This window comes from Aulostomus chinensis, chromosome 8, assembly GCF_037954235.1.
Source record: "Aulostomus chinensis isolate RoL2024-O1b breed Wild chromosome 8, RoL_Achi_v1.0, whole genome shotgun sequence".
NCBI lineage: Eukaryota > Metazoa > Chordata > Actinopteri > Syngnathiformes > Aulostomidae > Aulostomus > Aulostomus chinensis.
Window position 1 is genome coordinate 27,627,780 of NC_141327.1, and position 277,968 is coordinate 27,905,747.

The 277,968-nt window shown below is 46.8% G+C and overlaps 21 protein-coding genes across 48 annotated transcripts in view; 14 read left to right on the plus strand and 7 right to left on the minus strand.

Moving 5' to 3' along the window:
• Positions 1 to 3,954: 3,954 nt before the first annotated feature.
• Positions 3,955 to 7,983, plus strand: tomm20b (translocase of outer mitochondrial membrane 20b). The gene is made up of 5 exons (XM_086212127.1): positions 3,955 to 4,203; positions 6,022 to 6,068; positions 6,438 to 6,519; positions 6,591 to 6,733; positions 7,202 to 7,983. The coding sequence occupies exons 1-5, from the start codon at positions 4,080 to 4,082 to the stop codon at positions 7,244 to 7,246; spliced, it is 441 nt and encodes a 146-aa protein (XP_086068253.1). The 5' UTR covers positions 3,955 to 4,079; the 3' UTR covers positions 7,247 to 7,983.
• A 609-nt stretch (positions 7,984 to 8,592) lies between these two features.
• On the minus strand, positions 8,593 to 14,081 carry rbm34 (RNA binding motif protein 34). 2 transcript variants are annotated; one of them, XM_086212129.1, is made up of 12 exons: positions 14,002 to 14,081; positions 13,476 to 13,533; positions 12,751 to 12,910; positions 12,214 to 12,341; positions 11,840 to 12,050; positions 11,692 to 11,751; positions 11,066 to 11,109; positions 10,620 to 10,703; positions 10,477 to 10,540; positions 10,357 to 10,402; positions 10,162 to 10,280; positions 8,593 to 9,555 (listed from the first exon to the last, which is right to left on the minus strand). In XM_086212129.1, the coding sequence occupies exons 2-12, from the start codon at positions 13,496 to 13,498 to the stop codon at positions 9,262 to 9,264; spliced, it is 1,233 nt and encodes a 410-aa protein (XP_086068255.1). In that variant the 5' UTR covers positions 13,499 to 13,533; positions 14,002 to 14,081; the 3' UTR covers positions 8,593 to 9,261. The 2 variants fall into 2 exon arrangements, with proteins under 2 accessions (XP_086068255.1, XP_086068256.1); XM_086212130.1 differs by lacking the exon at positions 14,002 to 14,081 and having other exon boundaries at positions 10,357 to 10,399; positions 13,476 to 13,688.
• On the plus strand, positions 13,851 to 21,451 carry tbce (tubulin folding cofactor E). The gene is made up of 17 exons (XM_086212128.1): positions 13,851 to 14,146; positions 14,994 to 15,161; positions 15,471 to 15,555; positions 16,028 to 16,180; positions 16,362 to 16,447; positions 16,921 to 17,020; positions 17,520 to 17,622; positions 17,917 to 17,993; positions 18,072 to 18,164; positions 18,392 to 18,456; positions 18,825 to 18,889; positions 18,979 to 19,131; positions 19,212 to 19,350; positions 19,479 to 19,547; positions 19,638 to 19,697; positions 19,777 to 19,868; positions 20,203 to 21,451. Exons 2-17 carry the CDS (start codon positions 15,047 to 15,049, stop codon positions 20,296 to 20,298), a joined length of 1,551 nt encoding a protein of 516 aa, XP_086068254.1. The 5' UTR covers positions 13,851 to 14,146; positions 14,994 to 15,046; the 3' UTR covers positions 20,299 to 21,451.
• Positions 21,452 to 21,801: 350 nt separating this feature from the next.
• On the minus strand, positions 21,802 to 53,096 carry LOC147257904 (nidogen-1-like). Of its 5 annotated transcripts, none has more exons than XM_086212131.1 (24): positions 52,509 to 53,096; positions 50,152 to 50,349; positions 49,904 to 50,043; positions 49,528 to 49,702; positions 46,141 to 46,436; positions 39,419 to 39,721; positions 38,641 to 38,867; positions 37,980 to 38,446; positions 37,684 to 37,824; positions 37,354 to 37,605; positions 36,829 to 37,029; positions 36,316 to 36,549; positions 34,680 to 34,817; positions 34,157 to 34,285; positions 33,033 to 33,176; positions 32,277 to 32,399; positions 31,059 to 31,298; positions 30,314 to 30,486; positions 29,544 to 29,670; positions 28,493 to 28,664; positions 28,135 to 28,292; positions 27,899 to 28,022; positions 27,219 to 27,331; positions 21,802 to 24,534 (listed from the first exon to the last, which is right to left on the minus strand). In XM_086212131.1, exons 5-24 carry the CDS (start codon positions 46,342 to 46,344, stop codon positions 24,416 to 24,418), a joined length of 3,789 nt encoding a protein of 1,262 aa, XP_086068257.1. In that variant the 5' UTR covers positions 46,345 to 46,436; positions 49,528 to 49,702; positions 49,904 to 50,043; positions 50,152 to 50,349; positions 52,509 to 53,096; the 3' UTR covers positions 21,802 to 24,415. The 5 variants fall into 5 exon arrangements, with proteins under 5 accessions (XP_086068257.1, XP_086068259.1, XP_086068261.1 ...); XM_086212133.1 differs by having other exon boundaries at positions 50,152 to 51,726; XM_086212135.1 differs by lacking the exon at positions 49,904 to 50,043.
• gpr137bb (G protein-coupled receptor 137Bb) lies at positions 48,059 to 55,602 on the plus strand. The gene is made up of 7 exons (XM_086212138.1): positions 48,059 to 48,620; positions 49,497 to 49,546; positions 50,139 to 50,361; positions 50,861 to 51,010; positions 51,085 to 51,213; positions 51,574 to 51,695; positions 53,077 to 55,602. The coding sequence occupies exons 1-7, from the start codon at positions 48,219 to 48,221 to the stop codon at positions 53,186 to 53,188; spliced, it is 1,188 nt and encodes a 395-aa protein (XP_086068264.1). The 5' UTR covers positions 48,059 to 48,218; the 3' UTR covers positions 53,189 to 55,602.
• ero1b (endoplasmic reticulum oxidoreductase 1 beta) lies at positions 54,051 to 71,810 on the minus strand. Of its 2 annotated transcripts, none has more exons than XM_086212137.1 (16): positions 70,502 to 70,630; positions 69,168 to 69,287; positions 68,638 to 68,721; positions 68,443 to 68,484; positions 65,520 to 65,602; positions 64,737 to 64,810; positions 64,514 to 64,634; positions 63,779 to 63,825; positions 63,081 to 63,092; positions 62,959 to 62,985; positions 62,423 to 62,515; positions 61,719 to 61,965; positions 61,248 to 61,317; positions 60,792 to 60,878; positions 60,473 to 60,606; positions 54,051 to 60,016 (listed from the first exon to the last, which is right to left on the minus strand). In XM_086212137.1, exons 1-16 carry the CDS (start codon positions 70,565 to 70,567, stop codon positions 59,956 to 59,958), a joined length of 1,368 nt encoding a protein of 455 aa, XP_086068263.1. In that variant the 5' UTR covers positions 70,568 to 70,630; the 3' UTR covers positions 54,051 to 59,955. The 2 variants fall into 2 exon arrangements, with proteins under 2 accessions (XP_086068263.1, XP_086068262.1); XM_086212136.1 differs by lacking the exon at positions 70,502 to 70,630 and adding an exon at positions 71,334 to 71,810 and having other exon boundaries at positions 54,052 to 60,016.
• Positions 71,811 to 71,974: 164 nt separating this feature from the next.
• Positions 71,975 to 74,736, plus strand: LOC147257907 (E3 ubiquitin-protein ligase TRIM39-like). Of its 2 annotated transcripts, none has more exons than XM_086210271.1 (2): positions 71,975 to 72,294; positions 72,791 to 74,736. In XM_086210271.1, the coding sequence occupies exon 2, from the start codon at positions 72,800 to 72,802 to the stop codon at positions 74,459 to 74,461; it is 1,662 nt and encodes a 553-aa protein (XP_086066397.1). In that variant the 5' UTR covers positions 71,975 to 72,294; positions 72,791 to 72,799; the 3' UTR covers positions 74,462 to 74,736. The 2 variants fall into 2 exon arrangements, with proteins under 2 accessions (XP_086066397.1, XP_086066396.1); XM_086210270.1 differs by having other exon boundaries at positions 71,977 to 72,323.
• Positions 74,737 to 75,358: 622 nt separating this feature from the next.
• gtpbp2b (GTP binding protein 2b) lies at positions 75,359 to 83,565 on the plus strand. Of its 2 annotated transcripts, none has more exons than XM_086212139.1 (12): positions 75,359 to 75,744; positions 76,696 to 76,722; positions 77,050 to 77,234; positions 77,434 to 77,545; positions 77,646 to 77,843; positions 78,279 to 78,453; positions 79,761 to 79,980; positions 80,208 to 80,343; positions 80,560 to 80,618; positions 80,918 to 81,089; positions 81,346 to 81,510; positions 81,593 to 83,565. In XM_086212139.1, exons 1-12 carry the CDS (start codon positions 75,565 to 75,567, stop codon positions 81,767 to 81,769), a joined length of 1,806 nt encoding a protein of 601 aa, XP_086068265.1. In that variant the 5' UTR covers positions 75,359 to 75,564; the 3' UTR covers positions 81,770 to 83,565. The 2 variants fall into 2 exon arrangements, with proteins under 2 accessions (XP_086068265.1, XP_086068266.1); XM_086212140.1 differs by lacking the exon at positions 75,359 to 75,744 and adding an exon at positions 75,757 to 76,088.
• An 87-nt stretch (positions 83,566 to 83,652) lies between these two features.
• On the minus strand, positions 83,653 to 101,137 carry tp53bp2b (tumor protein p53 binding protein, 2b). Of its 2 annotated transcripts, XM_086210272.1 has the most exons (18): positions 100,875 to 101,137; positions 94,571 to 94,718; positions 94,367 to 94,480; positions 92,716 to 92,792; positions 92,289 to 92,390; positions 91,658 to 91,829; positions 91,377 to 91,570; positions 90,880 to 91,044; positions 90,371 to 90,590; positions 90,185 to 90,298; positions 89,921 to 90,027; positions 88,566 to 88,956; positions 87,070 to 87,818; positions 86,801 to 86,938; positions 86,365 to 86,498; positions 86,012 to 86,178; positions 85,255 to 85,454; positions 83,653 to 84,824 (listed from the first exon to the last, which is right to left on the minus strand). In XM_086210272.1, exons 1-18 carry the CDS (start codon positions 100,917 to 100,919, stop codon positions 84,783 to 84,785), a joined length of 3,279 nt encoding a protein of 1,092 aa, XP_086066398.1. In that variant the 5' UTR covers positions 100,920 to 101,137; the 3' UTR covers positions 83,653 to 84,782. The 2 variants fall into 2 exon arrangements, with proteins under 2 accessions (XP_086066398.1, XP_086066399.1); XM_086210273.1 differs by lacking the exons at positions 83,653 to 84,824; positions 85,255 to 85,454 and having other exon boundaries at positions 86,137 to 86,275.
• Positions 101,138 to 103,362: 2,225 nt separating this feature from the next.
• On the minus strand, positions 103,363 to 115,502 carry LOC147257910 (uncharacterized). 2 transcript variants are annotated; one of them, XM_086212141.1, is made up of 6 exons: positions 114,878 to 115,502; positions 105,213 to 105,357; positions 104,141 to 104,299; positions 103,994 to 104,061; positions 103,808 to 103,910; positions 103,363 to 103,452 (listed from the first exon to the last, which is right to left on the minus strand). In XM_086212141.1, the coding sequence occupies exons 1-5, from the start codon at positions 114,927 to 114,929 to the stop codon at positions 103,894 to 103,896; spliced, it is 441 nt and encodes a 146-aa protein (XP_086068267.1). In that variant the 5' UTR covers positions 114,930 to 115,502; the 3' UTR covers positions 103,363 to 103,452; positions 103,808 to 103,893. The 2 variants fall into 2 exon arrangements, with proteins under 2 accessions (XP_086068267.1, XP_086068268.1); XM_086212142.1 differs by having other exon boundaries at positions 105,208 to 105,357.
• Positions 115,503 to 119,202: 3,700 nt separating this feature from the next.
• Positions 119,203 to 123,543, plus strand: rrp36 (ribosomal RNA processing 36). Of its 3 annotated transcripts, none has more exons than XM_086210275.1 (8): positions 119,203 to 119,328; positions 120,272 to 120,612; positions 120,755 to 120,887; positions 120,965 to 121,031; positions 121,264 to 121,368; positions 121,615 to 121,695; positions 122,465 to 122,582; positions 122,830 to 123,543. In XM_086210275.1, exons 2-8 carry the CDS (start codon positions 120,300 to 120,302, stop codon positions 122,976 to 122,978), a joined length of 966 nt encoding a protein of 321 aa, XP_086066401.1. In that variant the 5' UTR covers positions 119,203 to 119,328; positions 120,272 to 120,299; the 3' UTR covers positions 122,979 to 123,543. The 3 variants fall into 3 exon arrangements, with proteins under 3 accessions (XP_086066401.1, XP_086066400.1, XP_086066402.1); XM_086210274.1 differs by lacking the exon at positions 119,203 to 119,328 and adding an exon at positions 119,414 to 119,569; XM_086210276.1 differs by lacking the exon at positions 119,203 to 119,328 and adding an exon at positions 119,555 to 119,649.
• Positions 123,544 to 129,537: 5,994 nt separating this feature from the next.
• On the minus strand, positions 129,538 to 145,111 carry LOC147257912 (protein jagged-1a-like). Of its 2 annotated transcripts, none has more exons than XM_086210277.1 (26): positions 144,844 to 145,111; positions 143,469 to 143,768; positions 141,467 to 141,521; positions 138,624 to 138,881; positions 138,456 to 138,516; positions 138,215 to 138,345; positions 137,942 to 138,061; positions 137,412 to 137,525; positions 137,221 to 137,334; positions 136,862 to 136,975; positions 136,536 to 136,582; positions 135,483 to 135,656; positions 135,250 to 135,400; positions 134,853 to 135,017; positions 134,480 to 134,593; positions 134,276 to 134,389; positions 133,876 to 133,989; positions 133,495 to 133,611; positions 133,102 to 133,129; positions 132,757 to 132,842; positions 132,436 to 132,549; positions 132,220 to 132,329; positions 131,766 to 131,996; positions 131,440 to 131,571; positions 131,073 to 131,223; positions 129,538 to 130,550 (listed from the first exon to the last, which is right to left on the minus strand). In XM_086210277.1, exons 1-26 carry the CDS (start codon positions 144,910 to 144,912, stop codon positions 130,045 to 130,047), a joined length of 3,690 nt encoding a protein of 1,229 aa, XP_086066403.1. In that variant the 5' UTR covers positions 144,913 to 145,111; the 3' UTR covers positions 129,538 to 130,044. The 2 variants fall into 2 exon arrangements, with proteins under 2 accessions (XP_086066403.1, XP_086066404.1); XM_086210278.1 differs by having other exon boundaries at positions 130,371 to 130,550; positions 131,110 to 131,223.
• Positions 145,112 to 157,188: 12,077 nt separating this feature from the next.
• pgap4 (post-GPI attachment to proteins GalNAc transferase 4) lies at positions 157,189 to 164,265 on the plus strand. Of its 5 annotated transcripts, none has more exons than XM_086212145.1 (3): positions 157,189 to 157,372; positions 158,628 to 158,887; positions 160,003 to 164,265. In XM_086212145.1, exon 3 carries the CDS (start codon positions 160,161 to 160,163, stop codon positions 161,433 to 161,435), a length of 1,275 nt encoding a protein of 424 aa, XP_086068271.1. In that variant the 5' UTR covers positions 157,189 to 157,372; positions 158,628 to 158,887; positions 160,003 to 160,160; the 3' UTR covers positions 161,436 to 164,265. The 5 variants fall into 5 exon arrangements, with proteins under 5 accessions (XP_086068271.1, XP_086068270.1, XP_086068269.1 ...); XM_086212144.1 differs by having other exon boundaries at positions 158,628 to 158,778; positions 159,143 to 164,265; XM_086212143.1 differs by having other exon boundaries at positions 158,628 to 158,778.
• Positions 164,266 to 166,188: 1,923 nt separating this feature from the next.
• On the plus strand, positions 166,189 to 177,839 carry tpcn3 (two pore segment channel 3). Its single transcript, XM_086212148.1, has 19 exons — positions 166,189 to 166,538; positions 167,186 to 167,268; positions 167,534 to 167,648; positions 168,539 to 168,667; positions 169,433 to 169,549; positions 169,859 to 169,977; positions 170,565 to 170,666; positions 171,297 to 171,423; positions 171,740 to 171,947; positions 172,656 to 172,800; positions 172,878 to 173,063; positions 173,150 to 173,214; positions 173,831 to 173,918; positions 174,563 to 174,632; positions 174,707 to 174,926; positions 175,312 to 175,402; positions 175,536 to 175,649; positions 176,253 to 176,365; positions 176,656 to 177,839. Exons 1-19 carry the CDS (start codon positions 166,455 to 166,457, stop codon positions 176,781 to 176,783), a joined length of 2,304 nt encoding a protein of 767 aa, XP_086068274.1. The 5' UTR covers positions 166,189 to 166,454; the 3' UTR covers positions 176,784 to 177,839.
• A 1,696-nt stretch (positions 177,840 to 179,535) lies between these two features.
• Positions 179,536 to 180,642, plus strand: LOC147257915 (uncharacterized). 2 transcript variants are annotated; one of them, XM_086210280.1, is made up of 2 exons: positions 179,536 to 179,685; positions 180,010 to 180,642. In XM_086210280.1, the coding sequence occupies exon 2, from the start codon at positions 180,119 to 180,121 to the stop codon at positions 180,278 to 180,280; it is 162 nt and encodes a 53-aa protein (XP_086066406.1). In that variant the 5' UTR covers positions 179,536 to 179,685; positions 180,010 to 180,118; the 3' UTR covers positions 180,281 to 180,642. The 2 variants fall into 2 exon arrangements, with proteins under 2 accessions (XP_086066406.1, XP_086066405.1); XM_086210279.1 differs by having other exon boundaries at positions 179,538 to 179,685; positions 180,052 to 180,635.
• Positions 180,643 to 182,069: 1,427 nt separating this feature from the next.
• Positions 182,070 to 190,616, plus strand: LOC147257916 (myelin and lymphocyte protein-like). Its single transcript, XM_086212149.1, has 4 exons — positions 182,070 to 183,360; positions 188,240 to 188,407; positions 189,410 to 189,535; positions 190,100 to 190,616. The coding sequence occupies exons 1-4, from the start codon at positions 183,271 to 183,273 to the stop codon at positions 190,172 to 190,174; spliced, it is 459 nt and encodes a 152-aa protein (XP_086068275.1). The 5' UTR covers positions 182,070 to 183,270; the 3' UTR covers positions 190,175 to 190,616.
• Positions 190,617 to 191,250: 634 nt separating this feature from the next.
• ttbk1a (tau tubulin kinase 1a) lies at positions 191,251 to 229,351 on the plus strand. 4 transcript variants are annotated; one of them, XM_086212153.1, is made up of 17 exons: positions 194,063 to 197,390; positions 199,566 to 199,724; positions 200,663 to 200,810; positions 201,830 to 201,903; positions 202,300 to 202,440; positions 202,965 to 203,069; positions 205,280 to 205,345; positions 205,891 to 205,983; positions 206,533 to 206,658; positions 206,748 to 206,902; positions 207,438 to 207,648; positions 208,528 to 208,700; positions 209,244 to 209,584; positions 210,699 to 210,880; positions 226,442 to 226,995; positions 227,125 to 227,877; positions 227,985 to 229,351. In XM_086212153.1, the coding sequence occupies exons 1-17, from the start codon at positions 197,388 to 197,390 to the stop codon at positions 228,394 to 228,396; spliced, it is 3,696 nt and encodes a 1,231-aa protein (XP_086068279.1). In that variant the 5' UTR covers positions 194,063 to 197,387; the 3' UTR covers positions 228,397 to 229,351. The 4 variants fall into 4 exon arrangements, with proteins under 4 accessions (XP_086068278.1, XP_086068277.1, XP_086068279.1 ...); XM_086212152.1 differs by lacking the exon at positions 194,063 to 197,390 and adding an exon at positions 191,251 to 191,318 and having other exon boundaries at positions 226,442 to 227,877; XM_086212151.1 differs by lacking the exon at positions 194,063 to 197,390 and adding an exon at positions 193,127 to 193,787 and having other exon boundaries at positions 226,442 to 227,877; positions 227,985 to 229,350.
• Positions 229,352 to 230,121: 770 nt separating this feature from the next.
• pex6 (peroxisomal biogenesis factor 6) lies at positions 230,122 to 239,218 on the plus strand. 3 transcript variants are annotated; one of them, XM_086212156.1, is made up of 19 exons: positions 230,122 to 230,763; positions 231,434 to 232,015; positions 232,090 to 232,262; positions 232,702 to 232,785; positions 233,060 to 233,174; positions 233,409 to 233,542; positions 233,630 to 233,735; positions 233,930 to 234,132; positions 234,430 to 234,616; positions 234,849 to 234,925; positions 235,010 to 235,127; positions 235,623 to 235,828; positions 235,910 to 235,971; positions 236,393 to 236,501; positions 236,589 to 236,705; positions 236,833 to 236,910; positions 238,084 to 238,223; positions 238,711 to 238,862; positions 239,081 to 239,218. In XM_086212156.1, the coding sequence occupies exons 1-18, from the start codon at positions 230,236 to 230,238 to the stop codon at positions 238,845 to 238,847; spliced, it is 3,156 nt and encodes a 1,051-aa protein (XP_086068282.1). In that variant the 5' UTR covers positions 230,122 to 230,235; the 3' UTR covers positions 238,848 to 238,862; positions 239,081 to 239,218. The 3 variants fall into 3 exon arrangements, with proteins under 3 accessions (XP_086068282.1, XP_086068281.1, XP_086068280.1); XM_086212155.1 differs by having other exon boundaries at positions 239,032 to 239,175; XM_086212154.1 differs by lacking the exon at positions 239,081 to 239,218 and having other exon boundaries at positions 238,711 to 238,996.
• LOC147257919 (equilibrative nucleoside transporter 1-like) lies at positions 239,106 to 257,509 on the plus strand. Of its 2 annotated transcripts, none has more exons than XM_086212159.1 (13): positions 239,106 to 239,218; positions 251,570 to 251,628; positions 251,709 to 251,790; positions 252,211 to 252,365; positions 252,691 to 252,830; positions 252,925 to 253,059; positions 253,187 to 253,284; positions 253,570 to 253,648; positions 253,929 to 253,981; positions 254,072 to 254,180; positions 254,262 to 254,347; positions 255,548 to 255,747; positions 255,838 to 257,509. In XM_086212159.1, the coding sequence occupies exons 2-13, from the start codon at positions 251,612 to 251,614 to the stop codon at positions 255,947 to 255,949; spliced, it is 1,266 nt and encodes a 421-aa protein (XP_086068285.1). In that variant the 5' UTR covers positions 239,106 to 239,218; positions 251,570 to 251,611; the 3' UTR covers positions 255,950 to 257,509. The 2 variants fall into 2 exon arrangements, with proteins under 2 accessions (XP_086068285.1, XP_086068284.1); XM_086212158.1 differs by lacking the exon at positions 239,106 to 239,218 and adding an exon at positions 249,956 to 250,161.
• On the plus strand, positions 256,586 to 258,532 carry LOC147257920 (acylphosphatase-2-like; the record flags this gene model as incomplete). Its single annotated transcript, XM_086210336.1, has 3 exons — positions 256,586 to 256,609; positions 257,860 to 257,969; positions 258,231 to 258,532. Coding segments are annotated over 3 exons (249 nt in total), but the record flags the coding sequence as incomplete, so codon positions are not given.
• A 4,120-nt stretch (positions 258,533 to 262,652) lies between these two features.
• The window catches only part of LOC147257921 (signal-induced proliferation-associated 1-like protein 2), a 17,303-nt gene continuing 1,987 nt past the window's right edge, over positions 262,653 to 277,968 (minus strand). The window contains exons 2-20 of one of the 4 annotated variants that reach the window (XM_086212163.1): positions 274,887 to 276,280; positions 274,020 to 274,147; positions 273,732 to 273,920; positions 272,176 to 272,350; positions 271,606 to 271,709; positions 271,309 to 271,466; positions 269,959 to 270,538; positions 268,530 to 268,804; positions 267,000 to 267,203; positions 266,801 to 266,920; positions 266,547 to 266,593; positions 266,087 to 266,252; positions 265,486 to 265,680; positions 265,138 to 265,234; positions 264,415 to 264,631; positions 264,087 to 264,218; positions 263,906 to 263,966; positions 263,777 to 263,802; positions 262,653 to 263,643 (exon numbers count right to left, since the gene is read on the minus strand). In XM_086212163.1, the coding sequence (XP_086068289.1) occupies positions 263,495 to 263,643; positions 263,777 to 263,802; positions 263,906 to 263,966; positions 264,087 to 264,218; positions 264,415 to 264,631; positions 265,138 to 265,234; positions 265,486 to 265,680; positions 266,087 to 266,252; positions 266,547 to 266,593; positions 266,801 to 266,920; positions 267,000 to 267,203; positions 268,530 to 268,804; positions 269,959 to 270,538; positions 271,309 to 271,466; positions 271,606 to 271,709; positions 272,176 to 272,350; positions 273,732 to 273,920; positions 274,020 to 274,147; positions 274,887 to 276,051 (4,188 nt within the window). In that variant the 5' untranslated portion in view covers positions 276,052 to 276,280 and the 3' untranslated portion in view covers positions 262,653 to 263,494. Of the gene's footprint in view, positions 263,644 to 263,720; positions 263,803 to 263,905; positions 263,970 to 264,086; positions 264,219 to 264,414; positions 264,632 to 265,137; positions 265,235 to 265,485; positions 265,681 to 266,086; positions 266,253 to 266,546; positions 266,594 to 266,800; positions 266,921 to 266,999; positions 267,204 to 268,529; positions 268,805 to 269,958; positions 270,539 to 271,308; positions 271,467 to 271,605; positions 271,710 to 272,175; positions 272,351 to 273,731; positions 273,921 to 274,019; positions 274,148 to 274,886; positions 276,296 to 277,968 lie in introns of all 4 variants that reach the window. The other 3 variants (XM_086212162.1, XM_086212160.1, XM_086212161.1) reach the window with 3 other exon arrangements.

The following is a 277,968-nucleotide window of genomic DNA, read 5'->3' on the forward strand; positions in this document are numbered from 1 at the left end:
GTCTCGCTGTCACGAGAGGAGTGTGACTCCGGCGGTGGACACACTACAACATGTAGGAGAGGATTTGAAGAATACTCTCTCTAAGCTCTCATGCAGCTCTTCGTCAAACAGAAAATGGAACTTGGAAAAGGTTGACATGACATCCAAACATTGACTCTGTGGAGGAAGAGACAGCAGGATGTTTTCTGCCTTCAGTTTCTCCTGGTTGTGAATGAAAGAATGTACTAGAACCTCCTTCTTATCGAATTCACCAGCCACCAAACAAACCCCTCAGTGCATCACAAAAAAACAAACAAAAAAAACGCCTGTAAACGTAGCAGCTGCAGCGTCATCACTCGTCACCATCCAGCGACAGCAACAACCAACCCACCGTTTCTTCACTCTAGCTGCCAATGAACCAACTAACGTATCCCAGGAAGACGCGTGACACTGCAGGAAGTATAGATACAGATTTACATTCTGTTTCCTGTCTACTGTGATGCCTTCAAACTGTTTCAGGAACAGTCACTTTCGAAGTTAGCATCACTGCCTGATCTGCTTCGCAGCAGGCCCACGTCTCACTTGCCTAACCTACAAACAGTAGAGGCGTGAAGTAAGTTCTGATGAATGTCCAGCTCACTCCCCTCCAGGTCACTTGGTCCCAGGTCTCTCTTCTTCCATCACAGCCTAACCTTAGCTTTGTTCTTCTAACCACTGCATTTACACTTCAGAAGTCATCCAGGTGTGGCGAGCTTGAAGATAGAAGACACCTGCCGTGATGCAAATGAGGCAATGGCCGCCTGTAGGCGCTCAGGTGGGAGGGAACTGTGCAACAGCAACTTGCGCTAGCAGTTAGCACTGCCAGTTCATGCTAACAATTAGCATTACAACATTTTTGCGCCCACTTTTCACATGCAGTACAGTATTAATGTGTTGACTGTCAATGGTTACAGTGGTTTACAATTTGTTTTCAGTTTCGAGGTTTTGTTAACAGAACACTACATCTCTCCTTGTTGTTTCAGAGCAGTTGACTAACCACGGCCGTTAACCCGAGGTCACCTGACCTACTTTATCGGAAGGGACTGAGCCTCTCCAATCACTGAACGCCTCATTTTGAACTATAACCTTTAAAGTTGGGAATCCCACTACAGCAGGCTGGTAAACAAACATGTAAAGGTGCTTACAGCCACTCATTCAGCAGGTGAGCTTACTGGCACCAGTCGGCACAAGGAGGAATGAGGTCAGACCTCGTCATGGAGTCAGTCACTAGATTTACACAATCTTGTTGGGTACTTAGGTGCACAACACGCATACACACACACACACACACACAGCAACGCAGATGTGATTTTAGAATGAGGGAAGCTGATCTGTTCTCATGAGCTCAAAGGGTTAAGCACTCAGAACACACACACACACACACACACACACACACACACACACACACACACACACACACACACACACACACACAGATCTACCGCAGAATCAAGAAGGATCCCACAAACTAGTCCAGAAATTCAAACGTCAGCATGCTTGGAGGAGCTCCACTATTTCCCGTATTACCTTTTTAGATTCACCTTCAGACCCATTACCTCTTCGCACTAGAGTGTGTGTGTGTGTGTGTGTGTGTGTGTGTGTGTGTGTGTGTGTGTGTGTGTGTGTGTGTGTGGGAGGGGTATTGATAAAGTCTGAGATCCATCGAATGTTCTGTTAACCTTCTTGCCGTCCGATTTCTAGATGTTTTTTTATCTCAACTACCAAGACAAAGAAACAAACAGCTGGCAAAGGTCATTGAAAACCAGAAATGTGGTTGCCGGCCATATGTCACCATGTTCTCACCCACACACACACACACACACACACACACACAAACACACGCGGTATCAACATGTTACAGAGGGATCCCATCACAAGAGGTCACCTGAGACACGTGGTGACAGACCGTCATGTAGGTGCAATCGATCCCTCAGGACGCTGGATGATGACACGCCTGAGGAGTGACAGCCTCCCGGTGCTGCAGCTGCTCATAACGTGTTCACCACCCAGAGGTGTTTTTCCTTCATTCATTCATGCTGCAACTGTTGAAAACATTCCAGTCTTCAGGATGCAGGACTGCAGAGGGGGAGGGGGTGGGGGGCGCTGTGCTGGAACAACAGCTACCCCTGCCGACCAACCGCCGCCACTGCCTGCTCCAGCCGCAGTTCCCCCCCTTGAGCCGCGCTCACCTGCACGAACCTCACCGATAGCTTGGGTCTGATGACGTAACAATGGTGACCTGATGTCTCCACATGAATTTGAACCACAGAATATTTCATCTCTGTTAGGTCTTTGTCTCCGTCATCATCATCATCATCATCTTCATCATCATCATCATCATCGTATCAGCGTATCAAGAGTCAAATATGTCACTGTGGAACTAATATGAGAAACAAAAAAAACAGACAATAATATGACACAAGTGTAGACTATTGTGTTAAAAAAAGAAAAGGAAGTAATATGAGACCATCACACATGATATCATAAAAAACGAATTTAACTACACACTTAAAGACTGGTAAGAAACTGGTTTAAATTATAGAATACAACAGAATGGAATGCCTTTATTGTCATTATCCCAGGTACAATGAGATGCAACGCTGCTCCTTAGGATGTGCACATATAAATAGAAAAATATACATAGACACATATTTACACTACTACACCTACTATAGGACTAATACTGACATAACTGTACATAGACTCTGCAAAGACATAAGGACATATACTTATACACATAAGACGTATACATAGACTGTACAACTGTAAACAGGCTTGTGCGAGTCCCACTGTGGGTACATGTGGGAGTGGATAGCAGCTTTAGGTGGTGCTGTGGTGCATCCAGGTGCACAGGCACATGACAGTACCAGATCAAGGTGGCTGTGTCATCAACAGATTGAGGTGACTTAGCATTTGCAGTGCAAACATGGCAGAACAGTCCTGGTGATAGTGCAAAACATTTAGAGGTACTGATACAGTTCAGTCTTCATCCCGAGCTGGTTTTGTGTAGGAGGCTGGCAGATTTGGTGGTGGAAAAGAAAAGATAGTGCCGGTAATTGTGCGGAGGCGCTTCAGTTCCTTAGTGCAGGCTTGCGTTGAGCATGGTGACAGCTTTGGGAAAGAAGCTGTCCCTGAGTCTGTTTGTCTTTGCTGGGATGGACCTGTAGCGCCTGGCAGAGGGCAACAGGTTGAATAGGTGGAACGCGGGATGAGTGCTGTCCTTGATGATGTTCTCGGCTTTGTTCAGGCTGCCTGAGGTGTAGATGGTGGTTCGGTCAGGCAGGGGGCACCCGATGATCTTTTGTGCTGTGTTGGTCACTCTCTGCAGACTCTTCCTGTCAGCTTCAGTGCAGCTGGAGTGCCACACTGACACAGTGTATGTCAGCAGGTTCTCAATGGTTGAGCAGCCTGCTGACATACTCTGTGTCAGTGTGGCACTCCAGCTGACAGGACGAGTCTGCCAAAAAACCAACAAAACAAAACAGATAATGAAATAAAACAATATGTGTTTAAAACCTATACCAAGTAGGGCTAGGTATTATTACCTCACGATAAAATCGCGATACATTGTTCATGATAAGATTATCACGATTCATGTTCATGTTTCTTTGTCGCCTGCCTGTGTGTCCAAGGCTTCTATAAATTCCTCACATTATCTTCACTGGCGTTTACGGGTGAACTGTAAATGAGTTGATGGCCAACCATCAGTCACACTTACCTCCGAGAAACTGGAGTAATAATGTAAACAAAGCTAATATTATAGCATCTCTTCATCAAACGTCGAGGCTAAATCCTTGTTATATTTTTTTATTTAGACAAAACAGCAGAAAGCACAGCCTTCAAACACTCGTTTGCCATCTTATTTACTTTTTTGTGTGTGAAAATAATGGTTTATTTTCTGTCAGGCGCGGCACAGACGGAAAACTTGTCAACGGCGGGGGCCTTCTTTGGGTCCTTCCCGTCTCCGCCGCTCCAACAGCCTTCTGATACAATCCATCTAGCCGAGGAAAAGCGGTGTATAATAACGAAATCCTCCACCGAAGGATCGGGCTCCGGGAGCTATGATGGGCGGGAAGGCGAGCGCGATCGCGGCGGGTATCTGCGGAGCTCTTGTCGTCGGTTACTGCGTCTATTTCGACAGGAAACGACGGAGTGACCCCAACTTCAAGAACAGGCTGCGAGAACGTGAGTGTTGACCTCCTTCCTCTTCATTCTCACCTTCACCAGGCCTGGGTGGGAGCCGAGGTTCAGTCCATTCAGGTCCGGTCCGGTTCGGGTGGGATTAGTTTTAGCTGATTAGCTTGTCACAGTAACGAAGCTAGAAGGTAGTGAACGCGCTCCCTACGCTCTCGCGCCGAACTCCGTTTAGATATATGACATTCCAGAACCGGCATCCTAAAAACTACCACTCACCGAGCAGGTAGGTTAAGATTCGCGACCACTTGCGACTCCGAAAGCTGTTCGGCTTCTTTCGGCTACTAATTCACGAGCCCAATCGCACCAGTCAGAGGAGGCTGACACAACTTTTCCTTGTCTCCCCGACTGGTCTTGACTGTTAAGAATCCTGGATCCAGGCTTGGTTGAATGTCATTTCTTCCCCGCCAGTTGTCTCACTGAAGCTCAACATGATATCTCACATCTCATCAAAATGTTTACCAAAAAAAAAGGCACACAATGAATGCAGGATTTACTAAAATCATGGTGTTATTAAATGTTCACATGTATCACAAATGTGATGTTCCATGTAGTTCTTCTGCCCCTGATCGAACAGAGAGAACATAATCGGAATTATATTGAGAATATTAGTATCTCTCAAAAACAAAACAGTAGAAATAGTGATGTGCAGTAAAATGATTGAAAAGTAATTTTAAATTTTTTTAAATTTTGATTTCTGCTCTTGGTGGACGAGCTATGGCGTGTGAGCGCCGCTTCAGGCAGCTCCACTCTCAGTGGTTCCTCCCAAGTTTGACAACTGATGAGGATCAAGCCTCTGAAATGGCGTCTAAGCATTTAACAAATCGCTGTCCTTCCTGTTGTTCAACTGACTGCGACGTGGAACACATAAAGAACGGGACAGAGACTCGTTCACGAAGCGGCTGTGTGATATAAGAGTTTACACAACACTGCCAGCCGGGCCTCCAGCCATCAGGAGATTACTGTTATAGAAGAGAGTCAGGAGCTGGAATTCCCCCAATCTGGTTCAGAGGTTCATTGGAAGGAGTTTCTTCTTTTGGAGCGTTTGTTTAGTCTGCCAGGTAGGAGACCACCAGGGGGATGGGGCACCAGCATCTCCATGGTTCCCTGCACCACAGTCCACGGATTCTGGATTATTACGGAAAAATCCTCCCTGTGGTGAAGAAGTGGATGAGACTGACGCGTTTGGTGCAGCAAGATCGTCTTCACCAGTGAGCGCCACTTTGACGATCCTCGCCACATAAATTGGTTAGAAATCCAAAGCTCATGTTAGTCTTCGAAGGAACGGCGCCACAGACTTAAGCATCACCAAGAACCACTGCGGTCTCTTACAGGCCCGTTAGCAGCTGCCACTTAAAAAAACACCAAAAATCCCGAGTGTGGTGTTTCCTGGCATATTTGATGTCGTGGAATAAAATATCTTCAGCTTGTGCTGTAAAAAGGAGGGGTGATGTCATGATTGACAGCTGATGGAGTGAATTACTGGCATTCGCCGTGGCACCCGCAGCCTTCTCATTGGTGTAAGAAGGTAAATAAATGAGTTGCGCTGCAGCCGCTCATCATCAAGTGGGCGGGACCTCGATACTGCGGCGAGACTTCGGTTCCAAAAGCTGGTGAACATCAAGCAAAAACACTGTTTAATACTGGAACTGTTTGAATGTTATTGAATCTGTGGTTTGGCAAACAGCTTTTAGGGATTTTACCGCCACCTTCTGGTGGAAGTAAAACTCTCCCGAACGTCAGGTTGTGGACAAACAGAAATTTGGGTGGAGCTACAGCTGGAGGTCATGAAGCCTGTCTGTGTTTCAGGGAGAAGGAAGCAGAAGGTGGCCAAAGAGAGAGCCGGCCTCGCCAAGGTGAGTGTCGGCGTGTGCGTCTGCCTGCTGAGTCGCTGCTGTAGCGCCAGTCGGGTCACATCTTCCTCTCTCGCCACTGCAGGGATTCCCTGTTCTCCTCTCGCTGTGTTCATCCTTCACTTGTTGATTTGAAACACAATAAAAGTATATTCCTGTTTACCAGAATTACTTAGTAGAAGGTCATTAACACCCGGCATTTAAATGAAGTTCCTAATTTTGTTGAGGGTCCTCAAGGACCCCTGGTAGCCCCCTATGGAGGGGCTCTTCATTCCTGCTGCAGGATTCCTGTTAGCACGCTGCAGAGACGGATGATAAGCTGACTTCTTGTCGGTGAGCATTGTGACCCTGTGACCCTGGTGTGTTTCACAGCTGCCGGACCTGAAGGACGCCGAGGCGGTGCAGAAGTTCTTCCTGGAGGAGATCCAGCTGGGGGAGGAGCTACTGTCACAAGGTAACGCCTCCTTCTCTCTCCCAGCCTAAATGTCTTTATCATCCACAAACTCATGGGTTTGTGATCCACAGGAGACTACGAGAAAGGAGTGGACCACCTGACCAACGCCATCGCCGTGTGCGGTCAGCCTCAGCAGCTGCTGCAGGTGCTGCAGCAGACTCTGCCGCCGCCCGTCTTCCAGATGCTGCTCACCAAACTGCCCACCATCAGCCAGGTACAAACTCCGCCCACCAACCCGGGTCAAAGTGGACTCTTTCTTTTAACAGTCTCTGAATCAGACTTAGTTGATCCTGAGAAGTTGCATCATGCTACAGTTCCCTTCAAATAGAAAAAAATGAATAATAATGAAGTTGTCAGGAAAGTAAATAACTCGTGACGTTCAACACAACTCACTCTTCTAATGCACGCAAAGAAAAATGAGCTTGAGTTGTCTTTCTCTACCGCTTCCCAGCTTTTAGCATTCATCGCAGCTAAGCTAACTAGCATTCAAGCCGCCTGCAGCTCCATGATGCACCAGAGAAAGAGTTACAGAACCCTTACCGCCACTATAACATGAGATGACACGTTAGCGTCTGAGCGGCCCCCAGCATGAACGTGGCGGTAGACCAGAGGAACGCTGGTCTTGTTGCTAGCATGATTTGAGTGTAAATCAGTAACTGTTTGTTCTGCTCCTGTCCTGCAGCGCATCGTGAGCGCCCAGAGTCTGAGCGAGGACGATATAGAATGAGGAGGAAACTGTCCATCACTTCCATCGACACGTCAAAGGGAATTTGTTTTCTATTCCTGGTGTAGTCATGACAGTAGTGTTTGCTTCTTTTTTTTTTTTTTAACTTAAAACTACCCGTTTTGGGGTATTGGAGTGTGATGACCAGAAGGCCTGGAGATGTTTCGGCGCCCGTCCTCTCTGTGTACCAGCTGACTTGGTAGGGTTTGTGCCAGCTGTCTTCGTGGTCATCAGTCGTACAGGAAACTTCTGGACTTCATAAGTATTTATTTTCTTCATCTGTCGTCTCTGTTCTAGACCCAGAAACACTTTTTAAAAGTGAAATGTTTTGTTGGTTCTAATGAGGACGAGCCTCTTTAGGACAAATAAAATGTGAATGAACGGTGTTGGAGTTTTATTTCATGAAGCAGAGGAACCAACGTTCCTCAACGTGCGGCCGGAGTGCAGGTGCTCACGTTTCACAGGCACGGAACGCCTCAAATCTGCTCAGCGTCACTGGTCTGACACAGAACATCACTTCGCTTTGTTGCTACTCAGTTTTCCACCTCATTTTACGACTTGGGAAAGTTTTTTCAGTCTTGTTTCTTGTCGATGTCCTAGTTTATCATATATTTCATTAAAGTTTTGTCTGATTTTTCTTGTAGCGACTGCTTCCTTTCACATTCATGATTTTCTTTTAACAGTCTGGTAAAAATTTGTTTTAACATTTTTTTTCCATCAATAAATATTTTTTTCCTGCGCATTTGTCTTTTTTCATTGTTGCTAAACCTTTCAGCCCCCCCCCCCCCCCATCTTTCCACGTGTTGGTTTTCCAGCTTCTCTAACGTCCAGCCTAATGCCTGTCGGGTTCTTCTGTTAGGCCAGAGGCTCTCGTCCAGGTCGGCTCACGTCCAGCGCTCCTCAGATCCATCACTCACGACCCAGGAGAGTGAACCGGCCGCGACCCGACCTGAGGCCTGGTTCTTGTCCGTGTTTCCAGGTCAGATGAGTGACGCTGTCAGATTCCTTGTTCAAACGCTTTTGAAAAGCTTCAAATTCAAACAATTTCTCATCTTGCTGAGGAGCTTTGAGGGCCTCGTCAGTGAATAACAGGAGCCTCCTGAAGACCAATAAGACAAAGCGACTCCAACACTGTGATGGCGCCTGTGTTCACGTTCTCCTGGAAACGTGACGTTCAAAGAAGCTTTCATTTGTTGACAACGGAAGGTTCCACCGATCAAAACTCACCAACCGACCTGGGAGGGGAATTCGCTCCATGAACCAACATTCTAGTTTAAGGATGAACAATTTATGGCTTCCTGGTTCTTGCAGTTACAGTAATAGTTCAACCCCCCCCCCCCCCCCCCCCCCCCCCACAAAAATCACAATTCACTCTCTACTCTTCCTCTTGCTGGTTGGAGGTCAGGTGACGTTTATCAGCCCGCCAATCACTGCTGATATCATCTCCCAAACAACTAAGGTGAAGGGAGACCGACTGTCAAAGGGATCAAAACAACGGAGTCCATCGGACCACAACAGGCCTCCACGCGGCGGCCCGGCTTCGTCCTCCCGTGCATCAGTCGGGTCGTTCAGTACAACTCTGAGGCTTCGGGACGATTGAATCGCTTCGGAGAAGCAGTATTTTATGATTACGTCGGGGTTTTTTAACATTTAAATACTGGTCACCCTTCACTGTCACGTCACTGTTTGAGGGAAACCGCACCTCATGTCACTGAACTCCAGCAGTGATTGGTGGATTCCAAATGTCAGCCGACCCCCCCCAGCAGCACGTGGGCGCGCAAGCGAAGACTGAGTGTCATTTTTGGGTGAACTATCCCTTTAAGGTTTGATCTTCACAACCTGCCGCTTTAAAAACACAAAGTCCCTCCCCAGTTGTATCCAAACATGATGCACTTCCTGTGAGTCGTCAAAACCGCACCGATTCTCAGATTTATCCAGACAACTCGTTATCTGACTCCAAACATGTCATTTCCTGCGCTGTAGACAGGAAGTGACAACCAGAGATCAGATTAGTCCTGTCAGATGTGAAACGCCTTGTTTGGCTTCAGCTTCTTCTTCTTCTTCGTCTTTTTGCCCGGAGCCGCCATCTCTCCTTTGAAGCTTTTGCTCTGCGTTTGCTGCTTTGCAGAGAACTTCTTCTGAGGTTTGAAGCCTCTTCCTCCGGTGCCCTTCGCCGTCGCTGGACTCTTCACCGTGCTTCGGCCTTCGCTCTTGTTCAGCTTCTCCTTCTTGACTGACCTCTTCACCCTGATGGACCGGCCCTCCAGTTTGGAGCCGTCCAGTTGTAACGCCAGCTGGACTGAGTCGGCGCTCTGCAAAACCCACCAACAGCTCAAAGTTAAAAAGCTGAAAATGATGAGGAGGTTCAAAAGCCATCTGCTTCCACACGGCGGCAACAAGAAATGTTCTCATGCAGAAGTTTGTTCCTGCACGTTAAACCCTCAATCTTGTCTTGCAGACAAGGAGCAAAGCCTGATGGGTATTTGTGACATCTACACATCTGGACAGGAGTAACAGGATTACTTCAGCTGTAATCAGCAGAAAGAAACGGATTCAGACCCACTTCCTCTCCTCCAGATGAGATGGGCGCACATTTGTTGGTTAATTACTTGTTATAAATATATTTGGCGAAAAAAATACTTTCACAAACTCAAGTAATCCGAAGAGTAAACAAGTACCAAGGTGACTATTTGCTAAGCCACTGCAGGGATCTTGCCTTCAAAATAAAAGCAGCAACACTTAACTGCTATTCTGGTTTTGTTCGAGCTGCTTGGAGTCTTATTCTGAAGAGTTGATCTTTTCGCTTTAAAGCAGGCTCAGACTCCTCCTGGGACATATTCAAGTCATGTCTGGAGTTGACCCGAAAAATTACGGGAGGAAATTCTGATCACAAATCCACATATTAACCAGAATTGTACCTCAAACAGGACGTAACCAAACCCTTTCCCCAGTCCAGAGTTCTGGTCTCGCACCAGTCGCACCGCCTCAACGTGGCCGCATTCTTCGAAATGCCGCCGGAATGCCAGTTCGTTTAACTCTGCAAAAACACACACGCAGCGTTAGCAGCACCTTTACCAGTCGGTCACGTGCGTCAACACTGCAGGGCGACTCACCGAACGGCAAGTTCCCCACAAACACCGAACGTTTGTGGTCGTGCTGCTGCAAGACAAGGAGAACGCATCAGACACCAGCTCGCCACCGATCACGAGCGCTGAATCTGACAGACAACTTACCGATACGCTACCAGTCACCCTGTCCACTCGGATGAAGAAGTCTTTCTCGATCTCCTCGCCGTTCCTGCCAGAAAACAAGGAAGGACGTGTTAGCAGTCGCACGCTCGTGTCAATAAAATTCAAGCTCGCTGTCGACGGCTGACCTCTCCAGCGCCTTGGTGACCCCTTCCTCGTTTTTAAACACGACGTAGGCGTTGATGCTTTGCTTCTTTGGATGAGCTTTGCGTCTGTTAGGAGGAAACTGCAGTTTAAAGTCAAAGAAAACATAGAAGGTCCTTAAAAAGGCCTGATAAATATTCAAGTGATTCATATCAAAATACAATTATAAATGTTGAATAAACCAATCCTACACCCGCCCTCTTACCAGGCTAGACCCTGACAACTGTTGTGACTGGAGGAACAAGAAAAAAGGGCGGGCTCACGATTGGTCGATTGTGCCAGGAAACCAACATGAAAAACTAAAATTCTTCATTTAACAACCTGACCACGGTGTCTATGAGACTGCCTGTAAAAATACAAGTTGATGACAAGTGGCGAAACGAGCAGCGTTAAAAACCGAGGAGATGGGGACATCTTGACAGAAACTTACTTGATAGCGGCAACTTTGCGCGACATGGACAGATCCTCTCTGACCTGCAGCCGACAAAGAAAACACACGTGTCACATGACTGATGTGGCTGCAGTTCCTCTTCTGGCCACTGGCCTGCGTCTGCTGTAGGAGTTTCAATGCCTACATTTCACTTGAATTAAATGGCGCAAATAAATCAGAGCGGCGGCACAGTGGTGCGGTGGTCAGCACTGTCGCCTCACAGCAAGAAGGTTGTGGGTGGAGCCCCGGCTCCAACACGGGATCTCTCTGGGTGAGTCTCCATGTTCTCCCTGTTCCTGCTGGGTTCTCTCTGGTACTCCAGCTTCCTCCACAGTCCAAAGACATCAAGAGGGACCAGGTTAATCCAGACTCTAAATTGACCGTCGGTGTGACTGGGAGAGCCAATGGTTGTCTGTCTATATGTGTTGGTCCTGCCATGGACTGGTGACCTGTCCAGGGTGAACCCCACCTCTTGCTGCTGGATAGGCTCCACCCTCCCCCCACCCCCCGCAACCCTTAGCGGTAGAAAATGGATGGATGGAAATAAATCAGAGCGGGAAATGTTCCACCTGTGACCAGAGGCAGAGACGGCGATACGTGACAGGTGTTTGTGTGCATGTTTTTACCATCGAACGAAAGCGGATGGACTCGATGGATCCTTTATCTCTGAAGAGACTCCGCAGGGTCTGAGGAAGAAACCACAAGAAAACATTTAGCCGTCACTTCCTGTGCTGATCAGACATTTCCTGCGGGAGGAGGCAGACGTGGCGATACCTTCTGGGTGCAGCTGGCCGGCAGGTTGCCGACAAACACTGTCCTCTTGTCCTTGGCTGCCTCCTCCTCTTTCCTGCCTCGCAGCTTCTGCCTCTTCATCACCCAGTGCTCCACGTCCTTCTCTCCTCCTGGCTCCGGCACTTTCCTCTTCTTCCTCTTTGTCGGCCCCTGTGTTTGCTCATCATCATCTGCGTTCTGTAAACCGCTCTCCCTGAGAGAAGACCAGAGTGCCAACGGCAACATTTAACATGAGACAGGAAGTAGCATAGTGACCATCTGGTAGTGGCTACCAATACTGCTGCATTCCACGATTCTTGTTACCAAAATAATACATCTGTTCTAATGAGCTAATCAATCGATGACCGGTTCCTCACCTGTTCTCCAGCTGCAGCTCGGCAGCTGATTTTTCCTTAGGCGGCAGCTTCTTTTTCTTCTGGCCAGGTTGACCTTTGACCTCTGGAGTTTCTTTTGTTTCTGGACCTTCTTTGCTTTTCTGAACCGGCTGCCAAGATATCAACAACAACAAACACACAAAGCAAGTTAACTCATCAGGGCTGATGAGCCCTCAGGCGGCATCAGTGGTCCTCGCTGGGTGACTCACTCTCTTACATCATCATCATCCTCCTCCTCTCCCTCTAAACTGGGATGTTTGGTTGATGCTCACATCTATTTCCTCATGTTGCGCCCGCTGAGATTTCCCTACTTGTGCCCTGAATACCCGAGGGTCTGAGCCCAATGAGGTTCATCCTTCTTATGGGCCATTAAACTGGACCCATTAAAACAGCAGCACTGGGGGACATGGAATTCATCGCCTTTCTTTTACTCCCATTCGTGCTGGGAGCCCCACAAGTTCACATTCTCCTCCTGTAAGTTTGTGTTTGAGGCAAAATCTGAACGTGTGGTGGCGTTACCTTCGGAGCCGGCTGAAACAAGACCTCCGCAGCCGGCGTGGCAGCACAGCTGAATAACGCTGACAGAGATCCAGATGCTGCAGAGTTCTTCGGGAACAAACTTCCTGACACCTGACCCACCATGTAGTCAGCTGGCTTTTGCCCTGGAGACGTGTCCCCACTGAAGACAGAGTCAAGTCAAACAACATAACAGCTTGTTGGAGGTGTTGCGGTCCACAATGTCGCGGTTTAAGAGTGACTGTGCCAAAGTTAACCGTTCATTATCGACCAATGAAATACAGGAAGACCTGAAATTCCTCCATTTGACTTCCTGGAGTTACAAATAGGACACAGGTGTAGCCTGGTCACTACCATCCACAGCCTGCGCCACAAATCAATAAATGGCTCGAATAACAAAATTGAACAATGCAGTCCGGGTAATGTAAGGTACTATGATGCATTCATTTGGCAATTTACCAAATAAATTTACAAGTGAGGATGCTTCTCTGTGCTGCTCTGTATGGAACATCACCATCGTGAGTCTCAGGATAATCTCAAAGTTTTAAATCGTTAGCTTCCATCATGTGCTTCTTACGTTGGTGTATTACGTCACAGCCGAGGGTAAAGGTGATTATTTATTACGTTACAAAGAGGGTTTCTCACAAGCATCGATTCCTACGGCCATGGAAATGACCAGTGTCCCCTCATTCACATCCACGTGAGGGAATATTCAGGTGTAAACAAACCTCTGACGAAGTTTCTTCTTCATGGTTCCTTCCGGTTGTTTCCCGCGTCTCTCCGAGGCTGGGCGGGAAATGTTGTAGAATTAAATACTGATGTAAACTGCAGCTGGTATAATTAGCATTCGTGCGTGTTAAAACTGTAAAAACACAGCGGTTTCCGCACGTTGTTTTCCTTCTGTGGCTGTCCTACTGCGAATTATTTCCCTTAGGAAACATGACATCAGTCGTCCAATGGTTCCTACATATAATCCTCGATGTATTTAAAGCTCATTGTAAATACCCTGGTCTGGAATAAAAGACACGTGACAAACGTCTTTTGTAAAATGCAATTAAACCCCTTTGGCTGTATTTATCAAGAGTTTTATGGGGAATATATTACTAGAAAATGTGCGCCGTCTAAAAGTGTCCCCCCTCCCCGATGTCCCAGGGTGGAGAAATGTTTTGGTTGCTAGCATAACCTGAGGGACGTACTGAAGTGAGGTCCAAATAGGAAAGGAGACATTTTGTCAACATTTTGAGGGAGACAGACCTTAGAGGAGCCAGTAATGTAGACGGGTGACTCGCTGATCCCGCAACACGGCTGTAATTTCAGGGCGCGTCGGAAGCAGCAGCAGCAGCAGCAGCAGCTAACAAGCACAAAAGCTAACTGACCGCCACACCTTGGAACCGAGCAGGTCAGTAACGGAGTTGGGTTTTGTTCGAGTGTTTAATGTTTCCAGTTGTTTTGGTCCTCAATGAACTCTGTTGGGAGAGATGATTATAAAGACTCCATAGGACAGGAGGAGATGAGAAACTTTGTTGGGCACCAGAAACCTTGGAATTGAAGGGTTACCAGGTGCCCAAAGATCGAGAATCAAATAGCGGGACGAGGAGCTGATGGGCAGAACTTTAGAATACAAATACACGTATACATGTAAGTAGTACGAGAGGAAGAGGTAGGAGAGAGGCGGTGGAGAGTCTCATGCATTCATTTGTATGCATGTTATGTAGTATAACTCATATTACTGGCAACATAATAATGCACTGTGATGAATATAATGACAATCAAGTAAGTAAAAGTTACTACAGAGATTTCGAGAGCATTCCAGGAGGAAACTGGGATCAGGAGACGAAGGGAGGGATGAGAGATCTTTCATGTGCCTTTTTTTTTACAGTATTATGTAGTTGTCCATGGTAACCTGGACCTCGAGTGCAGGTGGTGGTACGCAATCTATCAAAAAAACACAGGGAATCTTTAGAAAATCAACTTTTCCGCCTGCTGCTCTCAGTGACTCACTGGTGGATGGAGTCAGACGAAGTATTGTGATTGGATGATGTCAGTGACGATGCAGCCACCCAAATGATGTCACGGGGAGGATGAGATGACAGGAGTAATCTGTGTCCTTGTGCACACCTGGTAACATCTGTCCTGAGCGAATCCCTCTCAGCTCAGCTTCAATAGCAGGTCTGCACGCGCTCCACGTACCGAGTACCACGTCTGAAGGGTCTGGGGTCTCTTCCTACTTCTCATCTCTTGGGCAGGCGAGTCGATTCTGGCCGTGGTTCCAGCTGTCGCTCCACGCCAGCAGGAATTGATGGTGTTGGACCGGACCGAGCTGGAGGTGCCGGTGGATGCGGTGGGCAGGCGGGTGTCCTGCAGCGGGGAGCGGGCCACGGTGCGGTATGTGGGTCCAGTGCCGCCGACTTCAGGTCAGAGTTCAACTCACAGAGCAGAAATACTTTGCTGCATCGCTTCAGTGTTGATTTGGAGTGAAGTTCTTCGTACTTCTACTGTGAAGCCTCTGCTCATCGAACGACTCCCTGCAACAATAAACCATTTAAATCTTTGGGAGTGGCGTCTTGAGTTTGCTCGATAGATTTTCTTCTTCCGCTCGATTTGTCAACAGAAATGCCGCTAAATTAATTGCTTTGACTTGTGGGTGCTGGATTACGTCACCAGGTCTCACCTGACCTCGCAGCTGCTGCTAGAATGATGACGGGATGCCGTGTGTCTTTCAGGCCTGTGGCTCGGCGTGGAGTGGGACGAGCCCGAGAGAGGCAAGCATGACGGCAGCCACGAAGGAGTCCAGTACTTCACATGCAGGTCACTCTCCGTGTTCACTTTAATTATTTGACCGTTGAAAATATCCCGTAATGACGTGATACTTCTGTTGTTATAACAATACAATCACCACGTGTTTCTGTGGCGTGACGGCGATGCGTTTCCATGCAAAGAAATGAAACCACTGAACAAAGTCCAGTGTAATAATTCCACTGACTTTTGTTGAGTGAACACGTGGAGATGCTAACTTCCTGTTGGGCTACAAAAATACCACATCCCTTCGCTGCCGTACATCAGGACAAAAGCAGAAGCCTCCTAAGGCCGGTGTCCCGGGGGTCCCTTGGACTTTGAGACACTTCCTGATTCCTCTCATAAACTTCAGAAAGTTGAAAATCTGAAACCATGTTGTTTTTTTTAACAGCTTCTTTCAATCTGATTGAAAATCCAGTTAAAATCCGCAGCTTTATGTAAAAATATCACAAAGGAATTTAATACATTTGATATTTTCTCTTAGACACCCGAAAGGAGGCTCTTTTGTCCGCCCGGCCAAGGTGAGCTTCGGGTCCGACTACCTGACCGCCCTGCAACAGCTGTACCAGATGGACGGTGAGGCGGAGGAGGTGCTGACTGACGTGATCTCCGTGTGGGGAGGCGTCAAGGAGCGCAGGTACAGTCTGACACGACGCTCGTCTGCAGGCAGCTGGTCATGTGTTCAGCATTGCAGTGAACCAAGTAGGAACGATGTTGTCAAAGTCGCCTGCACACTCAAACAAGGCTAATTTGATTTATTCGGTGTTAAATTGAAGCCTCTGTCTCTCTCTCCCCCCCCCCCCCCCCCCCCCGTTCAGTTTTGAGAGCCTGCAGTCGGTCCTGCTGGTGCGCTCTGAGGTGAACGGACCCGGTGCTGATGGCGAGATCCGGAACACCACCCCCAGTACCCTGGAAAGCTTCCTGATGCTGTAGAAGTCACTAGTTTCTGTCCGTCAGCCAATCAGACGCGAGACCCTCACTGTCTCTGAGTATTTATTTGTATTTGATGGCTCCTCAGTTCTCCGGTCGGTTCTCACTCGCGGTACAAACAGATTCAACCTGGCCAACGAGTGAAAGCAAACTTGAGTCCCTTACGTGTTTGGATGCAATCACCAACGTACAACTCATATGAAGCGCGAGCGTTTACTTGACGTGCTGCGACGGAGGAGAGCGTCCTGTTGGATCTCGTTGCAGGTTTCTTGCTGTTTGTCCCCAGAAATGTTTTAGGGTGATAGGAAAACGCCAGATTTGTCCTTTAAGTCACTCTTGAATCGAGCAGTAAATGGCCTCCGTAACCAATCACGTACCGGCAGTTAGGGTTATTTTGCTTCACTGAATGTCTGCACCTGCTGAGTTGACCTTAACAGTGGCGGTCAGACGTGCGCTGGCTGGACCTGACCAGGACTCTGCTGTCCTGCTGGGAGGACGTGGCCACCATCACCCAGCAGCTGGAGCAGCTGGAGGGGCTTCAGCTCAGGTAGACCTGCCCGAGCCCCCACGTCTGCTCCTCTACACACATGAATGACGCTTCGGGGGATCGAGCTGCCCGCGGACGTGCCTGCTGGTTAACCGGCCTCATGAGCTCATTCCTGAAAACTCCCAAATATCACTCGACGAATCAAGCGACACCCCGTTGGTGTCATTTTACATTCTTCCCTGACTGGTCATGTGACTTTGCTTTGAGCAAATAATTAAAAAGCACTTGAGGAGTGTAAACATCTGCCAAGAGAAATTCAGACATTAAAAAGGAAGGGGGGCATTTTTTGGTTGCTACTTTTAAACATTTTGGCCCAAAACAGTGCATGTCCTCTCCCGGCCCCCCCACCCCAAGGTTTGTTCAAACGACAGGCGGACAAACGTCCTCAGCCGCTCAGCGGTGGAGGTGAATTCATCAGGGATGAAGAACCTTGGTTGCAGCTGACTTGAGGTTTTAGTGGAAGAAGCCAAACACAACCTTGTGTTCTGTTCCCTTGTAGCTACAACAGACTACGTTTGCCCTCTGACCCCTCAGCTCACCACCAGGCCTTCAGCAACCTCAAAGTCCTCTCCCTCATAGGCTGCGACCTCACCTGGACTCAGGTACACACACGCACACACACACACACGCTCAGCCTTCACCATTTCATTGTCGAGGTCAGGCTATGAACAATTCAAGGTTCGTCTTGTAAAGTCATGTCAGCCGTATGTCCTGACTGAGTTTTGACATTTAAAAACATTTTAAGTTCCGGCTGTAAAAAATATCTCTTTACAAAATTATGTAAAGAATTTATGATCACACACAGTCTGTTTATATGTTATTTAGAGTCTAGATTTTCTGAATAATGTCGAATTATAGGGTAGCAAACTTGGTTGTCATTGATTCTACTTGCTCAGATCCTGGATTGCGCCCCCATGTGGCCACAACTGGAGGATCTTTGTGTGGAGGACAACAACATTACTGAGCTGCAGAGGTGACTCCCGTCCACCCGTGCTGTTCTGAGGTCAGTCAGCTGGCCTGCTGACGCTAACGCCTGCTGTGTCTTTTAAAGGCCCGAGGTCGTCCTGAAGTCACTCAAGTGTCTGAATCTGTCCAGGAACCCTCTCCTGCAGGACAGCGTGCTCAGCCTCGCCGCTCTGCCCAGGTACGCCGGCTCACCTTCAGTTCATCCTCGAGTCCCAGTGGATGTTTGTGCCAAATGTGAATAAGCTCATCCGAGGCGTTCCTGGGAAATAACGTTAACTAGAACGAGATGGAGTAACAGAAAAACCTGAAAACAAACTCCTCCACAGGGAAGGTGTTGGGTGTGTCTGTAATCGCCGTAGCAACGTAGCCACCGTCGTCTCTCACAAGTGCGTTGTGTGTTTGCAGCCTGGAGCAGCTGAACCTGTCCAACACTGGACTGACCGCCATCCGATTTGACGACGTTCCTGCAGGTAAAGTCGCACCTGGACACTCACTCACATGCAGCTGCATCACTGAGCTTCCACTGCAAAGACGTGTCTCCTCTGGTGGAAATACGCCAACGTGTGGGAGGGCACAAACCAATCAGAGCAGCAGGACAGTGAGACGCTCCACTACCCATCAGAGAGATGATGTGGGACCAGCTCCCTCCCCGAGGTCGCCCTCTAGTGGGCGGGGAATTCTTTGACTGAAGTTTCCTGTGATTTCATTTTGGTGACATATTTGAGCTTTGAAAAGCAAACATGGCTTTCATTTCACCGGCAGGTTTGGAGGTGCAGGATGTAAATATTTATGCCAAATCTGTTGGGTTACTGACAGGCTGCACCTTCTTCCCCTGCAGGGTCTCAGACCGCCATGTTCCCCGCGCTGAAGAAACTCAACCTCAGTGACAACAACATCACGGAGGTCAGTTCATGTTTCTGCGTTCATCGGCTCCTTGTTCAACCCTTCCTAACTCTTTCACTAAGCTCCTCCCACCCGTCCCCTCCCCACAGTGGTCGGTGGTGAACGAGTTGTCCAAGTTGTCCAACCTAGCTGAGCTTTTGTGCCGCGGCAACCGGCTTCTGAGCAGCGATGGAAACCGCAAAACAGCGGATCAGATGGTTATCGCCAAACTTGGACGGCTGCTCTTCCTCAACAACAGCAAGGTGGGAGGGTGTGTGTGTGAGAGAGAGAAAGAGAGAATGAACGAGAATGATGTTGTGCTTGCTGCCATGGTTACTGTCAGATCAGCCCTGAGGACCGGCGGGGGGCGGAGCTCGACTACCTCAAGATGTTTGGAGAGGAATGGCTGAAGTTGGGGGTTCAGAGTCAGACCAGCACCGAATTCGTCTGTCAGCACCCTTGTTACTTGAGCCTCATTGACAGTAAGTCCCGCCCACATGAGGTTGCGCCTCCACTGAGTTGAAGTGCTCCTGATGTTTAAAGTCATGTCTGTCAGATTCAGTGACGTCACAGTGATGATGTCACTGATGGAAACAGCCCTGTTTTCCAGAATATGGCACCCCAGAGGAAGGAGAGCTGAAGAAAGTGCAGCCGTTTGCGCTTAAAAACCAGCTGTTAAGTGAGTCCTGATCTGGTTTGAGTCACATTCCCGTGCATTTACATCCCTCCAGAATAAAAGCACAACAGTGAGCTTTTCTGTCGCCTCCAGAGATCACGTTTGTGTTTCCTGATGACGCCGAACGGAAGCCAATCGAGAAGAAACTTCCAGGTAAAGAGGCAGAGGTTTGGAGGTGATTCTGGATGTCTGAGCCGACGGTGTGAGTCTAACTGCACGGCCTCCTCTTTAGCCTCCATGCTGGTTCAGAAGGTGAAGGGGCTCCTCTACCGGCTGCTGAAGGTCCCCGCCGCCGACCTGAAGCTCAGCTACACCAGCAGCAAGGTAACGGCCGCCATGACGCTGCAGCGGCCAAATGCTGCTCCGCTCCCGGAACCCAGGAGCAGAGATGCTTTTCCTCCCTGATACCAGAGTATCAGCTGATATCATCAGTACATCAGCATGCGTCTGCTGTTGGCCGATTACTTCCAAAAACATAATCCCGAAAAGGGTTAAATTTCTGGGGAAGTTTATTATGTCATTTCTGCCAATAAGTTTTAATACTTAAATAATAATTACATTTATTTGTTGTAGACCTAAAACGTGTGACATCACGTGCTGTGTGTGACCTCTTGTGTTTTCCACTGACCTTTGAACGCGTCGCTGCCCGTCTCTCCAGGTGGTGGGGACGGAGTTCGAGATGGACAGCGACCTGAAGACGCTGCAGTTTTACGCCATCGAGGACGGAGACCGGGTCTTGGTGCGCTGGTCCTGACCCCGACACAGCGAGACGCGCTGGAGGCCCCCGGAACGGAACGTCAGCCGTGTCAGCGTCGGACTGAGGACGTTCTCGCTCCACTGGAGACGTTACATTAGTTTAGACATTAAAAACTCCCGAAACCAAACCAGAACCAATCTGACGCTCTGCTGGCTTCACTTCCCGAATGAATAAACATGGATTATCATGAACACGTCATAAACTGCTGGCCTGCAGGGCAGACGGGAGAGACGACACCTCTGCCACCAGTTTTAAGGCTTCCTTTAACCCGTACGTTTTAAAAAAAAAAAAAGTTTTCATGCTTGTTGAGGTTTGATAAACCAAACCGCCGATTGATTCCTTTCTCAGGCTGACAAACAGATTCATCTGCTATTTTCTACCGCATGTGAACGTAAACGATCTGCACGTTGATGATGAGCCTGAACTCATAGGTCTCATTTTAAAGTTGCTTTTTTTTTTTTTTTTTTTTTGGTTTGTTTTTTTCGCTTTCAGCTTGCAAGAAAACCTTAGAGTAGAATATTCAGAAAATACAGCGCTCAGCAAGTCAAGTTCACCAAAACAACCACTGTAACTTAAAAGGCAGACGAACTCAAAGGAAATCAATAAAACTGTATGGAGGCGGCACGGTGGTGCAGTGGTTGGTGCTCACAGCAAGAAGGTTGTGGGTGGAGCCCCGGCTGGAGCACGGGATCTTTCTGTGTGAGCCTCCATGTTCTCCCTGTTCCTGCTGGGTTCTCTCTGGTACTCCAGCTTCCTCCACAGTCCAAAGACATCAAGAGGGACCAGGTTAATCCAGACTCTAAATTGACCGTAGGCGTGGCTGGGAGAGCCAATGGTTGTCTGTCTCTATGTGTTGGCCCTGCCATGGACTGGTGAGCTGTCCAGGGTGAACCCAGCCTCTCACCTGAGGGCTGCTGGGATAGGCTCCACCCCCCCCCCCCGCGACCCTTAACAGGAATAAGCGGAAGACGATGGATGGATGGAGTTGTACGGATGCGTGTGGACTCTGTTTGACAACAGAGTGGCAACCATCACATGCCAGCAGCTGCTCGCACACTGCTAATGGACTCAACAAAGCTAAAGTGAGCTGTGAGGCCTGTTGAGGAACATAAATATATTTGTAGTTTGAACTTTACAAAAGTCCATTAAAGTCTCCAAAAAGTGTGCTTTTTTTTTTTTTTTTAACCTTCACGCAGCTTTGTTGAACACGTCTGATTGGCCGAAGCTATCGTGACACAATCACACAAACAGGAAGTAGAAATACCTCTGTCCTGCGTGACCTCAGCCTCTCGCCACCAAACTCTTTTTAGGTCATCCTTTCAGGTTAAAATAACTGGAAGCGGCGTGAACCAAACGTCTCTTCTCCGAGGACGCCCGACCACACCGAGGCATCGACCCGCCTCTGCTTCAGGGTCGAGTTAAGATCCAGGCTCACATTTCAAGGGTTCAGAAGAGGGTCAGGTGTCTGATGCGGAGGATCTGATCCTCGAATCCTTCCACTGTGGAACCACGTATGAAACACAACACGCCGGGTTCAAATATTTCAACAGGTTTTATTGCCGCTGCTTCCTCAGACGTGATGAAGATGACGCCAGGCAGCAGTGTTGCACGTTAATCCGGGCGCTTTTTGATCACTTTACCAGACGTTTGAGGAACCCGATCAACGATGTTAAACAAATATTCATGAAAATGAGCAGTTTTATATCATTCATACGACGCCCACAGGGTGATGCTTTACTGTCCCTGCAAATTCATTTTCTTGTAACTTTTTAAACTTATTTATTTGCTAACTCGTCAGTTAATTTACTCCTGGCCTTTTGACGGGTGTTTTTTTTTTTTTTTTTTTTTTTAAATAAACCAAGTAAATTTGCCAAAAATTGTGACAGGAAAATTAAGAAAAAGAAAAGATTTGCATACAAAAAAAAAAAAAAAAATTGTGACAAATGGATTACAGAGAGACTGGTTTTGTACTCTTAAAAAAATATGAAAAATTAAAAATATACAGTAACAAAGTCTGTGGCAAGATCAAAATGTTTTCAAATTGAACATTTTAGGTTTTGTGGAAGTAAATTATCTCAGTTACAAAATGTAATAGAAAAAAAACAAATTGTAACTGTAAAAATTTGGACAAAAACAAAAAAAAAAACTTGCACAAATTCACCTTGCCTCAACTCTTACATTTGAATTATGCACCGATTACTGCAAATAAAAACTTTTAAAAATGTTCATGGTCATTTACACGTTCAATTTCATATCAATCGAAAAATATTTATACTTCCAATTGAATAGTTCAGAGCTTAAATTAACAATAATTACATTTATTTAATACAAGATAATTTCATTTTAACATTAGTAGCCATGGAATATGAGGATTACACAAATCTCTTTCAAGAAAGACAGTTCCTGTTTAAACACAGGCTCAAAGGTGTTGAGCCTTTTTTTTTAACTCTTCGGAAACTTTGTTCTGGTCTAAAAAGCCTTCAACCTGCGCACACCTTCACAGTAATCATCTTCATCATCGTCCGAAGACGTGAAGCAACATCAGCACCACTGACAGAAGTCAGAATATCGTCTGCATATCAGGTAATTATTTACAAGTTCATATAAAAATACATTGTGAGTTTTAGCACAAACAATACAATAAATTCTGTAAGTCTCAAAGTTATTTAGCCCTTATTTGAACTTGGCTCAGTGGTGACGATGGCGGTCCAACTGGTTCACCCCCTTCCTCCCCCCCAACATGCTAAGCTAAGCTAACATTTATCCGTAGGCATCGCTTAAATTTAGAGCAATGTACTTTACCATGAAAAACCTTATTCTTTGGAATTATCTTGTTTAAAGGTGCAATTTGTAAGTAAATCTGAACAAGCAGAGTTTCGCATGTCACACTCCAAAAATGCTAACTTCCTTAGCATAAACCTGGGGGCTAAACCAATGATGCACACGGCTCCTGCAGGCTACAGTGACTTGCTATCATCACTTCAGTTTGAAAAGATAACTTAGTGCGGCGCTAGCTTGTTCAGTTACTCACAAAAGGTCCAATAAATGCTTTAAATGTCTGTAAAACTGACTGTTTAAAAAAGGCACAACGATCCACATGAGGGATTTTGATGAAAACCGACCACATCTCACCAGAATCCTGGACATGAAACCAACCTGCTGCCGTGAATTTGCTGTGTTGGGAACAAACAGGATCAAGAGCGATTTTGGCGTTCTTTCAAACACCGGCTTGTTATTTTGTGAGCCAATCAAAATTGTCGTGGGCGGTACTGAACCCAGGGCCCTCTGAAGAAAAAAAAAAAAGATCCAAGTCTTCATCAAAACTTGCCCGTTTCAGTGTGTGTGCTGCTACTAGCTAGCGAGCTAAGAGTTTGTTAGTGATTCACATGGCGAGCGAGTTCATACCCGCAACGTAGCTCTAGTAAACAAGAATCTTACATCAGGGATTCGTGTACACAACAAAGCACAGAGCGTCCAGAAAATGTGCCGTTAATGAGGGAGGTCCAACAGCTGTTAGAATTACGCATTTACACATTTAAAAACCGCCATGTTTCGATTGTCGTGGCCGTGCGGGAGCCCTGATCTGACAGATTAGTATCGGAATTATATCTGACTGTATTTCGCAGTGATCATTCAAAATGGCGAACCACCAACCACACCTACAAGAAACCAACACTACAAAGTTGCACTTAAAAAAAAAACACACACACAATAAAAAAACACAACCTGAAATTCACTGTTGAGTACCTTTTCAGTTCACCTGGTCAAAGTGTTTCAATGTTACCCGCTGTCTTTAAAAACTCCCTGTATTTGAGTTCCGTCTGGTCGCTTCTTCTCATTCTAACTTCAGTCCAGTTTTGTTGAAAACAAATCAAATTTGAGTTCAACGGTGACTGGAATGAAGTCAATGATCTGGCGTGACGTCATAAATACGGTGAGTTTGAGACATTTCTGAGAGCCACAAAACACAGAGAGAAACCCCTCAACTCTTACAAAGCGGTAGAAATCTTCAATTCAAGTAGGAAAAGTAGAAAAGACCAGAATTCAGTTAAGCGAGTTTTGTTTTTCATCTACCAACAGCAGCAGCAGTGTTGTCGTCGCTGTGCCTGCGTCCTCACAGGTTCCTGTCCACACACTGGCCGTCAGCGTTGTCAGGACAGCGACAGGTGAAGCCGCCGGGGCGCGGCAGGCAGAGGTGGGAGCAGCCACCATTGTTGGAACAGTAGTTATACACTAAAAGGGAAGAGGAGGAGTTATCGCTTCGTAAAGTAGTTCCAGCTGAATCACTTGAAACTCTATCACAAGGCCAGAGCGAGAAAAACAAACCCGCCTCAAACAGAAAAGAAAAAACTAAATGTGTGATTTCCTACTTTTCTGAGTATGCTAGCATATCAAAAGTCAAAGCTAAGAAACAAATATGCTAAATGTCTAAACAACACTCCTCGAGCACGTCAAAGAAACTTTTGGAGGCTTTTTTCCCTCCTTTTTACTGCTAGCGTGCAAAGAAGCTAGCATGCTTGAGGTTACATTTTAAATATCTTAACAATAACACACCTCAAGCATGTCGCAAACAACTTTGGAAGCTTTTGCTACCGTATGTTAGCATGCTAAAAACCTGAAATGCTAACTGTTAGGGTATAAACCCGCCTAAGCCTGCCAAAGAAAACTTTTGGGGGCTTTTTATGTTTCTTTTTGTTGGTCACATGCGAAGAAGCTAACTAACGTGCTGTTCAGAAGAGAAAAGTGACAATTCTTCATCTCCTCAACACTCTCGTTTCCATCAAACATGTACAAACATGAACTAAACAGTCAAACACACCACAAACCAAAGTGCAAATTTTTGTGTGTCTCTCTCTACACGCGTGTTGGGAGCCAAGAATGTGGCTGAGTGAACTGGAGGTGTTCGTGGAGGCAGCAGCTTCAGGACACGCAGAACAAGATGGCGGAGCAGCAGGTGGATCATTTGTCGCTCCGAGCCAGATGTGCGTCTCCAGCTGCTCTCTGAGGTCATTTCGCTGCAGAGTTCCCACGCGTGCATACATACATACATCCGCAAGTTATATAAGTCTGGAATCAATTACTACGCTCGGGGAGCTCAACTCTCCTCCCACGCTGCATTCAATCACGCCGCTGTCAGGTCCCCAGACCAGATGCAGCCTCCGTCAGGAGCATTACACCACTAGGCTGCTTCTGGTTGTTCAGGATTCTGGAGGAAATTCCTCTGCGAAAACCGCTGGAGCCGGAATGTCGTCCATAAATCCGACGACGTGGACACATTGACCCCCTTTAACCCTTTAGATTCTGCAATACCGCCATTAAAGCGGTACCCCGATCACTGAGACGCTCGGCTTGTTACACTTGAGGCGTTGAAGCCACGAGTGTGTAAGTTTTGTTACCTCCCAAGAAGGTCACGTGTTCAAGTCCCAGGTGGCTTCTGTGTATCGAGGGTTCCCCACGTCACACACACGTGTCCGTCTGAGTTACGAGAACTCACTGACTACGTCCACAGCTGGACATTCCGTCTCTTCTGCTTGGGACAGTCGATGTGTTTGAATGTTGTTGTGGAACGTTTGTCCGCGTGAACGTTGCCAGTTTTACTTGCTTGATTCATTTTCCTTCTCGTGTTCATTGTCGGATCCTAACTTCTCTCAGGTATGAATCGACTTGAACTTCCTGTCCTCAGCTGCCGGATCCACTCATGCCGCAGCTCTCCTGTCCCTCGTTCAGCTTCCATTTCGGCCTGTTTACTGTGACTTCTTTTGTTAGGACTTATTTTTTTCATGGACTACTTTCTTTGCAAAAACACACTTTAGACTCATGTTTGGATTTTTCCATCTCCTCTGAATGTTTGTTACATCGGGTTCACTTCCTGTAGCCACGAGGTGCCGCTGTGACTTGGCTTAGTTAGCTCGTCGACGTCCGCAGGCCCAGTTACCATGACTCTATGGTGAAAACTGGCCACCTCGCCACAGGAGCGCCATCTAACGACAGCGGTCTTCACAGTAACCCATCAGCGAGTTGTCGTTTCCGACAAGACCAACGTGTAAAAGAATCTTGTTGCCACCTGGTGGCTTCTAGGACTCATTTGCCCCACATTTAAACAGGTTCTTCCTGGACCCACCCCTCCACCAAGTTTGGTGAAAATTGGCCTCAAGGTTTTTGCAAAGTCCTGCTGACAGTCAAACGCCACAGGAAACAGCAGCTACTGGGCAGAGAAGAGTAATAACTACATAGTAAGTAGTCATTACACTTGGATAAAGAGCTGAGGAAAAAATGAATGAACTTAATTCTGAAAAGCTACAACGTGAAAATGTCAGAGTGCATCGTCCTCCGTCCCACCGAGGAGAAGATATTTGCCTCCCATGTGTCCACAGTGCCGGATTACGGAGTCTTGTCCCGTTTCCAGACAGCCTGAGTCGTGAGTTCACGATTGTTCCTTAACGGAAACAGACGAGAGAGGAACTGCACATGCAGAGGCCTCACGGAGGACAACCGCTGCCAATATAAATAAGTAGAAGAAGAACGGGCGAGGGGAACAGCTGGAAATAAAATCAGCAGATCGCTCAGCTCAGCAGCTCTTTACATTCATAAATGAACCAGCTGACGTCAGTCGCGGGGATTTTGGCTTTAATGCTGTTAGACACGACTTATTTATTTTACTGGCTTCTCTTTGCTGTATGGACGTAGGATTTTTAGGATTTATGGATTTGCAGCTTGAGTGTAAAGAAACGAAGTTCGGTGGGTTAGCAGAGCGTAGCACGGAGCCCGGAGGAAGGGCTAGCAGCTCGCCAAGGATGGCCGACCACCAGCCTGCTGTCACAGAGGCCTTCAGGCGTGGCTCCCCTGTGACTGACAAGCTAGCTCATAAAAAGGAGCAACAGCAAGTTGTTGATGGTTGTGAGAGACGTGAGCGCTACCTTGTGGACACTGTGTCGGTGTTGTGGTGATGCCGTACAACCGGGAGCGCTTCTGTGGCAGGAACTCGTCCGTCTCCCGCTCAGAGTGACGGTCCACGGCGACCACGGCCTCCCTGCACAAAGAACACCGGGGAAACAATCAGCAGACACGACGCTGATCCACCTCAGTGAGACACATCTGACCTGAGATCAGTCGCTAGGCTCCGGCTGCTGCTGGGTTTCATTTTTGTTCAAATTTCTTTTTTCTTATTTGTCTCACATTTTGAGACATCTCTGACTAACACACTTATAGACTTTTCCCAGTATGATTATTTGCTAGAATCTCAATCATGTATCAAAATCAAAGACTAAATTGGAGGAAATCTTTGAAATAAATATTTTTAAACACCCTTCAAAATTGGAATTACAAATACGACTAAATTGCAACAACTTTGTAGAAGTTTTGTTCTTCACAAGAAATTCAAACATTTCCTGTTTGTTTTGTCGTCCGTGGTTTTAACCTTTAGGATTGTGGATCGTCACCTTCAGGAAAAACAGGGATCCGTTTTCTTGGATCTTTAAACAGCAAACAACTAATCGGTTATTTGATGAGTTAATGGTAAAAAAAATAATTGGATTTTTAAGGTGGAAACAATGAGAATGTCTGAAGACGGTTCTAGAGTGGAACCACAGCTGTGTACCTCCTCCAGTCAGTGTAGTAGAGGTTCCCTCCATAGGAGACCAGAGCGAAGGGATACTGGATCCCCTCCACCACCTGCCGCCGCTGCCGGCCGTGAGCGTCCGTACACTCCACACTCCGAGTACCTGCACAGCCATCAGCCATCAGTGAGACGCGACCTTGACATAACCACATGGGTTCTAACGGGTTCCACAGAGAACATGGGGACTAGCAACATTCCAGTCAGCTGCAACTCACCAGCATCGGCCCAACACAGCTGCTGGGTGTCGGGGTCAAAGGTCAGACCGTTGGGGAGACCCAGGTCATCTTTCACCAGGATGGTCCGCTCTGTTCCGTCCATGTTGGACATCTCGATCTTCGGCCCGTCTCTGTCCCAGTCGGCCCAGTAAATACGTCTGCATCAAGAGGACACAACCAGTGAGACCAGAATACTGCTACTCTACTCTATACTACAACTGGAACTACTGATATTGCTTGAACTACACAACAGTACTTTACATCATACTGTTATAACAGTGTAATTAACAGAACCATGAGCCACTAAATCTTCAGTGAAAATGGTTAAAAACACTGTAAACGGCGTGTCATGTCTCACCCGTAAGCTGGGTTGGTGGTGATGGGTCGAGGGTTGACCAGGTCCGTGTTGAAGAGGACGCGGCGCTGGCTGCCGTCCAGCTTGGACACCTCCACCGTGTCGCGCATGGAGTCGGTCCAGAAGAGGAGGCGGGCCACATGGTCGATGGCGATGCCCTCAGGACTCTGCAGCTCTGTTGGGACCAGAACACAGTGAGCACACCAGCACCCAGGAATGTGGATCAGAACCAATCTGAGGGCTCCTCTGTCCACCGGACGCCGACACTCCTCCGCACACCTGAATGATTTTTTACAACTTCAGCTGGTTCTTTAACCACGATGGTCAACGTTACTGCAGGATCGGCTGAATTATAAATTTCAATGAAGTTATCATGGAAAAAAATTAATTTGCTGAAATATTAATGCAATCAGTTGCTCTCTTGCACTTTGATCCCATGCATGGATTGAGTTTGTAAATGGGAGTAACCAGTAGAGGGCAGCGACACGCCTCGGCTACGTCAAAGTCGCCCGCAAATAAAAGAAGAAACTCTCAAACGTGTTTATTTAATTACACATTTACTTGACTCTGTTTTGGACATTAAATGTCTTAAAAGCGTGTCACAGCCAGAATTTATATATGAGATTAATTTCGACCAATTAATTTCAAAACATGTCGTTCGTTACATTAATTTTTCAAACTATTTTCGATCAACGGCCCTGGTACCCGCGCTTGCTTTTATTTACAACGTGTGTGATTTATTCTCCAGACTGCTAAACACGATCTGTTGGACATTTAATGCTGCTGATTAAAATATTTTTTATTGTTTCTCTATCTTTATATTCAGCAATGCAAAGCAATTATAGAAAAATGTTAATTAAGATTCAGACTGTTAACTGCTCTAAAAGAAACAGCGATCAAGATCCTAATCTGGTCAGTGGTCAGGCGGCGGCGGTGGGTGGCGGGTGGTGGGCTTGTCTTCTCACAGTGGATCTTCTAACAATTGTTGCCTGTGTCACAGCACCACGTTGTTCCCCATCCAGCTGCTTTCCTGGGGTTTCTACGTCTGCTCTACCTGTGGTGACGACCGGGACGACGTCTCCTCTGCTCAGACTGGCCTTGCTGATGGCCGGCCCCGTAATGTCGCTCCAGTACACCATCTCCTCCAAGCAGTCGTAGGCAACCGCGATGACCACCCGGTCCTGAGGGGACACACACACACACACACACACACACACACACACACATTTGCATTCATGCTTCAAAGGGTCTTTGTGTTGAATGAATGCAGACGTCATGAAGACGTTCCTTCCATCTGGAGCAGAAAAGACTTGATGTCACGGAACAATGAGAGGATTGTTCCTCAGGAAACTGGAGAGGTTCATCTGAAATCATCCAGAGCGGAGAGACTTACGCCCCTCAGCAGAGGGACGTATGTGGACCAGACCTGCCATGTTCACGGGGTTCTGAGGGTTGCTGGTTAGACCGCGCGTCAAGTGAACACATTTAAAAAGTTAACGGCCAGACTTCACCCTTTAGGTCTGACTCAAGTCATGTTTTTGTTGTGTAAAATACTTCCCTGACTGGGCGCAGTGATTCAACGCAAAACCTCCAAAACTCAATCGTCACAAAACCGGTTAGTTGACGACTAGAACAGCGACCGCCGACTTTGCAAGCGAGGATGAGGAGGATGGCTGCTGGACACCTGAGCTGTGATGCTAACACTTCCCATCCACTAGCATTCACTGTGCTAAGCTAACTACGAGGTTGTCTATCTTCTCCTCCGGCTCTGGAGACCATGGATGATTTACGACTTTCCCAAGAATTTTTCCATGTGAGCCTTACAGGGATGTGCAACAGAGGTTTGGCCTCCTCCTTCATCATGTTTAATCCGTCCAAAGGCAGGTGTTCGATCCGCCCACTCTGGGCGAACAGTAGGTTTGTTCCTGGAGCGACGGGGTGGACATCGGGTCGCGGCGTGGGACCAACCGGAGGCGGAGTCACTGTCTGATCGATACCTATGCAGGAGGGCAAATGTGGTTAGCTTCAGTTTTCACCTGTACTGAGAGATACTTTTACTGTACTACATTTCACAGGGAAATATTCTAACAACTGCGTTGCACTTAGTAGACAGCTTTGAGATGAAAGTTTTATGTGAAACAGTAACAATCTCATAAAGGATGTTGCTTTGTTACAGATGCGGCCAGTTTAAGTCTACACTTTGAGCAAGGGAAGATGGTCAATTGTCTTGTTTGGCTTCATGGTCACAATTTTCACTCTTCACCAGCACGAAGACAAATGTGCCATAATGTAACTTCCTCAGCAGAAACACTCCGCTAGCTTCCAAAATCCGGCCAGGATGGAAACGAAACTTTTTGAAAACGCTGTGTTTCCAAACTTGTTCACCCTGCAGACCAGTAACATATATCGATGTGTTCAGCAGAGTCTCTCGTCTCTCAGCACGTTAAAAACTCAGCTGATAAGACTTCCCGCCTTTGAATAACAGGCCAGAGTTCATAAGGCGTCTTCCGGCTGAAACTAAGCAGTTACCATTGGCAACCTCTAACTGCAGTTGAATTCGGTGACTCACACAGAGGAGTGCTGCCGCGTCCGCTGCGGGTGTTTGGGATCTCCTGGCCGTTGGCGTCCACACACCAGCACTGTCCGATGCTGGTGTGGCACTGCGTGGGCTCGTAGGCTCCATGTCGGTCGCACTGCGGGATGTACTGTCCGATGGCCGGCCGCTGCCTGAAGAAGGAGAGGATGCCTTGCGAGGTGGCGGTGGACTGGGCACTCTCTCGATGTCGTTCACACTGGGTCTTCTCACGCTCTGAGGACACAGGGAATCAGTCAGAGTGAGACATCGTCACTTTAGTGTTGGTGTTACATACACAGAGTCAAGCCAGTGAACCGGATGACCGGATGATCCTGGACGCTCCACACAACCAATCAAAAGACTAAAATGGACAAAAATCGGCATCATTAGAAGAGCCCCCCCCCCCTTCACTTATTGTAAGCGGGACATTCTTCAAGTGCAGTGAAATATGCAACTAAAAATATCCTGAAGAACATTCTTCACTCAAGTAGCAGGTACCCGCGCCAGGAGGAACCACAGATAAAAGACACTTCACGTCGGTCAGAGTGACACCTGGAAGAACCTCTACTCTTATCCCCAAGGGTGTCTGGGACAAACCACAACCAGCCACAACAGCCCCGTCTGAGAGACAGCGGCGTGTCCTCGAAGTGCCAAACAATCCTCCAGGATACAAAGAGAGGCTGCAAATAGCAAGACGACCCCCAAGAGGGGCCGCGTGATCAAAGACAGGCCATCCAGACAAAAGCAGCTTCCAGCGAGAGACGCTGCGACACGTTTGAACAGTAAATGATGCCTTCTGACACCCGGCAGGCCATAAAAAAACATGAAAATATGACAAAACTTCAGTGCACAGGAGCAAAGCTGTAATTATCATCTGACACCTGGAAACGCCGAGGGACCTGAAACGAGGGACGCCACCGACCGCAAACAACCAACAGAGAGCTCCTTCTAGTCAGTCAAGCGTCTGTGAGATGAATCTGTTAAAATTCAGATCCCTACAGTAGAAACACAAGCGTTGTGGAGAAAGGAATGTTTACTCATAAAAAGAAAAAGGAGTATTCAACAACGACGTTAAACTGAACAGGAATTAGTCGAACCTCTGTGTCGATGTGCTTTCATGTTCCAGTGAGAGAAATGAAACAACACAGGAAAAGACAGGCTCAGGGAAAAGAGAGATGATGCTCAAGTAATAACTGGAGCTCCGCAGCTTACCGTAGGGGCTGCACTGGAAGCCGTCGCCGTGGAAACCAGGGCGGCAGTGACAGGTGAAGGACCCCTGTGTGTTGGTGCAGACGGCGTCTCGATGGCATTGGCCCTGCTGACACTCGTCAACATCTGAAGAAGAGAAGACACGGTGAGGAGAGACGGACCAGAATCGGGCCGGAGGTGATCTAAGATGCAATACCACTCATGGCCAACAGGCAGCAGCACCACAGGAAGTCAGTGGATTAGCTTTGTTCTCTGCGTGTTGCAGGCACATGCGCGTCGATAAAGTTCTGACGACGTTGCTCCGGACGGAAGCTCAAGAGTTCAACCACGTTAGCTGACGTTGCTACTGTTTTAAAACTGACGCACAAGACTGAACTGAGCGCCGACATCCAATAGGCTGCTACTCCACAACCGATGTAGCTGATAAAGACAAATCTATCAGATGCTCACATTGTGTAAATACCGGAAAACGCATGTCAACATTGTGAAATGATGCAGCGATGCTAACAAGTACATGAGGTTCTGATTTCTTTAAGTGAACGTTTTAATCCCATGAGTGTTCACTGAGATGGCGTTTCAACGCTATCTCCTAAAAATCTTTGGACGGTTTCACTTAAAATGCTCCATTTCAGCGATCAGAGGCGAAGGGGCGTGGCCAACCCACTCCAACTAGCTAATGACGATGCGCCCCTTTAAGCAGGAATGTTCGTTATGTGAATGTTCTAAAAGAGCTTCGCTAAAACGAGGGAGCCAGCTCACCCCGACACACACGGCCGTCCCCCGCAAACCCCGGCAGGCAGGAGCAGATGTAGGCGGAGCCTCCCCTGTAGCTGCAGAGCGCTCGCTCAGGGGCGTCACAGTCGTGGCTTCCTCTGCGGCAGTGATCCACCGAGCTGCTGTCCTCTGCAGGACAACACAGACGTTAGAAGGCTTGGATATGAAGTCCTGAACAAACTTTCACGATGTAAAAACTCTGGAAGTGAAACAAAAACAATCTGAGGCACAAACAACATAAATGAATGAATAGTGTGGCTTAATAAACTACAACGGCCACTGAAGTATAAAAAGTGAGGGAGGAGCGAGTGGGAATTGTTGGTAACTGAGAACTCCTAAACTAAAGAGGAAAATTCACCAGACAACACATCTAACAAGCTTTGCGGGAAAACAACCTTGAACCTCCTCAGACCATGAAGACATGCATTTTGAGAAAAATTAAAACAAGAATAAATGATAATAAACACAGCCAGAGTTTCAGAGATTTAAGATTTTAGTTTATAGCCATGGATATGAAAGACAAACTCACAAACTGACACTTTCACGTTTTCTCTAAGATAACGTCATTAATTTTTGAGACCAAAAAAAAACAAAAACTCAAAATGCTCAAGAATAAAACTTAACTATTCTCTGAAATTAGAATTTGCTACGATTAAAAAGTTGTTACTTTGCATGGAGAAGTACTTGAATAATTTAATAGTCAATTTGGAAGAAAAAAAAACATATCCAGGAACAAAATTCACTTTTGAATCAGCGGCAAAACTATAAAAGGGGACATTTGAACGACTGTCAGTGACCACAGCAGCTGATCACTCACGCAGTTTCGCTTTCTATCATCTGAAATCTGTGAAAATTGCAACTTAAATCTTGCTGTCTTCCCAGAAGAAGACTTTCTGATGTGTTTTCCTGCTCTTCATGGCCACCGTACATCCAATGTTCCATGTGCTGTATATTTATTTCATATCCGTGTTCACGGGGTTCTTTACAGTCGTACAAGAACTTTTTTGTTGTTGTCCCCCGGCGAATTCTACATCTGGATGTGCAACAGTGGACCCATCACACAAACACACTCCGCCACCCACTCAGCCACAGACACACTCTCGACATACCGACGCAGGTCTTCCCGTTGCTGGCCGACACAAAGCCGTGGGAGCACTGGCAGTGGAAGGTTCCGGGCTGATTGATGCAGATGCCGCCGGGTCCACAGACCTGGGGGGTCTCCCGGCACTCGTCGATATCTGCCAAGACCAGGAGACACTCGGTAAGTTTGCATGCAGAGTTAAGTTGAGCGACAGTGGAACCAGACTACTGGACCAACCCGTCTCTCACCAACTGAAGCACAAACATGGCGGGGAATATGACCCCCTGCTTCACTATCTAGATGTGTTGGTTCCACTTGTAGAAATTCAACAGTACGATTTCAGTCCGACCAACATGTTTACACGCGTTTGTAAAGACCAGATTTAGTTGTACAAACACAACGAATCCACTTTTCCTAACATCATGTAAACAGACTGAGAGAGACAGCGACCTGCGAACAGCAGTGACATCACAACTAGCCAATCAGATGGTGCTGACATTTTCACAGACCACTGAGGTCACTCTGAGTCAGGCTCCGCCTCCATGTCTTACCGTGGCAGTAACGCCCGTCTCCAGTGAAACCAGATGTACATTCACAGGTGAACTGGAGGCCGTTGCCTGGCCTGCATATAGCGTTGATGTCACAGCCGTGCCGGCCCGTGAAACACGGATTCTGTTCCAGACCGTCGGCTGGAGAGAGACAGGAACATGAAGGTTAAAGTCCACAGAGGTGTCAGTCGCAGGAAGTGACCTACAACCTCTACTTCAACAATTTACTAACATCAGAACTGGAGTCAGAGTAAAATCAATCCCATGACAGATTCCACATTTCTACTGCATCAACATTAAAAGAGACAACAGATTCATACAAATACGCGATTATAAAATAGCGTTTGTACCCAGATGATCCCCTTCGTCAGTTATCAGGAGTTAATGAACTCGCTGGCCCTGCAACGGACTGGCGGCCCGTCCAGGGTGAACCCCGCCTCTCGCCCAATGTCAGCTGGGATAAGCTCCACCCCCCCACGACCCTTAATGGATAAGCGGTGTAGAAAATGGATAGATGGATGGAAGGATAATGAAGTGGACGGATGCACCAGTGCATTTATGCCTGGTAGCAGACAGCTCATCAGGCGCTACTTCCTCTCACTGCAGCAACGTGAGGTCACTTTGCAGTCAAATGTATCAAAACAATGCTGAAAGAACAACATCAGGACGGTGAACTCTACAAAGAACGAACTCGTGCTTCATCAGGTCTGCCAGCAGGGCAACACGCAAATGACTTTTAAAACGCTTGTTTTCTGAATGGAGTTCTGAGCAGAGCCTCGGAGCCTCGTGTTCCCATCATGCAGCTGAGTGTCGGAGCTCCAGGTCCCTCCTTCACCTCCTCTAAGGAAATACAAGCCAGATGTTCCACGTATCGTCGGCAGACCCCGGCTGTGGCATGTTTGCTTGCATAAGTCTGATCCCTCGAGGTTCCCATCCTCAACCCTCAGCTCCACTTTTACCTTTGACCCCACTTCTTTTTTTTTTTTTTTAAAGGATCCTCCTGGTGCCCTCCCCCTCCACCCCCCGCTGTGGACTAAAGACTGGTATTCCTTGACCTATCCCCCCTGCCAACATGCTCTAAGCCCCTCTGATTGCAGCTGAGGAAATACAACCACGCTCAGATTACTGTTTGTCCTCCTCTGATGTTGCACTCAACCGTCGGAGGCGTGTTTCGCTACATTCCTCGGGGTAATAACACACATGTTGACAACCAGCAGACATGGACGTCTCCCCTGGAAAGACCTTCAACAACCTGCAGCTGTTGGCAGCCAGCGGGAGCGCATCGACCTACCCGATTTCTAGTTGGCTGGTAAATAAGTGTTTCAAAGTCCCATTTAAGAGGCGAATTTACAACAAACATTTAAAATTTACAAAAAATATCCTAAACAATCAAAACCAAAATTGACAAGATGACAACTCTGACGATGCATAATGATGTTAACCAGCTAGCTAGTGTGTCCTGTCTCGCTATACCACTCTAAACCACAAGAGGTGATAGTGAGTCGCTGCAGCGTTGGGCAGATTCCAACAGTAATTTAACGACTCCTTTGTATCACTGTCAGATTTGCTTTGCTTCCTCACGCTAAAACCTGAGCTGATGCAAACTATAAGGTAATCTATCATTTAAATTAGAACTCACCGTGGACGGAGCCAATGTTGTTGCTCATGGCGTAGCGGATCAGCTGGTTTGCTTCATCAAACATCACAAAGATCTGGTCCACAGAGAGCTGCTGGGTGGGTGGCGCCGTCCCGGTGGCCTCGTTGTGTGGGCAGCTCTGGAAGGTGATAGTCTGGCGCCACTGGTAGCTTCTGGTCTGAACGTCGCCATTGGGGGAGGTGACAGTGTATTCGCGGTTAGAGGAGGAAGTGATCACTGGAAGGAGGAGGAGAAAGATCATTTTAACTTCGGGGTGGGAATCGACTTAGCTGCAAAAACAAGCGAGACTTTTTTCAACACAACAACAACATAAACCACTGAATAAGAGATTGATAAACAAGAAGCAGAACAAAGAAAAGCTAAAAATAAAAGTTTAGCCTTAACAATGCTACCATGAGCATTAAAGCATGCTATCAAGAACTCACTTGCTAAATATGCTAATGCTAAAGTTTTCCTGACTTTTCCAGACGCTAGGGTGTTTTTCCTCGTCCTTACAGTTGTGGTCGTACTGGTAGATCTCCTTGTACGGGCTGATCTGGACGGAAGATCCCAGCGTGATGGCAGGCAAACGTCCCTCCAGCTCGGTGCTCACCACCAGGTGGTCGTGCTCGTCAATCCCCTTGAACTCCTGCCGGATGTTCAGACGTTCGTTACCGGGTTGGAAGATGACCTCAGCCTGCCGTGAAAAAACGCCACCTGTGTGGATGTTCGAGAAGACGTGAGAAGACTGGTTGAGTCCTGCAGGTTTAAGTTAAACACCGATGCAGCTTCTTTACTGATGCGTTTGATAAATACCCATCTTTGAGCCTTCAATTTTCACCTGAGCTACATTTCTGGTGACTCATAACAAAGTACTCGTCAGCTGCTTTGTGTCCCTTGACTTTTCCTGCTGCTGGTGCAAATATAAACATAAAACTGACTCCATATGGCAGTGACAAAATCTGTCCATGGATGTGTCAACAAAATACGCAAACCTGATTCTGTGTAAACAATACCAGTCAAGACAATATGTCTCCTCACCGATGACGCTGAAGCCGTTCTGGTAGCCAGGTTGTTCCAGGGCAAAGGCCCAACCAATAACGCCCCCCAGGGAGGACAGTGGCTGCAGGGAGGGACCCAAGTTCTTGTTGATATTGCTGATAGCCACGTAAGCTCGTCCGTCATTGGCCACTACGTACGAGTGCAAGTCGTTGCTTCTGAGCTCCTCGTGCGAAGGCGAGTTCCCTACAAACACTCGACCCGACACCTTCCCATTCATTCTTTGCGGTTTACCTGGAAAATAACAAAGATTGATTAAGAGAGCAACAATTCAGACGTTTCTCTTGAGGTTTGGCCCAGAATGCATCTCACCCTCTGCGATACAGTCTCTCCCGTTACCGTAGAAACCTGGTTTACAGTGGCAACAATAGCCGTTGCTGTAGTCCCGACAATCCGCAGAAGGGGAGCATTTGTGTCTGTTATGGGCACATGTCTCCAAGTTGTAAGCAAATACTGTGAAAGAAGATTTCAATCAGCTGGAGTCAACTAACAATAAAAGAACCAAACTTTGCCTTCATATTCCTCAAAAGAAAAAATAAATACAATAAAGGAACATGCTTGTTAACAGCTGATGTGAAGGACAGAGTCTGTGAGCTCCAGTAATTCACCGTTCACATCCAGATCTTCATCTTCATCCACCACAACAATGTGAGGATGCTGGGGCTGGGAATAAGGTGGCACTGGTTGGACCGGTTCAGGGTGGGTGTATCGTGGATCTACAGGGTCAGGGAGTATGGACTTGACTGGAGTGTATCTGGACCCAGTGGGGTACCTGGATCCAGGTTGGTCGGGGTATCTTGTCCTGTCACGGCTGGTGTACGTCGGTGTGACCCTGTCATATCCAGGTTCTTCATATTCCGTCTCAGGGACTGGGTAAGCAGTTTGGGTTGGCACTGCCTCGGTTGTTGTAAGGGTCTCAGCAGTGAAGAGGTCCACCTCCTGTTGCTCGACTGGTGGCTGGCTGGCATCCTCATCCTCCGGAAGCGTCGTGACCATTCCTGGTGTGATTGAGAAAAAGTATGGCGAGGCTCCGATCTCGTACACCCAAACTCCACGTCGTGCCGAGTTTGTCTTTCTGTTTAGCAATGGAAAGGACAAAAAGACCTCCATGAGGGACACATTGTTTTACAGACAATCTCCTGTGATTCAATTATTTAGGGAATTCATGGAAAACAAAATGACAAAGAAGTATTTTGTCCGTTATAAAGTATCTCTACAAGCTACTACTGCACTCCTCTCAAATTCTGTGAAATATCATCATGATGGTACTCTGTCAGGTCTCTGATGGAGCTCTCTTCATCAGTGGTGGTGCGGAAGTAAGTCCCTTGTTTGTTCCAAAACCAGCCCTCCACATTTCCTTCATTGAAGCCGGCCTCAAGGACTTTACTTTCGCCCCCTACTGAAGTGGAGAGGAACTGCAGGCCGTCTCTGGGGTACAAGAGGATGGCAGCGGTGGACGACTCCATGAAGGCCACAACCAGCTGGAAAGTGTTTCTCTGAAAGTACAAAGGAGGAATGGAACAGTGGGTCTTGGTTTTGGACCGGAAGCTCTGTGGATTCTATCCTGGTTGGTGGTTTTTCAAGAGACACGTCAGGCAGACCAGCGTCTGTACAAGCTTAGGCCACGCCGAGACTGCTGGACTCAGACAAGCCATTTTGCAGCGGAACTAAAACAAAGTTTATCTTACAGGTAAAACAAATGATCTCATCGCTGCAAATACAAATGACTGTGTATTTATTTCACTCTATTCTGAAAAAAAAAAAAAAAACATGTACTGACAGTGGAGGTGTTGGTGTTCGTGGGAAATGCAGTCTTCAATTTGTGGCCTTTGGCCAGAGGGTCCACTTACGTCAACACAAACTTAAAGTTCATGGTAGCTGGCTTGAAATGTTAACACAACTAGAAAGTCAGAAATATGAAGGACTTGAGATTGAAGAGGAGGCCTGAGAGCGCTAATGCTGATTTAACTGTGATTCGCAACAAGGCTGCCGGTGCGTGATGAAAAGATGGAACTAGACTCAAAATTCTGAAAGGTCAGTAGCTCACGTTGACGCCCAGTCTGTCCCCTCGGTCGGAGGCCCCCTGGGCAGCCATGTTCTCCCAGGTGACAATGAGAGTGCTGGTGGGCTCCACGTCAACGTCCCGGGGGAAGGCGTCCATGATGTGCTCAGTGACTCGACTCAACACATCCGGGCTGCTATCCAGCCGGTAGAAGACCCTCCCCTGTCCATCACTGTTGTCCAGGTCTCCCAGCAGCACGGCCATCATCATGAAACTGGCAGGCATCTTCCCCAGGTACTCCTCCTCCACCGGGGGCGCGACAACAGACACAAATCCATTTGTGTTGATCTGCAGTAGGAAAATGAAAACGTCAGTTGGTTGCACTTTTCAGACGCCCGTGTCTGCCTCAAAAATCAAGATCAAAAAATGTGATTTTTCTTTTTCTTTTTGAGTGCATCAGGTAGGACACGGTGACACTCACTTAGTACCTTCTGACTGAAGCAAACTATCCCATAATCTGGATTTTATATATAAAGGACGATCCAAAATGTGCTAACATTTTATCATAAATGTGGGCTTTGCAAAACGACAATCGGATGTAAATAGCGATCTGCCCTCAGAACCGAGGTACACAAAGAACTTTATTAATTTTTTTTGGTTTTGTTTTGTGCCATTACACAACTCATCCACAGCCAAACAGATGTGGAGGTCAGTTGTTCTCGCCGCTCGGCTGCGTCAGCCCACAGGAATTCCATACACTGACTTGGCATTCACTCTCAAGAATGGGATCTTTTTAACCTCATTAACTTAAATCCGCCTCACACGGAATTGGATCAGATGCCACAAATGAGCCCAGAACACTGAAGTCTAACAGCGAGGTGCGTCGCGGCCAGCGGCAAAGGCCCCAGGCGGGAGATCAGAACGGCTTCAGACTGCGTTTCAGTCACAGTCGAGACGGTTGGCCCTCAGAAATACTGACAATGATGAAAGCCCACTGGAACAGAACCGAGAGAACGTCAACAGCAAGCTTCCGTTACTTACTGAAGGTCTCATTTTCCCTGAATAAGTAGAATTGACACCTGGTGGTGGCCTCCCTCTGCCAAGCAATCCAGTCCCAGACAGTCATGAACACTTGGCCTGGACATGAACCACATTCGAGCTGAGAGTCCCAGATTAAGGCCAAATGTGCTGCAATCAGTTTGCATCACGGTTCTCAGGTATGAACTGATTTAGTTAAGCTCGATCTCATTTCTAAAACAGTTCCAAAGAGTTTGCATACTCGTTTGAGGCACTTTTTTTGATTCTGACCTGAGGACAACTTGAATATTTAAATGCATTCAAAAGGAGCCACTGAAGCGTAAAAGCAGAAACTTTAAAACGTGACTCGCCTCCCCTCTGAAACCTACCAGTTTCATCAGAACAAAGGAGGAAGTGACGCTCAGGAAGAGGAACTCAGTGCTTCTCCCTCAAGACGTAAACTCCTAATATTTTCATACCAAATCAGTAGCAGGTGGGAAAATTGCGTTTTCTTGTGCAGAGTTGCTAGAAAATTTTAGAACACATGAGATGAACTGTTATCAGACTGAAAAAAATATGAAAGGTTTTTTTTTTTTTTTTTGCATGAGCCATGAGACGGAGCGCAGCTGCCGTCAGTGAGCCGATCAAGGACTTTTTACTCTGACCTTGAACGCATCAGCAGCTCCAGACATCAAGTGTACGACAGTTGGACGCCATCTTATCGCAGCTCCGGCTTCCAGCTGGGAACCAGAATCCAAGCAGCTGCACGCCAAGGCTAGAACCTCTATCTGATGGCGCTAAGTTAGGACTAAATCCCCACTGGAGACGTTTTAGGACAAATACGAATCATCTGCTTGGAATCATACAGCATGTCTGACATGTTGCCTCATTAAAAATCTTGACCTCTTAGCAGGTGAATATTGTTGATGGGACACACCAGATGTGTCCTGCTGCTTCAGGGTTCCTGGTCAGGACACTGGACTCATTTTCACACGTGCACACTCGCATGTTTGTCCTGTTTATCCCCGTATGTTCTTCAGCTGCTGAAAAATGAGCTCTTTTTTTTGTCTTGAAAGACCTTCATGACATAAACCTGCAGGTGTATTTGCACTATAGTTTGGTTTCCACTTTCCGTTTTTAATGTGAAATTTCTGAGCAAACTCCAGAAACGTCTCAAAAAAGTTTATGCTAGTAACTGTTTTCAGACACTAACGATTTTTTGATTCGTTCAGCAACTACGACCCTGCATGAGCGCAATGACCGCTTCAACGTTTTACCACTGACGGGCTTCCTCTCCGTAGCAGCACAGGATCATGGGTAGTGTAGTTATATTAAGCCATCCACTAAATTGAAGAAATTCCTCATGAGGAAAGTAACTTAAGTTAGTGGTTTGGAGGGAAACACGACCAGGGCGGGTGGATCATTAATCTTTACGAGCGGCAAAGAGCTGAAAGGTCAAAGGCTGCAGATAGAAAGACGCATGAGACGATGCAGAAAGAGGAGAGTCGGGGAAACCAGAGCCCCGCGCTTCACTGCTCCTCTTCAGACCAGAAACACTCGAGGGCCATCAGCATGTGGGTGAAAGGCCATCGCCTCCCAGCAGGTATAGACTCCTGCTGACCGTGCTAAAAGCTAACAAAAGACACAAGCGGCAGCTGCCAGCGGGCTCAGGTAGCAGCTTCACCTGTGTCCAAAATAAATGAAGATAAAGAGGAGAACTTGCGGAAGTTCAGGAAAAGAGAAAACTGCAGCGACAGGAAGGGGAGACACGATTAGACGACAACGTGCTGACAAGGAAGAAACGATCAGATCTTTTTAACGATTCGCACCCTCCACCAAACTCTGTGTTCGATGCAGACGGACGGACAGGCAGAACCAACAACTGTAGTCCTGCCCATCAGCCAGTTGGTATCAGATGCAGACCCAGTATCGGTCAGGTTCCTCCAGATGTGTTCACCCTCAGAGTAAAGCGTCTGCAGTGGACCCTCCAGATCCTTTTAGAAATCTGAATGCGAATCCTCAAGCGAATCCTCAAGTGGCAACCAAAAACGCGTTCATGTTTTAGAGTCCAAGAGGACGTGAGGGTCCGGTTCTGTCAAGGTGTTCCAGATGAGGACGGACGAGTGTTCCGTTGGCGACGATTCTTTGCGGTGAATTAAAGCTTATCAGTTCCGGCTGTGACGGACGTGTTTCATGTTTCCTTTTTTTTTTAAATCTTAAAACGCTGTTTAATCCATGAATGTAGAAAAACTTGACTGTGAAAATAATCTATAGTTTGCAGATGATAACTGACGATATGGGATTGAAGACGTTAACAAGCTGATTTCCGAAGAACGGAACGGAAGGAAAACGATGGACGGAGATGAAATGAACCGGGAGGACGCGCGGACGTCACGTTTGAGGCGAGTCCTCCTCGTCGGCGCGTCTTGCAACACCTTAACGACCACATTCATGTGATAATTCATGTTCTGTCTGAGACATGCGCCGGCCCGATCACATGTTCTCCTCTATGGAAACTGACATCACACATGTCCAACCCCTGAGATCATCAGCGTCCGTGTGAGAACAGCGAGGGAGGAAACACCCTGAGAGCTGCCATCTGGTTTTGGAGGACAGATGTCTCGCCTCTATACGTTCCAGATGTGGCAACGCTGCAAGGACGCGCGGCTTCCTGTCGAGGGACGAGCGCGGGAGCGGCTGGAGCTCAGCCAGGAAACTTCCCGTCCTGATGCTGCTTTACATTAACAGTGTCGGGACTAATAATTACTGGGGAAGCAACAGGATGTCAGTCATTTTAGGGGGGGGTGGGGGGCTTAGAGACGCTTGAGAGAGGGGGCGGGTCCTTTATGGACTCACGCTGACCAATTAAAGGTTGCGGGAAAATGATTTTGGGTCCCCAACTCCACTTTGACAACCACTGCTCCTTGGACAATATTTAACATTTGAGTTCTTTTGGTAAAGTGACAACAACAAAAATCCCCTCTGGTATAACAATGTAACGATTGAAGACGCTACTGATGGTCGAGGAACAGCAGAACATTTGCGGGTTCAAGGTCGCGTGTTCTCTGTCAATCTGCACGTCAACGCTGATGAACGATTTACTCCCCGTTAGTTCAGTCTCAGCGGAGCGTCACGGCCTCCCTCTCTGTGGAGACCCACGAGTGACGTGGGAGGTCTGGGTGTGTTGTCTTAAAGGGGGATGGAGGACAAATGGCGACGTGAGGGAAGCAGAGGGAGAACTCTCCTGGTGACGTTTCCGTCTCCCGTCAACTCTGGTCTAAGGGTTCCCAACTTCTCACCACTCCAGGTTCGACAATTTGCGTTCGTCAGATCTGCTTTCAAGCTTGTTGCTGGATGCTAAGCTAAAATAACGCGCTGTTTATTTGCCACTTACTTACCCCGCTCCTGATTTTACAAGTATTTTTACGTTCGTACGACATAATCATGTCCTCTGTACGTCCTCGCTAGCAGAACCACTTTTCTGGCTTTGATTAATATAGAAACCTTAATTCAGATTCACACGCCTCCAACATGTGACCAAGCAAAACCTGTGTCGTTCCCTCTTCTGGACACATTTCTACGACTTTTTAAAATTATACATATACATAAACTCAGACCAGATCATTTACCCACTGCACATTTAAACATACATGCAGTATGCAAGTTCTGCAACTAGGGGGCTCTCCATTAAAAGCAAAAAGGCAGAGTTTGACACATGTGAAGCAGCATGGGATTATGGGAGTTGTTGTTGTTTCACAGTTTAACAAATATCATTTAATTTGAAGCATCTAAGGCGGAAACCTCTGTTGAGAAGTTACTTCACCCACATTCTGTTTGTTTGCGTGCTCTCAGGCAGCTGCTCCTCTCGCTAACGCAACACCGACTCGCTATCGCAGCAGCTGCCGGTGACGACACATAACGTGCATACATATATATCTATATATATATGCATCATGTGCCATTTTTCTGTTTGGGGTTGTGACTTATTTGGCTCACATAATCACAGGGCTGAGGGTTTCTGTCCTGTCACCATCACCGTTTGTCGGCGTCGTGGAGAGGTTGATCTTGATCGTGTCAGACAAAGGTTTTTATTTCGATTATTTTAGGTTCGCGACTCTGACATCTCAAAGCCGAATTATTCGTCATGCGAAGAGTGAACTTCGGCGGGGGCGTGACGAAACAGGAGTGCTTCATCAGAGTGTAAACACTCCGATCTGGATCAGCTGTCACATGACCTGAGGAATGTGTTCAGCAAGCGGCTGATGAGGGGCTTATCTGTGATGGCGTTTAAGTGATTCGCATTCTTGTCCGCCCCCACCCCCCACCCCGCCACACCACAATGGGACTGAAAACAGAACGAATGTGGATCTGAACCTGGAGCAGCTTCACTCAGAATGACTCTTATTTTGTAAACAGAGGTCAGAATCAGCGTCAACAGAAAAACTTATCAGACGTCCACAAACACTCAAAACTCAGAGGCGACCGAGGAGGGCGTGAACGCATCACTCGGATCCATGGAGCCCAGTCGCTGCTGGAGCGAAGACACTGAATGAATGAGCTGTTTTTATTGTGTCGGAGTCATAGGAGACACCAGAACCAAAGCACCGCATCTGTTGACTCCTCGCCTCCCGCATCACTCCAGGAAGTGGGCGGAGCCTCTCCTCCCACCCAGCAGATGAAGGGCAGGTCCAGGATGGACCCCCAAACCTCATATTCTATCATATCACTGTTCGATTGTGTTGTCCAGATGATAATAAGACAAGGCGCGGCTGGTGCCACGGCGGCGATGCAGTGACGACTTCACGCTTTCGCAACATGAGCGGATCAACCAGAGAGAGAACCACAGATCTAATAATCACACATTAACGACCTGCTGACCGACAGATGTGATACGCTCACGTCTGACCTGGTCTGGTCCAGGTTCATGCTGAGGACAATTCCAGCTCCTACTTCTGGGTGGATGAACGAAAACAAAACAAAAAATAAAGAGCTTGAATTTCGCCGCCACGCTAAACAGCCACTAGAGGGCAGCTCAAACCTCGTTTGAATTTTAAAAAATATCTTATAAACTGGAGTTCCACAGACTGAACAGATGACGCCTAAATAGGACGAACTCAAAATCCTCTAACGGCTTTGATTTTTTTTCCTTATTATTCTTGTTTTGATCTCGTTTTTTTTTTATCTGATTTTGATTCTAGTTTTATCAGCAGAATGTAAATCAACTGATTCTTATTTAGTAAACAGACACAGAGAACAACGGGATCAACAGAGAACCAATCAACCCCCCCCCCCTCGAAAAAAAAAAACATTTTCCAAATCAATTCGGATGATGGGCTGAGGAGTGAGAGTAAAACCTCTTCAACCAGAGGGTTTAAGACCATTTAAATGATCAAACAATTAAAATAAACACTTTACCGGTTTGTTTCAAACGTTCTTGAGTTAGAACTTTTAGAACTTAACTGTAAAAGACCGTTTATCTTCTGACTGACTGACACAATTTCCTAATAAATAAGTTTTTAATGTCGATTTAACTTTAACTTCCCACCGTTTTATTTCAGAGGATTTAATTGATAATTTTAACTCTAATCCGTTTAATTTCCAGCAGATGAAAGAGTTCTCATTCAAGACGGGAACCTCTTTCAGGGGTAAGAACTCGTTTTTACTGGACCTCTGCTGGTTCCCCTGAAGCGTGAATGGACACCGGGGTTGAAACTTCTCTCCTCTTCATCATCATCACCATCATCACTCACGTAAACTTTGTTGAAACTTTCACCGAACAGGAACAGCGAGCCGTCGAGAGGCAGCTCCGCAGTGGAGTCCACGCCGGGCTCCAGCAGCGAGTCTCCGGCTTCTTCTCCAAACTCGAACAGCTCCTCCAGCTCCAGGGCCCGGGTCAGAGCACCCAGGCTCAGCCAGCACGCCCAGAACCACAACCATCTCCGGGACCCGAACATCTTTTCCCTGATGCCCCACAAACGCGCTCAGACCAGCGGTGTTCCCCAGTGAAGACAGCCGGGAGGAGGTGAACCCAGCGGGCAGCGGCGGACTGAGGAGGGAGAGGCGGGGGGACGGATGAATGGATGGAGCAGCGGGGGGCCGCGCTTCGCGGAGGAATAACGGCAGACCCACTTCCGGTAATTACTTTTCCAAAATAAAAGTTGGTAAAACTTCTATGAAAGTTTTTTTCTTCTTTTTTTTTTCCTGAATACTGTCTCTTTTTTGGGGTGACTGAAGGTGTCCCTGACGTCACTGTGATGTCAAGCTGTTTTTTTTTCTTATTTTAATCAATGTAACTAATTTCAACTCTTATTATAGGTCTTATCTCATTCTTGATTCTTGTCACATGGTAACAACCTGCATCTTGGAATAATGAGATGATATCCCATCACTTCAGAAAGCGGGAAATAAAATTGATTTAAAAAGACCTTCCTGAGTCCAAATATTTGCCATTTGAGGACATTTATCCCTGTTAAAATGACGTTCATGCGTAATTGATTGATTAAGTAAGGTTCTTCATGGGTTAATAACGGTATAAACTAAAAGAGCAAAATTAATTTTCTTGCTGTTTATTTACTGTCTTGTTTTAGGCTGAATTTCAACAAAAGAAAATTCTTGGAATCTTGATTCATCACATCTTTTGTCATCCTATTTTGTCTGATCTTGTTTCATCTTATCTCACTGACGGTGTTAAAGAATCGTCAGACGACGTGACGGTCCAGGTGACTACGTCACACTGTCGCCATCCAGTGGACACACACTGTAACTGCTTCTCTACCTGGAGAAGACGCCCACGTCTGCATCCGGGTTATTAATCCTTCAGGACTGAATGAATGAACGTCAAGACGACGTCATCTTTTAATCACTTCATTCATTATTCAACTATATTTAGCTCACGCCTTTATTGAGTCATTAATCTGTTCATCAATCATTCGTTGTTAATCATTAATTAACCCCCTAGATTATTTCAATGAATGAATGAATGAATTCATCCAGTGAGTCTCTCATTTGTTCATTCAGTCTCTCATCTTCAGCCATTTATTCAGGTCTGTATTCATTCATTCGACGTGAACACGCTATTTATGTCTCAAATGCACGTCGGCGTGTGACGCAGCGTGAGAACGTGAACACAAATTGAGGGGGTGTGTGTCATCGCCGGCAGTGTGGAGGCGCGAGGCGAGCTGCTAAGTAACAACCTGGACGTTGCGTAACAACAAAGAAGAAGAAGAGGAGGGTCAAACTGACACCAGAGCCGATGCCGAACACTCTTGATTGGTGATGTTTAACCCATTGATACCTCACTGGGGGCCGGAACTTAGTTTGCAACATGACCACCCAATAATGGCCAGTATGAGCCAGTATGACTCAAGAACTGGCCAGTATGGGTCTAACAGCAACTAGTATCTCCTGGTGTGAGTATGGAACCAGAATTGGTCTGGTAGCAGCCATTATCGGCCCAGTATGGTTCTGGAGGCGGCCAGTGAAACCAGTATCAGTATCAGCCGGCTGAGTGATGCTGCTGTGAACGTAGACACCAGTTCACCTCTCTCTTCTAGATCCATCTCTCCACCCTCCCCTCTGCAGCATCCCTCCTCCTGCTCAGCCAATCACCTGCCGGGACAGCGGTCATGTGACCACCAGCTACCAATCCCTCTCCACCAGGCACCGGCAACATGAGGGGAGGTGTCCCTCCTCCTCCTCCTCCTCCTCTTCTTGCTGTCTCTGCATGTGAAGGATCCATCTAATGAGACACGTTTCTCCGTCTCCACCCGGAGACTGAAGCCGTCTTCACCCCCGCTGCCTCCTGCCTCTCCCGGTCATCACAGGGGGGATGAATGGGGATGTGATGGAGGGGAACCCGGCACAGCAGCAGCAGCATGTTGGTAATGGCTCCCACCTCCCTCCCCCTCCCACCATCACACCAGCCATCCCCCCCTACGTGAAGCTGGGTCTGACCATCGCCTACACCGTCTTCTACTCGCTGCTCTTCGCCTTCGTGTACGCTCAGCTCTGGCTGGTGCTGCGATACCGCCACAAGCGCTTCAGCTACCAGACGGCCTTCCTGTTCTTGTGTCTGCTGTGGGCCGCCCTGCGCGCCCTCCTCTTCTCCTTCTACTTCCGCGACTGTGTGACAGCCAATGCACTCGGACCATTCGCCTTCTGGCTGCTCTACTGCTTCCCAGTCTGCCTGCAGTTCTTCACTCTCAGCCTCATGAACCTCTACTGCGCCCAGGTGAGGGGGGGGGGGGGGGGGGGACTGGTTCTGGTGGGTTTGATGGGTGGCGCCATCGCGCCAGCATGTGTCAAAGATTAACTTTAGAACAGCTTCAAGTCTTTTTGCTGACCTCTACAGGTTTTCCTTCACTGCTGTTGTGTGGAGGTGAACCAGGGTGCGGTCAGTGCACCGTGACATCACTAGTGGGTGTGGTCACAGGTATATTTATAGACAGGTCTCCATGAGCGGCGTCTGAATTGCGGTTGCTATTTGAATCAGTGGAGAAAAAAATGGATCACAACGATATGGAGATGAAGAAATCCTACTTGACTGTTCCAAACCAAAACTCAGCATTTGTCAGGTCCGTCCCCAAAAGGACGAGCAAACAACTTTTAAAACGCTGATTTTTTTTAATGGAGTTCTGATCTGACAACAGTGGTGTGTGTGTGTGTGTGGGGGGGGGTTTCAGGTTTGCTCTGGTCTGAGTCTGTTGATGGGTCCGTCAGCTCCGTCAGAATAAAAATCGAAGAGAGGCAAAATGTATCAGTAGGTGTCAGCATCGAATGTCCAAGCACAATATAAACCTGAGAGAAGGAGGAGGACAGGAAAAGGGGGTCGTGTCTTCGTGGCGTCTGTCTGCAGGATCACGAAGAAACTGATAGGGTGACGTTAATCAAAACTGGTGAAGGGTGGAGCCTGGGCCCAGGTGGAGGGTTAAACTGGGGTCAGATGGGTCATAGCATCACCTGGCATTCACACTCAGTTCTATGTCCTCTATGTCCTCCGGCCAGACTCACCTCCACCTTTTAGTCTCTGACCCGTCAGACTGGGTTTGATTTGGGAATAAAGAGCGTGGCTGAGGTGGTTTTATCGTTGGTGTTTTGTGTCTCACAGGTTTATTTCAAGGCCAAGTCCAAGTACACACCTGCGCTGCTGAAGTACAGGTAACCCTTCCAGCCTTTTCTGCCTGAAGAACAACCACATGTGGTCAAGTTCATCCGTTTCTTCTTCTTCTGTGTCCCAACCGGCTCCACGCAGCAGCAGCTAACCGGTTAGCGAGCGCTCATGCTGACTTTGGCGTCCATCTTTTCCTCGTCCACCTGAGGGAAAGATGCATTCACGAGGTTACCAGAGGGAAATACACTCAATTGTAGATGGAGACCCACAAGCAACAAAACAAAAGCAACTGAGCTAAGAATATACATGCCAGATTAAATTAATTTATTCACTTATTATCTAGTCAGATTAAGAGAACGCTGATGATATTCTAACTTAAACTATAAATCAAACTTTTCTAACACCTTGAATGTGCTGACTGTGGACGGTTTGGACACTAGGACCAGTGACAGGAGGCTGAGGCAGGATTTAATCACCGTTGAGCCGATCTGACACCGCAGACCTCCTCACCCCTCAGAGTGAAGTGATGACGCCAGAAACGTCCCTCAAAGTGAAAACAAAGCGAACCAGAACGACAGTCGACAAACGGAACATCAAACTTTCAGTGGTGAAAATGCTTCTTTTCCTTTTCTCCTCCAGACTTCCCCTGTACCTGCTCTTCCTGGGCGTCAGTCTCCTCTTCCTGGTGGTCAATCTGGTCTGCGCCCTGCTGGTCAAGATGAGCACCGCTGACGTCAAGACCATCGTGCTGGTGAGGGTCACCATCAACGACAGTCTGTTCGTCCTCTGCGCCGTCTCGTTGTCCGTCTGCCTCTACAAGGTCGCCAAGATGTCGCTGGCAAACATCTACCTGGAGTCAAAGGTCAGGCTGCTTTCACAGGTAGACGGAAACAAGCTGGGGAGAAACTGCATGACTGGAGTCGTTCCCAGCACGTCACTGGTTTTTGTCAGTCACAAAATTTAAAAAAACATTTCCCGTAAAGCTAAGAGAACAGACTTTATAAAAGAAATGAGCATCGCTTCCATGATGGACGACAGGTGTGAAGCCTTCAGTTTGGTATTGTTGTTTCTTGTTTTCTCGAGGGCCAGGAGTGACCATACTTAGAAGAAAGGGTGGAAGCGGGAAGCTAACTAACTAGCTTCCTTAGCACAGGGCCTCTCTGCTTCATGTTAACTGTGATAATAATTGGGATGCTACTCATGGCTACCAAAAAAACCCACTGAGCCACACCATCCTGAGTTTGACGGGCGTTCAGTGTGCTTTCCTTCCTCAGAGCTTGGAACTTGAGCAGCTCACGAATGCCCTCAAACTCCTGTGTGACGTCCAGATACCTGAACGATTGGCCATTAAATGTGTGCAGGGGACGTCGGTGTGTCAGGTGACTTTGATTGGCATCACGGTGGTGTTGCTGTATGCATCTCGAGCCTGCTACAACCTGGTGGTCCTCGCCTTGACCAACATCGAGACCATCAACTCCTTCGACTATGACTGGTACAACGTCTCCGACCAGGTGAGGCTCTTTTAGACTTCAGGTTCTTCAACAAGAGTCGAGTGATGCGACTGCGTGTCTCTGTGTGTCTACAGGCAGACTTGCGCTCGTCGCTGGGAGACGCCGGTTACATCGTGTTCGGTGTGATTCTGTTCGTCTGGGAGCTGCTGCCCACCTCACTGGTTGTCTTCTTCTTCAGGGTTCGAAGGCCGCCTCAGGATCGGGTCAGTCTTCCCCTCTGACCTCTTCGCCATGCTGGCAGTTGATAGCTTGTTGTGCTCTTGCTGTATATTCTACTATTTCGTAGACTCTAGCAGGGAAGTCAACAACCTCCACAACACCATTTCCTAGACCTTCATAGTTCCCAGAACCCGACCTTAATCTTTCGAATTTCCCTCTAGTGCCACAACGTGGGTCGCATTTATGTCACGGAAGTTCTCAAGACTCAAAGAGAAACAAATGTGGTTCTTGGGGAGCACAGCTTTAAAGTTAGGCTTCTTAGGAGTTAGCAATGGCGGCGGCACTGGAATGATCGAACTGTTTTGATCAAAAACCTCTGATGTGTTCATGGTGTTTCTCCACAGAGCACCGCCGGGATACCGAACCACGTTCTCTCCTCCCGAGGTTACTTCTTTGACAATCCTCGTCGCTATGACAGCGATGACGACCTGGCGTGGAGCATCCCTCCTCACAACGGATCAGCGAGGTACTGACGTGGCTCGTGGGTGTTTCAGTAGCTGTGTGACATGTTGGGCATCCGGGTAGAATTGTGAGTCACAGTCGTACTACTTTTTTTTTTTTCCTTTCATTAAACAATTCTCATGATCTAAATCTCACAAATCATTTTTATAATCTATATTTTTACGAAGCCTCGATGCCGATTTTGACATTAGGGAATACAAATTTCGACAACTGATATATGAGCCACTTTTTTTTTTTTTTTTTTACATGTTTTCATATAAAAAATACCTGCTTTTGACGGCTTGAGTATGGCTTCAAACACTTATGAGGATTTAAATGAAGGGCAATGCCCACGACCACCTCAGTAAACATAAAGAAGTCTGACAGTGTCAACATTTACAAAGTGACACATTTATTGAAGTAGAATTCATGGTCGGGCTGTTAATTGGTGTCTTATTAAGAGGTTGGAAGATGTGTATCTGTTGGTGAGAGGCAGGCGATGAACAGTCATTAAAGTCTCTAATTTGCTGAGTTCCGGTCTTATCCAGTCTGGTAGCATGCAGCTGCCTGAGTGAGCGTAACGTTACTCTCAGGTACTGTAACCTTACCGTTACATCATTCACGGTGCCGTGACTGACTCAGTTAACCAGTTTAGCAAGGTAGCTAATATCTAAGCTAGGTAGCTAATATTTAAGCTAGGTCACCCTTTCTTTAGCTTGCTCACAGATCACGACACGCTCGACGGATAATATCAGTGAAGCGAGGCAGACACAACGAGGCGCCTCATGGGAAATTTATGAGGCAAAGTTACTATTATTTTTATTTGTTATAAACTTACCATTGAGGCAAACTGCTCGGTTTTAGTACGCATGCGCTGTTGGCTCTTCTGTACGTTCACTGCTTCGTCCTCACTCCGTGGGGTTGCTGTGGCGCGTGACACGAGGAGTCCGAGCGCCCTCTACGGGATACGCAAGGACGTCATTTCTAAGAAAAACACCGTATTAAGGGCATTTTATGACTGAAAATTACGTGTTAAAATCAGCGTCAATAGGCCAATTTTTGGCCAATTACCGAACATGCTCTAATATAATCAACTGATTAAATCGACCCGCCGATTAATCGGTCTGGCCCTAGTGTTTTAGCAGCTTTTAGGTTGGTGACACAATTTGTGTTTGACTCCACCTCAGTGTCAGGATTCCCCTACAAATGCAAATTTAGAGCAAATTTTAAATAAATCTCCAGTAGAACAGAATTTGGTGTCAGTTTGATGCTTTTTGGGGGGGTTCCCTTTAGCTTGAGCAATACTTGCAGTGTCCCATTTGCACTTCTTGGCACTACTTGCTAACATTAAACAGCCAAATGTTACGTGCAGAGTTTCTCCTGACCCTGTCCGGTCTGTTTGACAGTCTCTCCTCCGACTGCTACGACTGGAGCTGCCGCCACAGCAGCTTCACCGTGCACAGTGACGAGCAACGCCTGACCACCGCCGCCACCGGAGAGCTCCATCCATACCCATGATTCCTCACTCCACTGTACAGCATCACTTTGCACTTTGACACCCATCAGTTCCTGTGTTCGTTGAGATCACGGCAGTCGAGTTACAGCTACAGAGATGTTGGAAAGCAGGGTTCCTACGTGGCGCCGCCCTCAGGCTGATGGTTCAGCAACAGAAAACAATGTAGCATTCCTGATTTAGCGCTGGATCTGTATTAAAACACACTCGGGGCAGGCAGTCACGCTGGGCATTTGGGGCCCACGAAGAATTCACAATCCCACAAAAATCCGCTGTTTCCGAAATGAACTTGTTAGCCTGCTAATGTAGTGTCACGCACAGGAGATAATGTTAGCAACAAAATAAGAGTGGCGCAGGAATGAGGCATTTTGTAGTCCAACAGGAAGTTAGCATCACAGGGATAAGGTATTTTGTAGTCCAACAGGAGGTTAGCGCCGTTGTGGGTTTCCTCCACTGAAAGCAAAATGGATTGTTCCACTGCGTTTTGGATTATTCCAGAAAATCATCTCTTCGGTGAACAAAAAATTGATTAGACTTGCAGGTTTTGTTCAGCAGAATTGTTTTGAAGTACAGACCAACGTTAAGCGATGAAGGAACATCTCCACAACAAAGCTTCACGTTTCTTCTGTTTCCACTGTGCAGACATTGACTGTCCTCCACAACCTCTTGAACCTCCTTCGGTCACGACTGAGCAACCCACAGTTTTTGAAGAAACAAACACTTCAAAAATTGTGAATAGCAGTGTGATATTTATTGATCTATTTTATGTTACTGAGCCAAATGTGAAAATATCTTCAGCTCAAATTAAATAAAGCTCTTATTTCAAGAATTTAACAACAACAACAAAAAAAAACCCATCGACCTACAGGCGACTGACTGATACACCGGGATGTTTTAGTATCAACTTGGATCCACGTCTTCATCAAAAAGCAGACAGACTGGCGTGACGCTGTGTAGGAACCCTGCTTCAGCGAATGTCCATGTTTGTAGACGATGTTGTGATGAATATTTACTGATTATACGGGGAACATTTCAGAAAGGATCACTTTGGCCGTCCAGTAAACACGGAACGGTTGAAAACACCTGGAGAACGTGAATTTGAGAGAGGCGCATTGACCATCCATTCGATTTCCTGTGCCGGCTGATCCTTCAAACACTCAAGTCCAATTTCTGTTCCGTTTCTGAGCGTCTGTTACTTGACTGCGATTCTTTTATTAAGTAGTCACAAGTCACACAAGATAGTAGTGGATGTAACACAGTCACAGTCCTGTATATATCACCACCCAGACAACAGCACACGTCATGCGTTTCACCCAACACGCCTAAGACAAGAAAGCATACACGAGTTTTTAAACGTTTTCCAACTTCCAGAACAAAATTAGCAGCAAATTTACGACTGAAGTAATGCTAGCGGCTGTGTGAGGCTGTACTTGAGCTAAAGGCTTACGTCATGCTAACATGCACTTAATGACAATTGCCGGCGCACTCATGTTTGGGAGGTTTAATGTCAACATTTGGCGTGTTGGCCTGGTCATCGCACTCGTTAGCCATCGGCTAACTAGCACTTGAAACAAAGTATGGCGCAGAATCAAGAGAGATCAAAGTTATTACAATGAGTGCTGTTGGAAACCATCTTGCTAGTAATTTGTAACTCTGAATCAAATTTCATTCGTCCATTACGTAGCTGTTGGCAGTTGATCACGAGAGTGGCATTGTGTCCAAGTAGCCACGCCGCTAGCATCTTTCACCTAGCTAACAACCTTATGGTTACAACTTGTACATAATCCGAACAAGCTAGCACTTCATATTTCATACGGGCCAGAAGTTTGCATTGTCCAGCCATATTTCAAGAACCAAGGAAATGCTAACATCCTTAGCATGAGCCAGAGAGCCAAACCCCAATTTCCCACACACCTGTGGTAACTCTGACCTCGAGATACCTGATTGGTTAGCTGGTCTGGCTCGTCATGTTACAGTGACTCACAATCACCGGGTGAAAACCCCCGGAAAGAGATCGTTAGTCATTTCCTGTAACTCCAGGTTCTCTGAGTATACGTGAACCCTCAGTTACAGATGCGGCTCCTGCAAGCTACAGTGACCCGCTGTTGTGTGTAGAGGAACAAACTAGCATCCCAAGACGGGACAAATGGGCGCTGGCTTGTTCAGGTGCTTATGTAGCTTCGGAAGTGAAGAGGGAAGATATTTTCAGACTCAAAAGGTTGCTGCATTCTTATCAAGAGTCGACTGCGATGTTAAAACTTCTGTAACGACCGAATTCTATATTTCTAACTGATGCAGGTTTTGTAAGTTATTTGTACAGAAGAATCTCACTGAGACGATGTATTTTGTTGATTACTTTTTGTGGTTGTGCGTTTGTGACGTAAAAATGAAAACACTGACAACAAATAAAATGACCACCGACCATCAAGCGTTTCGTATTTTGTTCAGCGGCACATCTGCAGCAACACCAGGCATTTAATAGTCTCGTCAACGTTTGAGGTAGGAGTTAAAACAAAAGTCTGAACCAAAAAAAAAAAAATGCCATTTATGAAACTTTAATGATGCAGCATCAAAGTACATGACAGCTCCTACATCATAGCCGTTCTGTCTTTAACTTCTTTCCTCTTATTCATAATTTATTTATCTGGCAATATTAAGCCGTATTTAAACACATGTCCAGAGAAAAACACACAAATAAATTCCATCTGTTGGTCAGAATTCCACAAACTCCAAACGATAAAGATCTGGTTATCGAAGCATCAATAAAGACAAACATAAAAGCTTTACCGGGCATCAAAAAACAAAACAAAACAAAAGATATAGGCAACTTAAAATTCTTTGGTCCATATTTCCTGCTGCCGAGCAGGAAACAAAAACAACAAAACAAAAGTAAAAACTAAGTAAAACTATTGTCAGGCAGGAAACAAACAAGTGTGTCCATCGTGAGGTCAAACAATTCAAACCCAGAGAAGAAGAAGAAGAAGAAGAAGAAAAAAAGCTCCTGAAAACCTAGAAATTCAGGGTGTAAAATTTGAAAAATAACTGTTCAAGCTACCGCAGACGCAGCAGGTCATTTCCTGTCATCGCCACATCCGGCATCTTCCGCTTGCTTGTTGTTGAGTTCCGATTGTAACGGTTATATTTTAATAAATATATATCTATATATAATAAGTCTATAATATATAGATATATATATTACAAATATAAATAGCTATATAATATAAAATGGATTGTTCAGCAGGCTCAGAGACGTCCAGCCTGGCATCCTGCTAAACTCCATCTTTACAAGTCATTTAGTTTGATCCTTAGCCCGTGCGCGTTAGCGCCGCCCTGCTGTTGAGATGAGTCACACCTTTCACTCCAAATAAGCGCGGGGAAGCGTTTGCCATGCTGTAGTTGATCCGCTCCAACCAAACGACAGCATGGGGACAAGGCTCAAAACTACTGACATTCAACCGTTCACATGAGCGTGCAGTTTACGTTGAAGCTAGCATGACGGACGAGCTGGGCGCCATCTGGAATGGTTTGGGGTTTTTTTTTTTTTTTAGTGCGTTTAATGACATCATTAACGGCACTAAATTGGCTCTTAGAGGTGCCACTTTCTCTTCATGCTGGTCTTAAGGTAGACTGGAGGCTACAGTGACTCAACGTCACCTCTTGAGGTACAGTATCGTTCATATGAAGCATTTTTAAGCATCTGATGACATCATCTTTTAAATCGCCATGTCTCAGTGTTGCTAATGATCTCGTCTGTCCGGGCGGAGCTCCTCCGTCCGCCCCCAATCAAGCTGCAGCATCTGTTTTCTACCCACAATGCAATGTGTTTAGGTTCTCCTCCTTTATGAGGTGCTTTGTAAAATCTGATCAGATTCTCACTTGAAGAGAACTGAACCCTGGTCTGGTCTGGACCAGAGTCCGGACGGTTTTACACCTACATTTTGGTATTGGATTAAACTGAAGCGGATCAGTGTGGTTGTTGTGAAGCCAATTGTATATCGTGAGGAAACGTCAATACTGTTGGATGCGCTGCTTCTAGACAGCAACAGTAATGCTATTAGCTAATGTGGCTAAATAGCTTCATGTGTGGCTACAGGGCCCCGCGTCGTTGCTGGAGGTTTTCATGTTGCCTAGCAACCGTCTCCTTCACCAGCAGTCAGAACAGAGACTAAACGACTTGTTAAGATTCGTGGTGGACGAGCGCCCAGCAGGCAATTCCACTTCGCAGCCGCGAGTCTAAAAGCAACGAAGCGTTTCTCAATAATTCATCCCCTCGACTTCCCGTTTAAATAAAAGTGCTGTGCTTGAAGACAACGTGGCCGAAGCAAAAAGAACGCCAGAGGAACCAAAGGACACCTTCACAAAACATACAGCAACAAACTCAATCATTAGTTGGTTGCTGCACTATCAAGTTTATGATTATTGGACCATGAAATGAAGTCACAGTCACCGAACTTGAAGCTTCAACTGGAGTAGACACACACTTAGAAATGTTCAGATTAGCAGAGGATTCCGTTCTTGCAGCCTCAGAGCTGCTTAATGTGGAAAGAAAAAAAATGTATTTCTGAATCAGTTGTTAATTTCTTAAAATCTAACAAGTGTTGGTCTAATGAAGTTTCTGAAAATCCATCGAGCTGCATTTCTCCGATTGATCGTGCATGAAATAAATCGTTCTTCGTGTGGACGAAGACACTAAACAGATCTAAAACGTATGAAGCAAACGTTGCTACAGACTTTCAACGTCACCGTGGAAACCAGATTAACAGCAAATTCACTGATAACGTAGAAACATCGCAGGGATTTGTGATTCGCTCGAGCTCCTTTCCAACCACGGGAACTTTGCCTGGAACCAGGGTACTTTTGAGGAGCGACCTTGGTCTCCAGTTCCGGAGACATTATTTTACCCCACTGATACCCTCCAGGAACTATGGGGGTGGGTCTTTTCCCACTGATCATTTCTGATTGGTTCAGTGCTCGATGCATTTTATTTTAACTGCAAACCGACTGCTTATTGTTGCTGCACCGCGGGTACATAACGGGCAAATTAACGATGGAGCGATGACCAGTCCAGGCTTTTCCTGGCGGGTCAAGGTTGGTTTCACATCAGGTGCGTTGGTTTCGTAGAATGCTTCAGCCTGTAAGCTCTCATATGTATACAGTAGGTGGTGGTATGCACGTAGTCGCTTTGCATTTCGCAAATACACACACAAGAAGCAGCATCTACTTGCGTCATCGACTAAGTAGCATTGTTAGCGTTGTGATCCAGTGTAGAAAAGAGCACCAATCACTTTCCCATTGCAAGTAGACAGGAGAGTCCACTTTATTATGGCTGTTTTATCATTCTGGACACGCCACCAACAACCCTCTCGCCTGCCTGCCTTCCAGCTTCAACCTCTACCAGGCAGCTCAGAGGAGGAAATGGGCCCAGAGGTTTCAGAGGTGTCAGGGGTGGAGGCCTTGAGCAAAGCCTTAGCGGCTGTAACGGCTGACTGACTTGTGTTGGTCCATAAGGTGAGAAACAGACCCTGACCCAAAGGAGCACACTTTCTTGTTTGGGCTCGGCTGCTTCCACGCTTCCTGCGGACCGTACCTGAGTACAGACTCGTCAGATGGACTGCCCTTTGGGGTCCAACGTACTTGGATCCAGGCCCTGGTTCCTAATTTGAAGTCGCCCTCGGGACAACATGCAGCGGGAAGCAGAAAAAGCAATGCGCAACAAGAACGTGTAGCACTTCTTCACACACTAGTGGACTAAGGGCGTCTTCTCCTGTTTTGTTATTTTAGACCACAGTCAGACAACAACGGGCCATCAGAACCTTTATCTTCCAGGACAAATAGTTCTGGAATGTCTGGTTGAATGGGAGCTTCAGTTATCGTGGCTGACAAAAACCCAGAAATCGTGGGTCATTTTCACATTTCACCAGATTTCCTATGTCTCCTCTGGTCCTGCTGGTTTTTCATACTGGAACTTCTGGACAGAGAAATGGTGATGAATGCTGTGTCGGAACACTCAGCAGGTTGAGACTAGTCACACTCGAAAAGGCAGCAGCAGGTTTCCACACCGACTTGTTTCAGGTGTCTCTTCCGTCTCTGAAGTGTAAAACCTCAGGGCCTTCGCCAGCGCTGACGTGATTGCCGATGTGAATTACTCATCACATTCAAAAGCACAAGTAATTTCTGGCGAGCGGACAGAAACAAAGCCTGAGAAAGTCCAAATGGGTCCAGATCATCAGGTGTCTGAGTCATGACCTTCCAAAGAGGACCAGGTGAAGGAGGGACAACAGAGAGACAGATGAGATCTGTCAGTGACAGAGTCCTTCATCAGGACGAGGTGTCCTCTCAAGGGAGCCACAAAGGCCGGGATCAGATTCACATAGATCCAACAGGATGTGATGTCAGCAGAGGGCGGGGTCAGTGAAGGAGTTGAACAGCCTCGTTTTGCACATCTGCTTTAAATTAAACTCGCCGTGTCCGTCAGTGTATCGCGTGTCAGATTATTTCCTTCAAGGTTTCCAAAATCAGAAAGACGCCTCAAAGTAACTTTGAGGAAAAACTGAAAATTTACTTTTAAAAAGAAATCAAGAACCTCAAGACTTTGATGCGACCAAGAGGTGTGGATCCACGGCATTAAAGCAGGGGGGAAAAAAATGATTTTTGGGGAGATGGCGAGTGGCTGCCATTCATAGTCATCTTTAAAGGCCTTCTTCTGAGGATTGGACGATTGCAGTTCTGCGGGCTGGCGCCACCTGCTGGCCAGCTGCAGCATCACTTCCTGTTACCTGTTCTCTTTCAGCAGCAGCCGGAAGTTGTGGAGCTGGTGAATGCTGGTGGACAACCTGAGCGAGACAGACAGCGAGAACACATAAGACATGTGACACTACTTCCGTGTCGAGCCCTAGGTACGTTGCAACGGCTCAACAGGGGGCGCCACCAGTTCCACAAGCTTTTTAACTTTGACTGAACTTGGAGAGTTTAACTTAAAACATGTCCTAAATTCATGTAAATGGACAAATACAGAGTTTGAACTCATCAATGGCTGCTCAGACCTGAACCAACAAAACTCCGATAACAGGAACTTAGTCCCCCCTCCCCAGACCACTTTCATCTTAGGAACTTCACACTCTAGGAACTCAGTTGTTGAATGAGGAATATTTGCAGTCTCCCAACTCTCACATAAACTTCATTAGGATCAGCAATAGTCTTCTCTTTAGTAGATGCCGCCACGGTTAACAGAACTGCTTTAGACAGCTATCACGTAGAAATCAGATCAATAAACAAGAGGGCGAGCAAACCTGCCGAAGCCGTTCAGTAAGGCCACGATCTCCTGGCGGGTGAGCTGGAAGCCTTTGGAGGGGCTGTGTTCTGGAAGGTTCTGGATCTCCCTCTCAGAGAAGAGAATCTTCAGAGCCGTGCCCAGACCTTGAGTCTGCAGTCAACACACCAGAAGGGACACAGGAACGGACTGTTCACTCGAGGAGTTTGTATTTTAACAGATTCCTATCAATGACTTCAACCATCCTCAAAGTAAGACCAAGGTTGACAGATCTCCCTCGAAGTATCTTTATTAAAAGAAACACTTGGATGAGAGGAAACGAGAGCGAATCAACGCACCTGCAATTTCCCCCACAGTCGACATTTGCTGCAGCCAACGCAGTCCATGATCCTGGAGATGTTCTTAAAATGGAGGCGGAATTCTTCCTGAGGGAGAGAAAGAGGACGAGTCAGTGACGAGAAGAAAGGAGCGCTCCACTTCTGGTAGGAAGACTTGGCTTGATTTGTGAGGCTGATTTCCTCGTCTCTTGAGAGCTTTTTTTTCCCCCAGACGTATTCAGTGATTTGCATAATGAAATCCTCTTCACTTGCTTCACGATGGAGTCCGTCCACTTTACCGAACGACTTTTGGAAACAGTGTTTGTCAACACTTACAGAGGCACTCGTGAAGGCTTATCTCACTTTGTTGTTGCGGTGACGCTGAAACCATTTCCTGCTTTATCAAAACCCCAAACATGACACAGCGTTTCAGACGCGTGCTTGTATCTGACACCCGCTGGATAAGTTCAGGTTCACCTTTAGTGTTTTGGCCTCCATCTTGTGTCCTGCAAACATGGACTTCTCATCAAAGTGCATCGGGAAAGCTCTGGAAGAAAAAGAGGGATAATAGGGAAATAAGTAGATGATCCTTTTACAAACACACACACGCACACACACACACACACACTTTGATTATAAAGCAACAACCATTCAAATGTATTCAAATGTGCTGGGGATGCCGTGAGCTCAGCCGCCAGACGAGAGCCGGTTGGGTAAGTTTTTACATCTCTGTGGTGACTCAGAGGTTCTCTGCTTAACTCAAACAGAGAACGAGGGTGAGTAGAAGAGAAGAACAAACTGCTGCCTTCCCGTGGGGTTCGTGCAACCACAGAGACGTGTGACATACTATACGACGCTACTTCCTACATCTGTTTGTAGGACAATCTGATCTAGATCTTCATCTGACCTTAACGTTCTCCAGTTTTGACACGCACACACGCTGCTTACTTGATCTCGTTGAAGAACTGCAGCAGCAGGTCCTTGGTGGCGCTGTCCTCCTGAGTGTTCCCCGTGTACAAGTTGATGAAGGCTCGTTCAAAGTACGGAGCCACCTTGTAGAGAGCCCGCAGCTCGATCAGGTACAGGAAGTAGAGGTTCTTGAGCCGCCGCGTGCCCTCGCCTTTGGTCTCAGCCGTGTCGAAGCGCTGACGAAACTCCTGAACGTTGGGACCCCACACTGACCGGCCCCACCCCTCTGAGGAGGTCAGCAACAGCAACATTTTACTGCAACTGCTATGTTCATGGGTGCTTCATGCAGAGCAGCAGCCATCAACGGACAGACAGGAAACTCATTCTGATCATAAAAATCCATTCAGGAGAAAAAAACTCCTCCTCATATTTCTGCTGAGATTCTAAGCTGTCAGGGAGACAGTATATAAATAATAGCCGAATAATAATCGTACATAAATTCGGTTAGAAACATTATGGAAAATAATTTTCAAAGATAAGGAAATTAGTTAAGTGAGTAAAGTTATTTGATTGATAATCAATAGGAATTACTTTTATAGGCGTGTGTGTATGAAACAATGAATGTATATTATGAGATATAATATACAAATAAATATTTATGAATATAAATATTCAAGTTGGTGGAGAAGTTTAGTTCTCTGGATTAGTTTCTGAGGATGATCATTCCGGATTAAAGGCCGTACCGTCCAGCAGGTACTCGGCACACAGGTGGATGTTGATGCTGCTGTGGAGGCCGGAGATGAGACGATAGAAAACCCTCTTCTCCAAACACAAACCTGCCCACAGGGGAACAACCAAGTTAACCCAGACAGGTGAGTAGGACTCTTTTTTTTTGCCATTTGAGGATTTTTTTTTTTTTTTTTTAAACGGCAAACACAGTTTCTCTCAGTGAGGTTCTGTTCGGCCGTGCATGAGCGGGCGTTCGTGGGACATCATCTTGACAAAGATGATTGACAGCTCACTGTTGCAGCCTCCCAGGACCTGCCTGACCAACATTCAAGGTCTGGCAGGAAGACTGACATTTGTGGTCCAACAAAATCAGTTTCACAACGGCTAGTTTGATTAGCACAAGTGGCCTGAAGGTGAAGAAGAGATTCTCTTCTTACTGTTCCAGATAAACTGGAGGGGGAAGTGAAAACTATGAAACTACACACCTTCCTGCGATGTAAACTCAGATTCCTTAAGACCCTTAACATAAAAAGATGGAGCTGTTTCTTACCCTCCAGCCAGTTGTAGAAGCCCTCTCCTGCAACGAGACGAACACCACAAAACGGACATGAGGCTTTTATCCAGACGTGACTAAAAATAGACTGACAAAGTCGCCGTTTCAGTTTCACTCACCGTCGTCGTCTCCTGTGAAGACAGCAGAGAAGAAACAAAGGTGTTAGATTTGTTCTATGAATAAACGGCTGGGAAAAGATGCAAATGAAGAGCTAAATATAGACGCGAGAGGTCAAAGGTCACACTGAAAGCTGAGAGACGACCGTTGAAGAGAAAATGATTGAAGTGGGTCATTTATTGTAATCTCAACCGTCACAAAGTAAAGCGTGTGTCAGAGAACATCCGTCAGGACCGAAACGATGGCCCTGCTCTGTTACCATGAGTGAGTTAGCAAGCATGACAGCATTCAGCCATCATTCACCCACCCTGGAGGCTGCATCGCTACATGTTCAGGCTAAAACAGACAAGTGTGAAATGGAAAACCTTGACTGGATTTAGAGTAACCGACCAACTAACTAACTACTACTTGTTGAAGCTGAGACGGATTGCTTTAACTGGCACGGTTTAATATTTGATGCTTGTTTGGTATCAAATATTTGTGTTTTCATGACTCTCAAAGCTTCACAGTTTACCAGGAATGGTGACCAGAAACACTGTGTTTCACAGAAGGAATGTCCGACCGCATGATTACGCATTCCCTTTATGGTAATTGTCTATTCACCGAGTCAAAGATCTGGTTATGATTCTGGGAGTTTTAGTTCTCAACCAAGAGTACAAAATTGGATCTTTAATGAAAAGAAAAGAACCTTCAATCTCACCTCTGCTCGGAGCCAGCGGGTTCAGAGGCCGGTACACTGATCTGGGCCTGTCGACCAAAACACAAATTAAAATACAAACAAACAAATAAATAAATCATATTCAAAATGAAGGAGGCCTGCTTTCCAACACCTTCAGATCTGAACTTTTACCAAACGAGAAGGAAAAAGAGTAAACGTCTCTCTTTGTTATGCAAAGTCATTTTACCTGAGCTTTTTTTCCCCCTTTCTTTACCAAAGTGATGCACAACAGAGGCGGCTAACATCAGCTAACTGTCTGAAAATGTACATTTACAAACTCTCAAGTGCATCATTCAGTTTAATCCACATCTTCTGTATCCAGCTGTTTGTTCGGTAATCCACTAAAACTGCAACACTTGTTAACAACAGCACCACGAACGACCTCAGGTGAACCAAAACCCAAAATGTTCGTTACTTTTGAGCTGGTCTGGCGATCCTTAGCTTCAAGCTAAAAACATGTCTCTTTCTGCATTCTGGGGTCACAAGGAAGTGATGATGGAGGGGGAAAAAACATCCTCATAAAGTCGACGTCCATTTGTGTGTACTTACATGGCGAAATGCAATTTTTGACAATTAGTATCAAGAAAAATCTGATTCTTTTTCTTCAGGCTCAGGTCTTCGGGGCATTTCAGTTATATTCACTTGGTCTCTTTTATGGGTCAGGGAAAATGATCACAAATAAAAATGTAAACGTTTCTTAATCTTTTTTGGTCTCACTTGAAGCAGTTTTCCTCGTAGATACTGTTCCAGACCCTCCAGGCTGACGGACCCTTGTAGCCAGTGAAACGCTCTGGGTTCAGCAGCAGGTCCACGTACTCGGCGTCCGGAGAAGTTTCATCTGAAATGACATCAGAATAGATCCCGTAAAGCTCAGCGTTCACGGCGCCAGCGCCATGATTTACCCTTGGTTGAGCGAGTGTGATTGAGTGACGACGCTCACCGTCCAGCTCACAGAAGTGGTCCTGGGCGTCGTCGTGTCTCGCCCAGTCAGCGAACGCCTTTTTACTCTGGTTACTGTGCAACAGGAAATGCCATTTTATTGACTACAGAAGTCAAACTGACACATTTCAGCGAGAAATAATATTTATGTGTATGAATACAGCAGAATTATCGTCCGAGCAGATACGCTCCTCAGAGTTCTGCTGGCGTGAGCCTACAAGCAGGATTTGTGACATCACAGCTACTCCAAGCCAATCGTTGGCCAGTATGCAATTTACCTACGTGTAACGTGAAACTTGAAGCCCCAAGAGCTCCAGCAGTGAGAATTTGCTCACAGTGAGCACGTCATATGATACTGGCTCAAGTAGTTTGAATCAAACCAGTTTCATCTCGTACAGCAGACTGGTAAAACCACAAGTCTGAAAATCTTTTCACAGGAGACGACAACGACCTCGGGGAGCTCTCCTGCGCCTCGCTTGAGGTTAAATGTGGCAGTGACGTGTCAGTTTGGATGCTTGACACTTGTGATTACTTGAAAGGAAAAATAACCTTGACACACAGACGAGTCTAACTAATTCTCAGTGTTGGAACATAAACTCAGATCCGTTCCCCCTCGACAATTTTTACACGTCGGAGGTGTGGTGGAGGTCACCGTCCTCCAGCTGCTGCCCGTCTGATGTTGTAATTGTTTGACCTGGTTACTATCTGCTGCTGTATATTTGGAAAATGAGTCGCTGCAGCTGGTAGATAAAATGAGGAGGGGGGAGGGGGTGTGCGATCTCACCTCAGGGTGCTGTTGATGGCGCCCAGTTCTTGGGCCTGTTCACAGTCCGTCATGTCCGACATCGTGTTGGCCGCCTGAGCGTACTGCAGAGAGAGACGGAGGACAGTTTATGACCCGTCGCCCTCATGCTAATAATCATCAACACCGCTCAAAGACTTCAGACACACTCCGACCACTCAGGATGGAGCTTCGCTGATCTGATCCTTAGTTTAAGATATAATTCAATGATTAGAGGTGGAGTGTTTTCATGAACATTTATGGCCTATTTTTCATCAAATCACTGCCCAGTCAGGAGAGCAGTTCCAACTCTGTGTCTGACCCTAAAACTGCAATGTTTCATCGTCTTAAACTGTCATTTCAAGGTGAATTTCACACACAACCATCTTCATATTGATGTAGGCAGAAACCGTTTCGGGGAAAAAGCCTGTTTTATGACTTTAGACAGGGCTACACTAACACTTCCCACCCACTACCACTCACTGTGCTACGCTAACTCGCGTAGGTTTCAGCTCCCTCCTGCAGCTCAGAGGAGAGAAGTCGACCTTCCTTCTTGTGTGGCGCTGATTCTAGTCGGCACATTGTGAACTGTTCTTTGCAGAACGCAGCCTGAGAGTTGAAGCACATGGATGTTTGCGGCCTCAACATCACCGGTCGACAGAACACCTGGTTAATATGGTTAAGCAGCAGCTGCATTCAGCTGATCAGCCGACTGACTAAACACACTCGGCTTATCTCCCCCTTAGAGTTTCCACGAAGAGGCCGAGTGTTTGCCAGCCTGATGTTTGTCTTGTTCTGAGCTGCTAACCCTGGGACGCCTGCACTTGTCTCAGTCCGCATCGAGACATTTAGAACCAGCTGGAGAGATCAATGCGGGCCTGCAGCCATAAACCGCTTCAGGACTCCATCCAAAACGGATGGTCATCACACTGCGTAGGTTTACGCTATTTTTGAAAGTGCAGTCAGAAAGATGCCTGCGTGAGCTCCAGCCTTCCTGTCAAATTGGAGATAAAATAAAAAAGTTTTACTTTTTCTGAGTGTCTTTTCCACAGAGGGAAACCTCATTTCAGGTTCATCGTAACTGAAAATAATTATGATTTAATGCGCTGATTATTGTATGAGATATGAACAAAACATGACCAACTCATACCGTCACAGCTTTGCATGAATCTCCTCGGCAGAGACGTGGAACTGACGTGAATCTGACTGCATGAACTTCATCATGTTTATTTCACAGATTCTCTTAAATAAAAAATAAAATTTTAAAAAGACAAACTGGGTCCATCTGAGATGCATCTATTTCAATAAATGGCAACCAAAAAAAAACATAAATGGCTTGCAAAAAAATACATACATATACATATATACATATATATACATATACATATATATACACATATATACATATATACATATATATACATATATACACATATATATATACATATATACATATATACATATATACATACATACATATATACATACATATATACATACATACATATATACATACATATATATACATATATACATACATATATATGTATATATATATGTATATATATGTATGTATATACATATACATGTATATACACATATATACATATATATACACATATATATGTATATACACATATATATGTATATATACATATATACATACATACAAATATACATACATACAAATATACATACATATATACACACACATATATATACACATATATATACACATATATATACATACACATATATATACACACATATATATACATACACATATATATACACATATATATACATACACATATATATACACACATATATATACATACACATATATATACACATATATATACATACACATATATATACACATATACATATATATATACACATATATATATACAGTGTGTGTATATATATATATATGTATATATATATGTATATGTCTTACCGTCTTTAGTTTAGCATTACGCAACATGGCGAATGAAGCTGCTCCAGCTGATAACGATGATTAGTGACAGTAAAAACCGTCACCGTGGGACTTTTACCATCTCTTCTCTTCAGGTTCTCTCTCTTTTTTTTTCTTCTTTTTTTTAGATCAACATTTAAGTGATTTGAAACTTAAAAGGGCTGGAACCAAAATATGTTTTGTCAGTAAAAGTGGGAGTTCAAGTTAAGTCGGCGTAGTCGAATTAAAATGTAACTCAGTATTGAACTCTAAAAACAAATATCAACACTTTAGATCGGCTGCTTTGCTTCACGGACGTGTACGTCCCACGGGTTCAAAGACAACATTCAATTATCTTTATTTCGAGAATTAATTCCTGTGTGAACTCTAGAGTTTTGGCTCAAAAAAAAAAAAAAGGTACTTTATAAAATGAAAGAAAACAAAGAACTCGAACATCATCCTTCATGAGGATTCCAACGTGAGAACAAAAACATGTTCATTATTTCCATGAAACTTTAACAGATGAACACATCTCAGATGGATCCAGAACTATGATGACAGTAGAAACAGTGTTTTTGCAGTTCTCTGGAAGTTCTTTGTGCGTTTTACTGTCATTTCTAACAACACCGCACCGGCGGGGAGTGAGAGTGACGCCAGCGTCATTGTTCATTTTCACTAAGGTTTGCGCGTCAACGGCACACGGTAATGACTTTCACTTTCAGCCGCAAAAAGGAACAAACTGAGCGCGGGTTTCACTTCAGGTTGTTCGACTGCTTCGAGCAGAAAACAGCAGGCCCCCGGGACAGAAGTAGAGGCCACATCTTTGCTCCACCAAGAAGAAAAAGTCATCAGAGCAAAGTAACGCAAAGTTGACTTCTGTTTGTGTCAACAACAGCAAAGACCCCATTCTTCTTTCAGTTAAGAGGCTGTACGCAGACTTAATGGTGAAGACGGAGGTGCGACCCTCACCTTGTTGTAGTTGCCAGACTTGATGCCCACTGGAATCTTACTCTGTCAAACACAAACGTTACAAACGTGAGAAATACACTTCTACCAGGGACGCCGAATCAGTGAGCCTTCATATCTCCAGACGTGTCAGAATGCAGAGACAAAGTGATGAAGGTGGGGGATGTAAAGCAGGTGCGAGTGCGGTTGACCTCTGACCTCAGGGCAGGGCTCCACGTGGCAGTCTTTGATGGAGCAGTGTCCATCGTCGGGCCAGAAGGGACACGGCCGCTTCAAGTTCACCTGCGAACACGAAAAAAACATGTTCAAGTGTGCGTTTAGGTGACGTCTGCCCGCATTCACCTTCAATAATCTAAATCCTAACGATCACAAGAGAGATGGAGTCGAGGGAACATCCTGTGAGTGATGTCATAACGATGGCCGAGTCTCATCCGGTCAGTTCGTCAAATATTTCAAATCAGACACTCATAACCCGACGGAGGAAGATGAGCGCCTCTGCCTCTGAGGGATGTCAGTGGGTGTGTTTCCATTTAATTGCCAAGCTAACTTCACCCACGACCATTCATTATGCTAAGCTAACTAGCACGTGTCCAAGTTTTCGAACGCAGCAGAAAGGAGAGAAGGGTCTCTGGGGGCGATGGGGAATCAGAGACTTACTGTTAACTGCGTCCATCACGAGTAGAAGCACAACACAGAACTGAGGGAAGATGGAAGGGAGCAGTTCTCACCCTGTAGTATCGGAAGTAGTCTCTCTCCGTGAGCTTCTTGATGCGAGGGTAAATCTTGAAGTTGTTGAAGACGTCAATGCTTTCCACATCGCAGAAGCAGTCGTCCAGGACTCCCGTCAGCTGTCAGAGAGAAAGACGCGTTTCAGGACACGGGGAGGATATTTATCTCGAGTACTGATGTCTCTCATCTCTCCAGAATTCTCGGTTTCCCCTCATTTGATGGTTAGCTGACATCCAATATTCAGGATAATTGGAATCTGCATTTTTGAGTGGACGAACCTTCACGGTGGGAGGCCAGCAAACAACCTCTCAGACATACTACACCCACGGCTGCTGTTACCTGAGCCCACAGAAACAACCCACTACACAAACATCCACTTGAGGGTTCAGTTACTGCCTCCTCAAACTCATTAGGACACATTTCACTGCCCTAAACACCTGAGGGACTCCTGTAAACGCAGCAAGGCATTAAAGGTGGGACAAGTGCACCACCCTGGGCTGAACCCAATGTAAACGTCTGGTTTAACCCGCTGGAAAACAGTCCATGTCCCCGGAAACATCAGAACGACTGTTACAATCCAAGTCTACCAATGACTACTTCTTCATCAAATCCAACATGTAAACACACGTTCTCTATTTCAGCATTTGAGCGTCGTTTGAGATTCTAAATGACTCTAATTTGCATAAATAAATACACTTGCACTGAACTTTGTTTCAGTGACAGAGAAAAGCTACGTCGATCTTTGTTATTTACTTTCTTCTTTAAGTGCAAACTGCAGACATTTGTGCAGATGATAAACGCTGGCCTGATACAAGAGCACTTAACAGTGACGCCGCGTCAAACCTACAGCCACTGCCAAAATCAGAACCCCATTCAGAAAACAAGCGCTGTCAAAGTTATTTGCTCTTTGTGGAAAGAAGGGAAACACCATGAATTCAGCCTATTTTTTTTTTATCCATTTATTGTAATGAGAGCACAGTGAGATTCTGCATTAACGGGCAGAAATAAGTAAACACCGGAACGAATGACGTTTCAAACATGCCTCTTGCCTGACAAACTTCAGGTTGCTTTCTTACCACTTCCTCTAAAGTTGAGAAACCGGTACTTTTTTTCACACTTTGAACAACGTTTTTTTTCCAAAAAGAAAGCAAAAACCTCATAAGTCCCCGAGCATGGAAGGGAAACATGTCTCTGACAAAATAAAAGAAACAGGCTTTTCCAGTGATGCAATCCTGTCCTGGTCCCTGCTACCCTACCCTCTGAAACTTTGATTGAAGAAATGACATTTAGAACAGCTGTTTAGTCGCAGTCGAGGAACCAGACTACCTCTGACCTCTGAGTGCAGTGGATCCCCAGGCGCCAGGAAGCACAGGAGGAGGCAAAAAACCCTCAGCAGCATCCCGAAGTTCACCGCTGCTTTCTTCTAACGTCTTCCCCCTCAGTGTCTGAGCCCGCAGGTCACAGCTGCAGCTTCGGCTGACTTGTCACTTACAGACTTCCAGTCCCACGCTGCTGGAGCCCCGCCCACAAACAACCTGCTGTCATTACAAGCCCCGCCCCTCAAACTGTAGTCCTCCGCTCAGCGTAAGAGAGTTAAAGCAGCTCGTAAGCTGCGCTGCGGAATACTACAACCATGGGAGGACAGGAAGCGGGGGCCTCGGCCGCAGCCAATCACGGCACACCACGCTTTTCTGCTCGCTGATGGAAATAACAGCAGTTTGGTTAAAAATAACAACCTGAGCGTGATGTCCTTTCTACAAGTTTCTACATTTATGCTTCTTTAAATCTACAAGTGCGTTTAATGTGAGTCCTCGTAATGAGGGCAACTAAAGACATGAGACCGAATGTCGAAAGTCGTTTAAGAAAACGACTAAAATGATCAGGCAATAGCCTTTTATACATTAAATATATTTAATGCAATATTAGTATGATTGTAAGGGTACAAAATTTTAGAAAGGGGGCTGAGGTGTTGCTACTAGTTAGCATCACACACGATGACGTCAAATTAAGACGACAACAGAAAATGCTAGAAGATTTCCTGCATGGTAACCGTCTGCTGTAGTACTCACTGGCACACCGAAAGCTTTAAAACAGTCTTACAAAGCAGAAATAAGCTGAAAATAAATTCAAATGCTCCGCTGACGACGTGTGGCGAATGAACCTACCTGGCAGAAGCAGCTCTGGTCCTGGCTGTCCGGGCTCGGACGCTCGCTGTGTTGCGTCTGGGGTTTGACGTTGTTTTGCTGAAACCATCCCAGAACAAAGTTCCCGAAAAACCAGGCAAGAAGTAAAAAACCAAACGCTTGCAAAGTGATTTTCCACATCCCTCAATGTGCCGGTGGTGTAACGGTGGGGAATAAGAAAAACCTACAGCAGTCGATGGCAGTTCAGTCAGCGCTGCTGGTGCGGCTGGGTAGCTTCGGGCTGGCAGAAGTTAGCTTCCGCAGGCTAATGGCGGCGCTAAAACTCAGAAAGAGACGGCACGGTGAGCAGCCCGGGGTACGAGGACCCTCACAAGGTCGCCTGGACCTCTAAACCCGTTAATTAAGCCGGGGTCATCGCGTAAAAATCGCACATGACGGTGTAAGTTTTCGCTCTGTGGTCAGCTTCCTTTTAGGTATCAAGTTAGCGAAACACAAAATGTCCCCTTCTACCGGTTTTTCAAAATAAAAGGAACACGCGTCGGCTCATTTGGGGTTTGCATGGGGTACCGAAAGGCACATTCGAATTAGAGTTCTGGCTTTAGCAGAATTCACTTAATCTTTATTTTCTAAATTATTTTTCCTGACAAAAAGTACATAAAGTTTTTTTTGTTGATGTAGTATGAGGTGCACATCCCCTTAATTTGTGGTCACATGACTGCTGTTGTTCACATGTGGATACAGAGGCTGGGTCAATTTACTACATTGGTTCAACTTACCCGTTGCCCCCTATTGAACCTGGTCCAAGCGTAAAAACGTCAGACACGCAAAAAAAAACCTGCGCTTAAGAGGCGGGGCAACAACATAAAGAGTTTCTGTGTGGTTTTCCTGAAACGAAAGCTTGGACGTCAGGAAAAGGAAGTCAGTGCAGACTCGAGGAAAGAGAGTTAAACTGTCGGGTTCTCAACGACTGAGTGGAGTGCTGGCAAGTACTGGTTGGATTCCATTTTGTTTGTAAGTAGAGAAATAAATGCGAAGTAAATTTTTAAAGTGAATCATAAACAATATGTGCCAACCATGTGTTTGACAGATATCAGATTCACCATCTTACTGACGAATTGCTCGGATAAAAATGTTGATTTGTTTTTCCTTTACCTGACATGAGCTATTGTCAGCTTAAGTTACTCTCAGGACGGTCCGTAAAATGACATTAGCCACACACACAAAAAGAGACTACGTTAGAATGTAAATTTGATGATCGTGATGTTAATCTCAGCATTTTGTAGCAGTCAAATCATTTAAAAACCAAATTCCCACCAGTGTGGAATTGTTCGAGACTGATGTTCCACGGTGGTTGAAGAGGAGGAGCTTGTCCTCCACTCTTGCAGGGACTCCGAAGGTGATGGTGTAGGTTCAGGATCTGGCACCTCCCAGGCAGATCATCCCAGTTTTAATTCTGACACTGTAACCTGTGTTTCCAGTGTGCAGATATGTTTGCTGCCTGCAGTCCTCCATCTAAAGATCAGTTCCTGTGCTCCATCTGTCTGGATGTCTTCACCGATCCAGTCAGCACGTCATGTGGACACAACTTCTGTAAGAACTGCATCACTTCTTACTGGAGTGATGATGTCTCGTGCCAGTGCCCCATCTGTAAAGATACTTTTCCCACAAGACCTAATTTGAAGACCAACTCTTTCATCTCTGAGGTCGTCGCTCAGTTCAGACAGTTGTGCCAACAGAGAGCCAGCAGCAGCAGCAGCAGCAGCAGCAGCAGCAGCTCAGAGCAACAAGTTGCTGCACCAGAAGTTCAGTGTGACATTTGTACTGGAGCCAAACAGAAGGCCCTGAAGTCCTGCCTGGACTGTCTGGTTTCCTACTGCGAGACTCACCTGGAGCCTCATTTGACGATGTCAGGCCTTAAAAGTCATCAGCTGATCAACCCGGTGGAGAAGCTGGAGGACAGGATGTGTATGAAGCACAATAAACCTCTGAAGCTCTTCTGTGACATCGACCAGACATGCGTCTGCCTGCTCTGTTCAGCTCTGGATCACCAGAACCACAAGTTTGTTCTTCTGGAAGAAGAATGTGAAGTGAAGAAGGCAGAGCTGGAGAAGATTGAGACCAGAGTTCAGCAGATGATCCAGGAGAGACGACTGAAGGTTCAGGAACTCCGACACTTGGCGGACCTCAGAGAGGAAGATGCAGGCAGAGAGGCAGAAGAAGGTCTCAGGGTCTTCACTGCCCTGAAAGATGCTGTTGAGAGAAGCCTGAACGAGTTCCTGGAGACCATCGAAGAGAAGCGGAGAACAGCAAAGAACCAGGCTGAAGACGCCATCAAGGAGCTGCAACAGGAAATCTCTGATCTGAAGGAGAGAAGCTTTAAGCTGGAGCAGCTCTCCCGCTCTGAAGACCCCCTCCGCATCCTCCAGACCTTCCCGGCCCTGAAAGCTGCTCCACCTACCAAGGACTGGACAAAGGTCCGGGTCCCTCCACCATCATATGGGGAAGCTGTGGCAAAAGCTGTGGCTCAGCTGAAGGAGACCCTCCGTGAGGACATGAAGCAGCTGTTTGATGGCGAGCTGAAGAGGGTCCAGCAGCATGAGGTGGACGTGAGCCTTGATCCTGATACAGCTCATCCTAACCTCATCCTGTCCAGTGACGGGAAACAGGTCCATCATAGCGACGTGAGGAAGAAACTTCCAGAAAACCCAGAAAGATTCTCTGTAAGTACTGATGTCTTAGGAAAGCAGGGTTTCTCTTCAGGCAGATTTTACTTTGAGGTTCAGGTTCAAGGAAAGACTGACTGGTATTTAGGAGTCGTCAGGGAATCCATCAACAGGAAGGAAGAACTTGTCCCCTCCCCTGAGCACGGCTACTGGACGATATGTCTGAGGAATGGATGTTTTTATAAAGCACTGGATGACCCTTCGGTCTTTCTCTTTCTGACGTCGGCGCCTCAGAAGGTGGGGGTGTTTGTGGATTATGACGAGGGTCTGGTCTCCTTTTATGATGTCGACGCCGCAGCTCTCATCCACTCCTTCACCGATTGTTTCTTCACTGAGAAGCTCCTCCCATACTTCAGTCCTGAGGTTAATAGCGATGGTGAAAACTCCACCCCCCTGATCATCTGTCCTGTCAAACAAACCGCTTGATTTTATTTGTTTATGTATCAGCAACACAACAACAACAACAACACATACTGTTAACGCTCTTCAAACTCTGTATTCCTCCTCTTTTTGTTGCCGTTTGCCAATCACGTGCATGAGTATTGGTGGTCGTGGTAAGAAGGAGAGGGAGAGAGAGAGAGAGAGAGAGAATTTGCCAAAACTCTGACAATGACAATTTTTAAAACTACCTTCTGGACATTTAACTGTGAAATATAGGAATGAGACTGAAAACCAATAAATAAATCAAAATTGTTCAACAATGGTTCCCTTGTTTCCAAGTTTGCAACTCACACTTATTTTTATTTTTTTTTAATTAAGATTTTACCGTTTTACTGCACGACATAAAATACTGGTACATCAGTAAATTCCACATTCTTGAGGGAAGTTGTTAACAAGCGTCTAAATGGGACTACAGAGGTTTTCAAGGACTGAACGTCATCACGGTGAAGGTGCTTGAAGCGTCGTTGGGGTGACTCATTGGCTACTGTTAACTTTGTCCTGCTATTTATTGTATTTTCACTTAAAAAACATCCACATGGTGTTTATTAATGAGGAGGATCTTGCTGAGAAAAAAAAAAAAAGATCTTAGTCTGAGCTCAAGGAATTGACTCAGGTTGACCTGATTCAATTCCTTGAGACACCTGTGACCTGGACGAATGAGAACACGCACTGACACGTCTTCGTCTAATCCATTTTTGTTCACCCCAGATTTTATTTTCTTAACAAAAAAAAAAACATACAATGCCTCAATCCTGCTGGCTTTTCGTCTGGCCATGCTAATTTCGGATTGACCTGAGCTTTTACTTTGAAAGTCAGATGTTTTTCCTGTGGCACACCTGTTGGTAATGTTATTTTGTCAGCTGTGGCCGGAAGTGTCGTGCGGTTTAACCACAGCGTGCTTGGCAGCGGCGGTGATGCTGAGGAGAGAGCATCCTCCGCCGCAGGTCCGCACTCGGGCAGGCCGAGCCTGTTGGTCGATGTGATGTCCGACAGAAGAGTGTCGTTTGACTAACGAGAGCTCCGACTTCCCTCCCGTTGGCCACCCGGTGGTCTCTGTTCACTCAGCCGCTGAAATCCGAACCCGAGCGATGGTGGATTTATCAGAAAGTGGCGCAGTGTCGCCCGGACACAACAGACACGGACAGGGCAATAACGGGAAGAAAACGTCGAAAAAGTCCAGAACGAAAAGAGGCAAACGAGGCAGAAGAAGACGGAATAAAAAGAACAACAGGAACAATAAAACCCCACCACCGTATTTACCACCGGAGGTAGCTACCTTCATTTAGCCTCGGGATTATCGAGGCGCATCCAGCCCGCTGAGTTAGCTAGCTAACCTTAGCTAGCGGGACTGCAGCCTGCGGTAAACCCTAGCTAGCAGCAAGCTAGGTGTTCCCACGGCTGACGCGTTGAACCAATAAAATATATTTACAGTAACGTGAAATTATGATGATTGTGACGCAGACTGACTCCATGTTTAACACCAACACCTGCGTTTTTTTGGCGCGCGGGGGGGAGGAAAAAAACGCGACACCAGACTACCCTGAAATATTTAGCAATTAAAGCAAACTCGCCTGATGAGTGAGAGCACCACCACTATCAAAGCTGACTAAAGGTGTGTACCTCACTGAAAATTACCCGGTAACAATTCGGCATGGTCCCAACAACAACACACATTTTGATTTTCCTTTTTTTTTTATGTCACATCATTCACCTGCAACGCTTGACCCCTAAAGTTACCTGGGGGTAGTTGTAAGATAGTGAGTGGAAATGCCAGAGCCAGGACACCTTATCAAGGAATTGTATGAATGTTAAATCATCAGACTTTTATCAGAGCAAACGAGAATTTCGTGAGAAGGTGGAGTAGTCGCTCATTTTTCCTGCAGAAGGGTTAAGAGCTTCTAGTAAGACGTCACAGTTCTGCAATCAAATCTATCATCTATCGTCATATTATTTAAAATATCAGTCTGGTGTCTGTCAGTTACATCCAGCATGTAGTAATTTTCATCCAGATATACAGAATATGAATATGAACATTTCAGTGCCGCCAAAGAGACAACAGCAGAAATACAGAGACAGACAAAAGTTGAGAGAAGAGAGATGCAAGAAAAAACTTGGCACAAATTTGGAAATCAAAAAAGAAGAAGAAGAAGAAGAATTATCCTGATGGTTTTGATTTGTTATCAATTGTCTTCATCTTTCCTCTGTCTGTCTGTTTCCAGGCTGAAGAAGGAAACATTGAATATAAGGTAACACATCTTCATTCTCAGGTCGGATTTCAGACTCTTAAAAGCATCTCATTCCAGAGGCGAGTGGGGTGGCGAATGTGTTAGGTAACGGTCGACGTCCTGACTTGAGACTCCACATCACTAATCTGATCTCTTCAGGAAGAAGAATTAACAAAATCTGCTGTCAGCTACATTTGTTGTGTGTTCTGAACATGAATGAACTCTTTGTACACCGATTATAAATGGAAATCTGAGGATTTCAAGTATCAGTCAGCTGAAATATGATATAAGATAATGTCTTGTTATGAAGATGGTAACAGTGAGGTGTTCTCTCTGCTCTGGTCCCAGCTGAAGCTGGTCAACCCCACTCAGTATCGCTTTGAGCATCTCGCCACGCAGCTCAAGTGGCGTCTGCAGGAGGGCCGCGGCGAGGCCGTTTACCAGATTGGAGTGGAAGACAACGGGTTGCTGGTCGGCCTGACGGAGGCTGACATGAAGGCATCGCTCAAGACCTTAAAGAGGATGGCGGAGAAGTAGGTCACCTGCTCGCATATCAGGACTTCATAACACTCAGTTTAGTCTGACAGACAGGAAGCAAAGCCCGATTGTTATTCATAACTCCTCCCCCTTCAGCAAGGATGACGTCACTCCACATTAATTTTTGTAGTTTACTGAAATGATCTCAACAGTGAGAAGTTCTTCGACTAATGGAAGGTGTCATTGTGTCACCAGGGTCGGTGCCGACATCACCCTCCTCCGAGAGAGGGAGGTGGACTATGACTTTGACAGAAACACCCGCAAAATTGCAGAGGTCCTTGTGAGAAAAGTTCCAGATGATCAGCAGGTGAAAGTCTGTTACCTGATCAAAAGCTTGACTTCCTGTTTTCATAATTGGAAACTAACCATGAAAGCGCGTCCTCTCCACGCTGCTCTGGACGGGACAGTTCCTGGACCTACGGGTGGCAGTGCTGGGGAACGTGGATTCAGGGAAGTCGACCCTGCTGGGTGTCCTCACGCAGGGCGAGTTGGACAACGGCCGAGGGCGAGCACGTCTCAACCTCTTCAGACACCTGCACGAGATCCAGACCGGACGCACCTCCAGCATCAGCTTCGAGATCCTGGGCTTCAACAGTAAAGGAGAGGTGAGCAGGGCCAGCCGCTGCTGCTGGCATCGCCGCCGCTGGCATGGCGCCGCCGCCGCTGGCATGGCGCCGCCGCCGCCGCTGGCATGGCGCCGCCGCCGCCGCTGGCATGGCGCCGCCGCCGCTGGCATGGCGCCGCCGCCGCTGGCATGGCTCCGCCGCCGCTGGCAAACGTGTTAGCAAGACACAAATGCTCACATCATCTGTAATTGAAACAAAACCGTTTTTGCTCCTCTGTGAAAGTTAAGGAAACAAGATCCCAACGTCTTTATGGTCAGGATGAAAAAAAAACAAACATTTCTTAGACCCGAGGGAGAACCCTGCAAACAGTTATCATGGCTAAAGTTTTCCTGCGTCGTACCTCCAGGTCAGAGTTTGTTGATTTTACCGACCCAGGTTCAGTCCTCCTTCTCATCTCCCCGCCGTGTTGTGCAGGTGGTGAACTACAGCGAGTCTCGCACCGCCGAGGAGATCTGTGAGAGTTCCTCTAAGATGATCACCTTCATCGACCTGGCCGGACACCACAAGTACCTGAAGACCACCATCTTCGGCCTCACCAGCTACTGCCCCGACTTCGCCATGCTGGTTGTGAGCGCCAACACCGGCATCGGTGAGCTGCTGACTGTCAGAACGATAGTCCCTGCAGGGTTTACACGCGTGTAGCAGTCGGTATTTTAGCGTAGTGCATCCATTTTCTATACCGCCTGTTCGTTAAGGGTCGCAGGGGTGGAGCCTGTCCCAGCTGACTTTGGACGAGAGGCGGGGTTCCCCCTGGACGGGCCACCAGTCCATCGCAGGGACATCAGGAGCAATCAGGGGTTCAGTATCTTGCCCAAGGACACTTGGACAAGGTCACCAGGGGGAGGGAGGATCAAACCAGCGATCCTTCTGTCACTTCCTCTGTGCCACGCCGGCCCATGGGAAGTGCAACAATACGACACATATCATGTTTGCATCACGCTCCTCTTCAACAAGGCGCTGTTGTGTGTTGAGTCCAGCAGCTCCTCTGCACCTTCAGTCACCGGCTCACCACCAGGCTGCTGGTACCTCCTTGGGTTTGTCTGGTCGGCAAACGTGTTGTGGGAAAAAAAACCCTACATTGTTATGTTTCACTAGGCACTGCCATGACAGGGAGTGTTTTTTTTGTTTTGTTTTGTTTTGAAACCTGCTACACCGCGATGTGCAGAATGTTGAGGAGCTGAAACCATCAGTGACCCGGGTCGCAGGTTTGGAACCTCAGTGACAGGGAATTACACCGGTTTTTGTATGACATGGACGTGCAGCCCAGACGGAAGAGCTGATGTGTATCTGCTGTTGTTCGTGGCTGCGGAAGTGAAATGCAAAACGCACTTGAACTGAGTCACCAGCAGAGGTCAGAAGTGAGCCGCAGGAGGGGCTCAGCGCTGTTCAGTCGGCCAGAGCTTGATCAGGGTTTTGGTTCTGAAATTACCTCTGAGGGTTTACATCATCTCTCACACTGTTGAGGGTCAACGCATCGATGACCTTCAATTCCGTGTCAGGAACTGATAAATCTTCTTCCTGTGAGACGCAGAAGAGGTTTTCTTCGTCATCACACATGAATCGCTATTTAGGGACTAATTAATCATCACTCGGGAATGAATTAATCAAAATGCGGGAGCAAATTCACCGTAATCCAGGAATGAATTGATCCAAATAATCCGATAAATGAAAAGAATCAGAACATGAGTGATGTCTGGTGTTCCAGGTGTTCGTCGCTGTAGCTGGAGTCGTTGTGCTTCTGAAACTTTAAAAGTTTAAAATTTCATGTAGGGAACTGCAGTACCACATCGATTCAGTGGCTGATAGAAAAAAGAAAAACGCATCAAATAAGAAGTATTATTCTCTGCAGGTCTGATTTGTTTTTTGTCTCTGATGTAACGTTGTCTTCTTGTCCAGCCGGGACGACGCGTGAGCACCTGGGCCTGGCCATGGCGCTGAAAGTTCCCATCTTCATCGGGGTTAGTAAAGTGGACCTGTGCTCTCGGGGCACCGTGGAGAGAACCGTCCGTCAACTGGAGCGAGTCCTGAAGCAGCCGGGCTGCAACAAGGTGCCCATGGTGGTGTCGACCCCCGACGACGCAGTGACCGCAGCGCAGCAGTTCACACAGTCGGCATGGTGCGTAGATGCTGCTGCTGATATTGCTGATACTGCAGTACTATCTTATTCTGGTACAGTACTACTGTCAGACTGCTGCTACTCCTACACCACCCACTGGTGTCCTCTAAGGGACAAATCATCTTTGGGTTTAGCTGATCCTGTAACAATTAGAAACCCCTGACAGGGTCATATAAGTTTACTGTGTGTGTGTGTGTGTGTGTGTGTGTGTGTGTGTGTGTGTGTAGTGTCACGCCCATTTTCACCCTGTCAAGTGTTTCTGGTGAGAGTCTGGACCTGCTGAAGATCTTCTTGAATATCCTTCCTCCGCTGAGTAACAGCAAAGAGCAGGAGGAGCTGATGCAGCAGCTCACTGAGTTTCAGGTACACACACACACACACACACGCGTTTCCTGGAAACACTCCTACTCTGTTCCTCCACCTGCAAAGCTCCTCAATTTGTTATGAAAATTCACGTGTGTAATGCATTCCTAGCCCCTGAGGCTGACTGTAACCATGGCAACTATGTTCCTCACCCCAACCTTTCAGAGGTTCAATCAGTGTGCGTGTGTGTGTGTGTGTGTGTTTGCACATGTGCAGGTGGATGAGATCTACTCTGTTCCTGAGGTGGGGACTGTGGTGGGAGGAACTCTGTACAGGTGGGACGTTTCGCCGCTCGTAGAACGCTAGACGCCACCTTAACTCAGACCTGAAAAGTCTGATGACGTTGGTCACGTTGTGTGTGACGCGTGGGTCGACGCAAACACGATCGTGGGTTCATTTGTTCCATTTGCACCTCCAAGTGATATTTTTATTTGTCTGTATTTGTATCATCTGCCTCTACATACAACACTTTCTCTGTGTGGGTTCTTACCAGCTACATGTTGTGTGGTTGTGTCAACCTGCTGCGCAGTTACCATGGCGACTGTGTGTGTGTGTGTGTGTGTGTGCGTTTCAGCGGCGTGTGTCGGGAGGGCGAGCGGCTGGTGGTCGGCCCCACGGACGAGGGTCGTTTCCTGCGTCTGAAGGTCGGCAGCATCCAGAGGAACCGCTCGGCCTGCAGGGTTCTGAGAGCTGGACAAGCCGCCACGCTGGCGCTCGGGAACTTTGACCGCTCGCTGCTGCGCAAGGTCAGAGGTCGCAAAGTCAAGGCTGCTTGCTTGGTAGGAGGGAGATGCCTCCTTCCCTGTGAATGTAGCAGCGATGTGAATGTCGATTATTGCTGGTTGACACGGTGGTGGAGGCTTGGGCCCACAAGACGTCGGCTTAAGAATTAAAGATATAAACACCTGTGAATAAAGAAGCTGAGACGGACCGCAGTCGCACTTCAACACTCAGATAACCATAATACCATTAGTGACATCACCATGGTGCTGGTTGTTGCAGGGCATGGTGATGGTCAGCCCCAAGATGAACCCAACAATCTGCTGTCAGTTTGAAGCCGCCATCGTCCTGCTCTTCCACGCCAAGACCTTCCGCCGCGGGTCACAGGTCACCGCTCACGTGGGCAACGTCAGGCAGACGGCCACGGTGGAGTGCCTTCACGGGAAGGTCAGTTGATCAGAGGTTGTGACGCTGCCTCTATTCTACTTTGTCGTCCTGTGGTTAAATGTCATGTGACCTCCTGTCTCAGGATGAGCTGCGCACAGGCGAGAGAGCTGTTGTTCGCTTTCGCTTCATCAAGCACCCCGAGTACCTGCGGCTGGGCGCCAAGCTGCTCTTCAGGGAGGGCGTCACCAAGGGCATCGGCCACGTCACTCGCCTGCTGCCTGCCTCCCAGAACCACGACCAGAACATGCAGGAGCACTGAAGAGGTCCGCCCCGCCTTCATCAGCCATCGCCACCAGATGTTGAGCTCCGTGAGAACTATGACTGGTGGGACGTCATCAGTGGCATTAACCCCCCTGCCACATATTAAATCTCTCTGTCCCGGATCAATAGTTCTGTCCTGGTTTGCCCCCACCGTGATGTTACTGAGTTTGTCCATCATCATCTTCCCCCTGCTCATGTCTGCAGTGAAAGCTGGCCGACCTCGGTGGGCTTGTGCGCTTAATCCTGTGCTGCAGATTGATTGAAGAAGCTGCTTTGGATCCGTAGCTGTCGGGAGACGACAGCGGTATTATGTTTGCAAGGAGGATTTGAGGAACAATTCGCTCGCATGACGCCGGATGAAGGTCTCTCAGAAATGTCCTCACAGGATGAGACTGAATATCACACGCGATTCTGGACCCGGGTTTCAGCTCATCAGCTCTCGATTTTCTACCACGCCAGCATGAGAGGAGTCTCATTTGTGTGCACGACGGAGTCGTTTTTTTGCCCCAAAATCAGTAAAAACATGGAATTGTTGATTCAGGAGAACAACCAGCCTTCAGCCTCCGCCAACAGCAGCTGACTGCTGATGAAGTGGATCCCAGTTATGTTGTTTTCAGACATAACTAACATGCTTAAGGACCTAAATGTAGCACAGAGGAAGCATTAAATTATGTTTAAAAAAATCAGAACATTACGAAGACCATAATGCTGATTTTGGTGTAAAGTGCATGTGAGAGCTTTAAAGGAACACACCAACTTTTAGCTGAAGTCTCTTATCGTCTCTGTCGAGACCTACGCTAGTTAGCTTAGCACAATGAATGGTGGTGGGTGGGAAGTGTTAGCATCAACGTAGATCAGGTTCGGGAAGTTGTTTGTCCAGCAGCGGTCCTCCTCATGCCCTCTTAAAAAGTCGGCCATGATCAACAGCAGCAGTCATTCGCCTCGTCGTCAACAAACGTTTGGTTCTGTTGGTCAAAGATACAATGGAGCTTTTGAGGCACTGCCTCACATCACTGCGCCCAGTCAGGAAAGTAGTTCCAGCTGTGTGTGTCTAATATCATAATATCTCACCATTCTAAAAAAAAAAAAAAAAAATGTCAGGAATGTTAAACAAAACCCTCGTTATAATAATGTAAGCTCAGACCGTTTTGGGAAAAGTGTGTCAGATGAATTTGTGATGCTAGCACTCATTTTGCTAAGCTAACTAGCGTGGGTCTCAGCTTTGGATAGAGAAACTTTCCCCAACAGTGGGTGTGTTCCTTCAATTCAGCCTCTCAGACTCGCGACTTCCTAGGATTTGCTAGATTTTATACAATATAAGCTCATCTTTATTTGCACTTTACTCTGAATTGGACATCACGTATTGGATTGTTTTGTTTTTGCACTCATCAGTCTGGGCATGAATGTAGAAGAAGAGGAAGCTGAGTTCATTTGGTGAAGACGGTCCTCTGAAGCTCGGTAGGCGGGACGTATCAGACGGATTGTTGCAGCTAACGTCATCTGCATGCTCACTGACCGCTACCATAAACTAACGCACCTGTTCAGTGACGTGTTGAGACATTTTCCGAGGTTCCTAAGCATTGAATGTACTTTCCACTCATCCATTCCGATGGAGTTACTGTTGAATTTGCACTGTGTTCTGAATTTGCATGTGATGACGTCAGAGAGGAGCTATGACGGCGGAATCAGCAGGATGGACGCCGGGCGCGTGCGTCCCAACTAACGCCGGACGTGTTAACAGAGTGGATCTAGTTTTTTTTCCTGATGTCCCTCGAGTTAATAAAGAAACTGTAACAGTGACGTCAGTGTCGGACTCCCTCGTTGGTTTGCTTCCCTTCATACGAACAATCACGACCTCTGATAAGGACGAGGAATCTGGAATGAAGAGCTAGCTAGCTTAGCTAAGACTAGCAGATGGAAGTTGCCACAGAGAAGACATACATTGAAATATATTCACAAATCAATGACGCTAATCAGGCTTTTATTTGGGAAATATTTGGGGGTTTTGGAGTTTTCCATGAGTATCTGCATCAGACTACACGTATCTGCTCCTTACAGAACAAAAGCAAAGAAGACCTGGTGTGCACCAGAGTTCACGTCACTGCAGGGGCTCCCTAGGTTTTGGCAAATAACTGAATGTTAACAAATGAGTTTCCTACTTTCTTTGTTCCAAAGAAAGAAAAAAAAAACAACAACAAACTTTTGCTCTGCAGCAGGACAGTGAGACACAAATCAATACATTAAATACAAATGTAAGCTAAAATAAAAGAGAAACCCCCTCAGACGCTCAGTGACAATCATGCTTGGGGAACATAAAGAAATAAAACACAGGAGCTTGATTGTCACCAATATCAGACGCTTTCAGTCACAAAACCTTTGACTTTTACAGCCTTGTTTGCATGTTTGAGTTTTGTTTCAACTGACCTGCCATCACTAGTTTTGATTTGTTTTTTGAGAGTGACATCACTGATATGAGTCAGCGGGTGGAGCGGCTCAAAGAGCTCAGTGGACTCCAGACTCCAGGTTCTTGGATTAAAAGGTGCCACTGTCTGGTGCGACCACACGACTTCCCTGACCGTGACTCACAGCACGCTGAGACATGATGGGCCAGTGCCTGCGAGTTCAGGTGCTTCTGAAAGACTTAAATGATGCAAACATTACAAGATGACGGCTGGCTAGCCAAGATGCTAATCACATAGCTATGATGTCACTGGTTCGGTTCGTCACTACACACACACACACACACACACCCCCAACTTATGCCCAACAGAACAGCAAAATGAAGAGACATCTTTAGAAAAGAAGTTAGAAAGATTTTCACATTTTGGTGGATCTCCAGCGCTCCGATGACATCATCAACAAGAGTCGATATCAGCCGACACGTCTCAGTGAGATCCGCGAGTCGTTCGTGATGCCATAAGTGATCAAAAGTCCGATCGCGGAACATCTGGGATGTTTGTGTCCACAGCTGCTGCTTCCCCCTCCTCGACATCAGGCAAAGGATTTGCGTGTTAAGCCAGGCTTCTCTGCCGCGGTCTGATCCTCAGATACAGCTGCGCAGGAAGAGGAGTTTCTCATTAAAAAGACACTAAACACATAAGAAGGCTGAGCAACAGGACCCTCACAGCCGCTCTGGAGCCCGATTAACAGAGACCAAGGACGTCAACGGCGTCGTCCTCCTCATCAACACGGGAGGATGAAGACTTGTTCAGTGGACAGGTTTTAATTCTGCGGCACTAAATCTCATCAGAGTGGTGCCTCACAAACTTGTTTTTTTCCTTTCCACCGACAGGCCTGAGTTGCTAAATTCTTCAGAAGGTTTAAACATATTTTAATAGTTTTCAAGAGCAGAAACACTTTGACACACGTCGGCTGTGAGAGGAACTTTGTCCACAAATATACGTAAAACATTTGGTTGTAGATGTGCAGGGTGATGAGCCACCTTCAGCTATTCAGGTGAGTCTGGTGCGAATGCCGACTCACCCCTAGCAGGTTGCGGGGGATGTAGCCCTCGTGGTCGCCACATCGCGCCCACCACCATTCTGTCTCCACCTCGTCCTCCCGTCTCAGCACCGTCATGCAGTCGCCTTCGACGAAGCCGAGTTCGTCGTCGTTCTGCGGCTCATAGTCCCACAGCGCGTACACCACGCCGCGGTTCATCACACCCATCTTCTCCTGGACGCCTGCCGGAGCACAGAGAGACAAAGAAAAATCTTTCCAACTGGACCACTCGATCACACTTGGACTTTACCATTTTGTCTTACAGTTCCCTGGAAGGGTTCCAGGAAACAAGCGAAACCCCTGGACCATGACAGACACTGAACCACCACAACTCTTCTGTGAGTCCCATTTCACACGTCCGTGATCAGAACCCCAATTTCCACAAGTTCACCTTGAACTCCATGGACACCATCATCCCATCAGGGGCCATCAAATTTAAAAAAAAAAAACCTTTAAGATCAAATCCCAGATCCCAAAGTCTTCCTGGATGATCTTCAGCCACCAAAATCCTTCCTGCAAGTCCAGAACTTTTTTTTTTTTAATTCAAAATCAAGAAAGAACAAATCTCTTAAAACTGCCTTTAAGGCCCAAATCTTGTTCCTACATCATAAAAGTGATCAAATGAAAGAACTCAACTCCCAAAATCCACTCAAGGCCTCCTGGAGCCAGCGTAAAGATCCCTGTACGACCTCTACAACGCCCTCTGACCATCAACCCAACACGTCTTTATAGATCTCACCATAGAGGAACTGGGAGCACTGGGCGTAGCCATCCTCCATCTCCTCACACTTGTCAGCAGCCGTCTGCATGTCGCTGTAAGTAGTGGCGAACACGGCGGCCCCCGACTCCACCAGGAACTTACAGACCTGAACGTTGTTGCAGGAGGCAGCACAGTGGAGGGGGGTCCTGGAGATGGTGAGGAGCAATGGAGGAGACGAACAATGGCTGTGAGAGGAGTGTTAAAGATCTGATACTTGGCATCAGATTTTCAGCAGCCGCACATCTGCAAATATTAAAGCAACAATGCAGCTGTAGCGTCCATGTTGCTGAGCAGTTGAGGACAACCCAGAGTTCAGCTGCCTGAATACTCACCAGCCGTCACTGTCGGCAGCATTGACGTTGACGCCAAACTGAACCAGAAACTTGACGATCTCCGTGTGGCCGGCACAGACGGCATTGTGCAGCGCTGTGATGCCCTCGTCGTTGGGCATGCTGGGGTCGTCCACCTGCAAGGGAGACGTGACCGCATCCAGAGGGGAGGGAGGTTATTATACACACTGGCGTGATTCTTGGGTATCTAATGTCAAACTTTATCAGAACACAAAAGACTCGTCAATGCTCCGGGATCCAGGAATTTTCATGCTTTTTCAAACATTTCCATACAGAGGAGAAGGTTTCAGTTGCTGATTTGCACACAAAAAGAGTGGGATGTCTGTCGCTCTAGTTTGTTCGTCAACAGGAAGTCCATAGTTGTGGTTTACAGAATAATGAGTGTTTTGTTCGTAGATTTATGGTTGGTTGAACTCACATCGTAGATGACCCTCTGGACAAGGTCGTATTCACCCTCCAGGGACGAGTCCAGCAGCAGGGCCAGAGGATTGAACTTGACCCGCAGGCTGTGGTCGATTCTCTCTGAGCCGACCTTACGGAGGATCGACCTCTTACCCTGCATCACCAGACAGAAGCACAGCGTGGAAATATGAGACCGGCAGCAGTTTCCTCCCAACACTAGTGCGGTGGTTTTATAGGTCATTTTCTCACATAACAAATTGTTATAACAACAACATTCACACATACCGGCGGCACTGTGACCTGTCCGGTAACCTCTGGTGGCTGGAGGTTGAGGGTGTCGTCTCCTTGCTCTGCCTCTCCGCAGGTGGGGTAAGGTGGGGGTGGGTAGGGTGGGTACTCCTCTATATAGCGGTTCTGAGGGAGGGGGGTGGCTGTACACACCTCCACCTCCTTGTCCTCCAGGGGTGGGGGCAGGGTTCGGCAGGATGGTAGATTTACAATAGGTGAGCGTGGGGGCAGTGGGGGTGGGGTCAGGCTGTCCTCTGGGCTCTCAGTGAGTGGCTGGTTAAGGGTGGATCCAGAGGGGCTGTCAGATGTCCCATCATCCTCAGTGACAGGGGGATATGTCCCTCCTGGAGTGCTGCTCTCCATGGGGATGGTTTCCATGGCAGCCAGAGTGGTCTTCTGGTACAGCAGCTTTTGGATGTTGGGGCCTGCTGGGCCCTCAGGCTCCGTAATGGAGCTGCGTTTCTTCAGAGGCCGGGGGGCGTGGTGCAGCCTCCGCCGCAGAGCTTCCAAGTCGGTGTCACTGGGGTTCCTGTGAGGGTTGGACAGGAATGGGAGGAGCTTGGTGGGACTGAGAGGTCGAGGGGTTGTTCGCTCTCCCAACTCTGCACCAACACCCTCGCTGTTACCCCGGAAACTGATGTCGGCCTCGCTTCCGTCAAAAACACAAGACGCAGAAGTCAAGGGGGCGCATTCCGACGAGGAGGACTGCTGCCCGCCGCCGGCTGGTATGACTGGTTTGCCGTACACTGTAACGAGGCAGAGATGTTGACATTAGTTTAGAGCTGCAACCATTTGTTAATTAACTGATTGATAAAAATTAACCACTAAAATTTATCATCAAAACCTCTACTTCTGCAATATTCTCTCCGTTTATCTTGTATGAAAATAAACTGGACAGAAACTACTTTGCATCAGCTGGTGGTTGCACATCAAATGTGGAGTCCCCCAAGGACTGATTCTTGGACCCCTGCTCCTTCCTTCTATGAAGTAATTGAATTAAAAATGAAGAGCGATTTCATAACATATGTTTGTAGATGACACACACACAAATATATAAATGTGCATATACTCATATCTTTCTAGCATCTCAAAGACATCTTAAGCTAAATAAGATCCAGAGAAACTTGGAAATGTTCTATCAAGAACGGAACACTGCAAAATAAAAAAGGAGGATTACATTGGTATTGAAAAATGAGGTCACTTAACATTATAATAGTCAGACTCCCCCATCATCAAACAAATCCGAACAAAGTAAAAATGACAGAAACGGGTCTAAGATCTGTCAACTGGATGGAACATTAAAGTAACTTTACATCCATCAAACTTTCATGTTTCGGGGAGTTTTGTGACAGCAAATGCTCTATAATTCAAGCATTCCCTGATGCTAGAGAAATAGCCCGCTTTTCATATAATAAATCAAAATAAGAGGCTTGTTAGTGAGATGACGGTCCAGAGGACAGAACCAGAGAAATAACCAGTAGCAGTGACATCACCTCTCGGCTGGCTCCGGGGCAGCGTGCCCTGCCCGCCCGGCTGGTAGCCCTTCCCTGGAGTGCTCTGCTGGGTGTACATGGAGTAGATGGATGAAGCTGCCAGAGTCTGAGGCTTCTGCAGCACCGGGGGCTCAGAGGGGTCAGGGGTGTACGGTCGCACAGCAGCGGCCGGAGGTTTCTCCTGCTTGTTGGGCAGTGGGAGTGTGTGGCTGTGGCTGGAGACGGCCCCTGAAACCCTGAGAGGGACCCTGACGGGCCTCATCTTACCAGGAAAGGTCCCAGTGCTGTAGGAAGGCTTAGAGAAGGTTGGCGGGCCTGACGAGCCAAACGGTTTGGGTTTGCTGGGAACTGGAGGCGGAGCGACCATCTTAGCCAGACCTTTACCTTTAGACTGAAGGTGAAACACAGAACAAGCATGAAGTATTTTACAGAGAGGAGATGGATCCCGTGTCCTATTTTGTTTTAGAGGGTTTCAAAAATATTTAGATCTATGAATTTCAACAACAATAATTAGATATCTCCACTTGACATGGAAAAAGATCATTTTATCTTTTGTGTCAATGACTTGAACATTTATTCAAATGTTGTTTCACACTGTCTTTCAGAGGAGGCACAGATGCACAACTGTCAACCCTTCTTTTGCTGCTGGTTAGAATACTCAAGCTTAAATGCTGCTAGAGGCGTTTAGCAGAGACTGACGACCGCCAGTCAAAGAGGTTTGAGGCGGCCTGGACAAGCCAAGAGTGCGTGGTGAGGTCTGGACCCGACGACGGATCGCTGATGAGCAAGATCAGTCAGATGCGCTGCCCTGGAGACAAGTACCAGCATCTTGAAATTCATTTGTGCAGAGATGACGAGCCAGTGAAGCGGCTGAAAGTGGAGTGATGTGTGAGAATTTAGGTCAGTTGAACGGCAGGTGGGTCGTTGCATTCTAAAGGTGGACATGGATGTTCGGAGTAGTATTTTACCAGCCATCTGAGGGCTGACGTCTTTGAGAAAGGAAGAGACATGTCCCTCAGTTCACGTGTCTGAAGGGGGGAAGGAGAGGCTGACCTGGATGTTGTCAGCACAGCAGAACTAGGAGAAGCCCTGAAGCCTCACACAGCCAAGAATTTCAGGGGATAGAGAGAGAATAGCATGGTCCCCAGGAATGAACCCTGAGGGACACTCATGACAGTTATAAAGGGTCAGGATGGAGATCACCTCTGGTAAGAGCCGGTCAGAAAGGTCAAAAATGTGAACCAGCAGCAAGCAGACCCAGTTCGGAAAGAATGGAGAGAAGGATTTGATGTCCCAAGTCCAAGCTTGCTCTCAGATCCAGGAGGAGTGGATATAAGTGATCTAGTTTCTGGTACCTGGTTGTCCCTGAGCAGGTTCTCAGTGACGTTGCTGGTCCGTGAAGGAACCGGGGGCGGGACGTCAGATCCAGAGTTTCCCTTTTGAACTTTAAGGGTCTCACCCCCTGCAGCAGAGAAAATCAGTGCCGTCACACCCTGCTTCGACTCCTTCTTTAGTTCAGAACAAAAGTAATAAGAATATCAGGAGAGTCAAGGGGCGGGGTCTAATTATTTAGTATCTCATCTAATAACATCAGTAAAGCAATCATGCACTTCGTGGACCTGAGCTGCAGCTGGACATGCGAGGCAGTGTGGAGGCGTGGCTGTAACCTCCTCCAGATTCAGGAAACGTGCTGCTCCAGTCAGAGAGTTTGGTGATTTTTGATGTGCTGAATCCTGTTTGGAGCAGAAAAACTCTGTAAACTTTAGGCCTGGATATGACTTCCACTCCATTCTAACAGGACGTACCTGAGGCCGGTTTAACCGGTCGTGGAGGCGGCTTCAGAGATGAGTCGGGCGTGGGAAGGGTGGCGGTACCATCGGGGTATGCAGGCTTCACGAGAATCTCGTGGCGAGGTGGCACTGGGGGCCCCTGAGAGCTCACAGTGGAGGACGACTGGATGTACGGGCCCACCGCTGCCACTTTAGAGCCCACGCCATGATGTGTAGCCACACCATCAGAGGCCACCTGGAAGGAGCAGAGGTCAGTTTGACTGCTGCGATCTTGAGGAAGAAGGACTAATAACGCTTCTAATCCAACAGCTCCAGCAGTCTAAGAAACATCTGGCGCAATGATTAATCCCAAACACCGACATATTGAGACCATTGATGATAAACGTCACATGACTGTCGGAGGTTATGATATTCTGGCTACATGAAGGAAGCTGATTTGGCAAATCAGGTTTTTTTCTTGCTGATTTTCTCTTAATAAACACTCAACAAAATCCATGTAGGAAAGAAAACCTGTACGGACTCACCGGCAAGTTCTCCTTCTGCTGCAGCGCCACCTTCTTCTTCCAGAGACGTAGTCGGAGCTCGGCCAGCCGCCGCTCCATCGCCGCCACCTCCAGGTTCCTCTTGCTCAGGCCGTCTCTCTGCTGCTGCAGCCTGGCACTCTGATCCTGGTTCAGCTTGTTCCTCAGCTGAGGGCATGTTGATGCAGAGAGAAAGAATGAATACGGCCAAGCTTCACAAGCCAGATGAAACAAGCTCACCACCGGCTAACAAGCCATGTAGCTGATTGTAACAATGACCTATGACCCCTGAAACACATTTCGTTGATTGTTGTGTCTCAGCAGATTTTTACGCCCAATTTGAAGTCATTCCTTCAGGGCATTTATGAGATACCGCGTTGACGAGAAGGGGACAGTTCTTGACGCTTAAAATGAACCAGCTTTTCCATTCCACTTTCTGAGGTGTTCCACAACAGCGATTCAGGGGCCATTTTGAAGGTCGTCGGTGTGTCAAGCGCCACCTGCAACTCTTTGTAGAGGCGCTCCAGCTCGGCCGTGGAGGAGGAGGTGTGGTGGAGATGAGGAGGAGGAGGCTCAAGTCTGTTGCTCCTCAGTGCCTCCAGCTGGTCGCTCAGCTCCTCCACCCTCGCCATGGCGACCAGCAGCTCCCTCTGCTTCTGCTGGAACAGACCGCTCATCTGCTCGATCTCCTCCACTGAAACACACACATGAATATTCTTGTCACGTGAAAGCACATGCAACATATGTCAACTCTTGTGTGACCACACCCACCTACACTGACCTAGCTTGCTGTTGCTGAGGCGTTTCTGCTCCACCTGGCCCCTGAGGGCCCGGACTCGCCGCAGTTTGGCCTCCTGGTTGTGAGCGTTCTCTCGGAGCTGTCGCAGTCGCTCCTGCTCGGACGCCTCCAGCTGCTGCTGATCCTGCAGCTTCAGACTTCGAAGCCGCTGCTCCTGCAACCGCCGTCACATCTGCGTTAGCTCATGGACAGTGTGTGTGTGTGGGGCTTTACAAACAGGCCGTAAACGACCCAAGGACGGACGGATTGAGACATAATTGGCTCAGCAATTTTGTTTGCAATTTTTCCATTTTTCCGCTACAACATGTATTATTTTATGCCTTTCCACATGTAAAGGTATGCATATACATGTGAATATGTTTTTGTATGCTGGTGTGTTGTAGAACATTCCAAGTCTCATACATGTTTTAACAAAATGACAGTGAACATTATTTGTGAACATGCCGTGTTTGGTTGTGTTATTTGGCCAAAACGACACATTTCTATTTTTGTGTGAGTGGCCTCGCAAGTGTTGGCAGTAGCAGGATTTGAAGAATTATTATTAGCAGTAGTATTTGCAGAGTGAGCTGCAGTAGTGGCAGCAGTATTACAGCATGTACAAGGTCTGACGTACCTTAGAGGCCAGGAGCTGCTGCTGGGCGTTGATCTGCTGCTGCTGTCGGGTTGCCAGATCCTGCAGCTCACTCAGCGTCACGTCCAGGTGAGGAACTGAAACCTGCCCCGAACACACACACACACACACACACACACACACACACACACGAACGCAGAGTCAGAGTTCACCTTCACATGGACACAAACAGGCACTGCTGTGTTTGTGAAGCCGTTCCGTCTTGTTGTTGAGCAACAATGCAGTTAGCAGCTACAAGCTAGCATCCACTGACGCATCAGGACACTCACGAAACGTAAACACGACAAACCCAACTTATTTTTCTCTTTTGATGCTGCCAGGCTAACAGTTTCTCTCTGCTTCCCGTCTCTATGGTGAACTCAGCTAAACCCATGCGGGACAGCGCCGGCCCCCTGCAGCAGACTCTCACCCCGTTCTCCAGGCTTCTCTCCAGAGACGCCTTCACCTGGCTCCTCTTGACCAGCAGGTCTGCCACCCTGCATCCACCTGGACACAGAACATTTTCAGCCATGTTAGCCGCTAGAATGGAAGGAGGTCCAGATCTCTGTTTGGAGGCATAACCCCCGTACACTGACTGGTTCAACAACCACTGAGTGAGAGGGTGAGGGAAACGTTGCCGCTTGGTTGCCATGGTTACAATCATCACTAGAACCTCGTTACCTGTTCCACGAGACAATGGTGAGGTTGGTTTGGCTGAGAACCGCCATCATTGATACGCGGTGTATGCGTATATGTTGTTCAATAAGTGCTGACACAACATCTTTTCCAACTGAACGTTGTTAAAAGAAGACGCTCGGGGGCATTTATGTTGACTGAATTCCCAGGGAAGTTTAGTGTTTTAGTGCACCGATGTAAGTTTGTACAATGTTTTATTGTAATTATAAAACCTCCTGCTTCTGTTTCATATATTTATCATCAACTTTTGAGAACTTTATTTAAGAAATCATTGGAAAAGAATAAAGCCATATATATTTTTATATTAGGGCTGTCACTTTAATGCATTAATTAGATTAAATAATTGATTACACCACAAATTAAAGCAAGATTAATTATAGCACACCTGAGTGGCAATTCAATGTGAATGTTACCCAGACAAGGGCATTTTAAACTTGGCCCATTGAAGGACTCGTACTTGGCATTGGCTCATCACTTCTCACGTGCGTCACAAGTCAAAGCGCCTGTTTGAGGCTCCGCCTAAAGACGCCCTGACTTAGGTTTTATTCAATCACCAATAAAAGTGTGGATTTCAAATCTTCTCTCCCTCTTTCTCCCCCTCTCTCTCCCCCCCTCCATGTAGTGTTTGTTCAGGGGTGTTTTTGAGGATCCACTGCAGACGTGCGCAGAATTACACGACCCCATGGCGTAATAATGACAGTCTGGAAACCAGGAAATCCTCCAAGGGGATTTCCTGGTTTAAGACAGAGGGAAAACAAATCATAATCCACCCAAAAAGCAGCTGCACACACACACGCCAACCTCCAGTCTTTAAGCTGATTAGTGGTGGACTGTAGTTACACACTGATGCTCCTGGACACGCCCACTCACTACTGAGCCGAGGGAGTTTACGCTCCATCAAGGAGGCGACGTTTTCAACCAAGATGGTGGGTTTGTTTATTTGATGTCAGACGGCTTATAGCACGTCTTCCATGTTGGAGGCGTGGAGCATCGGGTCTCAGGAGGGGTTGCACAGGCCTTTATGAGACGGGAGGCAGCGCCCCGCGGTCGCCGGCCAACCGTTACACGCTGGACTGAGCCTGGTACCGGTATTAAGGAACAATAAGATTGATTGATTTGAAAAATGGAGGCAGGATCATTCACAATTAAACCAAAAGAATTTAAAATTTACCTCAAACGTCTTTTTCTGAATCACTGAATTCCAGAGTCACGGCCGGAAACCTTTCCGTGACCATTTGACACCAAGTGCACATTTATGCCAAGTTCTGCGACCAGGCGTTGCTGGGATCTCACCATCGGGTGAGTGGGACGAATGGAAACATCATCACACACACACACACACACACACACACACCCCCAGCAGTGGCAAGCACAGTGGGTCTCACCTGACTCTCGTCCCGGCGCTCGCTGGTGTCGCAGGAGGTAACGAACCTCTCCCCTCTGCTGCCCCCATCGCTGCAGCACCTCCACCATCCGCTCCCCTTCACAGACGACGCGCTCTGATTGGTTCAAAGAAAGAACAGACTAAATAAAACACTTTCAATCTAACCTTGTTTTTGTTTTTTTTTAACTCACGAGTGGAAACCCACCGGAGGCTCGCCACGTCTCGGCCAGGTAGCAGTCGCCCTCGCCGGGTTCTTTACAGAAGTCTACAACGTCTCTGCACAGCGTCTCCGGCGTGATGGGAACCTCGCTGAAGTGCTGGTCGCTGTTGCTGAGGTACACGGTGAGGAACATCTAGGCAAACAGAACAGTGCCACGTTTCTTTACTCAACACCATCATTCCACACGTCAACAAGCGTCCGTCAGTGTCTCCAACACAGACACAGGTCACATGACATCATGAAGCTTCGCAGAATCACGACGATGATGATGATGATGATGATGATGAAGAAAACGTGGTGTTTTTCCAGTTCTGACTCTGGCAAAGAGCTGCCGGGGGGTTTTGGGGGTCGGTGTTGTGTTCGCTGCTGACGAGCCATTTGGTGAAAGTCACACTGTGATAATTATGCAGAATACTTGGATAAAATAAACTAGAATGTCAAATAAGACAAACGTGCTCACGACTGCTCTCAAGAGAAATGTCTTCGGGCTGTAAATTATTTTCATCATCGATTGACCTGACCGCTGTTTTCACCGTTAATCGTTTAATCCATGAAATGTAAAAAAAATTAGGGCTGTAATCAACCAAAGAAATTCTCGGTCGACTGAAGCCCTCAAATTTCGACTAAAAATCGACTAATTTTATATATGAAAACTCTACTGTGTCAATTATCAGCACAAAACCTGCTGAGGAATATTGAGACAATTGTTTCTGTCAGGTTATAATAACTGACCCACGCTATCTTTTGTCCTGACAGAGCGAGACTCAGCATCGCGGCTGAGACACAAATACTTTTTACTTAAAACTTTACTCTTAAACACAACTTACGAACTTACGTTCTACAGAACGTATCGACTAATAAATCGACCAGTCGACTGGGAGGTTACGGCCCTAAAAAAAAATAAAATTCCTATAAATGTCGTGTTGTCTTCTCTTGGTCCGACAGCCCAAAGACTGCTTTCAGTAGTCAGGAAGTTCACTACTGGTGTCTGAACCCAGTTGCTCCTAATCACCTCTAACCAGTTCAAACAGGTTTCTTAGATGTGAAAGTGTTGCGTATCGTCATGGCGATAACAAACCGTACGCAGCAGCTGGTGTGTGAGGCTGCGATGTTTGACACGGGAAGCTCAACCTGCCTGGACAGCAGCTTCCTGTGCTATTTAGGAGCGTAACAGATATTTGTGGACGGGCTCCCATGATGCATTGAGCCATCTGTTACTCCAGCAGGGTAGCTGCCTGGAGCCAGACCGCCTCCACCTGCCCGCCTCCACACGCCCGCCAACCTGCCCGCGGGCGGCATTCAGCATCTTCATTTATCCTGGCGAGTTGGAAATGTTCAACCTCCCCGTCCAGCTTCATGTCTGCTGACTGACAGGCTGGATGGGTCGAAAAACAACTCATAACTGGCAAAGTTCATAAATAAAGAGAATGAAGGGGGCCTTTTTTTTCTCTTTTTTTGGGGGGGGGGGGGGGGTCTGAACCTTTTCCCTCCAGGGATCAATAAAGGTTCTGACACTGAGTTTGGATTCTTGGTCTAAACCCAAATTATAACACCAGTTGGACCACAACATCAGGCCTGATTTAACCAAAAACCAACACTTCTGTCCAAACGCGGGGGCTCACACTCGCTGGAGAGTCGGGTTGAAACCACTCCTTGAATGACTCCATCACTGAAAAAAACCTCAACGCAAAGCCCCCCAAAAAGGACGCACGCACTAAAGCGATGACGTTCCTCTCAGCAGGAAATCTCAGCGATCTCCGAGACTCTCCTTCCTCGTCTCACCCTGCAGAGCTGAAACTAAACGAGGGATGAACTCCGCCGGCCTGCCGTCCTACATTCAGCTGTGAGGGAAAGTGGAGCAGCGCCGGCGTCCTCCAGGTCCATGCAGATGAAGTGGGTTACTGGCGCCGACGGAGGTCAAGCTTTCAGTCCTGTGGGACCGCCAGCCTCAGTCTAGAGCCTCAAAGTGTCCTAAATACAGACCCAAGTGTCGGAGAGAGGACACGTTAGTGTCTCAGACTGATACGGGAAGCAGGAAGCACCTGAAGAGTTAAATCCAGGTCCGTTTTCAGATTTAAACGACTTATCAGGGAAAAGTGGCGAGATTTGATCAATCCGGTCTCAGCCAGGCGATGAAGCCGAGAACCAAGGGTTCTCTCTCTCTCTGCTTCTGCCGTCAGTCACTCCCAACTCCCGGGATTCATCTCAACAGTCAACTCCTGCTGCTGACTTGTATTTTGGGAAGAAATCAGCAATAAAGAAAACCGGTTCAAGGACCGGTGCAGGAACACCGTCAAACCTCCGTGACAGGCGCCGGTGACCCGCCACGTCACGGAGGTACCAGTTTGATCTGTCACGTGATGTGATTCTGCTTCCAACTCCGAGTGGCAGGTGATAAACTGAGACGTGAACACGAAGGTTCAGACGAGGTTTTCACACTCCCACAGTGACATCATGGCGTCTCTGGGTGCGTCCAGACATTAGCTTATTCTGTACTCGCTCCTCATGAGCGTTTGGCGGCACCGTGTCAGTTTCTTCACCGCGTAAATGAAGAGGAGGGCCAGGAGACAACGAGCAGCGGAGGACACTTTCTGAACACGAATTGCTAAAATGATGGCGTATCAGGTCAAAGTCAGTACAACTGGGATCTCCCAAAGTTCTAAAACTCAATCCGGCGCTGAATTCGCGGAGCGTCTCTGAGGTTTGTGACGCGTGGAGGGCGAGCGGCTGAGGAGCACCAGCTCTCGCTCCTGTCCCCGAGACAGCGGGTCGCTCATGTCAGCCGTTTAGTCTGTCGCCTCGTTAGCGTCCTGAGGCTGCATCTCTTAATCCAGCCAGTAATTAGCGCCGCGTCACGCTACTTACTGCCTCCGCCACCCCACGGCCCCCCACACCCCCCGTGAAGGAGGAGACTAATGACCCAGAGATGTCAACAGACTCTACAAAACAACGAGGCCTGGTCCACATGAGCCTGACCTGCTGGCTGCCCCTCGACCTCAGAGACATCAGCTGACCCAGTGTCTTTCTGCTGTTTTACCGTTTCCACCGGTCTCCATTTGTCCTGCGACGGTCTGGAATTGTCCCACTCGTATTTGTGGTTCTTTCCATCAGCAAACACATCCAGACAGGAAGTTATCTGAGGACTTCTATCGCTGCTGAGTTCCGTCAGCAACTGATGCTGACATCACAACGCCGCCAGTATCAGCTCGCTACTGGCTGATTATTCCACTACCTGCTGTTTTCAAAGTCCCTCTCGCTACGAGAAACAACGAGCTAAGCTAGCTAGCTAGCAGCGACCGCCACACTACAAATGTGTTGACAGAGATTTGAATCATAAAATGAGGAAGTTGTGTTGGTGATTTCAGAGATGGAGCATCAGAGTCAGGAGGTGATGCTGATGGCGTTTCTTGAGCAGAGCATGGAGGACGGCCTCGCTGCATCCTGAATTTAGCTCCACCCATGACCACTACGATTGGCTCACAGAAAACAAGCCAGAGTGTTTTTGTTTGTTCCACTTTTTGGACACCCCCCCCCGACCCCCTGACCCCCCACTGATGTTTGGATTTAACATTATAATGTTTTGCTTCCACTCCATTGCTGCTCTGGGAGACGAGGCGGCAGCTGCCACGCTGCAGGTCACATCCCAACTGGTTAGCAGGCAGCATGGATGGCTGCAGCCATATGGCCGACAGTGTCACATGACTATATTGGATTAACACACACACACACACACACACCTAAAACCTTCCAGCTGTTTAGGATTATGAAAGATCATCAATGATTAAATAAAACAAAGTCAACCAGGAAACCTGTGTGTGTGTGATTGTTATGTCCCCCGTGTAACTTCTTTGTCAAAAGACACTTTTGTTGTTTAGTTGGTGCCATGTGACAGACGTCAAAGCGACACGCAACTCCAGCTCCTGTCAATCAAACACCGACACATCTGTTGCCAATCAAGAGGAGACACGCCCCTTTAGCAGCCGTCAGTCAAACACAGACACACCTCTCCAAAAAGGACCACGTCTCCCACTTCCCCAAAAGATCAATATCTTTCTCTCCCTTTGAATACAAAATGTAAAATAGGTGTTATAGACCTGGGCGACGCCCACACGAGCAGCGAGAGGGAACGCGTCGCATGATTGGATGGCCGACTGATACTGTGGAAGAGGAAGGTTACAACTTCCCTGCTTTAGATCCTCATCATGAAAGGAATAATATAATAACACTGTTCATGTACGACCTTGAGCACCGTGTGTGTGTGTGTGTGTGTGTATGAGAGAAAGAAAGAGTGAGAGTGCGTGTGTGTGTGTGTGTGAGTTTCTGGTCACTGTGGCAACTGTTACCAAGCAGCACTGCAAGCACCGCTGAGTCTGTAAGACGATGTGGATGCAGTGTAGAGATCAGGGAGTGTTGCCGTTGAAAGGAAGCATTCAAGGTTCATCTGACGGATTCAAGAGGAAAACACACACACACACACACACACACACACACACTCCTTCAGTCAAACACACACACATTCTGAGGCATTCGTCAAGACTCGTCACTGGCGAATTTACAGCCTGAATAATAATCGGGTCTGCTGCTGCGGGAAGTTCAGCGTTCCCTTTCCTGTCACGGACACTTCCTCCTCTGCCGCATCATCTTCCCGTTTCATGTCATCATGTCACGAAAAGGCAAAGATGGCGGACTGCTCACCTGTGTTCATTTCGCTGGCGGGTAATTTTTCTTTTTCTTTTTTTCATTGCGGAAAAAAACTGAAGACAGAATTTGTCTTTGCTGTGAAACCAAAAGAGCAGTTTGAGAGCAAATCGGCATCAGGCGGCATCAGGCGGCATCGGTTCAGCTCATGTTGGTTCGTCTCCACGCGAGGGAACTCTGGCTGATCGATTTCTGATCAGTATCGAACTTGGCGTCATAAATCAGAATCTTGGAGTCGTTGAGATCGCCTCACTACTATGAACAGCCCTGCATGGCCTGTTCAGATGTGGGTTTACTTGGGTACCTGATATTTTATCCAACTGTTTTATGAAACCAGTCATTGTTTTGAAGGCAGTCCAGCAAGAAATAAATAAATTACGCTTCTTTGGGTTTGTAAATTTAAGTTGAAAAATACAGAAATCCTTCATTCACCAAGAAAGAACGAGGAGTTCTTTGAATCTGAGGACTGACTTCTGACGGAATGGCGAGTCACGTGATCACGCGCCGCGCCGGGTGGAAGCACGAAGGGGAACGCGGCACAATAAAAACCCAGCGCTCGTCTGACATCAAATTCTAACATTTCTTGAGGTGTCCGCTTAAAAAAAAAAATCTATAAAGTAGGGTTCTGTATGAATGTAGATATGTCTGCGTACGGTGGGGCGGCCAGCTGAAGAACTGGGAATTCAGTCAAAATCAGACCGTGGATCAGTTCGATTTTGATTGACAAGCTGTTAAAAGCGCCTGAAAATGAAGAACTACATACTGAGTATACACATTTAAAAAAAAAAACGACTATCTTTTGGTGTGGTCATAATCCTTGTTTGTCTTTCCGACGGTTTAATCGGCCGCGTCGGCGCACTGTTTCACTATCGTTGAGCGAGCTAGCTCGTTAGCTCGGGGGCTGTCGGACAGAATCACACCGATGCAACCAATGCTGCTTCAGAATGATGTTAGCCCCGCCCACCTCATTAGCATACAAGCACACCGATATAGACACCAGGGACGCACTGATATTGAGCTTATGGTTACAAAAACAAACACCTCAATTATTATTATTATAATTATTATTATTAATATTTTTTTAAAGCCCTCGGCTGTTCAAGTCTTGACTCACCAACACAAAGCGGACTGCCACCATCCGTGCAGAGGCGAACATGGAGGCAGGACCGCGGGTTCATATGCAAACCCTCACATTAATAATTTTTAAAAATGCAGAATAAGACTCGTGAAAAAAAAGTTAAAAAGACCTCATTATCGGACGCACTCATCCTTCGTTTCTACCGGCATTCGCTTATTTGGTGTGTGGTTTTTGTTCTGCACGGCTAAAGGTTCGTCGGTATTCGAGGCTCCGCGTTCACCTGCAGTTTACCCACACGATTCACGGTTCAGAAAAAAGAGGAAAAGTTTATCAGCCTCGGTAAGAACCGGCTCCGCGCCATGAGGCATGCATAAAGAACCGACACGTTTCCGTTAATTAACCCGTAAAACGTGTTTCTTCCTTCACGTTTCGCGTCCAAAAAAGGAGGCTCGAGTGTTTCCAGCTGATTAATGCGGTTGTTGAACGTTAACGCGGGGTCGGTGTGGGACTCACCGGCATCATGTTCTCCGCTCGCTCGCATCCACCCCGCAGCTGCATCCGTCCAGCCAGGCGGCCACACCGCTTCCCCTCGCTGCTCCCCCGCCGCTACCTGTTGCAGGGAGCCGGCCGGCTCTTCTTCCCGTCAGCCGTCGATGTGTCCGGACACTGCAGGACGCCGTCAGGGGGGCGGGCGTGAGGCGACGGGAAGCGACATCTCCACACGGACCTGCCGGTAAAGCCTCTCAACGTCCGGTCTGACGAATCACCACCGTCCAACCGACACCAAGCGGAGGTCACCTGCTGCTGGAGCCACAAAGCTTCCGGTGGCATTTTCAGAATAAGATAAGAAGTCGCCCCAAGAACGACCTGAAAAGCCCAAATTCATCATCAATTGACAATGAATTCTTACCAGGGTCTTATTTTAAATAACGTTCAGGATAAATGTGTAATATATTAAAATTAATCTGTTAGAGGGCTAGTGGAAACATTACATTCACACATTAAACAAACTGACAAATTCTTATATTCACCTGCAGTCTTCATCAAAAGTTGTTCATGGAAAAAATTGAAAATTTCAGTTTTTTTGACCGAATCATAAAATTAAACTAATTTCTGCACCCTTGTGAAATCGTGTAATTTAATTATTAATTGGGACATTTAAAGAAATATTTGAAAGCAACGACTGCAGGAAAAAGACTGAAACCATAATGGTAACACATTAAAATAGACAAATAAGGTTCAAATGTTTTGTTTTGTTTTCCGAATTTGAAGTAAATGATTGGTTGTCCTGGCTTTCCAGGAGTTGATACTTATTCCTGCACAGCTGAATGTAAAGCAGATGTCCAGTTTATCCAAAACCTTCTGACTTAAGTTTTCCAGTAACTTTTTATTCTCATCCAGGTTTTTCATGACTAAACAAACTCTGCATCTGAAAGTTTTTATATTTGCCAGTTCTTTCCTCCGACCCTGGAGATAGAGGTTGATTTGGCTCGTCCACAGGATGACACACAAACTACCAGGCTGAATTTCACAATCAGAATCACGTTTATTGGTAAAGTAAGACAAAAACAAGGCATTTGTTCACAGGTTGACGTTGCTTGCTGAAAAGGGAAGGGGGGCAGTTAGTGACAAGGAAAATAGACAGTGCATACACCAAAGTGTACAGTATGGAGCTCAATAGTATAGTGTGGACACATGTACAGTATTGACAGTCTGTTGCAATATTTCCAGTGTGCATGAGGTAGTATTTTTTTTTATTTCCTGACACTCACAAATTTGATGGAAGTCTGGTGGGTGGAGATCGAGCCAAATCTTGAGTGCCTCCGCCCACTCTGCAAACTTATTTTTAAAGCTTTTATTTTGAAAGCCAATTCATAGAAATTCCTAGTTGAACGTCTTCAACTTGACAAAGCTCTCCATCAGGGGTCTCCAGGCAACGGGAATAAACTCCTCCTCGTTTCTGCAGTGTGCTGCCTGCGTGTGCGACTCCGTTTTAACTCCCAAGTCCCACCTATTCATACCTGTCACTGCCTTTGATACAGGAAGAATTTTAAAAAAGAACCGCTGTGTTCCACAGACAGAAGCTGTGGAATTAAACACAGAATAAAACCCAACCGGCTCTTTGAAATGTCAAGAACCTTTAAATTATTCACCACAACCCAGTGGGAACACTGACGATGTCTGAAGTTGGAATTTGTACAACTACACTATATTTTATACTATACACAGTTTTGGTTTTTTTGTTTTAAATCAATTAGCGCACTCCTGCAGACCCCGTTGCATGTTCTGGGCTTACTTCTATTTACGTTTTCAGATTTGTTTTAATTCTTTTTGTTTTTCTAAAGCAGGGGTGGGCAATCATGTGCCACGGAGGGCCGTGTGTGCAGGTTCTCCTTCCAGACCAACACGTTGGCAGGTGATTCCACTAATTAACACACCTTCAGCCAAGGAGGAGGGTTAATCAGTGGAATCACCTGCCAACGTGTTGGTCTGGAAGGAGAACCTGCACACACGGCCCTCCGTGGCACATGATTGCCCACCCCTGCTCTAAAGAACGTCTCACGCGTGAAAGAATGCTCTTTGTTCCCACAGAATAAAATAAAAAGGTTCAGTGTGTATTTGTCGTCATGCAGGGCTCACAGCCTCTTCACCTGCATGGAACTAAAGCTGAACCCTGATTGGCCAACCTGACCCAGACTCCTGTAATGGCAATGAATTACCCATAAATCTGTGTAGCAGCATTTGATGAACCAGAAGATGACAACCTGAACTTTTTTTTAAAAATTAATTAATTTCAAGTCTCGCGCACACGTTTGGTTTTGATCTTCCATCACGTCTTGACGAGTCAAGTGGTTTCAAACTTTAGTGAGTACAATAAAGACCTGACACTTCCTGTTTATGTGCGGCAATGTAAATAAAAACACTGCCAGTCCAAAAGTCTTTCGTGAGGGTAGAAAGCACCCAGTACAAGTACAGCAATCTAATAATCACACATCAATCAATCACTTCTATGGTTTATTAATGACTGACAGCAGGAATGATGAGTTACAGGACATAGAATAAGCTCCAGGACCAGGACCCAGCGTCCGTCCTGCATGAAGAACAAGAGAGAGGAACAGGGTCAACAAGACACACGCTACTAAACCTGGTCTAACTAGACTGGACTAAACTAAACCAGCAGTGGGACCAGAAGAACCAGCAGTGAATCTGGTTCTAAAAAGGGAGGAATGAATTCTTCAGTCGGATCCACTATGTCGGACTTGTAGGTCCTGGGATCAGGGCGTTTGTTTCTTTACTTCCTGAAAGTCCACTGTCACATGATTTTGAATGAGCAGCTGAACTTCAAGGTTCTGATTGGTCAGCTGGAACCCAAACTGATGTCAAACTAGACTGAACCTGGCCTTGGGGACTTGTTTTGATCTGGTGTGGGAGTGTCAGGGTCTGACCTCTGGCCTTCCTATTGTAGTCGGTCACAAGATGAGACCCAGAACCAGTCCTGAAGCTCCGATGGCGATTTTCTTTCTCTCCGTCTTCATGGCATGGATGGGTCTGATGGCCAGATGAGAGACAGACAGGTGCATGAGAGAGAGAGAGAGACCGACAAGTAGACAGACAGGTAGACAGGCATTTACCCAAGTCCTCGTAGAGAGGCTCCGTCAGGCTGGCGTGTTCCACCACACACAAGATCTTCTCTCCAGCCCTGCAACACAAACACATGACTCTGAACATCTGAATGCAGCTGGATCTGGACCGGGACCTGGACCTGAAACTGGACTCACCTGGGCATGTACAACTGGTAGTACCCGTCAGTGTTGGCCCACTCCTCCGTGGAAGTGACACCGAAGGTCCTGTCCGTCTCCGAACCAGCTGACTTTGATGTGTTTGGGGTCCAAGTTGTAGACACTGCAGACCAGCATGGCGACCAGGAGGCAGCTTCCCTGAAACACACATTTGTCCAAGTGGGCCTGTTAGTGGTTCATGTTTGCTGGACGGTTCCCAGGCAACAGACACATTTACTCGGAAAGACTTCTTGGCAGGGATCGTTCAGGGGAAAGTTTTCACAGCAGCATCTACAGTTAGTCCTAACCCTCACCACCAGGAGGCGGCAGAGGGCCGGCCTCAGTCTGGAACATGCTCGTTTGAAAGTGTTTCATCAGTCTGAGTATCTGATCTCTACATCCATCCTATTACAGCATTTTTGGGGTGGAGCCTAACCCAGCCGTCACGGAGAGGCAGGGTCATCAAGGCCAGCCTCCAACACCCTGCCACAGGGCTCACATACAAAGACACTCAATCACTGTCACCCGCGGGGGATTTAGAGTCTTCAATTAACATAACGAGCCTCTTTTTGGCATGCGGGAGGACGCGTGAGCACCTGGAGAGAACCCACGCAGACACGAGCAGAATGTCCCATTCCCGCTGCCCGAGGGATTAAACTTCTTAACCATGCGAGAGTGAAATAAGGAATTTAAAACGGCGTCACTTCTTAATACGTTTGTAAGGTCAGGTGGAAGCTTTCAGGAAGTGAGGTAAACAGACAGTACCACTTCCTGTTATTGTCGTCTCTGATTGCAGGTCAGTATTAATTGCCGTTTACAGTTCTTCGTAGTTCTGAATTGTCTGGAAGGATGAGAGTTTCAAGTCCCCAACAGGTTTAAATCAACTTCTCTGAATCTGGAACTCTACATGCTGCTAGCTGGTCCTAGTAATTACAATAAATATTAAACTATGCCATGCTGGTGTGAAAGATGATGTCATGGTACCTGAGTAAAAACAAAGGGTTACTATGTGGGATTGTGATGTGAATCTTCGATGTAAAAGGCATGATGATGTCACACAGACTCACCTGACCTGCTCAGAGCAAACTGGTGGCCATCTTGATCTCCTCCTGCGTTCCTCCCACCGAACTCAACGAGTCCAGCCAACTCCTCTAGACTGTTGCTGACCCTGAGGAACTCCATGTCCCTCAGTGGAGTTGAACAGACAACGAGTCGTCCTGTAAGACAAGAAACTGGACAGCAACTGGATGGAGAAGACAGGGGCATCAGCGCATTGATGAGCGGGGCATCGGGGCATCAGCGCATTGATGAGCGGGGCATTGACGGGAGTGCTCAGAGCATTGAGTGATCAGCGCATTGATGAGCGGGGCATTGACGGGAGTGCTCAGAGCATTGAGTGATCAGCGCATTGATGAGCGGGGCATTGACGGGAGTGCTCAGAGCATTGAGTGATCAGCGCATTGATGAGCGGGGCATTGACGGGAGTGCTCAGAGCATTGAGTGATCAGCGCATTGATGAGCGGGGCATTGACGGGAGTGCTCAGCGCCTTGACGGGAGTGCTCAGAGCATTGAGTGCTCAGCGCCTTGACGGGAGTGCTCAGAGCATTGAGTGACCAGCGCATTGATGAGCGGTGCATTGACGGGAGTGCTCAGCGCATTGACGGGAGTGCTCAGAGCATTGAGTGACCAGCGCATTGACGAGCGGGGCATTGACGGGAGTGCTCAGAGCATTGAGTGCTCAGCGCCTTGACGGGAGTGCTCAGAGCATTGAGTGACCAGCGCATTGATGAGCGGGGCATTGACGGGAGTGCTCAGTGCATTGACGGGAGTGCTCAGAGCATTGAGTGATCAGCGCCTTGACGGGAGTGCTCAGAGCATTGAGTGATCAGCACCTTGACGGGAGTGCTCAGAGCATTGAGTGACCAGCGCATTGATGAGCGGGGCATTGACGGGAGTGCTCAGCGCATTGACGGGAGTGCTCAGAGCATTGAGTGATCAGCGCCTTGACGGGAGTGCTCAGAGCATTGAGTGATCAGCACCTTGACGGGAGTGCTCAGAGCATTGAGTGACCAGCGCATTGATGAGCGGGGCATTGACGGGAGTGCTCAGCGCATTGACAGGAGTACTCAGAGCATTGAGTGACCAGCGCATTGATGAGCGGGGCATTGACTGGAGTGCTCAGCGCATTGACGGGAGTGCTCAGAGCATTGAGTGATCAGTGCATTGACGAGAGTGCTCAGAGCATTGAGTGCTCAAAGCATTGAGTGCTCAAAGCATTGACGAGTGATCAGAGCATTGAGTGATCAAAGCATTGACGAGTGATCAGAGCATTGACAGGAGTGATCAGAGCATTGACGAGAGTAATCAGATCATTGAGTGATCAGTATTGAGTGATGTGTACAGATTAGTATCGAGTGTATGGATTTAAACATCACAGTATAGATCAGAGTATACATCATAAATGTATAGATCGGTGTTTTGATCATCCGATTTTCAAACTTCAGCATATAGATGATCAGAGTACAGATGAACGTATAGATCAGGTCAGCCCATCAGAGTAAAAACCATCTGAGTACAGATCATGAGTTCAGATCATCAAAGTATGGAATCGGATCATCAGAGCATAGGTCAGTGCAGATAATCAGAGTATGGATCATCAGAGGATCGATCACAATACTGATCAGTGTATAGATCATCAGATTATGGAACATCAGAGTATAGATCAAAGTACAAACCAAATCAGACTACAGATCAGTGTATCGATCAGAGTGTAGAGCAGATTATAGCATAGATGAACATATTAAGCAGATCCGAGTATAGCTCAAAGAGTATAGATCAGCATATTAATCAGATGATCAGTTTAGATCATCAGAGTATGTAAGAAAAAAATCATCCGAGCATAGTTCATATTAATCAGAGTAGAGATCAGAACATATTAGACAGTATGGATCCTCAGCGTATAGAAAATCAGAGTACAGAACAGATTATCAGAGAAGAGATCAACAGTATAGCTCGAGAATAAGTTCAGTGTATAGATCAGATCATCTGAGTACAAATCAGAGTATGTCATCAGCATACACATCAGAGTGAGATCCTCACATTATAGACCCAATCATTCAATTATAGATCAGAATATACAGAGTGAAAATCGCTGTGTCGATCAGATCAGAGTATAGATCATCAGAACAAAAAACAGATGAGATAATCAGCAAATAGGAAAATAGGTGTATAGAATATCCAAGTACTGATCTGAGTATAGATCATTAGCATATGGATCATAAGAGTATAGATCAGAGTACAAATCAAATCATCAGGAGTACATCTACTCAGCATATAGATCAGATCAGAGCGTAGAGCTTCAGCCTATATCAGATGATCAGAGAAAATAGATCCCTTTATAGAGCAAATGATCAGTTTAGATCATCGGAGTATAGATTAATATCGAGCAGATAATCAGAGTATAGCTCATCATGTAGATTAGGGTGTATGGATCAGCATATAGATCAAAACATAGTTCATTAGATAGTATAGATAATCACAGTATAGATCATGAGAATTGAGATTATCAGCATAAAGAGCATCAGAATGTAGAATATCAGTATAGATGAGGTCATCTGAGTACAAATCAGACCGACAGTACAGATCAGATCAAAGTGTCATCATCACACAAAATCGGAGTATAGATCAGAGTATAGATCAGAGTAAAACCATCGAGTATAGATCAGAACAGAGAGTATAGATCATAAGCAAATAGAACATCAGAGTATATAACGTGTATAACACGCAAGCATAGGCCATGTAGATTAGAATATAGATTATCAGTACAGATCAGAGAATGGATCACTGGAACATGAAGAGAGGGTAGATCATTGGAATACAGATCAAATAGATCAGAGTACACAGACATAGGTCAAAATATAGATCAGATAGATCATCAGAATACAGTTCAGAGAAGAGATCCTATATATCAGATTATCAAAGAAGAGATCATATCAGATCAGACTACTGATTATCAGAATATGATCAGAGATCAAACTATAGATCAGTAGATCAGAGAACAGATCAGGTCATTGTACTACAGTTCAGAGAAAAGATCAGAATATTGATCATCAGAGTATATATCAGAGAAGAGATCATCAACATATAGATCAGATCAGAATAGATGATTGGAATACAGTTCAGAGATTAGTTCAGAGTTCATATCAAAATAGATCAGCATATTGATCATAATATAGCTCAGTAAATTTCAGACGAGTAGATGATTGGAATACAGTTCATAGAATTGATCAGAATATAGATTTTATAGCGGAGATCATGAAAATATTGATCGGATCTGAGAGTAGATCGGAATACAGTTCAGAGTATAGATTGTCAGGAGTACATATCAGAGGAGACCATCAGACTATAGATCAGAGTACATGTCTGAGATCATCAACATATAGATCAGATCATTGTAATACAGTTCAGAGAATCGATCAGATCAGAGAAGAGAGCATTAACATAGACCAGATTAGAATACTGATCAGAATATGGATCAGAGATCAAACTATAGATCAGCAGATCAGAATATAGATCAGATTATCAGACAAGAGATCATCATTGATCTATACACACACACACACACACACACACATCATTAGAATATAGTTCAGAAAAGAGATCAGATCTGAATATGGATCACAATATTGATCAGAGTATATGTCAGAATAGATCATCAATATATATCAGATGAGAGAGCATCAGAATAAAGATCAGAGTACATGTAAATTAGATCAGAGAGTAGATCAGAATATATGGGTAAATAGAGATCAAAATATTGATTGGATCAGAGAGTAAATCGGAAAGCAGTTCAGAGTCCAGATCATCAGAATATAGATCAGAGTATATGTCAGAGATCATCAACATATAGATCAGAGAATAGATTATCAGAGTACATATCAGAATATAGATCAGAGTACATGTCAGAGAAGAGATCATCAAACTATACATCAAATCAGAGTAGATCAGAGAATAGATCAAATAGATCAGATTATCAGAATATGTCAGAGATCATCAAACTATGGATCAGAATACACAAAATAGATCGGAATATAGATCGGTATATAGATCAGATTATCAGAGAAGAGATCATCAGTGATCAACATATAGAACAGATCAATGGAATACAGTTCAGAGAAGAGATCAGATCTGAATATGGATCACAACATAGATCAGATTATATGTCAGAGAATAGATCAGAATATATAGAGTACATAGCAGAGATCATCAAAATATTGATCGGATCAGAGAGTAGATCATTGGAATACACTTCAGACAATAGATCAGATATGGATAATGATCACTATATAGATCAGAGAATAGATTATCAGAGTACATATCAGAGGAGACTATGTCACATGTCAGAAGAGATCAAACTATACGTCAAATCAGAGAATAGATCAGCATATAGATCAGATTATCAGATAAGAGATCATCATTGATCAATACATACACAACAGATCATTAGAATATAGTTCAGAGATCAGATCTGAATATGGATCACAATATTGATAAGAGTATATGTCAGAATAGATCATCAATATATATCAGATGAGACAATAGAGCATCAGAATAAAGATCAGAGTTCGTGTAAATTAGATCAGAGAGTAGATCAGAATATATGAGTATATAGAGATCATCAAAATATTGATTGGATCAGAGAGTAAATCGGAAAGCAGTTCAGAGTCTAGATCATCAGAATATAGATCAGATCAGAGAGTAGATCAGAGAATAGATCAGCATATAGATCAGTACATATCAGAGAATAGATCAAATAGATCAGATTATCAGAATATATGTCAGAGATCATCAAACTATGGATCAGAATACACAAAATATATCGGAATATAGATCAGATTATCAGAGAAGAGATCATCAGTGATCAACATATAGAACACATCAATGGAATACAGTTCAGAGAAGAGATCAGATCTGAATATGGATCACAACATAGATCAGATTATATGTCAGAGAATAGATCAGAATATATAGAGTACATAGAGATCATCAAAATATTGATCGGATCAGAGAGTAAATCGGAAAGCAGTTCAGAGTCTAGATCATCAGAATATAGATCAGAGTACATGTCAGAGATCACCAACATATAGATCAGATCAGAGAGTAGATCATTGGAATACACTTCAGACAATAGATCAGATATGGATAATGATCACTATATAGATCAGAGAATAGATTATCAGAGTACATATCAGAGGAGACTATGTCACATGTCAGAAGAGATCAAACTATACGTCAAATCAGAGAATAGATCAGCATATAGATCAGATTATCAGAGAAGAGATCATCATTGATCAATATATACACAACAGATCATTAGAATATAGTTCAGAGATCAGATCTGAATATGGATCACAATATTGATCAGAGTATATATCAGAATAGATCATCACTATATATCAGATGAGACAGTAGAGCATCAGAATAAAGATCAGAGTTCGTGTAAGTTAGATCAGAGAGTAGATCAGAATATATATCAGAGTACATAGAGATCATCAAAATATTGATTGGATCAGAGAGTAAATCGGAAAGCAGTTCATAGTCTAGATCATCAGAATATAGATCAGATCAGAGAGTAGATCAGAGAATAGATCAGCATATAGATCAGTACATATCAGAGAATAGATCAAATAGATCAGATTATCAGAATATATGTCAGAGATCATCAAACTATGGATCAGAATACACAAAATAGATCGGAATATAGATCAGATTATCAGAGAAGAGATCATCAGTGATCAACATATAGAACACATCAATGGAATACAGTTCAGAGAAGAGATCAGATCTGAATATGGATCACAACATAGATCAGATTATATGTCAGAATAGATCAGAATATATAGAGTACATAGCAGAGATCATCAAAATATTGATCGGATCAGAGAGTAAATCGGAAAGCAGTTCAGAGTCTAGATCATCAGAATATAGATCAGAGTACATGTCAGAGATCACCAACATATAGATCAGATCAGAGAGTAGATCATTGGAATACACTTCAGACAATAGATCAGATATGGATAATGATCACTATATAGATCAGAGAATAGATTATCAAGAGTACATATCAGAGGAGACTATGTCACATGTCAGAAGAGATCAAACTATACGTCAAATCAGAGAATAGATCAGCATATAGATCAGATTATCAGAGAAGAGATCATCATTGATCAATATATACACAACAGATCATTAGAATATAGTTCAGAGATCAGATCTGAATATGGATCACAATATTGATCAGAGTATATATCAGAATAGATCATCACTATATATCAGATGAGACAGTAGAGCATCAGAATAAAGATCAGAGTTCGTGTAAGTTAGATCAGAGAGTAGATCAGAATATATATCAGAGTACAGAGAGATCATCAAAATATTGATTGGATCAGAGAGTAAATCAGAAAGCAGTTCAGAGTCTAGATCATCAGAATATAGATCAGAGTACATGTCAGAGATCACCAACATATAGATCAGATCAGAGAGTAGATCATTGGAATACACTTCAGACAATAGATAATGATCACTGTATAGATCAGAGAATAGATTATCAGAGTACATATCAGAGGAGACCATGTCACATGTCAGAAGAGATCAAACTATACGTCACATCAGAGAGTAGATCAGCAAATAGATCAGATTATCAGAATATATATCAGATCAAACTATGGATCAGAACATATAGATCATATCGGAATATAGATCAGATAATCAGAAGAGATCAACATAGAACAGATCATTGGAATACAGTTCAGAGAAGAGATCAGATCTGAATATGGATCACAATATAGATCAGAATATATAGAGTACATGTCAGAGATCATCAACATATAGATCAGATCAGAGAGTAGATCATTGGAATACAGTTCAGACAATAGATCAGAGTTGGATAATGATCACTATATAGATCAGAGAATAGATTATCAGAGTACATATCAGAGGAGACCATGTCACATGTCAGAAGAGATCAAACTATACGTCAAATCAGAGAGTAGATCAGAGAATAGATAAAATCGGAATATAGATCAGTACATATCAGGGAATAGACAAAAAATAGATCAGAATATCGATCATTAGAGTACATAGAGAATAGATCAGCTTCAGAGAAGAGATCAGAGAACATCAGAATATATGTCAGAGATCAAACTATGGATCAGAATGTAGATCAGAGTACATATCAGAAGAGATCAGCATATGAGAGAATGTTCAGAGAATAGATCATATAAATCAGATCATCAGATGGGAATACTGATCAGAATATATACCAGAAGAGATCAAACTATACATCAGATGAGCGAATAGATCAGCATATGTCAGAGAAGAGATCATCAGCATATAGATCATACATAATAAAAATCAGAATATAGATCAGAGAATAGATCAGAATATTGATCAACATATGGATCAGATAATAGATCAGCATATTCAGAGTACAGAGACTAGAACAGAATATTGATCGGATCAGAGAGAAGATCGAAATACATTTCAGTGAACAGATCAGAGTACATAGCAGAGAAGAGATCACTAATATATTGATCAAATCAGAAAACAGTCCAAAGAATAAATCGTCAGAATATAAATCAGATCATTAGAAGATTGATTGGAGTCCATATCAGAGAGGAGATCAAACTATGGATCATATCAGAATATAGATATGAGAATAGATCAGAATATTGATCAACATATGGATCAGATATTATATCAGCATATTCAGAGTACAGAGACGAGACCAGAATATTGATCGGATCAGAGAGAAGATCAAAATACATTTCAGTGATTAGATCAGAGTACATAGAGAAGAGATCACCAATATATTGATCAAATCAGAAAGAAGATCAGAATACAGTCCAAAGAATAAATCAGAATATAAATCAGATCACTTTAGAAAATGAATCATCGCAATATTCAGAGAATAGATCAGCATATAAATCAGAGTACATATCAGAATAGATCAGCATATGAATCAGAGTACATATCAGAATAGATCAGCGTATTGATCAGATGGGAATATAGATCAGAGTACATATCAGAATAGATCAGCGTATTGATCAGCATATAGATCACTTTAGAAAATGAATCATCGCAATATTCAGAGAATAGATCAGCATATAAATCAGAGTACACATCAGAATAGATCAGCATATGAATCAGTACATATCAGAATAGATCAGCGTATTGATCAGATGGGAATATAGATCAGAGTACATATCAGAATAGATCAGCGTATTGATCAGATGGGAATATAGATCAGAGTACATATCAGAATAGATCAGCGTATTGATCAGATGGGAATATAGATCAGAGTACATATCAGAATAGATCAGCGTATTGATCAGATGGGAATATAGATCAGCGTACATATCAGAATAGATCAGTGTACTGATCAGATGGGAATATAGATCAGCGTACATATCAGAATAGATCAGTGTACTGATCAGAGAATAGATCAGAGTACATATCAGAATAGATCAGCGTACTGATCAGAGAATAGATCAGAGTACATATCAGAATAGATCAGCGTATTGATCAGAGAATAGATCAGAGTACATATCAGAATAGATCAGCATATGAATCAGAGTACATATCAGAATAGATCAGCGTATTGATCAGATGGGAATATAGATCAGAGTACATATCAGAATAGATCAGCGTATTGATCAGATGGGAATATAGATCAGAGTACATATCAGAATAGATCAGCGTATTGATCAGAGAATAGATCAGAGTACATATCAGAATAGATCAGCGTATTGATCAGATGGGAATATAGATCAGAGTACATATCAGAATAGATCAGCGTATTGATCAGATGGGAATATAGATCAGAGTACATATCAGAATAGATCAGCGTATTGATCAGATGGGAATACAGATCAGAGTACATATCAGAATAGATCAGCGTATTGATCAGATGGGAATACAGATCAGAGTACATATCAGAATAGATCAGCGTATTGATCAGATGGGAATACAGATCAGAGTACATCAGCGTATTGATCAGATGGGAATATAGATCAGCGTACATATTAGAGAATAGATCAGCGTACATATCAGAATAGATCAGCGTATTGATCAGAGAATAGATCAGAGTACATATCAGAATAGATCAGCGTATTGATCAGAGAATAGATCAGAGTACATATCAGAATAGATCAGCATATGAATCAGAGTACATATCAGAATAGATCAGCGTATTGATCAGATGGGAATATAGATCAGAGTACATATCAGAATAGATCAGCGTATTGATCAGAGAATAGATCAGAGTACATATCAGAATAGATCAGCGTATTGATCAGAGAATAGATCAGAGTACATATCAGAATAGAGCAGCGTATTGATCAGAGAATAGATCAGAGTACATATCAGAATGGATCAGCGTATTGATCAGAGAATAGATCAGCGTACATAGAATAGATCAGCGTACATATCAGAATAGATCAGCGTACATATCAGAATAGATCAGAGTACATATCAGAATAGATCAGAGTACATATCAGAATAGATCAGCGTATTGATCAGAGAATAGATCAGCGTATTGATCTGAGAATAGATCAGCGTATTGATCAGATCAGAATATAGATCAGCGTATTGATCAAAAAATAGATCAGCGTACACAGCGTACTGATCATCAGGGTATCCATCATTAGCGAAAAGATAATCAAAAGGATGGATCCTACCTTTGGAGCTGAGGGTGAGGAAGAGGAGCGACCAGCTGAAGATTTTAGTCATTCCTTAAGAGTTCAGAGTTCGTGAGGTTCACCTGTGCTCCAGGACCTCAAGTGTTCCAGAAAATTCGATCTCCAGTCCGAGTGTTAGCGGGTCACTGACCACACGTCGGGATCAAGGTGACCTGGATTATAGCAGACGAGGAACTGAGAGTGAACGGACGTTTTCTAACGTTATTAATCCAACAATAATGTCTCCCTCCTATGGTGAGACAACCCGCCGAAATAAAGCGCCAAGCGCGGCGGGGAAACGCTACCGACAGGTGCGTGACTCGGCCGAGTCCATGACTCCGCGACTGGGAACACGACAACCCATGAGGAGACTGAAGGAACCAACAGTTTGTCGTCTGAAGACGTTTTTGTTGGTAAAAGTTAAAGAGCGACTGGATTTTAGCGACAGCCGCGGCTGCGTTTCACTCTCCCGATTTCCACTTGAGATTTGCAAAGACTTCGTGTTCATTGATTATTGATTGTGTCCACCTGCAGCCGCCCGCCTGCGTGATTAAGGCCAGGTGAGTCTATCTGGTTACCTTTGACGTCACCAGCTGTGTGTGCTGTGATTGGCTGAGGCGTAACTCCGAACAGCTCAGCTGCTCCTGCAGGTGAAGGAGGTGAAGGTGATGAAGGAGCTGCTCCTCATCCTCTCCTGGCTCATCGGAGTACCGGCAGACGGTAATTTTTCATGGCCAGGTGGAAAAAAACTTTTGTCAAGTAAGAAAGACGGAGCTTGTGTTTTGTCGTCAGAGGTCCACGAGGACACATCAATCTCCGGCTTTTCGGGCTCGCATGGAGAGGACATGCACGCGCTGGACGGGGAAGAGATGTGGGACGCAGACTTCATCAACGGCAAAGGTGTGACACCCCCACCCAGTTTCATGGATCCTATCAGGTCGGAGGAAGGCGTTCATCAATAAGCTGTGGCCAATCAAGAGATCAGCAAAGGAAACCCGAAGAGGAGTCGTGACGTCATCGGACCGCTCCTCTCTCCCTGATGAACTCGCATCCAGACGCTCCCGCCTGCGTGTCAACTGGCTGGAGGAGGGAGAGAGAGTCGGGATGGAAACTGACATGAAGCGAGGCTGATGAGGGCCTGGCAGCTGCTGGCGGCGGGAGCGACCTGATCCATGCACGATCACTTCAGCACTGGAGCATTCGTGTGTGTGTGTGTGTGTTTGTGTGTTTCAGGTCAGGGAGTGTGTATTGCAGTTATTTACCTGGCAGCTCGATCAGTGTCATCTCACTGAGATAAAAGTAACATGAGTGATTATCAATACTGGTGATTGATCCTGAGCTGGTCTATCAGTTTTGATCTGTCTCTATACATTTTTTTTGTTGTGAATCCACTCTGCTGATCCACCTCCTCCACTAGTAATAAACCATAGTGATTATTTGAAGTAGTGATTATACACACTACTAATACACCCTCGTGATTATACACACTACTAATACACTCTAGTGATTATACACACTACTAATACACTCTAGTGATTATACACACTACTAATACACTCTAGTGATTATACACACTACTAATACACTCTAGTGATTATACACACTACCAATACACTCTAGTGATTATACACACTACTAATACACCCTCGTGATTATACACACTACTAATACACTCTAGTGATTATACACACTACTAATACACTCTAGTGATTATACACACTACTAATACACCCTCGTGATTATACACACTACTAATACACTCTAGTGATTATACACACTACTAATACACTCTAGTGATTATACACACTACTAATACACTCTAGTGATTATCACTCTAGTGATTATACACACTACTAATACACTCTCGTGATTATACACACTACTAATACACTCTAGTGATTATACACACTACTAATACACCCTCGTGATTATACACACTACGAATACACCCTCGTGATTATACACACTACGAATACACTCTAGTGATTATACACACACACTACTAATACACTCTAGTGATTATACACACTACTAATACACCCTCGTGATTATACACACTACGAATACACTCTAGTGATTATACACACTACTAATACACTCTAGTGATTATACACACTACTAATACACTCTCGTGATTATACACACTACTAATACACTCTAGTGATTATACACACTACTAATACACACCAGTGATTATACACACTACGAATACACTCTAGTGATTATACACACACACTACTAATACACTCTCGTGATTATACACACTACTAATACACTCTAGTGATTATACACACTACTAATACACACCAGTGATTATACACACTACGAATACACTCTAGTGATTATACACACACACTACTAATACACCCTCGTGATTATACACACTACGAATACACTCTAGTGATTATACACACTACTAATACACTCTAGTGATTATACACACTACTAATACACTCTAGTGATTATACACACTACTAATACACTCTAGTGATTATACACACTACTAATACACTCTAGTGATTATACACACTACTAATACACTCTAGTGATTATACACACTACGAATACACTCTAGTGATTATACACACTACTAATACACCCTCGTGATTATACACACACTACAAATACACACTAGTGATTATACACACACACTACTAATACACACTAGTGATTATACACACACACTACTAATACACACCAGTGATTATACACACACACTACTTATACACACCAGTGATTATACACACTACGAATACACTCTAGTGATTATACACACTACTAATACACCCTCGTGATTATACACACACTACAAATACACTCTAGTGATTATACACACACTACTAATACACACTAGTGATTATACACACACACTACTAATACACACCAGTGATTATACACACTACGAATACACTCTAGTGATTATACACACTACTAATACACACTAGTGATTATACACACTACTAATACACACTAGTGATTATACACACTACTAATACACACTAGTGATTATTCACACTACTAATACACACTAGTGATTATACACACACTACTCATACACACTAGTGATTATACACACACTAATAATACACACTCGTGATTATACAAACTACTAATACACCATAGTGATAATACACACTACTAATACACCCAAGTGATTATACACACTACTAATACACACTAGTGATTATACACACATGACTAATACATACTCGTGTTTACACATTCTACTAATACAAACTAATGTACACACACTAATACACCCTAGTGTTTATACATACTAGTACACGCTAATGTACACACACTAATACACCCTAGTGTTTATACATACTAGTACACGCTAATGTACTCACACAAATACACCCTAGTGTTTATACATACTAATACACGCTAATGTACACACACTAATACACGCTAGTGTTTATACACACTACTAATACACTCTAGTGATTATACACACACGACTAATACACGCCAGTGTACACACACTCCTAATACACGCTAGTGGACACACACTGCTAATACACGCTAGGGAACACACACAACTAATACACGCTAGTGTTTGTACACACACTACTAATACACCCTAGTGATTATACACACGACTAATACACGCTAGTGTACACACACTGCTAATACACGCTAGTGTTTATACACACTACTAATACACCCTCGTGATTATACACACAACTAATACACGCTAGTGTACACACACTGCTAATACACGCTCGTGTTTATACTCACACTACTAATACACACTAGTGATTATACACACGACTAATACACGCTAGTGTACACACACTGCTAATACACGCTCGTGTTTATACTCACACTACTAATACACACTAGTGTACACACACTACGAATACACGCTTGTTCATACACACACTACTAATACACCCTAGTGTTTATACACACATTACAAGCTTTTAAAAATTTGCTGGCAGACGTATTTTACAAGAAACCCGGTGAAGAGCGGTGGCTCTTCAAACATTGAGATTTTTGGAGGGTTCTGTCTCGGCCAATGGATTCTCAACCTCTATTTCTATATGTAAATAATAGAATGTTCTGGCAACGCTCTTCTCTGAGCTCATGACAGATAGTTTAGAATCTCTATGGGCCAAAGTGCATCTTCTGACCTGCCGGGACTGATGTGCAATACCTGAGTGATGTATTACTTAATGGGTTTTAACGCGATTTTACGGCCTTAATTTTTGCAAAATCTATTTAATGACTTGCGGAAATTCCGCTACACCCCCCTTTTTTTTTTTTTTTTTTTTTTGCTGGTGATACCGCTGGTACGTTTGTTACTACGGTCATGTGATCTGCTTGAGCGGATCCCCTACACGGAAGTTCAGCGTTTCTGTTAACAAAATAACAGTTTAGAAACATAAATTATAGACAAATAATGACCAAGACAGAGTGTAAAACAAGAGAGTAGCCTTGGAACGAAGGTAAATGAAGTTGTGCTTTTCAGCTCAGTCAGAAAGCCTGGAACGACTGCAACAACAGTCATGCGTTTTGTTTTTTAAATTTATTTTGAAGCCGGAAGTGCAGTAAATATTCGGAATGAGGGGCGTCCAAATGAACACACACACGTGTGTAATGGAGCACAGCAACACTGGACTTCAACACTAACTTTACGTCAAACAGTAGAGGAGTTTGTTTCATTCAAACCATCGAAAAATAGACTCGGTAAGAAATCTGGGCGTTCCCTCGTTCGTCCGACGTGTTAGCTAGCTCCTGTTAGCGGCGGTTCTCCACGCTGCGCTGCCGTAAGTTCGTCGGTTTCGCTTCGGTCTTCTTCACTTTTTCCTGCGTTCTGAAGTATTCGTCTATGTTGACGTGAATTGAAGGAACGTTTTTTACGCTTTCGTCACGGCTGAACCAGCCTCAGCAGGATCGAGGCTTGCAGCTGCGACTCGGAGGTTTGGCCTCACGATGTCCACTCACGCCAAGGAAAGCCTGCAAAATCTGATTTAAAACGATTATGACGCTACTACAAATGTGCCGAATTCAACGATTCGTCTCTCTGACACACAGGGCATCGTAGTTTAAAACTACCCTGTAGTTAAATAGAAGTTAGGAATTCTGAACGTTATACTTTTCTGTGTGGAATTTGGCTGACGGGGCCCCGCACCATCGAAATGAAGTTAAACGTCTCGACCAATTGTGGGCAGGTTACATTTTTTGATGTGAGTGATCAAAATTGTTTTGCCTCTACTGGCGGGAAGATGAATTACAATTAGCAGAGATGTGGAGCTCCAGCAAAATAACCTGTAAATGTGCACAGAAGTCTTTAAGTTATTATCACACTCACACACATTTCAACAATGACATCCAGCTGCTCACGTCCTAAACCTGCGCCACTTCTGTTTGGTCTTCTTGCTCCCACAGTCGTCTGCACCGGCGCAGAGGAATCAGAATGAAGGGGAGAGAAAAGCTGGCGGCCTCTAAGAAGAAAAACCTGGCGGACAGCAACAGTGAGGGAGAAGACTCTGACGCGGAGAAGAACTTTGCTCTTCTGACGGAGAGAAGAGGAGAGGCTGAGGACGGTTCGCAGCACCTCCAAGAAGACGAGGAATTTAGTGACGATGAGGAGTCAGATGGCGAGGAAGAGGATGATGGTGAGGAGGAAGAGGAAGACGGAGAGAGCGAAGCCTCTGAGGAGGAAGATGAAGAGCCAGACGTTGCTGGTTGCAGCAGTGAGATCCAAACCCGTGAGGACATTAAAAAAGGTGAGTTCATCAACGACCTGCGCACAGACGTCTGAGAGCTCCGCCTACCGAGGTCAGGACGTTGGAACGTTGGGTGCCAGTTTCTCATTTGTCAAAGTGCCGCTGGAGCACAGAGGTGCGTCTGTCTGTTCTCCCTCCACAGAACTCTCCAGCATGTCGTTTGAGGACGTCATGAAGCTGCAGAACAAAGTGGGAACCAAAGTCTACAACCAAGTCGCCTACGGCAGCAACACGAGACAAGAGACCGGCAAGAAGAAGCGACTCAATAAGAACAGGTGAGTGGGCGGCGCTGAGCGACCTGCTCGTGACCCGTTGAAGCCTCACACTGACGAGGTGTGTGTCTGTGCTTCAGACCCATGGAGATCTCAGCCAAGAAACTGGCGCCGTTCCTCCGTCAGGTCGTTCCCGTGAAGAAATCGGTCAGTTCTGGTTCTGAGTCGGGTCACCAGAAGATCGACCCGTGTAGGGGCGTGAGTTTATGTAAGACATACGTGTCTGGAGAAAGTTTATGTGAGATATACTGGTCTCCAGACACGTATGACGGACCAGTATGTCTTACATAAACTTTCTCCAGACACGTATGTCTTACATAAACTCACGCCCCTACACCTGCTCTCCTTGAGTCTGACTGATTCTGTTTCTGTGTTGTAGACTTTGAGAGATCCGCGATTTGACGACCTGTCCGGAGAATACAAACCTGAGATATTTGACAAGACGTATAAATTCATCAGTGACATCAGACACAGAGAGAAAGAGGTGAGGACGTCCCCGTCAGAACCGTTTCAGCTTCGGTTCCTCGACAGCTGATGGTTCAAACTTGCTGGCCAAGTTTTCAGGAATGTACCTTCCCGCCTGCATGCCTGCTTTTGAGAAAGTTCCAATAGGTTTTTGTGGGATTTAGTGGCATCTAGTGGTGAAGATGCGGATCGCAGCCGAGTGAATATCGATTCATGCAGGATGAATCGCAGGTGTCTGGCGGTAACGTTGTTGTTGTCGTTGTAGGTCGTCCAGAAAACGCTGAAGAAGATGAAGAAGAAGAGCAACCAGAAGAAGGAGAAGCTGCAGTTCCTTCTGAAGAGGATGGTAAGTCCCCGGAAACTCGGAACTCCAAACGCAGCTCGTTTTACTCTCGAATGTGAATCTGCGTTTCCGTCGGCTGACGCCGACAGAGCTCCAAACGTCTGGGTTGGCTGCTCACAGACCGTCTGATGTCACTGTTTTTGTGCTGGCATTCAAAAATTCCTTAGCAGACCAAATCCCTGGGCATCCCTCTGGTGACCGGAAGTTCTATTATTATATTATCCGGTTATTTTATAATATTAGTTGGGGGAAGAAAAAAAAAACTCAGTGTCTGAACTTGATGACATCATCTCTGATTAAAAATAAAATTTAAAAAAAAAACAGCCTCCCCAAAAATGAGCGACGTCATCTTGATGCCCAGCCGGCAAACATCAGGTATTCTGTCACGCTTCCTTGTTGGCGTCAATAGAATTTTTCACTTTTTAATTTTTTTTTTTTTTTTTGGCAAATCACAACTGGAATGTTAGTGCTCCTGTACAAGCGCATGTTTCTTCCACAAGAGGGCACTCCAACATCACCAGGGAATATTTGTAATCCCTGCGCTGATTAAAAGGTAATCAGGATGATATTCGACTGTTATTGTGATTTGATTCATTATGTTGGGTGGTTGGATTTTATTTTTTTACATTTTCATTTAAAACCACTTTTAAATATTTAAGTGTTGATTCTTTTGTGTATTTATTTGTGTATCAAAGGTGTTTTCTCAAGTCTGGACGATGACGATGATGTGCACAGGAGAGGACATTTGTTTTGTTTCTGTGTCGTCCCGCAGGACGACCAGGAGCGAGCGAGGAGGAGCCGAGAGCAGCAGAGGGAGAGGGAACTGCAGTTCAAGAGGGAGCAGAGAGAACGAGCCAATCAGGGCGCTCGACCGTTCTTCCTCAAATCCTGTAAGACATCACGTGTCCGTCTGTTTCTCACCGCCACAAGCCTTGAATTCATGAGAACATTTTCCTGTGTGGCGTCCTGGTGAATCCTTGGTTCAGGAAGGAGCCTCAGACTAAAGACAAACAACAACAAATCACTCACGCCGTCTACAAACTCTCAAACACGTCTTCGGGCGATCGAGGGCCGTGCTCCTCGGAGCGGATAGTTCAGGTCTTGCTGAAAAGTAAAAGTTGATCTTTTTGTTTTCAGCTGACAAGAAGAAGCTGCAGCTGGCCGAGAGGTACCAGGAGCTGAAGAAGAGCGGCAAGCTGGAGAACTTCCTGAGCAAGAAGAGGAAGCGGAACGCCGGCAAAGACCGCAGGAAGCTGCCGAAGCAACTGCAGCACAAGTCGAGCTGAAGCTGCGGCGGCGTGGAGAAACATGCCTTCTGATGGACGGCTCGATTGACTTTTTAGTGCCGAGTGAACTTTTCTGAAACACGTCTGTGGTGCGTTGATGGAGCCTGTGATGTCATCACCGTAGACGCTTTAGTTCAGTCGTCCAGCAGTCGCGAGCCAACACGTCCTGTGTGGACATCTATCTGAGTATCAGGAGTTCAACAGCAGGTGGCGCTGCTCCTCCCAACACGGGTGTTAAAGTGCTGTAGAAGAAGAGACGAGACACATCAGAAGCCTGGAATTCATTTGGGGGGTTTGGAGCTTGTGACGCCGCAGCGTGGCGGCAAGGCAGTGAGCGCTTGATGTCTTAGTGGCGTCTGTCTTCTGTCCACTTCAAATCCTTTTTGGGGGAGGGGGGGGGACAAGGTGGTGTAAGCACGCCACATGAGAACAGATAGTGGGATTGTTCACCTCCTCCTCTCTGGTCATCTACTTTATCACGCCGCCATATTTCCTGTCTCTAACCAAAAAAAGCCCTGAGGCATGGACGTGGTTAACTTTACTGACATGTATGACATCACTCTGTGAAAAAAGTTCATATAAAATAGCAGAAAATACTTTAAAGGTGTGTTGTGTCTGATTTGGCCAGTCTGGCAATGATGAGGAGTTTTTGTAGTCCAACAGGAAGTTGGCGTCTCTGTGCTTCCCTCCTCCAGCACCGGGGGGCATTGTTTGAACCAGGAAATCAACCCCACGGTGATCAAACGTAGACGAGACCTGCAGGTTCTCTTCATCAAGATCCTCTTCACGAATGTTCTTCTCTCCAACGATCATTGAAGCGCAGATACAATTGTTAGCAGTGCTAAGCTAACGTCAGCCTCCATGGTCAGGTGACTTCAGTATCACCAACACGAAGCTTCAGGCTTCTTCTGTTTTCACCCTGATGACCTTTAATGCCCTCCTCAACCTCTGTAGGCTCCTTCAGAACTCACCCGTGTGGTCTTGATGAATATTTGTCTATGTGGTCGAGGAAAATGTTGGCGCATGCGCCGCTGGTGTAAACCGCAGCCCTTATATCAGCTATGTGACCAAGAACCCACGGACTTGGAGGCGAGGGAACCGGAACGTTCAACAATGTTAACTCATTTAGTTTGGGGGCTCTTTCCAGCGCTGCTCTCGATTTGGAGTCAGTGGGTCACATGACACGGAGGTTTTCCAGAGGGAGGGGGAAGGTGACCTTTTTAGAAGGGCGCCTTCAAACCCCACCTCTACGTCACCTTCGCCAGCTCAAGGTTCACGGCGGCTGGCGGAGAGGTCATTTTTGGTTTCAAAAACTTGAGTGATCGGATTCCTCCTCGCATGATGGACCACCTGACCTGCAGACCACCCTGCTAACGACGTGATCCCGCCTTTAGCTTCTATGCTAATTTCCACATTTGACTTTGATCTCGGCTCCACCACAACCGTTAAACTTCCCCTTGTTTGAGCCACCACTAATTCCTGAAAGCCCAGTTTGTTCTGCTGAAACGCAGCCTGGTGTCACACTCATTTACGTTTCTGCTTGGCGGACGGTGGCCTATCGTCCGTGATGTGGCTTGGCTTGGCGAAGCTCCTTCTCCCTCACGGCGGTCTTCCAGTTCGAGGATCCTCGAGGCTGCGGAGCATCGCCGCAGATGTTTAGACCGAAGCAGAGAAACCGCGTGGTCAGCAGCATTTTTCCTGTCAGCGCTACCGACCGAGAACCAGACGGACGATTTACATCTCTGATAGAAACGACAGACCACCCAAAGAGTCCAGTCTGCTCACCGGTACGGAGGACCAAAACTGCCTCGGTCATGAAATACACACCACATCAATACATGGATTAGAAATGAGACATAAAAGATTAGCAAGTGACACAATCATCAAAATCTCAGTTGTTGAACGTGTTGGTGAACTTCAAGTCGAAGCCGCGGGAGGCCGTTGTCTCCTGAGGACGCGACAGGCCCATTATCTCGTTTTATTGAGGTAAGTGACGATGTTTATTTGGGATGATTTGTTGTCACGAGATGAAGAAATCAGTCTACTGATGTCGCGTTGTCTTGTTTTTCTCAAGATAATGAGTTCATTATCTAACAGGTCTGATAGAACGACTCCTTAACTCAGGATAAGTGACACGTTAATTTATCTCATGATGACGAGATGACTTATCAGGTAATTGACTCATCTCCACTTTTCTTTTTCCTCAAGATGGATTAATTATTTTATCGACTTCATTATCTTGATGAATGAGTTCAAAATTAAAGCTGCCAAACCCATAAGTGGCAACTAGTAAGGCTTTTCTATCCTTACAATTTTTTTTAACAGTTTCAACATCAAGGTTAACCCTTGAAACTTAATGAACCTTCTTGATTCTCCTTTCTCCCTCCTAGATTTATTTAATTCATATGTCCTTCATTATTCATTCACTCCTGTATTTATTTGCTTGTATGTAAATGAGTCCCCATAATAAAACCTGGTCACACAACCCTCATTCATATTCACACGAAGAAATGCGACAAAAACAGTCAGCGGAAAACAAGCAAAGGGGTTTTAAGTATGAAAATAAAGCAATGAGAATTTATGTAATTTGTACCATTTCATAAAAACTTTATGATCAAATATTCTGCACAATTATTATTTTTAAGAGACCATCACATTTATTTGAGGTCAGATTTGGTTTCTGTCAATTTTATCGTGGTTATGGCACTTTTAGTCCTCCGTACGCAACGGCCAGCCGACGTTTAACAACGAGCCGTCTCAGGGTTTCAGTTGTGTTGTTCTTTATCATGTGGCTGCGGAGACGAACACATGTCAACATCCAAACGTCATGTGATGAGTCCCGCTCGATGGAGAGCAGCATGTGGCAGTCATTACACACACACACACACACACACACACACACACACACACACACACACACAGTGGAGAATTCCTGGTATGTGCGACTCTGCTGCGGCTTCAGATTGAGAGTTTGGACGAGATGATTTGGCTTCAGGACAGCTGGAACTAAACTGGCCGGCACTTCTGATGCACAAACACAGATTCCCGTTTCAGTCCAGACATCTAAAGCTTCACTATGTATTTTACACACTTTGACTGATTCCTCGGTTTATGTGTGTGGTTGTGTTGTTCCTTTTTTGCTGATTGTGGAGGTTTCTTGTGTTTCTCTTGGAGGAGACATCGTAATCTCAATCAGGCCGCGCCAGCCACGCCCCCAACAGGGCAGCCTTGAATTATAAACACTGTGACCTCCAGACTGCAGTTGAGGATCTCGGGGTTGCAGTGGCACATCTGGTCACTGTAGTACTGCAGTCATAAAGGACATGGAGCCCCCCCCCCCCCCCCAGCCCACCCCATCCCCACACACGCACACACACACACACACACACACACATGCACAACCCCCTCTGTAAAGAGGCTTTGAAGCAGCGATAGTTTCACTTTTCGTGACTCTGACTGTTAGAAATATGAATGAGACTGACGTCCTGTACAAGAAATACAAGTGTGTGTGTGTGTGTGTGTGTGTGTGTGTGTGTGTGTGTGTGTGTGTGGGCTTGGTATTAGCTACCTTGTAGAGACGTTGTTCTCCCACTCGTGTTGTGGGGACTCGTCTTCCTCTTGTTATGTTTTCGGTGGAACAGTTGGTTTCAAGTGATTGTCAAAGCGAATCTCTAAGACATGAATGTGGAACGGAATTTTTTTTTTTTTTTTATGCGCACGAATTCAAAAAACATCGGCCTCACATTTGTTGCTGGAAGCTACTGGAGAACCAAGATGAACAATAGCAGAACTCGACAAATTGAACTTTCCAGTGCATCATCCAGTAGAACCCATGTGTTCTTCATCCTCCCGTTCCCTCGGTTCTCCTCCAACACTTTGATTTGAGCTAAAAGCTACCAAACAAAAACAGCTATGCTACTATGCTACCTGGGAGATACGTTGCGCATCATGTAAACATTCATCAGAAGGGATGGGAATTGATACGATTTTTCCGATTCCGATTCCATTTTTGATTCTGCCTACTGATTCGGTTCTGTATTGATTCTAAAATCGATTCTCATATGGAAAAAAAAAAGAACAAACAGGTCAATAACCATAAACTTTGTTTAGTTTAGAAGTAACATGGCAAACTTACAAACCCAACAGTGAGGTAGGCGGTGTTTGCTGGTTAGCTACCTGCAGTATCAACAGCAGAGGACGTGCTAACGTTGTCGCTGCTGCTGGGTTGAGATTCACTCCGGAGCAGATCGAAAACGCGACATTCATTCACAGTTATCGCAGGCTGTGTGTGCAAATATTCCTGCACAGTGGTAGCATTTCCTCCCTTCGTGAAATATCCACTCTGCAAGTATTGCAAGTTGACCTGTTGTCATCCTTTCTCGTGAAATGCAACCAAACTTTCGAGTGTTTGTGCTGCTTGGGCACCATGTTTCCTACTGGCTGCACCGGTGACATCATTGGTGCCCCCTGGAATCGAAAAAGGAATCGTTTGTAAAATTGGCAAATGATTCCAACGAATTGAAACACTGGGAATCCGTTCTCAACAAGAACTGGTTTTCGGTTCCCATCCCTATGCAGCAGCAGAGTCCAGTCAATGAACGAGATGGAAGACAGGATTCATAGCGAGATGGTAGTTTCGCTGACCGGCTGCAACTCAAATGCTTTACTTTACTGTTTTCAGAGAAGAAACTTAAATTAAAAAAAAAAAAAGCTACATTACCTGAGCTTCTGTGCACCAAAACGAGCTGGTGGACAGCAGTGTGTTTAGCAGCCAGATGTTCCCATCAGGAGGAGAGGAATGATAATGTTGCTGTTTGCCAACAAGTTTTTAAAAAATTAAAAAAAAAAACAGAATTTTATCGTTCTGAGGCCTTCAGATTTCAATAAAGCTGAAAGTGAAGTGCTGAAGAGCTCCAGGAAGACCGCTATTGGGTTCCCACACCACACTTTGAGAACACTGAGCTAACAGGGGCGCGTTTCCAGAAGAAACCAGAAGAAAAACTCTCAGCATGAAGGGACACAACGTCCAGCATGAACGCCTGACGGACAACGGTTTTAGTTGAAGTATTCAAACAGAGAAGTGTCTTCGACTTGTTAAGGAATCAGAATCCAGGATGGATGCTGGAAGTTGCGGCCTGGACTGATGTGCGACCACAATGGTGGCGTGACGGCAGGAGGACGAGGGGATTTCACAAGCGGGGAGAAGGAAGATTGGCAGCAGGAAACACGTGGCGGCCACAGACACGTTCGGATTCAGCTGATCAGCTCCGTCTGCCCCTGAAAATCCTCCACTTGGATTGGACATCCAAACATCCCGGCAGTATCAACAGGCTGGAGCAGCTTGTTGGTACGTTTCGTCCCTCTTACTGTTTGTCCTGATCAGGAGTCACAGGACCGCTGCCTTTTCTAAACCTCGATGTTGCCTGAGCAACCAATGCGACTTCTGTTCACCATAAACACCTCGGACGTGTGCAACGTGGACAGTGGACATCAGAGGTGGACAGGATTGTTCTCCTGAGCATCAGAGTGACGAAGCACAGCGAAGGGCCACGCATGGATGGTTGAGTTTGTTTGTTCAGTTTGGCGAACTCCCCTCAGCGCGCAGCAAATTCTTTTCTCCCGCAACGACAACTTCATGGCGAACACAGCAAGTGTGTTGGGAAAATTCAGATTCAGAAAATCTGAGCCTGAAGAGAGTCTCCCGATGTTGGGGAAAGGCTCAAGTGCCCTGGGCGCGTTCAGTCTGACTGATTCCATCAAACACCTCATTAGCGCTTCTCCAACCTAAGACAGCGCCCTCTAGTGAAACAAAAGGTTAATAGCAGCACAGAGTCATTCATGGAGATGCACTGACATGACGCAGCTTTTTAGGACTCCTTTTAAAAGGATGTTGCCGGCCAGATTTAGGAGTCATATTTTGCCCATGTGAGGTGTCGCTGTCCCGAGATCAACTCCCCACCTTGACCTGGTCTTTGGTTCTGAGAGATTTAAATTCATTTGTCAAGACGCCGCTGACACCGGACGCCGTTTGAGAGTCAGAAAGACATTAATAGTCTGATGTTGGACGGATGAGGGTGACGTTAAAACTCAGTGTTGGACTTGAAACCAAAAACTGCAGATCATTCGATGTCAGCATTTCACTTTGGACGTTCAAATGGTTTAAACACTGGATTTTGGTTCCATAACAACAAGGTTCTGAAGGTCCAAAGACACTCCAGTGAGACGGATGAGAAAAACTCCTTTTTATTCGTCCATCCTTCATCAAACCACTTCTCCTCATGTGACGCATCCACTGACAGAACTCTTCCAAGAACATCCTGAAAGTTATCATTCAGATCAACACAAACACGCGTCCAATGGTTTTTACACTCTACAAACAAACAATTTAACACAAAGTTTGTCTCTTCAGTAGCAAAAACAAAACCGCTGCCACCATGTTGGTTTGCATATATATATATATATATATATATATATATATATATATATATATATATATATATATATATATATATATATATATATATATATATATATATATATATATATATATATACACACACATAATAAAAAGACCCTGAAACAGCGAAACACGTGTCTAAGCAGCCGTCCAGCAAGTTCTAACAGAACAACCCACAAGAGCTTCGAGCAGACGAGACAGAAAAATGCCCCAAACCAAAAAGGCTCAAACACACAAACAATTTTGGCACTGACAAAGAATTTATCAAAAAAACATCATTTCCATCTAAAAGTTGAGAGCTTACCAAGCTGCCGAACCTTCAAACACTCATAAATAAAAACTTATCTTAAGTTAATGAACCAAATGTACACAACAAATAGAAACTATTTACACTTTTATACAGTAACATTCAACATGGACGATCCTTCATATCCACACCAAAGTCGCCAAGGCAACAGCCAGAAACGCTGTTCGTCACATCCAGATGGTTCAGGAACTGCAGTTGACCAGTCGTTATGTCCTGTTGCCGCCACCTTTGGTTAAATGCCACAACGAAGGACCACAAACATCCACCGCGTTGAGAATGTTCAGCCATTTTGCGGCAGTTGGCTACACTATACACTCGGTCCTGTTGACGCCGCGCGTCTGCAGCTGCCTGTTGTCCTGTTTGCTAGTCCTGAGCAGCGGTTTGCTGGTCGTATTTTGGAGCGATCGCTCCTCCCAGTCTACCAGCCAGTAGGCAGGCGGCGCCCTGGCCTTCTGCAGCCGCTTGTCAGCCTCCTCCTCCTCTTCTGTCAGGCTCCTCCTCTCTGCTCTCCTGGTCTTGGCGTTGGTGCAGTTCTTGTCCTCGTAGACGTGCTGATGGATAAGGTGTTTGTGCTGGTTTTTCTCGATGGGGTTCCTGATGTGTTTAAGCTGCTCACGGGCGGCGCCCACGCTGTTGTGCAGGGCATTGTTGTCCTCGGCTGCAGGCGCCGATGGTGACGACACCAGGGTGCTGACCCCTGTGTGGGTGCTCTGTTTCCGCCGCCTCCTCAAACACCACAGCAAGGCAGAGGTGACTGTCAAGGCCCAGGCCACAATCACCACGGAAACCAGCAGAGGCACAAGGTGGTCTGGAGCGAAAAAGTAACAGGTTAAGAGGCACGACGACATCATCTGTAACCACGACTACCACAGCACGGTAATCGATATGTCACAAGACTCATCTTACAAATATAAACAGACAAACAAAACTCTCTGTCAGAGCTTGACGTGCTTTGACTGCCAAACATGAGCGGAGCAACAGTTGCTGCCGTTGCCCTCAGAGGACGGCGTCCCCACGTCAGTGAACCTCGTTGCTCTCTTTAGGTCTTCAATTCCGGTGTCCTAGGCTCATGTTTACTGAATAGGTTTCCCCTCTCATCCAAGAGGCTTCTCCAGTTCTCACCGGTTTGTTAGGAGCAGCTGAGCTACGACACAGCGCTCAAGAGTTACCGTGAGCAAGAACATTCACAGACGTCTCCCGCCAAGATGCGTTTGGAGTTGATAATCATTAGAATCATTCTAAATAACTGTGACCAACTCTAACGTCGCCTCCTTCTAGCCACAATACTCGTCTCCACTCAAGAGAGACTCCTGAGGAACCCTGAACTCACTGTTGGGATCGCGGCTCTGTCGTCTCTGGATGCGAACCTCAGCGATGGCGCTGATGATGGAGCTGTTGGCGCTTTTCTTGCTGACCAGGTCCACGATGCCGTCGCTGATTCCCTTGACAAAGGTCGAACCTCCCTGCTGGTCCTCTGTTGCCTGGAAGGTTCAGCAGGACAGCGGTTGACAGGGATAATCCCTCGAATCACTGGTTACGTTTACTTAAACATTTTCTGTTCCAGTACCAACTGGATTAAGACAAAGAGACGCTGCCGTCCTTCAGAATTGTTCAGAAGAAAATGGAATTCTAGAAACGTTGACAGCTGAGACTCGGTTGTTCTGCACGCAGAAGCCTTTCCCAGAGGAGGGACTCACCACGGCAATGTGGATCTCGTTGCTGACACTCAGCGAAGGTGTGCAGCTCATGGAGAAGGAGGAGTCAGAGGACAGGTTCTTGACCACGTAGAGGTTCCTGAGCTCTCGACACACCCGCTCCACTGTCACGCCCTGCAAAGGCAACACCATCAACAGCTCGCAGCAACTTGATAAACCTGAAGCTAGCCTCTGGACGTCAGCATGAGCGACAATGCTAGCATGGAAGTTAGTGTGAAGGCACTCCAAAAGCAAATCAGCTCCACAGAGACACAAACGCAGCAGAGAAGACGGCGTTTGCTGGCGCTCTCTGTCAGTTCAGTTCTGACCTTTGCCATGACGTCCTTGTTGAAGGTGAAGGTGATGTTGGCGCAGCTGCTCTCTGGGTGACACTTGGCTGTGGGCGGGGCCTGGTGGGTGTGGCTCCAGCACTCTCCCTGATTGGTGCAGGGCTTGACGAAGCAGCTCTCATATGCGATGGGGACACAGGTCTGACCGCCTGGACACTCGCCGCCACGAGTCTTGCTGTGGAGGCTACAGGGTCTCGGGCCGCACCACAGCTAAAAGTATATGAGGGTTCCGGTTAGAAGATGATGACGTCAGCCACCATACAGACAAAGACAATTAAAAATACATTGAATTTATGCAAAAAGTATTTATGAAAAAAAAAATCAATGGGCAATTTTATCTGGCAAGAAAAATAATAACAAAAATATTTCATGATTTATGTACTTATTCATTTTTTCTTTTTTAAATCTCTGAGAAACTAAAATGTGTTTGTACCTTTGTGCAATCGACCCTCCCGTTTTGACAGCGGCAGCTGTTGCAGTCGGCGTCCCACCTGCTTCCATCCGCCGCCACCGACCCTCCGACCACGCAGGGCCTCCCCGACACTGCGGCACAAAGCCATCATCAGTGCCGTCCTTGCAGCCTTGTGCGTTTTGAAACATGAATCGAACTGTGAAACCGATAATGACGGCGTGGAGAAGTCATGTTTACCTTCTTGGCAGCGAGCGCCGGTTCTACCTGGAGGACAGACGCAGCGGTAACTGTTGATTTCATCCACGCAGGTCGAGCCGAGCGCGCAGGGAGACGACTGGCACTCGTTGACGTCTGAGAAGAGAAGCGTCTGCGTGAGCGGTGCAGTGCTGTCAATCATTCACAAATAATCAATAAACAGGAGAAGCACGCCTGGTGAGTGTTTGAGTCGTCTGTATCACACAAGATTTATACCTCCCGTGTTCGTGTTAACACAAACCTACTGAAGAAAGACTGAACGAGAGCGAGCAGCAGGTTGAAGGGTCAAAGGTCAACACTCACTGATCCTGCAGTCGGGGCCGGCGAAGCCCGGCGCACATTCACAGCGATACCAGTTGTCTCCGTCGATACACGTTCCGCTGTTATAACTGCAAGAGAACAGGACAGGGTGAGTCTGGCGGAAAAAGTCATTCAAGACCCCATCGACAAAAATGTCTGCTTGTAGTGATCAGACATTTTTAAATATTTAAAACCATTTCTGACCCTGTGGCGTGAGGCGAGACTCTGGAGCAGAGAGGATAAAAATGTATCCTGACACCAACGGCTCACAGAACCTCCACACAACGCCACCAATAATGTGTTCCCGAGTCGTCGGAACCAAAATTAGTTTGATTTAGTGAGACTCACCAGGGATGAGGGCTGCAGTCATTGACATCTGAAAATAAAGTAACAAAGGACAGCGTCAGACCAGGGGTTCTCAAAGTAAGGTGCGGGGACCCCTAAAAAGGGGAAAAAATCTAAGTATCTCTTTTCCTCAAAGACATGAAACAAGGCACTTCATCACTGACATGACAGTTAAATATATAATTGTATTTTTCTCGTCATTTTTAAATAAATACAGTCCCTAATTTCAAGGTAGATTCCAAGGAGATTTAGAGAATCTGATGGGAAAAGGTGACTGGTAAATTATCAATAAAGATTTTACAACAACAAATAGACAAAAGAAAAGAACATTTGAGGATTAAAACAGAATTATATCAGAATAAAATGACAAATGCTTTGTTGATTGCAGTGACTCACTGTGGCTGCAGGTGGCGCCCTCCCAGCCCTCCTTACAGACGCAGCTGAAGGCGTCTCCATCCACCACGCAGGTTCCTCCATTCTCACAGGGGCTCTGCAGGCAGCTGCTGTTCTTGGCTGAGGACACAATGGGCCCGTTAGCCAGCAGCTAGCATGAAAACATCGTCATCAAACGCTGCGCCTCCATTCAAGGTTCCTGCAACGGAACTCTGGCTCAAGACTACCAGCAGCCAGGGTGACCGTCCGAAACCAACGGCGTCTCTCTGGAGCTCTCGACCCCGCAACAGCGAGCCACCGTACTTTCCATTCAGGTCCAAAATGAATAAAAGTGAAATAAATAAAAAAAGACTAGATGTAAAAAGTGCTACGAGGGTAACTGACCGACACTGCAGGTGGCTCCGCCCCAGCCTGCAGGGCAGAGACAGCGGAAGGCGTGGCCTTCGTCGTAGCAGGTTCCTCCGTTGTTGCAGGTCTCCTGGTCACACTGACTCTCTCCTGGAAGACAAAACGCCATCAGAAAGCAGCAATTTACGCCAAACAGGAAAGTAGAGTGTGTCATCAGGCCTGGTGGGTGACTCTGCACGTGACCTGATAGTATCAATCACTCCCTTTGGGTTCGTTAGAATTTTTCAAAGTCCAAACTGTTTCTCTCTTTTTTTTTTTTTAATTTTTCAAACAAAGAAGGGAGTAAAATGAGGATGTGTGGAGTTTAAAAACAGGACAGGAGGAGCCATAAAGAAAACTGACCACAAGAACAGTCACACATGGGGGCGGGGCTTACTTGAGTGACAGGTCTTCCCCTTCCAGCTATTGGTACATTCACAGAAGAAGTCATTGACCAGATCTCGGCAGACACCGCCGTTCTGACACGGATCCGAGCCGCAGTCGTCGACGTCTGCAACGCAAAACGACATTAGAACATCTGCAGAATGTTGGTCGCCTTGCGCTGAGGGGGAGGAGTCAAGAAGGAAGAGGAGGAGCTCACTGTTATGGCAGGTGGGGCCGTCCCAACCTTCAGCACAGATACACCGATACTGACGCACTTGGTCAATACAGGTTCCTCCATTCAGACAGGGGGCGCTCTCACAGTCATTGACGTCTGACAGACAGAAGCAGAATTTGTGTCACTCTTTTCTTGTGTTCTAATTTGTTTTATGTTTGCTTTACACATTAAATGCATGTAAACTCTGACATGAAAACCAGTTTAAAATGGAGGAAGAGTTAAAAAATTATATACTGGTGGAATTTAAATGAGTATTTGTGAAAGCAATCCAACAGAAGGGACTACATTTTGCTCAGGGCCCCCCGGGGACCTTCAAGGGCCCCACTTTGAGAACCCCAGTCCAGACAGAACTCACTCTCGTGGCAGTAGGTCCCGGTGAATCCCTCCTCGCAGTCACAACTGAACTGCCCGCCTGCATGACTCTGGCACCGCCCGTGGGGGCCGCACACGTTGGATGAAATCAAACGCACCCCACCTGGTGTGGCGTTCGACGCCACCGCTACTGTGCAGCTGTCAATCACTGAGGATGAGAAGAAGCAATGCCACCTGTTTCAGACTTTGGCTTCATGTCTGAGAAATGAAGGCCCAGGGCCCAACTTTTTTAGCTTGTCCATTAGATTTGGCTTCAAACCTAATACGACAGAGTGATGTCATGACGGTAAACACACAACGCCACCGCTACAGGACGTGGATACGGTTACAGGGAACGACTGACTGGTGTTACAAGTCGATGTGAAATGATGGTGTGGCACCTTTGCAGGGCGTCGTGCGGCAGTGGTCCTTCAGCCGCGAGCAGTTCCTGCCCTCGTAGTCTTCAGGACATTTACAGACGTAGTCGGCCACCACGTTGAAACACTGGCCGCCATTTTGACACGGGTTCTGCTGGCAGTAATCCGCATCCGACTGGAGAGAGAAAGAGAGAGAGACTGAGAGAGACTTCTCAATAAATGCAACAAACAAAGTGGGCGTGGCTTAATCAGCTCACCTGACAGCGACTTCCAGAAAAACCGGGTGGGCAGAGACAGCGGAAGCTGTTAACTTCATCGTGGCAACGGCCGCCGTTGAGGCACGGCCCACTGGCGCACTGGTCCACGTCTTCCTCACAGTGTCTGCCACTGAAGCCTGGCGCACACACACACTTGTAACTGTTCACCAGGTCCTGAACGGAAACAGATGAGGACATTTGTCATCGTGTCCTCCAGACTCCCTCAGGGCCCCTCGTGGGTTTGGTTTGGTTTCGGTGACACGGACTAACAGCACTGTCACGCTCTCACCCACGTGTTGCAACAGTCGAGCGTGTGAAGGCGCGAGCGCCGCTCACTTCTGGAACCACGAGTCTAAAACATCCCACTGCCAGTTGCCTCCATCACTCACAGCAAACCCAGCATGAAACGAGCCCGAGAGCAGCGCCACATTTCCCATCAACGTGGAGACGATTTCAGTGGTCACAGAAGATTTAACTTTTCAGAAGTTCTTTTCTTCAAAAGGGGGGGGGGTAGCAGGTGGAAAACAGCGCATCAGTTCCAACGAACGACAACGTCAGCGTCTGTTCTCAAAATGGAGGAAATCCTCCAAAAAAAAATATCGAAAAATTAGGTTTTTATTTGATTTCTGGTTCATGAGAGTGTTTTGAGATGACACTGTTATGAACCCCGTCAATCAAAACGTCTCGCATATCGTAATCAGGGATTAAAAGTCTTTACAAAACATGTCAGACATACAGATTCATTATGAACGGACTGACAGCCCCAAGAATCATTTGTCAACCACGTCAGGAAACAAAAAAACATCGTTGTGAGAAAACGTCGACAAAAAAACAACAAAACACTCAGCTTTTGAAAACATGGAGGAAAAAGTTGTTGGGAAAGGAGAATGCTTGGAGTAATTGGATCTGCTGTTGTCATGGCGATATGACTCAGCATTTGAGCATTAGTTCTGCAGGAGTGGGGAACATGTGTGTGTTGTAGAAAGAAAGAAAGAGAGAGAGAAAGAGAGAGAGAAAGCATGTCAGCAGGGAATCCCCCGAGGGAAGGCTCACCTGGCATGTGGCTCCGTTCAGACACTGCCCACGACAGTCGTTGATATCTGCAGAAAACAATTCAGCACAAGTTTGTCAAGAGGAGAAACCAGACGAGCTGCCGGAAGTTTACACACACACACACACACACACACACACACACACACACACACACACACACACACACCTCCGCCCCCATTAGCAGAGCCGCTAGCTTCTAGCATCCCGCCTGCGGCTGTCAGATTCAGCGTCACAGATGTTTTGTTCTGACGACCAGCAGCTGGAGTCGGACACAGACTGACATTCGTTTGGGAAGCGTTGATTTAGGGCGTCAACGTCGTACTCACTGATGTCACAGTTCTGGCCCATCCAACCACGGAGGCACTCGCAGAAGTACCCTCCAATCAGATTGTGGCAGGACTTGGCGTTGGTGCAGGGGCTGTTGTCGCATTCGTTGGCGTCTGAATTGGAACAGAAAAAAAAAAGAAAGATGAGAGAGAAGCCCGCTCTTCCTGATTTATAGTCACCTTAAAATTCATGACGGATTCAACTTTTTTTTTTTATCAAATCAATTTATCCGATAATCATTTAAATTTTTTACAGTGGTGGAAGGAAAAACTTTCGACTCGTTAGAAGCAATCTGATCCTCGGGTCAAGTTCTCAGTTTCCTTTGCAGGCGTTCGCGTGTTTGCGGGCTTCGACTCACCGAGGAGGCAGGTCTTCCCGGACCACTGAGGCGGGCAGATACACTTGAACCCATTCACCAGGTCCTGACAGGTTCCTCCATGACTGCAGGGACTCTCCAGACAATCGTCCACATCTGAGACGGACACGGTGAGACCAGGGTCACCAGAGACATCAGCAGGATTCAGAGACAAAGGTGGGAACAAGTCTTACCAATGGAGCAGGATGGTCCGCTCCACCCGGCGGTGCAGCGGCACTCGAATCCCTGGCTGGTTTCCACACAACTGCCTCCATTCAAACAGGGGTTGGACAGACAGGCGTTGTCGGCTGAGACAGACAGACAGACCCGAGAGACACTGAACAACCTGGCAGTGAAGACTCGCACAAGACTCGTTCGAGTTGTACTGAGGAATCGTTCATTTCAGCTGTGGCATCCCAGATGTTCTGCTGCCTCTAGGAAGCCCTCTTTCCGGCTTTACAACTGTTGAAAATTGTTCATAATGAGATTCTTCACCTGCTTCTTCCTCCGGCTTAGCACCAAACCGGCCCCTGACCTTTGACCCCTGAACAGGCTTTTTCCACAACCTCTCACTCGGCTACGGTCATCAACCTTTCAAAATGATTTTAATGATTTTCCAGGAGCTCCGAGCTTCTTCTCTGGGACAAACACCATCCAACCTGAGAGCAGGATCTGGTCTGACAGTCCCCGCTGAAGCTGGAATCGAACCATCGCTTCTGCTCACCTCTCTGACAGTTGACTCCAGAGAAGCCCTCGGGACAGGAGCAGTGGTATTTGTCAGGTCCCGTGTTGCTGCAGGTTCCTCCATTCAAACATGGCTGCTGCGTCCTGCATGTGTTCAGGTCTGCAGGTTGAAAATTAAACTCGTGAATCATGTAAATATGTGAGAGAGAGAGAGAGAGAGAGAGAGAGAGAGAGAGAGAGAGAGAGAGAGAGTGAGAGTGTGTGTGTGTGTGTGTGTGTGTGTGTGTGTGAGAGTGAGTGTGTGTGTGTGTACCTTTGTCACATAACTGTCCTCCATAGTTGGTGTCACAGAGACACTGCCAGGGCTCCACACAGCTTCCATGAACACATCCAGGGTGAGGGATACACTGATCGCAGTACTCACCCTGCCAGCCATACAGACACCTGAGACACACACACACACACACACACACACAAAATGATATTTACATGTTCCAGTACCCTGGTTCTGATTAAGTCAGCATCATGTTCACGACGATGGAACCGTGACTCACCTGCACTCTCCAGGAACTTTACAGGCCCCGTGGTCGGTGCTGCAGCCCAGTCGGCAGACGGCTGCGGAGATGGATGGAGGGGGAGACAAGTATGAATCTCGGGTCCTGTTCAACTGTCTCACCTCGCAAGGAGAAGGGAGGAACTGGTTTTGGCGAAGACGAGCTCACCGGTGTTGCAGTCTGGACCGGACCAGCCCTCCAAGCAGGTCTTGTTGCCATTGTGGTCGCACTCGTAGTGACCGAAGAAGTCATCTCGCGGGCGGCAGAACTTGTTGCAGCCAAAGCCGTAATAGTGCTCGTCACAGCTGAGGCGCACTTGGAAGTGGAACTGAGCCACCGGGCCGTTGTGCTTCAGGTTTTGCCACAGCCGGCTGGGGTTGATCATCCCCGATTGGACGGCCCGCTCGATCACCGCCCCTCCAACATCTGACGACACAACAACAGGCTCCGTGAGGCCATGGTGCTTCAAAACACAAAAACCTCCTTTAGCTCACACGTGTTTTTCTTCCTCCTGCGTTTCTTTATTTTGGACTCCAGAATGTAGACAGAGCCAGACACATCTGTTTAGCTTGAGGCTAATCGAGACTGACAACAGCAAAACTGAACCAAATGACACCTAAAGAGCCCAAACCCAGAAATATCCAACTCACCCTGAAGGCATCTGACACAAAACAGGACTTTCACAGGTCTTTTAACCGGACTAATCAACGACTCAACAAATTATGACTCGGCGCATTCGGACAACAATCCCTCCGGGTGCTGCTAAAGACGCTAGCTGCTGTCACGTCCCAGAGATTTCTCAAATGCTGAGCTGCTCTGCGATATTTCACCAATGAGGTGGAAAGTGTGGTCGGGCTGAGGCGGTGGCCAACGAGGCTGAAATCCCTAAAAAAAAAAAAAAAGAAAAAGACGCTCCTAAAACCTCAGGTGACACCATCGGCCTGGAGGCCAAGTGTGAGGCTTCGCGTCACGATAGGAAGTTCAAAAAGGTGCTGAAAACAGCACGGGGTTGACAAAATTTAAAAAAAGAAAAAAAGTTAACATCAAAAGTAGCTGGATGTGTTCCTCGTCGGATATTTGAGCAAATATTCAAACCTTGCACGTCACTGACAAATACCAGCGGAGCCGCGGCGCCAACACCTGCCTGAGAGCTGCAGTTGAGGGACAAAGAGGAACTTCACCATTTAAGCAGCGTGTTCAGCTGAGGCTGAAGTACAGAGAGCTGTCGCTGAACCAGAGATATTCATGGAGCAAAAATAATTTCATACCAACTTGAAACATCATCCACAATGGCGAGGAAGAAAAAAAAAGAAAAAGAGGGTTTGTTCAGGTTTTTTTCACGCCATACAATTCCTTCGCTCATCTAGTGGCCAATAGAGGAACTGCAGCTGACAGTATGTTAAATGATCATGTCACATGAAGTTTACTCGAATGATGATTCAGCAAAAAAATGTCAAAACCAATCGGTGCTTAAAATATATTTCACAACGTGATCATTTTCCATGCAACCGTTGTGGGCCGATGACACACGACACTTTTAACTGAGTAAATTATAACATATACAAAAACCAGGAAGAGAAATAATCAAAAGGAAGTGAAAGATTTGGTAGCTAAGACAACCCATCCTAATACATACACCTGGAAGAAACATACTATTGTATACACTCAAAATATCCCACTTTGACGAGGTGGGAACTCGGATAAGAGGAACTGACACAGAACCAGAGGTTTCAGCCCGAGGTGAACCGCAGCGTCGGGTGCGACCAGGTGTTCAGGGGGGCCACGTGTTGGGGGCACTTAGCTTGTTGATGCTAAACTGAGACGGTCAATATTTGCTCTGTCCACATTTGGCTCAACAGCAGCTTCAGCTTTGACCTCATAGCTCAATTTGTCCGCTGCAGTTTTCTGAGCAAACCCTCAAAATCTCACATTTGTTACCCCTCCCCCACAGTGGTCCGACCGGGCCGAGGCAAGCCAGCTTCACACTGGGCCTATAATGGTTCCCTGCGGGATGCCAAATACAGCACCGAGCGAACACTATCGCTCTGAGTGCCTTGTTGACCACTGGATGATAAACATAGGCCCACTGCCCTCGCTTGCTCTACACGGAGTCTTTACTTACTGAATGGGACTCAACCAGGACGTGTGAACACCCCTCACAGTGGATCCTCGAGGGGTCAACAGAGGTGAGGAAGAACGCACTACAACTGTCCAGGGCTCAAACTGAAAGCAGGAGGTCTTTGCCCTCGTCTAGTTTGTCTCCTCAAGACCCAAACATATTCAATTAATAGCCTTTTTTAGCTTCTCGTTGCTTCTTTTGGCTTACATTTGAGCCTCACGTTGTTTAATTTAGCGAGCATCTTAGCATGTGGCTTTGTTTAAAGTTACATTTTAGTTCCCTCTTTCTAAGCTTGTGGCTGTTATAAGCTCGCATTTTGCTTCAGTTGCTTTTGACCTGCACATTGGCTGTGGGTTGAAGATTGTTAGCTCCAAAGTTAATTCACATGTCAGCTTTAAGTTATATTTTTGCTAACATACTAGCTTGTACCTGTCTTTCGTATATTTTGACAATAGCGACTGCCAAGCTGACATTTTAGCTTCTTGTTTTTTGGGTGATTTTTTTTTTTTAAAGCCCCCCAAAAATAGGAACAAAGTATATTTTTCTAAAAAAAAAAAAGGGAAAAAAAGCGTACACATAATTATCAAAATTAAGTATTCAGGGCTCCAAAGGACTGTAAGGTTTCCCTAATCCAAATATCCCAGAACCATAGTTTAGAACGCAAAGTCGAGACGAAACGCCGCCAAATGGTTCCTAGCTCTTCGTTCCACGCTCGCTGTGACTTGGTTTGAACTTACAAACCGCTGCAGATATTTAGCAGCGGTTTCCACACCGAGACGGCATTTTTATGAAACCACCTGCCATTGCCTGTGCACGGCAGAGGTCAAAGGTCAGGTCAGTTTCAGTGGGAGAGAAAACTAAACAGTGCAGGATAAGGGATGGTGATACTCACTGCCGGAGGAGTCGTTGTTGAAGTCCAAGGCTTCCACGATCAACGTGTATGACCTCTGCACACACAGAAAACGACTCGTCAATAAATACGACGACAGTAATCAATAATTACTAATCAAGTAGGAATGTTTGAAGGCGAAACATTTCGAGGATCACTGAGTTTTATACTTTTGTGACTGCTGAGTTGATGGGTACAAACTGATGGGTGCAATCAAGTTACTGTCGAAGATCTCATCAACCCGAAGTCCCGTGTCGCCGGGGAAATGACACAATCATTAACCAGCAGAAGGAAGGAGTCCAACGTGGTTTTTTTAGTCGGAACAAAGCGGTTCCCAAAGTGGAGGTCGGGACCGTCTGACGATCACAAAATGGTTTCCAGGAAGAATCTGAAGAAGGCCAGTTGGCGTGTGACTGCTCAGCGCTTCAACCGCTGCTGAGCTGAGATGCTCAGGAACGCCGTGACGATGACGGCGGTCATCCAGAGGAAAAGTAAAAATGCGAACACCCCCTGCCCCCCGCCCTTTCCTATGTGATGTTTGTTATGGCCCATTTAGCTGCAATAATCCCGCCAGCAGCTCGAGGCGCTCAATAACCCGACATCACAGCTGAAGCCACCAGTCTGTGAACGCCACGGACGGACGGCGGTTTCCCGACGGGAGGAGGGAGTTTGTCTAGCTGCTGTGGATCAATGCCAACATCAGCTCAGCTCTGAAAACAGGATGATGTAAGACCACACAGCACGCCACGCGAACCAGGAAATGATCCTCACAGACCCTCCGTCATGCATTTAGTTTAAAAAAAGAAAAAAAGTAAAAGAGCCTCGAACGGCGTCAGATGGACTATAGAGGACGGAACGCCATGAAAATGGTGCTGGGGGGGGGGGGGGTACAACCCTGTCCACCACAGGTGTCACGGCAATCACATTTAAAAAAAAAACAAATCAAAACTTTACACAAATTGTCTGAAGGTGACTCAGATGTCACATGACCCGAGCACGTTATTGTTAATAAAACTGCTTCAAGACTCCGTTGGTTTGTTCTCCACAAACTTGCAGGGAGAGCTGAGAATCTGCTGCGGCACGCAGAGCGTGTCACGCCTCCAGCGTACCACGGAGCTGTTTACTTCACCGCCACATGACTGTCGCTAATGCAGAACCAGCGTGCCGGAGCAGTGACTGAAAACCACTCAATGCCTCTTGCACCACGCTTGCTTCACCTCTCTGGCCAGGGATCCCGCTGCTGCGTCCCGATCCACAAAGACAAACATGAGCGATGCCCGTCGGTCACAGTGGGTGGCAGCGAGAAACATTTGACCAGCTCCCACTTGCTTCTCGCCAGCGGCGTTGGTCTGCCTTGACGGCAGTTTGTTACCAGAAGCACCAGAAGATGCTCGTCCCCGCAAGACGTGCTCAGCCGAACGACTGGGACATCCCGGCCAGTTACGGCCGAGAGCCACGCCAGCCTCAGCAGCAGTCACAGGACCGACACCAGGAATGTCGCTCAGCTTTCTCTTTTAAGGTGCTGGAAGGTTGGGAGAGGAACAGTGACAACCAGCCTGGAAGAGAAAACTGTAGACTGGAGCCGCCGCCGCCACCACCAAGTACACGGAGGCTCCTCATCTAACCAGGGACACTCCGCAGGTCCACTGCTCACTCCCACAGGAGGTAAAACCCTCAGACTCTCCTCTTCCTGCTCCAACCCTGTTGTTCCTTGTTGACACTCTTGGAAACCTTACAGTAACTTTTTTTTCTCCAAACTTCTTAAAATGATTAAATGTGAGATAAGACACCTACAAAGAAAAATATAAGCAAAGAAACAACTAGAAGCTAAGGTAAAAACCATCCTAAACCAGAGGATCTCTAGATTTGAGGGTCCCAGTTGGGGAAAAGTACTTCAGTTGGGGGTCCGAAGCCTCCAAAGTGGATCCAGATCGGTCCTGCGGGATCTGAACGTCTGATTTCAGACACAACAAACAGCAACAAACTCACAACCTTTTGGACTCACCGGCCATGCAAAGCTGAACGGCAGCACCATCCGGGCCGTATCGCTCTGACTGCTGTGTACAGAGAAGGTGTTCCCACCCAGCACCGGCGTGGAGGTGGTGCCGAAGCTGCAGGGCCCGGCAGGCGATACCTTCAGCTGGTACTCCTTCAGACAGACCCGGAAGTAAGTGTCACATTCGGCCGAGCACCGCCGGTCCACCGCAGCCCGGGATCTGTCGCAGCAGGCGCCGCTCTGCAGCTGCCCCTTCACGTTCTGCATCGACAAAATCTGAACCTCAAAGTGTCCTGATGCTGAAGACACCTGCAGGGGAAGATCCACAGGTGAGAGGACAACAACTGAGACACAAATCCAGAGGAGGTGAAGGCTCCTGGCTGCTAGGACCCGGGGCCCCTGATTCAACTCTGCAGTTGATCTTTGGATGAAAGGGAGAGTCTCTGTGGTAGAAGAGAAGACGGATACCCTACTAGCTTAGCACAATGAATGGTGGTAGATGGGAAGTGTTAGCATAGCTTCTTCTGGGCAAACCGACATCTTGAACCTGATCAGATCCAAATTCATTGGAAAATGTGCCAAAATGGTAATAAAATACTGCAGGCAGCTCACAAGAAAAACAACAACAAAAACACCTTTGTTTAAAACAATAATTTGATTATTAGCTGATGGTTTTTCGTTTTAGTCTTTGCCATAAGTCATCGGTTTTATGAGTTGTATTCTTTATTCCTCTGCTAGTGGGAGGAAGAAGCAAAAAATTCCTAATTATTAATAAAAGTGTTTTTAAAAGTTTGCAGCATTTATCCAACAGCCTTTGAGGTTAAATTCATCCTAAACCATGATATAATTATTGACTTGGCAGGTGCTGGGTCAGGTACTGGGTCAGGTGCTGGGTCAGGTACTGGGTCAGGTGTCTCTAAGTGACTGAGGCGACGCCACGATGCTCCTGAGCATGAAGACGCTGGTGAATCTCTGGAAACTTTGATGATGATGATGAAAAACACGGTCCTCTGGAGTCCAGCAGCCGCTTCGTTCCAGCTCATGGGACCGGAAGCTGAAAGCTGACACACTTGTCATCACGAGTAAATATTAAGTGTCCTGTTTTGTGAGATCAAACCTTTGAATCTGTTGTTACGGAGCAAACACCTCCAGGCTGAGGTGGTTAGACGCTCTTAGGTTTAGTTCAGGTTACATCGCGAGTATTTTCACGTTTTTCTAAGATGCTTCTTTTTAATTCAGGTCACTAAGAAAGTTCATCGCTCCGTTAGACTGCGGGCAGCTTGGAAGAGAAACTTTTCCTGAACTTGTTAAGAGATGAAGATGATGAGCGGGAGATGAAGAGAAGCGAGGGGAGGAGGAGGAGGAGGAGCGGGGTGTGGGGTACCTGCAGGCGGGCGGACAGCAGCAGCAGCAGCAGCGGGCTGAGGAGAGCGATGCTCCGGCGCAGGCTCATGCCGGCGGAGGGATGCTGCTTGGCGGGTCACTGTGCTCAATGGAAGTCGGTGCGACCCTCCGGTCTTCCGGGTCAAACATGCACCGGCTTCGTTGTTCCGAGAAAAGCTCTTGAAAGTGGAACAGTCACGTCGACTCCTTCCCTTTTGTTCTGTATCATCCACGAACCTCGCAGACTGGAGATCGACTGACTGCGACTACAGCTGGGACAGCGGTTTGAGGGGCTCGGGAGGAGGCTGGGTAATATGGACCGCCCGAGGGGAGGAGTTTATACCGTGGTCACGCCCACTTATTAATATTGATGAGTTGCTGTGTTTGTATTGAGTTCACGTGGAGGTGCAGAAGTGCCTTCACACATGGAGGTTAAAACCCCAAAACTGACATGAGAGGACTTTGACACTGGTGTGATAATTATAAGATCTGCTGGAGTTGACTGTTTAAATAAATATTCCAATGTCATGTCATGGCGCCTTATAGCAGCTCAGCCTGCAGCTCAAATCAGATTATATGCAAATCCAGACTGATTATAGACGGTCGGAGCAGCAGATTGACTGATTGATGACAGTCTGGATGTGCAAATCAGATTCCAGCGCCAGAATAAGGGTAGAGCGTCACTAACGCGATTCCATGTCCTGTATGGTGCATTCCTGTTGACCTCCAGTTTGGAATTTCCAAGACCCCAGTTGGACGTTTCGGCTGGATTCCCTCATGTCAAACCAGCACACCTGACAAACCCCCGACATCACAATTAAAAACGGCTGCTCCACGCATCAGCAGCGTGACCGCCATGATAAAAAAATTTCAGCCGTTCCGCCTAAACTGTGTCACCTAAAATCGGTCCCAACAGCAGCAGTTAAAAACGTGGCAGGCTGTCATCACGGCGACAGAGCCGGCGCCTCATCAATTCGTTCGTCAGATGTCACAGTTTCAGCATCATTTTGACGCCTGCGTCACATTAAACCCCGGTCAAAGCTGCCATCCAGACCAGTTCCTGGAGGAGGCGTTGAACCCCTTCCACCACCAGTAAAGTCTTAACTGTGTCAAACTGGCACAAGTCACGCCAGGAGGAAACCCGCTTCAGTCTGCACCTGAACATAAGATGGACCAGCGCCAGCCCGATAATCTCCGCCTCCCGGCTCATCGCTCTCATTACAAAAGCTTCAAACTATATTTTCCTGTAGGGCTCCATCATAATGACAACTGCAATAAACGATTTAAAACCAGCTCATTAAAACGAGCGAATGATGAAACTCAATCTGGCAAAAAAACAAAAACAAAACTAACCCTGAACATCTTTATTAACTTAGACGTGAACAAAGATGGTTTCTTTTGTGCTCAGCTGATGAATTCTTTCAGAATCACACTTCAATCAGAGCACGTTTGGTTTTCGTGGCATCACAAAAGACGGTGTGTGCTTTCCAAGATGAAAAGGCTCCCGGGTGCAGCAGCAAGCCGTCTACAGATTCCTGCATCTGCTGTTAAAATGACCCATGATGACGTCACACCTCCGCCGCCGCCATCGTCACGGCTCCTGGTCAACACATCTTTTGTTGTCTTTGTTCACCTGTTTCTTATTCTGGTAACTGACATGAGGCCATTCCTCCTCACATGGGTTGTGTACTGGTTCGATAGGACAGGATACCTCACAGTCGCCATGAGATTATGACCAGCAGATTATGTAAATGTCGAGGCAAATATCTGAATGTGTGAAAGGTGGCGAGTGGAGGAATGAAAGGAGGCAGTGTCTGAGTGGGAGGGGGTGTGGGGGTTGGGGTGGTGGTGGTGGTGGGGGGGAGTCGCCAGAACAAAGGTGGTCCCCTCTTTATTCTCAAATTAGAGCAGCTGGGCTCGTTTCCCTCCAGCAGTCCCATGAATAGATTATTGGCCTCTGAAAGAGACACCAGCCCCGCCCCCTCTGCTCCTGCCATGGTCGGACCAACATGAGGCGACCCCCCGACCCCCCTGGAAACACAACCAGAGAACCAGATACAGAGGAGAAAGTAGATCCTGAAGTAAACTTAAAGCGGGCACATTTATTCCAGCAAGTATTGAAGTAGAGCGCTTTCACAACTGCAAATTCATCCCGAGGTGGCCCTTCAGTTCCTGCACCAGACCTCTGCCGGGATGATGTCGTTTTGTGGTCTAACAGGAAGTTAGCATCACCATGGTTCCCTCCACCAGCGCCAGTGGGGCTTGTTTGTTGGGGCTTTGGATGATGCAATCGGCAAATCAGATCTGTGGTGAACAAAACAATGAGGAGCTTTACAGGTTTAGTTCGTGGAGATCGTCTCCACTAACGGACCACTTTGGCGATGTTTTGAAGTGTAAATGTAACGGGTGGCAGCGATAAGCTAAGGTTTGCCTCGGAAGGAACTGCGCGACTTCAGCAAAGTCGTGCTTTACTTTTAAACGTGCTTGATAAAAGGAACCCGACTAACTGATGGAGGAGTTCAGCCGTGCCGGTAGCCCTCATGTCTGAGGGCCTCAGGTCCCCTATAAGGGGGCAGAACTAAAACTCTGGCTGCAGTTTCTCCTTCAGTTGGTCTTCGTGTCAGCTGGCGTTATCTCACAGATCCTCACCTGTCAGCTAAGTCTACACCTGAAACTCCCTCAGGACCACATTTTTCATTCCTTTTACTCCTGTCAGGCCTAATTAGAGATTCCTGAGAAGTGTGTGAGGCGAGATAAGATACATAACATAGCATAATTGCCGTTTAAGTGTTCAAATTAGTTTTTGCTCATTTATGTCTGTGTAACTGTCAGTGCCACAGTTTCTGCGTGTCTGCCTGGTGTCTCAGCAGGAGCCGCCCTCGGTCCAGTGGGGAAGATTGGGGCAGAACTCGGACAGAATCTGGAGGCTCTCCTATGAAATTCAGAAAAGCAGCATATAGATGTCGACTTGCACGACTGAACTTGTGAGCCCAGATGTGTGTGTGTGTGTGTGTGGGGGGGGGGGGGGGGGTGCAGGTCGATGGATTGAAGTTGAATTTATTACACGATGTTTTGCAGACGGTGCCAGGATGAGGGTGGAGCCCCGTGGAGGAGGTGGGTGGGTCGGTAGGTGTGGCTGTGAGATGCCGTGTCTCTGGCTCTGTTTAGTCTCCTAAAGAAATCGAGTGAATCTAAACAGGAAAAAAAAAAGAAAAAGAAAAATCAGATTCAGAAATGAAAAGACGCTTCAGTGACAGTGCAGCGGCGCAACCAGTTTAGAGCTCAGGAGGTCGACGGCAGTCTATCAGGTCTGTTTGCAGAGCTGCTTCATTTCACAAAGCAAAGAAGAGCTTCATCGCCGATATTTCCTTCAAACAAACAGCCAGCCAGCCCTCAAGCATCCGTCAGTAAACAGGAGCTGGCGACGGGATCAGAACATCCACCGCTTCTGTTTCAGGATCATCTGATGAAGCAGGTTTCTGAAACCAAATTCACTGTAAAATTGGCGGGGAGCTCTGAATCTTAACGAATGTCATTAAATATTGCGTAAAACACAAAACCTACTGAGGAAACATGTCGCTACAAAATGTTGCTACTAGGTTCAATGGAGAGGGGGGGAAAAAGCGCTTTTCTGTGTTTCATTGACGACATGTGAAAAGACTCAAACGGTGAACTGATGGAGGCCGGGACGACGTCATCGTCCGTGTCTGTATTTGAAAAGCGGGCCAGAGTTCATGTCTTCGGCAACGTTTCCCGCTCTGTCGAGAGGAGACACACTGAGCGTGCTCTGTGAGCACAGCACCAGCTGGCTACTTCCTGTTAGCCTTCAGCTAACCTGAACGTGGATGGATCATTTAACCGGCCATCTCTTCTTCTCTTTCAAAATGCTGGATGGATCAACCTCTGAAAGCGAAATGAGTCATTCGGCGAAGTTCGCATGACAGTCAAAAAAATTCATACGCCGTCTCCCAGCCACAAAGAAGTAGGACTCTCACTCCCGCAATGAAACCTGACTTCGTTTTCTTACTTTGATGCACCGCCATCATGATAAGTGCTCCTGGGTAATGTAGTTTAGAGTACTGGCAGTTTGTGAGAGGGAAATGTCGCGATATGTAAGGAGTCAAATGTTAAAGTGCTGTATCCTGCTACTGCTAGCAGGAGGGAGCTCTGGTGTGTGTGTGTGTGTGGGGGGGGGGGGCAAGCCCCCTCCCACAGGGAATTTGGTTCAAGGTGAGGTAGATGGCGTGTGAGGAGGTGACAGCTCCACAGGTGGTCAACTTGTGGTCATACAGCCCTCTTCATCGCCAATCAAACTATTCAGTTATGATAGAAATTTCCTGGTTTTACGCCCCGACTTCACGAGGGCCTCCACACGGTAAATCCTTCTATGGCAGCATTCAGTCTACAAACACACGCCGCCCTGAAATTTGTCAGCTGTTTCTTGTGGTCTTTGAGCTTCCCACAGGCGACACACAGCAGCACGCAGCGAGCGGAGGAGCCACCACGTTAACTCAATAAAAGAGCAGAATCGCCCTTCTGTCCTCCCTAAGGATGCATATCCCTCCCAGAATGCACTGCGTCTCCAGGCACAAGCCGGCTCTCTGTGTCGGTGTTCCCACCATCATGAATCATATGATGGGTGACTGCGTGTGAACCAACACAGGAATTACTAGAACTCCAGTCTCCACTCAACTCACGACAGCAGAACATCTCTACGGTAAATGGAAGGGGCAACCACCTTGTTTACTTGTCCTGGCTTCAGTGAAAACACACAAACAGCTTGATTCATCACACGTGGGTCTCTGAAGGCTTCAGGCACCAATGTTCCTCGCTGAACTTCTGTGGATAATCGCCCTTCCTCAACCACGGAAGAACAGAACCTGTCATCTTTAGAAAGTGTTTGGCCAAGGGACCCTTAATAGAGAAGGTGAACGGTTCCTCGGACTACGGTCCGCTTGAAAACTCCTCAAACTGTTTTTGGTTTTTACTTAGTGAGGATGCTGCCTTTTGTTGAACTACAAAAAGACCTCATCCCTGCCGTGCTGCCTTCTTGTTGAACTACAAAAAGACCTCATCCCTGCCGTGCTACCTTCTTGTTGAACTACAAAAATACCTCCTCCCTACAATGCTACCTTCTTGTTGAACTACAAAAAGACCTCCTCCCTACAATGCTACCTTCTTGTTGAACTACAAAAATACCTCCTCCCTACAATGCTAGCTTCTTGTTGAACTACAAAAATACCTCCTCCCTACAATGCTACCTTCTTGTTGAACTACAAAAATACCTCCTCCCTAAAATGCTAGCTTCTTGTTGAACTACAAAAATACCTCATCCCCGAGAAATTGGCTTCCCGTTGGACTTAAAGAATTCCTCACACCTGTGATGCTAACTTCCTGTTTGACTGTAAAAAAACAACACCACCTCATCATGTGGCGCTCCACCCTAAGGAGGAATGTGTGTGTTTATAAGTCCGATGTTTCAGGGGAGAAGCAGGAGAGCAACTATGAGGACGGCCGTTGTCTTCAGATGTGCTTTGGCATTTTTATCTGTCTTCTAGTTTTCCTGCCTCCATGTTGACGGAGGATCAGTCAGACGGCGTGTGTATGACCCAGTAATCAGGAGCACCTTGAGGAATGGAACTCAAGCATGACATGAAAAGAGTTTGGTCGTCAGAGGTCAAAGGTCACCTGCACAAACGGTCGAGGCATAAAAACCCCTGTTAACTATTTCTCGTTTATTCAACGAATTGCTACAGTTTGATCCTTAAACCCAGGCCCTGGTAGTCGGTTCAGACCAAGGTCGGATCACATCCAGTGGATCCCAGCCTAAGGGTCAGGGCTCTCCAAAAGGTCACATGATCAGTCTGACGAATTGTGAGAAGATTAGAGGGAGAGGGAACAAAGACAAAGCTGTGATGCACAAATCTGCTTGTGGTTGTTCTCCCAGCTTTAACTTTTGGAATTAAAAAAAAAAAAATCAGCAACCAAACGATGAATTCAAGTCAAGTCAGGTTTATTTGTACGGCGCCAAACCCCAACCAAAGTTCTGTCCTGACTCTGTCCAAGTAGAGCAGGTCCAGCACCTCCCTCCTTCAATGAACCTCCACCCAACAATTCTCCATCAGCAAGCACATCCTGCAACAGCAGCCACCAGAACCTTCCTTTACCAGCAGGAAGGTGGAGCAGATCCAGGATCAGTGGGGACGGAGAGAGAGCCGGAGAGCAGGACAGAGACAAAGACAGAGGATGGAGGGAGACAGAGGGACAGATGGAAAGACAGAGGACAAGAGGGAGACAAAGGAGGAGAGGCTGATGGACAGAATTCAAAACAACTGCACTTTGCTCTGAAATGTACAACATTCAAGAGGAGGAACAGTGGAATACTCAAAGTACCTGTTACTCCCCACCACTAAAATATGCTCTGATCAGTTTGAGTTCCTCCTCATCTCCCATACCAGAACTGACTTCCATCCTCTGCTGATCTCAGCATGTTGATTACACATTTCTCTCATATCTTTGGGCAGCTCCACTCTGCTGCCAGTTCTACGGTAATTGCAGGTGATTGTGTGGCGTTCCTGCTGGAGTGAAATGTATGACAGGTGGGAACAGAGCTGGGGGGCTGGGCGTGGCGGCGGGGAGGGGCTGGCAGCGATCCTAGCAGTACTAGCGAGGCTCATACAAACACGTGAGCACTGACTGTCAGAACCTGAGCACTGAATCTCAGTGGTTGTCATGTCTCTATGATTGTGAACGTTCACTGACATCATCGATGACATCACATCAGATGCTCCAGAGCAGGAAGATGGAGATCAGCAGTGGCAAACGTTAATACCGTTGTCCCCTCGGTCAACGCACTCAAAATCAGCTCCTATTTTGATTAAAGAAAGAACGAAGGATTGCAGCTGTGTAGTTTTTCCACGACAATCGGGTCATGGTGGCTGTAGTCCGTCATCATCACGGAGAGCAGAACTGAGCCGTCATTGTCTGAAGAGGCTAAATTATTCATCCGGTTGGTCCATGAGACGGGAAAGACCCCCAACACTTTCTCTGGGTTTTAGTTACAGTTTAAAGGGCAGATTTGTGGCTGCGGTAACAGTGCGGACGCCTGCGTGGGGTTTTCTGGAACCGTGTCGCTGTGGTGCGACGGTCCACTCCAGAGTGAGAGGTTCTGGTTCCTGACTGACACCCAGTTACGTTACAACATATGGGGGGTAAGAAACACAGTGATGAGAGAGAAAGGTTTGGTGGAGTGTCAGCAGCAAGACATTTTAGAACTGTAGCAAGTCAAAGGTGGTTACAGGTGAGTCGGGGGGGGGGGGAGAAAGAGAGACAGAACATCAACTAAACATCAGGCATGCTTTGACTGAGAACATTCATCTTTGTTGACAACCATTATGACATCACCATCCACGCCCTTATCCTCCCACGAGCACTGCCACTCAAAAATGACTTCAAACCAGCACTCGTCTTTTGAAGTAGCCGACTACACACACACACTCACACACACTCTCTCTCTCTCTCTCTCTCTCTCACACACACACACACACACACACAAACACGCTCCGGCTGCATCTTTATCACATCTGATCTCTGTGGCATTAACATTTTAGCCGTCCATTCTGAAAAGGTCACCCGTCCTCAGGGGACGCATGTGTCAGCAGACAGGAAGACCAGAGGTACCCAGAGGAATTGTGGGATATGAATGACGGAGTTATTAGCCGGCACTGGTCAGACGGCGGGGCTGTTAAATGAATTTATTAGTAGCATTTCCATCTCAGCCAAAGACCTTTGTTTTTACAAGAATAAGAACATTTCCTGTTTCAGACGACGTTTATCCTCCACAACTGAGACGGTGCATTCATTTCAAGATGATCCCACTTTGGGGTGTGGGGGGGGGGTGCACTCACCTGCGTCCATCACCCTGGATGGTTATATAAGGATGTCGTATCCTGTATGTGCTGCTCCACTGTCAGTTGTCCAGAGTTTCCAAATCGACGTCCGTCCCCGAGGAGCAGATGAAGCGGTCATTGATTTCTGAAGGTCAAAGGTGACAGCGGTGGCGTGACGGTGGTCCGTCAGAGGACGCGTCAGTTACCATTGTAAGCGTATCTGTCCTGTATCTGTATGAATGAATGTATACGATGTAGGCCGGCTGAGTCCCTCTCCATTAGCATCCGCACGCTAGCATTGTTCCGCCCATCTGTCCTGCCTGATCAGGTGACACCAACAGGCCAAATTAGCCTTTTAGCTTCACTTCAAATGATGAAAAATGATTTGAATTTTGGGGTTTGCTTGTGTTTTGGAGGGAAGATCGAACAAATCCGTGGGTGGTGTCTGAGTAAGGAAACTGTTTTTACAATAACCTCTCAACTGGGAGAACTTCTGAAGAGGAAACCAGATTCACTTCTCACCTTGGTTAAACTTGTTTTTGCCTCCAACGTAAGACATGGACTATCCGTTAAAATGTCCCCACACTTCAGTTTTGTGGCTTTTTTCGCGAACGTCGACAGCACCAACACAAAGACACCACACACAGATGAGCGATGTCTTTGATGAGCAGCTAATGAGGGTGGGCCCGCCTGCCCTCGGGACGTCTCCTCACATCGTCTTCATTTTTCCGCTTCCGTCTCAACCCCTGTAACAGACCATCTCCTCTGAGGCAGGAAGTTCTCAGATTCAGTGGATAATTTTGTTTGTCAAGAGGCAACACGTCTTTCTGTCACAGGAAATGAGACATCTTCTGCTTCATCTCACTCAGGTGCTTCACCAGTGTCCTCTGTTTCAACGCTGACGCACTGAAGGCGGGTCGTGGTCCATGATTTGCTGTATAAAATGACAACTTATCTTCAGATTAAATGTCCATTTGTCAAAGTCACTTAACCGCACCTCCCCTGTATGTTTACCATGTTTACATATTCATACTCTTGAAAAAGGGACCATGTTTGGCCTGCCTGTTTCTCCGTGGTTGGTTCGCTGCATCCCCCTTCAAACGACAAATGTGGGCCTACTTTTTTTCTGAAGCTTTGATTCCATGAACGGACGTTGAGAGCCCGGCTGATTCACGCAGGCTGAAATTCTAATTTTCTCAGGAAAACTCGGATCGATGTGTGTGGAAATGTGGTGACGGCGTAGAAATCACTGGCGTTCTTCTCATGTCAGTGGAGGTTTGAACTCTAACAGTATTTTCCCAGCTACAGGGTCCCAGGAAGGGGAACACGCGTAACACATCTAACTGAACAGCAGCATTGAGCACACGGCTCGAGGCAATCATGGAAAAATGAAAAAAAAAAAACCACACACATGAAGACAAAGATTCGTGTCCTCAGAGGCGGGGTTAGAGGGTTAGCGGGACACGACCCGGGGTCTCTGCACCACAGAGGTAGTAGTTACTCTGCTTTTAGGCCAGATCCAACTGGTCACAGCAGTCATGATTCATCCAGTTGATTTTTGGGGAGCCTGGTCTTGTTAGCCTGGGATAACATTCGCCGGACGGTGGATGGCCTGAGACGCCGGCTGGATGGCTCAAGATCAGAACTCTCCTCCAAGGACTTTGGTCCAGTGAAAACACAGGATTTGATGCATCCAGGGCTTCATGGAGCTCACATCCCATAAAAAAGCCTCTTCAAAAGCTGTTATATTCTGAATATGTGTTTAAAGAAGGCGTCGGCATTGAGAAGTCATTCATTGAAGTTCGACGGTTCAGTGGCGAAGATCACGTGGTGCTGAAACGCCATCGACTGCTGACCGTTTAACATTCCTTTAAGATTTAGCCTCTTTTAGCCGTTAGCTGCTAATTCAATTACTTTTTCTTTGTTGTTCACTCGTCTGTATTTGCTGCTGTAAAGTGTATTTTTGAATTTAAACTGTCTCGGGCTTTTTTTTTCTTCTTTTTTTTTTTTAGTTTAAGCCATTTCCGTTTAATTGAGTAAAAGAGGCCGATGTCATTACAGAAACGTCACCGCGTCCGGTTCTTCCTCGGGCGCAGGGTTCTATCTCATGAATCCACCTCAGGGTGGCTCACGGGTCGCTCACGTGAATCGAACGTGCAGCTTTCTATGTTGGCATCTAATGCGTTTTCACCTCGGCTGTGCACGCCGGCGTCCTCCGGCCTGCACGATCCTTCATCCATGCCTCCTCTCTCTAATTGTAACGCTCTGTTGAAAAGGCAGCTCATGATTGGCCGAACAATGGCCGACAAATAGATCAGGGTGCTCGTTCACGCCGCCGGCAGCCTGCGACGGGTCGCTGCCAGCTGCAGCAGCTCAACTCTAATGAAGTGACCAAGGAGTCGGCATTCTTCTTCTTCCCAAAGAAAACAGTCACTAAAGTGTCATTTGTTGCCACTTCGCCACGGCAGGCGTGGCGTTGGATTGTGTTGGGATAAAGGGATTATGAGGGCTTAATTGAGTGTGCTAATTGGCGGGACAGTGAATGGCGAAGAGGGGCAGATGTGGTTCTTTCTAAAGAATACAAATCAGTCGCAGAGACTCCATTCTGCACTCTCCGTAACACTCAATGATCCTTTTCACGGGGCGAGCAGGGGGCCGAGCCAACAGATGGCCTCCACGCTGAGAGCTGCATGGACGCCATCACCGCTGCCCCTCTTTACCTTTTCACTCACGAGTGATGGGTTTTTATTGGCTTTTCATAACACAAAGAGGAAACAATGGCCGACCGGAGCGGCCATGAATCTCGATGAGAGTGGCAGTTTTCGTTTGGCCCGTTGTGCCTTGACAGCGTAGAGAAAGGAGAATAAGAGCCGCGGAGGCGTGTTCACCTGGCCGCCTCTGTCCGCCCCCTCTGCACCTACGGCATCCTTCGAGGAAGCGCTCCAGGAACCAGCAGCTCAGCTGACCTCAGTGAGGTCCTGAGAGCGCCGAGTCAACACTTTATAATCAAACCCGCGTCTGTCTGGCTTCCGTCACACACCTTTGAGAGCTCTGACGCCGGCCCGTTGAAAATCGCGTCAGCATTTGCTACTGGAGGTTGGTTGATGGTTGGTTGATGAACTACAGGCGACGCTGACGTTATTGTCTTTGCTAACAGCAGCGGTTGGTGTCCCCGAGGGATTGTGGGTAAAGTCCCTTCTGTGAGTCACTGTGGTCTGAGGAAGTGAGAGTGTTTCATGACGGCAGCGACACACAGGAGAAGTTTGGGTTTGATGGAGGTGTGAGTGTGTGTGTGTGTGTGTGTGTGTGTGTGAGTGTGTGTGGGGGGGGGGGAGTGTTAGCTTATGAATGTAAGGCCCCATATTATCATCCCTGTGTGTGGACCCCCACATTGTCCTCCATTGTGCTGCTGTGGGGCTCTGAGGCGGTCTAAAGGGATGAATGCCACCTGTCAGAGTGAATAGCTCCGGCCTCTTGTTACACACTAATAATTGACTTCTAGGGGCCCCTGAGGGCCACACGATGACAGAGAGGCGGAGCGCATGGAGTCGTGGTCTTGAATCCTGACCGTCATCTGAAAGCCTGACCCAATCGCAAAGCCATCCAATCACCATGTGATCTGACAAGGAGAAAAAAAACAACTAAATTTGTTGGCCCAAAGTGAGAAATGCCCACTTGAACAACATGGAGGCCCCGGCGACGACCACGCCAGGGGCCAGAGGTCCCTCTCCTTACTGGACAGAAGTTACTGTTTACACCAGGGGTTCTCAAACTGTGTCCAGGGACTCCCAGGGGGCCTTTAGGGTCCTCCCGTTGGTTTTCAGGTCACTTTTATTCAAGAGCTTGTGAAAGGCCTCTGATCCTGAAGGAGTTCGCTTCAGTTGCGCTTCTGCTTGAACAACAACAATAAAGACTCTCTATTTCCTCGAAATTTGCCGTAAACTTTGCTGCTTGAGAAACTACAGCGGTGGCGCACCTGGACCTGCATAATGGAGGAAGGCTCGGCCGCTTTTTGGACAAAGTTCTTAAAGGAAAGATTTACTCCTAATTTCATTCATTTCTACAGCTGAGCCCAAGAAGGTCCTGACCATGAAGCGCAACAACGTGGACCCCCCTAAACTAGTTGTTTTGGGGGGGTGTTGGTCAGGATATAAGGGCCAAACGTGTCTGCAAAATTAAACGTTTCTATCCCCGAGCTGGAGGCATGGAATGCCTGGAAAGATTTAAAAACAAAATACGAGACATTCCTCAGGAAAGCTCGGAGGAAGAGGATCAGGAAGAGTGTGATTGTCTGAGGACAAGAGAGGGAAGAAGACACAAATCTCTGAACCGTCAAGAGTGGGCTTGTCAGAGTGTAGCAGAGAAGGGAGGGGGAGAAAGAGGGAAAAGGTGTCGCAACACCAGGAAAGGAAAGAGGAGGGGATGAAGAAGACAGACCTGAGAGCTGGAGAAGAAGAGGAAGCCCCCCGAAAGCTGGTGACGTGGAAGTGAGAGCAGGAGCAAAAGGAGGAGATACCGTGGAGGTTCGGTTCCGTTTGGGATACATCGGTCTGGTTCATCAGGCTTTTGGACCTGTTTGGAGGCAGTTCTTCTTCTTCAGTGGTGCTCTTTGTCTCTGGCTGGACGGTTGGACCTTCTCATGTAAGCAAAGTCTCCCTTCTTATCAGCTCTCCTGGCTTCCCTCCTCCATGTCGACTTTTTGATGTGACACCTGAAGACGAGAGGAACCAGCAGACATTTTGCTCTCTGTGAAAGATGGAAATGTTCTGTGACCAAAAAAAACCAACAACAAAAAACCCAAAACAGCGCTGATGGGGGGGGGGGGGGGGGGACATCAAACCTGTTCTTGCTAGCCAAATCGGGGCGGAGCCAACACGGGTCACCAATTAGAAAAAGACCAGGAACGGAAAGTTCAGGACAATCAGAGAGCTGGTTGTAGAGATGCGAAGCCCTCCGATCAACCTGTCGACAAAAATAAACCCACCATTTGTTTTTGGACCCATGTTGGAAACACGACGGGCAGCAGGTGCCCAAGCGTCCTCCACAAGCGCCAAAACCAAAGGACGGTAATGGTTCTGTCTCAGTGATTAAATAGAAAACAAAAAGATTGAAAAACTTGCTGGCAGGTGGGCGGAACTGAGGCAGGCCAACGAAGCGTACTTGCTGAACTCAACCTAGCTACCAAGCTAGCCAAGGCTAACGAGCTAAAACTAGTCTGCTCCACCTCGTCAGCTCATCTCCCCTGAGTGGCATTTGAGCCAAACAGTTGCAGTTGATGGTGCATGTTTGTTGGTGCCCCACAGAGCCGGGGTCGAGACCAGGGCGGGCTGATGCAAACGCCAAATTCAACACATCTCATTTATATCATTTTGATGATAAAAAAAAGACAGAACACACATTTTCTCCAACATGCTCAGGATCAGTGTGGTATTCAGATACCACTGCGAGGACCACTTTAGCGGAGCTCTGCCACCACCTGCTGGTTGCTATGGTCCTCTGCTTGTTCCTATTGGGGGGGGGGGGGGGGGGTGGAGCCTATCCCAGCATCTACGGGCGAGGGAGGGGCGGGGTTCACCCTGGACAGGTCGCCAGTCCATCGCAGGGCCAACACGTAAAGTGACGAACAACCATTTACACCTACAGTCAATTAAGAGTGTCCAATCAGCCTCGTCCCCAATTGCATGTCTTTGGATGATGGGAGGAAGCTGGAGTACCAGAGAGAACCCACGCAGGCACGGGGGGAGCACGCAGACTCCACACAGAAAGATCCCGTGCCCGAGCCGGGACTCGAACCCGTTATCGTCTGGACGTGAGGCGACAGTGCTGACTACTGCACCACAACAGACACCAAATAAACACATTTTGATAACCTGTTTTGTGTCCATGTCCGATCCAGTAGGTGGCGGTAAAGCGCTGACAAGCTGGGTTGCCATCCGTCTAAAAAAAAAAAAAAAAAAAGGGGCGACGAGCAGGAGGAAGAAGAAGAAGAAGAAGAAGAAGAAGGCGGCCTGGCCATGGCAGCGGCGGCGGCTGCGGCTCACCTCTCTGTGAGTCTCTCTTCTCCGCTTTTATTTTATTTTGCGTAGCAAATTGTTCCCCGTCCAGCGTCGTCACCAGACAGACGATCGGCTTAGCGACTAGCATACTGAGCGCGAGGTGATGGATCCCCAGCCAGATGTGTGTGTGTGTGTGTGTGTGTGTGTGTGTGTGTGTGTGTGTGTGTGTTGTAATTAATCCAATTAATTAGAGACAGACGGTGTTCTAATGGCAGACGGATCCATTTGATTGGATTACCATCAAGGTTCCAGCTGAGGTTTTTCTTTTTAATTAATATTTTACTCTTATTATTATTGACGTGTTCTCTTTTTTTTCTTCTTCTTCCTGAAAACAACCTGTCTGTCCCGGAAGCAGCCTCCGACTCTGGTTTCACCGGAAAATGATAACTATCTCTGACGAGAGAGCAGCGACAAGAATGAGGCAAACATCGGCAGGAACATCCTCTGACAAACAAACTCTTATCTTCCTCAGCGCCAAAGTTGTTCAGGAAAATGTTTAGGAAAGAAAAAAATTCATGACTTTTGTTCAACAACTGGGGGGCAGCATGGCTCAGAGGTAGAGTGGCCGTTTAGCAACTGAAGGGTCGCTGGTTTGATCTCCACTTCCCCCAGTGACCACGTCCAAGTGCCCTTGAGCAAGACACTGAGCCCCTAATTGCTCCTGATGGCCCTGCGACCGACTGGTGACCCGTCCAGCCCTTAAATGGTTAAGTGGTAGAAAATGGATGGATGGATGTCCATCGTCTACTGATGCAGCCGGAAGGGAGAACAACACGATAAACTGAAAAATAGACAAGGGGGCCTCACGTCTCCTTGTGCCGCTGTCTTTCCTCGTGCCACATTCAAAAGTTTGTGTCAGCCGGTGTGTTCATGTGCACCCGGAGCCACAGGGAACCCTTTTTGAGGTGGAAATTTCCACCGGGGAAGTTCCCAGCTCCAAAGTTGTCTGGAATGCAATGTCAAATGCATTTAACTTCTGACGACGTCATGATACGCGTGAACCCACCTGTCCTGCGTGTCAGTGAGCTGGAGGTGGTGGATAATGGACTGATACGGTTTTGTCAGCGCCCCCCCCCCCCCCCCCCAGCACCTCATGGCTCAGGCTGAACCTGGGTCGAGTCAGACCCTATAAAACAGCTTCAACTGAGAACCGAACGGTGGATTTGGTGGATTGTGACGCCCCTGACATCCCTGCCGTTTGTGTTTTTTGTGCAGATTGACAGCAGCTGATGACGGTGACCTCCTGCAGGTGTGGGACTCTCACCTGTCTCTCGCCCAGAGGACGTGCCAACAACACCGAGCTCTCAGTTTTCAGGGGAGTCATCAGGTTGCGCCTCTGTGCTCAGCGATGACGGTTTCCTGAAGCTCGCTGCATGCTGGGACGCTGTAAATGCCCTGCCCTTCTGAGAGGAAGCCCGCTGCCTCCGCTCTGTCACCAGTCAGCCGTTTCACCAATGCCTCGATGGAAAACCTTCATCAGTCAGTATTTACGATGGTCGAGCACCGTCACTCAGGCCCTCGTCCTGACCGTCATCACGTTCTGCGTTGTTCTTCCTCTGTGCTGCCATCGGCTGCTTTACTCCTACTTCTTCATCAAGGCCATGTACCTGGACCCCATGAGCGAGGAGGTCCTGCAGCAGAGTCTTGACCGAGGCCAGGACGCTCTGCGCTTCTGGCAGAGCGCCCCCACCACCCCGGCAGCTTCCAGATTCAGCAAAATCACTCAGCATCCTGAGCTGCTGGTTACCGTGGTGACAGCCAGACGCAGGGAGGGGCGGGATTTCCACTACCTGCTTCAGGTGATGCGGCAGCTGATTGGTCTCCTGGACGGATGTGGGGAGCAGCGGTGTGCAGAGGTGCTGGTCTGCGACGTGGAAAGTGGTCCCCTGGAAAATCAGGATGCCAAGCTGTTGGAGGGCCCCTTCCAGGTGATCCGGCACTCCCCTCAGAGTCAGCCGAGGAACAGGGAACTGGTCAACACCTTCGAGAGGGAGAAGAGGGATTATGTGTTTTGCCTGCGCAAGGGATGGGAGTTGGTGAAGCCCAAAAACGTGGTTGTCCTGGAGGACGACGCCTTGCCGAGACAGGACTTTTTCACAGTTGTGAAGGATTTGCTGTCCCGCCGGTTTGCTCTCCAGACTCTCTACATCAAGCTGTATCACCCCGAGCGGCTTCAGCGCTACTGGAACCCCGAACCCTACCGCATCTTGGAGTGGGTGGGGCTCGGGCTGGTCGGAGCGACAGCTCTTCTCCTCACCTTTTCTTACTGGAATCCTTGCTCTTTCTCCTTCACGCTGTCCCCGAGCCACCTTCTCTTTTTTACCGTTTACATCATGGCTGCTGCAGAGCTTTTAGGGCGGCACTACCTCCTGGAAGTACGTCGACTGTCTCCTCAACTTTACGCTGTCTCTCCGGCCACCGAGTGCTGTACGCCGGCGATGCTCTTCCCTGGAAATGCCTCGCTCAGGGTCGCCGAGTATCTGGATGGCTCCTTCTGCATCAAGGGGAATGCCAAGGACATGGTTCTTTATCAGATGGCGAGGACAATCCCGGGAGAAAGGTCTCACAGTGTGGAACCGAATCTGGTCACCCACATTGGGGCTTATTCCTCAGTCAGGCCCAACCCATCCAGGCCCAAACTCCTGTGACAGGGAGGAGCCTGGAGCAGGTCTCCCTGCTCTGCCTCAACCAGACATCAGAGTTCTGCGCGTCAGATGAGACATCATAGTGCCATTAATGGACCAACCGTTGCTCTCCAAGGAGTGCTGACCTCCCACAGTTACCACCGGCTTGACGAAGTGCCTCCTCTACTCTACACCAATATTTATCTTTTTTTTTTTTTAACGTGTCTTCTGGTGCAAATGTTTGTCTGTTGAACGTTTATTCATGTTCTCTGGCATTGTACGGAAAATTCGCCTTGACGTTGGTTCCGAAAACACAACTTCTTCTTTGAACGCGTCCAAACGATGTCAGAGCAGGAAAATACAAAAAAAAAGCAAAGCAGTCTGACGTGTTCGATTGTTCTGACGTGAAGCCTCATCACTCTTCTGTTGTTAATTAACGCTACGAGATGTACAGACTCATTAGTTTGAGCCCGATGCAGGAAATGCATGGACACCAGTGTGTCTGAAACTAATTTTGTTTTCTTCCTGCGTCTCTGGCCTCTTCCTCTTCCCTTCAGGTCTCGGCTTGTTTGTTACTTTACAGGTGAAAACGAGGCCGTTTGGTTGTGGAGTGTTTTTTTTTGTTTTTTTTAGGTGACGTTTACAGCTAAACTTTGACTCAACGTAGTTTCTAAGACGACATGTCTGTGTGTGCGGTTTCTCTCTGGATCTTCGCCGGTGTGAAGTTAGTATGCGTCAGCTTCCAGATGACACGCGACACCATGCGTGTAAGACACGATACAACTGCCCGCAAGTGAACGAGGTCATAAATATGTGCCAATGTCACAAGTGGCCTGTAAGCTTTAGGTGGACTGGGTTATAAAAGGCGGTTGGAAACCGGTGTTTGTAGAAGAGGCCTTCAGTTGACAGCGATGCCTCATGAGGCAGCAGCCTGGTTCAAACACACCCGGGGTTCATTGGGACTACCAGCCTGTCACTGGCCACCTGATCATAGATGCTAATTCTGATCTCCTGCATGAGTCAAGCGGATGTCAGCCTACCAGTAGCTGCCGTGCTAACGGCTACGAACGCTAAGATGTCTCCTGAACGGGACACAACATGTCCTCAGATGAATGTGGGCTTCTTGGAAGGGTTTTCTCTCTTGTTGAGCTCGGCTAACGCTGCGCCCCTGCTTCCAGTCTTTGTGCTATGCTAGGCTAAACTAGATGTCTCTACTGAGCGCCCAAGTGTGATCTTTGTCAAGCTTCAAATATGAACACACACACACACACACACACACACACACACACACACACACACACAAAATGACGGTTTACCATCAATGTAGCATGTCACTGACCACTAATTGTGCCTTATGTGTTTTCTTACTCGTAGTACGATCAGATTTGATCCAACAATTGAGCTGTGGATGAAACGACAATTATCAGATGCAATTTTCAAGTGCGTTTAATTTCTACTCCTTATTTTCTTCCTGTTTTCATTTCTAAAATGGATGAACAGAAGGAAGACGCCAAAGTGAAACCAGTTAGCCTGTAAATGCAGACGTCAGCGCTGCACGATCTGGTGAAGGGGAAAAAAAAAAAAAAAAGGAGTCCTGTTGTGACTGTTGCCTGCGATACAACAAACACGTGGTCGTGGGAGTCTCTCCGCATGGTTCACTAGAAATATGCACGGAAATGAGTGACAAACTTTGAGGTTGTAAAACCAAAATAGACATTTGCATCAATGTTATGCTAAATCAAGCAATTGGCAGCAGCTAAGAGGCCCTTCTGCAGCATTCGTGCAGGTGTACTCAGAGCAGTTGTGGTCGTGCCGTTGCGCCGACTATCATGGTGCTGTGGTAAATCGTGCAGCGCTTTCTGAGCCTGATTTCACTCTCGCTCGAGTAAAGGAAGTGGATCCCGGAGCCGGACGAGAAGCGCCACACTCACGCGAGTTAGCTTAGCAAGGTGGATGGTCATGGGTGGGAGGTGACGGCATCAGCTGGATCAGGTTCAGGATTTTGGTTTGCTAACACTTCCCACTCACTACCATTCATTGTGCTATGCTAACTAGCCTGGGTCACCCCTCTGTGAGGGAGGCGGGTCTCTGACTTCTTCTCTGGCTCTGGGAAAGATGGAGAAAGAGACTTTTTTTTTCTTCCTCCTAATAGTGGGCGTGTTGCTTTAATTTTGAGGTGAAGACTTAAGTTGTTGTTTTTGAATGTGTTTGGTTTGAGCGGCGTGTCGTCTGGTTTACAATGTTTTCCATGTGTCTCGCTCAAGTGGTGGCTCATCACGACGCCTGGGGGTTTCTCCAGGACCCCTGTCGGGTTCCGTGTGAAACGAGTCGTCGTGACAGCTCAGAACAGATCCTGCAGATGTATAGAACCATCCAGATGTGACCTGAGAGAATAAACGTGTGAACCTGTTTTCAATCATTCATCAGACGTGATCAAAACACAAAAATAAAGACCGGAGGCAGAAAACGTGTCACGATAATGAGGAGCTCGTTCTCTGAAATGACACCACAGCGCTCTCTACTGGACAAATGGAGCAATGTCATTACTAAATTAAACCAAACTGCCTACACTATATATTTAAAAAAAAAAAGTTTACTTTTTAATTCGGCACCAATCGCTGCCTTATATTCTCCTCTGGAGATTTTCTAAGAATCCGTTCGATCGAATCTGGAATCGTGATGACACTTGGATCCTGAATCCTGCTGCTCTCCCCCTCCCCGGACAGCCAAAGGTTCCTGAATCTGATTCGATTTTCGCCGTCACGTTGTTGTGGTTGTTTTTGTTAAAAAACTGTTAAAGCTGATGCCACTTTGAAAGGTTTTATTTTAATCTTTATTCTCAATAAATATTTGAAGCTCAAGTGCGTGAGAACTCCTGGTTTGTTGGGTGATCCTCTGATTGCACCTCCTCCTCCTCCTCCTCCTCCTCCTCCTTCCTGTTGCTGTTAAGATGTTTCTCACAGGATCCAGCTTCCACACATCAGCACTCACAAACAAGTCCATCAGGATTCGTCTACATGTCATGGAAAAATTGTAAATTTGCATGACATTTTTTGTACCAAAGCGTCCTCTAGTCCTCATGACAGTGGTCTGAATAGTTTTTTTTTTTTCCTGCGCAAATGTTTAGAAAAAAAAAAAAAAGGATCAGAAATGAATTGAAATTCTATCCCAGGAGGTCAAGGTGGAGTTCATTTCAAATACCTGCTGTTTTTTTTCAATCATCTTCAGCATAGTTTGGCTTCCTGTCCTGCTGTTGTGTCACATGACGCCTCGTGTTGCCTTCACTGTCCCCGACAACAATCAGAAATATGGACATTCAAACGAACCACAGCGACAGCTCAGTCATCGAAATCTCAGCTGGAGCTGGAAGGCCAAACACCGTTGGTTTGCGTCCCGCGTTAGAAGTGAGTACAGGTGCACTGCGTGACATCACGGATGGGCGTGGTTACAGGTGATCTCTTGTGATGATAAAAAGAAGCGACAGGGAAACTTTCCACAAATATGAACCCAGATATGAAATGGTTTAGAGAAAGGGTCTGCGTGTGGAGCTTTCAGGTTGGAAACGTGGATGAAGAAAATTGTTCTCATAATTGCTTCATTTTAGAGTAAAAAAAGTGACAAAAACGTTTTTTTTTTCCTGTGAGGGACAGGAAAATAAACTTTGAGGGTTGGTTTTTGTAGTTGTTGTTTCTCCTCAATATCAAAGTCAGTCTGAGCATCTCTTGTTTGTGTCCATGTGTCAAACGCATTCCCGCCGCCATTTATTCCCTCTAAAACCAGCAGCTTCACTCCAGTCTCATGGCGCTGAAAAACCAGCCTAAACACACAACACAAGATACAGTCTCTCAGTGTCAGAGGTGAACGTGGCCGCCGTCTGAGACTCCGCCTCCTTCCCTGAACTCAGAACGCTGGACTTTGTCCTTAACAAGGTATTTTTATTGGGAGTTTCCTGCACGTGAATACTTAAAAGGTGTTAAAGCCTTCAAACCTGGTCTTTTTTCATCACTGGATATGTTTCAGATCATTTGAAACGTTTATGTTTTAAGCTTCTTCTTCTTCTTCTTCTTCTCCTTTTTTTTTTACAGATTTTATTCATCATCTTTATCCATACTGATTGATTTATTTTGTGTACAAATATGGAACCCTGGAGAGACCTTATCCATGAAAAAAGAATACATCTATTGTGACCAGAGAGAGAGAGAGAGAGAGAGAGAGAGAGAGAGAGAGGAATTAAACATTTTTGTGGCCATGAGATAAAATGTGATCCAAAACTACAAAATCATCGCCCACAAGAAGTCCGATTAAGTTCCTCTTTGCTTGATCTTGATCAAACTGGAAGGACAGACCGTTGTTGTGCTGTTGTGCCTTCGTCTTCACCTTTTTTGTGTTGTCAACATGAACAGGAACTCAGTTGGACTTCTTCAATGTGATTTTATATATATATATATATATATATATATATATATATATATATATATATATATATATATATATATAATTGATTAAATTGTGGGAAGTTCCAACTTGTGGGCCTTGTATTTTTTTTCTGGCCACTCAGGGACTCCGTACTCATGTTTTTATTTAATTGTTTCTGCTCAAACTGCAGTAAAGACACGTAACGGCGCAAGTTGCACTTGTTTATATGTCAGTTGCGCGTTTTCGACTGTGACAAATAACAACGAACGACTATTTTCGACGTCGTCCACGTCACCTCACGCCGTCGAAGCTCCACTCCCCCACGTTTCCGACGGCGCGTGAACGCAGCGGAGCTGGTTTTCTGAGAGCAGCTGGTCAGACTGGAGACGAAGAGGAGCAGAGATGGAGCAAACGCGATGAAGACGATCTTCCGCCAGGACATGGACGCGCCGCGCTGACGTCTTCTGTCTTGGTTTGCGAGGACGCGCGCTCTGCTCAACTTTCTCTGTAACGTCTGAGAGTTTTGTATTTTTGTTTGGGTTTTTTTTTCTTGTTGTTTTTTTTTTGTTTTGTTTTTGTTTTTTGTGACTTTGAAGCAACTTCCTGAGCAGTTTGGGAGGCTCAGAGATGTCCGAGCCGGAAAAAAACATTCCCGATGAGTCTGCAGGAAGAGAAATTCCTAACGGAGGGAATCCTGCGAAAACAAGAGAGGTGAGCGCGTGCGGCTGCGCGTCAGGACAGCCTCGGTTCCTCGTGAGTAGCGGACCCCGCTCTTGCTCCTCTCAACGCTTCGGGGAGACGTCCTGAGGCTTTGCCGGAAACTTTTGACGGGAAATGGAACTCAGTCAACGACCGACTGAAGCTCCAGGTTGAACGTTTCAGATCCTGATTGATGGCTGCATAACTTATGTGACGGTCACTTATGGCAGGGGCGGAGCCAGACCATGTCAACATACAGTGTTGGGGGGGTGTCGAACCCTACCCCCCAAAAAATACTCAGTTACAGTTTGACTGGATCACAAGTATTTTGTTATAAAAACCCAGGGCTCATACAGCATCCGTCATGGCAGGGCTTGATGCTAATAGCGACTTATGCTCAAAAAAATTTAAAAAAGAGAGAGAAGACAGTTTTCTTTGGTTTTTTTTTTGGAAACAAAATGTACTGCTGTCTGCCCTGGTGGTATGATGGAACACGACTGGCCCCCAGTGGTTGTGATGTCACAGCCCCTGCAGGCACGTCCAGCTGTTCCACTCAGGCTGAAGGTGAAACCTCCAATTATGGGTGTGACATTAATTTTTGCAGAGAACCCAATCAGAGATGATTTTTCTTTTCTTTTTTTTATTCTCTGTGTGTTCAGGACTTCGACTTGGCCTCCATCTACGTGTCAGACGCCCAGTACAACAGGAACATCTACTTCGACACGTCGCCACAGGCTGTCAGGTGAGACCAAGCGGATATAAACTCATCGCCATCTTACAATAGGCCGACCTTTGACCCCGTGCTAGCATCCTGCTTATGCTGAGAGCGACAGCTGCAAACCAAAACGGCTCATGGTATCCATAGTAACTAAATCTTCACATTTGTAGGCAAACATTTTGTTTCTCAGAAGGAGTTTTTGTGTCTTAGGAATGTAAGTCTGGCGTGAATGTCCTCTGATGTGTGTGTGTGTGTGTGTGTGTGTGTGTGTGTGTGTGTACGTTCTCAGGTTGTATCTGCTCTACAACCACTGGCTCCCTCCAATCCTTGTCTACTTTTTCATCCTGGTCGATTTGTTTTTGGCCATCTTTGAGGAGCCGGCCATCTTCCCTCTTCCGTCATGGGTAAGATGGCTGCCGCCGCCTGCCTTCGACGTTGATTCACTGTTGATGGCTGCTAAAGATGCTAAATGCTAAGGAAACGTGTTGAGGACTGAAAACTTGACAGGCGTGTCCAGGTTCAACTAGACACTCGTCACATGAAAGCCGCGTCATGTCATCATATTTTGGGCCGATGTGTGATGTTAGCGTGCTAAGCTAGTTTTGTTAAAAGACACTTTTTAAGCACAAACCCTAATTTTTTTGGTGGGTTTGTAAATTACTCTTTGCAATCTTTCAAAAATGTGCACAAAAACCAAGCAAAACCTTGTCCTGCGTAGCCAACGTCGGCTAGCGTTAGCATTTTCCACGAAAGATGCTAGCTGACTTTGGTCTTGTACATTATTTTTTTGTTGTCTTTCATGTGAACCTGCACATTTTTGTGTTCAAGACAGGACGAGCTATTTCTCTGCCACTTGGTGTGAAATACGCGTCCCTGGATGCTTCACTGTAGCTGCTTTTTTGTCCGTAATCTCTCAAAAAGTGGAAGCCAGTTGTGGGGACCTAGCCTGCTAGAATTAGCATTAGCGCTAAGGGGATGTTGTATGCGTCCGTCAGCAAAATTACACAACATCTGCTCTGCTGATTTTCACCAAATTTGGCTGAAGGGTGTTGCACAGGCTGAGGAAGGACTCGTTGAATTTATTTAATTGAAAATTTTAATAAATGCAATATTTTTCACATTGTTTTGGTTTAGCCCTCTAGCAGCTGCTGACTTTGGTCGGATCAACAGGAAAACATATCATCTAATAGTTGGTGAAGACAGTGACAAAATAGTTACAGCTGACGGTTTAGTCAAACAGGAAGTGTGTGTGTGTGTGTGTGTGTGTGTGTGTGTGTGTGTGGTGTGTTCACAGGCCACAATGCTGGTGGAGCTGCTCTGCATGCTCGTCTTCACCATTCGACTCGTCCACTACGCCAAGGTGATCCCCCGAGACAAGTTCTGGAAAGACCCCAAAAACATCTGCATCATCTGCATCCTTGCGGTGGGTGGGGTTTAATGACATCATCAGTGTGATGGGCGGAGCTAAGATGCTGAGGCGAGCATTTTTTTAAAATTTGCATAGTGAGACATGTTAACCGTCAGACATCGTGGGTTCAGAACTGGCCCGTATACGAAAGAATATTTTTTAGAACGGCTGACCAGTTTGCGAAGTTTGGATGAACCGGCCCACTGCCTGCAGCCCCGACGACGGCGGTCAGTTCTGTTGGTTTCTGAGGTTCTGGAAGTCGACCCTCAGAGACGTCTGGGGGGGGGGGGGGGGGGGTTACTCATGAGGTTGTATCCTGGTGACCAGGAACAGAGAAAGTGCTGAGACGGCGTTCTTCCCGCTGTTGTGAAACGACCTTTCGCCAGAAAAGTTGCTGTGTCAGCGAAAGACTTGTGTCATGTGTAATACTCCTGCTGAGCTGGCCAATAAAAGACAACAACCTGCTGCGGTAACCAACGCCAGGTCACATCACAACTCCCCGTCGCAGCTGATTCAGGAAGGTGATGTCACTCACGGCTTTACGCTCACCGCTGAAACTTTCTCCCGTCCAGCTGGTGTTTTCCTGCTTGTCAGGGTTTGAGCTTCAGGGTGACTTTTGACGTGTGACACCACATTTCACATGAATACGCTGCTAGGTTATGGGACCACCTGTCAGCAGCACTTGTGACATCACGACAAGCTTACAGCCAATCACCGTCCTGTATCCATCAAGGAAAACAGGAAATGTGAATCTTAAGGGTTGTTTCTGGTGTCGTCCAGCTCACTCTGGTGGACATGATCATCTACGGAGCTCTGAAGGCGGCCAACTGTTACGCCGTCCGCTGGTCCAGAGTCCTGCGCCCACTCCTATTGGTCAACGTCACAGAGGGTCGCCAGGTAACCACAGTGGACACCTCAAGTGTCTGCATGGGGACAAGCGATTGACCCTTTATGGCAGTAAATGTCCCTGTGTGAGTGTGTACACAAACATGCCTGATCTCAGGGTGTGTGTGTGTGTGCGTGTGTGTGCATGTGTGTGTGTGTGCGTGTGTGTGTGTGTTTGTGTTGGGAAATTTCCTGCCTTTATAATTCTCTGGCGCCTGAAGGCATCATTAGCTGGTCTGTGTGGATGAAGATGGCGGTGTGTTTGTGTCCGGTGGGACGGCGAGCAGCTTCATCGCTCCATGTTTATCTGTTTGTGTTCAGCTCCGCCGAGCGTTCAGAAGCATCCGGAACGCTCTGCCTCAGATCTTCTACGTCTTCCTGCTCTTCATTTTCTGCGTCCTCATCTTCTCCCTCATGGCGCTCAAATTGCTCGGCAAACGGTGAGTCCTGTACTGTTGTTGTTGTTGTTTGTTGTGATTGACCTCTGAAGTCTGCAGCCGGCAAGTTTGGAGTTGCGTGAAGCAGCCGGTTAGCTTAGCGCTGGCCCGAGAGTTGAGGATCCCAACACTGCTCCTCATACTGCATCAACTCACTATCACTATGTGACGCTACGAATCAGAAACGTAGAGCTTTAAAATGTACAGTAACCATAGAAGTAGCAGCAGCAGTAGTAGTAGTAGCAGTAGTAGTAGTAGCAGTAGTAGTAGATGTTAAAGTAGTAGGTTTTTAGAGGTTTCTTGAAAGTTGCTTCATAAATTTACATTGTCATTAGTTGTCCTCTCTTCTTTCCTGGTGAATATTTGAAGGGTGGAAAGAAAACACGAATGATGGCCACGTTTTGCGCGACGCGCTTGCGTCAAAAATCCTCTCAACGTTGTTTGGAGGCGAAGTGAACGGGTCCTTTTCTGTTTTTAAAACGTGCAAGCAGTTGTTTGTGAAACTCGCTTTCTTTGGGGCCTCATTTGTACCTTGGAAAAAATTCGAAGCTCAAATCTTGTTCTGATGGTGCCGGATGTTTCTCGTGCAGCGGCCTGAAGACCGTCGACGGGGCTCCGTACTTCACCAACTACCTGAAGGTGGTGTTTGACCTCTACGTCCTCGTCACCACGGCCAACAGCCCTGACGTCATGTAAGCCACGTTTCTGTAGCATGCTGACGAATCACAGCACGGTCAGACGACCTCCATGTATCAGTTGAATAATTCTTTTTTTTTTAAACGTTTATTCCTTTGTTTGTTTTTGGAATCTTCAACTTCTACGTAGAGCTGACTGGATTCCTACCGAACCTGCCAGTGGGCTGACTGGTTTGTGTCCAGTCCAACTTTTTTTTTACGGGGAGCCTGTTTTTCTGTCTCAGCCTCGGTGTTTCCTCGTGCAGCACTAATCTGGCTTGTTTTACAACAGTTTTGAATTCCAAAAAGTTTCTGTTATATTGGAGGAAATTTTACCAAAAAAAAGAAGTCTAAATGTGGAGAAACCACGACAGTCGATGTGATGCTTGTGAAAGCAGGAGCTTTAAAACAAGCTACATAGTTTTGATGAGGCCGTGTTTATTATTTCTCCTTCCCTTTGTTTTTTTCTTTTGCCAAAAATGCTTTCTAATCTGTGAACGTGCGATCGCGCCCGCATGAATGGATGAAGCCCGGTGGTGAGTCTGGAACATTCTCGGGAAGCGTCCTGGTTGGGCTGTGGTGCTAGAAAGGAAGTCCATCCATTTATCCGTTGTCCTCCACGTCTTCTTCTCTGCTTGTCGTTGGCAGGATGCCGGCGTACAATGCCAGCTCAGCCTTCGCCATCTTCTTCATCATCTACATCCTCGTCAACACCTACATCTTCATGTCCGTCTTCTTGGCTGTCGTCTTGAACAACTACAAAAAGTACCTGAAGGTACGTCAGAGTGTGACATCCCGACCGGAACACAAGATATTAGCCGGCAAATATTTGTCCGGTGTCATCGATGTTTGGCTCCTGCCAGTGTTCTGGATATTTTGCAAATTCTAAAGTATGAACAACAACAAAAAAGAAGATCCCAATAAGTCTGTTTTATCAGATATTTGGCAAAAAGATACTGTAAATGATTGGGTGTTGCGTGTTGAAATGCTTTTGAACATAAACATCTCAGTAGAAGTGATGTCATGCACCAGAACGTGACGGTGCTGGAAGGTTGTTTTGTTTTAATCTGAACTCACCGGCGGTCTCTCAGGAGGAGATGCGGCAGTTGGTGAGGGCCAAGAGGCACAAGATGGTGCGAGCGTTCGCCGTGCTGCAGGAGCAGCGGGAGGGCGGGGCCGAGCCGGTGGTGACCCAGGACAACTGGAACCAGCTGGTGCGGCTGGTCCAGCCGGACATCAGCAACGCCCACAGAGAGCTGCTGTGGAGCGTCTCTGACGACAAGAACCAGGGATTCATTGGTGGGTCACCAACAGAACAAACACGCCCCCTACTGGCTGTCAGTGGAGTTTATGCCTGTCACAGCGTTAAGAGGTCTGTCGAGAGCATCAGCTCAGGGCTGGACGTCTTCTTAGAGGCCAAGCACTTTAAATTCCCCTGCAGGTCTGATCGGTGAAGCCAGCATAGAACTGACTTTGACCTGCATTCTCTTGAATAGACAGCAGGTGGCAGCAGAGAGTCAGAGAAAGAAGAAGTAGCATGTGAAATGTGCATGAATGTGTAAATATACACGTAATTATTTTTAGCCAGAGTGAGTAGAAGTTTCTTGTGTTCAGACCAAATCCAAACAAACCTTTTGGATCAGATCAATCCGAGACGTGGACACAGAAGAAAAGCAAGGAATTTCCTACAGCACGCTGAGAAAATCTGATATGGATTCATAAAACAGGAATGATGCAACTGAGGGTTTTTTAAAAGGAAGTTTTTGGACAGTGTTGCTGTTGTTAGCCATCACTCTCCATTAGCTCCGAGCTAAATATACATGTCTGGCTCTTTCTGCATTCTGGAGTCAGAGAGAAGTGATGCAGGAGGGAAAAACATCTTTGTGAGAGCAACACACTTGTCAAAACTTGGCTGCCCCCTGGTGGTAGTATAGAAAAGACTCTTTCCAATACAGCGATTCGTATTTTAAACCTGTTTGTAATTTGATTTTCGCGGCTGTTGGACAGGTAAAGGTGCGTTCGTCCAGCTTGCCGACCTGCTGAACATTGAGGTGATCACGCTCAAGTCGAGGCCACACCCATTCAACAGATTATGTCCCTCTGTCTACCAGTCAGCACCGAGCCGCCTCCTCTGCCGACTAGTCCAACACCGGTGAGATGGACAGAGAGCTTGAAGGAGATCTGCGGGAGGTTCCAGACGTTCTAGAACTCTGCTGCCTCTCATTTCAGGGCGTTTGTGATTGTGTACGACCTGATAATCCTGGTGAACGCCGTGTTCATCGGTCTGGATGAGGAGAATCCGATGATCGCTAACTCGGAGTGGGTTTTCCTGGCACTCTACATGCTGGAGATCCTGCTGAAGCTTTATGTCTTTGAGCCCAAAGCGTTCTTCTCCAAACACAGTTTCTGGAACTGGTATGAGTGTTGATTGTCAAACTCTGAAGCAGCGTTTGTTTGCAGCGTATCAGCTCGACTTCTTCTTGTCTGGTTTGTATTTTCAGGTTCGACACCGTCATCGTTGTCGCTGCGCTCATCGCCACCATCATCAACTCGGCCATGAAATCAGGTCAGCCGCTCTCTCGAAATTCTCAATTAAAACGTTGGGTGAGATATGACGATCGGGTTCCTGTCGAACAGAAGCCGGCAGCTCTTGAACATTTTCATTATCTGTAATTGTAACACAAATGCGCTTGTGAGAGCTTTTATTTTGAAAGACACAGGAAACGTTGAACCTCCTGTGAATGTTGCTGATATGTCAGTACAACTGAATACAGGTTATTTCTCTGTGTCCCTTTTGAAAGCTGCGACTTCAGGCACGCCGACGGTACTGTGAGGATTTTAGGTTCCAGTCTTAGTTGGACCAACACAGTCAATTGATCTTTTCTACGTCATGTGAACGCAGGAAGTGAGTCACTTAATAAACTCACGTTCCATCTGAACCTGATCCTGTTGATGAGGATCTGCTGCTTATAAACCCCATAACTGAAGGTTCCCCCTCTCAGGTGCGACCGCTAGTGGTCAGATCTTGGTACTGGTCCAAGTTCTGAGTTTCTACTCTGGTCCAGGTCTAGAAACGCCCCAGTTTCATTGGGTCGTAGCCAGCTGCTCGCGATTCCCTGAGCTCCACCGTCATGTGTTCACATCGTCTACTGACACAAATGTGTGAATTCTTGCTGCCGTAGCGGGGGGGTACACCAGCCGGCAGATCCTGGACATCGTCTTCATCCTGCGGGTCCTCAGACTGATCCGAGTGGTCGACAGCATCAAAAGGTTTGATCTTTGAATGTATCAGGTCCCTAAAAAACGAGCTGCGATGATTCACGTCCCTCAAAAGACCGTCTTTGTGTGAGAACTCATGACATCGCAGCCAGAGAGACGGACAATTCTGATTGGCTGGAAGGAAGACAAGCATCCATGGCACGCGTTCTTTAAGGCATTGTATTCAGGGCATTTCTGAAGTGTTGGTTTCATTCGAGCTGTTAGGTTAGCAGCTATTCATGGTTAAATGTGACGTTAACGCTCATATCAGTGATTCCCAATCTGTGGGCTGCAGCCCCCTGGTGGGCCATGAAGGTATTGCAAGTGAGCTGCCAAATAATTTACAAAATAGTATGATTTTGGGGGGGGGGGGGGGTGGGTGGAAACTGTCAGAGAGATAGAAGTGTCTGACGCAGCATGAGCCAATCATTAGCAGGTACTGTATATGGTGAGGAGCTTAGCTAACATCAGCTAGCCGGCCAACATGAGCTAGTTCCCTCACAGGACTTTGACCTCGATGGCAGCAGGGTCTACGCCTGATCCAGAGCTGGATTGTCATAACTTGTTGTTCAACTGAACATAATTTTTTAAAATTCCTCCTGATTCTGAGTCTGACCTTGTTTCTCATCCGAAAACATGTCTGTTTTCCCTGCCAGGTTTCGTACAATCATCAACACCTTGATCAGAATCGGACCGGCGATCCTCACATTTGGACAGCTCATCCTGGTACATAGCAGTCACAGCAGGAAATGATCTCATTCCTCCAGGCGGGCAGTTTTAGAACTCCTCTTCCTCACCAGGTGGTGTACTACATCTTCGCCATGGTCGGGATGGAGCTCTTCAAAGGTAAGGTGACGTTTTACGGCGAGGACTCCGACGACCCGGCGAGGGCGTACTGTGGAAACCCGCTGCTGAAAGGAACCACCTTCGCCCTACTCGGCTACTGCAAAAACAACTTCAACAACGTGGTGTCATCCTTCATTGTGCTGGTGGAGCTGACGGTGGTCAACCAGTGGCACGATATCCTTCAGCCGACGCCTCCTCGCTGCTTCGCTTTTTGTTAGTGATCAAAGTGAACATGTTTCTGTCGTGAGGGTCCGTAGAGAGAAACCTGCACCCTCGCTGGGCGTTGAGGAAGTGTGCTCGGCTTTCCTCACAGTTGTTACGGAGAAGAACATTAGGGGCAGAAATGGGCGTGGCCTATAGAACGAGATTCATCTCAGAACTGGGTTCAAAGGTTTTGAATGTGAGATTAGGACTTCTATCCTGATCACAGCGCCCCCTGCATGTCAGCCTTGAGAGATCTCACATCAGACGTGACGGCGGTAGGAATGTGAAGCAGCTTTCGGCGCGTCAGGCGCACCTTCGCCCTGATTTCCGTCATGACTCCTTAACACCACGCCACTGCTCAGCAGCGGTTTCATCACTGTTACCCACGCGTCTGCCGTGATCTTCTTCATCCTCTTCCACATCGTGGTCGTCATCATCATCATCAAGTAAGATGGATTTCATACATTCATATTCATATATTCACGATTCTCGACAGTCCATTTGTCTTCGTTGAGTTTGTCGGCCGTACATAAACTTTCTGTGCGTCGTGGCAGCTGCTGACTTCCTGTTTTGTTTCAGTATCTTTGTGGCATTCATCCTGGAGGCCTTCCTCATGGAGTACTCGGTGGATAAGAGTGACCTGCAGACATCAGTGGAGAAGAAGATTGACGAGCTGGAGCTGTCGGTGGCTCAGTATGTGGCCCTGAGTGTTGTCTGCCAGGCAGCGCTGCCATCCTAACCAGCAGGGTTACTGGAAGCACCTTCTTAACCAGCTGATGTTTTGTTTTTATGACATAGACACACATTGATGGGATCTTTGAGTATGAAAGTGATTCTGCAGCTCTGACCTTCACCAGACCAACAACCAAACGAGCACGGGGGGGCTTGGTTTTCTTGGTCTGAACCAAACTTCACTCAGAAAATCAGCATTTTAAAAGTTGTTGGTTTGTCGTTGTGCAGACATACCCGACAAATCATGAATTCATACTTATTACACCTCGCCATCATGATGTCGTCATTTCGGCACTATTTTAATGTATTTTATTCAAATTAAATCATTGTCAGGTCCGTGTTGGAAGTAGCCGACATCCAGGCACGGATCCTGGCGATGCCTGTAAAATTCAGAGCAACTGACTCAGACCCTGAAAAAACACAACAACAAAATTGTAAAATTGCGTTATTTGATTTTTCTCAAATAATACAAAAAAATACATGTGAGAAGGATTGTTGTGCTTTGGTTTGAACTTTGAGAATGAAAAGTAGGTCTCACACCTGCTTGTCTTGTTTGCAAACCAGGGAGAAGTTAGAGGATAACTTGGCGAACGCCATGGAAACCATCGACAGTGACCTGGGAACCAGCCAATCCACTGATAATAAACCGGCCCTGATGTTTAAAATCGCTTCAAAAAGTACGAAACACTCACAGTTGCAAGAAATGTGCTGAGATATGTCACAAATGGCAGCTTTAATTTTGAAAAGACTTCAGGCTCCTGCAGCTTCTGTGGGCTCGTTAACAGATCAAAGAAAGATGGACTGACAGTGACAGAAACCTCTTGACCCCACAGCTGAAGGATTTGCCTCAGGTCACTCCAGCTGACTGTGGTCAATTTAGTTGCCCTTTCTTTTCTTGAGCGGTAGAACCGGATAGAAATGTTGTAACCTGTCTGTCGGCTTCATGTCTGATTTTTGCTGTCGTCAGGATATCGGACCGTGGACGCGCTGTTGCAGCGGATGTTTGAGGCCGATCTCGACCCCGAAGACTTCGCTGAGAACGACGAAGCTGAGACCAGCGGAAACTTTGCGAACCCGGCGTTCAGCTCTGCGTAGACATTCCCAACGGAAACATTCCCAAGGAAGAAACTGACTGGTTTCCTTCTCGGTGTCCTCTTCTGGTGACCGGGACCGTTACAATCTGGTGTTCGTGTCCGCCATCGGCTCTTCCTCTGAAAGTCACGTCTGGTTTTATACTGCAGTGTTTCTTGCTCTGAGAACAATCACACATGAGGGTAAAGGGAACATTCACAGTGATGCTGCGTTTACATATCAGACTGTAGTTAAAGGGTTAATCGTATATCTGCATTTAAAGGGAAAGCGATTATGTTTATATTCTAGTAATGATGCTGTACTTAATTCAAGCATAATGAAGCTTTTTTTTCTATTAAATTTCAGTGAAAATGTTCCCAGGTTGGAGCTTTCGTTGAGTTCTGTTACAGTGAACAACAGGGATTACCGGAACTTCAAGAGATCAAAGTAAAATAGAGGAAATGTATTGTAAATGTGGACGCGGCCAAACTAAAACAGTTCGACTTGGCCAATCAAGTGAGAGCGCCGGAGCTGCTGGGGCGCGTGCATCTGTGACGGAGAGGGACAAGAACAGGAGGGAGTCCTCCCTTCCAGAGTGAGAGAATCCAGCTAATCCAGGAGAAGTGGACAGAGTGCGGAAGGATTGTGGGTATTGTAGTTTGACAGTGTTGGACGTCAACGCGCATTTAAAAAAAAAATTAAGAATATTTGCGTGCTTCAGTGAGACAACGTGCTTGAATGAGGGTGTCTGATTAATGTGTGAGAAAATTTGTTTGCCAAGGTGTCAAAGGTTTTATTCTCTGGTGTTCCCTGCAAAACGGTTATAATAAAGTTTATATAATACAGGCATCCATAGAGGTCTCTATAACCCCGCGATTGACGGTGCCAACGCCTGCTGAACGCATCGTTTCCCCACTTTTCTCCAGATGTTTTGAGTCATCAGGTGCTGAGCGACATTTTGAACACAAGACCAGCAGAAATCTAGCTTACAGCTCAACGCACAATCAGAGAACCGCAATACTTGTGTGTTCCCGGACTTCCTACGTTCTTGTGTGTTCCCGGACTTCTTACGTTAAAGAAAAAACAAGCACTTGTTTTTATTGCAATCGTGTTGAGTTTCAGGGCCCCGGTCTGTGTCATCCTTCAAGGTCTTGTTGTTCGTGTTCCTGTTTGTAGTCGGCATATTATTTAATCATAATACATAACTAATTAATAGGGACAGTGTTATCGTAACAGATATCTTTACAATATATCTATTTTCACTAATTAGAAAACAAGTGGTCGTGATCCGAGCTCTCAACTTTTAAATCGAAAAATGGTGCTAAAAGGACGTATGTAGTCACGTGACAAATATAGGTGGCCTAATTTGTTGCCTGATGATAAAAGCTTATAAAGTCGCGTACAGTCAATGTAATGGCATGGCTGTTCGGATTTGTCCCAATTTCTCAGTCGGTTAAAATATGAGATTTTAATCATTTTATTTATGAACCGTTTGACAATTTGTTTCAACTTGAAGCCCGCAGGTAGAAGTGCAGGCAGCTTCTCGACCACCTCAGCGCCTCAGCTCGGTGGTGATCGGCGGCGGAGGGGAAACTGCAGGTTCCTGAAGGTGAGAGACCCTCTCTTATGTCACCACATTTAAGTCCAGAATGTTTCTTGGACGAAGTTTGACTTGAACCACCTCAGCTTCGGAAACTCCCCGCGAACAGGCCGGAGCTAGCTTGGCGGCTAATAGCTTGCAAGCGGCTTAGCTGGAGTTCAGGTAGTAAGAAGGTTTATTCATGTTCACCTGCTCTACTGCTCCCGTCGTGACTGCTAGCATCACATTTACGCGGAGCTGGTTGATTTCTCCCAGTTGTGCACTGATTTATGTGTTTAATGGCCGTCAGAAGTTTCACAACAAGCGACGTCGCTGATCGAGCTGGAGTCCTGTCGCTCCTAAAGGGCAATCCTGGTGTTTGTAGCGTGTCTGTCCATGTCTGCACGGTTGCTAAACCTTTGACTGCATCACGAATGTCCCTGTTGGTCATTTAGATCTAATAAGATGAGAATAGGAGGCTCCACTTTAGCCTGGCTGTATTGTTTCTTTCCAGGATCTTGTATGACGGTCAAAACCGACAGGAGGAAGAAACATATTCAAAGATAAATGAGAAATTCATCGATTTTGGTCAAGCAAACGACTATTTGTGTATTTCTCCACGTATTTACTTATATAGTACTACTAAAGAATAGTAACTATTAGTAGTAATATTAACTATACTTCTATACTGGGATGAAAGGTCCAGGTGTATAACTGAGTCAGGAACGCCCACTTATTAACACACAGACAAAATGTATTATTATATGTAAAAATGCATAAATGAAGAACATGAAAACTCATCAAGCTGGTAATTTTCCCATCTCTCTTGTAATTCAGAAAAATGCGATGCCAGTTGGTGAGCAGAACTTCTCCCTTGAACTGAAAGGACGTGATGTTAATGTTCCCTGGTTTTCAGCTTTGCTTCATTTTCACACTTGAAGCAGTTTGGTAGCATTGAAAGCATAAATCAACGTAGAGATGAAGTCCTCAGGTGTGAGCTGACTGGTCAGAGGGAAACAGTGCGCTGGTTTGATACCCAGGCCTCCCGGGGTCGTCACTGGTCATCAGGATGTGTCTGTAGACGCAGTTGTCTCACCCATCCTCGCCATGTTGTATCACCAGCTCGCCGCCTGTCTGTCCGTCATGGGCCTCCGGGACATCTGGAAGAAATACAAAGTGTTGATTGTGATGGTTCCCGGTCTGGGTCTGATTCACTTGGGATGGTACAACCTGAAGTCGCTGGCGCCAAAGTCCAGGGAGGACTTCATTCCCACGCCGGGCATCGTGACCCACGTGTTGTCTCCTGCAGCTCCTCCTGCTGCCCCCGAGAGCAAGTAACTCACGGCGGTATGAAACCTGCATGCTGCTACAATTCTACAATTCTACAGTTTCATTTAGCAGTCCAGTCCAAAGCAGGATTGGTTGCAGCTGAGTGTGTAAATCTCGCCAGTTGTCCTTTTATTTATTTAAGGACCACAGGAATGGCTTGACCTCTTTTCACTGTAAAAACTTTTATTTTTCAAGTATTTTATCATTTCTGCAGTCGTCTGACACGCTGTTTCATTTCCTTCATTCCTGTCGCATTTTTCCATACACAGGATTTCTGAATGTTTGGTATAACTTGATAGAGAACTATGAGCCAACTAGTACAAACGATTACATTTCCCATAGTTCCTGAACCTGCCGACTTCCTCTCTGGACTCGTCTCTGCAGGCCCGAGGAAGCTGCGATTGATCCGCTGTGAATCAAGTTTGTGTCTCCGGGCCTCTGCGGCGGTGCCATGAAGCCTCAGAGCTGGCTCAGGAGGAACTGGCTGTGGGCGGCCGGTGGCGCCTTCCTCACCGTCCACCTGGCCACCTGGCTCATGCAGAGAGCCATGAAGAGCGCCGTCCGCTCGGAGGCGGCGCTCAAACAGAACACTGCCGAGGAGAGATTTGACTGAACTGAAACATGCGGTGGAAATCCAGGACTAACAAACAGCGGCGACTCGCTGGCGTGAGAAGATTTTGAACCGAGTTTCCACCGTCTGTGACGTTGAAACACTGTCAAAATATTACTGGTGAATAAACATTCACAGGTCCTTCTGCTCACATTCTGTTCATGTGCGCTGCGTCAAGCCAGCAGCGAGCTTCTCCATCTCGCCCCCCCAATTGCGATTTTTTTTTTCATGTAAAATAACCATCAAAAAAAATAAAAATGAAGGAATGTCAGTAGAATTTCCAAAAGAGGAGGTGTGAGTGAATCTGTAGAGTTACAGATTTATTCATTAGTGAATAAAAAAGAGCTTCCGTTCGCTGCTTGTTTGCTGGATCAGATGTCTCCTGATTAAATGTTTGGGAACTTTAAATGTCTGTAGGTGGAAGTGACATCACCCCCCCCCCCACCCCTCCTCCCCCCAACGGCGGGTCACTGGGAACCTGAAATGTTGAACATTATTGATCGGCGGCTCCATCATCGTTATCATGAAGTATTCAGATGAGATGGCTGCCGTCTCCCAGCAGCCCGGCCATTTACCTAATAACCACATCAGCAGGACAATGGAGGACGAGGAATTTACCCGCAAGCTCGGGTTGCATCACTGCGTGGAAACCGAATCCCAGAGGAGTTCTGACAGGTGAAGTGGGATGACTGGAGGGTGACTGGGACCAGCAGGAAACCATTACATCCTCCTCTGTATGAATGTTCATGTGGCGAAGGCGTGCAGGTCGATGACGCGTTTTTGTTTTGATGTTTGTTTGGTTGATTCATAAAAAAGTGTCTTCTAATGAAGTTAAAGAAACACGCCAACGTTTCTATCCTCTGAGAAGAGAAACCCCCTTCTCTCTGAGCCGCGTTAGGGAGCTGAGACCCATGCTAGTTAGCTTAGCACAGTGAATGGTAGCGGGTGGGAAGTGTTAGCGTAGCTCAGCCAACTGAGCATAAAGTTCGGGGTCTTGGACCAGAAAGAATCCTCTTCATCTCCTCTCACAGGGTCGGCCGTGATTGGTGGCAGGTTTGTTTTTGTGATGCAGACACCAGGCGGTGCTGCAGCAGCTTCCTAAAAAGTTGCTAATGTCAGTCCTTCAAATTAGTATCCCTGTGGCGCCACAAGGATGAAGTATTTTTGTCGTCCAACAGGAAGTTAGCATGGCAGTCATCAGGAAATCAGCCCTGGGGTGAACTGAAGAGGACGAGCCTTGAAGGTTTAGTTTCTCAAGATCTTCTTCACTCCTGAGCCACTTTGATGATGTTTGAGGCATCAATTCAATGGTTAGCAGCATGAAGCTAACGTTAGCCTTGCACCACGGTCACATGACTTCAACTGAGCTTCACGCCTCCTGAGTTTCTCCCTGGTGACCTTCACTGACCCCCACAACCTCTGATGGCTCTTTTGCCCTCGCGTTAGCAACCCACGCTATGAAGACACGCAAACCCTTTAAAATTCACGATTCTGGTATTTGATGATGCGTTGGACCAAACGTCAAAATCTCCTCAGCTCCTTTTAACCACAGACTTTTTTTTTTTTTTTTTTCGGGCGTTAAACCAAACACTCATGAACTTTAAGAAGAGAAAACCTGAGGTTCAATTATGCCCGTGGGTCTTACGACTCACTCTGAGGGGAAGTGTGATAATAAGTGACACCATCTGGATGTGAACGTGCGTGTCTGTGGCTTTGAGTTCCCTTGTTTGTCTTGTAAACAAAACTGGAGTGCAAGTAGAGTTTTTGGCCTGGCGTCGTTCCGCCTCCGTCCTGTCCGTTTGTCACTGATCAGCCGCGAGAACTCGCCAGTGTTTTGGTGTCCGCTGTGCGTCGTCTCCATCAGGAGTAGGTTTCCCCGGCAGGAGCATCGGATGACAGCGGCGGGGAACTGGATCCTTCCCGGCTATTATCTGAAGCGTTTGTCCAACAGCTCACCTGCCAAAATGGATGCTTGTTTGGCTCGGTGGCTGTGTTGTTTACCGGGGGAGGTGTGAGAGGCGGCTGGATCACCTGAGCTCAGGTGTTCACACAACAGAAAGACCGAGAGGAAACATTCCACATTCAATCCTCCCCTGATCCTCCTGCCTGACTTGAAGCGATACATCACATTTAAACTGTATTCGGTCTTTTAATTACTCACAAATCGGTGTTTTGAGCCCCCCCCCCTCACTTCTTTGAGACACCAGAATGCAGTAAGAGCCAGCCATGTGTTTAGCTTGAAGCTAATGGAGATCGATGGCTAACAGCAGCTAAACTGCTGTTTCAGATATCTGGGAGTTGGACGGGAACAACCTGTAAATCAGGGTTTCTCAAAGTCTGGTCCGGGGACATGCAGGTGGTCCTATGAGCTGGCTGGCGCTGACAGTTATTTTTAATTGTACGTGGCTTTAATTTCACTTCGGTGCCGATTTAATATCTAAAGCTTTCAGAAGGATGTTCAGCTTTCACAGCTGGTGGATTTGAACAGAAGTTCAGTTTAAACTCGTTTCCCGTTCGCTTGTTTTTCCTCTTGGAACTCTTTACCGACTTCCCTCTACTTTTCTGACGGCCTTTCCCGGTGTTTTGTTCGCTGAGTGAAGGAACAGTTGGCAATTTAGACGTTGTTAAACGATTGTGACGTTTTATGTGTGATTATTTATCATCGGTGAGCAAATTAGAAGGAAAAAAACTACCCAGGGGTGTTCGTGTTAAATGCTTGTGAACCCCAAGAATCCGAAATGAGAATAGTAAACTATAAAATTCCAGTTACTGATTGGCCGACAGCGCTGCCTCTTCCTGGTGTTGTTGTCCAGCTGATGCCGGTTGTCATGGTGATAAATGAGCTACGCTGGGTCAAACACTGACGCGTCCTCCGAGCCTCCACACGCGCGCTCCGTGTCTGCTCGGCTGATGCGGGTTCCGGTTTTTCCGGTCTTCTCGTCCCGGGTTCAGAGCAGCAGCAGCAGCCTCCAGCCGCGCCAGTCAGCAGCAGGATGGCTTCCAACACGGCCACCATGGGAAACCTCCCCAGCGGGGTGGGAATCTGCACCACCGTCCCCGACATCCTCTACCTGCCCGAGCTGGTGAGCAAACGACCGCCGACACGTAGCGACCGAACGGTGAAACTCCCCAGAAACACCGAACAACTTCGTTTTCCACACTGAAAAGTTTGACTTTGTTATTATTATTATTATTATTATTATTATTATTATTATTATTATTATTATTATTATTATTATTATTATTATTGTTGTTGTTGTTGTTGTTATTATTATTGTTATTATTATTATTATTATTATTATTATTATTATTATTATTATTATTATTATTATTATTATGTCGACGCAGTTTGACTCTCCGCTTTAAATTAGTTTTTTTTCTGTTTTTGGTCAAATAAAGGAAGAGTGACGTCAGACAGTGAAACCGCCTCTGACATCAGTCTTTTACTTTGGAAAATACCTTAAATAACGTCTGTGATGACGTAGGCACATACATCTGCCGGCTGTACTTTGATGCCACACACTCTTTTTTTCCTGCAGTTTATGGCCAGCGTGTCATTTGAGGGTTTCAATTGCTGCAGGAGTTTGATTGAAGTATTGCAATATTTTGTTCACCTTAATCCTCTTTTTTTTTTTTTTACTTCTCATTTTCCTTGAAAATACCATTCAAACTATGATCGTGTGGTTGTTGTGTGGATGTGTTGTTGTTGTCTGCACCACCATGGTTCAAAACAGTATGAATACACAGGAGTATTCTGGAACAAGTACTGCACCTTCCTGTATTTCCAAAATTGCTCATTGGGATTCTGATTTAATTAAGAATAATTGTGCGGCTTCTTCGTGTCGATCAGTGTTTTAATGGTGACGTCACTTACAATGTTGGTACAAAATACAAATATTCAGCTTTAACGTCGCCTCTTCTCCGATTTCCCCAAAATTCCACAGTGCTGTTGGAACAAATCGTTGGCCTGCAGTAAGAACGGGGTTCAGAGTTCAAACCCGGGCCCGGAGCCGTACTGAAGTGGTAATGTTCGCTCCCAGGGTCTGGCTGAGAGTCGATCTGTGATGGCATGAAGATGTTGAGACATACTCCTGCTGTCCAACTGCGAACCTCACGTGCATGGATGTGTTCAGGTGTTTTCATCGACGGAACCGTTTTACAACAGACTGGCTCGCCGCTTCTTGAGCTAATTCGCCTGAGATGATTGACTGGAGCAGGACATCAGGACTTGGTGTGAAACGCAGCGATCGTGTCACAGCGATCGTGTCGCAGCGATCGTGTCGCAGCGATCGTGTCGCAGCGATCGTGTCGCAGCGATCGTGTCGCAGCGACATCAATAGAAACAAAACAAAAAATAAAATCGTCCTTCAAAAAAGGTGTTTAGCTGTGAGAGGGCAGGGCCACCAGGCTGGATGCTGAACCAGAACGAGGGTTGGGTATCGTTTGGATTTCACCGAGTCCGATTCCGATTCTCAATATCGATTCCTGTTCTAAACGATTCTCAATTCCGATTCTTCGAGATGGAAGTCAGCAGGTCACAGCCGATTCATCAGGAGAATATTTTTTTTGCTTGAAAAAGCCTTAACACGGACCAGTTTATTTAGTCACATTGCCAGTTTTAGTCTAAAAACAAAGGAGTGCAGCCCAGACGGATGTACATGTATATGATGGATGTATGACTCTGCTGGCTGGGGTCGCGGCTGCTCCACGTAGCAGCAGCAGGTTGTGACTGGCTAACGTTAGCCTCACTTCGCGAGCGTCCAACAACTATAAACAGACACAGTTTTAGGAATCGGTCGTCTATCACTTGGGCAGGTTTGTTAAGAAAGACAACCATCGTTTTCACCTGCCGGATTCTGTTAGCAACGAGGAGCTGCTGGCTGATGATGAAGGTCGACCGTCCGAAGTGGAGGAAGCGACGGGAGCAGGAGAGCGACGCCACCAGTTGAACTCTCGCTAATTGTTACACCATGCAGGCCGAGGGGTTCCGTCATGTTTGTGGTGATCCTCCTTTGGCAGAAGTTGTTTTTTTCACAGATGCTGCACTGTGCTACTCCGTCCTCTTTCAAGTTAAAATGAAGCCAGACTCTCGAGCGTTTTTTGCGGTCCATGTTCAGACGACTGATATTCTTGCTAGCGGACGCACAGAGAACGCTGAGCGGAGTGATACACGCCCCCCGGGCACTCGGAACTGAAAAAAGAATCGGAATTCAATTTAAGCTACTTAACGGTTCCGGAACCGGACGTTAGGAACCGGTTCCCGGTACCCAACCCTAACTAGAACAGACATTGGTGAGTGCTAACGAAGGCATTAAAGCAGTGAGGTCACTTCATCTCCATGAACATTTCGGTTGGCTAATGTGATGCCGTCAGCGGTGAGGCTAGCTAACTGTCAGCTAGCATAGCACGTAAGGTTTAACCACCACAGACGCATCTGAGCGAGCCTGTGAGCGGGCGATCAGGGCTGAGGCCCCCCAGACGTCCTCGCCGGCTCAGACGTCTCTGTCGTGGTTAAACATGAGACGACATAAACGCGTACGCGACAGTTCAGTCGGCTCGGCCTCCACTTGGAAATAATTTGATTGCAGAGTGCAACGCACGACAGTCACAGGGCATTGTTGACGTCGAGGAATCTTGACACATCGTCTCCCACGAGCACGACCAGCCGCTTGTGACGGGGACAGCTGATAACGCGGCCATTTAACGGCTGATTCAACTCGGCGCTGATGCGGAACCCAGCTTTGCTGCTCCTGCGTCGCACATCTGCAATTTCGTGGAACTGCAGACAATGGCGGGCAGGAATGTGGGGCAGATCCCAGCGCTGATTGACAGGTTAAAGTGGTGAAGGGATGTTTCGGCAGGCTGATATCAGCGAACACGCGAGGCCCTGACGGACGTCTCTACCTGGGCTGGTCGGGGGTGCAGCGGAATGCTCATTTAATTGCTCTGAATTGCAGTTTATTCCCTTGAGAGAGAGAATCCATCTGTCATCCCAATCTCACGATGAGAAAAAATGGCTGTTGCTCTGCGGCTCTGCTTAGCTGTTTTACGGCCCCCTTCAGCAACCTGAAACGGTTCTAATGGAGAACCAAATGGTTCTTGTAAGGCGTGAGACATCGTTGGAGCGTGAGGGCCAAACAGAGTGAGCAGGAAATCTGGAAATAAGTTCGCAACGTCCCCAAGTCAGTGGGTTTTTGGTTAAATACCTCAACTAAGGCCAAGGGGTGGAGACGAGTTTTCATATATAAAATAGACAGGTCAGTGAATGCAACACGCAGACAATATCAGGATGGTCTGGCGCTGAATTTCGAAACGAAAGCCTCTGGAATATCAAGCGAGCTGTTTTCCCACTGAAGTCAGGCTTGTTTGTATCGTTTAAAGCATTTTAAGAAAATACAAATCATTTAGAAAAGTGGTTTGAGTTGAAAACAGTAAACACGCTCCCAATTCTGTCTCAAATTATCTCACGAATTTCCATGGCAGCCCTGACGTTCTTCATGTGTTCCCGTTCAGACATGGCAGAGTGAACCTCCGTCACAGACCCGGGATCAGATCGGACATCAGAGCTGATATGTAAAAAGTTGTGGGCTGCTGATCTGACGTCAAGCGTCTGCGAGCGGGCGAGGAATGCAGCAGGCGCTGTCATGTCAAGTCGAGCATTAACAGAGTGGGTGAGCAGGTGCAGGTGAGAGGAGGGCGGAGCTTCATGAATAATGCAGACATTCAGTCGTCAGCTGAGGGGACAAAGGCGGCGACGCCCTGATACGTGCCGCCTGCTGGAAATACAACATTCCTTAAAGTGACAGAAACACGTCAGAGGAGCGGCAAGGGCCGCTAGCATGCTAATGAGTTCGCTAAGTAACAGTCAAGGGACAAACCATTATTTCTAGAGTAAATTTCATACCGACGTGCGAAGACAGACTCAGTAACACTAGAAAAGAGTTTGAAGAAGATCAAAGATATTGAAAATGAAAGGGAATTAATGAAATGAGCCAGTTGGATTTTTTCTTTGTTTAATTGGGATCTTCCAAATGAATCTGTTGATAAATGGGGGGGTGAAACTTTTCTGTTTTCCTTTCGATGTCTTTACAAATTAATAACCTGTGTTATGTGCTCATAATTTTGGGACTCAAATGCAAAAAAAAAAAAAAAAAATGAAAGAAAGAAAGAACAAAGCACGTGAGTTTAGGTTCTCTTTAGTAACGAATGTGTGTGAATGTCACCTCTGAGGGATGCCCCCACTGCACCCTACCGATAAAATCACCAATGAACAAGAAACGAAGCAACAAAGAGATTTTTATCGGTAGAATATGGCGAGGTCGCCTGATAAGAACAGTTGCTAGCAAGCTAGTGCTCAGGAGGCGGGGCTAACGTTGCCTCCCCTTTGGTCCTTTGAAGTTGAACATAAAAAAATGACAATTTTGTCTAATTTTCCTTCTCTGGGTTTTGTGCCTGTGGCTGGACTGTACCATCAGCTCTCAGGGGAGGGCCCTACAGCTCAGACACACTTGCAGCGTGAACAGTGACGGGGAACCTGTCACGGGCTTGAATCTTGATCGTTCTTGATGTTTACTGGCATTTTCGGACAGAAGGAACCATTTCTTAGTTCTAACGGCCCCCTGTTTTATTGTGCCTGCCCTGGAGGAACCTTGAAAGACCATAGTTCTCAGAGAGTTCTTAGAATACTGGCTTGCGGAACTTTTTTTTTTCCGCTCCAGCTTGTGCCTCATATCATTGTAGGCGTGGCATCCGTGGTTGTTTGGTCTCGATGATGCTTACGTGAAGCGGTTGGACCGTTGAAGGGCGTTGCTAGTTAGCTTAGCTGTCCCTGCTCACAGAGGCATGTTTGACCTCCACAGAGACGTTTGAACCAGCGGACGACGTCAACGTGGTACGAAATTCAACAAACGACGCCCTCCCTGCGTCCTGCCAGCTGATGACTCTCCTCTGCTGTCCCCGCAGATCTTCGGGGGTCTGGTGTGGATCCTGGTGGCGTGCACCCTGGTGGTCCCGGCGAACCCTCAGGGCTGGGTCATGTTCGTGTCGGTGTTCTGCTTTGTCATGACCTTCATTTGGATGGTGGTGTTCGCCTGCGGGGGGCATAACAACAAGGGCAGCTGGGCGGCAGCGGTAAGAACCCCCCCCCCCCACGTTTGACGTCTGTCGGTGTTTGTTTACAGGTGAAGCTCATTGATGGTCAGAGAGGGAAGGATTGTCATGACTGCTTTCACCTGTTACAACCACGTGCTGCTTTCATTCGCTTGGAGAGATCTTTTATATCAGGAGGGGCGGGTTGACACTGTGTAGCCTCCGTGTTTCACCTACAGAAGCCTACAACAGACAAACTAGCGGCCTCAACGTTCTGGTGCTTTCCACACGCCCCCCCCCCCCCCCCAACCCTCAGAACCAACATGAACGTTGGAGCGAGTCAAAGCTTACAAATGTTGACCGCACACAAGTGATCTGGGCGACCCTGAGCAGCTGCACCTCCTGCAACAGCACAACACCGGGGTGGATCATTGATCCCGGGCTCTCCTCGCTCTGGCCCGACCCCGCCCACCTGTCACTCGGCCTCTCCAGCCCTCAACCGCCGGCTGGGAGGAGACAGTCTCTTCTTGCAGTTTCATCATCAGGTTCTCTCTTGTGTGCTGTTGTCTGCTCGCAGGGTTCGGTTACACCTGTTGTGTGCCGCCACATCGCTGCCCTGCCTCTCCAGGAGCTTCTTGCTCAGTTTGGCGGCCTGAAAGGAGAAAAGAGCGGCGCCGATAGCGGCGTGTGCCCAGCAGCTCGACGCTGCAGATGCGTTGAGAATTTAAGGAAAATGTAAATATCAGGGATTTGCTGAGCACTTCCAATATGATGTTGATAACGTGCCGTTACTTCAGAGGTCACACGTGGTCGCCCTCACACAGACATTTGGCTTCGTCCGTCTGCTGTGCAGCCACTTTATTTTTTTCTATTTGTTCCGCCATCAGGAAGCACTGGTGTGCATTCCGCTGTTCTTTCCCTCCAGATGTGCCGACTCAGATGATTGCAGAAGATCGGGAATTTTATGTAACAGTAGAAACGGGAGTGAGGCTCCATCCAGAGTCACCACATGTCTGTTCATCCTCTTCCTCCTCTTCCTCCCAGGACTTCGTTTATCATGGCGTCGCGGCCTTCTTCTACCTCAGCGCTTCAGTGTCGCTGGCCAGAGTGACAGTGGAGATGAAAGACAGCACCATCTTCCAAAACTACCAGCTGGATATTTCTGCCGTGGTGAGTGGGGGCCCCCAGACCACTGATTGAGCCACAACTGACTGTGTCCGTGTTCAGGACAATCTTAAGTCCTGCGTGTCCATGGCAACAAGCCAGTGGTGACTGGAAGTACTAGTCCTCAGTCCAGTAGAACCCAGATCACAACCATGAATCAGCACATCAGGAGACTGACCATCAGGATGGGAGAGACCTGTCAATCAGGGTTTCTCAAAGTCCGGTCAGAGGACCCCTGGGGGTCCTTAAGGGTCTTTCCTCATGGAACCAAACTATGTAAATACATTAAACCTGACTCACCATCACTGACCTGAACGTTGAACATAGAATTTCAGTCATTAGAACATTTCTAACTTAATTTTTTAACTCATTTCCTCCTAACATTCATGTAACTTCTTCCTGAAAATTCTCCAGGTAATTTCTTGCCAATTTATCCGTGGCCCGTGTGGTCGATGTCGAGAAAAGTGATTGGAAAGCTAGAGAGAAAAAAAAAAAAGCTTCCGTGTGAGCTGCATTTTCAGGAGGAAGGGAAAGTTTGTTTCTGCCGACCGACCATGTCGTCTCCTCCAGGTCTTCTCCTACGTGGCGACTCTCCTCTACTTCATCCACACCATCCTGTCTGCCGTCCGGTGGAAATCCTTCTAGACGTTTCCTCCCCGCAGAGCCTCAAACCAGCACCGGAACACATTCTTCAAGTTTGTGCATGAAGGTTGTGGTACACTGGCATGAGGGGAGGTGCCAACATCTGGATCACATCTCCAGATGTCAGACTGATTCGGGGGGGGGGGGGGGGGGGTTGTGTCACGGAGCTGCTGCTTGTAGCTGCCGACCAGCAGACACGCGCCTCGTGACCAGATTCACCTAAAACTACCAAACTGAACCTGATTTATGTTTGTTTTGAGACATTTTTAACAAATCTGTTACTGACTGAATGAATCCGAATAAACTCATCGGCACTTAATTGTACTGCTCACAGCTGAAGAGGAGCCCTGAGTTGGGGGTTTTATCGGCTGGTACGAGTGAACGCAGCGGATTCTCTTTTACAAAAAGACAAACTTCATCTGATTTTGATAAAAGAACACAAATAAAAGACAGATTTGTCAATATTTTTGGCGTGTGTTCTTCCGAAGGGGCACGATTGGACCGGGGTTATGGTCTGAGGGGGTTGAGAAGGCTCGACCCCAGACACAGAGAGGAAGAGAAGAGTCCCTCCTCCTTTCTGTGCGGCATTAACCCATGCTAGTTAGCTTAGCACAACGAATGCGGAGCGGGTGGGAGGGGCTCCTCTTTTGGAGTGGACCGTTAAGGAGGTGTTCAGGCTTGGCTCGGGAGCGTCAGTGACCACCAGTGGTCGGGCCTCCTGCCTGTTTGACTGCAAAAATGAAACCATCTTTTAGATATAGTTTAGTTTCTTCCAAATCCTCAGACTTCAAAGCCTTTGACTTGAAAACCAAGGTTGTTGGTCACATGACCAATGATCTCTGATCATTTGGATTCACCTGTGCTTTTATCTTGTCTGATTTACAATGGGGTCATTCGCAGGTTGTCACGTAATTTAAAAAAAAACCGTCTGAATTCTAGTCAGATTTTTGAGACGGCAGGCGACGCTTGACCTGTGACGTCACGCCGCCGCGGCTCCGTGTCGCCGGGGGGCGCTGCGACTCGCAAGATGGAGACGCCGAGGAAGCGCGCGCGCGTGTGGTGCTGATGCTGTAGAGATGGAGGCGGAGCGCAGGGAGGAGACGGTGCTCGCTGGCTCGCGCTCGTCCGGACGAGAGACAACGTCCAGGTAAGAAAGAAAACAAACAAACAAACAGAGAAAAAACAAACGCAATGAAGCAAAACGCAAAACATGAGCTGAACAGCGTCCGCGGGAGTGCGTATGTGTGTGTGTGTGTGTGTGTGTATGTGTACGTGCGTGTGCGTGCGCGCATCCCTTCGAGGCCACAGGCGGGATCGGGGGCCAGTGGAAAACCCGATCCATGGGATTTTTTGTTTGTGTTTCTGGATGTTAAAAGGCTGCGGTGGACTCGGAACGTAGCGGCGAGAGGACAGGCCGAGAGGATGAGGCGTTCAGGTGCTTGGTGGAGGGTGGGACTGCTGCTCTGTTCTCCAGCATGAAGGAGAGTCGCTGTCCACGCGAAAAAAGGAACTGGAAGTCATAACATCCGGTCCAACTGATACAATAAAACTATCGAAAAAGAAAATATAAAGTTTAAAAAAATAGATACTGTACAAAAAAAGCTATTAAGAAACTCAATTTGGCGGGAAGGTGAGCAGAAAATCACTGAAGCCCACGAAGATCAACAATTTGGTGGGATCGAAGTAAATTCTCTCGTCAAAACTGTGATTTAATAAATAAGCATCATAAACGTGCAGTGGAACCGCCATCCTTCTTCTGCAGTCGTTCAACACCTGACCAGTAAATCTCCTGGCTGCAGTTTAATCTCTTCAGTAAAAAATCAAAAGTCAAATCTTTGAAAGCCCAAACCGACACATGAATACAAAAAAAACACCCATTTTGGTTCATTGTTTTCGTATTTTAGTGTCGTGAAGTTGTTCTGAGTGTGGAAATGCTGAGCAGGTGAGGAATTCTGCTGATGTGGAGCTGCCGCTGTTTGTCTGGGTTCTTTAGAGGAGAACGCCGATGTTCACATCTTCAGTCTGTATTGATTTGCAGACGTAAACTGCCCTCAGCTGCCTGGTGCTCAAGCACGCTAAGGGTTAGCAGCTCCTGCTAGCACGACCTTGTGATTGTGTTTAAGTACAACCGGAACAGGAAGACAAGTCTGGAGTGCAGTTAGAGGATGAATGAGGTCATGAGTCAATGAAAGGATGAGTTGATTGATTGAAGTGGAAAAAAAAAGTCTGACAGTTTGTCTTTTGAACATTATGGGATGTTACATTACCCTGTGGGACCCAGCAGGGTGCAAGCCACGCCCACAATCGAGGAAACAGGAAGTGCCCCATTCTCTGCTCCTCCAATGAGGAAACGACTCAATGGAGAGCAGCTGAAATAACGATATTTTTCATACATAATAAACATATGATTTATTAGACGTTGCACATACAGGCAAATTGTAAAATACTGGCAGAGCAGATATTAGTGGTTACTGGTTTCCAGTTGTTTAGACGCAATGAATTGACATGACAATGAGTTTCTGTGGGAAGTAAAACTTACAATTATACTGCAACTTCAATCTCCTGTGTGTTTTTGAGTGTAGAAAAAAATAGAGACGCGATGACTTGGGACAGCTTTGTGAAAGACAAACTTTGATTGAGGGAATGTAAAAAAAAATGCTGCTGCCTAAAGGGAAAAAAATAAAAAAAAAAGAATGTGGAAGGTGTAAAACTTCCTCGCCACGTGATGAACGTGATGGATGTTTTCTTTTTTAAATAATTTCTTTGAAACAGTTCTGCCATTCAGTGAAAAATCATCTTTTCTACATTCTTTTAATCAAATATCACCTTTTTTCTAGATTAAAGAGTAAACTTAGTAACGCAACAATGAACATAATGTAGCAATAAATGAACTTTAAATCCATGTTGATCATAATAACAGTGGCGGATCATAATTAAATGGCACATGAACGACCCTCCGCCGGTTGTTGTTGGAGGGGTTCAAGTCTGCGCCAGACATACTTTTATTTTGAAAGTAAGGGCCGGATGTTGTGGCTGCGTCAGTGACGTGGTTTGACGCTGCTGGATGCGGAGCTGCAGTGCGGACAAACAGGCTGGAGCCGGAGAACCTGACACCCACAGATCGCCTCTGACAGCCGGTCCACCTCAGCCCGGCTCGGGATTCGGGTTCTGGGTTCTTTTTTTTTTTATTTTATTTTTTTTTTTTAATTTTTGGGGTTCTCGGGTTCGACTCCGGGTTCCGGTCCAGCGTGAGGATCATCGGTCCTCATCGCCGTCCTCGGCTGCTGCAGGCGGACCCAGGTTTCATGAGCGCTCCTGGAGTCTGAGGGGAAATAAAGCTGGTGTCTTTTTGATCTCGGTTTGATCCCGGTCCCGCGGCGGTACCGCAGTGGCGGACCGGACCACCGGTCTGGGGTCAGACCCGCTCTGCTCTGACACCAGGGACCCGTAGATCAGAACTCAATGATCGCTTAGTCCTGCGCGAGAGTGAGGCCCAAACTCCGGCCCGGGCCGCTGTAGAGGAACGGTGGGTTTTCTGGACCGGGACGTTTTGTGCCGAAATAAAATCCCAGATGAAGATTCCCAAAAGGCGGAAAAGGAGCGGACGGTGCGCCAGGTAGGCCAGGTCCGGACCAGGTCAGGCCCGGACCGCCGTGATCAGTGTTGATATGTGTCATTGATTGTCATAGGGAGCAGAATCGGTCCGGGCGGTGCCGCTCTGACCATCCTCAGCTCATAAGTCGGGTCAGTCCGGGCCAGATTTATCGATCAGCGGGATGTGGTGGTGGGCATGCGCACAGAGGGCCCATGACTGTGCACTGCAGAGGAGCGGTTGAATGGGGCGGGGAGAGGGGGGGGGGGGTGATGGTGCGGAAGTGACCCTGAAATATTCATCTGCTCATTTACTCGAGTTTGATTGACTGCAGTTTAGCTCGTGGAGGACTTCTCCCGAATCAAACCAAACCATGACGTAAGCTGCGTACAAGGCAAAAGTATGGAAGCTCTGTGGAGCCAAAAATCCAACCATGATGACACTGCTGATAATCGCCTACTCGGCTGAGGAATATTAATAACATGATCGGCGTTTGTCATATGGAAGGATCTTTTTATAAACTGACAGCGCCACACGACCCACGACAACAATTACTTTTTCTGGCACTCGGTGTTAAAAATGTTACTTTTTCGTTTACAGTGCTGCTGGGTTCCCTGAGAGAAATGTGTTTGTTGACTGTAACTTAAGGTTTTGTTCCTCGTGGACGTCCTTTAGGTGAAAGAGTCAGTTTTCTTCTGACTTAAGTGTTTCCGGGTCCAGGAAGTGGCAACAACCCACCTGGGTAACGGTCGGCCGACGTCACCATTGTTTTGTGCTTTAGTGGCAGTTCTTGATAATGTGTCGGTTATTGGTGTAAGACATGAGCGTGGTGCCTTTACAACTACAACTGAATAACATTTAATACGTTCATAGTATCCCATATATACAAGTTCATAAGAATACACACTAAGTGTGTGTGTGTATTTAGTAATTTTTTAAACAAATACTCGCTGCTCAGTATCATGAGCGTTTAAAACCACAAAATATTTTTTCAGAAATGAAAATATAAAATGTTTGCTCAGGTATTTTACTCCACTGTCCAAATGTGGTATATTAGAAATCCAAATTCCACCAGAAACACTGATTACTTCAGCAATTCCAGTAAAGAGCATCAGTTAGCACGTTAGCTTGAAGGGGAAGCAAGCTCTATGCTATCCCATGGGGCTAACGTTAGTGGATAATCTGTAGGTAACTGCATTAGCTTATGTTCTTTGACACACCAGAGAACTACAATGAGTCCCAGTAACAAAGACCAAGCAGTTTTTGTCTTAACATCCAGCAAATTTATTTTATAACATTGTAGTATTCGTGTTTTTATAATCCACGCCATCATGACATTCAAACTTCTACCTTCTGATACTTTGCTTGCTAAACATGGGGTATCACATGCAACCACAGATCATATGAAATATCATTATCTATTTATGTTGGGTTGCTTCGATGAGGTTTAGTGGTGCTTGAGCCCCTAATAAATAGTTTTGAACACAATGATCTAATTGGCCATTAAAGTCCTATTGTGTATTTGGTTGACTTTTAATGTTAAAATGCTGTTGTAACAAAAAAATAAAACAGCTAATTAAACAGCATGTGATTTTAAATATCGCCCATTAAAAGATAACATTTCTCTGCATATTTAGGAAATTCAAAGTCTTAATAATTGATCACGTTAAAATAGTTTTAATCTCATCAAGAAATGTCAACATTTACACGTTTATTCAGTGTTCAAACATGTAAACAGTTGTCAAAACTGTGAGGGTTACAAAGTCAACATTGAAGTACGAGTATTTGAATAAAAATGAGAATAATAAATAAGATTTGTCATGACAACATTTTTGTTTTAACCTTTCACTGGATAACTTCCGAATATTGATCAGAAATTGAAATTTGATGAGTCTTTGTGAAAAAATGTGTGTGTTAATATTTTTCTGACTGGGTTAGCCGTGCTGGGTTCGCAGGAACCTCATTGTAACAGTGTGTCCACCAGACGACACACTAACTAGCTCAGCAGAACTTGTGTTTAGCTTTCAGTGCGTATGTCACATTCTGCTTTTGGTCCCAACACACTGTTACAGAAAGCTACGCTGCCACCTGTTGGTTTGGAGTGTGAAATGTGAAGCTCCAGCTTGTTCAGATCAGCTACAAATGGAACATTTTAAAGGACGCCAATCTCAGTCCTCAGCAGAGCGGACGGCTTCGTTGACGTAGCAACGCGTGTAGGTGTTGGCAGGCTGGTTGGGTTACTCTGTTGACTTATGGAATGGACTGAGGGACAAAAAGTATCCCTGGGAACGAGGAATCTTTGGGGCAACTACCTCTGATGCAAAATAAGTCCCACCTCAGGAGGCAGTACTCTCTGAAGGTATTTAAGAAAGCGACTGTTGCAATACTACGGAGGCATTCTTCAAGGAAGTCTGGGTCTTAAGACTCTGGTCAAAACATAGACAACAATAGTCCCAAAGAACCTTTTTAGTTCTGTCTGGCCCTATTGTTCCCTGTTGGTCGTAACGGGGCGTCAGAGACCGGCTAAGGCCAACGCCGGGGCTGCACCTCACCATCTCCACAAACACAACAGCTATTTATTTGTCGGCTTATTTTTTTAATTTTTTTTTGGTGCGATTCCTGGTATAATTCTGAGATGAAGTCCTCGATTCTTTTCACTGTTGGATGGTTGAATTGAAATCTCCAAGCTAGCACGCCTCTCCTGCATGTGTTCACTCAGAAAGCATGAATGTCCTGGTTGTTTTGGTTGTTATACACGATGCAACTTGCCACTTAAACGTCTATTTAATCAGTCTTAGGCATCGTTAATACGAATCGACGCTGTGTTTCCCTTTGATGTTGCAGCAGACACGTGTTTCAGACGGACACAGGTAGCGTGGCGAGTCCTGGCGCGCGTGGGTTTACATGTCTCCTTTATTCCCTGACGCGGGATCACCAGAACACTTCGGTTCAGTCGCTCAAGTTTGAACAAACATGAAAACCTCTGGCTTCCTTTTATAATGATCGCAAGGTCACATGCCCCCAGCACATCTCAGACTGGAATCACATTTTTATTGTTGACGCCGTCACAAAAAATTTCAGTCACCAAAAGGGAGAAAAGCGTAGAAACTGACACGCTTCGTTGTTGAACGCAGACACGCCCATGTATCTCCTGTCAATCAGACACAGACATCCAGTCCCACTCGCAGCTGCTGTCAATCAAACACAGCCACGCCCTGTTTTATCAAACTCGGTACGTCTTCAGTGACATCAGTACACCAATGTGATTTGACATCTGAAGTGTTCCGAAGCATGCAGTGAGTTCTGAGAACGTAGCAGTGAGCTGGAACGTTCGTCGTTGGCAACAATGTTGGCTGAAGGTTTCTGGTGAAGCCGGCACCACGCGGAAACAGTCAGGGGTCTTTTGCAATCAGATGATTTTGTCTTCGGTCCGACGACCTGAAGGAGTACGGAAGCGTCTCCAACTGTGCTCCACCCTGCTGCGATGTCACTGTGTGAGCCTGCGGGGCTGTACCGGTTAACTGTGCCCTCTGTTTTGGCTTGTAGGCTAACACAGGAACAGGAAGGGCTTTGTCCCGCTCAGGATTTGTTGTAAGCCCGCAGGTTTTCCGGGAGCTCAGAACTATGGTGAGCTCGGATTGACTTCATCAGATCAGACGTTGAATGATGCAAACCCAGCTTCTGGCAGAGCACCCCCCCCACCCCTGCCCCTCTTGAGCACACACTTGTGCAGGTGAAGACGTGAAGAAAAGAAACGGTCCGACGGGATGTTTCACTGACCAACCAGACGTGGCTGCTGCTGCCGCCGGACCACAGAGCTTCTCTCAGTAACACAGTTACCTCAGTTACAGTTACCTCCTCTGTCCATCAATGCTGGGAGTGGAACTCGGGGGGGGCGACGGCCCTGGGACTGGGCGATAGGCCAATGAAATGCTGGTTTTGGAAATCATAATCTCAGTTACGACTAATCTGGATTCACAGTAAATAACATGCTACACTATGAGTTGTACTTGTGATAAATGGTCATGTGAATGTGATTAAACACAGCAAGAAAACATCTCGACTCCGGCCTTGTCCACACGTGTCTGTCTGACTGTCCCATTTTTAGACTGTGGCGTCAGCGCTGTAGCCTACAAATATTACAGAGTACATGTACTGTACATATAGATACATGTATACGCATGTACACAACTCATTACTGTACTCATAAATCGTTTAAACATTAAATATTCTCTTTAAGACGTGAACGGATACATTTTATCGTGGATTCTGAACCTCTTCTGTGTTTTTTTCTTATCTCCCACGGTAACAAGAAGCGAGACAGGAAGTAGTGACGCTCGTCCTACCTGGTCTGTGTAGTCGAGAGGAACTCTGTGGTCCCGCCCCTCTGCAGTGATTGGCGGTGTTACAGTCTCAGCTGTTGACCACGATGACGACAACTCTACTGCTCTATCACTACAAGCCCCCCCCCCTCCCTCCCGCCTTCCCAGTCCGTCCAGTCCTCTGTCAGCTGGTCTGACTGGAAACTCAGCGGGCCCTCTCCATTTTGTCTGCAGGTCGCCTGAGCTCTGCATGCACTGGCGGCGGCCCATGGCGTTGCATGCACAGCAGCATGGTTTGGGGACTGACATGAATCACTGGGAACCTTCGATCTCCCCACAAAACCCCTGAACCCCCATAACCATTCATGGCAGACATGTTACATCAGAGCGGTTTCCTCCACCAGGAGCACGCCAGGTGACGGCTGGTGTCAGACGGATGTCGGCGTCCCAACAGGTTGACCACATCCTCCACCGCTCATCCATCCTCAGTGCTCAGGCTTGACCAGGATCTTATCAATTGATATCAAATCTCCTGTAGGGAATCAGAACCTCGACCACGACGCTCCACGCCACTGCTTTCCCACAGACAAGTAACTTTATTTCCCCTGAATTTGTATGTTAAAAATCTGGGTTCTTCTTTTTGCCCGTGCTGCAGTCCCCCCCCCCCCCCCACCACCACCCCCACGAATTTTGAAGAATATCGCGGCGTATCATTTTTAGCTAACCCTACTGAAAAAAAGAAAGAAAGAAATCACAACAAAAATCAAAATATAAACTAGAGTGTCCACCAGGGCGATATGACATCATCAGATCTGGATTAATTCAGGAAGCGAATCCGTTGTTCCTGGACCTGAGTTCTATCATCAGTGAACACAGGGGCGCTGATGACATCACAACCTCCGAACCTCAGGCTCTGACCTCAGGAACATTTGAGTCCGTGAACCTGAGCAGACGTTTGACGTTCTGTTTTCAACAACAATGCCAGATCAAGTACAGACGCGTGATTCGTGAAGTCTTTGCACGTTTATTTTGACGTTGCGGCAAACAATGGTCAAGAGGTTCCTGACCGTCCAGGCGCCCCCACCCCCCCAGCGGGGCAGGGTGGATCTTGTTCCCGTGTCATGCTGATGGTTGTTGGTTCAGATGGTTTCGCAGCATCAAAACCGCAGGATGACGCCAGAGCGTTGGGCTGCTTCCTCTGCAGACATGATATTTGCTCCAGTTAATGCAAATACCATCACACACACCCCACACCCCACCCCCACCCCCACCCCAACCCCCCCACCGGCCTGTAGCCTGATCCAGCTGAAGAATGGCTTCTGACGGTGCCTCTTGTTAGAGACGTACCAGCACAGCGATGAGGTTTGACCTCCTGGTTGCAAGTCCATTTTGACACTTGCTGACCCCATGTCCTTGTCTCTCTCTCTCTCCCCTCCCCCCCAACACACACACACACACACACACACACACACACGCACAGATAAATGGCTCGTTCAAGCTGGGAGCTGCTCGTGTTCTGTCTGGGTGGCAGATGCAGTGCCTAGTCCCCGGCCTCCAGGACAACGCCAACATGAACGGGACGTCTGAGCAGGCCGACATCCTGCCACCAAACTGCATGGTCAAGGACCGATGGAAAGTGGTGAGTCAGGCCGCCTTCTCACCGGATCATCGATACGGAATTGGAAACAGATCCATTTTTTTTATTTTACTTGATCATCCTGGGAGGCTGTAATGTCAAGTTGTAAAATGTCTCATAATTCCAATTTTTTTTTTCATTTGCTCATATTTTCAACAGCAGTAGTTCATGATTTAAAACTTCATGATTTTAAATAAATGTGAGGGTTTTTCTGTATTTTTGCTCGTGAGTCCCTCGGTAGTCAACAATTCTTCAGTTTCAGAGAGTTTATTTTTTTTTCGGACGAAATTTGCTGGATTTCTTCGCGACGGCAAGCTGATATTCACTTTAGCTTGAAGTTGTTGAAGTTTGCATTTAGCTTCTCCATGTAAAACAACAATAAATAGATTTTAAAAAAAGAGAGGGAGACGAAAAAGAGTCGGATCAATAAACGCAGTGTGTCTCCAGGAGGGCCCCCTGGAGACACTTTGAGAACTGCTGCCCTGGAGCTTCAGTACTGCAAGCAAAATAAAAAAAACGAACAACCAGAGCCGACTCAGATGTGATTGATCCTTAAAGGGTTAATACGAGTAAAACCTCCGGTTCTCTGAAGTCAGAAGTTACGTAATGCAGTTTCTGTCTCAGCCAATCAGACGGCAGCGCGGCGCCTGCGGGTTGCTCGCGCTTCACTGATCAATTTTCCATCCCGGCTGAACTAAAACACATTCACGTGTGCTCTGTGGTTGTGAGACATTCTGATCCCTACGACTCTAACAGGAACTCCACAAACAAATGGACAAAAGGAAAGTCGAGCGTCCGGCCGTCACACGGCCCAGTTTGACACCAATCACGGATGGAGAAAAAAAAAAAGAGACATATCTAAGATTTGCAAAGCTGAATGATTTTAGGTGTGTGTTCACGGTGAGGGACAGCTGCATGGAATGACTGCTGCTCTCTCACAGCTGAAGAAGATCGGTGGGGGCGGGTTCGGGGAGATCTACGAGGCCTTGGACCTGCTGACGCGGGAGAACGTGGCGCTGAAGGTGGAGTCGGCCCAGCAGCCCAAACAGGTGCTGAAGATGGAGGTGGCGGTGCTGAAGAAGCTGCAGGGTGAGTGGATGACACGCACACGCACACACACACACACACACACACACACACACACACACACACACACACACACACACACACACACATCCTTGTTCTTATAGCTTTGTGAGGACTTTCATTGACGTAACACATTCCCTAGCCCCTCCCAACCCTCACCATCTCAACTGACTGTCCTCAATATGTAGCAAGTACAAGAACACACGCACACGCACACACACACACACACACACACACACACACACACACACACACACATGACCTTGTGTCTAGGGATATTTTGAATGCAGTTGTGTTCAGGCAGCTTAGCTATATATTTGTTTCCTTCAGCTAACAGTTAGCCTCCAGTTGTTTTGTTTTGTTTCTTACAGGTTCTCATTGTTTTTGTTTCCAGTTCCCATCCGGTTGTTTCCTTTAGCTCACATTTTAGCTTCTAGTTTTTTCCTTTTAGTTTACAGTCGAACTTTTATTTTGCTTTAGTTTATATTTTAGCACCTCTCAGTTTCTCTCAGCTCACAATTAAGCCTCTAGTTGTTTCCTTTAGCTCACATTTTAGCTCGTAGGTACTTCTTTTAGCTTACACCTGAACTTGCATTGTGTTTAGTTTACATTTTAGTGTCTTAATTGTTTCTTCTGGCTCACATTTTAGTTTCTTATCAATTCTTTTTGCCGACATTAAAGCTGAGTGACGCTTTTGTTGACTATGAATTTATTATTTCCTTTCTCTTATGAGCATCTAGTTGTTGCTTTGAGCTCACATTTATGCTTCTACGTGGATGTTGGAAAAGAATTGGGAGAAAAATAAAGAAAAGAAAACTAGGCTATAAGTCTTTTTATGACGATTGTACGTTTAAATGTCAGATTAATGTATTTAAACGAAGCCCGCTGTGTTCAAGGGCATTTGCCCATTTAGATAAAAGTGCAATCCAGCTATTCCCCGTTGTTTTACGTTGTAGACATAGAGATGTGTGTGTCTTTAAATTTGATATTGTGTACAATATTGAACTATTTGTCTTCTTCAGGTAAAAATCATGTCTGTAAGTTTATTGGCTGTGGAAGAAATGACAAATTCAACTACGTGGTCATGCAGCTTCAGGTGAGTTGATGTGCGATGGACGGAGGTTTTGTTGTGCCAGATTGTCTTCCTGTGGCTTGTTCGTGCTGCGTAATTGTGCTTCCGTGTCAGTGACATCTTTTGTGCGTTTTCGGTGTGTTTGTTACACGTTCTGGGTTTTTTTGTTTTTTTTTCTTATATTTCACTTTTATTGAACAGGCTACCCCTGGAGGTTTTCGAGGTTTTGACGGTGGCACCTTTGGCAAAGACTCATGGGAAATGTAGTTGATGAGTCCCTTAAAACACAATTTATAGGAAGGCTTATGTGTTGATTCAGAAGAGAAGAATAACGAACCCTTTGGGAAAAAAAGGAGTGATGGGAGCTCTCAAAAATGAGCTGGACTCACGAACCCAATGCACGTCCACCTGTCGTTGCAGGGTCGTAACCTGGCCGACCTGCGGAGGAGTCAGCCCAGAGGAACCTTCACCATGAGCACCACCCTGCGGCTTGGGAAGCAAATCCTGGAGTCCATCGAGGCCATTCACTCCGTGGGCTTCCTGCACCGAGACATCAAACCGGTACGTTGAAAAAGTCCCGCAGGACGGAAAATGTATCCAGACATGTCGTATCAGTGAACAAGTGCCCAGCTGCAAATCTCGGCGCCGTTTCCTCGTAGAAAGGCAGTGAATTCGGTTTAGATATGCATCAAAATATATTGGTAATATTTCACGTCACGGAACAAACAGAAACATCATTTCATTCGAGTTTTGCGGTTTGGAGTCACAGTCACACAACACGAGTTGTGTTCGTTCAACAGCCAACTGGAAACAGTCCACACGGGTGTTCACGCTGCTGGCCTTTAGCGGCTTGAACAAAACAGGAGGAAGACACAGAGAGAGAGAGGGGAGGATGACAAAGACTCGAAGGACATATTTTAATGTGTAATATTTCAGCACAAGAGAGGAACTGCCAACTAAGCGGCAAATCCAGCTGTTGAATGTAAGAAGAGTTAAGTGTTGTATTTCTGCGTGAATTTTGTTGGAGAAGTGAGTGTCTCGAGGTGCTGCGCTGATGTGTCTCTGTGCTCTCGTTGTTCCTACAGTCAAACTTCGCGATGGGCCGGCTTCCCTCCACCTACAGGAAGTGCTACATGCTGGACTTTGGTCTGGCGCGCCAGTACACCAACACCACCGGGGAGGTTCGGCCGGTAAGAAGCTTCACGTGTGACGTGCTAATGACGTCAGGATCCTTCCTGGAGGTCAAATCGCTTTCTCCCCTGGACCATCAGCTGGGATGATTCATTCTGCCGAGCACTAATTCACGCTCCTGCGTCTCTATGGAAACAGCACTCCTCAGGCTCCTCCTCACCTTCCTCCTCTCCTCTCCTTGTTTCCTCTCTTCTGCTTTTTCCTCCTCTCTCTTAGTGTTGTAGTCACATGAATTTTTGATGGTCCTCCATGAGTCAGTGGGTGAGCGACCTCAGGCTCTCGCTCTCTCCCTCTCCCTCTCTTCCCATCATCCTTTGCTTCTCTGTCCAGCAGCATCAACATCACCCCTCTCCCTTGCCTCCTCTTGCTTTTACTTTCCTTTGTATCCTTTTCATCAGTCCTCCTTCTCCTGGTGCCTCTGATCAAAGTGAAGTCTCCCAGCGTCACATGACCAGGTCACATGAGCCAAGTCAATTATATTTTTTCCAGTTACCCAGTTTTGCTCTCCAGGGGTGATAACTGGTTCCTTCATGCTCTCAGTGACTCGCACAGTGAGGAAGTCAATAGTTATGTACCGTTACTCCAGGTTCTTTGGTTCTGTCCTGCCCTGGTTTCTTGGACCTATATTGACTCACTGCTGCCTCTTGAGGATCAAAGTGGTATTGTGAGCTTCTTCAGGTTCTCACAAAATGGCCCAGTTTTTTCTTCATGGTTGCCTTTTTTTTTTTCTTTTTTTACTGTTTTATATTTTTTTAAAAATTAATTTTCCAAGTGAAAAGGATAAAAACCAGGAGAGGACCATCTGACCTCAGATTAAAGCCGCGCTCGATCACCAGCCATCAGTTCTTTTATCAGTAATTTCTGTTCTGTGTTGTTGTTTCAGTTGCTGACTGTGTTTAAGCCTTTTCAGTATTGTTTTTTTTTCCTTACAGTTCCTTTGGAGTTATGATTTTGACGTGCATGCCTCCCGTTTCTCCATCATCTCCATGGTTACCAAGGGATGTGAGTGGTTTCTTATAGCAACAGCAGGGTCACAACTGCACTGACAGCATCCAACAAACTAGAACCTGGACAGACGCCACATCGGCCCCAATAGAAAATAAACATCCAGTTATTCTACGAACCCGTTGAAAAATCGTGTCATGAACATGTGAATATAAGTTTGTACACAGTCAATGAACAACGGCCTCAGTGACGTTACAAAGATACGAGTCGTGTCTTTGCGTATTGAAGGTCACTGAACCCTCCTGCGAGTAATTTGAGGTTTCTCACCATGAGCTAACAACAGCTTTGCGTTCCAGATGTGACTCAAAAGTCGTCCTGAGTCGCAGGTACAAACGGGACTCACACCGCGGTTCTGGCAGCCTTCAAATACACGCGCATCCGCAGTGCAGATGTGAACGGCTCCCACGAACGAGCGGCCTCGCGTCACACAGCCTGGTGTTAGAACTCTCCAGTTAACCACGGTTGCAATCATGGTGAACAAACAGTGGTCACCAGTGTGTGAGTTGCATGATAATGGGAGTGGACTTTTGATGTGGGACCAGATGTTGCTCACTGAGTCTTTGGCTCCAAATTTGACTGAACAGCAGGTTTTCCTTGTTCTGGTTGCTGTCATCTAACTGGTTCCTTTTGTTTGGTTACTCACTTCCTCTAAACGTCACACAAAAATTGATGGACACCTGGTGGATAATCCAGTGGTGCCAAGATTAGCCGTCTGCAGGTCCGCTGGTTCTCATAGTAACCTAAACGTGTAATCGCTTCCTGCTCGTCATGGTCAGATGATATCACCATGGAAACCCCTTAATTGCTCTGAATGGAGGCTGTGGAGATGCAGAGTGACCCTCTGTTGATGTTTCTGTTTGCATCATTATTGTTTTGGTCATTTTGGTTTCAGTTTGTCCTTATGATCTGTTTTATATGTGAAAGCTTCAACAGATCCAGGGTCAGTTACAGTCACTCAGTGTTTCGCTGCACTCTTAGACTTTGTTCCTCTCATGATCTCTCCCATCAGTACGATCTTGACGCGGTTTTAACACCGTGACAACAAGAAACCAGACAGAGAAACCACCATCGACGTTAATATTTGAATTCATTCATCGTTTCTGTTAGTTGCACTGGCAGAATGAAACACAAAGAAAACATTTAATATTGAAGGATCTAAAATCTTCAGGCAGCAGCTGACTAAGTGCTCTGGTTTTGTGTTCAGCCAAGGACGGTGGCAGGTTTCAGAGGGACTGTCCGCTACGCTTCAGTCAACGCTCATAAAAACAAGGTCAGTGCTCCGTCACGCCTGGAAACAACAAGAAAGAACTTCCTGAAAGGACATTGAAATACTTGTTGAAATGCTTGGCTAAACTTCAGGCAACAACCACACAAGTCCTCCAGAGAAGGGATGGCAAGTAGCCAGTCTGGAAATGCTAGTGGCTAACATGGGATGCTACTGACTGACCTGAGAATTGTGGCGCTATTCTTGGGTGCAGGTGGTAAGCCAGGAAATGCTAGTTGCTAGCTCAGGAATGCTAGCGGCTGGTTGGGGATGATTTATAGCCTAGGAATCATATTGACTAGCCTGGTAAGCTAGTGATCAACCTAGGAATGAGAATTATGGAAAAACCTGGGACTGATCGTGACTAGCCTGAGAGATCAGTGGCTAGCATAGGAATGATAGTAGCGCACCTGGAATGCTAATGACAAGCTTATTTGGCTCCACACTGGTGTTGTAGAATCTTTGCTGCGTAAAGAGAAGAGAGAATTACACATGTTGTTCTTAAGAGTTTAACACCCATCCATGAAACGTCGCTTTTGTTGCTCCTCCAGGAAATGGGTCGCCATGACGACCTGTGGTCATTGTTTTACATGCTGGTGGAGTTCGCCGTTGGACAGTTGCCGTGGCGGAAGATCAAAGATAAGGTCAGTTTCATCCGAACAAACCGGTGACCCACTGTGACGATAACTGCCTCCGTGTGGATGCGGCATCATCACGGCCGCGGTAGAAGGGGTTAGACAGAGGCTTCATCCAATCAGCTGCCAAGTAGTTTTTGAAAGTGTCTGCCTTTCTCAAATCAGTCAATATGGTGACTTCTGCTCAATCAACAAATGACTGGAACCTCTACAATAAATTATGGATAATCATTTAATAACCAGGAGTTAATATGGCAGACAGATACAACGTTTTGTCCTGGTGTCCTGCTACTGCACGAGACTGTGCAACCGGCTCCATAAATTCAAAAAGATCTGTAATTGACAACTCACAGGACAGTTTGGTGCATTCAAGGCTTTGATTCCTCTACTTGGTCAGTGGCAGGCCTCTCCTGCCGTGTCAACTGTCACCAACAAAATGTTTTATTGTCTCGACTTGATTAGTGTCAAGTTTCCTATTTTAGTGACAAAGACCCAAGCATACCTCCTTCCTTCCTGGAGCTAAAAGGGGTTTCTGCTTCTTTTCTTTTTTTTTTTCAGGAACAAGTCGGCCAGATAAAAGAACGTTATGACCATCGGATGCTGCTCAAACACATGCCCTCAGAGTTTAACGTCTTCCTGGACCACGTCCTGGCCCTGGATTACTACACCAAACCAGACTACCAGGTGCGACAGAGTCCAGCAGCTCCTCCAGGTATCCCAGAGTGTGTCTACTCACAGGCACGAGTCCTACCTGTCTTGTCTTCTCCTCCTAGCTGCTGATGTCGGTGTTCGAGAACAGTATGAAGGAGCGAATCATCACCGAGAATGAGCCTTTCGATTGGGAGAAGGGAGGAAGTGATGTCACACTTTCGACTAGTGCCTCCACCCAACCACAGCACAACACCCGACCCACTGCTGCCATGGTGGGGTAAGAACCAGCTGGGCAGAAACACGACTGAAGCTTTGGTGTTAGCATCTGAGGCAGGCTGTCGAGATTTTTTTTTTTTTGTAGTTCTTCGAGGACCACTGAGCGTCGAGACCCTCTGATGTCACTCGTAGACCATGTCACAACTAACATGAGAGTTAAAGAACGAATAAATACATGAATGCATAAACAAAAAGATCCCAAAGCTTGTGACCAGACGTGAGAATTAGAGCATAAATCAACTGGTTAATTACAAGTTTCACACTCAGCTTATGCTAACAAATTAGCATTTCCTCATTTCCAGCTACCCGGTCTTGTGCTGGAGTGAAACCTGAAGCTTGTTCAGATTTCCTGCAAATTATATTTACAATATTTTTTCATCAGAAATATGAACTGTCAGGCTTTTAATTGTGCCACAATTGTGTAAAATAATATGCTTAAATGTCCCACACGAGCTTAATGAGTGGCTGCTGTGGTGACACTGAACCCTCATATGTTTTCTAATCATGTGTGATGTCAACATCCGTCATATTTGCAGAGCCATCGTGACACCGGTCCCTGGGGATCTCCAGCGGGAGAATACTGATGATGTTCTGCAGGATGAACACCTCAGTGACCAGGAGAATGCCCCACCGGCGCCACCCAGCCGGCCCCCTGGAGAGACAGGCGTCCAGCACGCCGGAGAACCAGGAGAGGGTTGGGAGGATACGGACTTCAACCGCAACAGACTCAGGATCAGCCTGAGCAAGGTTGGAGCCAATCACGTGACACCATCGAAGAAGTCTTTGATTTACTGTCGTACCTACACATTACGATGTGGTCAACGCACACCTGAGCAAATGTGTCAGACAATACCTGGGTGTTTGATAGGAAGGAGTAGAAATCTGAAGAACAGATGCAAAGGTTCAGCATCGACCATCACGCTGGAGGAAATCTTTGTCCTAGCGGGAGTCAGGCAGCAGGAGAAGTTCTCATTTGGAAACAAGTTCAAAGCATTTACACGATGAAAGGCAACGTGGCTGCCGCTGAAGTCTGATCTATTTCTGCTCCCAGAATACAGAAAAGTGACATCACCGAACATATAAACGACCACAGAGACGACATGAAGGTCAGGGGGGGGTCACTGTTTCGCTGACATCTGTCCGTAGTGCCGGTTAGAAGATGAAGAAGAAGCCCAGGAGGCTAACATTAGCGTTGCGAAGTGCTTCATGACATGAAGCCACACTTGGGACAGTTTCATCCTCGCTACCGAGGCTCCTCACAATATTCTGAGTGTTTGTTTGATTTCGGTTTGTGTTTCTGTTAAATTTGGCTCCTGACAGGCTCCTTTATCCATGAAGGCTGAAATACATGAACCTCGTAACTGGCGCTGTATTGCGATGTTTATTGTTTTTGTTGTCAACAAATGCACTAGCGAATTTCAATTTTCCAATCAAAAAGTTTCAAAAATGTTTGCACATGATGTCAGTGATATAGCTAAGGGAGAAAAGTGTCTAAACAAATGTAATTCCTGTCATGTGACCAAAAAAAAAAAATCCATATTTCATGGTCACATTATGAACCGTTGCATCCGTGTTTCATGGCTGTTGTGTTGAACCTCAATACTGTATGTCCTTGTGTTTCTTTAGGGGGCTCAGGAGGAAGAGGCGGGACGGGCCATCTGTCCAGTGTCGCCGGTTCGAGGTGGAGCGCCGGAGTCGCCGACAGGTCAGGGTCGGTCTTTGCGATACCGCCGGGTCAACAGTCCTGAATCGGAACGCCTGTCTGCTGCTGAAGGCCGAGCTGACGCCTATGGGCAGAGGTGACATCACACATGTGGAAACATGGGGGGTGGGGGGCTTTGTAATATGAGTCCAACTGAAAGTACATTTATTGACCTTTGTTCTCTTTTTAGAGAAAATCTGAAGCCAAAAGGTTCTTTTATGTTACAGTGGTGCCTCCTTGTTTGTTAGCTAACAACAACCCTCATTAGCTGCTCTACTAAAGTCTCCTGATCTGACTCACAAACATCAACACACATCTGGTCCCGCAGTTTCCCACAAACCGCCAACCTCAGCTAGCTTGGCTAGTAGTTGTCGCACCCCTGCAGCTGCTGTCAATCAAACAAAGACACGCCTTTGTAGCTGCTGTCAATCAAACATAGACACACCCCTGCAGCTGCTGTCAGTCGAACACCAACATGGCTGCAGGTGAAATGTTAAACTATAGAATGAGACAGTAGGATTTTATATGTTATCAAGTTCTGATGATGAACAATGTTTCATTTGAGCTGTTGAAGTTCATTTTCGTGCGAAAAGGTAAAATATGAGTGAAGTGCATGAATTTAGTCTTGCGTGTCCTCCAGGTCGCGGATGGACATGCTCGGCTCGCCATCCCGTCACGTGTACTCCTCCCAGCCAGCTCAGATGCTCTCTGTTGATCCTGGCTGCCGTGGTGACCGTCAGGTCAGTGGCCGCCAGGAGGTGTCTGTGGCATCGGTTGACCAGGAGGCGCACAGTAATGCCTTCATCCGCTCTGTCCCGCTGGCGGAGGAGGAGGACTTTGACAGCAAGGAGTGGGTGATCATCGACAAAGAGACGGAGCTGCGTGACTTTCAGCCAACCACATCAGGAACCACTGACGAGGAGCCCGAGGAGCTCCGCCCCCTGGAGGAGCAGGAGGAGAGGAGGAGACTCCGATCCGGAGGTAGGGGCTTCAGGTCTCTTTCTTTGAGCTAAGCTAGGCTGAACACACACTGTGAAGCCGTTTAACTCCTCCATGCAAAACCCCATCGTACTGACATTTTTTTTTTTTTTTGGTCAGTTTCACCAAATCTGAGCATCAGAAGTCCGTTGGCAGAATGAAAACACAAATTATTCTTCTGACATGTGGCGTTCACTTCCATCAGGACACATGATCACTCTAAACAGATACCTTGGCTTACTCGTTCTTAGCCTGTATCCATCTCTGTGTATGGCAATGCTCAGTGGCCAATTTCATGTGGATTCAGCCACCCAGAAAGGAGATTTTGGACTTGGATGGACAGAAGATGTCTTTATTTTATAGTGAGATAGTGATTATTACTATGAAGAGGTGGTCATTAACTACAATAAACGTGTTTTTGTTATGACTAAACCAAAATTAGCTGCCTCATCAACTAAAACTCGACCAAATAAAAACAGATTGAGTACGATAAATATAATAATGCTTACCAGGACATTAGACCCCCGATTGAAATTCACTGAATCTGATTCAATACATTTCAGTTGATAGTCTACTGTACAGTAATAGCATGGTGAGAGTGAGGGCGATGGTTTGTTCATACAACATGCAGATGGCTAGCATGTCCAGCAGAGCCAGAGACCGCGACCACATGGTGTTGGCCCCGGTTAGAAAGGAAAAGCTGAGCCTCTGCAGCCTCATGTCATCTGAGACACAGTGAGGTTTGTTTTAGTCCTTTTAAAACACGTTTTCACAGCTCCGTGGTGTTTGGGTCATCATTTTCTCCTGCAGGATCAGGACAGACTTGTGTAACTGATGAGATCAGTGTAGCCGCTCCTGAACTGAAACACTCCTTTCAGAATATGTGTGACCTGCAGCTGCAGCACAACACAAACCTGACAAGAGAAACATGTCAAAAGTTCGATATGTGTCCATATTGGAGACTTGGACACATGTTTTTATCGTTTCAACACAACTGTCCTCTACAGCACTGAAGACATCTTCTTGATGAAGAGTCCCCATTGGCTTTTGCCATGGAGACACAGGATTTTACACTGACCTGATCAAGGATATCAGTCAACATAACTTTATTTTTCAGCTGGGGAGCTGGTGGTTCGTCCAAAGACGCACACCCGTGACAGCAGCCGAGGGATGCTAACGTTAACGGAAGAGGAGGCGTCGAGGAGGAGCGGAGGGAGCCCTGCCCAGTCTCCCTGTCACTCTCTCCCATCAGGACGGCCCCGCAGGAGAGAGTCAGAGCCCATTGGACCTCAGAGACCGGTAAGAGACTCAACCAGCCATTTAGAGGAGAGCACAGCTCTCTGCTGGCGTGTTAGTGGACAGGTAAGCGGTGTGTGCAGCGACAGCAGCTGCGCCACCTCGTTTATCTGCCAACCAACATGCAGTTTCAGTGGAGATGAAGGTTAAGTGTTGAATCAGGCCACTGAGACGTCAAGAACCTGCAGAGGTCACGTGATCCACACAGGCCTCATCTGTCAAATACGTTCAAACGCGTTGTGAATGGCCTTGACTCAGTCCGCTGATCCCGTGGATCGCCAGTATTCAGCGATCATCTGAAGCTTCATGCTGATTTTATACACTATGGCGGCCATAGCAGACTGCGAACGTTACATTCTATTGTTTGTGTGAAACTGCAATCTTGAAAATATTTACATCAGTAAAATAAGGTAAACTACAATGTAAACAGAAAGTACAGCTTTTCGGCCATCTGCTGGTCATCTGAACGTGGTGTTTCCAGGGTCAGGTAGCTGGCGGTTGAGTGTGAAGCTACATTTTACACTGAAGTACTTAACACACTCCTTTACAACAGAAGTCCATTAATTATTTCTGGAGACCTCCATGATCTCTGATGTGTTTGCGAAGCTCCTCCTGTCTTTATTTTCAGCCCAGTATTTACCTCACATGTACTGAAAAATACTGACTTTTGTTGTGGATGTTAGAGAGACCTTGGACAGTGTGGTAGCAACAATGAGCTAACAGGCTACGAACAAGCTAACAGGCTAATGCACACCGGGTTTATCAGCAGGCTTTTCTATCACCTTGCAACAGCCTACTCTGTACATTCGACAAAATTGTGGACTTCAGCTGTTTGTATGTGGAGATGAGGTGTAAGCCCCCCTCCCCCCAAGAAGAAAAAATAGATTTACGTGTTTTTTATGCTCGATGCGTGATTGATCAGCCATACGTGAAAACAGTTGTGAGTTTAATATGAGCTGAGAGACATCTGAGCGACTCTGACCTTTCTTTCACAACTTTAGTGAGTGTTGGATTGTGTGTGTTGGTGGGGTTCCTGTCTGCCCTGCTTGAGTTGACATTTGACTTGGATGATTATTTTTCTAGACTTGATTGCATTTACCAGCAAACACTGTTAATTATTGTGGACGGGTTACTAACTGGGAAACTGTCTGTGCTGCTGCACTTGAAGCCAGTTTTCATTTTCTTTATTTTTCAGGTTTTGTACTCTTGGTATAACTAGGGTGGAACTTGTTACAGAAGCCTTTAGCGTCAACCTTGAATGTGTGTCATGACCCCCCTGACACTGCTCAATGGTGAGCTCCCAACCTTGATTCAATGCTAACAGGTCCTGCTCTCCATGGTCATTTCTGGACTGAACACAGCACCTGAGCTGGACCAAGTACCAAGGTGGTTTTCTTGGCAGATTGGGCTCCTAGCACCCCAGGGCTGAGTAGGACCACTAATGTTAGCTGGACAGCTAACTGGCTAAGAGCTGCTAACTACAACTAGCAATGCTAACTGACCATCAGAAAACTCTCCAAACCACCTTTGTACTGGACTCCCTATCGTCACATTGGTAACCATCAGGCTCTGAGGTTGAATTCGGGTCCCGGTTTGGCTGTGTTCACAGGGAGGCCAGCTAGCAGCAGTTAGCTGTCACATTAGCAACAATTAGGCTTAAAGCCCTGAGGAAAGTTGAGGCAGAGCAGCCGGAGGATCCAGTTTGACCCATAAACTAAAGTTTTGTTTTTGCGTAGTTATAAGTGATGCCTGCCCCCAGAAACTCTCCCCTCCAGCGGCATTCTGACCTGAAATCTAACAGTTGAAGATGGTTGACAAGTGGATGCTGGCTGGGTTCCGTTGGTGCATGCTTGTCAGAACACATCAAATGTTGTTGGTTTTTTTTTTAAGGGAAGAAAAAATAAAATTCAAAGGACACAAAAATACAAAGAAATAAATTTTTTTTGGCTATATATTGTTGAAGCTTTGAACAACGTGTCCAAGGAACTGAACTGATAGGATTAAAAAAGACTTTTTTCTTTCCAGACTTCAACCTAGACTGAATGTTTGTTGCAAATGCTGCTGTAAATAGATTCTTAATCTCAATGACAAAAACAAACAGAGGCTAAACGAATTTGTTACAATAATCAATAAGGGGGGCATGGAGGAAGAGCCCAGACAGGAAATGCATCTTTCAGTTTTTAAATGTCTTTCCTAAATGAATCATATCCTGCTCATAATATAACCAAAACATCACGACTCTACTACACACAACCACTCTAACCTGCACAATATCGAATTGCTGCAAACACTGCAGGGTAATCGGGGCGATTCCGGATCTGATTCGGCCCTCCCGACAATCGCAGGGGTGTTGCCGACACAAGGCTGGTCGTAAACGATGATCTGGTTACATGAGCTGCTCACACATCAAACATGATTAATATTTATGATTTTAAAGCGGGTTGATTATGTCACTAGTTTCCGAGCCCAACCACAGCAGATCATATAAACATGGTGGCACTGTGACTCTGATGTCACGCTCGAGAGCGAGAACACGTTGATAACGTTGCACTTCTGCGTTACAGGATGCCAGTCGAATAAACGTAGAAAAGCTGACAAATTATTATCCATTTCATCTTTTCCTGTTGACCAGCAACCGAAAAAGAAAAAAAAATCGTTGGGACAGTGGCGCTATGTGTAGGCAACAGCTAGCATTAGCATTCAACCACTTCCTGGCTAACATTGCTGCTAGATTTTGTAACCGTGATGCGACAGGCAGCAGAATAAGTTAATATTATGTGACATGGTACTTGGTACGGCATATTTCTGTGCAGTGTTCATACAGATTACATTCAAAACACACAATCTTGAAGAGGGCGTTGAGACACGCTTGCATTTCCCTGGATCAAGTGCTACGAGATTTATAAGAACGCGGTTTAAGTAAATGCTACACAGAAATACAAGTTCCAGTAAGTATAATGTCACATAGCTTACCCTCTCTTATCATGTAATACAACAACCAGCAACCGTAGTTAGAGGACCTTGACAGTTAACGCTAGCTGTTGGCTAAAAGTAGACATTCAAGTATGACCCAGTGTCTACGGATTTTTTTCTATCCATTGTTTTCTCAGTTGCTGGTCAGCCAGGAAGCGATGAAATGGTAATAATTTTTTTGGATTCTCTATTTTTGTAGGAGTTGCAGCCTGGAACATAATCCAGCATGCTAGCCTCCGACCCTGAATGTGACGACAGACGAACAAGGCCAAGCATCGTAGCCGTTTAGGCTCATGTGAGCCAGTGCTCCGTTCAAACTGTTGACAGTACCTCCACTGTTTGTCTGTCTGCTTTTTTGTGCATGTTTGAAATTAGAGGCAAGAACATACGTGAAGATTATCTGGTCGCTACCAGATGGTATTAACAGCATATGTGATGGGCACCAACACACGTTGCATGATTGGTGCCCCGTAGAGGGGTTGAGACCGGCTGGGATTACTGCTCTTTTGCTTTGCTTCACTGGATAATAACTATATTGGGGAGCAGAATATAAAACTGCATGCTAATATTTGCTAACATGCTAACCTCTAAGGTTGTAGGCTAACAGGATAGCAGTGCCTTTACCCTACAGACAATCGTTGACATGAGGTGGAGTACATCGGAGTATCGACTCAGCCAGTGACTGTTCGTGTCTCACCGCAAACGTGTTCAGAAACAGCTGAAGTTTTCATCCTTACAAACAACGTAATTGTGCGACTGGCGGCCGAATGAGATCACATTTCATGACATTAAGATTTCAAAATTTGCTTTGTGCTGCTGTAAAACTCACTTGTAACAATTTGGTCCTAATGGTGGCACTACAGGAAAGGTCAGAGGTCACCAAGGACCTCTGGGGAGTCTTATTACTTCAGTTAAATGTGGGATAAATGAATTCCACATTTATTTCGTGTTTTATTTTGATTGATTTTTTTTTTTTTCCTTCAGCAGAATTTCCCTCATGGGTGTGTTGACCTGATTTATTGATCCATTTCTTTGTTTCCTTTTTCCATTTGTGCTTTTAAATTCAATTACACGTTTATGTGACCACTTTATTTATTCACGCACTCATGTCTTTACTGATGCGTCCGAGTTGATCTTCCGTATGCGGGCGGCTGCTGTTTCCTGAAGGCTTATGGACCTCGTCACTGATATTTCACTTCGTCTCACCAGCTGATCTAAGGCCTCGTCCGTAGACATGTTTTTAGATATCCACTTTGCATTTCCGCGCTGATTGTCACCTCCGAGCGAGCTCTCTGCCGCCAACCACCGAGGACTGCCATTCTGTTTTTTACGCCTCTCCAACCCCCCTCCACATAACTACTGATGCCTTTGCCCCCAACCTATCGCTTTAAAAGTACACAGTACTCACTCACCTGAGGAGAAAAGAGCGAGGGTGCCATTGGGACGAGACGAGAAGAAATAAAGTGATGTTTCGGGGTAAGCACAGTCTAGGAATAGTCCTTTACCTCTGTTATCTCACTCACTTTCTGTTCCTCCTCTTTCCCTCTCTTCCGCCATATATCCTCCCTGTTTTCCCTCCGTTGTGTGTCTGTGTTTTGTGTGCTTGAATACTCCATCTATTTTGTGTTCCCTGTTTCTTTTTGCATCTCCAACGGTAATTTTTTCCTTTAGAAATCCAAACCTCAGACTTGTCCAGGCTGTTGTAGACTAGTGAAATATGTGCAGTCTCATGCTGGTGCCTTTTGTGTCCATTTAAAGTGCTTCTTCTACTTCTTCTTCTTCTTCTTCTGTGGGGAAATAATGTCAGTGCCATTTTGACAGCTAGCGGATGCTTGTCGGACACAGCTCCTGTTAACTAGCTCCTAGCTTCTAACGTCTAGCTAAACGCTGTAACTGTAGACAGTCAGATTTACCTCGACACTCCCACAGCTTCTCTCCTGAGGCTCCTCCCCTTGTGACCTTGAAGCTGAAGGCTTTAGACATGTGAGAGCACCAATCAGCTCTCTCTCGTCTAAAGTCTGAGACGGTCAGGGAGGGGAAGGAGACGAGGACAGGAAGTCAAATGAGAGTGTTGGGACGTAGCTGTAGAGCCACACATTTATTTTTATAAAGCGTCCGTTTCCTCTCGTTAACCTCCTCTCCCTCCCTCTCTCTGATTGGTCTGTTAACAGTTGGAAGAGGACAGGCACCAACCGCGGCCCAATCAGCTGAGGAGGCTGGCCTCCTATGTCTTCTCCTCCTCCACCCTGGAGACGGAGCAGTATCCTCATGGAGGAGGGAGCTTCATCCAGAGGAGCCGCTCGGCTGAGAGCAGCCCCGCCCATATCACCACAGCCTCAGCGCGGCGGCGGCACGGCGGCACCCTACCGACGCCCGGCAGCCCGCGGAGCAGACACTCAGTCCTTAATGTGTCGCGGGCGCAGCTGCAGCATATGTTATCCAAACTCATGAACAAGAACAGCAGCTGAGAGGACGGAGATGCAGACTCACAGCACACACACACACACACACACACAAATTCACAGGCATATAAACAACACACACATGCAGGTAACACATGCACAGATAAAGTTTACCAAGACAAGTCTTGACAAACCTGTCAGTCACAAGTATGCACAGGGAAAGCTCCTCCCCCCTCTGACTCCCTTAACAGTTTAAAAATCAAAACTTATAATTCAGTAAATATGATGAGAAGATCGGGAAACCGCTTACTGAAGAAGCATTTATTTTTTTTCCATGTGTAAATACAAAAAAATAAAATGGTTTACGAAATAATAATTTGAAGCCCGGCCCCAACAATATGCTCCCAAACCTCGAATTGTGCAACAATTTTGGAGGTGACATGTTTGGAGTTTTGCACCATGTCAGTACCAGGGATTGATGTGGGGCCGCCTGGTGGTTGGGGGGGTCAGCTGACCTCGGGGCAGTTCTGCTTACACACACATACATACATACGAGACATGACAACAGGACACATAAACACAGCACAAGAACCACATCAGTTAAACACAGCAAGCCATATTACTGGCACACAGCAACACTGCTGAGCCAGTGAACACACACACACTGTCACACGCACACACACACACACACTGCTCTGCCACCTTGCTGTGTTCAGCGGGAAACAACGAGGAGAAAAGTGCTGACGATGGGAAATAATTTCCATGCAATAAACTCTACAAAGCCTCTCTGCGAAGCTGATGTTGCACACGCCGCAAACCTGGACAACCGCTGGAATTCCCGACCCTGGAAGTTTCTTCTTGTGAGGCGGAGCAGGAACGCCGACAGACTGTTACAAGCTTTACAGTATTTCTTCTTCTTCTTCTTCCCCCCCCCCCCTCTCCCTGCTTTTCCTGCTAAAACGAAGGCGCCACCGTCGAGGAATGCAGGTCGTCCCGGCGATCAAGTCTTTGCACCGAGTCTGGGCTCCCCGTCAGATTATTGTGCCCACAGAGCAATACATCAATGCTGCTTCACAATGCATCTTCACCGTTGCACGGCGAGGGAGCCGAACGCCTCACTCTGATTCTGGCTTCATTAAATGTTGTATGTTTCTGAAGGTGTCCTCATGTTTGTTTGTAGACTTTGACCCACTGGGCTAAAGTACGTAGGTCCTGACGAGACAGTATTTTACAAAAAATAAAATAAAATAAATGAATAAAAACACAGCGCGGAATCAATTAACCCTTAAATCTGAATAATATGACAAAATTCCTACGAACTGAACTGGAGAGAAAAAGCGTATTGATACGCCACAAATGAAAGGACGAGTACACAACTGCAAACCAAACTAATGTGACAAATCACAAAGAAAACGACGAACAAAACAGAAACCTCAGTTTAGGTAATTCTCTATTGAATGTAGCAACTGCTAGTTTTAGCATTTTTCTCCTTTATGTCTGGAGATCTGTTTTTTATTATAAATGAAATGTGCTCTAAATGTTTTGCAGTTTGAGATGGTCATGGTCACACGATAATACGCGTTTTTATCTGGTTGTCGTGTCGGTTTGTGTGTTGCTGTGCAGATTGAGAGCAGCTACGGTTCCTAATCGCTATTTTAGCTCTGTTATCAGGAGGTTGTGACATCATTGTCTCATTATCTAAAGACAACATTATATTGGAGATCTCCCCCCCCCCCCCCCCCCCCCCTTTAGCACCAGTGGTTGTTTGGTCCTCTGTTTTATTTATACAAACAGTCCTGGTTTCTGAATGACTTTGGTGACGTTTACGTCTAGCGCCACCAGCAGGTCAAATCTTTACGATGTTTGGATCAAAAAAATCTTAACATCTGCCGAAAGCTTCGGTACCAAAACCGCCAAGCCAGTCGGCAGAGTGAGAAGGTAAACAGTTGTGAAACTTGCAGTCAAACGACCAAAGCTGCAGTTCCCCAATTGATCACATGAGACCCCAGAGTCCCCCGTGTCGTAAAGTATTCATAGCCTGCTACAAGACACAGTTTGGGTTTCCATGACAACCGGGGTGAATTCATATACAACTAAAATAAAGGCGTACTATAATGTATAAGTAGAGGTAGGGCCTCTTTACATAGTAGGCCCTCATGGTTGTCACTAGCTGCTAGCCTCTATCCGTTCCACCCCTTGCTCCTGCTTAGCCCCACCTCCTTGTCTAAATATGGTCACCCCCCCCCCCCCATTGTAAAAACCAACATGGCGTTGGCCAAACCAGTACACTTGAGACTTCAGAACATCCTCAGACCAGCTGGTGTCACACTCGCTCCCCCACTGCTTACGAAGTGGAGGATTTGTTTTGTTGGAAAACATTTGCAGAATTTTTTTTCTTCATTTTTTTTTAAATTCTGGTGGCTGGAGAGAATTTGCGGTGCATATTAACAACCCTGCCTGGATCTGCTCATCCCTTAGCGACTCGCTACATTCCACTCAAATGTCTCGATGTCTTTTGAAACTGTCGTAGAATTGGTTTCAGACAGTAATTTTTTCTCTCCGGAGGATGAACTGCTTTCGAGGTACTCGGGTTCGAGTTACGAACCTGAGCAGAAGTGACCAATGTCAGACTCTTTGTTGTATCAACTGTTGTGCGCCACAGACCAGAACAAAACCCAACGTTACAATGTCATTGGCTTTTGGTTGACGGAACCCTTACTTTTTTTTTTTTCCCCATTGCATAGTAAACACAACAAAACTTATTTTGACAGCAGGAAAGTTGCCACAAAGTAAAAAGCAGTTATGTGTACCTACATACTGTATAAACCTACGTTTATTGTGCGTAAAAGTAAATGCATGGTTAGAAAACTGTGCTAACTTCTGAGTTGGCCCGCAAAACTACGCCATCCCCTCACTAGTTCATAACTTTGATGAGCATCTGACCTTGGTCTCGTGTCTTCATCAAGTCCAAATTTTCAACCGGACCGGCCCAGTGACAGTGCCCTCAGCCCAGTTACACTCGCCCCAGATACATGCATTCCATTGGAGGTCCACATCTGGTCGCCAGCAAGTGACAACCATGGTTCCATACTAGGGGTTCAGACGTTGTATGGACCACTGTCAGCACTACTAGATGTGCACCAGCTGTGGAACCCGGTGCTCTGTTTGGGTTGAGCGTGGGTGAACTGAGAGGATGGTGCCCTGATCAGACCAGTGTGGCTCTCTGAGTTTGTTCTGTGACTACAAACATTTCCCAGGCTTAACTTTTCACTTTTGTGCTGACTGGCTAACATTGGCATCCTAGCACACAAAATTAAAAGGGTAGAACCAGCTAACCCCCCAGCATGTCATGGTTAGCATTGTCATGTTAAGATAGCCTCCTGACTGCACACTCCTCTTCTAGTCTCTTTAATCCTGAGATCAGGATTTACTAAATCCGTGTGCAGACTGGTGTTGGTACTTGTCCCTCTGTTCTAATCTGCTTGACTTTGCTGCCTGTGGACAACAGACAGAGGGGACATTTGTCCTTTCTAAGGAGGTTTTGTTGTCTCAGGATAATGAGATGATTAAGTTGTGATCTCAAGATAACACCGTGGCTGGTGGAAGTTCAGAGGCTTGGTCATCACCAAACCGCTGTTGTGTTTCCGCTACATCCAGGTCTTCCAGACAAGTCACTAGAACTCGCTGCTGATTAAAAACAGTCCCGTAGTCGAATCACGTTTGTTTTCATTTGTTCAGCTGGTGGAGCTGCGCTGAACCCCAGGGCGCTGTCCAGGTTGGCGTGTTGATTGGCGTTGGGTTCAGGCTTGGTGTGGCGGAGGTGTTCGTGTGACTCTTTTGGCCTCGCTGCTTTGCCATAACTACAGTATATGTTTTGCAGTGAACTCAGACATGTTCCAACGTCTTGTTGGGGTCATTGTCGTGTTTTCATTGTGCTTCCTATATCGTATTTTCCTACCACTGGATGTGACTGTTGCACTTTATTGCTGATTTCATCAGTGAGGGCAAGGGAACGAGAGAGCGTCTCACCACATGGATGCAAAACACAGATGCAATAAGTGAAATGACCACAAACGAGAAGGCTACAACACCGAGCTGGTCTCTGGATGAGAGATCTAGGTTGTGTTTTTGTGGCCTCTCTTGACAAAAGAAAAAGCTTAAGATTTAGCACGTTTGTACCGGTCTAAGTTCTGGATGTGGTCGGGCAGATCCGATCGCATCTTTGCATTAGCTTGGTTTTCCCTATCTGGGTACAAATTAAGTTTCAATACAAAGCATAAATAGGTTCTTGAATGGAAACCTGACGATTAGCTTACTTTTGTGAGAACCTGCTTCAGTTTTTGTCTCTTTAGAGACTTTAAAACTCCGTCACCTGCTGCCCATGGTGATGACCGCATCGGTGCGAAGGGAGACGAATCTTTTTTTTTTTTTTGCACTTTTCATTTTTTTTATCTACTTATTCATTTACAACCTAACTTTTGGAGATGCAGAAGGGGAAACGTTGCAGAGTGATTCCAAAATCTAATCAGTTGTTCCTCAACTTGAGGTCTGGTTTATACATACACGTCAAACTGATGTGGACCCTGTGCCCTCGTGCCAAAGTCATAGACAAGCTTTTAATACTTCTGCTGTGGTCTGGCTAGGATGTGCCGCAACTACACCACCGAAACACTAGTCGGCGGTGGGATTTGTGAGCAGCTGTGTCGAGTTTCTTCATGTCCCGTCCAAAACGGCGGCTGAAATGGCGCGAGTAGTTTTGGGAGTGGAAGCTGATAATCACTGACCAGTAGTTTCATTTACTGAAATGAATGCAATGGTGAAGAGAGCTCTGACTAGAGGAGGAGACGGTGGTACAAAACATTGGAGGAAATGTGAGTTACGATGCAGACCGTCCACCGCGGTTACTGTACGGTCTGCATCGGCTTGACCTAGTGTGTAGAGGTACATCAGGCTATGGCGTTAATTTCACACTGACGTTTAAACCAGACTTAAGTTTTTTTCATCTGATCAGATTTCACCAAGATGCATCCACGACTTTGAGTTTTCTTGCTTAAAAAAAACAAAAACAAAAAAAAAACCACCCTGGCGAGTTATAACATTACCTCCTTTGCCTAAGGTAGTAAATGTTTTACAATAACACCAGAGAAGCCATCACATCAGTTGAGGCAACTATGTCATAGTTAGAGTTTGAGGGGAATTCTCATGGTTTTGCTGTACTGTACAAACTTTGGTGATTACTCTGCCCCCCTCTGAACGTTTATATCAGCGTGAACCACGTCTCAGTGGGAGGTCAGAACAATGTTCGTATGATAACATCGAGCCATAGGAATGACAAGTTTAAGCACCATTTTAAAATCTGGCATATCAGGTCATTGATGCTGTGAATGTCATTCAGAAGAGCTTCAGCGCCTCATCAAAGACGTTACTTTTTTCTTTAACGCGTCAGAGTAGAGAGCTAGGAAGACTAGCCAGGACTGACATTGTGTTCGTTGACAGCCAAACTGTTGCTTTTTCGTTGTGTTCAAGGGCTACGCAATTAAATATGCACCATTCGTTGTTTCATTGTTTATTTGAGGGGTGAACCGTTAGCTCAGCCTGAACAAAAAAAAAAAACGCCTGTCTGTCTGCCTACCGCAATTAGCGTCACCTAGAGAATGTATGACGTGGACTAGCTGCTAAACTTTATTTTGCACGTCCGCAAAATGATTCACCAAGTTACATGTCAGCGTTTCTTACGGTGTGAACACGACCACGGTCGTCGTGTCAACCCAACGCCAGTCTTTGCATGAGATCTTCTGTTCGTACGACGCACACCTGTGACTGTGAAATGTCCAAAAAAAACAAAAAAAACAACCTGCACTGTACTGTAATTACCACCAAAAACAAAAAAACAAAACGAAAAAACTGAGTAACACCTGAGAAAAACTTTTTTTTGTATATAACTCACACGGCTACTAAAAGGGATACTCACGGATCAGAGCTGTCAACGGGACAAGTCCATCACTGACTTTAAAGTGGGAGCTTTTTCAGTCCCGATGATTGGAGAATCCGTAATATAATGTGTTAATCTGCCACGATTATCTGAAACTTTAACCCAGTATTTGCTTTGTTAGTACTGGAAATTTTGCCGCTCCACTCGGGTGCTGGGGAGGGTTTCAAAGAAGCTAGTAGTCTTTCTTTTCTCTCTCTCTCTCTCTCTCTTTTGGCAGCGAGCAGTTGGAAGTTATTTAGCAGCACGTCTTGGTCAGAGTGAGTGTCAGAATGCAGCTGAAGTCTGTGCTACTGTGTGGTCATGAGCTATCAGGTGGTGTTTTCTGTCTCCGCTGTCAGAAGTGCTCTGTTTAGGAGAATCTCAGAGATTACAACTGTGTAAAGACGTTCTCAAACCAAACTAAACCATTTTTAAGTGATTAGCATGAGTTTGACAACCAAATTTTTTTTATTGTTGAGCCACCCTTGAGTATTGTTCGTTTAAACCTTAAATCTGTGGTCATTTCATTGAGATACAGTCTGCGTGAATACTTGCTCAGAGGCTTTTGGAGATGTGAAGGGCCATCAGCCTTTGCTGCTAGCTGGCACAGCCTCCTTCCCCAGGTCTTGTGGCTCCGCGGATGAAACTTAACACGTCGAGGTGAAAGTTCTGATGGTTGACGTGACTCCACAGCTCTCCACTTCTGTGGAGTCTTGATTGATTTCTGTTCATTCATTCGGTCTCTATTGTCTGTCAGGGTTATGGCCAAAATCTGCAAAATTAAACTGGATTTCAAAATTTAAGCTGTTACTTTCAAGCTTGTGTATGTGGGGTACAAGACTGGCAATACACTCAAAAATACATGTTGTCTCAAAGGCTGCTCAACAACCGCTGCGTAAGGTGCTGTCACTAATGATTCAACCATTCATTTAACTAAGAACTACTATTGCCAGCCTCCCAAAATGTGGTGCTCCGTTGCGGATGCAAGCCGGCCTTTCTGACTGTCTTGTTGAATTTTGTTTGGAGTTTTGCCCAAATGCTGCTATTTGTGTTGTTTGGTAGGAATTTGTTTTGTTTTGTTTTTTGTTGTTTTTGGGGTTTTTTTTAAGAATGAAAATGGTAAATGTACAATTGTAACAGTGATTTCTGGAAGATGAAAAATGTGTTCCAGTTCTGCTGAGTAGAAATCCCTCGTGTGTAATATTAGAAGTGCAGCTGCTATAGTATTCAGATGTGATCGTAAACAGAGCTGGCGACGATGTTCAAGTAGAATGTTGAAAATTTTTAGTCAACAACAAAGGTCCCGTTTCCATCACATCTGACGCCTTTGTGTCCTTGAACTTACCTCTAAATGATGTGAGCGAGGAATTAGCTGAAACCACTATTAGCACGATGTTGTAACATTTGCTCCACAAACTGTGTATTTCAGTCTGCCACGAAACGTTTATACCTCATTGAGTCACACAGTAGAATTAAATAATTGTATAAACTTATTTATCCTACTCCCAACACTTTGTTAGACATGTTTGATATGTGAGTTAGAGTGGAATAACAGGGTGATACTGTAAAGTTTAAAAAAAAAAAAGTTTTCTCAGAATAGAATACAACGGTTAACACTTGTCCGTTTTTGTGTAGATTGTATTCCACGTTCACCTGCTGGTTGAGTTTCAAATGAGTTTCATCTGTGTGTTCAGTACGAGGAATACGCAGGGGTGTGTTTAGCTTTGCTTCTTTTCCCAGGGCGAAGCAGGAGGTAGTGACTAATCAAGGTAACCCCGGCTAACGTGCTAGTCACCAATCCCCTGACTGACAAGGCTGTGTTGAATACTTTTCTTTATTTATCCATAAATGCTGTCATAATAACTCAGCATTTTAACAAATTTTTCTTCTCAACTTAACCTTGGATTATGAGAAACACTTTACGTCACATGTCAGTGCCTCTGTTTGACACACGTAATGTTATTGTTGAAAAAGTCCCAGCAGGCTCAGATAAGTCATGTTGAACAGCACCGACATCTGTGGCTATGTTGGGAATTGCCTACTATTAACGCATTATTTGTGTCCTGTCAAATTAAGTAAGTGTACCACCATATACTAGATTAGCCAGTATGTCTGTGAATGTATCATGTGCTTATTGGACACATTTAACTGCCCCACAAATACACTGTCCCCCTTCAGTGGGTAAGGACAGCACTTTTCCTTGTGGCATTAATATGTAAAGCTTTACAGTTTTATTTAACATTTCAAGTATCCATAAAGATTCCCAGTAATGTCATTTAAAAATAACATGAGTGGAAATGCACTAAAAATTTACAACAACAACAAAATCTCTACAACTCTGCACCACCTTATTTTATTATCTAAATCTTTTTTTTTTTCCTTTTTTTTTGAGGGGGGCCTTCAAAATGGCAATTTGCAGAAATTGCAGGTGTGGAGGGCGCCAGCTAAAGCACTCAGCTTTACTCGTGAAATGGCCTACCAATTTTCTGTCCAGTGGTAACGATGTTTCACATAAAGTTTGAGTACTTTAGCCCACAATACGTTAGCAGGCAGTACGTTAGCAGGCAGTACGTTAGCAGGGAATTTCAAACACATCCGGCTATCATTCAGTACTAAATGTTGAGAGCATTTCCGCAGCTAATATCAGCCTTTTCTATTCGCAGCTTAATGTTCGGTAAATCATCGCAAAAGTTAACAAATAAAATTGTTGTAAAATCTCAACTTGCTTCGCTGAATTCAGATCAGACGTCTAAGTAAATGCTAACTGCTGCTAAAACCAACCTGTCTAATGTTAGCTTTGATTCACTGGTATGTAAAATAGCGTCCGTGCAGATTGCCTGTACTAGACACACAGATGACAACGATATTCATCAGCTAGTTCATTTCACTTTTTTTTTTTTTTTTTTCACCTGTGTAATGAATAACTTAATTGTAATTCTGACTTGTTGGATGATGGAGTTTCTGTCTCCTGGTGGTGCTTGGCGAGCAGTTTCCCTACACCTCCAGCTTGTTTTTGTTGTTTTTTTTTATGTTAAGCTAGGCTTAAATATCTGAATGTTCCCTCAAGATTTTTGCAATAAAAGTAGAGTTTGTGTGGTGGAAGTGAAGAGGATTAAAGAGCTCACAGTGTTATTTCAGTGTTATGATCCGTGAGTGTCTTTCACATGTATTATACATGTACGTGTTTCTTTTCTAGCACTATATGATTGTACAGGACTGCTTGTATAATTTACAGGTAAAGCATGTATTTTAAACTTTTTGTAAATCCAACGATAACTCTGTACATATATACAGAAATGTAGAAAGTAATTAGGTTTGCAGTTAATCTCTCATAGCATGACAAATAGGGTTTAGTACGTATGTGAAATCTTTATGAAGGGAAACACTTGAAAATCACCTGATATCAGACTGAGTGCTGTCTAAGGAAAAACTCTGCAATGCATTTTTTTGTGCCTTTTATATCAATGTATGTAATCTAGACAATCTTGAAAAGCTTGTGTACAACCAAAATGACATTAAAATGGTTTGGGGGGCAAAATACATCCTTTTCCTGTGTTGGCTCTCAATAAATGTACAGAATATAGATGTGTGGTATGAATCCAAAGCAAGCACGCAAGTTATTTTACTATACCTCTTGGGTGGTATGGTTGGTAGCGCTGTTGCCTCACAGCAGGAAGGAGTTTGCGTGCTCTCTTCGTTGGTTCTCCCCGGTTACTCCTGTCCTCCCACATTTAAAAAAAAAATGCCCGTCACATTAATTGGAGACACCAAATTTTGCATAGGTTTGAGTGGTTTTCTGTCTCTAAATGGCCCGGTAGAATCTGTCCAGGGTGTGCACCGCCTGTTGCACCATTGTAGCTGGGATAGGCCTTGAAAACAGGACACCACATTGATTGAGGATGGACAGATGGATGGATGGACTGTACATCTTTAGAAACAATGAGAAGTGCGCAATTGTCAGTATGTTTGATTGAGAATGATTTGATTCAGTTTATATGAGGAAAACTTTCAAGAACAAAAGTTCACATCAGAAAAAAATACAAAAATATGTATCTTGACCTGCAAAATTGCTTCCATTCATCCCCACGGCCCAGTTGAGGTTTTCGCAAAATTAAAAAAACACAAAGTACAACTTAATCTTCATCAGTTTCGAGTCTCAAATGTCTGGTTCTTTGTGAAATCGAAGCTAATCCTGAATTTTTTTGCATTTTTTTCCAGGTGTTGTCACCTACAGAGCAGAGCACGCCATCGCCACCTTCTCCAGACTATCGGACAAAGGCCCAGGGCGATGAGAAAGAACATTTTCACATCCTTCCTCAGCTCCAGGCCAAGAGAGCCGATTTCCTCACGGTCATGCTGACCGGCACTTTGCCCCAACGCCGGAGCTTTGCCACACCGGATGAAGACATCCCAGAACCGCCTGGGCCGAAAGATGACGATGTGACAAAGAGTGAGTCTAACAGCGAGGCGAGTCAGAAGAGCACTGAACGCAGCCAGGACGCTGCACCCTCCACGCTCATGGCAGAAGACCAGAGGGGCCAAAGGGAGCACGCCTCAGCTGCTGATGCAGACCCTGACCTGGAGGATGCTTCCAAGACCCTCGTTCTCTTCTCGCCTGGGGACACTCGCAAGTCCCCTTCTGGGGGCGATCATGTTCTAGAGGCTGAGTTGGCGACACCGTCTGGCCTGACTCCCCGGAATGACCGGCTCCTCATAGGGGAGGCAATCCATCCGGATTCTTTGGAGACTGGCCGTTTGTCACCTGCTCTCAGGTCAGACTTAAGGCCTTCCACTCCCATCGCTCCAGCATCACCGCCTTTCACCAAAGTTGAGCGCACTTTTATCCATATCGCAGAGACATCACACCTTAACGTCATGTCTTCCAATGGTCATTCTTCCAGGGAGAGTGACCGGGAGGTCATGGCCATCATGAAGGATTTAGCTGATACCTGTGAGTCGGGAGAGGTGACAAAAAAGCCCCTTGATGAGTCGACTCCAGACCAGCCTCCACCAGCTGGTAAACCCCACAAAACTGAGAATGGGCCTTCAGCTGTTCTGGCCCAGTCTTTGGAACCTGTCCCTGAGGCCATGTCACCAGTCCTTGAACACAAAGATCTGACACCTAAGAAACAAGCATCATCTATTATAGATGCTGCCACGCTTCAGGTAACTGAATCAGAACCACCTGTTGCCATGAAGTCCAGAATCCGGAGTCGAATCCCTGTGCTTATCTCTGAAGAAGACTCGGGCTCTGAGCAATCCTCCTCCCTTTCTGCGCGGGCTCGGCTTCAGCAGCGAGCCAGGCAGCTGGATTTGGCCCGCCTGCTGGTCCAGAAGCAGCAGGGTCGCTGGATGAGGAAGAGGATGATGTCTGGGACATCATCATCTTTGTCCTCTGGAGATGAAGAGCGTCGGAGGGCTTCAGAAACTCTGTCCACCACCGGCTCAGAAGAGGACACACATACCTCAGATGAGTCCAGGAGGAGTTCTCGTCCCAAACAGACAGAAGAACAGATCTCGAAGGAGGGCAGGAGTCGGATCCCCAGGCCTGTCACCCCGGTGAAGAGGCCTTCAGGGAAGCTTGCTGCTGTTCTGTCTCCTCTTGCCTCCCCAGAAGCTGCAACTACCAAAGGAGCTTCAACCAACATAAGCGGGTATGTTTTTGTTACTGCTTGTCATTGGTGTGTTTTCGGTAAAAGTATTTCAGTTCAACTGAATGAAATGAAAAGAAAAAGGCTTCAGTTTAATCTTCTGTCCCCAGGCACCAGAAGATTGGACTAAGCACTCTCAGCACCCAACGAAAATCCAAACCTGTGTCACCTAGATCATCGTCCTCATGTCCCCGTCCCTCTGCAGCCAGTGCTCAGTCTGGCAGCCCTCGAATGCCCCTTCGTGTCCTACTTGGAACCCGCCGCAGCCTTAGCTCCACCCACTGCAGGACTGACAGCCCGTCCCCTCAGAGAGTATGTCCGTCCAGGCAGCCCCTCTCCGTTCGAGCTCCAACTGTCCCCATGCTACCACCCAGGACTACCACAACTATGCGGCGCAGCGCCTCCCAGGAAACCACCACCCAGTTGCCCTCTGGTACCACACCCACCCAGATCAGGCCAAGACCAGCCGGTCCAACTAAGGGGAAACCGAACGCCAAGGAAAAGGTGGTGACCGCTAGATAATACAAAGAGACTCATCGCTGAGACATGTTTGTGTATAATCAGTCATCGAACATGCTTCGCCTCAAAGGTTCTCACCTGATTCCATGTTAAACTGTGACGCTACAACAACCGCCTTCCGTTCATCTCCTGGTTGTCGGAGGACGGCTGACTGAACTCTCTTCACGGGCTTCCAGTAATCTTGACTGACTCGTACGGAGCATCGGTGCCATGGTGCTATGATATGTCTGCTTCTCCCTGGTCAATCCCTGATTTAACTGGTTTCTAGAGCCTCCCACAAGTCCAGCTCCAGAGACTCTCACCTTCACACACTGCTGTACTACTCCTCCAACAGTACCCTACTTGGTTCACATTGCATGGTAAAGTATATCACAAATACTTTGAAATTGTTGAGGGAAAATGACGGAACAAAGATTGAAAGCTTTCAACTATTTAATATCGTTCTCACCTTCCCATTGAGATACACGGCCTAAAAGTAAACATCCAATTGGACGAGTTCGAATGCCTGAGCTACATTAATAAGATAAGATATTCCTAAACTATACCCTGTACTTATTACTGGTCTTGGATTAGGAGAAGAGTTGATGTGAACACAAGATAATTGCTCGGCCGCTTGCCTCCTCCTCATGGTGTGACTATGGGCATGCTTTAATCATCCGGTTTTCTGTGTTCGTATTTTGTTTATGCTCTGAATTGTATATAATAGAAATCATATCCCATAAAGACATCTTTATTTTTATCTTGCCAAGCAAAGTGTACATTTCAAGTCTTTATCCCTCTGTTTCAATAAGTTGGCACTATGCCTGTTTTTTACGCATGAGAAAAACAGGGTTAATGGCGGGAGGAAGTTTTACCTGCTTGGGTTCTGCTGGCTGATGGAGCTCCGGTCGTGTTTTTATCGGGTCCATGAGCTCCGAGCTATGAAGTAAAGTCTTGGTCATGTGGAAGTGTCTCCTGTCCTTATTTCCTTTGTAGTTTTCCAATAAACCTGATCAGGTCTCAGGTCCATCGTGAGTGAAAAGTCTTGACGACTCAAGCTGCTGTCCTGCTCCAAATAAACAACAAGATACATTTAAGAACTCATTGAAGATGGAAACAAAACGTATTTCACACCAAGACTGATTTGTCTGCAGAACCACAGGCTGCAGTTTTAGGCCCACTGGAACTCTCTTTGTGCACTCAGACATTAGTTGTGTCCTGGTACTCGTGAAATAATTCGCTATTCTGATTCCATTGACAAGAAATGTCCAATATTTTGATGTGACGTGTTCTTCTGACGTCAGTGGAAGGTTAGCTAGCTAATTCTCAGCAACACAGATGTTCAGGAAATGTAACTGCCAAATGCTTTGCTTTAACAAAGTCGTGCTCTGAATCAAATGTGTTTGTGCGACAACTCATCTGCACGTCAGTCAGGAGTCCAACTCCTCATTTCTAGTCCAGCTCTCTCGATGAGAAGATTGTCGTGAGGACTTGCTACAATCAGAATAAAAACTTTGTCTTCTGAGGTACTGAAGCATCCGAGTGCTCAGCCAGGATCTGAACCCTGTAATCAGCGTCTCAATGAAACGCTTGAATTGATGATGTCAAGTTTGTTTTGTTGATTTCAGCATTCAAAGAAAGGCTGAAGTCTGAATGAGATTTTTTTTTTTTTAACCTGATTCAAACTTTTCAAAGTTGCTCTGTTAGATATAGATATCTACGTCAATCGACTCGGTAAATAGCGTCCAGGGGTCATGAATGGGGTAGAAGGTGGAAGAATGTGGTTCTGGCGCTCGTCCACAAGGTGGCAGCAACGAGACCCCAAAACGCAGCCGTAAATTGCGAGTACTGCGCAGGTCCAAGATGGCGGCGGTACAGGTAGACCTGTGCTGCCTGGAGACTTTCCCGACTCACCTGAGTCCACTAGATGCTTTAGTTCTTGAGTCTCACCTGGATTCGGTCTTCCAGAATGGCTCTGACCCTCCGACCATCCTCTTCACCCCTCAGCGGACTCAGAGCTCTCGGAGGCCCGCTGGCATTTTACTGCGCGTTCATCCGACCACCGAGGAGGAGACGGCAAGCTGCAGAGAAGGGAACTCCGCGGGAGTGGAGACCGGGAAACGTGTCAGACTGTTCTCCAGCCGCTTCTTCGTGCGACACCACGGGCTCCAGCGGCTTGGCACTACAGGGACCGTGCGGGCTTTAGAGCCTGTCAGCCTGGACAGAGTGGTGCTTGGAGCCCGGAGCAGGCAGAGCCTCCGCTGGGCTGGAGCTCAGCCGTTCACCACCGGGTTGCTGGAGCTTTGTCGCCCAGGACAGTGGCTTCTGGCCCGGCAAGGAGAGCCGCTCATGCTGCCCCGATTCCCGCAGCTGGGAGAGGAGCCTGGACAGGTGAGACCGTCCGGGTCACTCATGCAACATACCCGAGTGAATGATCTGTTGCAGCTGCGTCATTGCGAATAGAGAACATTTTTCCCGAGAATCTCCAGAGGAAGAGGATGCTGCCTGGGACATTCTATAATTTGTAGTTATTGCTTAACACCAAAAATCAATCTGCTGGAAACAAACTGGATGAATGTTGAAAGCAGCTACATGTCAGGAAAGGGGTGTTTGTGGAAAAAAGATTTTAAACTTTATTTTAAAAAATATGTAATTTCAGCTGCTGGACCTGTCCGTGATGTCATGTTGCCATGGTTATTATGGAATCATTCACGTTAACTCGTTTTAAATAGCAGAACAAAGACCACGCCCACTCAAAATGGCACCGCATAAATGGTGGAAGTTTATAAATCGCAGGGATGCTCTGTGTGCCCCAACACGCCGTGTGCCAACAAGCTGAGTTTTGGCAAAGTTGTGTGCGAAGCAAAAAAAAAAAACCTCAAACTTTAAGATTGTTGTAAATTGTCCCCAACAAAACGTGGTATTGCCCATCTGAAACGTTTGCTCCATGATAAAAGTAGTCCTGACAGCGCCACCATCAGGTCGTTGTGGGTCGAAATGTTGACAGCAAGTGAATAAATCCATCATGGCTGCTAGTTTGTTTTTGTCTTGTTGATGACAGGTGTCGGACCTGCTGGTGCTGGCGTGCAGTCCGGTGTCTCAGGGACGGATCACTGCTGACACCTCACTGGTTCTGACCGACTGCAGTGACTGGTCTTGCTTGCCGAGCGCCGTCCCGCCCTTCAGGCCAACACGATTGTGCGCGTCAGACTTCGCCCATTACGCCAACAGCCTCTGTGGAGGGCGGTCCCTCCTGGACAGCAGGAGGCTGCTGGGGTCGGGGTTCTCTGGCGTGCTGCAGGCGCTGGAGTGCAGGGTAGACGTCTGCGTGTCTGACATCCGGCGATTGCTCGGATGTGTGCAGGGCGGCGACGCCATTGATGTGGACAGTTGTGTGTTTATGAGCAAACAACTACTGGTCAAGCTGGGGCTGTTCAACCATGAGTGGGTGAAGCTGTCGAGGCCGGGAGGAGCCAGCAGGGGCAGCAGAGAGCGGCTGGCCTCTGTGACAGTGATCGATTCAGCCAGCACCACCGAAGAAGTCATGCTGACAGACAGCGCCGCATTCATTTCTGAGACACTCTGGTTCAACCTGACGGGAGGGGACGAGACGGGTGTGAGCAGCTGCTCCCTGAGGGTCAAGGTAGACACACACACACACACACACACACACACACACAGTCTGGTTGTCTTCAGCGCTGTGCCGGTGTGTCTCAGAGGTGGCCGCGGGGTCGTCTGGAGTCTGGCAGCCCGGGTCGATCCGACAGTTATTGCCGCTCAGCTTCTCCATCCTTTGCCGGCGAGCTTCACATCCAGCCGGTGGCGTCCCCCTTGAACGACAACCTCTGTTGCTGTGACAACCTGCTGGCGGAACACTTTGGCACCCCCAGGTCAGTCCGACGCTCTGGCGTCACGTCATACGTCAGCACGTGAAAAATGTGTTCATCGTTCAGACAGGAAACACGTGTTGACAAAAACATTCAGGTATTTTCAGGCTCTGGTCAGGTTGGTGACCGGTGCTGTGACCATCTCAGGACATTGTACGCGATCACTATTAGTCTTGTCACCATGGCAACACGGCTTGGTACTACAGTACCTTGTGTAGCTTTTGGTATGACAGGATGAATGATGCCATGCTATCGCATAGGGAGCAACAAGGGTGTTGGAACTCTCTCACTGCTAGTGACGCTGTCCGCCCCGCGGGTTCTTTCCAGAGGAATGCCAGTTTTGCCTGTCGCTGTGTGCGCGCGTACAATTTGGCATTGACAGGCAGTGAAAATGTCACCGGTGTGTGAGGAGCCTGATCAGCCCCGTTTGGTGTGCATGCAGGCTGGTGCTGGAGGGGGACATCCTGACGGTTCCAGCCTGGAACCATCCGGACCTGCTGGAGAACAACGGCGAGAGAGCACACAGGTACCGGTCCTCTCTCATGTCTTTGTTCTCTCGCTCATAAATGTTAAGCCTGATGTGAAAGTGGGCGGAGCCAGTGTGGCGTCACATGAGCTGACAGAGAACCATAAAATTTGAAATGAATTTCACCAAAAAAAAAAAAAAAAAACAGGTTCCAGGTTGTGATCACAGTGCCGGCTCTCTGCTGCAGAGTTTGATCGGGATGTAACAGTCACATGATTGTGAACTCAAATTCCCTTCCACCTGATGAGTCCGTGTGACCTTTGACCTCTGTCAGGTGTCCAGTGCTGTTCTTCAAAGTGCAGAAGGTTTGTCGCGCTGAAGAGAGAGAAGAAGAACAAGGAGGAGTTGGTGCACACCTGGCTGACACCCGGCACACCTCCCTCTACATGGTGAACTTTGACCTTTAACCTCACTTCGGATGTGACCTCTCATCTAGGATAGGACTGCTCACCTCAGGGTGTGGCATAGGATGTGAGCTCTGACCTTGGGGTTTGGTGTAGGACATGACCTCTGACCTCATATAGGATAGCGACCTCTGACCTGACCTCATCGAGGGTGTGACGGCTGACCTCAGGTGTTGCTGTGCAGGATGTGACCTCTGACTCGGTGGTTTGTCTTCTCAGGGGGCGCCCACCAACAGCCTGGTCCCCTCCTGCTCCGTGGACACGGCGTTGCTGTGGAGCAGCTCGTCTCCGCCGGGCCTCGATAAGACGGTGGAGCTCCTCAGCAGCGTCATCCTCCCTCACCTGCGCCACAGGTACCTCACCTGTCATGGGTCTGAACAGCGTTTTCTCTTGATGCAGGCGTGAGGCGACACGTGGTCATTTGTTCTGTGTCATCGCAGCAACGCTCTCTCGGGTTGCACCATCCTCCTCCATGGTCCTGCAGGAAGTGGGAAAATGACGGCGGTCGGTGCAGCAAGCCGCAGACTCCACCTCCACCTGCTGAAGGTGCGATATGCTGTCATGGTGATCTCAGTGTTTCCCTTTGATGCTTTAAAGCGTAAAGAAAAGTTCCTACTCTTACTGACAACATTAGTGACAGTGAGTTTTGGTGATGCTCACGAGGGTGACGACGAGAGTGTTGATGAAGCGAACAACCGTCATGTTACCGTTTGTGTCCTTTTGTTGTCACCTGTGTGCAGGTGGACTGTGTGAGCGTGTGCGCTGACACACCTGCAGCCTCTGAGGTCAAGATGGCGTCGCTGTTTCAGCGCGCCGGCGCCATGCGTCCTTGCCTTCTCCTGCTTAGGAACCTGCATCTGCTGCTGCGGCCTCGGGGGGGCAACGATGAAGACGGCAGGGTCCAAGCTGCGCTCAGCCAGCTGCTCAGCGACGTCCCCGACAGGTGGCTGACTGCTACTGCGTCTTCTCCAATGATTTTGCTTCCAGGCCTGATGTGAAGTGGTGGTTTGGTGCAGGTTGTTTACGAGCTAAAGATGAAAATAAATGCAAGTTCCCTCTGGCACAGGAAAGTGTTTTTGCGTGCCCTTAAAATGTTGAACTCGGCGACAGTGTGACGCTCAATGTTGCTGACTACGCAGTGCAGACGGTGCCGGTGCATTTTAAAAGCTAGTGGGGATAAAGGTCGTTGATGAGCCCTGCCCAGGTCAGGGGCATGTTGACATGCTGTGTTTGTGTCCAGAGTGGCGGTGGTGGCAACAGTCCGCAGACCTCAGGAGCTCTCTGCAGGAGTCATGGCTGCATTTGTCCACCAGATGGCGGTAGAGAGCCCCTCTGAGGAGCAGCGTCTCGCCATGCTGGTAGGCTTGGCCCGAGATGTCCATCTGGGGAGGGACGTCAACCTGGAGAGACTCGCCAAACTCACCGCAGTATGTAGCTGCGTCAAGTTAATCCTGACCAGTCAGACCAGTGCTCTCTGTCAACTGGTCACCTGTTTGTGAACAGATGAACTGTGACACTTTGATTTGAACTAGAAATAAAGTAACTGGAACACCTGTGGTTTGGTACGATGTGACTGGAAGTGTTGAAATTAAAAAGTAGTGAAAATGTGGTTTAATGTAACTGAGGGTGTGTGTGTGTGTGTGTGTGTGTCGTCCTCAGGGGTGTGTGTTGGGCGACCTGAGCGCTCTGCTGGTTCAGGCAGGCAGAGCGGCCCGCAGGAGGCTGATCAACACCTGGTGAGACTCCAAAGAACGCGATATGATCGCCTGGATTGGAATTTTAGGTTGTTTGGCTAATAAAAAATTGTCCTGTGCGTGAAGCCGTGGTCGCCAGGAGGAGGACCTGTGCTCCAGTGGCGTGACCATCCTGAACCAGGACTTCACCTCAGCTCTGCAGACCCTGCAGGACGCCCAGTCAGCGGCCATCGGAGCTCCCAAGGTGATTCATGCAACGTGCCCAAGAAGAGCCAGATGTTTCTGCCAGATGTTAGCGTGAAGATCGCAAAAGATGTTTACTGGATGCTTAAAAATGTAATATTTAGCATGCTGCATAGATGAGGAAGTCATCATCTCCATGACTTCCCTTGACCTCAAGCTAACAGGATGCAAAAGTTCATGAGATGCTTTGTTCATCTTCGCCAATGAACCCCATGTAGCGTAGCGTAGGTACAAAGGTACAACGTGTACATGCAGTGGTTAGCCGTTCCAAGCTAACGTTAGCCTATGAAGGAACCACACTACAGCCACGTGACTTCAGTGTCACCACAACTCAGCGTCATGCTTCTTCTGTGTTCACCCTGATGACCTTTAATGTGCTGGGCGGTTGAGGACTCATTCCTGCTCTATTTTCCAAACGTGACAGTTGTAGAAGTCGATGACCTCTGTCGCCTCCTAGTGGCTGTACAGAACCAGTTCTCCCTTGTGTTTTTACCAGATCCCTGATGTGCACTGGGAGGATGTTGGTGGTCTTCAGCAGGCAAAGAAGGAGGTCCTGGACACTGTTCAGCTTCCTCTGCAGCGACCAGAGCTGCTGTCCCTGGGTCTGAACCGGACCGGAGTCCTGCTATATGGACCTCCGGGCACCGGCAAAACCCTGCTTGCCAAGGCTGTGGCCACCGAGTGCTCCATGACCTTCCTCAGGTATTGGTCGTTATCATTAATTATTGTTTGATTGACCTTTAACAGAAAATGTTGTGACGATCGTCTTCTCTCTCTGGTCAGCGTGAAAGGACCCGAGCTCCTGAACATGTACGTGGGTCAGAGTGAGGAGAACATCCGAGAAGGTCCGTCACTGATAGTTTTGTCATTTCAACGTACCGAGATCACACCAGTGACCTGGAATGCTGTGACATCATGGATCAATCATGGAAAGGAAACAAATTTATAACCATCAAAAACATTTGTCCGACATCCTCCCATAATCCTCCCCTAATTTGGAATGTTAGTGTTGGTTTCCTCAGCAGAACCTGACGGGGGGGAAAAAAAAAGCAAAACTAAACAAAAGGTTTAAAAATCAAGAAATTTGAAGGTTCTCACCTTTTTGACATCTGGAACATCTGTTAGTTGACGTTGCTTCTTTGTCCACATGTTCAACACATCTGTGTGACTGGCATGAACAGGAACAGGTTTCAGGAACCATTAGAAATATTGTTTTATCAGTTTTAAAGTGCTCAAACGTTCATTTCACCGGTGTGTCGCGTTCAGTGTTCTCCAGAGCACGCTCAGCAGCTCCCTGTGTCATCTTCTTCGATGAGCTGGACTCTCTGGCTCCCAGCAGGGGGCGCAGCGGCGACTCCGGAGGGGTGATGGACAGGTGGGTGTGCAGCGGCGTTCCTGCTACTTCCTGCTTGCCAGTGCCTGGCCCGGTCAGATCAGTAAAGTTGGATTGAATCTCCTGCAGGGTGGTGTCTCAGCTGCTGGCGGAGCTGGATACGCTGCACTTGTCTAGCGCCGTGTTTGTGATCGGCGCCACCAACCGTCCAGACCTGCTGGACCAGTCGCTGCTTCGGCCCGGCAGGTCAGAACTCGCACAAGCACTCATCCTGGAAACACATCTGATGACAGAAATGTGGGGTCTTTATTATGAATTTAAATGTCGCTATGTTGTGACCGTCAGCACGAGTGAGTCTCCCTGTCGTCCTCAGGTTTGATAAGCTGGTCTATGTCGGGGTCAACGAGGATCGAGGCTCCCAGCTCCAGGTTCTTCAGGCCATCCTCCGAAAGTAAGACCAGCTCCCCCTGCAGGTGGAACAATGCAGTACATTGACATTTATTCTGAGGATCAACTCGACGGACTGAATGGTTGACATCTTTGTGTGGTATCTGACAACAAACCTAAACAGAAACTCTCTGGGCTCCGATAGGAAGTATTTTTCCCTTCAAAGACCTGGAACTATTTTCTGGACCTGATGCTCACATTTGCTGGCTCGCAGGAGTCCTCCTTAGAAGTCAAGTCTCAGCGGGGTTTGTTTGAAGTCACCATTCTACATTTGTTTTCTCTGAGAATTAATGAATCCACTAGAATTTAAATACAAAAACAGTTTGATCTCCATCAAGGAGACGCTGCGAGGGAACAATGATGAGGGAACGTTACCAGGAGACAGATTTGGTCACCAGAGGAAGGCGGAAAACAGCTCCACAAAATTGTTAATTAAAAAAAACAGAAGGGAATTCACGGAAACAACTAATAATTTGGGATGAAAGATGAGAACGAGGGAGTGGGGTAAAAAATGGTGAAGCAATGAAGATAGGAGACCGTGGTTACCGTCCCAGCATACTCTCCATAAAGGAGGACCGTAAATGAAGAATCTGGACTTTAGCGCCGCGCATGCTGGGCACAGGTTTTTCTAGCTTAGTGAGATCGATGAACTGTGGTCATGAGGTGCATTCCATCTTTGTGCTATCAACCTTTTGGCAGCAGTGAGGCCTACCAGAAATCAGCACTGGTGATTCAAAGAAAGATCTAGACCAGTAAAGTCATTCAGCAACAAGATAATTGGGGAGGAGGGGGCGGTGCGCCCGAGTACTCCAGACATCCTATTGGAAACCACATTCCAAAAGTCTCTCGCACCTGGGCAGTCCCAAACCATGGGGCTTGGGGTTCCTGCTGTTTCCGAGGGACAGAGCTGGCAGTTGGGAGATGGGAGTGAAGATAAAATGAATCCTCTGATGGTTGGGATGACGAGACGCTGGGTCGATGTCACACTGGGGTCCAGTCACTTGTAGACGGTGAAACACATCGTGGCTCCGGCGAGTAGAGGATTTTTTTTTTTTTTTTGGAAACACTGGCAGTCAGGACATGTAAACAATTTACTGTCGTGAATGAATGAACCAGGTCGTGTTTCTGACTCGTGATCAGGTTGTGTTACTCAAATTAAATGAGTCTCAACTTGCAGGTTCCAGTTGGACCCAGCAGTGAATCTGCAGCAGCTGCTGGAACGATGCCCCTCCCACATGACTGGCGCCGACCTCTACGCTCTCTGCTCGGACGCCATGACGGAGGCCGTCAAGAGGAAGATCTCTCTCATCGACAATGGTAGGAAAACAAGGAGCGAGCTTACGTGCTTTACTGCGCTGGACGACTATACATCCTCCGTCAGACCTCGGCCATGATGATGGCGAGTTCGAGCGCTCATGACATGGCGCAGACAGAAAAGTGTGTGTGTGTGTGTGTGTGTGTGTTTTTTATTGTGGCTGGTGTTCAGAGCTAGCTCGTCTGGTCACTCGGCTGTTGGCTTCTTCTCCATGTAGTGTTTTCCTCGCGAGTGGTCTCAGTCACACTTGATGGTATGAGCGCTTGGATAAAATCTAATGATCCTGACACTGATCCTTGAGGTACCCCACTGGTTCTTCCCCCTCTTAGTCACTGATGAAGGCAAACACTCACCGGGTCACGCTGGACACTCAGCCAACATGGAAAGATAAAGTTTTCTTAGGTCAACTGGCAGGTCAGGAACGTGTCCCGGAGGTTTAGGCTTCTGCACTTCAGCCTTTTGCCTCACCGTCTCTCTGTCACCCGTCAGGTCTGGATTCAGAGGACTCCCCCGTCCACCTCACACCTGAGGATTTCTCCACGGCGTTGGAACATTTCACGCCTTCTGTCTCTCAGCAGGAGCTGCTGCGATATAAAGACATTCAACAGAAACTAACAGCCGAGTAGAAACAGAACCTACAGGTCCAGGCTTCACTGTCCAGTTTGAAAAAAAAAAATAAAAATGCTGTTGTAAAATTTTGTAAAGCACTAAAATAGAAGTGTAAAGTTAATGTATAAAATCTAAAGTCAAATCTAATTCCTAATAAATACAGCAGGTGCTCATGAAAATGTTTTTTTGTTTTTCTTAAAGGAAGTGCAGGTATCTTAAGGTGCAAACGCCATCATTCTTTTCCCCAAAGGAACCTCAGGCTGCTGCACGTCAACAGCACAACCTTAGCGAAACCTACTGAAGGTCCCACCTGGAGTCCGCAGAGGTCCGCACCCTCCTGCCAACAATCCATAAACGCCCGCAATCCTCTGCACCGGTAATGTTGGAGGTAATGACACAAGAGGAAGGTGGGGCGATGTCGATGCAGCCCGGCTCTAGAGACGTCTGGGAGGGGTCACTAGGACGGAGCTGTCAATCCGGAGATTAAATCCTTGTGTCCAGATCATTTTTCTGACATCCGGGATTTCATGGGACGTTTGTTGCCACATTAATGTGAAGGCGCCTCTGTGGACCCCCCCGCTCGGGTCGTGATGGGCAGAGCTCTCGAGGATAGTTCAACATGGAAGGTCACTACCTGCATCGACGCCTCACAAGGTGTCACGTTAGAGTGAAAGCATCTTTCAAAGACTGCTCGCTACGATGGCATTCACAGTAAAATGCTTGTGGCGTTTGCAAGGAAATAGAGCTACCTAGCTAGCTAGTCCCCTCCCAAACACCCAACCATGGAGTTATGACATGCAGTGTTCATTGCTCTGTTTAGAAAAGTACATTTTCTGCACAAATTAACATTCCTCTGGAATTCCGTCCACCGTTTGTTTTTTTTCTGTGAGCTGCTGCACAGATTTATGGAGGGCACCTCAGCGACCTGACTGCTCTGGACTCGGTGGACAGGAAGCGGAAGCTGAATCAGTTTCAAGCCTCGCGGCCACGTTAGACACCCTCCTGAGACAGAACTTCACCTGGTTAGAAGACACCCGCAGTCACATGACCAGACACATGGCCTCGTTAGCTCGTTGAGGGAGAAGTCCCTGATGACAGAAGGTATTAACTTTGAACATCAAAGTAAGACTCAAAGTCTCAGCATAAAGGAAAAAAAGTGCTTCCATTTTATTTAATAATTTCTTTCCTCCATGTTCAAATAAATCAAACTAGCTTCTAATCACACCATTACATCCCAGTTCAGTCAAATATTTACAGTGATCCAGTATCAGGTGTAGGGATACGTCTCCTCGACCAAAGAGAGTCAGATCTTGTTGACCTGCCGAAGTGCTTCGGCGGCATCGCTACTGTGGTGACAGGCGCTGGACTCCCGTTCATCCAGCCAGAAAAACAAACGCTCTTTTTCAAAAGGCTCGTGAAGGAATCTTCTCAGTATCATCAGTTAGCGTTAGCGAGCTCCAAACATAAAGCAACTCCGTCCAGACACGCGAGTCGCTGTCTTGGCGACGAATACGAACAGAACCAACAGGACAAAAATGAACCACTTAGTTCCAAAACTTATTCTACCTACTTAATGAAAAATAAAATAAACATGAAATTTGACTTAAAGTGAGAAGATCCAGTCTGCTGATGTGATGTCATAGCTGGCTTCCTATCCTGCAACCTAATTTTGGGCTCATTTCTCTTTTTCGACAGTCGAGAAGTCGCCGGGTTTCTCCCGTGTTCAGACCAACGGTGACGCAAAGGCTTTACATACAAAGTCTGTGAGAACGATTGAATGTGGTGCAAAGAGAAATCCGTGTGACGCGAAACCGTCTCACGGCAGAGATTCTCCCAGCGCCACTGACCAATTTGTACTGAGCACAAACCGATTGGAGCTGGTCTGATAATCAGAACTCCATTCAGAGAAACGCCGTTTTTGAAAGTTATCTTGCTGTCATGGCGACAGAGGTGACAAATCCCGGATTGATCATTTGCACAAATCGCCACCGTGATGTCGGCATTTCGGCACCATCTTGACCCGCTTTTTGTGAATGAGTCACAGTAAAATCAAAAGTTAGGAGCAGCTGAGAGAACGTCACGGCCGAGGAACCTGCTCCTCTGCTCCAGAGGAGGAAGACCGGTGTTCGCGTTGATCCTGCTTGTAATGCAGAGTGAAAATCCACTTTGGGTTTGGTCTGAACACACCACGAATCCTGACACCACAAACTTCGCTGAGTTTTGTTTATATTTGTATTTGTATTGGCAGGTCATGTGACGCTTGTGAGTAAATGAAGTTGTTGTTTTTTTTAGGTGTGACAGAAGAGTGTGAGGCAGCAGGTGTCGTCCCGTCACTTTAATCAGCTGGTTCTTCTGACACTCAAGCACACTGAGCTAGAACCAGCTGGTTGGTTCTCTGATGTACACGCCACAGTCAGGAGGAGGGCGGGGTTAGTCTGGAGGTCTCGGTCTCTGTGCTTCATCTGTCACTCTGCTTAGTGGTTCCTGGATTTTAGTTCGTAGCTGGGGCAAAGACCCAACATGCAGGTCCGTCTCGTCTCTGGCGTCCATATCTAGCGAGCAGGTTCTTTCTGTCAGCAACTCAGGTGAAGTGGGGCATTCGGCTGCAGGTTCTGGAAGGGATGGAACATTCGAACGCGTCAGAGTTTGCCTGTTCGGTTTATTACCGGAGTTGTGAGAAAATACAAGCAGACAAAATCTACAGTCGTACTTTAGTAGCGAATGTTACTGATGAACAAGCACAAGCTGAACCCCGCTTACGTAAACCTGCACACGCACAGGAAGGCTTTCGCTCATCAGTTTTCGTGTGGTTGCCCGGGCTCTGGTTACCTAGGTAACCCTCTTTTATGCATGTTTCCCAATCTGTCCATCAAAGAAGTTTCCTTTTGAGAGCCCAGAACGCTGGTACGCCCTCCAGCGGCCATGTGAACAAGGAAGTCCGTCAAAGTCTCTAAATGAAATGTGGCAGCGTCTCAACGTTAAATGACATCCGGCCTCAGCGCTGGTTTGATCCAACACGCCACTGCACTGAAGCCCTCCATTTCGTCTAACAGGCAGGATTCAAAGCCTGATGGTTTGGAATGATGATTCCTTCTAACACTGTGAATCTCATCACAGTCAAAGTGATCACAATTCGATATTTTCCAAAAACGGTTTGATTTCGGCGGCGAGTGCCACTGGGCCACAAAGAGGAAGCGTATCAAAACTGACGGAACCTGTCGCCAACTCTTGCTCCATCAATTACACTCGCTTTAATAGTTCCGCGTTTTTCACTCCACAGCCAGAGAACAATAAAGACAGTGAAACTGAAGTGTCAAATAAAATTTAATACCAACATGGAAGTCCTGATGACGGCTGCTTCCATCGTAGATTTTACTTTGATTCAGTTTTAATAAACAGATCAAAATGATGCTGAAACAACATCGTCGCGATGGCATTTTGGGCAAAGTTCATGATTTGTCAGGTCCGTTGCCATGACGACACGCTTACAACTTGTTTGCTTCACATCACCTCCAGTCGGAGTGCCTCCATCTCTAAATGCCGATTGCGTTCTGAGAATCTCACACGGACATGAACACTTCAGCGAAAGTGAAATCTGACACTAAAAAAACGGAATCTTTGATATTAACTTTGTTGTTCACGGCCAGTTGAGCACTGGAATGTTCTGACAGAAACAGAGTGTTCACCTCCGTCTCGTGCTAAGGAAGTTAGCATTGCCTTGTTTCTGACAATAGGGGCAAACAAACAAACTTTGTGTCTCCATGCTGCCCCCTGTTGGTTTGAGTAGGAACCAGACTGGCTGACTTAAATGAACATTTTCTAGTGAATGTTGGCGGTTTATCTGCCACTGCCTCATTATCGATTTGCTGACTCGACAGCGTTGAGTGTGCGACAGGAAGTTGTCCTCATTTCTTAGCACTTCCTGTGACTCGGTGGACTTCGGGGTTCAGCATTCCTCCATGCAACATAAGCCATATTTACCGCTTACGTGGCCTTTGCTACTTTTGTGCGCTTCATCCTTTTCCTCCTCATGAGGGTCACCTGAGGCCTCTTCAACCCTGCGATCAGCAGCAGCAACCTGGGCCGCGACTTGGTGAGCCAGCTTCTCAGTAGCGTCCCCTTGGGAAACCTATGGGAACAGCAGCACCAGCGGTCAGGCACACTCATTGGTTATTACAAAAATATATACATACAATACATAAGCTTTATATACTATCAATCAAAATTTTGGAAAGTGATTTTGGTGCCGGTTGAAAACAGAATCATTGTTGTCTAACAACCAGGCAGGGGTTTGACCTGTTTTCAAGTCGCTGGCTTTCACAGGACCTCTGCAGTGACGTCACCGATAGTCACTGTTAGTCACATCAGGGCCATCGTTCGTAGCTTTGCAGCTCCAGACCCAGAAGACAAACCAGCTCCCCCCGAAACTTAGACTGCACCCATATTCTGATCTTTATGGTAAAACCGCCATATGAACTTGAATGTGTTATGGGAGTGTGCTGACCATATCTACTGTGTCTTCTCTTTGCACAAGCGGGTCCGTTAGCTCGGGCCGCTACATACAGCCGGGCCACCTGGAGAAACAGTGCCATATTACCCTGTGGGTGCTGGATGACGGCTAACTTTTAGCATATGCTTGAGTAGCAGTTTAGTCGTGGAGTTACTGTAACATGTTATTAAGCTGTAAAAGGTGACGTATCGGGCAAAATAACAAACACTAAAGCCATTAGCAACCGCGCAGTGTTGCATATTCAGCAACGTTAGGTGGCAGGATGGACGTGGGATCATCTGCTCACTCACTCACTGCCGGGTACCACAACACTCGTCTACAAAAAGTTCTGAAGACGTTTCAAACCAGTGGTAAATTATTGTCTAATCGAAAATACAACTGCATGAAATCTGTAAAAACTGTTGTCAGTCGAAGTCCAGAAGAGCAGAAGCAAATCATTTTTGCAGAAAGAAAGAAGTCGGTGGACGATGCATTAAAAAAATCTGTGGCAGCAGGCGGCTTGTCAAGCACAATCATTCAGATAAGTCCTTTTATTCCCATTATTAACATTTTCCAGGAAACTTTCAAATAATTGTCAGATTATTGTAAAAAACTGAAAAAAGCAGTCAAATTCCCTCCGCCAGTGAGGTCATGTGATCACCGACGTGTTTGTTTGCAGGATATCTCACAACCCCGGAAAATCATCGGCATTGTTTTTTGTGATCGGGAAGATTTCATTTTCGATATTTCACTGCACGCTGCGTTTCACTAAGTTTGAAATTATTTTGGTGTCAAGTTTTCAAGTTTTAGTTGCTCTTTGTGTCACGATCCCTGAACAACAGCTCCTCTTTCTGCATCCGAATCGTCTTTCAGGTTTGTCAAATAGCTAGTTGTTTTTGTTTGTTTGTTTTTACAGTGGGCTCTTCTTTTCCTGGCAGTCTTTGAACACACCATTTTCAGTAGAGTCTTAGCTAAGCTGCTGGGAAAACTTGTGTATCTCCACAGTCGCCTGATTCTGGGACGCGTTCACTGACATGGTGCTTCATTCGCTGTATGGCCCAATGAAGACGCACCCCCGCTCTTCCTCTCAGTAACTACATGATGTCAGACGATGTCGAGTTACGATGGTCGTCCAACTAAAACTGGTCTTTTGAAATACACTTAAACATGTTAGTCGGGCTAACGAGCCAGCTGCTGTGGTTGGGGACCGATTTCCTTCTGCATGTAAACGCTTCCGTCAACGCCAAACTGGCCTGGCGTTCTGCGCACGCTCCGTACGCTACGGAACTGTAGTTCTTATACTTTGATGACAGTCGTCTGTTTGACCAAATGGAGCTGTAACCATAGCAACGACGGCGACTGAACTCGCTGAGACTCGTGAGGCTCAGTGTGATTGGACCGAATCAAAACTGAGCAGTTGAGCTCAGGGCGCCACGTCCTGATTGTTCAACACATCTTTCCAGAGATGTCATGGATCCAGGTCAGAGTTTGGTACCTGTCTTAGTGTGTGTGTGTGTGTGTGTGTGTGTGGGGGGGGGGGGGGGGGGGGGGGGGGGTTAAATGTGACCTGTCACATTTTCAGTGTTGAAAATAGCGTTATATTCTTTTAGTTGCTTTCAGTCGTTTGTTGGTCTGAATTTTGCCTTTGCTACTGTCATCAAACAAGTGGCATCTGTTTCTGGGCCTGTGGCATCTGTTTCTGGACCAGTGGCATCTGTTTCTGGACCAGTGGCATCTGTTTCTGGACCAGTTAAAGGTAGAAGAACTCGTTCAACAGCCAAGTGCCTGCGAACGATGTCCTGACACCGAAACCGTGATTGTTACAGATTGCGTCTTTCGTTCGTCCTGCTTTGGCGTTTCTACGGGAGGAACCTGAGGCGACACTCATCGAACCCTCAAATATAAATGTATACATCACGAATATCATTAATCTGAAGTTTTCGGGGTTTTTTTCCTGATTGACTGATAAAAGCATTTCTGTCAACAATTGATTACAATTATACTTTGGTTCTTTGCGAATGTTTATGGTCAGGAACTGTGGGGGAAGTGGTTTTTTTCAAGCCATTTTTCCAGTCAAATTCACTGAACACAAGAAAAAAACTGCACAAAATCTTCCTCTTAAAATGAGAATAAAACGACATTCGTGGTCGGTGCGGCGCCGGCATCAGAGGTGCTGGGTGTTTAAGCGTGAAACGCAGCAGCAGCCGTTTGAGTAACGCGGCATTTCTGACGTTGTCATAACGACTTCCTCTGACAGACTTCAAGCATCGCTGCATCCCCCCCGGCCGCCACTCAAAGTGCCTCCCCCTCCCCCCATCCACACTCCTCCTCCTCAGAGCCTGGATTAGAAACAGGACAGTACCTCCACCTGCAACACTCCTCACCGAAGCACCATTGCTTTTAGCCTCCTGATGGACGCAGCCTCACTTTGCCGACTCGCGCGCTGCAGGCCTTTTTAACAGCAGCGCCCTGCAACGCAGCGACCTTTGTGTCTTTACACGAGTTGTGACCTGCTGAGCGCGATGGAAAAAAAAGGAAAAAAACAACTCTCAATTGTTTGGTGGTTCGAGCACTCTGAGACCAGCCAGAGAGAAATCTAGCAACGTGTCGACGTGGACGGGCCTCGCTGACGCCATTGTTGTGGCCGGCAGGGCTCGATGTTAAATCTAGCGAGGGGAACATTGTTTGTATAGCCCCCCCCACTACCACCCCGTCCCCCATGGCCCTTTTCATTAAGCGGGGTGATGAGCCCCCCCCCCCCCCCCCCCCCCCCGACGGCTGCTGGAGGTTTCAGAGTTCGAAGGAAGTCCAGCATCTGTGGTCTCTGACCTCCCGTCTCCTCGTCCGTCATCTTCCTCTCCTCCTCTCATCTCTCTCTCCTGTTTCTCCTCTCCTCTCTCTTTCTCCTCTTTATCTTCTCTTCTCCTCTCGTCTTTCTCCTCCCACCCCTCCTCAATGCAAAGCCTTCATGTAAACCCGGTCCTTCCGCTTTCATGCCAATCAAGCTTCCCGCCTCTTTTACTGACCGACCGCCGGCGTCCTTCGCGTTCGACGATCCGGGTGGCTTTGACATGCTCCTCGACCGTTGGGCCTCCAGCCGCTCTCTTAATATCTGAGCTGCTCAACAAACAAACCAGCAGCTCATCATCAGTGGCGGCGTCACCAACGCTTCGCTCAGCGTGAAAAGAACCATTCATCCCCGAACCTGGTAATCCAACGTTTATTTTCACAAACGCTCTCACATGAGTGATGTCAGAGAATAGAGGTACTACTAAGTTGCGACAAACCAAACCACTTGCCTTAAATTCATCAGGCGTCCACCGGGAGGCTCTGAAACCTCTAAGAAAGTTTTAAAGGTGGAACCCGGAGTCCCGGCCGGCGTTCTCCGAGCTCGCCATCACTTCAGCACACAACTTAGCAGTACTCTACCTCCACTCGCTACTCGGCACAAGCAACACAGCAGACAGCGCTCCTTACCAATTGACCCCACACATTTGTTAGGTTATGCCCCCGGCGTCCCTGCAGAGGCACATATATGATCTCGCTGCACTAGAAGGTTCAGCCAGGACGCACAAACACAATCTGCCCCGCAATAATAGGAGGCCATGAACCTGCCGGCGCTGGCGGGGGAGGGGGAGGCGGGGCTGGGGCCTTTAAAAAAGGAGGGTCCACTCAGCAGTTCTGACTGCAAACAGCAGCCGGTGATCCCAGCCAATCAGGGAGCTGCCTTCACCTGTTGCCATGACACCCAGCACTTAAAAAAACCCACATGATCACCTTCGAAGGATTTTAACTGCAGAGGTCCGACGCATGAATGTCTTAAATACAGAATGTGTGACTCCCACTTTCACGTCACAAACCAACAAACGAGCGTTCCCCTCCTCACGTTCGGGTGGTCGTAACGCCCCCAAACCGCCACGAACCAGAAAACAACAAATAATCCAGGAAGAAGCCGCCAGATGAGCAGGAAGAGAGACTACAATACTCATAAATTCATGATATCAGTTTTTATTTGTGGAGAAGCTGCCGGAAATGCGAGCGTGACGAAACCCTCGTGCCTGCAGCGCTTCTCTAGCTCGAGCTTACTGACACCAGGAAGAAGCATCATCTTTTATTCGGTCTGGATTTTTTTTTTCCTTCTTTTTGTGTTGTTGTTTCATCCTGATTAAAGATGTAGTTTCTTCATCTTCAACAATTTTTGTGAGGGCTGCCCCCTGGTGGGCGAGCGGAGTCTCGGCACGTTACGAGGAAGACACGAGTCGTGTTTGGCGTTGGGATGATGGGCTTCATTCTGGAACCGTGAAGCTGCTCCTCTGTTTCCGTTAATATTCCTCTAAAATCTCCGCGTCATCTTTGAGCTGGATGGTGCAGGCTGAGCGAACGGCGGCGTTTATTGATAGCGCCTTTATCACTGAAATCAGAGATGGCACCTAGTTGTGAGTGAGCCACACCTGGATTTCATAACCTTCTTATCAAAATCCGCCGCCACGGTTTCATTTTCTTTGAACTCTGATGAATCAAATGACCGATTTAAAAAGATTTGCGATCACACATTGATGAGTGAGTTCTTACATTTCTCTACACGTGACAAAAGACCAAATCCGGTAAATAGAAACGCACCATCAAAAGCTATTCCATCATAAATCAATCCATCGGAGTCCTTCCTGCTGAAACGTCCATAATCTTTATTAAAACCGAGTCAATAATTAACAGGACTTACATGGTCATTAATGATAGGAAGAAACCAGATCAACATGGAAACAGTCAGAAAAAACGGAAAGGTCAAAGGTCAGCCTGTTTATCCCATCCTGCAGATTAATGACCAACTGGATTCCCTCACAGTGGGAATCAGATTTATCTTTCATGAGAACATGAAGAACATACAGTTTTAAGACGATGGAAGGGAAAGAGTGGAGCATCTCGTCCATGATTTGCTGGTGAAGAAAGAAGAGAAAGGAACCTACAGCGCTCGTCGCAGCAGGCAGCTCGCGAGACGTCATTGGCCAAACAAAAAGAAGCCTTTTTTACGCTTGCAATGCTAACAATCGATGTCGTTGCATGCAGGTGGTGGCTAAATGTTCATCTTTAATAGATATTCAGAAAACATTAAACAAATCATGTTAAGGTCCCACAAAGCTTCTAGCATGCTAATGTATAGCTGATGCAGCTAAGCTAACGTTACACTTGTTGGCTAACCTCAATGCCTCAGTAGCATCCTTAGTGTTGCTAAGTGAAAGGCCTGAGGAAGTTCGATGTGGTCGATCCAGCAACCTATTGACATCGAATTGAAGCGCTTTTGTGGCGGCACAGTGGTGCAGTGGTCCCCACTGTGGCCCCCCAGCAAGAAGGTTCTGGGTTTGAGCTGGAGCACGGGTCTTTCTGTGTGAGTCTCCATGTTCTCCCTGTTCCTGCTGGGTTCTCTCTGGTACTCCAGCTTCCTCCCACAGTCCAAAGACATCAAGAGGGACCAGGTTAATCCAGACTCTAAATTGACCGTAGGTGTGACTGGGAGAGCCAATGGTTGTCTGTCTCTATGTGTTGGCCCTGCCATGGACTGGTGACCTGTCCAGGGTGAACCCCGCCTCTCACCTGAAGGCTGCTGGGATAGGCTCCACCCCCCACCCCCCTGAACATGATAAGAGGTAGAAAATGGACGGACGGACGGATGGATGAAGAGCTTTTGTTCATTCGTTGGGTTTAAAAGATGCTAACGGCACAAGTGAGCTGCTGCTGCCCGCCATGATTTTGTTACGAATACGAGAGGAATTGTGGGAGTTAAAGATTCAGTTTGTTAGGTAGTTCCTTAATGTTTAAGTTCTAAATAAACATTTGTTCAGGAGTCCCAAAGCCTGAGTCATTCTCAGTTGCTAATGAAGCCAAAGATTAAAGACTAAACTGACTCGCGGTCCGTTTAGAGCTTCCAAATGTTAGAACAAACGGATCAAGTCATGTCATCGGGAAGCACAAAAAGAAAAGCATCCATCATTTAAGAGCAACTTCCTGCGGGCAGATGTTGTGATGGTTGGCGTAGGTGTGATCGCACGGTCTGGCCTCAACGCAACGCTGCTTCCAGCAACGGCTGCTGCTCCCGCCGCTTTGGTTGAACTGCAGGTGGCTGGTAAGAGGTGAAGTTCACCGTAGGAACGTTGCAGGTATCAGCTCGCTATCAGACAAGTAGTTCAGTTGGCATTCCTGGCCTACAAAGAGAACAACCCCTGAGCTAGCTAGCTACCTAGCTAGTGGCAACCTGCATGCTGAAAATTGTGAGTTTTGAATTGAAGACTTGGATTGTGAAGTAAGGCAGGTCTGTTGTTTTATCTCAGTGAAAAGATGTAAAGATGAACAGATGAAACGATATCAGTGACGCGCCATGTGGTCAAGACTGCATCGTTGTGCTTTTCACTGCTGGCAGCTTTAATCTGAGTCTGGGGGCGGGACGATGACAGAAACATTTTATTTATTAAAGGTTATTAAAGTTCATTTCTTGCCAAATAAAATCTTGTCAACTGAAAAACAAAATTTCTTTTCTTTAGTGTCTCTCACCAGGGAGCTAAACGCTGCGCATTGGTTATCTCATCACTGTCATTTACTCAGGAACAAAGTCTACTTTATCAGTGATATCAGAGGTCAAAGGTCACAGGTCACTGGGCCGACCACAGGAACGGTTTCTGCTGAAGCTGCAGAAGACGAGAGACACTCGGGAGGTTTCTGAAAAGAGGAAAGACAGCATAAATGAGACTGAAGCTTAAAGTTTTGTCAGCTGGAGTACTCGTGCCTTATGGGGGTGGGAGAACATCAGGAGAACTTCCTAAGAACATCTGAGGAACCGTCAGTGAGTGAAGGTAAACAGCTGTTTATTTAATCTGACTTCTTCCGTTTTCCCTGCAGTCGGTATTTTTAGAACTTGATTGTTTTGATGAGTCAGTCCCCTCCACGTAGATAGAACACCAGGTTCTGCTCACTGTGGTGGCAGACGGTGCGTTCAGGGACAGCCGGCAAACTTTCACACACGCCTGAACCAGAATGTTAGTTCTGGTTTCCAGCTGAAGAACTTGGGAGAATTCCGTCCCGTCCTCGCCGTCTCCCTCACCCTGAATAAACACATTCACGTTGTCTCTGCCTGCGCTGCCGCGGGTCCTCTGGTCGTTGCCTCTGCTTGTTTGTCCTCCTGTGTTTTTCTCGCGTGACCTCCTGACTCAACTTCCTTCAAATGTCCACAAGCGTTTTCACGCTGCAAGCCACCAAATGTGCTGATTTGGACCAAATGCAGTTGGTATGAAGACAAATCGGACAGAATCAGCTGATAGAAACCCAGCCGGTTTGGAGCTTCCTAAATTCCCAAAAGTGGGCGGAATTTTTCCAGGGTCTTGTGCTTTAGGTTACCATGGTAATATGGTGAAGGCGGGGGGGAGGGGGGGGTGTTGTGGTTTTGTCACTTTCGCTTCTATGTTTTTATTTCTCCCATTCAGCCTCAGACAGGAAGTTACCGCCACATGCAGCTTTAACCATAAACATTTATTATTATTATTAATGGTAAATATTAATAAGAGCATTGATTGTAATGACCTGGCGATTGATTATATAACGTGTGTGTGTGTGTGTGTGTGTGTGTGTGTGTGTGTGTGTGTGTGTGTGTGTGTGTGTGTGTGTGTGTGTAAATTATTGATACTGTCATCCAGGTCGTCGGTTCAGGTGCTCTGGTTTTGGAGATGTGAAATTTATGAGTTTTAATTGTTAAGAAATGTAATCTGTATCTCTTTAGTTTAACACTGAATATTAATGATTTCACAGTAAAAAAAAATAAAAAAAAATCACATCCCAGCAACACGTGTGTGTTTGACCTCAGTAAATCCAAACGAGTCAGTTTGACTTGCGTTTTCGTTCTGTTTAGTCGTGACACGTCTTGGCCAAAAATAATCCACAACTGAAAAATACAGCCTGAAAAATCACTGGTGGTTTCCTGGAGCTGGGATCCTGGATGTGATGTCATTTATTTATTTTTTTTATATGTAAACAACATGTATTTCCAGATGTTTCCACCTTCAAACCGACTCTGTAGAGCGACTCCAAAATGTCTCAATGTGGATTTTGATGCCTTAAACACCGTTTGGTCTAAATGAGTACTTTAATGGGTCATTTAATTGTACAATGTACAATTGTTACACTACTTTTTACTGTCAAGTGTTTGTAAAAATACTAATAATTACTACATTTGTTGCTAGGTAACACAACTTTGTTTCTCCTCTGCAGTTCATCAGCTAATTAGCTCCCCGGTTCAAGAAAATAGCCACCATGGAGCCGAGAGACAAGTGAGTCTGAGGACTTGAACAATTCTCGGACTGCAACTCTCCATTTTAATGTCCTTTTATTTTGAAATCTCTGCCTATAGCTATATGGGGGTCTGGCTCATCTTCTTCATGCTCGGTTTGGGAACGTTGCTGCCCTGGAACTTCTTCATGACAGCGACCGTGGTATGACATCATTTCCTGTCTGTCCTGCAGCCTCACTAAGAAGCAGTAGTTACTCAGGTCTAACTGCAGGACTAGTTAGTGAGTTAGTTAGTTAGTTAGTTAGCTAGTTAATAATTGTTAGTCAGCAGCTGGTGGCCTGGGGACATGGCAGCGCCATGACTGGAAAGCTTTCATCTTTCTTGAATATTCTGCAAACACCAAACTAATCAAGCTAACGTGTCTGATGCAGCTGAGCTAACGTTTAACGTGTTTGCTAACATCAGTGTTAGCTTTCACATTATCAGGTGACTTATTCAGACGTGTTCTCACGTGTGTGAGACAGTTTGTGGCCGATTCAGTGTCCCTTACATTGACATGACAGGTGTGTCTGTGGGGACGTGTTCAACATCTTATGTGTCGTTCGGTTCTTGGTGTCTCCAGTACTTCACCAGCCGTCTCCGGGAAACCTCCAATGTGACGGTCGCAGCTGACGAGCACCGCGGCGTCTTGGAAGCCAAATTCAACAACGTGATGACACTGTGTGCCATGCTGCCGCTGCTCATCTGCACCTGCCTCAACTCCTTCCTGCTCTCGCTGTAAGGTCCCCAACATGCCGCCATCTCATCTGTGTTGGAGTATCAGTACATGAAAATCTATTGATCGATCGGTGACCAGACGTTGATGATACATCGATCTCCATCCATACACGTCCATCTACCCAGCGGTTGAACTTTATTTGTTGTATGTTTGTTGAAACACACATTCAGATCAGTTCCTCGCCACTATGAAAATCAAAACAGCCTTTCCGCCATCTTGCTAACCACTGCCCAATCACTGCAACACTGCCCCTTTAAGAGCTGTCAAAATAAGAGCTGTTGTCCTGACACCGGCACTGTCTTCCTTCTCATCTTCTTCTGGCAGGGTTTCTCAGCGGCTGCGGGTGATGGGCAGTCTGGTGGTCATCATGGTCGTCTTCATGGTGACTGCCCTCCTGGTGAAGGTCCCCATGGAGCCGCTGCCTTTCTTCTCTGTTACCATGGTGAAGATCGTCATCATCAACTGTGAGATGGTTTTAGTGTTTCAGGGTCTGTTGCAAAGTCTTCTGATAATTGATCCATTTGTTTATTCATTGATCATTTTGTTTATCTGTCGCAGCCTTCGGTGCGGTGCTACAGGGCAGTCTTTTCGGAATGGCCGGCTTGCTGCCGAATTCGTACACGACCCCCGTCATGAGTGGTCAGGGACTCGCCGGAACGTTCGCGGCCTCCGCCATGATCTGTGCCATCGCAAGTCTGATGAATATCAACCTAGACTTTTTGAAAGATTCAATCATCTGAACATTCATAAGCCCTGACCTCTATGTCCTCCTTCCTACCTTCCCTCCTTCCCTCCTTTCTTCCTTGCTTCCTTCCTTCAGGTGGCTCAGAGATTCAAGACGCTGCGTTTGGTTATTTCATCACAGCCTGTATTGTTATTTTTCTGTCCATCCTCGCCTACATCATGCTTCCTAAACTGGTATTTCACCTTCGTCTTGCACACACACACACACACACACACACACACACACACACACACACACACAGTGGAAGAGACTCAACACCCGTAAACTACAGGAAGTGTTGAAATGAGCGACAGTGTTCAGGTTTCCCTCCTCTGAACGCTTGCTGGGACTTCCTGTGAACTCTGCTCTGTGATTGGCCAGCTGGAAGTTGCTCCCTGAGCCGATCCGTCTTCGTATTTAATGAGAACTTCCTCCTGAATGTTTTCTGTTTAATTAAAAAAAAATTTATTTTTTTTTAGGAGTTTTTCAAGTTTCATCAGGATAGAAACATCAAACGGAAACGAGAGGAGGAGAACTCTGTAGAACTGATGAGCCGAGGTACAAAATAACCACATGAACAATTTGATCCATGACACCCGCCCTCAAAACTCAGGTCTTTATCTTTGACTTAAACAAGTAGTTGGTTTATTGTACTGTACTGTGCTGTACTATATTACGCTATATTTAATTGCATGAAAAGGAAGTGACATCATATCTCCACTAAAAAAAAATGGTCGTCAAAGCCAGTAGACCTTCGCTGCGCCGCCGGTGCCACGACACAGTTGGGTTTTTGACTTTGTTCTGTCTTTTTTCTTCTTCGCTCCTCATCGTGTGAAAGACAGTGCAGCTCAGGACAGACAGGACATCTCCATGATCAGGATCTTTAAGAAGGTCAGACTTCGTTCACCATGATGCTGGATTATTGACACCTTCTTGAGTTAATTCTGTCCCGGGTGGTGACCTTTGACCTCGGCCCTTCAGGTTTGGCTGTTGGCTCTCTCTGTCTGCTTCACCTTCACCGTCACCATCAGCACTTTTCCCGCCATCACCGCGGACACCAAATCCACCTCCGCTGATGGAGGCTCCTGGGGTGAGCTGATGAGCCACTTCCTGTTTGGTCATCAGTCACATGACATGTGAATGTGACTCAGTCATGTCATTTCTTTGACAGACAGGTACTTTGTCCCGGTCAGCTGTTTCCTGCTCTTTAACCTGTGCGACTGGGGTGGGCGGAGCCTGACCGCTTTCCACCAGTGGGTGAGTCCTGATCCTGTAGGTGTGTCTCAATTCAGGTGCTGCACACTTAAGCAGCTGTGGACTTTAGGGGATGTGGTCCACTAGGATCCTGATCTAGGACGGATGCAAGCTAACAAGACTTGGGTCTTGAAATGCAGATCTCTACATAGCAACTCGGAAGTTTGGTATAGTAGGGCAGCGGGCAACGAAGACCTAGGTCTAGGATGGTTATGGTCTAAGACGTGACTTGGTAGGCTGTAGTCTTTGAGGGGACTAGGATGGCTGTGGTCTAGAAGGGCTGTGGTCCACAAAGACAGCAGTCAAGGAGGGCTGTGCTCGAGCAAAGGACTAGAAAGGTTTGATCTAGTACAGGATTGAGAGGGTTTGGTCTTGGAAGACTGTGGTCTATGACAGGATTAGGAAGACTGTGGTCTATGACATGATTAGGAAGACTGTGGTCTAGGACAGGATTAGGAAGACAGGTCTAGGACTGGATTAGGAAGACTGTGGTGTAGGACAGGATTAGGAAGACTGTGGTGAAGGACAGGATTAGGAAGACTGTGGTGTAGGACAGGATTAGTAAAACTGGTCTAGGACAGGATAAGAAAGACTGTGGTGTAGGACAGGATTAGTAAAACTGGTCTAGGACAGGATTAGGAAGACTGTGGTCTTGGACAGGATTAGTAAAACTGGTCTAGGACAGGATAAGAAAGACTGTGGTGTAGGACAGGATTAGTAAAACTGGTCTAGGACAGGATTAGGAAGACTGGTGTAGGACAGGATTAGTAAAACTGGTCTAGGACAGGATAAGAAAGACTGTGGTGTAGGACAGGATTAGTAAAACTGGTCTAGGACAGGATTAGGAAGACTGTGGTGTAGGACAGGATTAGTAAAACTGGTCTAGGACAGGATAAGAAAGACTGTGGTGTAGGACAGGATTAGTAAAACTGGTCTAGGACAGGATTAGGAAGACTGTGGTTTAGGGAAGGACTGGGAATGTCAATGTGTCAAGCAGGGCTGTGGTTTACAAAGTCCACGGTGTCTGAGAGGTGTAGTCTATGAAGGATTGAAGACTGCAGTCACAGAGTGAGCTAACCTGACAGTAACCATGGCAACGACACACTCATAAGGGATGACATGTTGTCATTGGACCAGGACGAGCAGGGTCACTCAGACAGGAAGTCACATGTTCCAAACCTCCTCTCTTCCTGTGTTCTCCAGCCAGGGAAGGACAGCCTGCTGCTTCCCGCGGCCATCGCCGCTCGTCTCGTCTTCGTCCCTCTCTTCATGCTGTGCAACGTCCATCCTCGTCTCCACCTGCCCGTCTTCTTCCAGCACGACGGCTGGTTCATCGGCCTCATGGTTATGTTCGCCTTCAGCAACGGATACCTGGCCAGCCTGTGCATGTGCTACGGGCCGAGGTAGAGAACCAGACCGTTCCGTTACATCGTTGGGGAGAGAACAAGAACTTCGGCTGAGTGACGAAACGTTTGTGTGTGTTTGTTCAACAGGAAAGTTTCGTCTCACGAAACTGAAACAGCCGGCGCCGTCATGGCGTTCTTCCTCTGCCTGGGTTTAGCTCTCGGAGCAGCGCTGTCCTTCCTATTCAGAGCCCTGGTTTAACTGGAAAACCATCTGTTTGTTACTGGTGCAACTGGGAAACTACCTGTTTATTCCTGGTATAACTGGGAAAATCTAAAGTGGTGCCAAAGGAAATTTAATTCATGAAAATCCAGGTTTTGTGGACAAACAGAACAGAAATATATTTGTACGATTCAGTGTTGTATGTTTTAAACATGTCAGGATGTCATGGTCTCTTCTGTAAAAGCACCGAACTTGAACTCATACCTCAACGCTGCTGCTGATGCGTTCACGCGTCCTCTCCACCCTGATCACACCCGACCTCAGGTGCTAAGCAGGATCAGACCCGGCTGGAACTTGGATGGGAGTCAGTGGAAGAAGTCAGGAGATATCACAGGCGTCTCTCTAATTCTGATTGAAGTGTTCGGTGTTTATGATAGTTACCGTTGTTCTGCCAGGTGTCTGTTCTCTGAGTGTGACTTTGCTATTAATGTGTCGTGCTTTTATTTTGAAAGACACTTCAGGAAGCCTCGGTGGCTCTGCTGTTATTTAAATAGCGGGGATAAAAATAGAGATTGCTGGGCAGCAGAGTTAAAGTAAGTGACATGTTTCTGTCTCTGCCTTTATTTTGTCTTGTGAGCGCAATCATGTCCCAGCCCACTTTGACGTCTGTGGATTTTGAGATTTTCGGGAACGTGCAGGGTAGGTGAACGTCTTGGTGATGTCATCTGTGTTCGTATCTGTCTGTTAATAAAGATTCTCGTTAACGGCAACAGGATGGTACGGAAGCCCTGAGTGGCTGACGAGAAGAAGAGAAAAAAAAAAGTTCTATGTCTGATGAGAATTTTTTTTTTCTCCCCTTGTTGGTAAAATCTTGAATCGGACAAAAGTGTCTGAATTCTTGAATATCCTCTGGTACCTTTTGAGTTCAGTGTTTTGTTTTGTTTTTTAAGTTACGAACTCTTTACAAATGTGTTGTATTTTATTCCATGTACAGCGTGTGTGTGATAAATGTCCTCTGACTTCCAACAATGCTCTGACACACCTCTGGCCGTGGGGTTCCAACACGCCTCACCCCAACCGGCCTCTGTGCTCAGGTGTCCTCAGCTCACGTTGATGTCATCTGATTTGCTACTTGTCTGCGGTCGTATTCACGACAACCACAAGATGGCACCTCACACTAAAGCATCTGTATAAGGGCATGAACAAGTTTCAGCCAGAAGGGATGTTACAACAAACAATCAGAAAGGAAAAAATTCCTGGTCAAATGTTTGTTTGTTTGTTTGAATCCCCAATTAAACACCAAGTCTTAAACATGAAAGACAAACAAAGTCAAAGAATTCTGACAGGGAAACTTTTTTTTTTTTTAGATCATAAAGAAAATGAGCTGGACTCCCAGGCTCCTCGGAGCCTCCGTACTTCTACCAACTGTGAAACTGTAAAGCGGATTCACTGAATGTGAATCGTAGTTCTGAAATGTTTCTCGGATTCACAGGAGCTCCTTCTTGTTGTTTTTACTTTTAGTTGATAACCGCTTTCATGCATTTAATTATTATCTTGATGAATGTCTGATAAAGTTGTGTCAGTTAAATAAAACAAAAGGGGGGGGGGGGGGCGTCATGAGACTTTGTTGCAGTTGTGGCTGCATTTTTACCCTGAACAATGTGACTGATTGAGTGACTGATCGATTAATTGGTTGATTGATTGATGTGTCTGTTGTGTTTCCAGGTGTTTGCTTCAGAATGGTGAGCTTCAACAACAACAACAAAAAAACAATGAGCTCAACTCACCCCCTCAACAACCTCATGCGACAGGAAGCGCGTGCGGATTTTTATGGACTCGCACATCGTTTACGTAGAGACGCTTTAGAACTTTGCTTATGGTTCTGATTGTGGGAGATCATGTTCATTTCAGTTTTGACCGAATTCATGATGATGTAATCTGTTTGTCAGTACACAGAAGACGAGGGGCGGAGCCTGGGACTGAGCGGTTGGGTGAAGAACACCAGACAAGGCACGGTGATCGGTCAAATCCAGGGACCATCAGATAAAATCCGTGAGATGTGAGTCTGAATGGACCGAGAAATCCCAGAAATTCATTCAGCCAATCAGTGTCCTTGAATGTGACGCCGATGACGGTGAAAAGTGGAAACAGCAGTAAACCGACACTGATGCTGATGTTCTTTAGTTAGACGGCAAACCCGGAAAGGCAGCATCATTAGCATCATTAGCATCGCTGGCATGCTAATGTTAGCAGTACCTGCTTGCCTATTTCTGCTCAGGGTTTTTGTTGTTTGTTTTTTTTTATCTTTGTGCGATTTCAGGAAACACTGGCTGGAGAACGTCGGCAGTCCCAGCTCTCGGATCGACAGGGCCGTCTTCTCCAACCAGAGAGACATTCCCAAACTGGAGGTCCGTGGCTTCTCCACCCGCTACTGAGCGTGCTCAGAGACCCTGAGCAGGAGTGTGATTAGATCTATAAATCAGTGACTTCAGAAGAGTTGATGCGTCAGATGGAATCAGCCTCCAAGATGCTTCCAGCAGCACCACCGCCTGCTGTGTTGACCTCTGACCTCTAAAGATGCTTGTGTATGAATATCCTAGATAAACAGCTTCCAAAATACTCAATAATATCCGGTAAATCCTTTTGAATGAATCTCTTTCGTGACTTTGCCATTATTCTCCAAAGTGCACGCGCCAGCTCACCGCTGGTGACTGTGTCCTCCCCTGCGTGTCCACCAGTGGACAGGAGAGGACAGTTTAACTCAGACTTTGACTGAGACGCACACGGTCACCTGATGAGTGAGAACATTCCAGCAGAAGTTCTGGATGTGTCTGCTGCTTGGTGCCCACCTGGTGTCCTGCTGCATGGATCCTGGAATAAACAGATACGTCGACTGTTGTCCTTGTGACGCCGCCTGCAATGACATCACAACCACATAGCAGGGGCACCTTTGTAAGGGCCACACTTGAAATATAGGACACATCTATTTTTCATCACAGTTTATTGCCTCTGATAATTTTATGAATATTTTAATAGCTTCCATATCAGGTGACCTCGGGACGCCAAGTCAGCAGCAGATATGAGTGAGCAATGGGAAGAGGAGAACTCGCCGCCATTTTATTGCAATTTGTCACCTCCTCAGTATTTTCCTGTAAATGTATTTCTCATAAACTGCAGAAGAAGAACAACTGCAGGCAAAAAAAAGTTGAAAATAGACTGCGTTACGGTGTCGGCCCCGGAGGTTTGAGGCTCAGATTAGAAACAGACCCAGATGGGGCCGGCACCTCCAGGGCTTCTCCTGGTCCCAGAGGACAGATGCGCTCATTTCATCCGAGCCAGTTCACCTGCAGCTGTAGAACGCATTCGTTTCTTGAGAACAAAGGTGAAATGTGTGAATACGCCGGAGCATCCAGGAAGATCTATAACATTTCTTTCAAAGAAAATTCACAAAAAAATTAAAAAAAAAATCAAACCAGGGAAAATATTAGTGTATGATGTCACAGATAATTAACCTTTTTCACACAGAAAAATTCCACCAATACAAAAAAACAAGAGGGGGTCAATGATGGATTCATTTTTCTGTCGTTTTAAAGATTGCATTAATATTCAAAACCTATTTTTGGCAATCCTGGGATACTGATCAACTCCATGGAACTACAAGCTAAAAGTGTACACTGTCTAAGATATTTGAGTCTGGTCAGATGCTGTAGAGAAAATAGTAATTTTATCAAATGTTTTTGAAACAATTTATCTAATCTATACGTAAAACTTTGGGATGGTCTCTGCCTTTTGAGAACCTTTTATAATGTTTGGTGTACCACAAGGCTCGATACTGGGGCCTCATTTCGTATTAATGTAAATGACAGCTTGTATAGTTTGTGGATGATTCCTCATCGAAGTGAGGTCACTCATCAGATACAGAAAAGGCAACTGGAGCGGAATTGAGACTTATTTTTGGCATCAAAGGTCGTCGGCAGGAGGTTAACAACGTTAAAATGAAAGCGTCTGGCGTCCCTTGTGTCACTCTGGGTCAACGTGACGGATGGCGAGGTGGAGAGACTCGTCACCGCTTCTCATCCACCTCATTCTTTTGCTTTTCTTTGTGTTTCTCCCAGCAACAGCAGCAAATATTATCTCTGATTGTCATTCATCGGTGCAGACATTCATTGTAGTTTTTGCCAAAGTTACCGTATTCGGGCGGAGGCCCGTTACACTCAGAAACGCTCTCAAGTGAATTGATTGCAACAAAACAAAAAAAAAATGTTGTAAAAGTTCCAAGTCAGTGTAAACTGAGAGTGGCTCTCCTTTCCTCATCCCTCTCTTTCTCAATCATCTGAACACCACAGGGCCATGACGGACACACGGCCTTGTTGTTTTACCCCTGAACGCTCACATGGATGCTCTGTTTCTTTCGTCTTCTTGGGAGCTGATGGCTGGAGGCTTTCTCTTGCTGTGTGACTTGTCAAATGAATGCATTCAGCCCCACGACAGCTGTTCTGCGTGGATGAATCACCAGTGGTGGTTTGTAAAGGGCAGATCGTCAATCACAGCATTTGTTCTCTTCATCATTGCATTGATTTTTTTTTAATTTGTGAAATGCTGTTCGAAGATGGTGACTGTGGCTGCATTTTTTTCGGTTCAACGATCCCTTAGGAAGATATTTGATTGAAAAAAATAGGGGAGAAAGGTGGGATATTTTATCTGGAAGAATTTGCTGGTGGGCGGCACGGTGGTGCAGTGGTCAGCACTGTTGCCTCACAGCAAGAAGGTTGTGGGTGGAGCCCCGGCTGGAGCACGGGCTCTTTCTGTGTGGAGTCTCCATGTTCTCCCTGTTCCTGCTGGGTTCTCTCTGGTACTCCAGCTTCCTCCACAGTCCAAAGACATCAAGAGGGACCAGGTTAATCCAGACTCTAAACTGACCGTAGGTGTGGCTGTGAGAGCCAGTGGTTGTCTGTCTCTATGTGTTGGCCCTGTGATGGACTGGTGACCTGTCCAGGGTGAACCCCGCCTCTCACCTGAAGGCTGCTGGGATAGGCTCCACCCCCACCACCCTTAAAGTGGAAGAAAATTGATGGATGGATGGAATTTGCTGGCAATAAAAAAAACTGGGTGTGTCCTGACAGAACTGACATGAAGACGGAAGATTGTCACACAACCCTCTTCATAAGCTAACGCTGGAGTCGCGCGTCCTACCTTGTAGACCCGTACTGTACAGCTGATATTGACTGACAGGACTTTGATTGGAAAGATGGGATTTTGATGGTTGATTCTGACCTGGTCATCGGTGCAGGGCCTGCAGGCTTCTTTCTCTGCCGCAAATGGTCAAAATCAGCTGTGGTGCAGTAAACCTGTCAGAGTGAGTCCAGCGTGATGTCAACTTCAGCATCCAATCACCTCACGGACCCTTGATGAGATCACCAGCTAATGATGGAGTGGGCGGGGTCATCACGGCGCTCCACAAATGAAAGGACTTAAATCCTAACTGGATCATTCTTTTTTCAAAGGAAATTCTTAGTTTATTAAATGTCTTCCATCTTATATTCTTACAGTGTATGTAACTTGATATCTTTGATATTCAACTTGTAGTTTCTTAACAGCGAACCCACCAGTCACATGACACAACTTTTTCTTTGTTTTAAATGGGAGAAAATGTTTAAAATAAGAAAGAAAAAGGATGTGATGCTCCTGATGTTCATGTCTATCAAACTATAATAACACAGCTGGACGAGTTGCTCGGTTCTGCCGAATGTTTTCAAGCGAGGAGTGGTTCCAGCGGGGGAGCTGACCTAAATCTGCTTCATCTATCACACACACACACACACACGCACACAGAAACAGCAGCAGCAGTTAGCGCTGGTCGACTGAACCCTCAGCTCTGCCTCTCAGGCATTGGTCAGTCTGTTAGCGATCATTTGAAATCTTCTGACACGTTCGCTAGCAGCGAAATCACGATACATGCCATCACTGATGTGTCACAGCTGAGGTCGTGACCTTTTGATGCAAGTTGCTTTCATGGCTGGAGAGGAAGCGGGGCGGGGCCTGAGCTCCGCTTCCAGCATCTCATCAGCCTGATGGCTTCCTCTGACATCCCTGCTGGAGGAGAGCAAGCAGCAGGACGGCCTTCACGTGGCTGCAGATGTGCTGCATGGTTTGGTCTGACTGGGATTATTGTGTACAGTGAAATATCATGACTTCCTTGGGTTATCAAGAGAAACACACACAAACTACTGATCAAACTGAAACGTGTAACTCTCAGCTCAACATATAAATTTAAACTTGCAGAAACATTTGTGCTTTACTGTTTACAAGATTTTTTTTTCCGAAATTGAATAAACAGCAATAAAAAGTTATCTTGTACAAAAATAAAAATGTTTCCTCGTGCAGAACTCTTCAAAGTAATAATCGTGCGTTGTTTTTTTCATGGTTACACAGTCGCGCCGTGCAGCCATGAAGGTTCTGTCCCTCTACTGATCGGTGTTCTTACTGACGACTGACAGAAGAAACATTTCAGGTGAACACTGGAGTTTGCGTGTCGTCATGGTGATGCATCTGACAAATCGTGAATTCACACTTTGTTCAAATCACTGTCACGTTGTCATTGTTTGAGCAGCAGTTTGATCTGTTCGCTGTATTTTAACCACAGTTCTTGGAGACGCCAGCGTTGGGTTCGTCCCTCAGACCGTCGTCATTTATTTATCTCGGCCAAGTGGAGGACGGAAAGACAGAACCATGGAGGCAACAAACTGGTCACTGCCTCTTTATTCGTGTTTATTAGAGTCACCGTCACTGATGTGACATCATTGTATTTCTTTAGTATTTCATCTACTTTTCAACTTCACTTTCAGACTCTTAAAGTTACGTTTAAAAAAAAAATCTTTTTATTGCAGTGTGAAGATCCAAGTCTGAGTGTTTCCTGTTGAATTATTCATCCAGAAACACAAACATCAGTGTTAGCGTGCCGAGGCCCCATTAACCTACGGCGGAGCTAAAAGCCTCCTCCTCCGTCACTGATGGCAGTAAAAACCCTCCAGACAGCTGAAGCTGCGGGACTCAAACCAGCAGCAGCGCTTACACAAACGTAGCTCCTCAGAACGCAGCTGAAGCCGTCATTTCTGCGTTTGTGGCTCAACAGATGCTAACCGTTTTTAGCGTCTGATGATCGTCGACGTGGCGGAGGCGTGTGTGAACACGACAAGTTGATGACAAGTCTTCACATAAACAAATTCTCTTCTTCAGTTTATTCCAGAACTTTACAGGTTTGATTCTCTGGCCAAACTGTGGGTGACATCACTCCTGTGACAGATGCGATTGGTTCAGGTGCTGCGAGGGGAAACGACTTGGTTCAGGGTGGTTTGTTTCAAATCAAAGTAAGGAAAGCTGTATGTGTTGCCATAGTGATATTAAGCCTTCTTCTGTGTAGTGCCATGGTGACATCAGATTCTCCTCTGTGCGTTGCCATGGTAACGTCAGTTACTATTCCTTGTGTTATCATGGTAACGTCAGGTCCTCCTTCTTGTGTTATCATGGTAATGTCAGAATCTCCGTGTCTTGCCATGGTAACATCAGGTTCTCCTTCTTGTGTTGTCACGGTAACGTCAGGTCCTCCTTTGCAACAGGAAGGTGGCAAAGCGTTTCAGTTGGGCAGCGGCGCTCTGACTCTCCTCCTGCAGGCGACGGTTGTCCTGCCGAAGATGCTGCACCTGCTGCTGCAGCGCCACTTTGTCCTGCTGCTCCTGAATGCACCAGAAAGACAAAGCCAGGTCAGTGTGATGAGGTCATCAGCTCACCTGTGTACGACCAGGTGTTATACCTTCAGCAGGTCGAGCTGCAGCTGCTGCAGACACGCCTCCAATTGGGAAACTTTACCAGAGAGTGAGGCTGCTGTGATGTCACTGCAGAGAGGACAGTGGAGATGATGTCACTGATAGAAAATGATGTCACATGGTAGAAATGACCAGCTGAAGTTGTAACACGGCAGCATGTGTAGTTCCTGACCTGTCCTGCAGAGCCATGTTCTCAGTCTTCACCTCCAAGGGAAATGATGAGGAAAACACACCTGCTGACACAGAAACACAGTCACCTCACTGTTGCCATGAGACGGACAAACCATCTGATTGGTTCAGAGGAACCTAGTAACAGTGGGTGCTGTGAGGGTGGATGGGGTCTGTTTGTTTACCTGCAGAGTTTCGTGCAGCATCCACCAGGTGAGACCAGTTCATCTCCGATATCACTGATGGACGTGACATCACGGCGTCTTCGGCCATCTTGGACCTCTCAGCCAACGAACTGTCCGAGTAACTGCGCGCATCTTTGGAGACAGAAGGCCGTGACTCATCTCCCCTCACTGAACTGAATTTCATGTGAACATGTTCTCGCCACCGCGGGGATCGAACTGGTGACCTGTAAGTGTGAACTTACGAGGCACCAAACCAGAGCAACGGTTCCTGCACTGCTACGACAGGAGTTGTGGCATTTACTTCTAAGTTCAGAGAGCAGATACTCACTCCTCTGGGGTGACGGCTTTGAGCGGCTGCTGAGGTGTGGCGGCAGCGTGCAACAATGTGACGCTGCAGTGCCGAGTGTCAGCTGGTCTGTCAGCAGCAGAAAGCTACTGGACCTGGTGAGGGACATCGACTTCAGACAAAGACTGTCCTCTGACATGGTGCGGGTCAGAGAACACCATGGAGACGGAGGAAGGACACCAGAGTCACTCTTGATGGTCTACAGAAAGGATGGGAAGAAACCTGTGATGTCACAGCAGCAGGATGATTGACAGCACAGCTGAATGCTAACAAATGCCACCACAGACTCCGCCCCCTGCTGGATAGCTTCAATCTGTCCATTTAATGTCCTCAAACAGACATAAACATGTGCACCATGCTGGAATTTTCCAACAAGAACCCCAAAAATTGATGGGGGAGAGGATGCAAACACTGATGACATCAACGTGTGAGGCCGCCGTGGTGGGAGACCAGCAGAGCTGAGAGGCGGTTGTGCTTCTGTTCTTATTTGGGGAGTTTTTCCTGAAGTTCCTCACAACCGTGTAAAAAAGACCGAGTGTGACACGGAACAGGAAGCGCCACCTGCCTGATGTTGTTAGCTTGTAGCCGTAGCTGCTAGCACTGGCCAGTTTGATACAACAAAACTTTATTTGCAACTCTGACTGTAAAACACGAATGATGCAGATATTAAAATTATTAACTGCACTGAGATTCGAAACAACTCACCTGCTCACCTGCAGTGACACACTGCATCATCCTGACAAGAACGTCTCTGATTGGACCAGAGCTGAACTGAGGCTCTGAGGTCAGTAGCAGCAGAAGTCTGGGGGGAGGAGGAAGATTTAGGGTTTGTTTGAAACGGCACAAATTCTCGTGCGTTCATGTCATAACCTTTCCTTTGTATGAGAAAAATGTTGTTTTCCTTTGGTGCGAACATGACATCACACAGCAGCAGTTTACGCCCGTTTCCACCGCAGCCAGAGCCCGTGGTTGGCCAAAACACGCCAAATGAAAACATTAAACTGGAAATGGGGCAGAAAATGGCTTCTGTACAGAGTAACCCCCTCATCTCACCTGTTGGCATCATCCAGCATACAACCCCCCTCAGATCTGCTTAGCTCCTCCCCCTCCGGTGGGCATGTCTCCTGTGACAGGTTAAACCCTCCTCCTAAGGAGGAGCCTTGTAGACAGGTGACACTGTGAGGTGAGTTAGCGGAGGTGTGGCTCCTGGGGGCGTGCTCCGACGAGCTCCTCGACTGACGTGAGTCACTGAGGCAGGAAGTAGAGAACCATGACACGATTAGCATAGCATGACGTCGAGACGGTTTGCCCTCACCTTTATTTGACTACACATCTGTGGTTCATCACTGAGAAGCAAACCTCGTAGGAACCCCACGAATGAAGAGGAGAAATTTTAGGCACATTTCGCTTGTTGTCCTGCGGAGAGACATGTAGGTAGACCCCAGGGAACGTACCGGGTTTTACTTGATTACTAAACAAACTCAAGTTATCCTGCAGGTAAACAAGCGAGGAACACGGAGAATCATTTTCTGTTTGGTATTTACATCGAGGCGACCTCAAAAGGCTTTGCCTCCTGATTCGCCTCGGAAAGGTTCGGTGTTGAACCAGTGACCACGCCCCAAAGTGATGTCATCTGTACATCCCCGCTGCTCACCTGGACAGAGAGGAGATCTCACTCAGATCTCCAAGACTGCCCTCGGTCACATGACTTGAAGAAGTCGTCTGGTTGGTTCCCTGATCCAGTTGTCCATCTGGACAATCTGTTTTCCAGCTCCCCACCCTGATGTCCCGCAGGACCAGCGTTGCCCCGGCAACGGGAGCTGGAGACAATGGAACACAGGAGGCGGAGTTTATGCAGCTATCAACTGATGGCCCTCTGAGACAAGCCTGGCCCTGTTCTCAGTGATTCCTTCATTTATTTACTTCTGAACATGAAACTATAAAACTCCCAGTTTGAAAATGGTTTCATTTTAACAACACTCAACGATCCAACTCTCGACATTAATGACTCTGAGTTTACTTTAACCTCTGAACTTTATTTTGAAAATCCTTTTTTTGATGTCTAACCATCAGAATAAAAGCCCAAGGTGTCCTGTCTGGTTCACTTCACGCACCTGTAGACCTGGTCCTGTCCAGTCGGACCTCGGATTCTCCAGAAGATCTGAATCAGGAAGAGAGACAGATCTGGATCACATAATCTGACACTTGATCAGGATGAGTTCCACCAACAGGTCTTCACTAAACCTGATCCTGGTCTTTGTGAAGACCTTCACCGGGTGCTGACTCGTGTCACTTCTCACGATCTCAACCTCACACCTGAGTCACCTTCACCATGGACCGCCCCTGCAGTCAACAGTAATTGGATTACCTGCGGGGGGCGTGGATGTGCTTAGTCACAGGGGGTCCTGGGTCACTTGAGGTTGACCGGTTGCTGGGTGAGTGACAGCAGAATGAGGCTGAAGGGGAGAAGTCGAGCTCCTGAGATATTCTGGGAAAATAAATGAGAGATAACATTCAGAGGAGGAGAGGAGGAACTTGTCATCTATGAATGCCGATCCTTCAGGTACCTGGATCCCTCCTGCAGGTTGAACGTGGAGCCCTGGGCACTCTGAATCAGCTGCTGAGTAGGATCTGAACCTGCACTCTGATTGGATGAGGATCGGGAGAGGGGCGGGGCTCCAGGCACCTGGGACCAGATGGGTGGGGCCACTCTGAAGTTGCCAGCCAGTTTGTGCTCAATCACTGGCACGCGGTAAATCTCTGAGAAACTCCTGAACAGGAAGATGTCTGTCAGTTTACCTCCACTGAGGTCATGTGACTGGTTCAGCTTGGTTCGACGACACAGAACCACAGACTTTCATCAAACTGAGCTTGGCGAAGAAGAACCCATTAAGTTTCTTAGCAAACAGACGACATTGTGCTCCAGTTCATGTCCTGGATTTATCTCCTCTCTGTAGTTTGTATTTATTCTTTAGTGTGAAAGGTGAAACTAAACGGTCATGTGACACTGTAGGTGACGCTCCCTGGCCCAACGTTTCATGTTCAGTGTCCAGAGCGGCCAGAACAATGTGGACTGAGCTACTGGGCGCCGCGCAGGCTGGTAAAATGGACCCATGACATCTCTTTGGTGCTCTGGTTTCTGGTGGAGAGGTATTTTGCGGGCCTTTCCAGCAGCTAGCAGCTAGTTAGCATTTGTTAGCATAACCTAGCTGCCCAGCAGGACCGCTGAGAGTTGTAAAAACACACATTCACCAACCGGGGTATCTCGACAGTGACAGGAGCACCAACCTGGGCTCTAAGACACGTGACGGCTCCATCTGAACAGTCAGCACCAAATGTAACAGGAGCCAGCGACCTCCCGGGCTGATACAGGCCGGTGACAGAAGCTAGTAGCTATGGGTAGTAAATCAAGCCGTCTGCCTTGGAGCAAAAACCCCAAACCAGGAGAAGGATGGTGATATCAGGGTGATGTCATGATGATGTCAGGGCTGACTGATCGATTATGTTGATGAACTAAGCTGCAGGCTCATGCTGTCTGTGCCTCTTCCCTGCTCGTAGTCTGTCCCGCGCCACAGACATCGAAGGATCCTGATCTGTTTATTTTTCCAGAGCGATTACTTACCGCTGGCTCATCTACTCGTGGACTGATAATCAGATTAAAGTGAGAGGATTACAGCTCAGATTACCGTAACAGTTGATCTGAGTTGGAGAAGATTGTCGAGCAGGAAGCCTCCGGATTGGTCTGCTGGTGTTCAGACAGGAAGCTGAGAATAGTTTTAAGGTCCTAACTGGAGAGTTTACAGTTCTGACATAAAAGCTACAACCAGACTCGGCAGCAAAGACCTTTCTAAATGCCAGTGTAGGAAGGCAGATGTTGCAGGGTTGATGGGCTCTTCCTCAGCACCACTGGAGAGTAAAACTCGATGATAAGAGACTTTTACGTGTTTTGAGAGGTCCGTGTCAAAGCTAATATGCAAATCTTTGAATTCAAGAGGACATTTGGTTCAAAGTTGTTCCTGGAATATCAAACAAAACCTTCAGAGAGTTAAAAAAAACAAAAACAAACAAACCCTGCATCACATTGACCCCGTCCTCACCTGCGTGGCGTCCCGTCTTTTTGCGGCGGGATGACAACCACGTTGACCGGCGTTGATGTCCTCAGCATCTCTATCATTTGCTCGTGTGACATTGTTACCACCGCGACCCTGCATATCTCCATCAGTCTGCAGCCAGGGCGCAGGCCTGCCTGCCAGGCGAAGCCGTGGGCTTCAACGTCTGCTACCACGCCCTCAAAGTTCACATGAAACCCAAGCTGACCCAAACGGTTCCTCCTGAGGGTCATTTCGACTGCTGGAGCACCGCCAGTCACCATCTGCAGAGATAAAATAGACGCTCTGTTACCATCTCCCGCCCCCCAAAGGTCAGAGGTCATCGATCCATCCATCCATTTCCTCCAGTATTTCTACGTGTACAAGCATGTACGTGTTTCTTTTTGAAGTGTGCGCTAAAATGTTAAAGCTTTCTGAGCTGCATCAGGTTTATGAAACGTTTCACTGATATCTCCAATGCTAACAGACTTCTGTGACTCAACAGTTCAACAAGCTGGCAGCAGATTTCAGAGGTAAAACACAGCAGTTACCATGGTGACACGTCTGAGCGGCAGTCGACCTTCACCTTCGCACCTTTAAATCCTATCATGGCCGACCTGCTGAGCAGATGATCCCTTTAAGGTGCCAGTTTGTTTACTACATACTGACCCTCGTCACGGGGCGGCACAGTGGAGCAGTGGTCCTCACTGTGGCCCCCCAGCAAGAAGGTTGTGGGTGGAGCCCCGGCTGGAGCACCGGGTCTTTCTGTGTGGACTCTGCATGTTCTCCCTGTTCCTGCGTGGGTTCTCTCTGGTACTCCAGCTTCCTCCACAGTCCAAAGACATCAAGAGGGACCAGGTTAATCCAGACTCTAAATTGACCGTAGGCGTGACTGTGAGAGCCAATGGTTGTCTGTCTCTATGTGTTGGCCCTGCCATGGACTGGTGACCTGTCCAGGGGGAACCCCGCCTCTCACCTGAATAGGCTCCACCCCCCACAACCCATAACAGGATAAGCAGAAGAAAAAGGATGGATGGATGGATGATGGATGGATGGACCCTCGTCGTCACTGATCATCACCTCACAAATACACAGATTCCTTTTTATCAAAAGGAATCTGAAAGTCACTAAAAACAGACGACGTACCTGCGTCAGCTCACTCTGAGTCACGCACAAAATAAAACCGCTGGTACCCTTAAATAATAATACAGAGGCACAAAGAATGAAGCGGAGAGTTCTTCCATAGTTCCCTCCATCTAAAAGTCACGGGATTGTTAGGATCTGAGTTTCAGATTAGTTGATGAGACACATTTATGTTCAGCAACATTGTCTTCACTGTAAATGTTAGCAGAACAAAGCTAACGTTAGCCTGTGACGAGGACCGTTTGAAACCAAGCGAACATCCATTTCCTGTTGGACCAATCAGAGCGCTCCTCACCTGCAGCCTCTGGGTGATCTCTCTGACCTCCTCCCAGCCTCCCTCCCATGTCGAAAACATCACGCAGTCTCCGTGATCGTAGAACAGTTTGATGCCACCATGACCGGCACTCCAGCCAATCACGTTTCTGCAGTAACAGTTAAAGACCACCTGTCTGGTCGACTCTTCTATTAGCACCACCAGCTCAGGGGACACGGCGAGCCGGCAGGCGGTGGTGGTGGAATGGCTGAAGTCTCGGGCTGTCACGGCCCAGGTGAGCGCTCCAACGCTCTGCAGGTGAGCATGGCGCCGTGGCATACTGCACTCCTTCTTCTTCCCCACCAGAGAGATGAGGCTGAACTTGACAGAGGAGCCGTCCACCGGCGTTGACGTGGCGAAGGTGTCCACCAGGTCCTTCATGTGCTCCTGTCTGCTGCGGATTGCCATGGCAACAAATTTCTCTGACCTATGAACGGCGTGCTCTGCATTTAAGATCTTCGTCAAGAGGAAGTCTCTGAACACAGGTGAGGCGGGAAACATCAATCCTGCTGGGATCAGAGGACCGAAGGACAGGACGTCCCTTGAACTTGAGACGGCAACACTAGAAATGTAGAGACAAATTAAACAGGTCACAGCAATGCCAAGAGGTATACACTCACCTGTGATCATAGTCTCACCTGTCACAGGGATACTGTCACCTGTAGTAATACACTCTCACCTGTGGCAGGTATACTCTCACTTGTAGTAATACACCCTCACCTGTAGTAATACACTCTCACCTGTCACAGGGAAAATCTCACCTGTAGTAATACAGTCTCGCCTGTAGTAATATTGTCTCACCTGTCACAGGGTTACTCTCACCTGTAGAAATACACCCTCACCTGTAGTAATACACCCTCACCTGTCACAGGGTTACTCTCACCTGTAGTAATACACTCTCACCTGTAGCAATACACTCTTACCTGTAGCAGGTATACTCTCACCTGTAGCAGGTATACTCTCACCTGTAGCAGGTATACTCTCACCTGTAGCAGGTATACTCTCACCTGTAGCAGGTATACTCTCACCTGTAGCAGGTATACTCTCACCTATCCTGATACACCCTCACCTGTAGTAATACAGTTTCACCTGTCACAGGGTTACTCTCACCTGTAGTAATACACTCTCACCTGTAGTGATACACCCTCACCTGTAGTGATACACCCTCACCTGTAGTGATACACCCTCACCTGTAGTAATGCACCCTCACCTGTAGTAATACACTCTCACCTGTAGCAGGTATACTCTCACCTGTCCCGATACACCCTCACCTGTAGTAATACACTCTCACCTGTAGCAGGTATACTCCCCTCTCCAGTGGTTCAGTCTCACCTGTAGCAGGTGTGCTGGCTGCAGGGCTGGTGGACTCTGACAACAATGAAAACGCGCGTGAAGTGTGACTGGATGTTCTGGGGGCTGAAGGGCAGAGCGTCGGGCTCCTGGAAGATCACAGTGACGATGTCGTTCGCGATGTGGCGTTTACGCAGCAGCTGCAAGTACACAATAAGTCTTCAACTCATGACTGAGTAAAGTTACCTTTCCTCCTTGAAAACTACAGACTGTATATAATTTAAGTACAGAGTATACTGTGTACTCCAGGGATAGTGGTGGTAGTACTAGTAGTACTACCTGCTGAGTATCGTTGGCAGTATATGGCAGCAGGGTTGAGACGTGGAACATCAGCTCGTGTTCTCTGTATGTCGTGTAAACAGAGTGACTTCCTGTCGAGTCGCCTGATGAGGAAAAAACAACAAACTGAATGAAAAAAACAAAAAACAACAACAACCGCAAAAGAAGAGTTCACCTGATGGGGAACAGGGGGCGCTGTTGAGGCAACGTTCCTTGAAGACAGAACCGATCATTTCAAATGTGTTAAAAAGTCTCAGAAGTAATCAGAATATTAGAAGCTGCACCACACAGTGTTTGGATCTGAGTACTTCCTGGCTGGAACAGGGACAGGGTTCTGGTTCTGAGCTTTTATTTTTTTTGGGGGGGGGGGGGGTCATGTTCAGCCCAGAAAAGCTAAAGTAAAATGTTTATTTAAAGTGAAATATCGATCTACTGAACACTGTTGGGTTACACAGGCATGAAGCAGCAGCAGTAACGAGGGAACACACACCACCGCTGCCTCCACTCCTAACGCGAGGGGAAACAGTTCTGTACTGGTCCCAGTTCAGAAACAGGATGTGGTTCTATTACCGTTGGTGTCAAGCTGGGCTCTGTACTCATTGAAGCCTTTCAGTTGGACTCTCTGGCCCAGCAGGTCCAGGAACTGGTCCAAAGCCGGACTGCTGGTCTCGTTGTTGTACATCTCCTCCTCTGTGTTCTGACCGGCTCGACAAAACAAAACTCCAACTTTCCGCTGGAAATTCAACTGCAGGTGCGAGAAGGAAGAGGAGGAGGAGGAGGAGAGTCAAAGGTTTGGAATGTGTTGGTTCGTGAAAGGATGATTGACAGATGCGGCAGCAGGTTCATGTCTGATTAAACGCGAGCTCTGCTCCCTTCATAAAAACGCCGCGGAAAAAGGAAGCGTCGAAATGCCACATCAACCCGTGTTTACATGTGCGGCCGGATCCTGTAGATTCCAACGTGCAAAGCTTCTTTTTTTTGTTAAAGCAGATCACACGCACCAACCCAGGAGGAGATTGAAAAACAGTGTTTTACATTTTTCCAAAAAAACCAACAAAATTTACAAGATGCAGCTCCACGTGAAGGTGGAAGATTCTGGATTGACTGATTGATTGGCGTCAGCTCCATCACTGGACTGCGCTTACTTCATTTTTAGGCTGCGTGCAGCAGAACTGTTCTTCGAGGCGGAGGGCAAACTCTGGGTTATTCTGAAGGTTTTAACGCCAGGAGGACAGCGAGCCAGCAGATAAACTGTGACCAGGAAATATTTGATTTGGCACAAACAAGAAAAAGGTGAAGTAAGAACAGGAAATCACGTGACCGCAGCGAGATCCCTCTCCAGCCATCGCGGTGAAATGTCAGGGTGATGGGTTCAGTCCACCAGATAGAAATGACGCTGATGCACTTAAGGATTGTGGGTAGTGTAGTAATCCTCCGTGAAATAGCGAAGAAAACAAGGCTGATATCCTAAAAAATTCAGATGCAGATACCGACGATGGTTATGACATCATGGCGAATAACCAACTCCTCGATGGAGGATGCGATTGATAAAACCAAGGCAAGTGGTCACAGTTGAGCTCGACAACATTAAACTTCCAGCCGGAGGTGAGGCATTCACCGCCAGTCAGTCAGAAACATCCTGATGATCCCTCCCCTGCCTGTGCGCTGCCCCAGGGGCTGCTGGGAGTTTGGTCTGACAACAGCCGTTTGCTCTTCCTGCAATGTGCAGGAACAATAAACACGGAGCAGCTGCTGCAACACGCCGACAACAAGTCGAAGTTTGGGTTTAACTCCTGAAGGAGCTTTGAATGTAGCAGTCAGAGGTTTTTCTGTCTGACGGCGGAGCGCTGATATCTAGAGACGCCACAGCCTTCGGGAAAGTAAAAAAAAAAATGTTGTTATTGGGTTTTTTTTTTCCACTGAAAGAACGACATTTCTGTGAGGCGAAACTGGCTTCCACTGCGCACACCTGTCAGACCTGGTGGAAAAACTACGAACGCACATAGGAAACGGTGAAGTACCAACTTTCTATAGGTTGCAAACGTTAAATTACTTCATAAACGTTAAATTACTTCATAAACGTTAAATTACTTCATAAACAAGAAAGCCTGACTGGAGGAGCTCACCTGCTGCTGGTCCAGCTGCAGCAGCAGTTCAGGGACTCTGGGGGTGCTGCTGGCCAGATGAAGACACTGGACGCTCAGTTCAGGAACCACAAAGTCTAAGACGTCCTTGAGAGGGAGGCCCCGAGTCGTCCCATGTTTGGACGAAGACGGGACAGCGTCCTCCAAGATGGATCCTCGCAGGGCAGAGAGCTGAAACAGACAACAGAAGCGCTTAGAAAAGACCTGAGGGACAGAAATTGGAGACCGACTGTCCAAAAAAATGGAGGAGATGACAATTCATTCCAGTACCTGACTGGTCCTGAGGATTATCCTGTAGTTGTACTGTGCTCCGTCCCTCCGGTCATCCAGTTTCTCTCGCCGGACGCTCAGAGACACTGGACCAAGGCTCTCATCCACACCAAAATAATTCTGGTGCTCTGATGGTACACGAGGTTAAAAGGTCACAGAGGTCAAAATCAGCAGCAGCGTTACTGCAGACAAAATCATCTGTCGGGGGATCCGTTTCCAGTCCTCAAGCTAAGCTAAGCTAAGCTAACTGGCTGTAGCCATGGAAACAGACCATCCGACTCGCCCAGTGACGAGATTTCAAGTCAAAGCCCACCAGAGCGACTCGTATAACCACAGGTTTCTCTACCCGCTGGCTAGGTTCTATTTATTCATGTGCATGTTCAATTATTTAGAACATGTTTGTGGGGTTCTATCTGAAGGATTTTACGATGAGGTAAAGTCCCACATTTCTTGATCTGCTTTTTAGTTCTTCTTCACCGTCTTGGTGTCATCAAAACCTTTGACTTCTCGTCCTGACCGATTCAGAAGTAGGTCACAGATGACTTCACATCCTGCGACGTATGACTGACATTTGAGACAGTAACCCAGCCTGAAGGTCAGAGGTCACCGTGAGCTCGGAGTAAAGACGCCAAAGGTTCGAGTTCACATGTCAAGTCATATCAAGACGCTCCGTTCTGAGAATTGACACAGAAATAACATTTACTCTTCCATTCAGTCGGGTCTGATCCAACAGTCCTCAGACAGAGACAGGACTGGATCAGGATCAGTCTGGGATGAAAGATCTGGATCATTCAGGGATCAGGATCAGTCTGGTTTAGAGGACCAGAGCGTCATGTCTTCCCCGGTCTCGCCGGGACCTGGTCTTACCTTTGTTGTAGAAGTGTTTCAGGTAGTATTTGGCTCCATGGTCGACGTGCTCGATGGCGAAGGTCTCCGTCAGGTCTCGGGGGAGCATCTGGTTCTCTCTGCAGACCTCCAGCACTGACACGCTGGCGTTGGTGCAGCGGGTAGAATGTCCATCTCCTACAGTGCTTGAGGTGGCGCTGCTGGCCCGGGTCAGACCCAGGTTCCTCTCCACTTCCCCTCCGATCTCGTTACAAAACAATGAACAGCTGGAAACCAAGCTGTTGCTTTTACTGTCTCCGTCGTCTCTAACGGCGTTTATCGTGGCGCCCACCTCTTCACAGTTGAGCTGAGGCGAGGTCAGAACAGGCGCAGGAACAAAAACGCCCCCCGACATCAGCGGCGCCGAGGCAGCGGTGGGAGCTTCCCGTCTTAGGTTGTGGGTGGCGGCTTCACCGATGGTGTAGATGATGCTCTGCGCGTCATAATGGGAGAAACATTTCTGAGGAGTTAAACACGGGCGGCGTCTCACGTCCACTGGCACCCCGTAATCGCCGTCACTCCTTGGACTTCTTAGTCTGCTGAAGATGGACACCTTGTCTGGTTTAGTCCTCTGAACCTGAGGGGGCCGTCTGTCCTGCTGGTAGAACACAGAGCTGTCCACGTAGTCACCGTCGAGTTTGTGGACCACGTGCCCCTGAGCAATCTGAGAGGCGGTCTTCAGGCTCTGTGACACTGAGGCATCAGGAAGCGGCGGCGGTGCACTGGGCTGCTCCTCCTCCCTCAGCTCTGCCACGAAACCTTTACCGGACAAACTCTGACAGTCCAGAGACGACGTGCTGCCGTATTCCCGCCTCAGCGTGGCACCTGTGTTCGGGTTGATGGCAGCAGGGTCCAGGTCTTCAGTTCCAACGTCGCAGATTGTCACCTCACTGTTGCTCCTCATCAAGCTCTTCACGGGGGAGTGGCTAAGAAGGTCGCACAGCGGGTAGCTGGTCTCTTGGAACTGGGCTTGCAGGTCCCGAGTCTCCGTCAGCGCCGTGCTACTGCGTAACGGTCTCTTAAGGAGGCCGTGGTACTTGGGTGGGGGCTCAGCGTCCCGCCGCTGAGGCCAGTCAGATACTCGGGCCCGGACACCCATCTTAGGCACAGCAGGAGGTCCCTGCCTGTTGGAGACAGGAGGACCCATGATCCACTACAGCTCCGCTCCAAACAGGTCTCTGGATGTCTGTCTAGTCCTGCTGGTCCTCAGACCTCCACATGAGTCCGGCCATTCTCAAGCCACAGTGGGACTCTCTCACCGCAGCCGTTGGTGGACAGTCCTAGTCCATTCAGTCCAAACAGAACCAGATTCGACGAATTCACAAGACCTGAGACAGGAACTGAATCCACCCCTGAAGGATCCTGAAGACCTGGACCTGAAAGCAGAAACACTGAAACTGTCACTATAATTGCAGTTTGCTACACGCACAGATTTTTAGATTCCTCAGTCAGGACCCGGACCGCCTCACTGTGGCCCCAAACGTGACTTCGTATTTGTGGCGTCAGACCAGGACTTCCTGCAGTGTCAGAGGGTCGGCTGAGTGGCGCTGGATCCGAGTTCTTGTGGAATCTAAATACCTCAGGATCGAAGCAACATCAGCTCAGACGCAGAACAGGAAGAGGAAGAGCAGCAAGCGCCAAAACACCACAAATAATTTCCTGTATCGAGTCCTTCAAAAGCCTGGAACACGAATCACCCGGGTCGGGTTCGGTTTTCTCTCATCAACGACTAATTGAGACTTTTCTGATGTCATCAGTCAAGACACGTTTTCTAACACCAACGGTATCACAAAGCTGGTTTTTCCTCCCCGAAGCAAACAGACAGCCTCTGCGTCTCCATGACAACGTGCCCGCCGTTGTGCCACGCCCACTAGAGGGTGCTCACAGACGGCCGCTCAGGTACACGTCTCCCACTCACCTGCAGGAAGAAAACTGGTTTACGACATAAAAGTTTCCGACAGCTGTCGACTGCTGCCGCCGCCGCCACAGAAACCTGACGCTGCTGGGTGTGTTTGTGCGAGTGTGAAAGTGTGAGTGTGTGTGTGTGTGTGATATTTCGAGCAGCTGACACAAGTCCAGCAGCAACAGCTGCAGTCAGTCTGAGTATAAATATGAATCTTACTCACAAACCGCTGTAGCAACGCCATTACGAGACGCCGGGAGGTTTAGAGCGCTCCTCCTGCGCGGGTGGTTCCACTTTTATTCATCTAAATGTTTGTGTGAGGATGAACTCAGACGCATTTAAACACAAGAAGTGAGTCACGGGGTCACCGGCCCGGCTGGTAAACAATCACCAGAATTCTCATACCCATCGTGCCAAAGACATTTAGCTCCTAATTTGGTGACTGAAGGATTAAAAAGAAGATAAACAAATGCTGGTCTGAGACGGAGGTTCGGTGTTGTTTGACACTGCAGCCTTTTTTCGGTGAAAGACGAGAAACGCACCTCCTCCTCCTCCTCCTCCGCCCAGGTGTGGGGGCCATCAGCGTTAATTGAGGTTGTTCTTGTTAGTGCGGGTGATTATGATGACAAACGCGGTTTACTTTTGTGAATGTATCCAGGCGCGAGCTAACGTACTGTTAGCCTTCTGGCTTGCTAATAAATGTTAGCTAGCTGTCAAATAATCTGGAGAAGCATCGGCCTGCCGAGCCTCACGTCAACCGCGTCGGTTCATGATGCGACCGTGGTGTTGGGTTTCACGTTCCTGACAGCAGGCGACTTCGGAGGGCGGCCATGTTGCCCGTTTGTAGTCGCTCTCTTATCGAGGAAGCGGAACGTGCCTGGACCAGAATCCTCCTGAACTCGTGTCCTCAGAGTCCAAGATCAGATAAACCTAGATCTGAGACTTCAGCTATAATAAACTCCTCGCTCCTCTAATCTCTTCCTGTCCAGACATTCAGTACAGAAACCAGATCCAAGAGGGTCCCAGAGGTCCAGGTCTCCGAGGGATCTAATTCCTGTCCACCAATCGCGGGGGGAGGGGCATCAGGGCCTTGTATCGTTTCTGCTTCCTGAGGCTTTAAAGGGACAATCCCACATTTCACGACGCCTTCAATCTGGAACG

Coding starts and splice junctions, on each gene's coding strand:
- gtpbp2b (XM_086212139.1), top strand. CDS start 75,565: ATGGTGGATTTATCAGAAAGTGGCGCAGTGTCGCCCGGACACAACAGA. Junction 78,454..79,760: donor GAGCGCCAACACCGGCATCG/GTGAGCTGCTGA, acceptor CTTCTTGTCCAG/CCGGGACGACGCGTGAGCAC. Junction 80,344..80,559: donor AGCAGCTCACTGAGTTTCAG/GTACACACACAC, acceptor GCACATGTGCAG/GTGGATGAGATCTACTCTGT.
- LOC147257916 (XM_086212149.1), top strand. CDS start 183,271: ATGGCTTCCAACACGGCCACCATGGGAAACCTCCCCAGCGGGGTGGGA. Junction 183,361..188,239: donor TCCTCTACCTGCCCGAGCTG/GTGAGCAAACGA, acceptor CTGTCCCCGCAG/ATCTTCGGGGGTCTGGTGTG. Junction 188,408..189,409: donor AGGGCAGCTGGGCGGCAGCG/GTAAGAACCCCC, acceptor TCTTCCTCCCAG/GACTTCGTTTATCATGGCGT.
- LOC147257904 (XM_086212135.1), bottom strand. CDS start 46,344: ATGTTCGGGTCCCGGAGATGGTTGTGGTTCTGGGCGTGCTGGCTGAGC. Junction 37,606..37,683: donor GAGAGACTGTATCGCAGAGG/GTGAGATGCATT, acceptor GTTATTTTCCAG/GTAAACCGCAAAGAATGAAT. Junction 36,550..36,828: donor CTACCAGTACGACCACAACT/GTAAGGACGAGG, acceptor TCCTCCTTCCAG/TGATCACTTCCTCCTCTAAC.
- tp53bp2b (XM_086210272.1), bottom strand. CDS start 100,919: ATGCAGCTGCGGGGTGGATGCGAGCGAGCGGAGAACATGATGCCG. Junction 92,391..92,715: donor AGAGAAGCCTGGAGAACGGG/GTGAGAGTCTGC, acceptor TGTTCGGGGCAG/GTTTCAGTTCCTCACCTGGA. Junction 90,028..90,184: donor CATGTCCAGCTGCAGCTCAG/GTCCACGAAGTG, acceptor TCTCTGCTGCAG/GGGGTGAGACCCTTAAAGTT.
- LOC147257907 (XM_086210271.1), top strand. CDS start 72,800: ATGTTTGCTGCCTGCAGTCCTCCATCTAAAGATCAGTTCCTGTGCTCC.
- tbce (XM_086212128.1), top strand. CDS start 15,047: ATGGTGTTGGACCGGACCGAGCTGGAGGTGCCGGTGGATGCGGTGGGC. Junction 16,448..16,920: donor GATCCGGAACACCACCCCCA/GTACCCTGGAAA, acceptor AGTGGCGGTCAG/ACGTGCGCTGGCTGGACCTG. Junction 19,351..19,478: donor TTACTTGAGCCTCATTGACA/GTAAGTCCCGCC, acceptor CCTGTTTTCCAG/AATATGGCACCCCAGAGGAA.
- LOC147257919 (XM_086212159.1), top strand. Junction 253,285..253,569: donor ACATCATGCTTCCTAAACTG/GTATTTCACCTT, acceptor ATTTTTTTTTAG/GAGTTTTTCAAGTTTCATCA. Junction 255,748..255,837: donor TGCATGTGCTACGGGCCGAG/GTAGAGAACCAG, acceptor TTTGTTCAACAG/GAAAGTTTCGTCTCACGAAA.
- tpcn3 (XM_086212148.1), top strand. CDS start 166,455: ATGTCCGAGCCGGAAAAAAACATTCCCGATGAGTCTGCAGGAAGAGAA. Junction 169,550..169,858: donor ACGTCACAGAGGGTCGCCAG/GTAACCACAGTG, acceptor GTTTGTGTTCAG/CTCCGCCGAGCGTTCAGAAG. Junction 172,801..172,877: donor TGCCGACTAGTCCAACACCG/GTGAGATGGACA, acceptor CTCTCATTTCAG/GGCGTTTGTGATTGTGTACG.
- rrp36 (XM_086210275.1), top strand. CDS start 120,300: ATGAAGGGGAGAGAAAAGCTGGCGGCCTCTAAGAAGAAAAACCTGGCG. Junction 121,032..121,263: donor TCGTTCCCGTGAAGAAATCG/GTCAGTTCTGGT, acceptor TCTGTGTTGTAG/ACTTTGAGAGATCCGCGATT. Junction 122,583..122,829: donor ACCGTTCTTCCTCAAATCCT/GTAAGACATCAC, acceptor TTTTGTTTTCAG/CTGACAAGAAGAAGCTGCAG.
- ero1b (XM_086212136.1), bottom strand. CDS start 71,492: ATGTGGAAAATCACTTTGCAAGCGTTTGGTTTTTTACTTCTTGCCTGG. Junction 62,516..62,958: donor CTTCTACAACTGGCTGGAGG/GTAAGAAACAGC, acceptor CCCTGTGGGCAG/GTTTGTGTTTGGAGAAGAGG. Junction 60,607..60,791: donor GACTGTGGGGGAAATTGCAG/GTGCGTTGATTC, acceptor TGTTGACTGCAG/ACTCAAGGTCTGGGCACGGC.
- LOC147257912 (XM_086210277.1), bottom strand. CDS start 144,912: ATGAGCCTGCGCCGGAGCATCGCTCTCCTCAGCCCGCTGCTGCTGCTG. Junction 141,522..143,468: donor CGTTCAGCTTTGCATGGCCG/GTGAGTCCAAAA, acceptor CTGTGTGTGCAG/AGGTCATACACGTTGATCGT. Junction 138,346..138,455: donor AAAGTTCCTGGAGAGTGCAG/GTGAGTCACGGT, acceptor TGTGTGTCTCAG/GTGTCTGTATGGCTGGCAGG.
- LOC147257915 (XM_086210280.1), top strand. CDS start 180,119: ATGAAGCCTCAGAGCTGGCTCAGGAGGAACTGGCTGTGGGCGGCCGGT.
- pgap4 (XM_086212145.1), top strand. CDS start 160,161: ATGCTGGGACGCTGTAAATGCCCTGCCCTTCTGAGAGGAAGCCCGCTG.
- LOC147257910 (XM_086212141.1), bottom strand. CDS start 114,929: ATGACTAAAATCTTCAGCTGGTCGCTCCTCTTCCTCACCCTCAGCTCC. Junction 105,358..114,877: donor CCTCACCCTCAGCTCCAAAG/GTAGGATCCATC, acceptor CTTGTCTTACAG/GACGACTCGTTGTCTGTTCA. Junction 104,300..105,212: donor CACCAGTTTGCTCTGAGCAG/GTCAGGTGAGTC, acceptor TGTGTGTTTCAG/GGAAGCTGCCTCCTGGTCGC.
- gpr137bb (XM_086212138.1), top strand. CDS start 48,219: ATGAATGGGGATGTGATGGAGGGGAACCCGGCACAGCAGCAGCAGCAT. Junction 51,011..51,084: donor GGTACAACGTCTCCGACCAG/GTGAGGCTCTTT, acceptor GTGTGTCTACAG/GCAGACTTGCGCTCGTCGCT. Junction 51,696..53,076: donor CCTCACAACGGATCAGCGAG/GTACTGACGTGG, acceptor TCTGTTTGACAG/TCTCTCCTCCGACTGCTACG.
- pex6 (XM_086212156.1), top strand. CDS start 230,236: ATGGCGGCGGTACAGGTAGACCTGTGCTGCCTGGAGACTTTCCCGACT. Junction 233,543..233,629: donor CTCCCTCACCTGCGCCACAG/GTACCTCACCTG, acceptor GTGTCATCGCAG/CAACGCTCTCTCGGGTTGCA. Junction 236,706..236,832: donor TCGCTGCTTCGGCCCGGCAG/GTCAGAACTCGC, acceptor TGTCGTCCTCAG/GTTTGATAAGCTGGTCTATG.
- rbm34 (XM_086212129.1), bottom strand. CDS start 13,498: ATGAAGAAGAAACTTCGTCAGAG. Junction 10,281..10,356: donor TGTGGGGAACTTGCCGTTCG/GTGAGTCGCCCT, acceptor GTGTTTTTGCAG/AGTTAAACGAACTGGCATTC. Junction 9,556..10,161: donor TTGGTTACGTCCTGTTTGAG/GTACAATTCTGG, acceptor TGGGTTTTGCAG/AGCGCCGACTCAGTCCAGCT.
- ttbk1a (XM_086212150.1), top strand. Junction 205,346..205,890: donor TCAACGCTCATAAAAACAAG/GTCAGTGCTCCG, acceptor TTGCTCCTCCAG/GAAATGGGTCGCCATGACGA. Junction 206,659..206,747: donor ACACCAAACCAGACTACCAG/GTGCGACAGAGT, acceptor TTCTCCTCCTAG/CTGCTGATGTCGGTGTTCGA.
- tomm20b (XM_086212127.1), top strand. CDS start 4,080: ATGATGGGCGGGAAGGCGAGCGCGATCGCGGCGGGTATCTGCGGAGCT. Junction 4,204..6,021: donor CAAGAACAGGCTGCGAGAAC/GTGAGTGTTGAC, acceptor TCTGTGTTTCAG/GGAGAAGGAAGCAGAAGGTG. Junction 6,734..7,201: donor AACTGCCCACCATCAGCCAG/GTACAAACTCCG, acceptor CCTGTCCTGCAG/CGCATCGTGAGCGCCCAGAG.